The following is a 288358-nucleotide window of genomic DNA, read 5'->3' on the forward strand; positions in this document are numbered from 1 at the left end:
CGGCCTTCCCGGCTTTCCAGTAAGCCCATTTTTCAGCCTCCCCGAGCCTCTGCGCGTGCCCTGCACTTACCTGCATCCAAAACGGGCCACATGGGATCTCTTCGGTGGGGTGGGGTGGGGTGGGAGAGGCCAGCCAGGATTGGGGTTCTCTGAACTTCACAGAATCATAGCTAGAGGTTCTCCCGAACCCCTGCGAACCTCCAGCAGCCCATCCCTGGCCATACCACATCTACTACATCATTGGGTCACTGGAAGTCTCTCATGGCCCTCGGGTTCAGGATGATAAGATTCATCTCTCAACTCTTAAAATTTCATCTCTCTTGCATTCAAGTCACGAGAGTTCTTTTTAGCTTGATTTTGAGAGGACCGGGGGCAGGGGGGCGGAGAGATCGTATAGCACATAGGTGGGACATTGTCTGCCATTACAAGCCTCTATTGCAGGGGTGTCAAACTCACATTGTCACGGTTACATCACGAGATTCATCAGAACTTTTTTCTCCTTTGCTAAACTGGGTGTGGTCATGGCCAGCATGTGATGCATCTGACCCGTGAGCAGGCAGTTTGACAGCCCTGTTTATTGGCGTCCATCATTAGGTTCATTTAGCTCTAAGTGTTGCAAGATGGAGGCTTCCTTTAAAGGCTGATGGCTCCTTTCAACACATGGACTGATGCTTTCATGCTTCTAAGCTGTACACTAATTGTTGTTTACCTATCATTGTTGAGTTTCATGTTTGCTGAACTTCAAACTTGCTGAAAATCCTTTGAGCTTGTTCAAAGATCAATAAAGGTAAGGTCAGTGAATCACACTGAAGAAAACACACTGCCACAATTTTAAAAACAACATTTATTGGTATGAAAAGTCAACTTCTTTGAATATTTCATGACTGCTTGTTTGTTCAAAAACTTTTTATTAAAGTTTATTGTAAGATAAAGCCACAAAAAGAAACAAAAGCTAGAAAATTAAGAGAAAAAAAGTGCAAAGAGAAAGTAAGAAAAAAATAGTAGCAACTTCTAACTTTGTTCAGTGCAGTAGAGTACAAAAAAAATAAAGAATTACAACTCTTAACCTTTTGCCTCACATTTCTCAACATGTTAAGCCATTTCTATAACACAAAATCATTCTAATCATTAAAACCTAAAATCAAAGTTTCAGAGATTTCAGTTTCAAGCAAAAAGTCCAGAAGCGTAATAGTTCAGGATTGTTACAAAAAAAATCTATCAGCCCAACATCTGTCTCTTTATTTTAGTAAGACAAGGTGAAAGAGAGGTGGGTTATGGCAGGTGTCCAGAACTAACCATCTGCCAGGCAGAATGTAGATCACTAAACACAACTGTTAGCCTGCCAAATGCTAACATCATTACAGTTGTAGTTAGATAGTCAAAACTTCCTTTATACCTTAGTGCAAAAGTACTCAATTTAAATTCCCGGGATTGCACTTCACATGGCCTGCAGAAGTGGAAATTATCAAATATACTGTATAACTGAAAGTAATTATATTAATATCATTTAATCTGCAAACAAAATAAAACTTAATTAGTTTTGAGGTCTTTTTGTCACCTATTATTTTTTGGAGTGTGGCCTCTAGCCTACCACTGATAGGCCAAAAGTGATTCTTGGTTAGAAAACGTTAAGTATTTTTTCCCTACTGGGCTGCTCTAAACAATAAAGTGTTCGCAAACTGTTTTTTTCCATGTATTATTTAGCAGAAAGAGGTATTTTGCTAATTTCAATAGTACCCTTGTCTCTATTTTTCTTTGTTGTTAATTACATTGTCCACTCAATTCTATTACCAATGGCATTAATTATTGGGAAATTTGTTGTGCAGGACAAGGTCTTATGCTAATTATTCTGACATTGTCTCCATTGCATCTGAGGATGCCAGCCTCGCATTCAGTCATAGTCTGTGTCTCAGGACCTCCATTCATATCGACACAAATGCTTGTTCCAGTTTCGCTGCATTGTCCAACATCTCTGCATGTGCACGTATTGGTAGACTCTAAATAATGTACAATTGTAAAATAGGAGGTTAACGCAATGAAAACAGAAAATCAGATCTGAAATACATAAACCAACCTAAACAAATGATTGAGAGTTATTAAAAAGGGTCAAATTAATATGTTATGATTAATATGATTTGAAAGATGTATTGAGAGTTTTCACCAATGGTGTAGAGTGTTTTCCTGCACAAGGGTAACCACAGAGTATGGTCAGAAAAAGTTGAGCTGGTGGCCAGGATGATCTGATTAAAGCTCCAACAATTTTCAAGTGTGGGTGTTATGTATTTATATATCTGCAATACAAATAAAAACAGATGTTTGATCACACTGTGGTTGCTACCAAATTGATTTGTCTGATGACACCCTGCAGGTACCTGGCTTCTACAACAGAAAAGCAGCAGCAACAGATGTAACTGGTAAGTAAACTCTGTGTGTGTGTGTCTGTGGTTGAATCTTGGTGACTGCCTGTACAAAATTCCTGCAGCTTTATTGGTGAGATTTTAGCAGTGGTTTGCCATTGTCTGTGTTTTAGGACTGAGAGAGAGTGTGACTGGCTTAACATCACCAACTGGCTTTGTGCCTAAGGCAGAACTCCTAGTTTCTAGCCCAGTATTTTAATCACTAGATCAAACTGGGTTTTATAAGCTATTGCTTCACTCTAATTCCTTCATCTGTTCTTTACATTGATTTGTTGTTGTTATTAGTTGTGAAGTCGTGTCTGATCCATCACGACCCCATGGACAACATTCCTCCAGGCCTTCCTGTCCTCTACCATCCTCTGGAGTCCATTTAAGCTCACGCCTACTGCTTCAGTGACTCCATCCAGCCACTTCATTCTCTGTCGTCCCCTTCTTCTTTTGCCCTCAATCTTTCCCAGCATTAGGCTCTTCTCCAGTGAGTCCTTCCTCCTCATTAGGTGGCCAAAGTATTTGAGTTTCATCACAATAACCCTTAATTTTCCCTCTGAGTACTTTGAAGGGCATAATGGGAAATATGAGAACTTTTTTGAGAAAATCTGAAGGGACAAAAAAATCCCTCTAGGATCAGTGTCTCTCTCTCTCTCTCTCTCTGTGTGTGTGTGTGTGTGTGTGTGTGTAAGTGTGACTAACCCCCTGGACTCTTTATCAGAGACAGATCCATATTTATAGTCTCTTAACTTTGGGAAGTAAGGAAAAATCTCTTACCATCACAATTCTCCCACAACTGACAGGATTCACAACTTCTCTCAGATAGGGTACGGGCTCTGCAGTTTTCTTCACTCACTAAATGGTATTGCCTACCCCTACATTCGAGGGCATGTAACTTGCAAATGGATAGCCACATGCTCCTCTGAGTTTTGGGGTCAGTAGCACACACATCCAGGGAAGAGCTAGAAAGGGGAAAAAAATAACTCCAGAAAATCACCCACCATGCTCGTCTGACTTTTAACAGCAGGAACACACTGTCTGAATTCTCCAGCGCTGCCTGAAGTCCTTGAAAGCTTGGGATGCAACCTCCAAGCTCTGCTGCCAAATTGTAATTCTTAATACCCTGTTTCCCCCCAAAAAAGGCATCCCCTGATAATAAGCCCAATCAGGCTTTTGAGCGCATGCGCTAAAATAAGCCTCTCCCTCTGAAAATAAGCCCTCACCAAAATTATTTAAACAGAGCTGGAAAGCAGGTAAGATGGCAAGAGGAACCCCATCTTGTTCCACGCACGCCAAAATAATAAGACCTCCCCAAGAAGTGCTTATTTCGGGGTTCAAAAAATATAAGACAGGGTCTTATTTTCGGGGAAACACGGTATGTCAGAAGAGGAGAGTATTGTACCGAAGGAGTTTAATCGTGTGAACTGTCTTCAGTATAAATAAACTGCATACATTCATTAACTGGTATGATGTCTTCAATCTCCATACATTTTCCAACTTTGTGGTAGAATTCAAAGGCAAGTCTTAATGTAACCTGGGGCTGGAATCTGTTAACAGTCTAAGGACAGGATTGCCTTCCAGGATATATCCTGGATCCAGGTGATGACAGTGGGCGAAGCTCTACTTCTCTTAAAACCCCACTTCTCCCATAAACTCTTCTCATTCATTGTTTTGATAGGAGAGGAAGGGTAATAGCAATAATTTCCTCAAATCAAGCTCCTCTCATCTTGTGTCAAAAATGCAGGAACTAGAAGGGGAAATTTATTCATTTAAAATTAAAAAATATTAGAAACATTTTAAAAAACCCATAACTTTATATAGTTCTAATCTAGCACAATGCCAGGCTATGTTAATGGCAGGGATATGCCCGCAAGTCATTCTGTGCGCATGTTGGTCCTTGCAGGCACTGTAAATGATGGATAGTTGTTTGAATAGTGCCATATTCACAGTAAAAACCTTTGTATTCAGGGGAAAACCATGGGGTCTTTAATTCTAACCAAACCAGTGTGTAGTCTATTTAAAAATCTCCAAACCATCCACTCCTCCTCCAAACCTCTAGGCAACTCCTGAAGCGGTTCTGTCCAACTATGAAGATAGCTTCATTTTTTTGCAAACGAAGCTCAAGGATTGTTTCTCCAAAGCTTTTTTTAATTTACCCAGGACTCACACATTTAGAAATTGAATTTAACAGAAATGGCAAATCTGTTAAGTCCACTCACCTGCATTCATTTGGCAACTTACACACACACCGAGCCTCAAAAACTCTCTCCCAGGGTTGGCACTGAATCACTGTTGGATGTGTAACCGGAGGGGCAACTGAAATGAAAGAAGCAGCATAGCAACACTAGAAGAAAATGGGAAGCCAAAGACAACTCCACCAGCACAGTCTCAGGAGTTTCTCTGGGAGAGGATTCATGGACCAATTTTGAATAAGCGATATGATACTTTAATGCAGGGGTGGGCTTCAAAAATTTTAGTAAGGGGTTCTCTGCCTGGTTGCTGGGTGGGCGTGGCCATGGTGGGCGTGGCCTAGTCAACCTCCTGCACCACAGCAGGGTGGGTGAGTGTTTTTGCCCTCCCTTAGCTCCGGAGGCTTTTCTCGAGCCTCCAGGAGGGCGAAAGCAGCCTCCCCAGGATCTGGAGGCCCTCTGGAGGCCAGAAATGGCCCCGTGTCCGGCCTTCCTGAACTTCTGGTAGGCCCATTTTTTTTTTTTTTTTGTTTACATTTATACCCCGCCCTTCTCCGAAGACTCAGGGCGGCTTACAATGTATAGGGCAATAGTCTCATTCTATTTGTATATATTTACAAAGTCAACTTATTGCCCCCCCAACAATCTGGGTCCTCATTTTACCTACCTTATAAAGGATGGAAGGCTGAGTCAACCTTGGGCCGGGCTCGAACCTGCAGTAATTGCAGGCTTTGTGTTCTTAATAACAGGCCTTACCAGGCAGAGCTAAACCGGCCCTTCCTGAGCCTCTGCACTTACCTGCATCCAAAGTGGGCCACGTGGGGACTCCTGGGAGGGGTGGGGTGGATGAGGCCAGCCAGGAGTGGGATTTGGGGGTTCTCTGAACTGCACAGAATCTTAGCTAGAGGTTCTCCTGAACTCCTACATGCCCCCAGCAGCCCACCCCTGCTTTAATGACAAAATTAGGGTTTACCTTTTAGAACTGGTGCAGTTTTATGGCTATTGAGAGCCCAACTAAATAATGACTGTGCTTATGATCACTTCATTAAATGTTCTCTATATGCAATTGGTTAATGGCTACTGCAGTAATAGGATGGTTTAAACCAGGGGTAACTTTAAGACATGTGGACTTTAACTGCCAGAATTCCCCAAGGCTAGCTGGGGAGTTTTGGGAGTTAAAATCCACATGTCTTAAAGTTGCCAAGGTTGGGTACCCCTGGTTTAAACTAGTCCTCTTTAATCATGATTAAAACAAAAATTATGCTTCACCTTCCACTGCAATTCGATTTCTATAATGCCTTTCCAATATTAATGTTTGCATTTTAGGCTATGCTGTCATTTTATACGTGTGTGTGTGTGTGTGTGTGTGTGTGTGTGTGTGTGTGTGTGTGTGTAGGTCTTGGCATATTTGGGTCTTTTCCCATGTAAGGTTGAGAGTATCTTGGTGACGTTTCGATGAGGTCTCACTCATCATCTTCAGGCTGGTGCTTTCGGCTTCGAGCTTCTGTGGGCCCAAAGCATGGTCGGAGCAAAGCATGGTCGGAGCTGCCGTCTCTCTGATGGGGAGATGGGGAGTGTTGCTGTGAGCGATTGGTTGCCTGTATGGTTGCATCTTGATAGATGGAGTGAGTGTTTGCAGATTCAGTTTGAAGTTTGCTCTTTCGTAGCATCCTGTGTGGGTGTGGTCCTAGTCTTTTGTTCCTGAGCTTTAGTGTTGTGGCCTCTGGAGTTCTGTGATGTGATGTCTTGAGCAGATGGCTGTGATGCAGCATCCTGGGTTTTGGTTTGGCTCCGAGTCCGAGGTCTTGTCATGTGTTCCTGACGTGTGTCAGCTTGCTTTGTGTGGGAATCGGAGGGGGGCACAACCACAGCATGTATGCATGCATAGTGCATGCCAAACATGCACTTCATGTGCATGCACACCACAGGCGCTACTGTGCAGCGCTGAAAAAGGAGACTTAAGAAGCCTTTTCCAAGGTAAGTAGAACAACGAGGGGGGAGGAACAGCTATGCCGCACAATTTAGATTCACTAGAAAGCAGGATTTCCTGCTTTCTAGCAAATCTAAATCACGCGGCACAGCTGATCGTCAGAAATACCGGTTCCTCCAAACCAATAGCATTTTTTTACTACTGGTTCGGGAGAACCAATCCGAACCGGTAGCAATTCACCCCTGATGTGACCTTAAAGGAAAAGTCATTGATCTAAACTTCATTGATCTCAAAGCATAATTATCAGGAATATAAAGTGTAAATGTTAAAACTGAATTTATCTTATGGCAGGCAGTGCTTGGATCAGGGCTGGCTTAAGACATTGTGTAACCAGAGACAAAAAGAGGGAGCTCCCTTCATTTCATGTATAACAGTTTGCTGGACCAGCAACTGGATTAAGAACAACTTTTGTGTCTCTACCACCTCTGAAGATAGCAAACTAGCTTAGGAGGCAGAGATGATGATGATGAAAGCAATTCAGTGGTGGGATTCAAATTTTTTTACTGCCGGTTCTGTGGGCATGGCTTGGTGGGCATGGTGTGGCTTGGTGGGCATGGCAGGGGAAGGATATTGTAAAATCTGCATTTCCACCCGACTCCAGGGAAAGTATACTGTAAAATCTCCATTCCCTCCCCTCTCCACTAACCTGCTTTCCAGCTCCGTGTGCAGGGCAACAAAAGAAGACCCAGCCGATCAGCTGGGACTTGGGAGGCAGCGAATAGATGGGGGCAGGACCAGTCAAAGGTGGTATTTGCCAGCTCTCTGAACTACTCAGAATTTCTGCTACCGGTTCTCCAGAACCGGTCAGAACCTGCTGAATACCACCTCTGGATAGCATCTACCAAACTGATGCTATTTTTTTAACTATTTAGAACTGAACCATACCTTGTTTTCTGCAATGGATTTCAGCAAGGTCAGGAGACCATTTCAGACTAGGTTCACATAGAAGAAGAGATGATCCTACTAGCTGCATGTCATTTGGGCATGACAGATGAATTTTCTCTCCAATCTGATAGGAAGGCTTCAGTGGATTTCCTCTCAGTCCTGCTTCAAACCTTGGTAAAAGACAAGCCGTTTCTAAGAAAAAAGAAAGAGGCAAAGACACAAATATTTTCAATTGCTGTTTTCTATTTTCCCATTGAAGACAATAGCCCTTACCTTTTTCAGCTGCGTTTTGAGACTGAATCAGAAAATAACCAAAGTGATATGCGTGTGTTGTATAAATTGTATGCGCTCTCTTTTCCTGCTTTTCTTTTCTCTATTTTTCCCTCTATTTTCCGTCTGCTCCCTGTGACTTTTATTCTTTTATAACTTGGGTGATGAAAAATGTCAGGACCCAAATTAGATCCTGACCTATAAACTGAGGACTAATACTACAGAACTAAAAAATGGCTATATCCTATCCAAGCATATGCAGACACATGTGAAAAGATTCAAATGGTCTTCTAAAATTTTCCATTCCCATTGGACTACAATTTCCATTAGTCTCTGAATAGTGAATAAGAAAAGTTTTCCAATAGAATAGAATTTTTTATTGGCCAAGAGTGATTGGACACACAAGGAATTTGTCTTGGTGCATATGCTCTCGGTGTGCATAAAAGAAAAGATACGTTCATCAAGGTACAACATTTACAACACAATTGATGGTCAATATATCAATATAAATCATAAGGATTGCCAGCAACAAGTTATAGTCATACAGTCATAAGTGAAAGGAGATTGGTGATGGGAACGATGAGAAGATTAATAGTAGTGCAGATTTAGTAAATAGTTTGACAGTGTTGAGGGAATTATTTGTTTAGCAGAGTGATGGCCTTCGGGAAAAAACTGTTCTTGTGTTCTGATGTGCAGTGCTCTATAGTGTCGTTTTGAGGGAACGAGTTGAAACAGTTTATGTCCTGGATGTGAGGGGTCTGTAAATATTTTCACAGCCCTCTTTTTGATTCGTGCAGTATACAGGTCCTCAATGGAAGGCAGGTTGGTAGCAATTATTTTTTCTGCAGTTCTAATTATCCTCTGAAGTCTGTGTCTTTCTTGTAAATCTTTCAATAGATTTAGAGCAGCCCTTTTATAATCCATGGCTGGCTCAGGAATTCTGGGAGTTGAAGTCCACACGTCAGAAAAGGATCATGGTTCCCCACCCCTGATTTAGAGATTCTCAGCTTAGGTGCCCCTTCTTCATTCTAGCATCATCCAGATATGCTGACTTCGGCTTCCAAAATTCCCCTCCCAACACATTGATTGCTAAGAATTCTGGTGGATAAAGTTCTCATGTCTGAAAGGTGCCCACATTGGGGAAAAGCTATTGGGCAGAATAAGGACAGAATATTCTTCTTTTGTTTGAATTACCGTATTTTTCGGAGTATCAGACGCACCGGAGTATAAGACGCACCTTAGTTTTTGGGGAGGAAAATAAGAAAAAAGCTGATTGGCAGATGGATTGGCCTCCCGGAATATCCCCAATCAGCTATTCCCAGAGGTGAATTTTAGCAACAGGTCCCTTGGTTGTGAGCTCTGTGCCTTGCTTTTTTCTTTCTGCCTCTGAAATTTCTGAAACTCTGTTTCAGAAAAAATGTTTTTTCTGCCTCTGAAAGCTTCCAAAACAGCTTCAGAAAAAAAGCCTCTGAAGCTCTGTTTGGGGGCTTCTTTTCTGAAGCTTCGTTTCTGATGCTTTTTTCAGCCTCTGAAACCTCCATTTGAGAAGCTGGGCGGGGCTACATTCTGAGTACAAGACACACCCAGATTTTCAGCCTCTTTTTTGGGGAAAAAGGTGCATCTTATACTCTGAAAAATACGGTGTATAACATTTGAGTTACCAGATTTTTTAAAAAGCGATAAAAAAAGATGTATTGGGAGAAAAAAAATCCTAGTGCACGATCATGGTGGATGATGAACACAAAACAAAGCTTTTGTGTAATGTGCAATTTAAAGGGAAATCATTTACATCTGCACATAAGAAAAATTCAGAAGGATAAATATTATGGCTACATCCTTTGCTAAATTAATGCACAATGGTATATATTTGTGTAGCTATTTTAGTATGTGGAACATTTAGTTTTATAATAAGAAATCTTTAAAATGGTGAAGCGTAAAGAAAAAGGTGACAGTTGTTTTCAGCATTATTATGATTATATATAATTATTTCCGTGGAGTGAAATAAAATGATAAGTGTGGGGAAACAATATGTATTACCCACCTTTTCCCCTTCTTTAGAACAGAGATATGAAGAAACTTGTCAGAGAGAAGAAGAAAAAAGAATTACTGAGGACAACCACACAGAGAGAAAACAGAAGAATGCTAGTAAGATTTTAGCAGGAAGGGGAAGAAAAAGACTGAAAACAGAAAGGAGAGAATTATTATGAATGTCAGTTGTTAGGAATGTCAATGTTTAGACAACTACTATGTTTCCCCAAAAAGAAGACCCTGTCTTATATTTTTTTGAACCCTGAAATAATTGCTTAGCATTATTACCATGCGCTCAAAAGCCCAATTGGGCTTATTATCAGGGGATGTCTTATTTTGGTGGCAACAGGATATTAAGGCCACTTAACAAAAATCTTCCCTTCCTATGGCATCCCTTTTTATAAAATATAGAATCTGTATTTTATTATTTTATTTTATTATTATGTTATTATTGTTTTAAGGCAGGGGTGTCCAAACTTGGCCCTTTGGAGAGTGGTGGACTTCAACTCCCAGAATTCTCCAACTAGCAACTTGCTTAAATTTATTGCTCATGCTGGCTGGGGAATTCTGGGAGTTGAAGTCCACCACTCTCCAAAGGGCCAAGTTTGGACACCCCTGTTTTAAGGGGACTTGGTGCTTTCTGGGCCTGGCTATTTTCTTGCAAACGTTTCATTACCCTAGGTAACATCATTAGTAGCATGTCTGCAAGAAAACAACCAAGCTAAGAGACCACAAAGGACCCTTCATTTCAAACCTGAGTTACAAATATTATCCTTTATTGGTATTTTATATTTTATTTTATTTTATTATTTTACTACTGCGCATCTCACTCTCAAAGTGACTCTATCCTAGAGTGACTATCTTCTCTATCATAATAATAATAATAATAATAATAATAATAATAATAATAATAATAATAATAATAATAATAATAATAATAATAATAATAATAATAATATTTTAATTTGTATACCGCCCTTCTCCCGAAGGACTCAGGGCGGTGAACAGGCAGATAAAATATAAATACACACAATAATTTAAAACAACCCTTAAAAAACTAATTTAAATGCCCAAAATGTTAAAAAACATACTCCCCTGTAAAATAACACAATTTTAAAAACCCATCCAATAAAAATAAGAATCAGGCTAGTCCAGCCATATGAAATAAATAAGTTTTAAGTTCGCGGCGAAAGGTCCTAAGGTCAGGTAATTGTCGAAGTCCGAGGGGAAGTTCGTTCCACAGGGTCGGAGCTCCCACAGAGAAGGCCCTCCCCCTGGGGGCCGCCAGTCGACACTGTTTGGCTGACGGCACCCTGAGGAGTCCCTCTCTGTGGGAGCGTACCGGACGATGGGAGATAGAAGCCGGCAGTAGGCGGTCCCGTAGATAGCCCGGTCCTAAGCCATGGAGCGCTTTAAAGGTGGTAACCAATACCTTGAAGCGCACCCGGAAAGCAACAGGTAGCCAGTGCAGTCTGCGCAGGATAGGTGTTATGTGGGAGCTCCGAGACGCTCCCTCAATAACCCGCGCAGCCGGTCATGATGTGGAAAAAGTGAGTAGGAGTGTATTTTATTTTCTTCGTTTTTTAAAATATTACTGGTGTGTGTGTATGTATGTGCGTTATGCGCGCACATGTGTGTTTGTGTCTAAATCAGGCTTGACTTCTACTTTACCATTGCTTCCTTCCTAGGGCTGAGAGAGAGATGAACTGGACCAAAACAGAGATGTGTTTTGAGCCTAGGGCAGGACTAGTATTCACGATGTCCTGCTTTCTAATCTGGAACATTTAGTTACTACAACAATTGGCTCTAAAGTTAATGCTAATGATGGGAAATCGGAGAAAGACAAAAAGAAGTACTTCTTTACTTAGTACATACTTAAAACTGTGGATCTAGGCCAGGGATGTCAAACTCAAGGCCCAGGGGCTGGATCTGGCCCACGGGGTACTTAGATCTGGCCTGTGGGGCCGCCCTGGAAACAGTGAAGGACCGGCCCATGCTGCTTCTGCCAGAGAAAACGGGCTCCCAACGTCCGTTTTTGGCTGCCACAACCTCCTATAACCCTCTGCCAGTGAAAACAGAGCTTGGGAGCCCGTTTTCTCTGACAGAGCGCTCAGGCTACCACAAATGCCCCTGACTGGAGTGATGTTGAGCTTGCCACACCCATCCTGGCCATGCCCCCCAGCCCCCCAGCTCCCCGAGGTCAAACACAACCCTGATGTGGCCCTCAATGAAATCGAGTTTGACACCCCTGATCTAGGCAATTTCCTTTCCTATCAACAACTGACAGGTTGGTGAGTAAATCCAGTGAAGTCAATACCCCAATGCAGTGTTTCCCACTTGCAATAGTTTGTATGTTGTCTGAATTTCAACTCTGTCTGGGAAATTCTGGGAATTGAAGCTGTGGACGTTGAGAAACACTGTCCTAATGGATGTCAGCAAATATTGTTTCTTCCAGCTAAAAGGGCTTATCCCTCCCAATACCAATCTTTAGGGAATACCACCAAAGAAGTGATATTGTATTTTTCTCCTACATTTATTTATTTTTATTTTATTTTATTTTCTAAAGTTATCTCTTTTACCATTGTGGGAATAGATACAGGACTAAACAGACTTTTGGTCTGTTTTAGCAGCAATTCTCTGCTATTCTGATACATACTCTGGCAGTTGATTGCTCCCATAGTCCATTTCAAGCCTTCAGCACAGGTAACAATTGGGTTTCCTACAATTACAAATCCAGTGTTGCAAGCATAATGGATGCTTTTCCCCACAGGATAGAATGAATCAGCATCCTAGGAAAAACCAACAACCTTGAGAATCGCTGAACAGAACAAACAAACAAATATTTATATGTAGAATATTCTTAGGGAATATATCAAACAACACAACAATGATTTTTCTTTAGCTTATGCATTTTTGAAATATCAGTAACAGTTGGAATGGAGTACTTTTTTCTGGAGAACAATAATAAGACCACACCAAAAAAAAAACCTTCTAGCAGTAAAATAGTCTCTGGACTTTTGGTGAAAATAGTTAAGAAGTCAAAAACATCTTGCCTATCTTCCAAAAAGAGGGCGAGAAGGAGGAAAAGAGAGAAAATACTTCTGTAGGAAGGTAGCACTCACTCCTCTCCTAGAAGAATAAAATATTTTAGAAAATATTAAAAAGGACAGAAGATTATATTACCCTGGATAAGAAATGGAGAAACCTGTTTTAAAGAAAGCAGCTTCCTGCCTCCCCGCCCCCCTTTGTCAATGGGTCAGAGACAGAAACTCACTCCCCCCCACCTTTGTCAATGGGCAATTATTTGCAAAACAATAGGACTCATCTAGCAACAGAAACTCACCACATGGCAAGGCTCAGGCAAGCTTGAGAGACAACCTACAACATTAGCTAAGACCCCTAGACCACCTGGGAGTTTGACAACCAATCAGGGTACATTTCTTATACAGGAACAGGAAACACCAAGGTGGGGCCCCACAGAGAGTATAAACTCAGGCACTCAGCAACCCTTCTCCCCTTCTCCCCTCTTCTTCTCTTTTCCTCTCTGGTTCTTCACCCAATGCCTTGAACATGTGACCACCATTAAACCATCTTTCCAAGCAGCCCCCATGTTTCCAGTGTCTTTTTCCCCACTTGGAACTGAACCCAGATGCATATTTCTCCCAACACTTCAGTGGGTGAAATTAAGTATGTCAGAGGATTATGGTCCTTCTATTCTAGTTGACTTATTGAAGTGCCTTCCAAAGGGGTTGAACTACTACAGTCATGCTACCAGGAAAATCAGAGTGTTGCAATGCCAATGCATCAAAGATGCATAAAAAAACCACATATGGTTTTTTTTTCCCTGAATAAGTTAATATAAGATAATACTCTAAGTTACATCTCTGTATCTGCACACAAATTCAGAATCCAAGGAATATTCTTCTATGACTTACTTACTTGAACGTATCCATTTTCCAAGGGAGGTGGTGATGGGCAGGATTCTCTGACAGTTCCAGAAGTATCAAAGCAGTGTGGCTCAATTGTTCTATAAAGCAAAACATTATAGACAACATTTTACCAAATACCCTTCAAAATATTTGTCACCTTTCATTTCAAAATTTTGAATTCCCGATTCAGTCAGCTGCAGCCGCAGCCGCAGCCGCAGCTGACTGTTGGAGGCGAGTTACTGGCCCCAAAGGATAGGGTGCGCAACTTAGGTGTCCTCCTGGATGATCAGCTGTCGTTTGAAGATCATTTGACGGCCGTCTCCAGGAGGGCCTTCCACCAGGTTCGCCTGGTTCGGCAGTTGCGCCCCTTCCTTGATCGGGATGCCTTGTGCACAGTCACTCATGTGCTCGTTACCTCTCGCTTGGATTATTGTAATGCTCTCTACATGGGGCTCCCCTTGAGGTGCACTCGGAGGCTTCAGTTAGTCCAGAATGCAGCTGCGCAGGTGATAGAGGGAGCTACGCGTAGCTCCCATATAACACCGCTCCTGCGCAGACTGCACTGGCTACCTGTGGCCTTTCGAGTGCACTTTAAGGTTTTGGTTACTACCTTTAAAGCGCTCCATGGCTTAGGGCCTGGGTACTTACGGGACCGCCTGCTGTTACCACATGCCTCCCACCGACCCGTACGCTCTCACAGAGAGGGACTTCTCAGGGTGCCGTCCGCCAAGCAATGTCGGCTGGCGGCCCCCAGGGGAAGGTCCTTCTCTGTGGGGGCTCCCACACTCTGGAACGAACTTCCCCCGGGTTTACGCCAAATACCTGACCTTCGGACATTCTGTCGCGAACTGAAGACACATCTTTTCATTCGCGCGGGGCTGGCTTGAATTGAATTTTATTAATTTTAAATTTTTATTAATTAATTTTAAATGGGGTTTTTAGTTTATTGTATATTTTTACTTCTCAGGCTAATTTTAAAATAAGTTTTTTAATTACATTTTAAATTGTACATTGTATTATCTGTTTTATTTTTGCCTGTACACCGCCCTGAGTCCTTTGGGAGAAGGGCGGTATAAAAATCAAATAAATAAATAAATAAATAAATAAAAATGCTTCAACTGTTGTCTGTCTGTCTGTCTGTCTGTCTGTCTGTCTGTCTGTCTGTCTATCTATCTATCTATCTATCTATCTATCTATCTATCTATCTATCTATCTATCTATCTATCTATCTATCTACCTATCTAGTTAGCACCCACCCCTCTCCTATAAGAATGAAATATTTTAGGAAACATTAAAAAGGCAGAATATTATATTTCCCTGGATGAGAAATTGAGAAACTCAGTCCCAGCTCCCTGCCCCCAGCAGATATTTTGGTGCCAGCTTATCTACAAGACAAAAGACTGGGCCAGCCTATCTAAAAAACAAAAGACCTCAGCTCCAGGGTGATAGGATTAAGACATGACCCTCCAGGACATAATAGGATTATATATCAGCAGAGCTCACCCGATGGCACAACCAAGCCCCTTCATTACATTGCCCAGCAAGGTTCAACCAAACTTGATTCAGACAAACATAACTCTACATGGGAGTCTGACTGCAACCTTGAGCTTCCTGTTCTCGCCACAGGAACAGGAAGCTCAAGTTCAAAGCCCAAAAGAGGGTATAAGTAACACTCACTCTCACTCCATCTGGTCAGCTACCCAGGACTTCTAACCCATGTGGTCCTGTTCACCATTAAACCATCTTTCCAAGCAGCCTCTATCTTTCCAGTGTCTTTCTCCCCACTCTGAACTGAACCCAGATGGACATTTCTTCCAACACTATCTATCTATCTATCTATCTATCTATCTATCTATCTATCTATCTATCTATCTATCTATCTATCTATCTATCTATCTATCTATCCATCCATCCATCCATCCATCCATCCATCCTCTATCACATTTCTACACTGTCCAGCTCACTTAAGTGACTCTGAATCGGTTTACAATAAAAAAACATACTATAATATAAAAGTATAAACAAAAAGAGTTCAAACAAACTTAAAAACAATATTAAAAATTTAGCTATTACAGAGGGAGCACATTCATGTCACACCAACCACTGCCAGGGTAGCATATCCCTCTTAGATCCCCCATGTCCATTGACAGAACCAGGTCTTAACTCTCTTTCTGATGGCCAGAAAAGTGGGAGCCCACCTTACCTTTGGAGGTAAAATGTACCTGAGTGTGGCAGAGAAGACTGTAACTGAAAACACTATTTCACAAGATTATTCAACATTGAGCATATTCACATTATTACAGAGTATAAATTGCATGGCATTATATATATTGTGTGTGTATATATGTATATCGGGGGTAAAATCCAAAAATTTTTCCTACTGGTTCCGTGGGTATGCCTTGTTGGGCGTGACATGGGAAGGATATTGCAAAATATCCATTCCCATCCCACTCCAGGGGAAGGATACTGCAAAAACTCTATTTCCTCCCCTCTTGGGGGAAGGATATTGCAAAATATCCATTCCCACCCCACTCTGGAGCCAGCCAGAGGTGGTATTTGCCGGTTCTCCAAACTACTCAAAATTTCCACTACCAGTTCTCCAGAACCTGTTAGAACCTGCTGGATTTCACCCCTGATGTATCTGTGTGTATACACACACACACATATCCTCCTCAATTGATAATAATTTGAATATGTTTGATGCTGAATAGCCTTGTGTATGTGAGTGTGCACCATTGTCAAAAATATTTTTATATGTTGATCTTAAATTGACCATTAATAGTATTCCTACCGAAAATGTTGCAACTCTTCATCCTCACATTGAGGGTTTTGAAAGCTTTCACCAATGCAAGATCTTCCACCACCCTGTGGGAAAGGATTATTACAACTCCGACTTCTGGACTTCCTTCTATTAGTACATGGGCTCCAAGAAGACCAGCAGCTCCAGCCTCCCTCAATGACTCCTGTAATATGAAAGAAAAGTTGTAATTTAACCCCATGATCAGGGCTGGAACCGCAATATCAGATATAAGACCGCACATCCCAGATGCAAATCCATTAGTTTTTCATTTAAATACCTCCAAGAATCCAAGTCTTCATTGTAGGGATTTTTTTTACAATGAATGCTCCTATTTCCCCCCTTCTTTTTCTGAAATGTTTTGTTTTCATCTTTTATTGAACTTGGACTTTTCTTGACCTGGAACATCTGTCAGTACTTTGTAGCATCTCCAACTAATGAAGGAGGAAGCACATTAATTCCGTGAAGGCCCTCCTGTTTTCCTTTGAAAATGTAGTGGTGACTCATTCCTTTTGGTTTTTGCTAAGCTTCCTCCTTTTGCAATTGGAATTCAATTACCTCTAAATACTTGAGAAATTACTTTCTGATCTTGTGCTACTTTCCGGGAGAACAGAAAAAGTCTGTTCTTCCTTATCTACAAACCACATTGTATCCAGTGTGTGTGTGTGTGTGTGTGTGTGTGTGGTGTGTATTAACACCTCAGGTCCCAAAGCATCACCATCAAACAATTCTTAACTGAATTCAACTGAACTCAACTGTAACTGATACATAGCCAAAATCAATGAAATGTCCATCAGCTGGTATTAAATCCATCCTCTGTAGTAATCGGGAATCACTTTTGGTTCAACTTCTGCTGGGTAAATACACATCTGTTTCAACTTTTCCTTATAGAACGTGGTTTCAGGATTGCTCATTTGCTTTTCATAAATACAACACCAGAACTTGGTACCATACAATGCAGCAGAACAGAGTGATGCTATTTATTACTTCCCATATACTGGACATTATGATTCTACAAATGCAGACCAAAGGTTGGGTTACACAGCTGTGCTTGTGATGCTATAACTGCCTCATGTTCAGTTGGTGATTGGTGGATTGGATGTTGCACACGCTACACTAGTGTTTCTCAACCTTAGCCAGTTTAAGATGAGTGGACTTCCAACTCCCAGAATTCCCTAGCTATGCTGACTGGGAATTCTGGGAGTTCAAGTCCATTCATCTTAAAGTGACTAAAAGTTGAGAAACACTGCTCCACACCAAACCCTTTCCTACTGAAGGGAAGAGCCTGGAAGCTAAATAACCATAGAACATTTATTGCTTGGCTATAGATATCTTGGAAACAACATTGAAAGTGTTCCAGAATTCATTTGCTTGTTTCTATTTTAGATTTCTTCCCATCATAATCAAAAGTCTTTCATCAGGTTACACTTAGCAACAGAGTTCACACCATCATGCTTAACCAGATCAATTAAATATTTAGGATGTTCATTTAATAAGCATGTTGTGTAAACAGAACAGCCAGTGTGTACCACAAAGTTAGGAGACAGGAGATACTCATAGCTCTCTTTATGATTTACACTACATTGGGCAAGGATTTCTGATGCTCAGAAGGAACTGAGGGGAAAAAAGACATGATCTTCCATGACTGGACTTATACCAGAGGTTTCACTCTCAAATTTTTGTTGTTAGTTGCTAAGTCGTGTCCGACCCATCTCGACCCCATGGACAATGTTCCTTCAGCCCTTCCTGTCCTCTACCATCCTCAATTTATTTCTCCTTAAATGCTCCTAAATATGAATCGGTTCCTCTGCTGTCTAATATTAGGAATCCTGATCTTTAACTATCAGGCCTGGCAGTCCTCATTTAGCAACCCAAATTGGGACCAGCAATTCAATCATTTAAGCAAAGTGGTTGCTAAGTGAAACAGGCAACTGGGTTTATGATTTACTTCAGCTTTCCTTTGCTTTACAAGTAGTCCTTAGATCAGGGGTCTCCAACCTTGGTCACTTTAAGACTTGTGGACTTCAACTCCCAGAATTCCTCAGCCAGCCACAAGTCTTAAAGTGACCAAGGTTGGAGACCCCTGCCTTAGATTACAGCAGTAGCAGCAATTGGAACTGGAGTTGCTGTCACTAAGGGATGCAATTGTAAAGTGCAATGTCACATGACCACATCAGTCCTGGTTGTCGTTGTAACCCCATGATACACAAGTAGTTAAGCAGGAAATGGTGGGAGTACCAAATAAGCAGCAAGGGAGGGGGTGTTACTTTTACATCACCATCGTTGCAAATAGTCCTTGTAAGAGGTAGTTACCACATGAGGACTGCCTATATATAGATTCATTCTTATAAATGCAATTTATCTTAAAAACTCATGAGGTGCTGTATGTTCCCATAATCACTACTTTGCCTGATATTAGTTATTGTCAGAGAATAGCTCTTTTCCTATGTTTAATGTAATCATACAATTTCTATTTATTTGTTTGTCAAACAGAAATTGCAAATTTGAAAGAACAAAATGGGGGAAAAATGCTACAGGGACAAAAGCGTACTTATGCATACCCCCTTAGGAACCTCTTAAATATGGGGTGAGGTCCACAGAGGTTCAATTGGAATTAAAACTGTGAAAATTAGTACCTACTAATACCTACTACCTACCTAAGAGACTACTGAATCAGGTAAGATTTTTGAGACTTTGACAACTCCGTTGCAAAAATTGATATTTTTTTTACAATCAGCTTTTACATTTAAAAAAAAACTTGCAATCAACATTAAAGCACTTTATATTAATTTCTATAGCAGCTCTGTAGAAATATTCCAAATTATAAAAAGGAAGAGTGGAGAAGATTTGATTGTTACGCATTGTCTGGTCTAGATTAAATCTCTGACTTCTGTGAGGAAGGAAGAACTACTTACCTGGCTGATCTTGTACAAGAGTTCCCAGTTCACAAGCTGCTCCAAAGGTATATGGTTTGCAAAAACACATGCACTGAGTTCCTTCCACAGTTGGCTGACCGCCATTCTGACATGGCTTGCACTTGCAGGGGTCATTCTCAGTCAAATACTCTTCAATTGCCTTTTTCAGGTACAGTTTTTTGACCGAAGCACATGGTACTTCCTTCACCAACTCATAGAGCGGTGCCAGCTAAATAGAAGGCAGACAGTTAAGAATTCCACTAATCTGCCTGGATACATCTGATATACATTTACTTGAATTCTAAACTAAGTCTACACAGAATAATGAGCACTGTCTATAACACTTCATATTTGAATTAACATCCAAAGGATTTAAAAGTTATTGTTTGTTTGTTTGTTTTTCATACTTTAACGGCCATCTCCCTTAGAGAGGGGCTCTGGGCAGTGTAGGGGTTCTGAATGCTACATTATATTAATATTTTGTTGTTCAGTCATTAAGTTGTGTCCAATATTACACAACCCCATGGACCACAGTATGCCAAGCCCCCTATCATCCATTGTCTCCCAGAGTTTGCCCAAACTCATGCCCACAAAGTCAATGACCTTATCTAACATCGCATCCTCTGCCAACCCTACTCCTTTTGCCAAAACTGACTTGATCTTGGGATTTGGGGATGATGGGAACATGACAGGGACAAGGAACAGATTAACATGACAACTGCTTGATGGAAGAATGAAAGGCATAACTGTGTGTTTCCTCTCTTTTTAAAATTTAACAACAACAACAACAATTGTCAATAAGAAAGACAAAAAAGTTTGGATAGTGGCAATGCCTGGAGACAGCAGAAGAGGAGAGAAAGAACTGGAGAAGACAACAAAATAAAAAACCTACAAATAGAAGTAGAACAAAGGCAAGCAAGGGTGGTACCAATAGTAATAGGTGCCTTGGGTGCAATCCCAAAATAACTGGACCATCACTTGAACACCATTGACATTGACAAATTCACCATCAGTCAATTGCAGAAGGCAGCTTTACTGGGAATAGTTCCATCTTACAACAATATCTGTAACACCATCAAACATCCTGATCTTATCCCAGCTCCTTGGTAAAGACTCAATAGCTACACAAAAAAGCTAAACCCAGTCTGAACATCTAGCTGACTGTGTGATTATCAATAATAATAATTTTATTATTAAATTCATTAAATTAATATGCTGCCAGACTCCCACCAATTTCCTTTCTCTTTCATTTTTTGTTTCTATTGTATAATTTTGCTATCTTGAAAAATTGTTAGACAGACCCTCAGACAGGCAGATAGATAGATGTAGCCAAATACACACTTAATTTATGCAGTTACCTCATTGTAAATTGATTTCCTACCCCAAAACTTTAAACAGTAACTGTGACTTTAATAGCAGCCTAAGTCCCTTCTCTGGTTCCTTTAGAAGTACTTTAAATACATAGTACTTTAAAATTAGATTTCTATTATACAAATGTACCCATTTTTTCAGTGCAGGGCTGAAGGGTACATTTCAAAAACAAAAACTCACACCAATAGTATCAAATGTGAAAAAGAGAAAGTAGAAAAATAAAAGCCACGGTTAAAGTAATTCTTATGCAAATCAAACCTTTTAAGAATTGAAATTACAATTGGCTTCCAAGATACCATCTGTTTAACATTTCTGAATAATGAAAAACAGAACAACTGCTTTGCATAATATAACATAAAATAAAGTAAAACAACATTCAGACAAATGCTTCAGGGGAAAAAAAAAACAGCAGCATTTTGACATCAAATATATAAACTGTAGAAGGGGGTGGAGAGAAGAGGAGGGAAGGCTTACAGTTATTTAGAGACTTATAATTAATCAGTAATCCATGAAACTGCTTGCTGTAACTGATCTGCATTTAAAACAGGCCTCCTAGCTATGCTCCATGCAAATCTATGTACGTTTTTTTCATAGTTTATATGTGACGTTATATAATTTCTGCTGGCCCAGGAGCTAAAAACAACATTTAGACTAATTAAAATATTTGAACTAATTTGCTGACAAACGCAAAATGATCACAAGGGTGTTGCTTCCATTTGGTTACTCTTCTATTTAGCAAAGTTAATGGCAAGCTGTTTTTATTGTCAAGAACAATTTTAACGAACCAAAACAAATACAGAAAAGGAAGGCAAACATTTATTTTTGTTTGAAATAGGAAAAGATGAAATCAACTTAGCACAGTGGATAGCTCCAAAACAGAATCCTGGGGCGCTATATAAGAGGTGGCCATAGCTACCATATGTAGAAAACTTATGTGGGTCAGGAATTCACAACCTGAGGCTTCAGAGCAGTGTGTCTCAGCCTTGGCAACTTTAAGATGCATAAACTTCAACTCCCAGAACTCCCTGCGGCTTAAAGTTGCCAAGGTTGACAAACACTGCTTTAGAATATCAGCAATTCCCATAGAAAGCAATCACATACCCCCATATGATTCTTTTTAAAAAAATGCTAAAATCTTGTGTGAGATTGTATGCAACTAAGGCCTGAGATCCTGAAATCTAATAATATCTGATAATCTGATAATCTTACAAGATTTATAAATCTCTTGAGAGAACAATGCCTGCCCCGTTATACAAGCTAGCACTTCATACCAACTCCCAATACACCTGGTGTAGATTTATGAACGGTACTCAACCTCAGGAGTAAAATCCATACCACTTAAAGTTGCTGAGGTTCAGAAACATTGTGAAATACAGTGCTAATGGCTGCAAAATTTAAACCACCGCTAGATTGTAGCAGACAGATGCAAAATTTCCTAGTTTTCTGCTGCCATGTTGCAGTAATCAGGATGTATACAGCCAATATGGTAGGCCTATATGAACAAAAATATGCATATAGATATAATAGTGGGATCACATATTGAGATAAGCCTTAATGCAACTTATTTGGAATTGGCCTACAATATACACCAATATGGAATAACCATTAATCTCATTAATCATCTTTATGTACGAAAAGGCTCGGCTTTGGATTATTGCAAAAGACTGTGCCAAATCTAAAACAATCAAAGTCTTACCTTTTTTTTAATAACTCTGGGATAAAGAGACACTGTATGAGCCCAGCTGGAATATCGTTCGGTATTTGCAACCGGATTGTTAACGTCTATGAAACTTAAACCAGCCACAGTTCTAGGATCCCCTCCCTCGACATATGGGTCAGCTTTAATCTGATCATTGCGGACTCCTGGAAGGACAGACAGAACATTTTAAAATTGAACAACTTATATTGTCCAAGAATAAACCCAATCAAAAAGGTTTATGAGCCTGGTCAGTAAACACGGTAAATCATAAGTGCTCTTAATAAGTTTTTATTTAATAAAAATGCAGAGTTTAAAAGAACTACATCCTTATTTTAAACACAGGGACCTTCTAGATGGGTATTTTGTAGATAAAATGATTTTTATTTTCTCACAGCCTGTCTACCTCGAAAGAAATGCACAGCGTTCAAGTAAGCTGTAATGTCCTTTTCCAATAATATATGAGTTTAATATTTCTAGAATCATCCTATTATTCAAAGTCCTTTAACAAAATATTCAGTCCATCAACATGGAATGCTGACAGTGAATGTTCTCATATATTCCTGGGAATATACCTGCAGTGCCTTACCTGAAGATTGCTTCACCAATTCATTGAGAGTTTCACATTCCACTTTCTTCTTCTTCACAATGATATAATTGTAGCCAGAAGTAGTGCATTTATGCATATCCGTTAGACTGTACCCTAATGAAACAGACAAGCATCAGAAAGGTTTCATTACATGAAAGTGGATTAGTGCATTCATCTTTCAGGTTGATCCATAGCTCTTACAGCTATAGGCTCCAAGATAATCCTGCTAGTTAAACAGAGCAAATATATTTATTGATTCTACTTTTATGTCGAAACCAATCACAAGCACCCATTTTAAATATTCATCTTGATGACAAATAGAATTTATGTGATTCAGCAAATCATAAAAGCAATCCATGGATGGAAAAGGAAATCTAATAAACCAAACAGTGCTGTTGTGACCCAGGCCCAAGAAGGTAGTAGGAAACTCAGTCAGTGTAAAAACAAACTTTATTAGAACAGCTGAGAATTAACTCATTCTCACCATAGTTCAACTAAATTAAAGCAAATTCCTCCCAACACAATTCTTCAGTCCTATCACCAACCTTGGTCCAATTAAGCAAACTGCCAAAGGCCTTTCTTGGCAAAAGTTCAAAAGAATGCAGCTCAACTGTCTGGAACCCATACCATATTTCTGACATCAATACAATTGAACGTGACCAGAAATATTTTACAAGAAGAATTCTCCACTTCTCTGAATACAACAAAATACCTTATGCCACCAGACTTGAAATCCTGGGTTTAGAAAATTTAGTATTACGGCGCCTGACCTGAGTTTAACTCATAGAATCGTCTATTACAATGTCCTTCCTGTCGAAGACTACTTCAGCTTCAATTGCAACAATACACGAGCACACAATAGATTTAAGCTTAATGTTAATCGCTCCAATCTTGATTGCAGAAAATATGACTTCAGTAACAGAGTTGTTAATGCTTGGAATACACTACCTCTGTGGTCTCTTCCCAAAATCCCCAAAGCTTCAACCAAAAACTATCTACCATTGACCTCACCCCATTCCTAAGAGATCTGTAAGGGGCGTGCATAAGAGCACAATCGTGCCTACCGTTCCTGTCCCATTGTTTCCTTTCATTATATCCAATTAATATAGTTATTACATACTCATAATCATATATATGCTTATATATTGTATAATTATTTCATGCTTATGCTTATATATACTGTGTGACAAAATAAATAAATAGAAACAGATGTAACAAGACAAAGCTATCAACGTTGTTTTCCGGCAGAGCCCTAAAGGCATTGCTGGTCTTTTAAGCCTCATGGGAGGGGCCAATCAACTCTTGGCCCTACTCCCGAATCATCCTCTTTGCTTGAGCTGCTCTTGCCTTCTGGTAGCTCTTCTCATGCGTGCATTAGGAACAGGCTCCTCCTGTTCCTCTGCCTCACTACTGTCCGCCTCTGGAGGCTCTGGAATCCACACATCACTCCCCGATGGCCCTGGCCCTACCTCTGCCTCCGACGCAGAGCCCTCATCTGGGCCTTCCCCAGCCTCCAGGACAAGCCCATGTTCTTCCTCAGCCTCATCGCTGTCTGACTCTGTTGCCAGCTCCACAGGCTGCTGGCGGACCACAACAAGGCCATGTATTTTAGTAAAGACTAAAATAGTTTTAAGAAATGCCTTAATATTAAAAATGCCTAATACTAATACCACTCCAGAAGTAGCCCTGCTTTCACAACCATATAACATACTGGAGATTCACATTGTATTATTTATTGCTGAAATAGATGATCTTATGAAGACAAGGTTTAATAACTTGGAATTTCAATTTTAAACAAGTTAAGACACATAATTCAGGGCCAAACTGGATAGTAAATTATTAAACTCTGTAATCCATTCACAGAGATATACTTTAAAAATGATTAGTTTTCTCTCTTTGCAAATAGCAGAAACAATGGACTTAATATTTGGCATGATTTAGGCAGAGCATTAAAACACAATTGTGCATTTTTTGGGATTTGATTCTCAGAAGTGTTTTAAAGCAGAACAGGGCATGAATGTAGCAACCTCATGGCAAATCTTTAAAGCAACCATAACTTTTCCAGAAACGTGTTGTAGCTGCAGGAAGCAGCTGTAGAAACTTAAGAAAAGACCCACCTATTTTAAAGACTTGCAGGCAGAAATCACATTCACACACTCCTATGCTCCAAAGCAACTTTTAAAATAAAAACTGAAATGCAGTACAGCTGTAATGCGCTGTTCATTATTATATCTTTTAATAATGTTAATTTAGTAATGGTTTTTTTTCTGTAACAAGGCACTTGCTTACTTCCAAGAAACTGCACTTTGCTATGTTGTACCAAAAGCAAACTCACTTAGTTGTACAATGCTATGATTTTAAATACAGAACTGCGTGCATTCAAGCTGTGGATTTTAGTTGGCATCATAATTAGTCATTCCTCTCTGCCTACTTTGCTCTAACATATTATGAAGGTAGAAGCTGCTGTTAAAACATGGAATATTGATAGTGACACAGAGCTATGCAGTAGAATATAAAGAGAGTTTCAAAATTATACTAATATGTGTAACCACCTATGCAAGATCTTATCCCCCCCCCCAATAAAATAGTGAAGTCCAGGATCTAGAATGATTGTGTTTTTCATCTGATTGACTTGTAAAAGAAGCTTGAACCAAACAAATAAGAATCCAAAACCACATTCAAAAATAGAAGACATTTCACTCATAAATCCTTGGTGCTGGCAAAAGAGTACCTTAAACATTACCTCTTGAGTTAGCCCTATTTTTAGAGACATGAAAAATGGCTTTGTAATATCCTCCCAAAGATCCAGAATGCAGGAAATGTGTTCCATAACGTTCAATGAGTCGATGATAGGCGTTATATTCATAGAAGGAGGGCAGTCTAGAGAGCTCTTGCCAGAAGGACTCAGCAAGGTTTAAAAATGCGGGTTGATTATTGAGGAACTGTGCAACTTCCACTGAATTTTCAATCACCATAAGATAGTTACTCTGGAAAGATAAGACATAAATCAGACAGCTCTTTTCACAAGAAGCTGGATATGTGAGCTGGTATCCATTGCAATTCAGTGGTGGGATTCAGCCGGTTCTCTCCGGGTTGCGTGAACTGGCAGTGGCAACTGCGGGAGGCTCTGCCCACCCACCCAGCTGTAACGCATGGCTACTGCACATGCACAGAAGGATGTGCGAATGCACAGAGGTGGCGCGTGTGTACACATTTGCGAACCGGTAGGGAAGGTAAGTGAATCCCACCTCTGCATTGCATATACCATACTCGGATCATTATTCCAACTTCACTCTTATCGGAATCCCCTACCCAGCAAGTGGTATTCAGAAATATATGAACAGGATCTTGTACTTAGATGTTTACAGGCAAATATCTGCATTTGTCTCAGATTAGTCATATAATACTCACCTCAGCCTATCAGTGGCCCAAAATGGAACTCTCCTCTCCTCTCCCCTCCCCGTCTCATTCCTGCCATCTGGTTTCCTTTCCTTCTACTTGATCTTTCAGTGATTATTACCAAAAGTTCACACTCTTGGTTTGATGTCAGTTGTTGGTATACTGTATTTTATTGTTAAAGTGATTAGAGTACAGCTTGGGAAATTCTGTTGAGGTTTTATTAAACATGGTGTGTTTCTTTTTCAAGCAATCTAATGTTTAGTAAGCTCAAAATTGCAGGTTTTCAGGCAGGGAAGATCTTTCAAAGTCAGTATGATGGCTATGATTCCTCAGCTGAAGATTAACTTTTATACTTTACACATTACACTTTTTTTGTAATATGTGCATTACAGAGTAAAAGGTGGAGCGTGATTTCATGCTCACACCAGTTGCCTTGATTTTCCTACGGACATCTCTGATTTTGATGTGTGGAGTTTCTATGTGCCCCTACAACTTTTTCTGAGTTGCCTTCCTCAACACAGCAATAAACAAACTCCACAAATATTGCAGGTAGCCCTCATTTAGCAATTGCAATTGGGATCAGCAACTCAGTCCTTAAACTAAGCAGTTGCTAAGTGAAATCACGACTCTGCTTACAATCTTACTTCAGCTTTCATTTGCTTTATAGTTCTGTGAAAGTCGTAAACTATCCTAGTGTATCTTTTATACATATATTTCAAATATATCATATATATATCTATATATCTATATATCTCACTATAATATATTATATTATTCTGATTATTTTATTTACATATATACTTAGATATAAACTTGTACCCAATTTCCTTTCCACAATTTTTGTTTCTTCCTATTTGTTCTTATATTTCTACTCCTAATTTAACCGTTATTTAATCTTCTCTTGTCTTTTTTTCCTTTTTTTCATTTTCCTCCATGTAATTTCTATGTATTTACGCTGTTCTCTTAAGAGAGATTCACATAATGTGATAGCCAACATGATGATGATGATGATGTGATGATGATAGACCAGGATGTCAGCCTTCCAAATACACTAATTCTACTTTATTTAAGGCTTCCTAAATTAGTGGTCTCCAACCTTGGCAATTTTAAGCCTGGAGGACTTCAACTCCCAGAATTCCTGGCTGGGGAACTCTGCCAGTTCAACTCCCAGCAAAGCTGGCTGGGGAATTCTGGGAGTTTTATTTATTTATTTATTTATTATTTAGATTTTTATACTGCCCTTCTCCCGAAGGACTCAGGGCAGTGTACAGCCAGATTAAAAAACAGTACAATATACAAATTAAAACAAAAATTAAAATAACATATTCTATAAATGGCCAAAAATTTAAAACCGTCAAATTTGACCCATAAAATTCATAAAATACCCCAATTAAAATTATTAAAATTCAAAAGTTTAAAAAATTAAGCCAGTCCCGCTTGGATAAACAAGTGCGTTTTCAATTCACGGCAAAAGGTCTGAAGGTCCGGTAATTGACGCAAACCAGGGGGAAGTTCGTTCCAGAGGGTAGGTGCTCCAACAGAGAAGGCCCTTCCCCTAGGGGCTGCCAGCCGACATTGCTTGGCGGACGGCACCCTGAGAAGACCCTCTCTGTGTGAGCGTACGGGTCGGTGAAGTCCACCAGGCTTAAAATTGCCAAGGTTGGAGACCTCTGTCCTAAATAGAATCTTGAGAGTCTAAAAATACAAATCCCCCACCATTTCTTTTACAGCCCAAGAAGTTAGGGAGGTCCTGGGTCTCTTCTTCTGCCTACTACCAGCTTCAGGCTATGCCGTCTCTTATTTGACCATTCTCTTGGCAGCCTAGCTTCACCCCGTCTTCCACATACTATTACAGAATGACTGATCTTACTAGAAACATTGGGGAAGCAGCTGCTGTTAATAGAATAGGAGAGGATACACTCCTTTCCATAGCTCTCCACCATCACTCCAGCAGCCTCAAAATCTGTTGCAGATCATTCCATTTCCAGAACATATTTTTGATATTTGGTAGAAGATGAAGAAAATAGAAGAACGCCCCACTGCATTCACTGGCAGTTTAGTCAATTTCACATTAGGTACTATACTTGATTAGTAGGGAAGCTGGTTATTTGTTTTCTAAAGCCTCTCTTGAATGTGCGGTGGGTCATGCTCCCAGCCAAATGGAAATAGTTTTTGGGCTAAAGATATTAGCTTTAAATTTAAAAATTAGCTGTATTTTTGTTAGAAAAGCCAACAGATATTACATTTGGATTGTTATGGGTAAAGCTCTAAAACAGGGGTGTCAAACTCAATTTCATTGAGGGCCACACAGGGTTGCGTTTGATCTCAAAGGGCTGGGGTGGGTGTGGCCAGGGTGGGCATGGTCAGCTCGACGTCACTCGTGTCAGGAGTGCCTGTTGTGGCCCGAGAGCTCTGCCAGTGAAAATGGGCTCCCGAGCTCCGTTTTTGGCTGCGATAGTGCCCTGCAACCCTCGGCCAGTGAAAATGGAGCTCGGGCGAACCACCCACAGCCCTCCCAAGTTCCATTTTTGCTGGTAGAGGAACTATGGGCCAGTTCTTTGCTGTTTCCAGGGCAGCCCCACAGGCCAGATCTAAGCACCCCATGGGCCAGATCCAGCCCCTGGGCCTTGAGTTTGATACCCCTGTTCTAAAAGATACGCCTTCTTCACCTTTCTGTCACTTGGAGAAGGAAGAAAGCAAAGCAATACGAACCTCTGAATGGCCTTTTGCATATTTTTCTGGTGTGTATCGATGGTAATTATTTCCAGTGTCACGACCCTCTGTCTCTTTCATATAGGACCAAGTACTGTTGTAAAATTCAGTACTGAATTCATTATCAATTTTCACCTGTACAAAGAAAAAAAAAGATATTTGATGACTTAGTAAAAACATTCTGTTACATTCTGACTCTTGAAATGAATATAGATTGCCTCCAGAATGCAGCTTTTGTCAGGATGAAATACTATTGATATAAATGCTACTACAGGTGCTCCTAGAATTCCCAGTAAGCTTGCCAAATAATGAAGAAACCTCCTGCTGGAAATATTGGGAGCTATTATTTCAATACATCTGGAAGTTGCTGGATTGAGGTAACACCAAATTAACTCCAGTCAATAAATACATATTTCCTCTTATATTTTTTTATGGGCAACCCAGATGGTGTCTAACAGTACCGTGTTTCCCCAAAAATTCCCAGGTCTTATATTAATTTTTGCTCCAAAAGACACATTAGGGCTTATTTTCTGGTTAGGTCTTATTTTGGGGAAAATACGGTACTAAATGCATCCATCTGGCTGACAATCTTAACTGGGGCTTATTTTGGGGGTATGGCTTATATTGCGATTATCCTGAAAAATCATGCTAGGACTTATTTTCTGGTTAGGTCTTATTTTCGGGAAAACAGGGTAATAATACAAATGTTGTTGGATTAAAGAAAGTAACCAATGAAAACAAGAAACAGCTACAGGGAGGGGAGGGGAGGAATTCCTATTCTTACTAATAGTGTTAGTAACTGTTGATAGGAAGAGATTAGATTAGCTGTTTATCATTCTGTAGGTAGCAGCACTACGTAGTCCTAACACAACATCTCCAATGTCAGCTGTGATATCTTTTAATGTCTGGTCGTGGATAGATTAGAAATGTGCTGTGGGAAGCCAACCCATCCATCCGAAGAATGAAATATTTTGAGGACTATTAAAAATGATAGGATAAAATATTTCCCCTAAAAGAGAAATAAAAAATCTTAAGGGAGACAGAAACTCAGAGTCCTAGCTCCCTGCCTCCAAGCAGATACTGAGCTGGGGCAGTTTATAGAAATGCAGATTTGGTAATCCATTACTCCCTGCAGCAAAGTCTGAACAAAGGCAGAGTGATAGGATTAGCCCTCACTCAAGATCCAAACCAGGACAAAGCCAATAAGCCATAATAGGAATTGCCCAACATCCTTTCAGAACACAAACCTCTTCTTTGCATCATCTCAGCAGCCCAAACTTCAACCAAACCTGGGAGCTCAGACAACCTATAGAGCCAGCTATGACCCCTACATAACCTCTACATTGCCCCATGGGAGTCTGATAACAGCCAATAGAATACACGTTCTTGCACAGAAACAGGAAACTCAAGGGCAAAGCCCAAGAGAAGGTATAACCCTCCCCTCTTAACTCCATGTGGTCAGCTGCCCAGAACCATCCATGTGGTTCTGTTTCATCAATAAATGGACCCTCTTTCCAATCAGCTTCCAGCCTCCATTTTGTCTCCAGTGCCTTTCTCTCGGATTGGAAATGAACCAGAAAGATATTTCTTCCAACAATGCCAATAAGGAAAATAAACTAATCACACCTCAAATGTATAAGCAAGGACATTTTCACTCAGCCGATAATATTCTCTCCGGTCACCACTGAAGACCTTCCGACATTGGCCACCATAGCTCTTAGTGTCAATGACCACATTTCTCATTTCACCAGTAAGGGCATCAAAGCTGCAAGAAAATAAAGTCATAACATAATTATAAGTGCAGGATCTAGAATGTGAGTTCTGGAACCAATCGTTGGTACATCTACAGTTAAATTATGAACAGAACAAGAAAACCATGATGAAGTTCTGTAAGCCCACAAAACTGATAACATATAACAGCATGCTACATAAAGAGGAACAGAATTGCTCTCTGTATCTTATAATACTAAAATATTTTAATCTCTATTGCAACTGTCTTTGATAAGTTACATTTTAATCCCAAATTAACATAACAATGGCCAATCTCCTCTCATTTTTTTTATTCAAGTGAAACCATCCACAAGGCCACAGCAATGCATAAAGCCTATAATTTATAAGCTTTGAAATAATATCCTAGTCTTTGTGCCAAAATACCAATCACTCCATCAAGATCAACGAGCCAAGAGACTGGAGAAAAGCAGTAGGTATTTACGGATATCTCTACTTTTGCAAAAAAACACGCTTAACCATGGTTTGTTGAATAATCCCCAGTTAACTGAGTTCATACAACATTCTGTATTTTACCACTCCAAAAGCATATAACAGGGACAAAAATCAAATTTGGTCAACAACCTGTCAAAAACCAAAAGGGGCTCCAACCATTCCAATCAAATTTGATCTAAGTCTTCCTCTAATTGTGCTCCAGATGTCTCTTCTAGTACTTCATCTCCAAGAACTCTTTGCTAAACCAAGGAACATAGGCACAGGGAGAGGCCAAATAAGTATTGGTTGGAAGAATTAAGGTGGTCACGATTAATTGTAATAATTAATACAGTAATTATTAAACGTGCTGCCCAGAATTCCTCAACAATGGATTGGTAAGTCAAAATTATAACTTTGTTCATTCATAAGAACGATAAGAGCAAATTACCCTTTTCCTGTAAGCTCTACATTAGGTGGTGCTCTAAGTGGGGGCTTCTGATCACATATTTTCTTGACTTCTTCACATCTATCTTCATCCGAGCCACCTTCCAGGCAATCTTGATCTCCATTGCACACCAGTGATTTGCGAATGCATTGTCCTATTACCATAAAGATAGACAATATTGATAGAGAACATACTTTGATAGTGAAATTGATAGGGAAAACCAAAAATGATGAACAAATTGACCTCTTTGTCAATGTGTAAATAACTCTTCCTAATCTGGTAGCATTTAATTCTGTTTAGACTACAATTTCCCAAATCCACAGCCAGCACTGAGAAAGGAAGCCCAACAATAAATGATTATATTTCACCATGGTATAGCTGTAGATAACTCGCTCATAAAAACACAGTGTTGTTTGATATCTTGCACTAGTATTTTGGCACTGGGTCTTATCCAATGATTCCTTTGCCATAATCTAACAAACAAACCTGTAAAGTAATTCTATTAGATAATTATTTCTACTGTCTCCACTTATGTCCATTTGCTGTCACTACAGAGCAATCTGTAAGAAATGACCAGGCTGAGCCTGAGGTCAAACACGTCATAAGTGATGAGTCCCTGCATGCCTGCAAGAGAGCTAAGTCCAGTCCACCTTGAATTCCCATGACTCTTGTTCCTCTGGCCAATTTGCTTCGGCAGTTAGTAGCTCAGATTTTTGTAGAGAGCTTAAATTTGCAATAAATCTTTATACTCATTTGAACTGCCCGAATCTCCTGATTTCCCTGGTGCTTGTCAACAATCAGCCAGTTGCTTAGACTTTTGAAGCTGTGTACCTGAAGAACATCTGAAACGGTCACCACATCCTTCTTCTGTTGGGCAACCTCTTGTGGGAACGCATGCACGAGTTTCAAATGAATTTCCTGAGCATGGATTTCCCTCAAATTGTGCATAAATGGCTACAGTCCGCCTGCGAATCTAAACCAAAACACATTAATTTAGGATTGAAAAGGAGTATAATGTATAATATGTAAATAATAAATATATAAGAATCTAGAAAAGTAAAGCTATTAATATTAGATAATTTAAGGTAAATAAAGAAAAGGGGATGAGAAAGAAAATAAAATAACAAATGTGATATGGGAGGGAAAGGTATAAAAGCGAGAGAAAACCACTAAGAAACGCTGTTTAGAAATAGGAAATATTTTTATGTTATACGTTGTGTGTCTGTCAAATAGTGTAACATAAAAAAAAGAAAAAAGAAAAGGAGTGTTTTCTCTTTTCTCTCAACATTCTCTTGGGCATAATTCATCAGGATGCAGGCTGATGGTTGGTGAGTTCTGGGTATAAATCCCAAAGGTGCTTTTTCAAGAGGCAACTGAACTTTCTGGTTTTTCTTGAAGTCGTTTCGCTTCTCATCCAAGAAGCTTCTTCAGTTCTGACTGGATCAAGGGTGGGTTCTACTTACCTTTACTACTGGTTCACAATGAGATTGCTTCGCTCGCGCACACACAGTTGCTTCTGTGCATGCGCAGAAGCTTCCCGATGACATCGGGATTGGTGGGTGGAGCCTCCCCTGGTTTTACTACCTGTTCGCAAGAACCGGTCCGAACCAGGGGCAACCCACCACTGGACTGGATGGTGAGGAATGGAAGGATTTATATCTGAGGACACAAAACATCCAGATGGCCTCAACAACTCACTAAAAGAATGCAAAGGACCAGCTGTCTGCAAGGAATATAAATCCTTCCACTCCCCATCATCCAGTCAGAGCTGAAGAAGCTTCTTGGATGAGAAGCGAAATGTCTTCAAAGAAAAACCAGAAAGTCCAGTTGCTTCTTTAAAAAGCACCTTTGGGACAACCATGACCTGGATGACTGAGAATCTACATAGACATTCTGGGCATAAGCAGCTTGCTTATCCCTTACTTCTTTCTTCCACTCTTTCTTTTTAGAATTTTGGATTTTTTTTCCTTCCTTCCTTCCCTCCCTCCCTCCCTCCCTCATTTTTGTATAAGTCCTGTGGCTGAGAAAAAAAGAAAAATATAAAAAACAAATCCAGAGAAAACACCTTGCTTGCCTCTGTTTTGTATGTGGTATATGTCTGTGTAAAATTACATACCCATCAAAATTAGGGACCTGTTTCTTATTGAGAATTCATGTCACAATAATGACAACTAAACTTCTACAGCTTGACATTCTGATGGATTGGATTTGAAATTATGGAATTTCCAACTAACATGCTTCCTGGTTGGGGGGAAAAAAACCCTTAGACAAGGAATCTGCTTTTGCATGATAGCTCTGTCTGTAAATTAATGCCCAGAGCAGCAAGCAGAGGGATACCATAATTTTTGCATTGCCAGCTTGCTCCTGTAAGTAAGTACGGTAACTTTTTGTTGCTATCATTAAGGGTTAAATTGTACCCTATAACCATCATTTGTGTTGTAAATGTTGTACCTTGATGAAGGTATTTTTTCTTTTATGTACACTGAGAGCATATGCACCAAGAAAAATTCCTTGTGTGTCCAATCACACTTGGCCAATAAATTCTATTCTATTCTATTCTATTCTATTCTATTCTATTCTATTCTATTCTATTCTATTCTATTCTATTCTAAATCCAGAGAGCCTTAGTTAAAAGCCTGACGCTGGGGAGAAGAGAGGAAAAAAAAGAAAAAAGAGGATAACAAAATAAGTTGAAAGAATACAACATACCAGAAAATTCAGGAAAAGTCTACTGTATATGTAGTGTTTCAATAATCAGTTGAAAAGATAACTCAATCGGAAGAGAGCTGGAAGGAACCTTGGAGGTCTTCTAGTCCAACCCCCTACTCAAGCAGGAGACCCTATATCATTTCAGACAGGTGGCTGTCCGCTCTTTTCTTAAAAACCTCCAGTGATGAAGCACCCCAAACTTCTGGATGCAAAATTGTTCCACTGGTTAATTGTTCTCACAGTTAGGAAGTCTCTCCTTAATTCCAGGTTGCTTCTCTCCTTAATTAGTTTCCATCCATTGTTTTTTTGTCTTGTTCTGCTTCTTTGGAAAATAAGCTTCCCCCCTTCTACTTCGTGGCAACCCCACAGATATGAGTAAAATGGTTTACTCATATGGTATAATGAATATAATGTTGGACTTAGAGCAACACAAAGATGCTACTTGGGCAACTCTCTAAAGCAGGGGTCTCCAACCTTGGTCCCTTTAAGACTTGTGGACTTCAACTCCCAGAGTTCCTCAGCCAGCAAAGCTGGCTGAGGAACTCTGGGAGTTGAAGTCCACAAGTCTTAAAGGGACCAAGGTTGGAGACCCCTGCTCTAAAGTATGACCTCTGGTTATACTCATAAGTACTATATTTATATTGTTGCAATTAACAAAGACAACTTATTACCAGCACTTATTGTTTGTGAAAAGGAAATACTAAAAAAGAAATGTAAGCTCATGGAGGGCAGAGCTGTAAGCAGATAAAGTTTTTAACATTGCATATCATATAGCACAGCAGTTCAATCTTTTCCAATTTTTTGACTTTTTGGATAGTACACTGATATGATAACTAACACTATCTTTAACTGGCAAGTGCTAAATAGTCTTTCATACCCTACTATTAAGGCCTGGTTTAGCATCTCCAGCACAGGTAGTCCTTGACTTACAACAGTTCGTTTAGTAACAATTCCAAAAAGTGACTTATGACCATTTTTCACCCTTATGGCCATTGCAGCATCCCCATGATCACATGATCAGAATTCAGATGCTTGGCAAGTGACTCATATTTATGATGGTTGCTGTGTCCTCAGGTCACACTTCTGCTACCTTCCGACAAGCAAAGTCAATGGGGAAGCCAGATTCACTTAACAACAGCGTGACTAACTGAACAACTGCAGTGATTCACTTAACAACTGTGGCAAGGAAGGTCGTAAAATAGGGTAAATGCAACAAAGGTCTCACTTAGCAACAGAAATTCTGGGCTCAGTTGTGGTCGTAAGTCAAAGACTACCTGTATGAAATCTTTTAAGAGTCCAGAAACATAAATCAGCTCATGGTTTTGGAGAAAGGACCAAGCAATTAAGATATGCAAGAAATATTTATAATACTATACCTGAGTTTTAGTACAGCCATCACACTCTGACCAAGGACCATATGGATTCCATCTGCAGTGGACTGGATCAATTCTATTGGATGTTATGTATGAAAAAAGAAAAAAATATTGTCAGTTATTGTAGCATTGAAGGAAGAAATCTACCACAATAGCAGAGTATAGGTTTTTCATTGAAAAAGTTCTAGAATCAGTCCTGACTTGGAGAAAACCTCCTGATTGAAAAACTACAAAGTTGCTGCCAGTAAGTCTTAGCACTAACTATTTCTAGCTTTAACTTGAGGTTTAACTATAATTTTCTAGATATTTCCAATCTATCTATATAAGATTTGGAAGTCTGGAAAGACTAGTCAAATAAATATGGTGACCATGCTATAGAATTATTCCTAAGAATTTGGAATAAAACAATAAAACCTTAAGATGAATAGTTGTTCTTTTATATAGGAACAATATTCATTTTCTAAAAATTCACCATGATGCAGTGCTGAATCAGTGTGAGACAATGAATGGGAAAAAACAAGATGATTTTTTTTCTCACTACAGACAGAATGCAATTTGGAGATAGAAGTTGTGTATCACTTAGGCTTTCTCCCACTTATTGCAGAGACTTAGTCTGGCAGTAATTCAGTTCTATAATTCTGTAAAATCATTAGTTATGTTAACATCTTGCTATGGCTCTACAGCAAGGCTGCAGTGGCTCAGTGGCTAAGACAGTAAGCTTGTTGATCGAAAGGTCAGCAGTTCGAATCCCTAGTGTCACATAATGGGGTGAACTCCTGTTACTTGTCCCAGCTTCTGCCAACCTAGCAGTTCGAAAGCACGTAAAAAATACAAGTAGAAAAATAGGGACCATCTTTGGTGGGAAGGTAACAGCATTCCGTGCGCCTTTGGCGTTTAGTCATGCCGGCCACATGACCATGGAGAAGTCTTCAGACAGTGCTGGCTCTTCAACTTTGAAACAGAGATGAGCACTGCCCCCTAGAGTTGGGAATGACTAGCACATATGTATGAGGGGAACCTTACCTTTATGGCTCTACAGCTTGACTCTTTGAATTGGAAACACCAAAAAATACTCATTTTTTTTCTGATTTTCTCCTTCAGACTGTTTAGCAATATAAATGGTATAATGATTAAACTAGGGTAATTAAACTTTTTTAGGGTAATTTTTAGGGTGATTGGATATTATTGGATATTATTTTGAACTGCCCATCTAGCAGTATCAAAAGCATGCAAATATGAGTAGATAAATAGGTACCACTTTGGTGGGAAGCTAAGAGTGCCTTGGTGTATAGTTATGCTGGCCATATGACCATGGAAATGTCTTTGGACAATGCTAAGAAACAGATATGAGCACTGGCCCTAGATTTGGACACAACTGGACAAAGGAAACCTTTACCTTTCTTTACCTTTCTTTGTTTCTATCAAACATGAAAGCATTTCTTGGTCAAGAATGTTGCATTTGTGTAATAAATACACAACTATGAAGACATAATCATATATATTTGTTAAGTTTTAAAAATAATATTTTTATTAGATTTATATATTTTATATGTCTCTTTTGAATGATGGTAGATGTTGCTTATGTCTATGTGCCTGTTGATAGCCAATTTGTCTTAGTGGCAGACTTCCAGGAATTTCTCTAATGTTTTTGGATTTGACTTCTAACTATATATACCTACCATACATACCAATGCCATTCAAAAGAGACAATCAAATATTCAAAAAGGAAACAAAAAAATCAAAACATCTTCTCACCATCAGTCAACACCCAGATAAACAGAGATTAATGCTCAACCAACAATCAAGAACAAAACAAAGTCTACCAACTCAAACAATGAAGCTAACAATAAACTACAACCTAAATCAGGGAACCACCTAGACCAGGGATGTCAAACTCAAGGCCTGGGGTCCAGATCTCACCCGTGGGGTGCTTAGATCTGGAAACAGTGATGGATTGGCCCACAGTGCTTCTCCCAGTGAAAATGGAGCTCTGTTTTTGCTGGCAGAGGGTTGCAGGAGGCCGTTGCTGCCGAAAACAAAACTTGTGAGCCTGTTTTTGCTGGTAGAGCGCTTGGGCTACCACCACTTCAACGTGAGTGACGTTGAGCTCCCCCCGCCCCTCCCACAAGGTCATACACAAAACTGATGCAGCCCTCAGTGAATTTGAGTTTGACATCCCTGACCTAGACCACATTCACCAACATTGATGGGGCAAGTCACTGGTATATATAATGAGAGAAAACCCCACTTCCTTTTAGTACTGATGTTGCAATCTAGGATGGTAATGAATATGCCAGGGATTCCCAATGCTTTAAAAAAAAAAAAGGCAGTAAAACACCAAAAAGGTCATATTTTAAAATGTAGATTATGTTAGTATTGCTGTGGATTCACTTTTTAAATCCAGGGGATTATTTTTAAAACTATTTGAAATAAACAAAATTGGATCATACTTTTTCAAAATGGAGATGCATTGTATAGCTATTTAATATACGTAGACATTTACTTACGCATGTGTGTTTTTCTTTTTTAGTTTCCTTCTCTTGTTATAGTTTTTACAGGTGTTATTTTGTATTTTGTGGAAGTAATCTGTCAAGTTATTTGATTATTAAAAGACTATTGAAACCAAAAGTAATTCAATTCCAAAGGAATAGCTTGAAGCAGGCACCCCTTTCTGCAGCTCTTTAAAACATACACATTTTGCCCCAGGAAGAATGTAGCTGCTTTAAAGAGTTGCAGCCAGAAGCTAATCTTGCATTCCTGAAAACATAGGAAACTTACAAACAGAATACTATGATGATTGCACCTCCATAAAATTTTGTAAATGAGAATGAATAAGTAATGTGTGGAAGCATTCAGTTCTCCAAATACAGCTCACTCATGTTTATCTAATTGGTCCTTGGTCCTTGAAGCTGCAGTCCCCATCTTGGTGTCCTTCTGATGTTGGAACTGCCACTCAAAATTCTCACCATCATGCCTGAAACTATTGTAACAGGAAATTCTGAGATTGCAACCCAAATTCATCTGAATGCTTCTTTATTTCTGGAGAGACTTCTCAAAAGTGCTATTGAAAAGTGTTTAGCACCAGAAATCTCATGGGAAACGGCAATCTTAACAATTTTATAACATTGCGCAAATAACTAAGAAAGGACTGTGAAAGCATTTTGTATGCTTTAGATTACACACACACACACACGCACACACGCACACACCACCCCCCAGTATTCAACATCTTAACAGAGGAATTACAGACAGAGTAACCACTTTGGAAAAAGTCCCACACTTTTATCATGAAAGTTGTTTCCTCCACCACTCAGCTAAAATAAAATAAACTGGCAATCGAGGAAAAAATGGTTTTCATAAATCCTCAGTCTGTAAACTGAACAAACGAGCTTCTCTTGTTCTTGGGTAGTGGGAAAATCTCTCTTTTCTAACTGGGAATTAAGACAGTAAGTGGTGCTGATGGAAAAAGAGATGACAATCAGGACTTAGAAGTTCCCATAGCGATGGAAGGCTATGATTTCCCGGGTCCAAATTCCTTATGAAGTTTACCGGAAAACTTTAGTTCACCTTTCATCTGAACCCAGCTCACACTTTTGTTCCGAAGATAAAATGAGAAAACTAGGTATATTTCCTTATATACATGCTGGGGTGGGGCGAAGGAGGTGGAGAAAGAAAGAAAAAACCAGGAGAAATGAAAAGTTTTTAGAAAAGGCTATGGTTAGCTTCAACCTAAGCACAGGACCGCATCTCTCATTTTTGAGAACATGATGAAGAATTTCATTGCACAGCCCATTTTTGCTTAAGATACATTCAGATTTATTTTTAAGACATGTTCTACTTGCCTTGAAAAAACAGGAAAGCAGCCTGTAATTTCTAACAGAATCAAAATGGTTAGAACCTAAAGAGAGAAGAGGAAGAAGACATTACTAAAGGTGTGTAGTTTTTAACTTCTTTTTAACTTAATTTCCCAATATATTAATGAAGAAAAGCTCTGCTGAAAGATGCTTTGCTAACCATACTGCTATAGTAGCTTAATAAACAAACAGACAAAAAAGATATATGTATATATATATATTCTAGTTACTGCTATCCATTCTCTCCCAACCCAACACACCCTGTGTTTCTGGAGTTGTGAACCCATGTTATCCTTTTCTGCTTACAAAACAAAGCCTGCTTTTTATAGATTTATAGAAATTGACTCAATGCCATTCTTACCTTCATGATTAGAGGAAGTCTGCCTTTCCCACCTAGCAACTAGGAGAGGAAAAACCTTCCTTTGAGAAGGAGGCTGCACTTCAGAACTAGGCGGGCCACTTGTCAGTCCAGTTATCTGGAAACTGATTCTGTGCCTGTCTGCATTACTTTTTCTTTCATAAGATAAACTCTAAGCAACACTGTGGAATGCTAACACTAACTCATAATCTCCTGGGACAAATTGTTCTCAGATTTCTGAAAGTATTCAAATCTAGTTTTTCCATATCCTGCAAAGGCCTGGAATGCAGTTCTGGAGAAATATTTAGAATATTTAGGAAGCTATTGTCAAATCTATCAAAGCCAGGCAAACAGATCTGGTCTGCAAAAATCCAGATGATCACTGCCATCTAGTGGCGGTCCAGAGTTTTGAAGTCCAAGTCAACTAGCTCTAATCAAAGTTTATACCATTTATTTTGAATGGTCATGAGCCACTAAAAGGCTTTTTTTTAATTTGAAAAGTTTTACAAAAAGAAATAAGTTTCCCCCCCATCCCCCCTCCCTAAAAACCCCTCCTCCCCCCCAGACTTCCCGGAGCAAACACAAGGTATAGTTCAAAAAACTAACATTCATACATTAAATTTTTAAAGTCTAACACAATTATAATCCTTCTCTTTCACATATCCTGACTTCTTCCTTTAAAGTCAAAAATTATGTCCTTCATTGAAAGGCAGTCTGATATCTCTTAGTTTGATATCTATTTTGAATATAGTCAATCCATTTCTTCCATTCATTTAAATATTTTTCTTGAGTATTGTCTTTCAAAAAGGCTGAGATTTTGGCCATCTCCACCAAATTAGAAACTTTCAATATCCATTCTCCTATTGTGGGTAGTTCTTTTTTCTTCCAGTACTGTCCAATCAGTAATCTTGCTGCTGTTATAAAGTTCAATATCAATTTAGTATCAGTTACTGTATAGTCCATCGTAAAAGGAAAAATTGTGGTTGAAACTTAATCTTCTTCTTCAAAATATTCTGCATAATCCACCAAATTTTTATCCAGAAAGACTTAATTTTCTTACAAGTCCACCATACATGAAAATATGTAGCATCATCACAATTGCATCTCCAACATTTCGCTTGCATATCTGGATACATACATGATAGTTTCTTAGGATCTAAATGCCATCTATAAAACATCTTATAAAAGTTTTCCCTTAAATTCTGCGCTTGCGTAAATTTAACATTTCTAACCCAAATTCTCTCCCAAGTTTCCAACATTATTGGTTCCTGAATATTCTGCGCCCACTTTATCATACAATCCTTTATCAAGTCCCTTTCAGAATCTATTTCTACCAACACATTATACAATCTCTTTATATGCCCCTGGGTTTGATTTCTAATTTGTTTTACCAAATTTTCTTCATTTTGAATAATACCAATTTTCTGATCTTCTTTCCATCTAGCCTTTAACTGCCCATATTGAAACCACGTGTAATTCCTCCCTTCTTCTTTTAATGTATGCAAAGATTTTAATTGTAAATTTCCCCTCTCATTATATAAAAGTTCTTTGTAAGTAATCATTTCTTGTTCCTGTTCTATATTAATATTCTCTACTGCGTGCCAGGGACTCGCCCATATAGGAATTTTATAATTTAACTTATAATAATACTTTTTCCAAACATGCAAAAGAGCAATTCTCAACACATGATTCTTAGTTCTTAATTTCAACTGGCCATCATTGAATAAAAATAATTGCCTTTTTTTTTTTTTAGGGAGCTCAGTTTTCATGCAGTGGTTCCTGAATTGAAATCCTGGCACTTTGAATAGCTTTGGCACTTCTAGTTAAAAGGAAATAGAGGCAGAAATATTGCCAGTCAAGCCAACACAAGGCTTGACTGGCAATATTTCTGCCTCCATTTCCTTTTAACCAGAAGTGCCAAAGCTATTCAAAGTGCCAGGATTTCAATTCAGGAACCACTGCATGAAAACTGAGCTCCCTAAAAAAAAAAGGCAATTATTTTTATTCAATGATGGCCAATTGAAATTTGACAGTACAATTCAATACCACTTATTTAAACAATTGTCATCTTTATTTCCCAATGGGAAAAATTGTAATTTCTGCTTTAAATCCCCTGGTCTCTTTACTATTTATGAAATATAGGCAGGATTGGTCTTTTTTTGTGGCATGGGGGGATTTGAGCTAGTGAGCTGCATTGCTGTTGTTTGGCTTCGTGTTTGTGGTCGTGCTACATCTTCATAGTGGGTGTCAGTCTGCTGCATGTATGGATTGGAGGGGTTTGAAATGGCTAATGTTGCAGCTGCAGTCTGGCTTCTGGTCCTTGGTCGTGCTTCATGATCAGTTTGGGTTTGGGTCTGCTTTCTGGGTGGATGTGTGGTGGTGACATCCTGTGTGGACCTCATGAGTGTGGGTCTGGTGTCATTCCTGGTGTTAGGGACTCGTTTGTCAATAAGGGCAGGTTTCCAAATGGCTGGTAGGCAGGAGGTATCATCTCGTTTGTTCATGCTGTGTGGGTGTTTTTCTATCTCGATGGCTTCTCTGATTCTCTAATCCCCCTGCAACTCAGGCTAATCTGAGCACAACCAAGCCCCCACCCAAACAGGACACACACCCATCCAATCAGAGCACAAAAAAACCCCATCCAATCAGAGCACAGCCAAGCTCCCACCCAATCAGTTCAAACCCCCTCTAGCAGTTAAAAAGGAAGAAACAGCTGCAATGACACATTGCTCCCAGAAGCACAAAGCTGAAGCCTGAAGATGACAAATGAGACTTCGTTGAAACGTTGCCAAGACACTTCCAATTTTACGCGGGAGAAAACCCGAATAACCAAAGACCTACATACAAACACCCGCGAAAACCTCAGAAAACATACACATATATATACATACACATATACAATACATGTTTTGAATTTAAGAAGGAGTATAGGGAAATATAATAAGAAAGTGAAAAAGAAATGAGTCACTTTTATGTGAGAAGGGCATCTACAGTATACAAATATGTTAAATAAAATAAAGAAAAAAGTAATAAGGAAGTTATGTTTATATTTTGCCCTCTCTAAGATTATTTAGTAATTTCCTTCTTTCCATAATCTATCTTTTCTAATCATCAAATCTAAAAATCATCGATTTATTTCCCCCCCCCCCCACCAGAAAGCCCAGTAACTAATAAATCTGGTTTTTTATTTGTCTTTAAGCAAACAAGTTAACTTTGCCCATCATCTAGTTCCCATCATCATTTACAGATTAACAGAGTTGGAAGGGACCTTGTAGGTCATCTAGTCCAATCCCCCGCCCAAGCAGGAGACCCTACACCATTTCTGACAAATGACAGTGCAGTCTCTTCTTGAAAGCCTCCAGTGATGAAGCTCCCACAATTTCCAAAGGCAAGTTGTTCCATTGGTTTATTGTTCTCACTGTCAGAAAATTTCTCCTTATTTCCAGGTTGAATCTCTCTTTGATCAGTTTCCATCCATCATTCCTTGTCTGGCCTTTGGGTGCCTTGGAAAATAGCTTGACCCCTTCCTCACTGAGGCAGCCCCACAAATATTAGAAAATTGCTATGCTTCCCCTGGGCCTTCTCTTCACTAGACTAGCCATGCCCAGTTCCTGTAACTGCTCTTCATATGTTTTAGTCTCCAGTCCCCTAATCATTTTTGTTGCTCTTCTCTGCACTTTTTCTAGAGTTTCAATATCTTTTTTAGAGTCTGGTGACCAAAACTGGATGCAGTATTCTAGGTGTGGTCTTACCAAGACTTTATAGAGTGGTATTTCTTAGTGGTTTAATCTCAGATTACCTAAAGGACATTTCGCTACATGCCTCTTTTCAAATGCTAAGATTACCAAAAATAGCTTATTCAAATGAATTAAAATAGTTGGTGCTCCAACTTAAGGCAATTCTCTTCCTTGGCACTATCTTTATTATAACTGAGTCCTAGTGTGTTCCCAAATTCCTTTATTTGTATTCCACCTTTATTATTTTTACAAATAACTCAAGATGCATACAGTAATCAGCACACCATCTTCTTCCTATTTTTCTCAAAACAACAATGTGAGGTGAGTTAGCTGAGAGAAAGTGACTGGGCCAAGGTCAACCAGCTCACTTGCATGTTAAGACAGGACTAGAACTCACGGTCTTCCGCTTTCTCACCTGATGCCTTAACCCAGGGGTCTGAAAACTTGGCTCTTTTAAGACTTGTGGACTAACTCCCAGAGTCCCTCAGACAGCAAAGCATACCAAACAAGTATGCTAGAATCATGCTTTGTCCACTCCTGTTTTGTCTGTGGGCTGAGATAGCTCTTATCTGACCATTCCCCTGACTGCAGCTCTTCTTCCTATCTCCCAAGGTTATTCTCATAGCCTATTACAGTGAGCAATCAATTCACCCTGAAATGTTATATGACACTGAGGATAAATGAAGAGGTTACAAGATATTGCTAAAAATATAAATGGCAACAATGATGCTTACTGCAAAATCAGAAGCCATGGAGGAACAATTTTTGGCCCACAAGTGTCTCCAACCATCACTGGTTGAGAAGTTTCTTCCGCAGTCAGCTAATCAGTTCCCCAGCAGGAAAGGAATTGTTGGTCCTTTGCCAGCAATAAATCAAACAGTGGGGCTACAGATAACTAGAGCTCTACAATATATCAGTGTCAGCCCGCTGGGTTTGGTCAGGTCAATAGTCATGGCAAATTTCTTTATTATTATAGCGTACAATAACAGACACTTGAAAACCTGCCAGGAATGTTGCTTCCCCATTTCATACCAAACAATATCTAGGTGGGGTTGATGAGAATCAGCTAAAGTTTTTCATGATTCCTTCTTTTTCAAAAGCAGGCAATATTTTCTCCATAATGGTTTGCTGGTTCCTTCCCACTTCCTAAGGCCAGGTCTACATTCCTTCACTCCATTATTAATTATTGATATTATTAATATATTCATACTGGCTGGGGTATTCTGGGATTTGACATCCGCACAGCTTAAAAGTTGTTGAGGCTGAAAAAAACTTCAATTACGTGTTAACATGTCGCCCACTCACATCGTATGAAATTAACAGGAGGAAAAATTTATATAACCTGAAAACAAGGCAAGTTTACTTTTCATTTGAAAGAATGACCTTGACTTCAACTTTCCATTGTCCTTATAAAAAAAAAGGTCTTCGTCAGTTTTTCTTTACAGTCATAGCAGTTTTAAAATAATGGCAAAATCTTCAAAGGCCACATTGGATGTAAAATGGAAAGAGCTGGCAATATTTGTGGCAGGGGTAAAATCCAGCAGGTTCTGACAGGTTCTGGAGAACTGGTAGCGGAAATTTTGATTAGTTCGGAGAACTGGCAAATACCACCTCTGGATGGTCCCAGAGTGGGGTGGGAATGGAGATTTTGCAGTATCCTTCCTCTGGAGTGGCGTGGAAATAGAGATTTTGCAGTATCCTTCCCCTGCCACACGCACCAAGGCACACCACACCCACCATGCCACGCCCACAGAACTGGTAGTAAAAAATTTTGAATTTCACTACTGATTTCTGAATTTCTGTGTGTGTGTTAGGAGTGAGGGGATTTTTGTAATGCAACCATTTTCATCTTTGTTTTCAGTCTAAGATGAAAAAGGGAAGAAGGGAGGGAGGGCCAAAGTACATTTGAAAATCACTATTTTACTACCCAATTTTGAGATCCAAGAATTTGGGAAGCTGCAACAGAGATGAGTACTGTCCTCTAGAATTGAACATGACTGAACAAAGGCAACCTTTACCTCTCTTTAAAACAGAACAGGAAATTATATATTGTTAAGAGCTCCAGCTAATTCCTCCCTAGTGATCCTTCCTACTGAGGTGTCTACTGCACTGCCTGAGAAGAAACATTAGGAGGAGCCTCAATGAGGTTGAGGGGACTGGGCAAAATTTATTTATCAAATGTATATGCTGCCCATCTCATTGGAGTGGTGCAGTGGCCTAGAAGTGGAGCTCTCGCCTCACAATCAGGAGGCTGTGAGTTCGATCCTAGGTAGCGGCAGGTATTTCTCTCTCTGGGCACAATGAGTAAACATCAGCTGTGAACTCTGCATTGATGACAGGAAAGGCATCCGGCCAGTAAACACTCAGCTCCATTTAGTTGCCCTGATTCCATTCCAATGCAAGGGATTATGGGGTTATTTAAAGACAAAAAAAAAATGCTGCCCATCTCACTCTGGGAGGCTTCAATTAAAATCATAAATGTAAAAAAAATATTAAATGTATTAAATACAGAGACAAGAAGTAAAAATCTAAGACTAGTTTAGATTTTAGGTTTTACTAATATCAAGTAGGATCAAAATTGCCTTTGGAACTGCTATGGAGCTACGCAAAATGGACCTTCCACTTGATGAACCTGGACTGGTAAAGGCCTCTTTTCTGCTGTTGTATCAATTACAAGGGAAACGTACACAATTCTATTCTGCTGAGGAAATGTGCAACTCATATTTTGCTCTGTGGACAAAATGATGTATCAGTCTCATGTTCTCACATGACCTCACCAGGGATTGCTCTGTCCAATTACCTGACAGAAAATCCCCTGTATGAGATTTGCTTACAAGTACGCATGGCTAGAATCACATTGTAAACACACAGCAAACATCAATATGAAAGAAGTAGAAAGAAGTTAAGATAGTCCCTTAGTATTTAAACATATTCTTTATTACTGCATGGCTGTGTGATTATTTTGGATCTATTTCTCTATTATTTATTTCTAACTCACATATTTAAAACAGCCAACTGCTCGATAAATTAAACATATTTATGGCTTAAGTAAAAGTATTTCAGTGAAAGAGATGCATACCAAGATTGGTTTGGAATATCCCTTGGGACTGAGATTCATATATTTCTCAAAGTTCATAAAAATTTTATATATGGATTCATTCAATTATTTAAGGTAGTATTGTTAGCTTGTGCTGTCTGGTTTTCATCTGTTCCTGTCTTTGCATTGTAGTGTAATAAATACACTGATTCAACTATGTTAATTAACCTCAATTAGCTGAGTTAAATTTGGGGGCATCTTCTATTTTTCAGTCCTTTGACTTTTTGTAATTAAATTGCATGCATTGGAGTGACACATTTAATGTATATCCTTTTTCTCTAGAAGTAAAAAAAAATGATAGGCTTGTAAGAATAGAGGATATAGTACTGTTTAAAAAAACCCACACATTGTATTACTGTGCTTTTCACTCCCAACCCTCATAGCATAATTACACTATGATCAACCACATTTAAAGCCATTGAGAAAACAAGGCTGTATCACCCCTCGTATTTCTACCAAAGATAATTAACAAATACAACTAATGCTGTCTTGGTACTTTATCCTGGCTTGAAATTCGAATGCAATGGATCTAAATAATCACTTTCCTCTAGGAACTGCTGGTGTTTATGCCCAATTATCTTTATTTATTTATCTTTATTTATTTTATCAAGCATGTATAAGATAACAGATATAAGTATAAACACGATTATGAATACAGGAAATGGATCTGGATCTTCTCCAAAAAGAAAAGCTTGGAGACTGGACAGACATTGTTGCTGAGGCCAATGATGACTTCTTGAAAAGTCATTCTTCAAAGCCAAAGAAATCACCCCCTTTCTCAAAGAAGCCTTTCTAGATAGTTTTCCATGGCTACAAACCAGGCATAAAGCAAAAAAGCTAGAAGAGGTAAACACCTGGAGTGTGATACATACTTTAAAATAAGTCACAGCTCCTTGAATTTTGTACAAGGGGAAGTAGCTCCTATCAGGAGGGAAGTATTAGGGGGAAAATAATGCTCTTATTTCTAAATCTACAAGTATGCCAGAGGCAATGATATGGAGAACAGATTATCTATCAGGACCACAAGTTAATTTGTGCAATGTTGTTTTCAGATCTCTGCCCTGGGAAATGTAGATGATGATGATGATGATGATGATGATGATGATGATTTTGCACTCGTCTTAGAAGCACCGAGGTGCTTGCAGGGTTGAAAGGATTAGCTGGTGACATCACTATTGCCCTGGGGCGACTTTCATGTCTCTGGCAAGAGCTGGTTTGAAGGACTAGAGCTCAACCTGTCTCCACATCAGCTCTCAAACGCGGGCTTGCTAACCTCCTGCCCAGGGTTCCAGCCACTCAAGCCATCCTGAGCTACCATGCTCCATGCAGAATTGAGCAAAATAAAATTGAGTGACCAAAGGGAGATGAGGCAAAAGGATGTCTTGACCACTTCATTCTTCATTTATTTGCCCAGTGAAATAACATGGTTCAGACGTGGTTCACTAATATGCAATACCATTAAGAAGATACTTCAGAAATAGTTGTATATTAATAATTAGATGTCTTCTGCTTGCTGCTTATCTAAGACATCTAGCACTGGCATAAAACAGAAGGCACTGTTTAAAAGTTGACAATAACTCTTACTTCTGAATGGTGTATTCCTGTTAATAATCTGTTGTTTCCCAAAGGTGCTTTTTCAAGAGGAAACTGGACTTTCTGGTTTTTCTTTGAAAATGTTTCACTTCTCATCCAAGAAGCTTTTTCAGCTCAGACTGGATGGTGGGGAATGGAAGGATTTATACTCCTTACAGACAGCTGGTCATTTGCATTCTTTTAGCTGGTCATTAAGGTCATCTGGAGGTTTATCTGTATCATCAGGGTCACCTGAGTGGTGCAAACTCACTCCAGGTGACCTTAACAACTTGCTAAAAGAATACAAATGACCAGCTGTCTGCAAGAAATATAAATCCTTCCATTCCTCACTATCCAGTCAGAGCTGAAAAAGTTTCTTGGATGAGAAGCTTCAAAGAGAAACCAGAAAGTCCAGTTCAGTGGTGAAATCCAAATTTTTTTACTATTCTCTGGTTCTCTGGGTGTGGCTTGATGAGTGTGGTATGGCTTGATGGGCGTGGCTTGGTGGGTGTGGCAGGGGAAGAATACTGCAAAATCTCCATTCCCTCCCCATTCCTGGGGGAAGGATATTGCAAAATCTCCATTCCCACCCTACTCTGGGGCCAGCCAGAGGTGGTATTTTCTGGTTCTCCGAACAACTCAAAATTTCTACTACCAGTTCTCCAAACTGCTCAAATTTTTTTTTTGTTTACATTTATACCCCGCCCTTCTCCGAAGATTCAGGGTGGCTTACAATGTATAAGGCAATAGTCTCAATTCTATTTGTATATTTTTTTTACAAAGTCAACTTATTGCCCCCCCAACAATCTGGGTCCTCATTTTACCTACCTTATAAAGGGTGGAAGGCTGAGTCAACCTTGGGCCGGGCTCGAACCTGCAGTAATTGCAGGCTCTGTGTTCTAATAACAGGCTTCTCTACTGCCTGAGCTATCCTGGCCCAAATTTCCGCTAACGGTTCTCCAGAACCTGTCAGAACCTGCTGGATTTCACCCCTGGCCCAGTTGCCTCTTGAAAAAGCACCTTTGGGACAACCATGACTTGGATGACTGAGAATCTCCATAAATCTGTTGTTTCCTTATAAATTTTCACCTGTTTTGATATTACAGATGTCTTTTCTCTTACATTTCAATTTTTTTCCTGGGCTCTAAAAACATCAACCCATCAAAATAAATTTTAACTTATGCATTTTATAATGTTTCCTATTTATGATCAGAAGATTGCTGCTGATGAACTAACCAATCCCTTGGTGCCCTTTGACTGTAAACATACTCTAATCTCTCTCTCATTTCATTATCTTTTTGTTTCCAAATGCCAACTCTTTTCCCTTTATTACTTCTGCAGATGGCAAGGATCAAATAATGTCTGGAAAGAGATAAAATGCTGACTTGTTACATTTTAAGCCTCTGAAATTGGTTTTCAGCAAGAGCTTCTGGGCTCACTTCTTCTAGCAAATGTCATCTGCCTTTTTCTAATTAGCTGTAATTAGTTTCAAAGCTCTTAAGGTATTTATCACATTTGGGGGACTAATAGAACACCCCTGGGGGAATGTGCCTTGTACAAACATGTCAAATGACACTGGCTTTTTGAGGGTTTTTTTGCTATTTCTGTAGCCCAGATTTCTCTTTCTCTTCCCCTAAGGGAATCAATTTTTTATCAAGAAAAAACTTTATATGGCACTCAAGGAAAACAAGGAATTCATAGAAACCTTTATGTAGGAGGTTAAATGCTGTATTTTTTTTAACCTAGTGTTTTTCGAAATGCATAAAATAAAAGTATCTTAAAATGAATTTGAAGCTGGAAAGAGAATAAGGGTGGTGAAAAAAACAAGATGTTGAGACTCTGGAAAGCGTGCAAAGAACAACGAAGACGATAAAGCATTTGGACACTAAATGATATGATGGTCAATTGAGGGAGCTAGGGATGCCTAGCCCAGGGGTCTCCAACCTTGGCAACTTTAAGCCTGGCAGACTTCAACTCCCAGAATTCTGGGAGTTGAAGTCCTCCCGGCTTAATGTTGCCAAGGGTGGAGACCCCTGGTCTAGCCTGTTGAAGAGAAGGCTTGGGGAGGAACATGATAACTTTTGTTCCAGTGCTTGAGGGGCTTCTGAGAGAAGAGGGGATTTATTATTCATTTATTTATTATTCACACTTTTATACCGCCCTATCTCCCGAGGGACTTATTCTCCAAAGTACCAGAGGGCAGGACAAGAATAGGTATGAGAGAGATCGAACTTAGAAGTAAGAAGTGATTTTCTGACAGTGAGAACAATTAATGGGATAGCTTGTTGCTTAGATTTGTGGGTATTTGATCACTGGAGGTTTTAAAAAATAGATAGGACAATCATTGGACTGGAATAGTATAATCTAGCCTTGGACTAGATCTCTGAGGTACCTTCCATCCATAGGTGGGCTGCCACCGGTTCAGACCAGTTCGGGTGAATCGGTAGTTCCGATGATCAGCCCCTTCCTGCCCCCCATACCCCTGCCCTATCCTGTCCTATATTTCCTTCTTTCCAGCTCAACTGATTTGCATGGCACAGCTGATTTCCTTGCCTTCGCTGTTCTACTTACCGGGGCTGCCTTAGAAGGTAAGCAGCTGAATTTCAAATTGCAGTATTTTGAATGTTGCGCACAAGCATGTTAGGCGTGTGCATGCACAAAGCACGTGTGCACGCGCGAAACACACGCTTATAGAACCGGTTGTTAAACCGGTTGCAGCCCACCACTGCTTCCATCCCTATGATTCTATGTTCTAAATAAAGCTCAAACTTGAGTCTGCTTCCTGAATTATGAAATAGGAGATTTCTGAAAGTGGGTGAAATGAATTGGAAGAAGAATCCGGTTCGGTTCCAAGCTGGAAGAAAGCCGCTGGAAATAAAATGGAGGCAGGCTGCAGGAGAGAAAGTCTCTGTTTATTTGGTAGCCAGAAACTAGTGACAGCAGCATATTTCTAAGGTGGCTGACAAAATGGAGTTGACAGTAGGTGGGTTTTTATACATTCTTTGGGACTTTGGGATTGAGATGCTTGTACCTGTGTAAGAATATGTCCTTTATTATCTTAATGGTTATTGCCAGATTCCTATGTGTAGGGGTCATGGCTGGTTCTACAGTACAGATGAAGAGGGGAAATTCAAATCCTAGGTGTTTTGTTTGAGCAAATCTTGTCAGCTTTGACTCTTTGCCTATTGTGTTGTTTATTTGGAGCCTCTTTGCTTCTGAACAGAATGGCCCACTCTTTCTGAATGGATCCATTCCTAAAGACTAGCCTCTTCAGCAGTGGTGAAATCCAATTTTTTTTACTATCGGTTCTGTGGGCGTGGCTTGGTGGGCGTGGCAGGGGAAGGATACTGCAAAATCTCCATTCCCACTCCACTCCAAGGGAAGGATACTGCAAAATCCTCATTCCCTCCCCACTCCTAAGGGAAGGATATTGCAAACACTCCATTCCCTCCCCACTCTGGGTCCAGCCAGGTGTCATTTGCTAGTTCTCCAAACTGCTCAAAATTTCCGCTACCCGTTCTCCAGAACCTGTCAGAACCTGCTAGATTTCACTCCTGCTCTTCAGGTTTCTGCTTGAGGTTGTTTTCCTATAGCAGAAAGACTGGGGATGCTTTCTGCCTTTAAGATGTCTCTCCTCTTCTCCTTCAGGGAAAATATTCTCTTCTCCCTCTTTTTAATATTAAGAATAAATACTATTTTATTCTGGGGAATGAAAACAAGTTAGAAAATCTTCATAAAGTGAATGTGTTCCAAATTGGTGTATATTAGTGAATATTACACTGAGAGTATATGTACCAAGACAAATTCCTTGTGTGTCCAATCACGCTTGGCCAATAAAAAATTCTATTCTATTCTATTCTATTCTATTCTATTCTATTCTATTCTATTCTATTCTATTCTATTCTATTCTATTCTATTCTATTCTGTTCAACAAACACATACATTTTACAGTACATTTTATTAAAATGTATGTTGATAACTACAATAAACTGCAGAGATAATAAATTTCTTCCCCTTAGTAAAGAAAATTCTGTGGGCAGAATGCCTTTTCTCTTTGACAAAAGGAAAGCCTACAGTTGTTCCTCCACTATAAAAAGAATTGGGGAACAATCTAGGAGTGGATTGGGGGCCTCCCATTTTCCCAACCTATTTCTTTTTTAAGAAAAGGTTTACAGATAGGAACCATTATATTTATACTAAGAAATAAAAGGAAATGTATTTTGCTAGAATCTTCATATGCAAACTTTCCCAGTCTGGTATCTTCCGGTGCTGTTGGCTAACATTTCCATCATACTGTGTGGAAGTCCTTTTAGCATGTTGGAAGAAATGTCCATCTGGGTTCAGTTCCAAGTGGGAAGAAAGAGACTGGAAACATGGAGACTGCTTGGAAAGATGGTTTAATGGTAGACAAGACCACATGGATATTTTGGATCCTGGGCAAAAAAATTAATAGGTGTGTGTGAGAGATTTATACCCTCTGTTGGGCTTTGAATTTGAGCTTGTATTCTGATTGGTTGTCAGACTCCCATGGGGCCATGCAGGGGTAACTTTGTAGGTTGTCTTTTGAGTCCCAGGCCTGGTTGAATCTTGCTGGGTGATGTAATCTCCCCAGGTTATGTGGTATGTTCTGCTGCTAGATGGGTAGAGGGCTAATCCTATCATGTCCTGAGGGCCATGTCTTAATCCCATCACCTTGGAGCTGAAGGGGTGGGAGTAGAGAGCTGCTTTGTCTTTAATGTTTCTCCTTTTCTCATCCAGGGAAATATAATATGCCTTTTTAATATTTTCAAGAATATTTCATTTTCTAGGAGAGGGGTAGGGGCTAACTTCCTACAAGCAAATTAGTAAAAAGTGTAATACTGTAATACATTGTTTAAATGATCAACAAATAAGTAAAGCAGATTATTTTAAGATTTAAAATTCACAAACACATAACCTTTTTCTTAGAAACCTTGGAAAAATTTATTTATGGTCATCCTAACTAAAGAACATCAGCCCTATTTTTTGGGGGGGTTTTTGGTGTTTTTTTTTTTGGTTTTTTTTGTTTTTGGAAGGAAGACCACCAGGAAAATCTCAGGCTCTGAACTACAGTTTGAAATTTGGGGGGGAGGGGGCGGAATCCAAGAAAGCAGCAATGATGACCTATTGCTAGGAATCAAGCTCAATTCAAAGGAGACTGTACATAAATCAATTTATGAAAGAAAGATTCCATATTTTTCCCATTTTCATTAACCTTTTATTTATATCACAATAATTAAATCATTGATTTCCGCTATCATAGAAATGCTGGTGTAGATTTTAAGAGCCAGTGAATTTACAAGAATGTAAATATACTGACCTCTGGTGGTCATTGTAGGAGAACCTTGTTAGTCTACTCAGAACTGGTTTGATAAGGTACCTGTAATGCATCCCCATGCAATCTACATCTAATGAATAATAATCCTATCTTCTCCTTCCTTCTCTCCCCAATTCAAACTGAAATCTGTATAAGTCATGGCACTTTGTGTGACTGATAAAAGTGAGCTGAAGTCTACAAAAATCTATGCCTTTAAATACATTTATTGGAAAAGGTTCTATCAGAAAAGGTTTTATTAGAAAAAGGTTTTATTAGAAAAGGTTTTACTTCAGCTTCAATTGCAACAATGCAAGAGCAAACAATAGATTTAAACTTTAATGTCAACCGTTTCAAACTTGATTGCAGAAAATATGACTTTTGTAACAGAGTTGTTAACGCTTGGAACTCACTACCTGACTCTATAGTCTCTACTCAAAACCCCAAAATCTTCAACCAAAAACTGTCTACTATTGACCTCACCCCATTCCTAAAAGGACTATAAGGGGCGTGCATAAGAGCACAAAAGTGCCTACTGTTCCTGTCCTATTGTTCTCTTCATTATAGTATTATATGCATACTTTTACTTATACTTTTACTTATATATACTTTTTCTCTCATGATGAATTATTGTTTATGTTGATGATTGTATATACTGTTGTGACAAAATTAAAAAAAGATTCCTGTGAATTTTTGACTTCCAGTGGCAATCTGTGTTTGTCCCATTAAGTTATTCATAAAACTATAAATAGTTATTCTTAAGCATTCACAATACTTCCTAATTCATAAAACAAAACATATGTCCTCACTTATTCCAGTCTGTTTTCATTGTCCCAAACTCACATCAAAACAGAAAATTTAATACTGTGTTAACTACATAAAGGCTGGTAGATTGTGTTTTAGTTGACAGTGACAAATGATTGTGGTAAATAATTAAACCTAGTGACTAAAATACGAAATAGGAGCAATGTACCATGTTGTGGAAATAGAATACCATACTGTAATTCCTTGGGCTATTTCACTTTCTCATAACCATTTAAAGATTTTCTGAATTATTTTTATATGATCTTTGATACAACCTATGTTTGAAAGTAATTTGAACACCCACCCCTCAGCCTTTTCATTATCAGGAAGCTAATTTAGAGGAATAAACTAGTTATTATTTTAAAATTTCCACCTGTAAATATGCAATCCCTTTTCCTTTTCTCCCGAGTTTCTTATCTCTGTTTTTGTTTTCCCCCAAATATTTTTAACGGTTTGTAACCCGCCCATTAGGAGTCAGGCAACATAATCAACTGATAATCAATAGAATAGAATAGAATAGAATAGAATTTTTTATTGGCCAAGTGTGATTGGACACACAAGGAATTTGTCTTGGTGCATATGCTCTGTGTACATAAAATAAAAGATACGTTCATCATTGATCATCAATTTTGATTAATAAATGAATTAAAAATTAAGTTAATTAAATTAAATTAGCGTTATGCTTTGGAGAGACAACATCATCTCGGGTTGCATTAATTCCTGGGAGTTGCATCTGATCACAAGAGGCTTGTGGCTGTATTTGTACGATACTCCGAAGTACAAAGCATGCAACTACATTTCAGCCAGTTGCACAAAGCAGCCCAAACAGCATTTATAATTCCTGTATATAATGTTGTGACAAATAAATAAAATAAAATAAAAATAAAATTTGCCTGCGAGAAACTAGGTAAGTGGGCGGAGCTAGCTAACTTCAAACGAACCACGTGTCACTCCTCTGAGTCCCGCCCTGCGCAGAAGGACGTCATTTCCGAAACAACCCAAAGCCTGGCATCTTACGTTCGCTTTTTCTTCCGTCTTGGCTTCGGCGGACTTATTCGGTTGTGGCCTCTCTCTCTCTTTACCGGAAGCGTGTGGAAGACCTTTGCGGAAGTGGGGGCGGGATTAGTTCTTTCTCGTTCTGGCGGCTGAAAGAAAATGGTGAGTCGGTGCTTGTGCGGGTGGAAGATCGGTTTCCATCCGGCGCTTTTGAAGACTTTTGGCCCTGGGATACGGGAGAGGAAAATTGCCTAGAGTTTATCGGACCTGGAGAAAAGAATATTTTTCCAACAGGCTCCCGTGGTTTTCATATAATGGTTGACAATGGAAGATTTCTGTCCCAAGTCCAGGCCTAACTATTTTTTTTTCAGCCATGAGAATGGTGCCTTTTCAGAGGCTTGTGGGGCATCGCTGGGATGGGGGTGGCGGGCCAGACAGGCTTCACTTTTTAAGAGGAAGGAAACAATATACGAGGTTTTCTGCGCGGTTGGTTCAAGTTTTTCCGCTCTACTTAGTTATATTGGAACTTCCTTTAGGTGAAGCGTGGTTCTGCAATCCATTGAGCGTTTAAATCAAGAGGCGAGGTATCCTGCGTGGGTTAATTGAGGTTTTAAACCCATCTCTTGTTCAGAGGCGTTTGCTTGAGCCATGGGGTCTAGATACGTTGCAGTTGGATAATTCAGGGATCCTTTACTTCCAAAGGAAAGGAGTAATTAGCGAAGGGCAGGTAAAGATTTGCAGCTTTTCCTCATCCTTTATTTCTATTGCTGCTTGGCCCCTCACACGCGCAAGGTTGTTCCAGCGAGCATGGTTCTGTTTAAAATGCTAGTTCTCCCAATGTGTGATCTGAATGTTTTGGGATACATTACCCATCAAACTTGATCAGCATGGGATATTGCAAAGTGTTCTAAATAGGGAATAGCCTGCTACTAGATCCTATCATCAGTTTAGTTAGCCATTGTCTATCCACAGCAGGATGAAGGCCTCTTTTGCATGTTTCCAAGCAATATGGTCCTGAGCTTTTCTTTGCCATTTGGGCCCACAATACTTGTTGATGTGGTTGATTCATCTTGGTTTAGGTCTTTTTATCAAGTGGGATCCTTCATCCATCTGTCTGTCTGTCTGTCTGTCTGTCTGTCTGTCTGTCTATCTATCTATCTATCTATCTATCTATCTATCTATCTATCTATCTATCTATCTATCTATCTATCTTATAATATAATGCAATATAATATAACACAACAAAACACAATACAACACAATATATAATAAACATACACACACTAATTTACTAGGACTTACCAGTCAGTTAAGTAATAGTTAAAAGCATATAGTATCTTAATATTTTGAGTGTAAAAATGATTTATACTTGATTCCAGAATTTCAATGTTTTGCGTCACCTTTGTGATTAAGTCAAATTTAATTTGTTTATAACTTTATCCGATGGCTGAAATAATACATTGCTGTTAGCAAATCATGTTTTTATATGTCAGGTGAGGTTGCAATAAGGGCATGCTGTGACTTCTAAATCGGCATACATAGGATTATCTCTATACTGTTAAATTCAGTTAACTGAACAATGTGTTACCTTTATATCAACACAGCCATAACAGCTAAAATATGACCTAACAAAAGTACAAAACCTGTTAGGGTTGGTGGGGAATCTTCACTTTACTTTTGCAGTTGTATTTTAGGAAGTAGTAGTTATCAGTTTAGCCAGGATGTTCCAAAATGTTCTTCTCTTGAGTTGGAAGGCAGTAAATAGCCATCATTATTGGTTGCAAATTGACAACCAATTCTCCATTAATTTGTTTTCAGACTTTGGAAGACCACATACTTCATAAAATTTATGACTGCCCATTTTAAAATGCATAGCTGTGGGGCAACAACCAGTTTACAATGAAAACATTTTTTAAAAAAAATAAAAGTTAAAAATAATCCAGCACAAAAGAAAACCAAGGCACCATATAACAGACTCGCAAAACAGGCACTTCTTGTAACTTCCCTGTCCTAATGCCTAGGGATGAAGCCTTAATCCATGATGTAAAGTTGACACATGGATTTCCAAGGAGTTGTGTTGTACCTTTCAAATAAACATACAAAAAAGTTTTTATGTAGAGAGAAAATAACTCAATAAACTTTGATGGAGTAATTGCTTAGGTTTTGCCATCTAGAAGCTTAGATCTTCCACAGAACTTACAAAAGTGAATATTTTGATGCAAACATTTTATCCTGTTAGCTACTGTTGCTGTATCAAAAAGTGTCTTTAAGAATCACCCAGATGTAATAATCCAACAGGTAAGCGTGATAGTAGTGTTATCATTTGTGTAAAGTAATTTCCATGTCTGTTTCAGACAAAGGGAACATCATCTTTTGGCAAGCGTCGTAATAAGACACATACTTTGTGTCGGCGATGTGGATCCAAGGCCTACCATCTCCAGAAGTCCACCTGTGGAAAATGTGGATATCCTGCTAAACGCAAGAGAAAGTGTAAGATTGTCATTTTTCAAAGTAGAGGAGTAACTATTATTTAGAGCATGGAACTACTGTGCATTTGTATTGGCAAGGATGGACAAGTGGGCTGCTGTTGGTTTTTTCAGAAAGCTAGCTTATGTCCCTAAGATTTTCTGATGCCTGTCCCTCATAGTACTAATCAGATCCATGATTAGTGGATCATGACCAGTTACATTTGTGTACCAGCCAAGGCTGGTTACATACTTCCATTTAATATACCGTATTTTTCAGAGTATAAGGCGCACCTTAGTTTTTGGGGGGGGAAATAAGAAAAAAGCTGATTGGCAGGTGGATCAGCCTCCCAGAATATCCCCAATCAGCTGTTCCCAGAGGTGAATTTTAACAACAGGTTCCTTGGTTGGGAGCTCTGTGCCTTGCTTTTTTTTCTGCTTCTGAAACTGTTTCAGAAAAAACTTTTTTTCTGCCTCTGAAAGCCTCCAAAACAGCTTCAGAAAAAAAGCCTCTGAAGCTCTGTTTGGGGGCTTTTTTTCTGAAGCTTCCATTTCTGATGCTTTTTTCAGTGAAACCTCTGATTGAGGAGCTGGGCGGGGCTATATTCAGAGTAAAAGATGCACCCAGATTTTCACTCTCTTTTGGGGGAAAAAGGTGCGTCGTATACTCCGAAAAATATGGTAATACCCCTTCTCCAGTAAACAATAATAGCAACTAACTTCTTAGCAAGATGTTAGATACTTCTGTAAGATGTTTTTATGTCAGGCTTTTTATTTATTGAAGTTAATCCAAATATAGCATATCACCAAAATGCTTCATACTGCTGACATTTATGCTAAAGAATGAGTGGAACTGCTCCTAATCTAGAACTTAACGACTAGGCCAAATTGGTTTTCATCATAGTTTTACTGTGTTTAATTTTTCAACAACAGTTATTACTAGTCTAAAATTATATCAATAAAATATGGTCATTATTTTTTTCCTTAGACTTTCCAAAAAGTGTTAAAATGAATGTGGGAAATAGAAGCTTGTACAGGGATGGAAACACTCAGGCTTGGATTTCTGTGGGAATAAAATGGGGCAGTATAACAAACTATGTGGAGTAAAATGGAATATAAATTATGTGCCACCATTTTTTTTCTTTAGATAACTGGAGTGCTAAAGCCAAAAGGCGCAATACTACTGGGACTGGCCGTATGAGGCATCTAAAAAAAGTCTACCGAAGATTCAGGTAAGATCCCTCTAAATTTATCTTGGCTGAAATTTAGAACTATCAAATTGTTTGGCCAGAACAGCGCAGCCAGATTTCTGAATCACAGTACATTTGTTTCATGCATATTCCCACAAATGCTGTACGCCACCCAAGGTTCATTTTTCCATGAAGTGGGTGTCCATATGAATATGAATAAACGAATGACACTGAGGTCTTCTTTAACAGCAAAGAGGCAATTACCCATAAGTACCATCTAGATTTTGTCATTATTCCTTGCAAAAGCTTAATAAAATCAAGTTTCTGTTGAGAGGAGCTTGATTTCTGAGGGTTTCACAGAGACATCTATGGGGCAGCAATATTTGAGGTAGTTTTGTATTGTCTTCTTTTAGGCTGCTGTTTTATCTTTCCTGATGGTCTCCTATTAGGACAGTATTAATAAGGCTCCATTTTGATTGGATTGCCATTCCACATAAGGTTAAGGCAAATTCCTTTGGAGTAAATTTAGATCAGCAGTCATCAGCTGGTGGTCCATGGGCACTGGTGGTCTGAGAAAATTTCGGTGGTCAGCAGATTTTTTTTTTTGCATTTTTTATATTGTACTAGAATAGAATAGAATAGAATAGAATAGAATAGAATAGAATAGAATAGAATTTTTATTGGCCAAGTGTGGTTGGACACACAAGGAATTTGTCTTGGTGCATATGCTCTCAGTGTACATAAAAGAAAAGATACGTTCATCAAGGTACAACATTTACAACACAATTGATGGTCAATATATCAATATAAATCATAAGGATTGCCAGCAACAAGTTATAGTCATACAGTCATAAATGGAAAGAGATTGGTGATGGGAACTATGAGAAGATTAATAGTAGTGCAGATTCAGTAAATAGTTTGACAGTGTTGATGGAATTATTTGTTTAGCAGAGTGATCAGGGGTCCTCAAATTACTGTCCCTGGGCTGGATATGTGCAATGAACATTTATGTTGCTGCAGAGTCACCCCCTTCAGAGTCTTTTTGTGTGGGTTGGAGGTTGGGCAGAAATTCCGACTTGGGGTCTGCTTCAGCCTCCTAGGACTTCGGGTGAAGGCTGGAGGGAAGCACCATTGGTGGTGAAGAGCCAAAGGGCCTTGTTCCAGTGGGACTGCCTCATGGCTTGGAACTGGCTGACCATCTCAGCCTGCTGGCCTTGCAGTACTTCAGATCTTCCCTCTGCTTGGAAAGCCTATGCTTGTAGTCCTCAGTGAGGTGGTTCTGCTGAGCCTGCTTCTCAGCCAGATCCAGTTTGAACTGAGCCAGCTGTTTTGCCAACTCTTTCTCCTGGTGGCTGCTTAGCTCCAACAACTGCTACCTGTTGGGGCCCTAAGAAGCCCGGGCAGGGAGGCGAGGGGAGGGGTGAATAGAGGCCGGCAAGGCGGCCCTTGACACAAGTAACATCGAGTTGGCCATGCCCACCCAGTCACATGACCACCTAGCCACGCCACCCAGGCAGTCATTAGGCATATTAGACCATCATATTAGTGGTCCATGGGATTTAAAATTATTTAATTACTGGTCCCTGAGGTCTGAAATGTTGGTGACCCCTGATTTAGAATGGTTAACAATTGATTTCTTTAAGACACTTTAAAGCACACTAGCCTTGTGCTTAAATGTAATATAATTCATTTAAATGACTTGGGAGTCACAACTTCAGCTTACTTTGATGTGCGAATGAGGATGCTTATATGGATTTTAGCAGCTTATCTGTGATGTTCTTAAAACCAAAGTCTGAACATCTGATTTCCTAAGTGATTTCATTTTGTAACTGAGATAAGCTGTTTTTTTTAAAAAAAATCAAATAAATAGAAATGCTTAAATGCAAAAAGTCCTGTTTCTTCTTTGCCTTATACAGGAATGGATTCCGTGAAGGAACAGCGCCAAAGCCCAAGAGAGCTGCTGTTGTGGCTTCCAGCTCATCTTAAGGACTCAGATGTTGATTTAAAATAAATGGCTACTCTACAAAAACAAAATATCATCTTTATGCAGTTTATTCAAATTTGGTGATTTGTTTTGTTCCTTATTAATCTGAAATTCGACTGTAAAATATGGAATTTTTTTCTGTCACATATCACATTTCTTAAATCTAATAGAAAATTCAGATTTGTTTTAACATTCAGTGGAATGTTCATAATTAGGTCTCTATATTCATATACATAATAAGGTCATTTGAGCTATAATTGGAATCTTGAACTAGTCAAACCTGTTCTCAATGGGAGACTCGGGTCTGTTGGTCATTGTGCTATGATTTCTGTGTTTCAGTATCTGCAATCAGACTACAATTTCTATAGTGTAATCTTAAAATAGAGTGGTGTTTCTCAGTCGTGGCAATTGGAAGATGTCTGGACTTTAGTTTCCAGAATTCTCCAGCTAGAATGTCCACACATCTTCAGGTTGCCAAGGTTGAGAAACACCAATTCCTCAAACTCTGTTCTCATGTGGTGATATGCAAAGTGGGAAGCTGGCCTATGGAAACGCAGAGCAAGATTTTGCAACATTCTGTATGTGGGACTAAAGGACAGTAACTTCTTGAGAAGGGAAGAGTTGAATAGGAAATAGCTTTCTTGTAAATACAGGTAGTCCTTGACTTAACCATTAATTTAGTGTCTAAAGTTACAATGGCTTATAACTTTTTCACGTTTAACGATCACAATTTGGATGCTTGGCAACTGGCATGTGTTTATGACGGTTGCAGTGTCCCAGGGTCATGTGATCAACTTTTGTGACCTGATAAAGTCATGGGGAAGTCAGATTCACTTAACAACTATGTTATTAACTGCAGTGATTCACTTAACTGTGGCAAGAAAGGTCATAAAACGGGGCAAAACTCACTGTCTCACTTAGTATTGGAAGTTTTGGGTTCAATTACGGTCATAAGTTGAGGACTTGTGCTTTTAGCCAGTTAAGTTCACAACTTCTTTGTGAGTTGGAAAGGTCTTCAACTAATATTTAAACCATGTCCTTGTGCCATGTTCTCAAAATTGATGAACATCCCCAAATGTTAAGAAAGTTGGTAACAGTGATTGGTATAAGTATGTCATAAAATTGAGTTCAAGCCACTCAAGAGTTTTCCAATAGTTCTTCTATTCTTGTGTTATTCAGACAAAAAGCAAGGCAAGTGTGCAACTAAGCTTAATTAGTTCCTTTATAAATATTACGTGGCTAATTTCAAAGTTAGCTTAGTACAATTGGCTATGCCAACTAGGCTATCAAGAAACTATGCCCAACAAGGCTACTCAGATAACTGCCCAACAAGGCTATTCAAGTTGTTGTAAGTATTGTTGCCCAACTAGGCTACACTGACACAACACATATACACTCTCAACACAGGTGATCAGACTGCATTACAGTCGGCTGGCCCTATTACAGATTTTCTATAATAGAAAATCATCTTGGTCCTAAGTCTGGGTTCCTTCCGATCTTCTCTATATCCAGCTTGTTTATTCTGAGTTCATGTATATGGTACATCTTGCTCCCATGACATCAGGAATTTCACATTCCCTGTTCCATGATTCCATCGAAATATGCAATCTACTGCATTCCTTGCACCCACTAATGTTCCACCTGGTATCAGCAATAATCCACTCATACAGACATCCAAGATCTTGCACTATCAGTAATACATTCCAGCAACGTGAGTTTCCCAGTGGGGTCATGAAAAGGTAAGATATGGTTGTACTATAGGCCCACTATACTCATGACTTATTGTAATATATGTTATATGTTGTGTGTCTTATATTTGTAATATACTCATAGCATATAATGATAGGTAACAAGTATCGGAAAAATTGCTTTGGAGACCTGAAGGATTCTAATGAGCTGATAACTAGATGTATATACTTGACTATGGTTGGATCCAGACTTTGTCATGAGTGATCAAAATCAATTGGGCTTTAAATCCTTAAAATTAACTAATTTTTTTTTATTTAGCTAAACACAACACTTACAAAACAAAATAAAGCCAGTAAAACATTACAGTATATTAAACAATATAGACATGTTTTAATTCCAGCACAAGCATAATATAAATTTATAATGATTATCGATTACATTCTTCCTCTGGCCTCTCCTTGCCAAAACTAACCTAGTCTCTCAACAAGACTGCTGGCCACAAGACAATCCATTTTGCCATTCTCATCACCACCAGATAATCCTTAGTAAAGGTTCATATTTACCGATTCAGATTATAACTGGGACTTAACATGTTCAGCAGTATCAGAGGTTAATAATATAAGGAATGCAAGTGGTTCAATAGCTCTGGATGGTCTTTTGACATTAAAGCAAAAAATGGTGCATGAGATTTCAAAAATGAACTGAAGTGAGAAAAATCCCTATATATAATACAGGAACTCTGCAGAATTTACCTTTTTCTGAATAGCGTTCAACCTGCTGTTACCTTATGCCTCCCACCGACCCGTGCGCTCACAGAGAGGGACTTCTCAGGGTGCCGTCCGCCAAGCAATGTCGGCTGGTGGCCCCCAGGGGAAGATCTTTCTCTGTGGGGGCTCCCACCCTCTGGAACGAACTTCCCCCGGGTTTACGCCAAATACCTGACCTTCGGACCTTTCGCCGCGAATTGAAAACTCATCTATTTATTCGCGCGGGGCTGGCCTAAATTTTATCCAAATTTTATTTTTATTGGTTTTAAATTTATTATTAATTTTAATGGGGTTTTTAGTATATGTGGCCATTTATAATAAGTTTTTTAATTAGTATTTTAAATTGTATATTTTGTACTGTTTTTTATTCTGGCTGTACACCGCCCTGAGTCCTTCGGGAGAAGGGCGGTATAAAAATTGAATAAATAAATAAATAAAAAATAAAATAAACATCAGTAACTTGCTTCTAAATAAAGCTGCATTGCGGATGATATGAGAATGTTCATAAAGACATCAGTGGGATGGTAGAGAATGGTATGATTAGCTCCTATAGTTTAATAGACAGTTGTTCTGTGCAGCGCATTGACTGCTCTACTTTACCAGCCAAACATACAATAAAATACCACTTTGCAGTAAAGTAGAAAAGTCGCAGATTGATTTCCTTTCAATACTCTTAAAATGGCAATTGGGTGATGGGAAAGACTTTGTCACTAAGTGGAGAGCTTCCCAAAAATAGCGTAGACAATAGATCTGAGCAAATTAGCTCTGATTCAATTCACATGGGAGGTTTGTGATGCAAAATGGGCTTGATTTGAATACTGTATGATATGATATAAAAGATTTGCCAGAGGCAACAGTTGGGAGGCTTCCAGACACCTGAAGCTGTTTTATTTTTTGGAGAGCAAGATGAAAAGAACAGAGATGGTACCGTAGATCCTTTAGTGGGCAATAAACCCACTGAGGTTCAGCTAGATGGGCTCAAGAGGGTTTTATTGTAATTAAAAATGTATTTCTTCATAATGTCCTTTTAGGGCAGACAGAGTAGGGACTGGAGAAAGTCCAACTTGGCATCTAGCGTGTAATATAGTTTATAAATATTCAAATCTCTCTTAATAGCAAGCACCTACTTCTTCTCTTGCTTTTTTGGAGTACTGTGAGCTAGTGCAACCACACCACTGATCTCTATAAGTTTTGGAAGGAAGGAGGAAGCCTAGCACAGATATTTGGAAAGCTCAGCTCTTCTCAGGATGGACCTCTTCCACATTGCCAAGGTTTGATGGTATCAGAGCTGCAGCCTGCAGGCAATATAATGCAGAAACAGGCTGACAGAATGAGTTACGGTGCCACAGAGAGAGGCTGGCACCAAGTAAATGAATTCATTGCCTTGCTTTCATCTAGTTCTTAAAAGCAGGAAATGCTTCAGACCAGCATCTTCACAATTAACTCATTATATGGAGAGACTCAAAGTAGCCTTAATCATGCAGCATCTAAACATAATGTTGGACCCAGAGTGTGCATGATCAGCCTTGAGTTCATATTCAGAGCTCTCGGAGATGAACTGAACTCCCATTTATGCTGACAAGACCATCAGGAAAGATGTGTAATGTTCCATTAGCACAAGAAAGCGAACGAGCAGCATTTAAGATTTTTTTCTGGCTGGCTGATCAGCTACAGTAAAGTTGAGAGCTGAGAAAGTTGAATGATGGCCAAAACAACATTAGCCTTACTAGCTGCAATACATGTTTGGAAAGAGAACAAAGACTCTGGGCACTTAAATGGTCAATTAGCAAATACCCAGTATTAGCAGCAACCAATCGCTATGATCAGTTCTCACATTATGAGATCTCAATTTATCCATTCTCATCTCTAATCCTAATACATTTTTCAGAAAATTTTTTGTCTTACTAGATTTGTATACTTTTCTCATTCACTTTGAGATTTAAAGCTTCCTCAGAGCAATTATGTATGTACTGGGTTTTCTTAAACTCAGTGGCATTTGGATGTTTTGGCCATAATAAACATTGCAATAAAATAAGATTAGTGAACTACTTAGATAGGCAAACATTCAGCCAGCTTTTGCATGGCACTTTAGGAAGAGGTAACTTCTAAAATATCTTCACTTTCCTTTCCCTTTTCCCTCTTTCCCCCACTTTCCCTTACTTTGCCACTCTTTCCTTTCCTCTCCTCTTCCTCTCCCCTTTCCCTTTCCCACATGCATACATTTGCATGCATCCTATTCATATGACACTAGATTGCTTACAATTTATAAAGCTAAAACACACCCATACAATAAAACAACTCACAAGCCCACTATTCTATTTCCTGCCAAGCAATTAACTTTCTTGCCTGCTACACTAGCCATGCTTTCTTTCAGCTTGGCAACGAGGGTTTCTTATCAGAAGGAGCCTGAAAAAAGGTCCTACTATAATTTCAAATAACTTTAATAACTTAAAACTCAAACGTTATGGCTTGGTGCTATTATTCTAAAATCTTATTAATTTAAAGGATTGCTCTTATGGAAGATTTTACAGTAGATTCCTAGTAATGTCATCACACAACTTGTCCCCTTAATTCTTAGGAGTAGAGCAAACTTTTCATTTTATTCTTTCAGTTCAGGACAGTACACTTACACATTTTGAAAGCAAAACTCACCTGCTCTAACATTAGCAGATCTGAAGACCAGCATGCTTGCTACTGCTTAAAAGGAAACAAACCACTTGGGGTCAATTTGGAACAGGGGTTTCAGTGTTGTAACTGCCCTACTTATCTCAGGCAAACCAAAGGTGGATCTTTTTTTTTTCTTCTATATTTAATTTTTCCAAAGCCTACTGAGTCTCTGTTCACAATCTCCACCAAGGAAAAGTTAAATGGCTAGGCTCCAAGCTAATCTCCAGTGGCTTTATTCCTAGAATATATCAACTATCTTTCCCAAATAATATATTTAAGTTGCAATATTGTGTGAGGGAGACCAAATTAAACCATGTGGCCTAACATTAATAATGGTGATTGTATTTTGTTAGAATCTCAAAGTACTAAAAAAATAACAGAATCTCTCTAGAGTCTTAGAAACTTAGAGCTAGATTCAGCCCTCTGATTTGTTGTGTTCAATTCAGATTCTCATTTTAATTTGATGTGATTCAAGCAAATCTTCATTTAATCTTAGATGGGCAAGCTGCCTACCTATGTACAAAATAGAGATTTTAGAGAAAGCTCCAAATCCTATCACTGGCTTATCATAAGAGATAGGACCGAACACCTTTTTGGAGGGTGGATGCATTTGAAAATAATAAAGAGCAAAGGAAGGCAGGGGACCTTGGCCAGGAGTTCTGTGCAGATCTGTGCATTTGAGATTTAAAGCCTTCCCATTTAAATTTTACATCTTCCCACTTTTCTTTGCATTTCATTGGAAAACCGGCAAGAAAATCATGCCCTATAGTTTCTAGTTTACTCCTGAAGTCCAACAGAATAATTTTCAGGGCTTCTGAAACTTGGACTAGGCCTACAGATAGTCTATCCCTGGGCTATGAGAGTTGTTTGCTAGGCTGAGAAATTGGACTAAGCTATATAAGGTAATGGTTTAATATGAGATTAGCAACTTCCTGTTTTTAGTGTTCTTAGTCTGATACTTTCTTTCCCACTTTAATAAGAGAAGCAAATATTTCAGTTATGATGGAAATGAGTATCAACACATGCAGGGATCATGGATATGCCAGCTCTGTGATGTGGCTGGCATCAAATGGCTGCTCTGCAATTAAGACAAACATAACTGCCTTTATTCAGTTCCATGCAGAGAAGTGTTTATATTACATTCCTGACTGTATTTTGGTGCTGGAGGATGCATTCTATTTTGTCCCAAGACTTATTCCTAAGTGTATACCATATACACAGAGGACTGCCACTCTATGTTTGAGCCAGTTGCATTTGGCCTAGGTTCAAAAGCTAAAGCAGAGATGAAATTGGTGGACGCTTGAAGAGGGGAAGCTGTCAGGAAATCCCAGGACTATAAGGATAAAGTGGAAAATCAAACATTGACCTGTGGCCAAGAATCTGGGAAAAGGGTGCAACAGGTTAGGGAACAAAGAAAAGGTTGCTTTTTTTTCCCCACTGGAAGAACCGTTAAAAAGCCTTTTATTTGCTCCCTTACTTGTTGCAATCTTTTCCCTAGATCCTTGGCCAAAAGTCAGTTTTTGATCTTCCACTTTATCCTTTATAGTACTGGGATTTCCTGAAGAGCTTCCCCTCTTCAAGCGTTCACCAAATTCACCTCCGCTTTTGCTTCTTTCTGAACCTAGGCAATGCCAACCAAAGGCGGCCGCCTCAGCAAGAACCTCTGCGCCCTCCGTTTGCGCAAAGGCAGAATAAAAACAACGATCCCCATAATTAGGACTAGGCGTGGGCTTCGCGATTCCGAGGCGGGCGGGCGCTTGAGGGACCGCATCTCTCCTCGTCTTGTCGGGCTCCCCCGCCCCTTTCACCGTACACGAGCGGGAGGGAAAGGGGGGGGGGTTTGACACAGTCCAGGCCCTGCTCTGGTGCGCAGGCTCGGTTTTCGGCGCAAGATGGCGGCGGCGGATAAACAGAAACATGAGCACGGGCGGGTGAAGATCGGGCACTACATCCTGGGGGACACGCTGGGCGTGGGCACCTTCGGCAAAGTCAAGGGTGAGCGGCTGGAAAGGGAGAGCCGAGAAGCGGGGAGGGCGGCGGCGGCGGCGGCAGCAGCAGCAGCAGGAGTGGCGCGGTGACCGGACTGCCGGCCGGCTTCCCCCCGTTCCCTCCCTCCCCCGTTCAAGGGGCGACGGTGGTGAAGGTGAAGCTGCTGCGTCCTTTCTCACCCGCGGGGGTCCCGAGGAGGGGAGCTCCCCGCCCCCTTATTTTTTTTCCTCCCGGGGGAAGGGTCGTTTAGCATTAAGGGAGGGTATCCATGGGATTGCATCCCCCTCCTCCCATTTTGCAAAAAAAACCCGTCCCCTCCTTTTTTTTAGAGCGGAAAGGAAAGGGGTGATCTGATGGCTCCAGCGCTCTGGAGCATCCTTCAATCCAGATTAGTTCATCTGTCTAATCTATCTTTAATCTATGTCTGTCTATCATCTTGGTGGGGTTTCACATCCACCAGCCCGGAAACACCCCTTCCTCCCCTCCATACTTTTGGCTGGGGTACCTTTAACTCTGCTCCGTTAAGGAGCCCCCGAGAGACTGGCGAAGAAGCAGCCCGAGGGGACCACATTGGCTTCACCCCCCCCCCGTTTTCTTTGCTTTCCCCCCACCCCAAAGCCCAGCTCCGAGGCCGGCTCGGGTTCCTGTAATCTGACCGGAAACTGCGACCTTTCAAAGGGGCTTCTTCGCTGCCTGGGACTGCACTGCAAAACGTGTTTTCTATGTTCTATGTTTCTATGCTTTTTTTTAAATTTTAATTTAATTTTATTTTTTTGCAAGGGAGCCGCACAGAGTTTGCTGCTCCCCTTATGCGCTGGATTGTCGTGCAAAGGCAATTGCAGCCGGTGGGGGGGGGGGGAGATGGCCGTCTTGGGACGGGGCTAGAGGAGGGAAGAGGGAGCAAAGACAGCCTCGGGATCCAAGTCCGCTTTTAGACTCTCCCAGTTGCTGTTATACCCTCCTCCCAATTTTGTTCTTCCTGCTGGGCTGAGTTCCGTATTATTGCCCCATCTAGTTTCAGCCAGTTCAATGCTGCATCTCTCTTGCTGTTCTCTCTTCTACCCCATAACTCGGTCTACTGAGATCTCTGTTGTAAATAATGAGTTAAAACGAGGAGGTAGAAGCAACAGTAAAGTGTCTGAGATAGAAATCAGTCGCCTCTCTTTGGAACACTTTCAAAAGGAGTTGTTCAAATTCGCTTCTATATACATATGAATGGTTTGCCTGGAAATTAAGATGCGTGTTCGTTTGTATGTGTGTGCCATTTCTACTTCATTCTCGTCAAGGTTTTTATTTGTAAATGGCATTAAGTGCTGAAGGAAGAGGCGGCCTTTCTTCCAAAATAATAAATCTGAAATCACTGTTGAAATCATGCTAAAAGGACAGATTGCTTGATACAGAAACTTAAAGGGACTTTGCTCAAGTGTTAGTCATAGGTCTTCACAGAAAGATGCAAAGATTTTAAATCTTGTAATCAAATCCAAAGGCATTTCTGTGGATCAGCAAGGAATGTTGGTTTTATATGTGCATGTTTTATTTACAAAAATATCTTGCCTTTCTACAATTATATGTATTGATAATACGGTAAATAATCCAACTTCTCAATATAGTTGGGACTCATTTGAAAGAATAGCAGGGTGTTTAATGTTATCCTTGAAATGTGATGAACTAAATAAGAATTTGCTCGTCTTCTAAATTTTGAAATTGGTAGTCATATCTTCTTTGGGAGCATATTCCTCACTTGTTGCATCAAGATAGATAGAGACTCCAAGAAGTCTCTATGACTTAGATCTTACTGAGTTAGCATACGCATACAAAGGTGTCTATGCTAATATATATGGAATTGCAATGTTTCCACCTGTGAATCAAGGACAGAGGAAAATTTTGAAGGAGAATACTGTAATAATTTCATTCTCTTTTCATTCTGTAAGCATTTATATTCTTCTGTTCATATTTTGGAAACTCAGCTTTTGATTTTCAAATGGCTGTATTCTTCGGCTGTATTCTTCTCTGGGTTGAATTAATTCACTATGTGTTATAAATGTGATGTTGTTATAGTGCTTGTCCAAAACATTATATGAAGAATATGTTGCTTTAAAAGTATAACCTCTATCTGGAATTGCTCAGCTGCAGTAGAGGTGAGCCATAACAAAAATAATGCACATTTTGTGCCTGACCCCAGGAAGTCTGGCTATATTGTAAAGCTAAGTACAGTACTATTTAGATCCTCAAGGCTTTTTACATTATAGGAGCAATCTTGGAATTACTGGCACATCAATAATTCTGGAAAATTCCTGTCCTCAGGGATGGTATGAGAAAGCTTTATTAAATGCAACTGGTTAAATTGTGTTTTCTTTTAAGCTTTGTCTGCAAAATTGCAATTATTTGATGAGTAATATTTAACAATATTTTCTCATTCACAGCAAATAATCTAGGCACTATCAGAGATTAGACTAATGGGAAAAATCTTTTTCGAAAGAGTCTGATTTTGCAGAAACAGTATAACAGCCTATTAAAATGCTGTCATTCTTCCAAAAAGAGATAAGAGACGGATCTTTTGAAATGACTTTTGGGCTTTCAGTTCAATACCAGTTTTCATACAATCCTACAGAAATTCCTTGCTATTGCTAAATTCATTGAATTTCTCAAAAGATAATTATATATTTACTCTTAACCAGCTTAATTCATGCATATGGCTATATTCTTTAATTGGGTTTTGACTGAGGATTGGCTGGTTTTCTAATCCATCAGATACTCACCTGCTCATTAGAACGCACCAGACAAAGGAATTGGCCAGTTCTTGCCTTTGCTTAATTTGGGCCCACTTGCCAAGACTGAAGGGTTCTCTAATAAATTGTAATGCTAAAAGACTAGAGCATTTATGACAGTCAGTAGTAAAAAGTAAGGATTGTATTCTGGTGTACTTTCTAAAGTAATTTTTAAGCTTACCAGACTAAAGATGGGTACAGCATCTGAGTTCATCTCCATTTTCTCCTTTCTTATTCAACACTTTGAAGCGATTTATATGCATGTCAGGTTGCTAGTTGCTATAGTACACTTTAGTTAGGTTAGCCAACAAGGTCAAGCCTTACAGCTTGATTCTTCTGTGCTCCTTTACTAGAAAGTCTCCCAGAGCTAAAACAGAGGTATCCATTTATGTTCCCAGTATATGTGTATGAGATTTGCTTGATCGGATTACTTTGTGGTACTATTAATAAGACAGTTAATTGGCAGACCTGCTCAAAAGCAAGAACAGCACCTGCAACAGAGTTGTCTAATTTTTTTTTTTAAAGTAGAATATGCTACCAGATTAACCAAAATCTCAGTTGAGAAATTGACTCTGTTCCAGCAGTTGCTGTCTGGGCAGTGTTCAGAAATATTGTAGGCATATGTTGTTATTCTTAACTGCTGTTGTAGACAGGATTTTTGAATTGGATGAATCACTAGATGCAAGATCAAAGTGCCAGTTTCTAATGCTTTTCCAGCATCTATGACTAATGCTAACAAAGCCGAATTGGCATAAAGCGGAAAACTGATAACTAAGTCAGGACAAGTTCTCCGTACCTTCATATGTAGGAGTCATTGTCTGCACTGTCTTTAAATTGGTATAAAACATTTATACTTTGGATTTAGCAGCTTTGAAGTTTGAATAATAGTATAGGGATTTGGACAAAAGACATTTGATTATATCCTCCCTCCCTCCCCTCCCCCCCCTCTCTCTCTATACACACACACACACACACACACACACACACACACACACATCTTTTTCAGGGAATTACAACTGAATTGCCATTGAATGAAGTATATTTTGTAATATAAGCTCCTTCCCACAGTGCTTGTCATGAAAATAGTTTGAGTTGCCTTTATATTTCACATTGAGCCCTGATTTTGTTAAAGATGGCTCCATAAATACTGAAAATGCTTTGGAAATGGTCCTAGATCCATGATGGCGAACCTATGGCACGCATGCCCAAAGTGGCATGTGGAGCCATGTCGCCTGGCACACACGGTGTTGCCCGTTTCTCTTCCGGGTTTCTGGCGCGTATGCGCATGCTATGATCAGCTCGCCTTTGTGTGTGTGGCAATGCTGGAAACCAGAAGAGCTGGTCTTCTGTGTTCCGGCGTGAGCATGTGCGCTGGCCATCTAATGGGTGCATGTGCATGCGTGATAGTAACCGGAAGACATGCTGGCATGCGCTCCAGAAAAAGGAAGTACCTTATCCGGTGCATGCGCTCCATCACTGTCCTAGATCTTAAGAAACGTAGGGCAAGCATGTTCCTGACAGATTTTGACTAATATAACTCCATGCCTCAATATTGTGTTGAACTGACTTTATTTCTGTTTATAAGCAAGTTGAATCTTGCTCTCGTCTCAGCTTGTGGTTCAGCATTTCTGAAAACAGAAATGTACTTTTTGTGCTTAAAAATGAATCCCCTCCCCTTATTTCCAGGTGAATTACCTCAATCAGAAATGGTTAACTTGAAGCCTCTGGATAATCCAGGACCTGAAGGGAATTCACTTGTCCCATCTTTATCCTGGTATAATCCAGCTATGGTGAACATCCCATCCCCTTTTCCAATGTCACGTCTAACAAAAATCAATACACAAGGGGATTCACATCTATTATGCCTATTGAAATAAATTTTTTCTTCCATGAACTTATTGACAAGTTCATATGGGAGTGTATGTGCTATAATCTTGAAAAATTTTCAAGATTCTTCACACCTGTAAATTGGATTGCTTGACTCCTAGATAGAAGGCCATCTATTTGTGTTGTATATCTGGTGTGGCAGTAATTTGCTGGTGAGTGGATTGTGTGTCCAATGTATTCAGAGATGTTCACATGTAGCATAGCTGAGTACAATGTTTTTTAAGTTTGGCAAATTTAGGATGTGTGGACTTCAGTTCCCAGAATTTCCCAACCACACTGAGGAAATTAAAGTCCACACGTCATAAAACCAAATTCAAAAAACACTGATTTAATGTGTATTTCCATGCATATAAATCCCATTATACATGGAAACAGAAGCCTATAGTTCTTAGAGGTGTTTTTTTTCTGTCTTAAAAAATTTGAAATTATGAAATAAGCTTAGAAATTACTGGAATGGAAAAAATAATTATTTTTATTGCCCTTATTTGTCACTAAATTTTTTATTTTGTGTTCCAAGCAGCAAGAAAATATATATAAGGGAAAAGCAAGGCACTGCATTGTTTGTATCATGCAATTGCTTTGGAAAATGTTGTGTTGCGCTATCTGTAGTAAGATTGAGAGAAATGATAATTTTTATACTGTCCAGTCTATGGCAATTATGCTATGTGTCTTTGCTGCTAGATTTATAGTGTTATAAGTCCTTTTTTAGATTGATCGAGACTCGAGACAGATAAAAGCACTAAACCTAGGACAGATTTTTTTTTAATATCTCCCTATAAGGGGAGATGTTTGTTTGTAAAAAGGAACATAAACATGTTATGTAAATGCTTCCTATATTCTTTTCTATTGCTATCTCTATACTGTGAGTATTATAGCATATTATTACTATTCAATTACTGTTATTTTATTGCTCTATTATAATGATCTATATATTATCCTTTATACCAGGAGTGTCAAACTCAATTTCATTGAGGGCTGCATCAGGGTTGTGTTTGATTTTGGGGGGCCGGGTGGGTGTGGCCATCTCGACATCACTCGTGTCAGGGTCTTCTATGGTGGCCCAAACACTCTGCCAGTGAAAAAGGGCTTCCAAGCTCCATTTTGGCTGCGATGGCCTCCTGCAACCGTCTGCTAGTGAAAACAGAGCTCGGGAGGGTTGCACGCAGCCATCCCAAGCTCCGTTTTCGCTGGCAGAGGCATGGGGGGCGGGCAGTCCTTCACTGTTTCCAGGGCAACCTCGTGGGCCAGATCTAATCATCCCACGGGTCGTATCCGGTCCCCGGGCCTTGAGTTGTACACCCCTGCTCTGTACAAGCATGCATTGTTTCTTTCTTCAGCCTGCTCCGTCTTAAATCCCCAGTCTCTGAGATTTCTTCTTTTTCTGTTGATGGACAGCATGTCGATCTCTTGAACCTTTTTTCTCCCATTATTTTTCCTCTCTTTTGGACCACCCACTCTTGAAGGAAAAACAACTTCTTTCACTTGGCTATTGTACCCTGCTTGCTAGTGGGTGCAGAGCTCCAAAATGCATGTCTCTTCCCATAACACTTGTGTCAAGGTTGCAACTTTATATTGGCCCCTCTGCCATGCTGACCCTGGAGAGAAGGCTCAAATGGGAAGTCAAAAGGGCAGCACAGGGGCCTGCAATTCTGCTAAGCAGCCTCTCCTCCACCTACGGGGAGCTCTTATGTGTAAACATGGCACATCCTGCGGATTTCTGCTTAAGGAACTGCATTAAATGGACTAAACACCTTTAGAAAGACAATACTCATCCTTCCATCCTTTATAAGGTAGGTAAAATGAGGACCCAAATTGTTGGGGGGGCAATAAGTTGACTTTGTAAATATACAAATAGAATGAGACTATTGCCTTATACACTGTAAGCCGCCCTGAGTCTTCGGAGAAGGGCGAGATATAAATGTAAATAAAATAAATAAATAAAATAAATAATAATCTTAATTGAAGGAATGTGGCTTGATGCTCTCTAAATTTTGCTGGACAGTAGCTTCTGGGAACTCTAACCAACATGGCCAAAGATGCAAGATGTGGAAAATTCAGCAAAATGTGGAAGTTCACAGATTCTTCATAAAACATCTAATTAACTAATCTGATTGATTGATTGCCAGAGCTCCTTTTGGTGTCATTTTTTAATAAGTTGGACTCTATATTTTCTTTTCATAAGAGTGCAAGATCTATTTTTAGCAAGACTCTTGACTGGAATTTGTGTTTTGTGTATCTTAATTTGGATTCCACCTGGACTTTGTTATAAAAAACAATATTTGTGCTCTAACTTTGCTGTTTTTTTCTTCTGTCTCTTCTGCAAAGCTTTTAAACTTTTGTTGAAATGTTCCTTTGTAATGCAGGACATTTGCCAGGCTAAACATATTCTCAGCTTTGTTGTTGTGTTTTATGAGGTGTGACAAGGATAATGGGAACCCAGTGCAATAATATAACATTCCTTCCTTATTTAAAATAAATCCATACGTGCCGAAGACAGGCAGTGGTCATTCTGTCTACAAAATCTAAAATCTTCTTTGGGCTCAGCACATCTTAATAGAGATTTACTTTGTTCAGAACCACTTCACTTGTACTTGCAATGTTTGCTCATTTGTAAACATGGGAGTAATTCATGCTTATAAACAATTGATCAGCTGTGATAAGAGATATACCCAGCAGAGAGGAAACTTTTGATGAACGGAAAGATAGCTCCTTTTAAAAAATTATTATTGTATTCTTAATGGCCATTGGATGAACTTGTGATGAAGGCAAGCTACCTAAACTTAAGAATGTATTTGGATTATTTATTATTATTTAAAGTGTACATATGCTGCTCAGGTGGTTCTAAAGGGAGAATTATTAGTACAGTAAATATTGATGAACATTATTAATGAAATAAAATGATACATTAACTATGGAGAAGTAGCATTTTCTAATCTCATTCATTGGGGCAAGATGATCCTTCAAGAACAGCATAGGGCCGTGGTGGCGAGCCTATGGCACAAGTGCCAGAGGTAGCACACAGCGCCCTCTCTGATGGCACGCAAGCCATTGCCCCAGTTCAGCTCTGCTGTGCATGCACGTGCGCCTCCTGCTGGCTGGTCTTTGAGTCTCTGCCGTGCATGCGCGGGGCACATGCAGGGGGCAGGGTGCATTTTATGTATTGCATTCTGGGGGTTCGGCTGCTTTGGGCACTCAGTCCAGAAAAGGTTAGCCAACACTGGCATAGGGAGTCCTTGACGTACAACCACAGCTGGGATTAGAATTTCCATTGCTAAGCATTGCAGTTGTTAAGTGAGTCATGCATGATTTTATGACCTTTTTTGCCATGGTTGTTAAGCAAATCACTGCTACTGTTAAATGAAGAGAAGAGAATTTTTTTTTAAATTGTTGTTGTTATAGTCTGCTGATAGACTTGATTGTTTTTTTTTGTTGTTTTTTTTTGCAATCTTTGAAAAATGGTGCAATAAAGCTTAATGACTTTGTCTTTGAAAAACTGTGAGGCAATTGCCAATGGCAAAAAGAGGAGGATTTCGTGGCAAATGACCAAAAGCAACCTGAGTAGAGAAAGGTAATTTTTGTTTTTTTCTTTCTTTATTGGGAAAGAAAAATATTCACTTCAAATTCATTACCGTACGGCCATTGTGAAGTTCCTTGTATTTAAGTTGCAGCTTTAATCACTAATGTCACCAAGACCCTATCTATTCATTATTGACGTATATCATGCACCATTATGCTACTTGCTATTTACAGTCCTTTGGTATTATTTTAAAATGGAAATAATTTACACTGTTGGTTGCAGAACATGCAGTTCTCAATTCTGTCTTTTCAGGCCCTAGAATCCTACCTGATCATGTTGTTTGAAAGTTTGGTTTAAAAATGTGGAAATTGGGCAATCTGTTATTTTTCTCAAAATAAAAAAAAAATGCAGCACCCACAAAGAAATTAGGCATATTAAACCTGATGTATCTGTTGAGATACATAAGAGGGGAAGAAAAACAGATGGAAATTTCAGCTCTATCTTGTCTGGTGATATGGTCGTGTCCTGATCATATGCCCTGCAAGCCTTGGAGGCTGAAAATAATATTGTATTTGTTTTAATTAAAGCAGAAGAACTTATTGTATTTTCTGGAATTTCAGGGTGACCTTTCCCTTTTAACAGGGAATTATTTGGGAAAAGAGCCTTCCTATTATGGAGAACTTAAAATGGTCTTTAGCTGTAACCACTATCTAATGTCATTCACATCTTTGATGTCAGATATAAAAACAAAGTACATACGGCTTGGTCTGATCAATAATTAGAATAAGGTAAGACTGTAAAATGGGGACGCGGTGGCTCAGTGACTAAGATGCTGAGCTTGTCAATCGAAAGGTTGGCAGTTCAGCGGTTCGAATCTCTAGTGCCACATAACACGCTGAACTCCCATTACTTGTCCCAGCTTCTGCCAACCTAGCAGTTCGAAAGCATGTAAAAAAATGCAAGTAGAAAAATAGGGACCCACCTTTGGTGGGAAGGTAAAGCGTCCCGTGCGCCTTTGGCGTTTAGTCATGCCGGCCACATGCTTTGGAACGGAGATGAGCACCACCCCCTAGAATTGGGAACAACTAGCACATATGTGCGAGGGGAACCTTTACCTTTACCTTTAAGACTGTAAAAATTGAGCTTTTGTTTGATTTTTTTTCAGGATTACAGCAAGGAGGCTTCATTTCTCTTTGAGGTATTCTTGTCCTAACAGGTATATCTGTCTCCAGGTTGAAATATATAGCCTTAGACTAAACTACTGTATGCAGGCTTGCTATTTTCTTCGTTTCAGCAAGTTTTCCATTGTTTTGGCAAATCTCCCATTTTCATCGACAACCCCATTTTTATTCTTTAGGAATTCCTGAGACGTACTGCTCAAAGGCAGTGACATCTATTTGTGCATTACTGTACTTGTAGGAGACTGGATTCTTTTTTGTTTTTAAAGCTGCAGTTTAGAGTTCTGGAGAACTGAGCAGTTCAAAGACGTATTCGATGAAGTTTTGGTTCCTGTTTCTGTGTTATGTCACGCTGTTCATAAAAATTGTAATTCTGAATATCTGTATGCGGTCTGAATATTGCAAATCATGTGGGAATGTGGGATTCTTAACTTCTATATTGCTTGTTTCAGCTTCCCACTGGTAGATAGATTTATTGATGGTACATTGTTAACAAAGCGTACCCGAATCAAGTATGGAATATTTATTGCATGCAGAGATACTATAAATATACACAAGTAGTCTTCGACTTATGATCACAATTGAGACCAAAATTTCTGTTGCTAAGCAAGACAATTGTTAAGTGGGTTTTGCCCCATTGTACGAACATTTCTTGTTAACACTTGTTAACTGAATCACTGCTGTTGTTAAGTTAGTAACAAGGTTTTAAAGTGAGTGTGGCTTCCCCATTGAGTTTGCTTGTCAGATGATGATCAGATGACCCCATGATACCCCAACCATCATAAAAACATGCCAACTTCCACACATCCAAATTTTGATCATATGACTAGGGAAATGCTGCAATGGCCGTCAGTGTGAAAAACGTTCATAAGTCACTTTTTTCTCGGTACCTCACGTGATGCAATCGAGTTTGACACCCGTGGAAAAGACTATAAAGAGTAAGGGCAGGGAGAAATAGAAATAATTAACTCATTTATTTATTATTTATTTATTTAATCATATTTATATACCGCCCTATCTCCCGAGGGACTCAGGGCGGTTAACAGCCACGTAAAATATACATAAATACAAGTTAAAACCCCAATTAAAAAACTTATTATTATTCTTTTCCATAAAAGAAAATAGAGTCCTTAAGCTAATCAGATAGGTGATTTGCTCTCTCCCACCCACTTAACCCCCGTCCCAGAACTCCTAAGATGGATGGTTGGACACAGTGAGGTGAATAATGATTAAAGGAAGGTTTATCTGTTACATTGTTTTTCCCTATTCTGCTTCCTAACACAATTGATGGAGAAAATGATGATAATCTGATTACTTTGGATTTTGAGGAGAGAACTGTCAATTAATGAATACAATGCTGCTCTCTCTCCTCTCCTAGTAAAGTATTTCAGTGGACTAACATTGCCAGAAGGTAGTTTATTTGTTAAAATAATTTCATTACTTGCAAAACAGTCTTAGGACACAAACAGACCAACAGAATTGGGATCATTAGAATCTCAAGAGTGGGAGGTAGGGAGTGTTCCACAGGGAAGGTGCAGAAATACTTCCTGGATCCTATTGATAATACTGTTTCACAGAAGGAAGGGACTTGGAGCATAGCAATAGCACTCAGTCTTATATACCACTTTACAGTGCTTTACAACCCCCTCTAAGCAGTTTACAGAGTCAGCATATTGCCCCCAACAATTTGAGTCCTCATTTTACCCTCCTCGGAAGGATGGAAGAGGTAAGCCTGCAGTACCAAACTTTAATTACTTTGCCACCATGGCTCATAAGCATACCAACATGCAATCCCATAAGCCACCCAGCTTTAAAGGTAACAAACAGCATTCTGAATTGAACCCAGAAACCTACTGGGAACCAATGAAGCTATATACAAGTGGCATTACATGGAAATACCAAGGTGTACAGTCTATGAATTCTTGAACATCTACATCTTCCAGTGCTTTTTAAGGGCCGTCCTGTGTAGAACAAGACACAGGAATCCAATGGAGAAATGACCAAGGCATGTCTTATCACAAGTAGCGCCTGGTAGTCCAGGATTAAGCACATAAAATGGATTTCTGCAAAAGCCTTTCTGCCTGTGACTCCTGTCTATTTCTCAAGTAGGAGCTGTGAGCCTAGAAAGATTTCCAAATTATGCACCAACTCTGCCTGGGTGAGTGTTACTTCATGTTTAGTGAAAGAGTTCTAGATCTGGAAAACCCTAAATCACAGTCTGTCAAATCCTATTAGGGTTGTTATTCCCATTCAGACACACCCACACCCACAGTACAAAAACTTTGTCCCATCACTTGGATAGTTCAGAACAGAGACATATATTTGAGTATTATCAGCATAGTGAAGGTACTTAGCCCTTTGTAATAAATTACCTCACCTAGCAGTTTCATATAGATGTTAAATTCCTATTTGCAGACTTGTGGGAACCCTGAGGCTCCTGCAAAATAAAGGCCATGGGAAAGTCCCCCACCCCACCCCAGAATCAGCGTTATAGAGAAAACCATTGTAAAAATGTGGCCCTTATTCCCAGCCCTCCAGATGGATACCGTGAGCCATGAAAATCTACTTTTCAGTTCAGATGGATATTTTGATCAAGGAGGGCTAGTACACCCATTCCAAATCGGCCGTAGGTTATCTACAGGCACAAGTAATGCCGTCTCAGTGCTGTAACCCAGTGCAAAACTGACTCGGAAGTGCCTCAATAATGTATTTTCTTCAAGAGCTGCAAACCACACATCTCAAGAACCTTCCCTAAAAAGACAGGCCCAAAATTTCCACAGAGAACTCTTAAGGGTATCAGGAGTGATCTGTTCCTGACAAGGGACAGATGACAAGTCTCTTAGCACATCACTACCTTCAGACAAAAACCAAGTTTGAGAATTGGGGAAGTACGAGACAAGGAATAAAACCAGGGGTGGGCTGCTGAGGGTTTGCAGGGGTTCGGGAGAACCTCTAGCTAAGATTCTGTGCAGTTCGGAGAAACCCCAAATCCCACTCCTGGCTGGCCCCTCCCACTCCACCCCGCCCCTCCCAGGAGTCCCCATGTGGCCCGTTTTGGATGCAGGTAAATGCAGGGTGCACACAGGCTTGGGGAAGGCAAAAAACAGACCTACTGGAAGTTCTGAAGGGCTAGAAACAGGTTCGTTTCCGGCCTCCAGAGGACCTTGTTTTCACCCTCCCGGAGGCTCAACAAAAACCTCCAGAGCCCAGGGAGGGCAAAAATGACATACACACACCGCCGTGGTGCAAGAGGCTGACTAGGCCACACCTACCATGGCCACACCCATGCAGCAACCGGCCACAGAACCCCTTGCTAAACTTTTTGAAGCTCACCCCTGAATAAAACACATCAGGCTTGCAAGCATCTATAGTCAACATTAATAAAAGTAATTTGAGTCCTTTGGTGGGATTGATTGGATACCATTCTTGCAAGTCTAACTCTTTCATTCTGTTCCTTGTGTTCTCCCCCTCCCAGTGAAATGTGAATTAGGGAGGTGTCTGCCCGATTCACTTGCACATATTTTCTTCTTATTTTGCACTTAAGCCATACAGTATTTTTCCCTTGTCGCTTTGGTAACGGACGTGGTGTATCTCTATCAAGGTCATCTTTTTTAATTCATTTACACAATCAGCCTAGAAAGAACTAATGTCTTTCTCCTAGTAGCCATTTTTAAAGAACGCTTATAAGTTCAGAATGTGCAACATACACAGTTCTGGGGGCAGAATTTTTCATTCCCCCCCACCCCCAGACTATGCTGGTCCTGCAGATTTCCAGAACAGGATTTGGTTTGTGGATGTGAAATACTCTATCCCTAAAATGGTATATTTTGCACACCCACAATAATCTCTCAGAATCCTAAATCTGGTCACTTACTCTGGCAAATAACATTCTCTCGATCAAGATGACTTCTCTCTTGACTTCTAGTGACCATACGAGTGTGCCCATGTTGTTTTCTTGACAAAATAGTTTCTGGGAAAGACTTTGAGCTGTGTCATAAAACATTGTTACAAAATCGTAATGTAGATTCTTTGAGCTTATTGTCCCAATCTAACCACGGATGTCGATAAATAATAGTTTCTGCCCTTGTGTAGGGTATGAATTCAGCCATATTTTTTTTTTGCTTATTCACTGACCCCTGGCTCAGCAAACAAAGACTTTATGCAGTGTGCATTTGTTAATATTTGTTTATCTTTCTTGCAGTTGGCAAACATGAACTGACGGGGCACAAAGTTGCAGTGAAGATCTTGAATAGACAGAAAATTCGGAGTCTTGACGTTGTGGGGAAAATACGTAGAGAGATTCAGAACCTGAAACTTTTTCGGCATCCACACATAATTAAACTGTGAGTTTCTTTCAGAATAAGCTCTCTTATTTGGGGTGTTTCTCAAGAAACTGAGTGTCCTTATTCAATAGATAAAACAAATATAGCCTGTTTTTCAGGTACAGTCCTGTTTGCTTACTGTGGTATAAATCAATAATGGTAGACTACCATTTATAATTTGGAGAGAGTTGAGAAACTGATGACTTCAGTGTCCAATAAAGGATTATTGGTAGCCAGCCCAGTAATGAAAATGAATGGTTACTCCTCAGTGCCTGAGAAGTGATATATCTGATGGCAACAAGGAAGGCATGACATATTTTTACCTAATAAGAGAGAGGGTTCCTTTTGCCAAAAAGTGGGATGACAAACTGCCCCTGCTTTCAGTAGAGACTTAATGGTAGGTAATAATTGCCTCAGGAGCCTCAAGCCACTGTTTGTCTGTGTTTTGCCTGATGAGAAAATGCAGTGATTGTTATCTGAGTAAAGGAAAGGTTATCCTTTGTGGTTAGAGAACAAAGGTCTTTAGCAATGCAGCGGTTGAGTTATTGCAGAGGCTTCTCCTAGTCATCTTGCTTTTCTCACCTATTATGGGATTTAGTCCTTAGAATAGCAGTTGAACAATTGAAGGATAGTGGACAGCAGACATATATCTATGATCAGTGGAGAAAGTAAGGAAGAAGAGAATCAGATTTTGGGATGGGTCACCTAATAGCTATAGGTATGTATTTTTTTATTTATTTGTATCCCGATTCTATTATTTTTACGAGTAACTCAAGGTGATGACCAACAAAACATCCTCCTCCAATTTTCTCCACAATAACAACCCTGTGAGGTGGATTGCGCTGAAAGAGAGTGACTAGCTCAAAGTTACCCAGCTTGGCTAAGGCGGGACTTGAACTCATGGTCTTCCACACGTTACAGTTTGCTGGTTTTCCTAATAAGTACAGTTATACAGTGACCTTAAATGGGCTTGTAAAGATTCTCCCTTTCTTGTGAAATTAGGTTTTTAAATATGGTCAACTGATCAAATTCCATGTCAAGCAGCATAAATGAATTGTCTTATTGTTATCAGCTTTACCTTAAAATGTAATAATAGAGAGAGGAATGTTTGAGTCTAATGGGAATCCTTTTTCTAAGATGTCTTTACTGAATTGCTTTAAGTCCGGGTAATGGTTAGGCTGCTATGGCAATTGCTGTAAAAATGTTACCATATGTGGTATGACTATTAGTTAATAGGAGCCATGAAGGATTTTAAAAAAACCACACTTCATTTTGTATCAGGGAACAAACTCAAGTCTTGCTTCTAGCTGAGCATGTATGTGATTGGGCTACTCATCTGTGTGTAGTTTTTCAAGATTTGTTTAATGTCATATACTGAATATATATTAGCAAATTAATTAAATCTGTCTCTCAGATACCAGGTTATCAGCACACCGTCTGACATTTTTATGGTGATGGAATATGTTTCAGGAGGAGAACTGTTTGATTATATCTGCAAAAATGGAAAGGTAAGGAAGTCCAATTTCTCCAAGGAAGTCAGCTTTTCATTTTGAAGCCTTGCATTGTTCTGTTACACAGAGTAAGTTCAATTAAGCCCCCAGAGTCTTTGTAAAAAATTGTGCTTATTATACATCACTTGTTCATGTGGGTGTTGGTATTTTCTCTCTATATCAGGGGTGTCCAAACTTGGTCCCTTTAAGACTTTTGGACTTCAACTCCCAGAGTCCCTCAGCCAGCAAAGCTGGCTGAGGAACTCTGGGAGTTGAAGTCCAAAAGTCTTAAAGGGACCAAGTTTGGACACCCCTGCTCTATATAATATGAACAAAATCCCAATTGCACAGTTTTTAGGAGTGAACAAGTAAATGCTTCCTTGCTTGCAGAACACTTAGGCTATAGGGACTGCCACATTCTTCTGAACTTGCCATAAGTTAGCAAATACTGTTTTCCATTATTTTGAATCTGGATACCCACAAAAGTTGAACTGAAACTTTAAAATGTTTCTAGAGACGGTCATTTCTGAAAATTATCCCTCTGAAACCAGCTCCTACTGGCATGCATGGCACAGCCCCACCAGCTTTGCATACTTGGTTTTACTTTCTCCAAATTTGTATCAAAAGTTGATAATTTAAAGGAAAGCACACTTACATACATGTATATACAGCTAATCCTTGAGGTACAGTCACTCATTTAGTGACTGTTCAGAGTTACGATGGCACTGAACAAGGGGGAGTGTTCTGTCCTCCTTCGCCTCCGTCCAAGTGATGGCTTAATTAGCCGGTACTATCAGCTCTGGCAGCAGGATAGCGAATGTCTGCCAAGTTCTCTGATATCTCCCTTGACGCTGGTGAGTCACTTCAGCTCTTTGTTAATCAGTTGATTTGCCGGCTATGAAGAGACATAGCAGTGCTCACTGCCTTTATATCCTGTGGGGTGTGGCTCCATGACTCAGCACTTCTAGGCCTGCCCCACCCCTGCTTCTGTTGTTCCCTCCTCTCCTGCCTACAAAACCTAGGATCCAACCAAGCCTGATTGCTATCAGCTGGGTCTGAAGGTGTGGCCTGGGAGGGGGAAGAGTCAGGGGACGGAAGCCTCATTATCTCTTCCACCTGGCCTGCTTCTGGCTCCTGGAGCTGAGCCAGGGAAGCCTGTGCTCCCGAGGTAAGTCCTGACAGCCCTTCCCCCTCACTTTCCAAGTCACTTTCTGGCAGCAGGCCTGGCTCCAAGTCACTTTCTGGCAGGAGGCCCGGCTCTGGGGGCGCAGACACAACAGGGAGACTTAAGACTGGTCCTCGATTTTGTGGCCATTACCACATCCTTATAATCATTTGATTGCGATTTGGGTTCTTGGCAGTTCACTCGCAATTATTATGATTGCAGTATCCTGTGGTCCTGCGATTTTGACCTTTCCTGTCAGCTTCCCACAAGAAAGCCAGTGGGAAGCCAGCAGGAGATAACAGGTTATTCTGGCTTCTATTGCTTTTTCTCCAGAGAAGCCATCTGGTTAACATGGGGATCCTTGTATTCCATAGTGCCTGTCCACCGTACCACCTGCATTCTGTAGCACCTGGCGGCACTCCATAGTGCTTGCCCATGGCATCTGCTCATCCATGCTATGTACGCCTGACCGCACCCTATAGTGCCCTGCCAACAGCATCTACCTGCCAATGCATACTCTGTAGTTCCCCCCCTCCCTCATAGCTCTTCCCTGCTAGCCCACTTGTCTGAGATGCAGTTTCAGCGCCTCTTCCCACATAGTCCCACGCTAGCTGATATCTTTGCTTAATGACCTTCCTGGTCCTTGCTTAACGACAATAACAGGGAATGCTAGGATTGCCATTGCTAAGTGATGTGGTCACTAGCAGCAAGTTGAGTGGCAAAGAAGTTTAATAAATAAAATAAATAATAAATAAATGATAATAAAGCATGGTGATGTATGTGATTGGACTACTCATTGTGTATAACTTAGCATTGAACTTTCTGTCCCAATTGCCAACATAACCTGAGGACTACCTAAAGACACATGGAGATGGATACACACACAGACACACACTTATCGATGGATCTTCCTGGTCTAGATCTTAATGTCTCTGGAAAGTGTTCCAATCAATAGTTCTAATCATTAACCATTTACATCTCAGCAGTAACCTATGTAAACATATTTCTTGGCATTCGTTGTTCAATTTCCTTAAATTCCCTTAGAAGCGAGTATAAAAGTGGATGTTTTATTCCTAGTGCTGATTAGTCATTTGGTTAGGCTGCAGCTTTTTGCTTTTCTTCAAATTAAGAATAATGTAGAAATGGGTGGAAAGTTATATCCTAGTAAGAATCGTGAAACATTAAGTTTAGATTGCGGTCCAGCTTGTATTCTCAAGATTTTAGAAAGATCTCCCAGCTTTCCAGTAAAATACAGGAAGCCCTTGATTTACAATCATAATTGAGTCCCAAATTAATGATGCTAACTTAAGACATTTAAGTGAATTTTTGCCCTATTTTACGACATTTCTTGAGGCCGTTGTTAAGTGAACCACTGCAGTTGTTAAGTTAGTAACATGGTTGTTAAGGGATTATAGCTATGGTTAGACAAAATTAGAAAAAAAAAAGCTTTATGGGATTTGGGGATGGAGGTGGGCCAAATTCTCACATGGTGAGATTCCAGAATGGAAAAAGAACGACTGAATGTCTTCACTGTTATTAATAGATTGATTAATGTTTCTATTATTGTAATATTGCATTAATTTTTAATAAGAAAATAATATGTACCCATATTACTGAAACATGAATAGTTTCTGTAGAGACTCTTACTCAATTAAGTTTTTAATGTTGATTTTTAAACCACTTCACATATTCATTTCTCAACAAAGTGAGTGTCGTCACATTTTCTTGATTGTGATTTATTAATCCCACCACTCTCCAGTCCTGCATACTTTGTTGTTGGAGTATCAGTTTTTAACACACATGATCATACATAGAATAAAAAAAAAGAAAGAAAAAAAATCAAAACTGGACACAACTACTGTATTTTTCAGACTATAAGATGTACTTTTTTGTTTCCGAAAATGGGGTGAAAATGTCTGTGTGTCTTATAGACCAAATATTGCTGAAGCTCCACCCACCTGCCAGCCATTTTTTGGCCTCCACACACCCCATTTTGGGGCCTTTTTCAGGTCTTTTTCAGGCTTTTTTTGGCCTGTTTTTGGAGCTTTTCTCAGCCCGTTTTTGAGGCTTTTTTAGCCCTATTCAAGGCTTTTTGGCCCGTTTTCCAAGGCAAGCCTCAAAACCGGGCTGAAGAAAGCTTTGAAAACAGGCCAAAAAAGTCTCAAAACGGGCTGAAAAAAGCCTTGAAAATGGGCCAAAAAAAAGCCTTGAAAATGGGCCGAAAAAAGACTGGAAAAGGGCGAGAAAAGGGCAAAAAAAGGGCCAAAAATGGGGCACGCTTTTGTTGTTTTCCTCTTCTAAATTTAGGTGTGTCTTATAGTCAGGTACATCTTATAATCCAAAAAATACGGTATGTGGTAGAAACCCTGCCCATTTTTTACATGTGTCTATGAGCAGGGCTTGAGGAGGGAGCAGTGTTCAGTCACAGCTGTGGCTATCATCTTGACTGTTTTTACTCACCATGTGAAAACTGCTAAAATCAAAAACTACTTTCCTTCTTTTGCCCAATTTTACTTATTCTTTTTTTTTCTTACCCTTTTCTTCCACATACACTCTCTTTTAAAAGTCCCATTGGGCATTCTGGTTATGCTGAAAACATTCTTCTTTGACATTCATGCTGAGACTGTTTGTGGTGTATGTGTGTGTTTTTTTTTATAAAAATTTTTTGTGTCATCCCTTCTCTCCCCCCCTTCTCCCCCCAATAATTAGCTTGATGAAAAGGAGAGTAGACGTCTGTTCCAGCAAATTCTTTCTGGTGTGGATTATTGTCATAGGCACATGGTGGTCCATAGAGATTTGAAGCCTGAAAATGTACTACTTGATGCACACATGAACGCCAAGATTGCTGATTTTGGTAGGTTCCGTTTAAAGCCTAAAGCCAAACAAATTTGCTTGTTTGTTGGCTGTTAAGATTCAAATACCTATGTTGAAGTCCATAACTCCACAGAGAAGTCTTTTATTTCTAGTATTGAACGTTACTTTGCCGATTTAGGAACCATGTGGTTTAAAGTAGCAGTTACTCTTGCTTTTAAGTTCAGGTTTTTACCTTGAATAGATGCTCACTTTGTACTACTGTGACAAATTGCTCTTGTATCTACATCTCTATCTATCTATCTATCTATCTATCTATCTATCTATCTATCTATCTATCTATCTATCTATCTATATCATCTATCTATCATCTTCCGCATCTTTGAACTGCCCATCTCCCTCAGACAGGGATTCTAGGCAGTGTACAGAACCATGTTTTAATTTTTTTTTGGAAGGAGAGTGGGAGCCTGCTTCACTTCCAGGGGGAGAATATTCCACAGGGCAAGAGCAACAGCAGAGAAGGTCAGAATTCTTTAATAATTCTTTAAAGGGTCTACAACATACTTTACTTGCCTGACTGGGATGGGCTGATGCAATGGGTTGAAGATGGTTCTGGCCCTAAGCCATGTCAAGTTGCATTTGAAATAAACACCCAATATATTCTAGCGATTGTCATTGAACACTCCAGTGTATTCTATATGTTTATATAGGGTAGCAAAGGAAACTGATGTTTGTGTTTTTCATATCTTTTTTCCTGGCAGTAACACTAAGGACACATCAGCCCTGCATCGTTTTTCTATAAATCAGGTTATTATATCCAACCTGCAGATACAGAGCTGTGGTGGTGCAGTGGTTAGAATGCAGTACTGCAGGCTAACTCAGTGTTCATTGCCAGGAATTCAATTCTAACCGGCTCAAGGTTGACTCAGCCTTCCATCCTTCCGAGGTCGGCAAAATGAGGACCCATATTGTTGGGGGCAATATGTAGACTCTGTAAACCATTTAGAGAGGGGTATGTAAGTCTAAATGCTATTGTTAATGCTACATGGATGATGATAGATAGCACCAAGGAGTTAGATTTGTCTACTTTTCATTGCCATCTAATGGATTTTTGGATTTTGTATCGCATATGTGATAGCTATACCTATCTCTCTTAGTTGGTTTTAATAATAATACTTTACTTTGGTTTGGTAGAGTTACATGCCACACATTTGATTTTTTTTTAATGATGATGATGATGCAGAATGTAGCACTATTTCCTGTCCGCTATTTTCTGACTTCAGGAGGCCAAAAGAGACTTAATGACAGAATAGCACCAGGGGCGTATGTTCAGATTAGAAAGGAGCATGCACATCGTCATGCCACAAGCAAGCAGAGGAAGATAGATGGATTTAGAGTTATTTTATGAGCTGGTGAATGTTTTCTTCTTAAGTCTGTTAACTCACACATTATAGAGATTTTACACTCCGTTGAGTGGGCGATACTCACCCTTATTTAATGGGGGAGCATTCTTTGCCTATGCCATCAGTACCCAAATCTCAAAGAGATTTTGGGAGGCCAGCAGAACAGTGTTAAGAATGACTCAGTCTTAACAAAGTTAAGAATGATTAGATCAGGGCATACTGTTTCTGATCAAAGCTAAACAAAAACTAAAAACCTACCACTTTATTTACATTTAGGTCAGAGAACACTATAATAAAAAACCCCATTAACATATAATTATTAATAAAACTAAAATGATATAAAATAGAATAAAATTACATACCATGTATTAAAACTAATATTGATAAAAGCAACATTTGTATTAATCTTCAGTTGTAGATAGGACAGGTGGCATAACAGTAAAACAAAATTAAGCAACCTGGAAAGCTACATTAGAGTTCAACCTAGCCAAAGTGAAGACCCAATGAAATTTCAGAATTTGAATTTAAGAGTGATAAGATGAGAAATGTGCCCAGGCACATTTTGGGGGGGTGGGGAATCTGAGAACCATGGGGCTAGGTAGTAGACTTAGACTGGTTTGAAAATAAATATTCCAGCTAGGTTGCTTACGATGTTTCCTGGCATTTTCAAATTATAATGAACAGAGCTTTTCCAAGCACAGACCTAAAGACCTAAATGATCTGATTAGCCAGATTGATTTAAAGTGATCACAAAAGCAGTGGAGCTACAGCAGGGAAAAACAATTTTTAACCAAAAATAAAGAAAATAGAACCAGGCTCTGACACTCACAGAAACCACAGACCAAAATATCTGGGTAAGGAACTGCCTTTAAAACAGAAAAAATTGCTATAAGAGCCATGGTGGCACAGTGGTTAGAATGCAGTACTGCAGGCTACTTCTGCTGACTGCCAGCTGCCTGCAATTTGACATATGGAAACTCACCAGGCTCAAGGTTCACTCTGCTTCCATCCTTCCGAGGTCGGTAAAATGAGGATCCAGATTGTTGAGGGCAAGATGCTGACTCTTAGAGAGGGCTATAAAGCACTGTGAAGCGGTATATAAGTCTTAAGTGCTATTGCCATTGCTATGATTGTTTAGCAAGGAAAGATCTTAGAGAACTTTTTATATCCTTCTGTGTTGTATGATTTTAATTGAAAACAAATTAATCAGTTTTATTCTTCCTCAGCTTCTTTGTCTCTCACTCATACTTTTCAGAATAAAAAGCAAGGGCTTGCAGAAAAATTCCTTGTTTTTTCCCCCCTTCTGTCACACTTGATAAGCTGACTTGCAAGTTTACTGTTCACAGTGGATAACATAGTCTCTCTTTCATTTAACAAAACCCAAATCTCAGTAAATTTTCACAAAGTATTCATTGTTTTTCTTTTACTTCCGACAATAAATATGAGTCATTTATCAAGCATTTAGCCTAGAGATCAAACCACAGCCTCCCCCTCAAAACAGCCACCAGGATTGTAAGTTCTTGACTGGAGCCGACAAGACTGAATCCTTGATTGGTCACTATAGTTGCTAATATTCCATTGCCCTGGCTCCAATTGCTCTTATATGTCTTTCTGAGCAGAGATAGCTTTTGTCTCACTTCCATGTGCCATATGGGAAAAGTTTTCTTCACGACTTATGTGGAAAATAAACAAAAACGTCTTGTGTGGCCATGAATCTTTGTAGAAAGAAACCTACAAGCTGAATTCCACAAGGGAGAGAATGAAGGACTAAGGGAGGCTGATAGATGATAAAATGGATTGATCATGGATAAAAAGAACCAACTGCAGGAAGCTAATACTTTTCTTACTGTTAATGGGTCAGCTTCACTGGGTCCAGGTTTATCTAAAATTAAATACAAAGTGATTTTTGGATTGAAAACATGCATTCAACAATGCAACTATATACATGGTCTAATTAAAAGAAATATTAGATGTGAAAAGCAGAACTGTTACTAAATTCTATATTCTTTGAATTCTTGATTTTTAATTGGATTAAAATCAGGGGTGAAATTCAGCAGGTTCTAACAGGTTTTGGAGAAATGGTAGCGGAGATTTTGAGTAGTTCCGAGAACCAGAAAATAGCACCTCTGGCTGGCCCCAGAGTGGGATGGGAATGGAGATTTTACAATATCCTTCCCCCAGGAGTGGGGAGGGAATGGGGATTTTGTAGTATCTTCCCCTGCCACTCTCACCAAGCCACACCACGCCCACCAAGCCATGCCCACAGAACCAGTAGTAAAAAGATTTGGATTTCACCACTGATTAATAACTAATGTCACTAATGTCATAACTTTCTGTTTCTGAGTTGATATTACTATGTATTCAATAGAAAATCCACTGGAAACCATCCAGTAACCCTAACCCTAATCCTTTTTTTGTATTGGGATTATAAGATTTGAAGCTCAACACATTTGAAAAGCATCAGGTTGAGCAAGGATTCTTTCTCCACTCTGTCTCTGTCTCTGTCTCTGTCTCCCTCTCTGTCTCCCTCTCTGTCTCTGTTTCTCCCTCTCTCTCTCTGTCTCTCTCTGTCTGTCTCTCACTCTCTGTCTCTCTCTCTCTGTCTCTCTCTCTGTCTCTCTCTCTCTCTCACACACACACACACACACACACACTTGAACTGCATGACTCTAGATGGCTATACTTAACTCTCAAATTATGAAAGTTCCGCTAAGCACGATTCCATTTTGTAAGGTTTAATGCCTTCGTTAGTTTATCTTATTTAAGTGCTGTTAGATAGCGGCAACTAGCAAATCTTTATTGATCTTGAAAATCTAAGAAGCAGTTTATACTTAGATGTCATATTTCCAGGAAATTACAGGTCTGTAAGCTGAACAAACATTCTAGAAGGACATAATTGAACCATTTCCTTATTGTTGCCAAAAAGAAGTTTCACCAGTATAATCACAAATTCCCCATGAGTCATGCTTGATTTGAAGGAAATTTTTGAGCTGTCAGTAAAGTTGATAAAACAAATATGATTTTTTTAAAAAAAGTAATATAATTTTCTTTCTGCATTTTTTCTTACCGGGTATTTGCATAATAGCTAGTTAGAATAAAACTTGGTCCTTTGTGGGCATTTTATCTCTTTCATAATTCTTTTTCTTGTCACATTTTTATAGAGGTTTTGCAGTATTCATTTTTATTTAGAGAACCATTTTCTTTAAAAAAAAATTACATTCTGATTTTATTCATGCCTGTGGTACTGCCATTGAATAGGATATGATGTATTCTCCCTGAGAGATAGTTAAATATATCTTAATCTTTTTTGTGGGTCTTCATTTGAACTCTTGTGCATTTTCAGGTCTCTCAAATATGATGTCAGATGGAGAATTTTTAAGAACAAGCTGTGGTTCTCCTAACTACGCTGCTCCAGAAGTAATTTCAGGAAGGTAGTTTCTCTTCTTGGATAAATGTATATATGTATTCTCAAAATCAAAGCCCTGCTCTTCAGTGTTAAAGCTGCAAGGTAGATTGAGAAACTTCCAGGTTTGGAAATTTGAAATTCCTGGCTTTGATGGCTTCTTTTGATTTTATCTTAAATGTGTCTGTGCACAAGATAATGATTGTGATCACACGTCACATCAAACCATGACTTATCAAAAACAAATTCATGTGTACCTCATTTTTATTCTCCTCCTGAATACCGGAAGGACTTCTGGAGTTTTAATTTTAACTTGACATTGTGTTTCAAACAAACCAGATTGTACTTTTTGAATTCGAGTTTAAACGTTTATTAACTATAATTCTTAAGTATGATTTTTACTCTGGACAATATGGCAAACTATTAAAAAATGCAAATTAAAAGCTTCCAAACTCATCATTCAAGCCATGAGGAGGCGATGAGTGGAAAGAGCCAAGAAGTCTAAGGTTGCTGTGACATGTGCACATTGTGTTGAGTCACCGATGCCCAGGATTTTATGGGCTGAGGGCAACTTTTGAATGGTGGGCTGGAATCTGCTTTAGACTCTCTTTTCATTTAATTATACTTAAATTTTAATAATAAAGTTGGAATACAGTTAATAAGTTTTAATATGATTAATATAATTAATATAATTCTGTCACGGAGAATCACAATGTCCCAGTATCTTTGAAAGGGTCTTAGGAGGCAGAAAAGGGCACTTCTGTGTTGGACTATGATAGGCAAACAAATTTCTAACTTGTCTAATACGTTTTTGCCAATATTAATTTTAAATGTTTTACATACAAATACCTGACCCTAGAAGAAGACAAAACACTCCTTGTCTTTTGATCAAAGTACAAAAATACTTGCGGTCTGACAGGGTCCCAAGACTGGTTTTCCTTTTGGCTCAGAATAATGATAGCATGATGTATATTGTCAGAAAAACATTTTCCAGAGTCTAAGGTTTTCTTTCTGGTATTTTAATTCAGGGGTCTCCAACCTTGGCAACTTTAAGCCTGGAGGACTTCAACTTTCAGAATTCCCAAAGCTGGCTGGAGAATTCTGAGAGTTGAAGTCCTCCAGGCTTAAAGTTGCTAGGGTTGGAGACTCCTGTTTTAATTTTTAGGTGCAATTTGATAAAAGACTATTGGTACTTTGAAAATGCTTTCAGGGCACCCAGATTACTCTATACACAATGCAGTTCTATGATTGTATGTTATAGTGCTGAATATAAATTGCATTTGAACAACACTCTTCATTCAAGGAGTTCATGAGCATATTTTGTTTTTAACCTCACAACAGTTCCTTAGGGTAATGTGATCTATGCTTTAACTGCAGCTAATAAAGTCAGGAGTGGGCAAGAAGTTTTGTATGGCATCATCTCCATGTGAGGGAGATGATTCCTGTCTTATCTTTACCTTAAATTTCCTATTCCTCTTATTCTAAATTAGTCACTGCATAATGCTAATGAGGGCTAAAGTAATCAAAGCTTACATTTAACTACTCTCTGAAACTTGAGGGCTTGGTTTTGTTGCTTTAGACACACTGACTAATCCTAGATTAAGCATAAATAGATAGAAAGGAGGTTGCTCAGAGAAGGGGAGAGGCTGTATCTTGCCACCAATGTGTAAATCAGGAGACAGTATTAAATCAGCCCATTACATTTGCCCAAAGCAGATCAAGGCCTTCGTCTTTCTAACTATAGAGCTTAGCTCACTTTACCAGTTTGGTCTATTTTATATAACAAATCAGGAGTTAACTGCATGAATATTAATGCTTATGTAGCCTTTCACAAACATTGCTAAAAGGCTAACAATCCAGTGTAACGGTTGCTTATGCTGTGTTTTTTACTTGGAAAAAATATTATGATCTCCATTTTACAGGTTATACGCAGGGCCAGAAGTAGATATCTGGAGCAGTGGTGTTATTCTCTATGCTTTATTATGTGGAACTCTTCCCTTTGATGATGATCATGTGCCAACTCTTTTTAAGAAGATATGCGATGGTATCTTTTATACGCCTCAGTACTTAAATTCAGCAGTAATTAGTCTCTTGAAACATATGCTACAGGTGGATCCTATGAAGAGAGCAACAGTGAAAGATATAAGGTATCTTACAGCATCTGGTTCCATCAGGGAGGAAATTACCTTCTAAAAAGTTTTATTCAATTGTTGGCTTCACATTGGCTTGGTGGTTATATCATATTAAGCCATTTTGTGATTAGGCTGAGTTGAATCAAAAGGAAGTTGGATCAAAACTTGAGTCCAATATACTCTGATGCCATGTTTGTTTTACATGACCTGACGATGCATATGAATAGAAAACATCTATTTCTTTATTTTAATTAAGTGCATAACGTCTTTGCATATGGATTGAACCAAATTGGTCTTCATTTAAATTAAGATATATAAAATAAGCCAAGATTGGAATGAGCTGCCCAGTCACCTTATAGGGAATATGGGCGGCATAAGAATGAATGAATGAGATGAATGGATGGATGGATGCTTAGTTAGTTAGTTATGGAATTCCCCAAATTCAGGAGTAGTCATTGCTCAAACCATGTGATAGCACACTTGTAGCCCTAGAAGAACATAGAATCACATGGCCAAAATGGTGTGGTAAAAATATTTGAAACTTATAGAAGAGAGTGCTGAGGGTTGAACTGCAGAGTCTTTCCAGTTGATGATGTTATTTAGTTTGGTAATGAAACTTGTTTCATTTGTTTCAAGGTCCCCACAAATGTTTGAAAATTTGGAAACCTAATTTTTATTCCGTTTGGGAGTTTTTGGAGGAGCAGTTTAAGTGGGAATAGGCACTTGAGATTTCTGTAAGACAAAACAGTCTTGTTCCAAATTTTAACTCTCCTTCCCATTTCAAAAAAATGAGTGTGAAGATTTTTCATCCTATTTTTTTTACAGTTATGACACCATACTACTAGAAGGTCTTTTCCAGCCCACTAGCAAGTCAGGAAACTCAGTTTCAGGCCCCATATTTAAACTGCTTTGCTGAGTTTTAAAAATATAAAACTTAACTTTTATATTGTGTTTAATTATGATTTGAATATGTTTACAAATAACATTCATATGGAATAGTCACACTGTAGAGGTTAAAGAAAAACTTACAAAAATTTCTTTGTAAGTGCAGTACTGCAACCTATTCCAACTGCCTGTTTTAATTATAAAGGTGACTTATTTTGTATCAATGAGAAATCTGAAGCTAAGCTCTTCAGATTTATAAAAGGGAAGAGAAGAATATTGCTTAAAAGATTATGTTTGAATCGGGCGATTATTACTATGGTCACAGCATCTAACTGGACTTCAATTTCAAGTTCAGCGAAATCCATATGTGGATTGAAAGAGATTTTCCCTATTTTAGCATGTTTTTTTCTGCGTACTTTGCATGTTCTGTCAGTAAAACATGGCAAAATGGTTGAACTGACTAGCTTTTAAAATGGTTCTTGCTTTGCATCTAGGGAACATGAATGGTTTAAACAAGACCTCCCGAAGTACCTCTTTCCTGAAGATCCTTCTTACAGTTCAACTATGATTGATGACGAAGCCTTAAAAGAAGTCTGTGATAAGTTTGAATGTACAGAGGAGGAAGTGCTCAGCTGCTTATATAATCGCAATCATCAGGATCCTTTAGCAGTTGCCTATCACCTCATTATAGATAATAGAAGAATAATGAATGAAGCGAAAGACTTCTACTTAGCTACAAGCCCACCAGATTCCTTTCTTGATGACCATTTTTCCCGACCTCACCCTGAAAGAGTGCCATTTTTAGTTGCGGAGGTACCAAGGTCACGCCATACACTCGATGAGCTAAATCCTCAAAAGTCCAAACATCAGGGGGTTAGAAGAGCTAAATGGCATTTAGGAATTCGGAGTCAGAGTCGGCCAAATGATATAATGGCAGAAGTTTGTCGGGCAATCAAGCAGTTGGATTATGAATGGAAGGTGAGATTGGTTAAATTGTCTCCCTGCAAATGTGATTATTTTTCAGATGATGACAATCAATGTAATAATTCTTCTGATGTTTTCTGTTAAGTTTCTACTTTGTTTTCCTAGGTTGTAAATCCATACTACTTGCGTGTTCGGAGGAAGAATCCAGTAACAGGCACATATTCCAAAATGAGCCTGCAGTTATACCAGGTGGATAGCAGGACTTATCTACTGGACTTCCGTAGCATTGATGGTATGTAAAACTGGTTATTTGCAGGTAGCCTCTTATGTAGAGTATATCGGCATTTATAAAAGGGGAAAGAAAGATTAACTGTCTGCTTTCTGTGGTGCTTATGGGGGTGCTAGTCTGGATCATGCCACTGAAGATTTAAAATTAATTGCAAAAGTTAAAATTCCGTAAGAATAGAAATCCATAAAAATGAAGATGGCATTTAATTTTGTTGTACGAGGTGCAATGACAGTAAAGTAAACTTAACTAAACTAAACTAGAAAGTAGCTGGGATCTCAGGTTGCTTCTCCCATTCATCCAGTATCTGCAAACGAATAGCAATATATGCTTTAGTGGTCAGCACAGATATGACCATCAGAAATTGCTATAAGGCAGCACATGGGAAAATATTTCATCCTGATACATATAAATACCGTATTTTCAGAGTATAAGACGTACCTTAGTTTTTGGGGAGGAAAATAAGAAAAAAGCTGATTGGTGGGTGAATCAGCCTCCTGGAATACCCCCAATCAGCTGTTCCCAGAAGTGAATTTTAGCAACAGGTTCCTTGGTTGTGAGCTCTGTGTGCCTTGCTTTTTTTTTTTTGCTTTTTTTTCTGCCTCTGAAACTTCTGAAACTGTTTCACCAAAAACTTTTTTTTTCTGCCTGTGAAAGCCTCCGAAACAGAGCTTCAGAAAAAAAAGCCTCTGAAGCTCTGTTTGGGGGCTTCTTTTCTGATGCTTTTTTCAGCCTCTGAAACCTCCGTTTGAGAAGCTGGTATAAGACACACCCAGATTTTTACCCTCTTTTTTTGGTTGGGGGGGAGAAGGTGCATCTTATACTCCAAAAAATACGGTAATAAACTTTTTTTGTGGTGTCTCAAAAGCTTTTTTTTTTTCCAGTTTTCATTACTGGTACCATATATACTTCTTGATGATATTCAAAATCAATGGAATGGCAAACACCAGTGCAACCTGATTTATAATTGGCCACATGGAAAAAAGTAGAGCTTTTATTGAATTGGGGAGAGTTTTTCTAATAAATTTTAATAATAATTAATAGTAATAGGCACATTCTCAAAAGATCTGGAGCACCACTTGAGCACCATTGTCATTGACAAAATCCCCATAAGTCAGTTGCAAAAGGCACCTTTTCTTGGAATTACACCCATCCTTGGATGATATATTGAACACCATCAGACAGCAACATCTGCCTATCCCAAAAACTGGGGAAGCACTTAGGGGTGTCAAACTCAAGGGTGCTTAAATCTGCTCCACGGGGCTGGCCTGGAAATAGCAAAGGACCGGCCCATGGTGCCTCTGACAGCCAAAACGGGGTGCGGGGGGAACGTGCGTGGTCCTTCTGCACCCTGTTTTGGCTGGCAGAGTGCTGCAGGAGGCCGTTCAAGCTGAAAACGGGATGGTTTTCCTGCGGCCCATTTTGGCCAGCAGGGTGCTGCAGGAGGTTTCCGTCCCCTCTCCCACCACCACCGCCCCATGGAGAACTACAATGCTGATCCGGCCCTTGAAGAAATCCAGTTTGACAGCATTGCTCTACGTAGATAAAAAAACCAAATTCAATTGAAACACATGGCTCACTCTGCAACCAACTAGAAACAATAATAATGGTAAAATGTTCATTCTGGATACATAGAAAGGTGACTTTTAACATTGTGTCTTCTTTACTAATTTCTCCAATTGTTCTAGCCTTTCAATTCTTCTCTTTGCTTGCCCTAGATGAAATGATTGAAGGAAAATCAGGGACTACCACTCCCCAGAGGTCAGGCTCTGTGACTAATTATAGATCTGGTCAGAAGGACTCGGACCCTGATGTTCAAGCAAAACCATCTGATGCATCTCTTACCTCTTCAGTGACCTCTTCACTTGACTCTTCTACAACCGAATTAACCCCAAGATCAGGGAGCCACACGATAGAATTTTTTGAAATGTGTGCAAATCTTATTAAAATACTTGCACAATGATTTATAAGGTTGGCTTTTTTTTTTACAGCAATAAGCATGCCGAAAAAGGAAAAAAAATCATAGTCAAATGCTTCCAATTATAATCAAGTTACAGTTAACTTTGGCACTGAGAAGACTAGCCACATTGCAGTTTGCACAGGAATCGAACTTGCATTTAGAAGCAGTCTACACCTCATACTGCATCCTTCCCAAACCAGACGTCCTCCAGATGTGTTTGCCATTCTGTCTGCAGATTAGGAAGGGCACATCTGGAGGTTTCCAGGTCGGGGAAGGCTATCTTTAATGTACCGAAGCAAATTATGATTAAATAGTCTACTGGAATGATGTGCAGGTACAAGAACAGTATGTTTTACATTGTGTATCATTAGGGCTTCATGGAGTTTGACCTTTGTATGCTGATAATTTATTCCTTTTACAGTACATGTGCTCATTTATGAGATCAAAAGGCAACTTTTGGATACCGTCTTTGCTTGTATTCTGTTGTGTCAACAAAAGTGTTCCCCTGTCAAACAGCACTTCAGCCATCTGGCACTTACCCTAAGTTTTCAACAGCCAAGTGGTGCACTTGAGTGGAAAAGACAAAAAAAAAATGGTACTCTGCTTTGACCAATTCGGACTGTGTCCTGAAAGTTATAATACCAAATATAACAATCTTCAGCTTAATTCAATGAAGAGAAAGGCAGGGTCTGAAAATACATTGCGTGGGTTTTCTCAAATATTTGTTACATGTGACAAGTTTCGGAAGCACTTTGTAAAATGGTGAGGTGAGTGGTGTTTTATTGTTCCTTGGAAGGCAATCAGAATTTATAGTACGAATGCACAACTTCCGACCATGGATCTAAGCAGGTGACCTTAGGAAGAATTCATAAGATAGGGGTATTTTTCCCTCCCACCACAACACAACTGATCTGTGAGAATGATACTATGCTTGACCCAGATTGCAACTCTGCAGGTTTTCTGACCCATGTTGGGTGTGTGGAAGCAGTTTTTGCAGCCACAACAGGATATGGATTCTGTGCCTGAATCTAAAAACAATGGTTCCATGGCTGATAAGATAGCCCAGACTGGTGTATCCAGTTCTTGGAATCCTGCCCTGCCCTGGGATTTCAATGGCTCCTGTTTTCATATAGTTTTCATACAGATCTCTAGCAGATCACTCTTGTAGTAAGAGTGATCTGGATTTTGCCTGTGTTGCATAATCACTTTTTTATACTGCTTTTATATATACCGAATTAAGATTTCTAAAAGTTTTGAAAGATGAAGTAACTTTGGTTTTGTTTTGATATGTGTAGAACTTAATTGGTTAGGTCAGAAATGAGTCAGCTGCCACAAATTAAATTTTCTTATTGAAAAACTGCTAGAGAAAATCTTCCCCCTCTCTACTGTGAAAAATCTTGGGTTTTTTTAATTGGATAAAATTACACTAAAGAATTAAAGGAGGCTTAATTTAAACTGATTAAAATTATAGAATGGTGTTTAAATGGAAATACTGTATCATGTTTCAGCAATTCTTGTTTGGTGAAGACGTAACACTTAACCACAATTTGCACAATTTGATTATTCTTGGCATATAAATTAAGATTCCAAATGTATAAATCCCATTGAAATGAGATGATAAACCAGATTCTTGTGTTTATGAATTTGTTTTGATGTCCTCTCTGCTCCTCTTAGCTTCCACAATTGCTATAACAAACTATGATGTTACTTTTCCCTCCTTATTTTTATTGTTGACAAGAATTCTGTTTATTTACCCACTGTAGATGATCTTTTAGTAATTCTTGATATCAGTCTATGTGACTTACTGTACTAGTTATATTGGTCCTATTTTCGTTATCAGTTGTGCTAATGGTGTGGAAGAAATAGAAATCCTAGGATATTGTTCCTTGCCAACAAGCCCGCAGTTAAGATAAGGCAGCAATCAAGAGTTTTCATCTTAAAAACAGACAAGAGGCTGAAATTGATTTTTGCTTCGTGCAGATGCAACACTAGTTCATGGGTAATGCAGATGCACTAAGTGAAAATTTCAGAACACAGGCAAATCCTTCACTGTGATTTGATATGCATATGATTAAGAAAAACATCCATTAATATGTGATTATTAATGAGACTTAGGGTTAGGTTCATATATCATGCTATGGCATAACAGCTTCTGCCTGGCTTAGCATGTTGTGTGACTCCCAGCTGTTAAACTTAAAGCTATGCTAGTTGTAGCTTATTAACAGACTGTGATTCAGCAAACATGGATTATGATATGTATGCCCAGCCAATTGTGGCTTATTCAACAAACCATGGTTAAGCAAACAATGACAAAGCATCTTCTTATAAGACGCGCAGATGCCAGAGAACAGATCTCTTAATTTCTCTTGCTTAATGTGGTGCCTTTGGAATGTTTTGCAATATGATTTCAATTATCATCAGCCTCCAATTTCCATGCTAAGCAGGGTAATAAAAACTGTACACCAGCCATTATCAAGGAGACATTAGCTTGGCTTCATCTTGTAAAGTAAAATCTTTTACTTTGATGGGAATGTATAGCAGAGATACCCAACTGAATTGTCCCAGCAAAGAATTTAAGAACAGCTGATAAAGAGAGGCTTGGGTTTGAATATAATGTGTATCTAGTGAGTTTGTATCAGCAACTCAAGATGCACTGAAGAAGCCTGGTTCAGTCTATAAATGCATGAATTCAGAAGCTGCACTGTTTAAATAATTTAATTAAGTAGACATTGAACTTCAAAATTTGTGCTATGGTCAGGAGGCCCTCAAATCTATAGCCATGGGCTTTTGCCATGTGCTGGCCTTTTTAGAGGTGAACACTTAAGGTGATCTTATGATATAGTTTCATACTTCATTACGTCCCAGATTTTAAACTGATTTTATAACTGAACTTGACTCAAAGTCATGAATATGTACTCCAAAAGAGATAAAATGTGTGGGAAGGAAAGGGCAGCGGGGTGCGTATATGTGTGTGTAAAAGGAGTCGGTAGCTAAATAGTGTTGCTGTGATATATAAAGAGAGATGGTTGTCTTGGGGACCAAGCAGTAGTCCTTAATTTACAACAAGAAAATAAAACTACTTGTTACATCTTGCTCTGCTGCATCTATACAATTACTGTGATTTATTTTTTTATTGATGCTGTCTTAATTTGGAATGGTTAAAACTGAACTTGGCAAATGGCATAAATGACCTTTTTTTCCTTTATAGCTCAAAATTGTTTTTGGCAAGCTACAATCTTAAATTTGGAAAAAAAATACCTAAAAATTAGTGTGTGTAAACCATAAGTGACATGTTTCTCTGTATCAGTGGCTCTAAGTCCAACCCGAAGTAATATTGTGTTGACTTCAGGGTTCCATATTTTTAAAACTGTCTGCATATTTAACTGTAGCTTTTGTATGTTTCCTGCTCAAATCCAACTGAAATGAATGGAAGATATCTGCTAGCCTCATCAGCTTGATTTTATATTTGGTGTCTACATTAAGAAATGTTATCATGTATAAAACTTTTAATTTTTTTAATGTATATAAGTTTTACTGAGTGTTGGGCGGGGTGGGGGGTGTCACATTATCAGGCCTTAACTTCTTTGGAAAATGAGGGCCAAAGTACATAGCAAAAAGGTACAGTTGCCTATTCTTAAATACAGAATTTTGTAATTTTTCTTTAAAAGCCATTTCAATGCTCCCTTTTTAATTTTTTGTTAACTTGGGCAGAAGAATATCTTGGATGTATTCAAGCAAAAAAATGAATCAATGTTTTTGTAACAATTTTTAGACTTAGAGTAAAATATTGATGTTGAAATTACTCCCCCCCCCCTCTTTTAACTCAGGCCTTGTATGGTCCAATAGCTTATTTACTGGCACTTCTTAGTGATACAGGAAGGTCAGAGCCGTTGATCATGAAATACAAGCTACTTTGCAGAACTGACCATGATGGGAACTGTGAAGAGAAAAAAAAATCTGTTTTAAAAATGAAAAATAACAAGTCTATAGCTTGACTAAGCAGCCTATTCAAATATTGTTCCTTTGGGCTCATTCCATTGGAAAAACCCTTCAGATGATCTGTTTTTATTGCAAACACTTCATAATTAATTACTGAAAAGTGGGGGGGGGGTGATGTAGGAAGTGAAAACCTTGTGCAATGTAAATTCTTAACATTGGTAAAAAGTAAAAAAAAAATCCCATCCATTTTCATAGTGCAATCTTTCCAAAGGCTGACTTTCACATATTTTGTCATTTTTAACTTTTCAATCAGTATAAAATTTGAGATAATTTTGCCAACTGATTTTTACCATTGTATTGCTTATGAAATGGATGATCACCATTTCTCAAAAACAATATGTGCCTACTTTTATTGCATATTCTCTCTCTCTCTTTCTCCCTCTCTCTTTTGGGAGGGAATCAATATTGAATGAAAATGCTTGTGATAGCTGTATATGACCTGTTACTTTTAACAAACATTAAACTGTATGCAAGTAAACCTTGAAATGTCATGGTACAGTTTCTTAGCTTTCTTAATTCATCTATCCTTAATTGTTGAGGACTTTCTCAATATTGATGGAGGTTTACTACAATGGGAGAAATATATTTTGAAATTGGGTTAATAACAACTTCTGATCCTCCAGTTATTGATGGAAGTGGGGCTCAGTGAAGAGCCTAATCTTTGACCCACGGGAGAGCAGAGGATAACCATGCTTTCTGAGGAATCCCAGGCTTCCTAGAAATTTGTCAGGGATTCATTAATGGTATTATTACCATTGCCAATCAGCCACCAAGGCTTAAGGGATTTGGTGAGTAAGTTATAAATAAGTACACCTGAAACACGTTTGTAGTGCAGAGGACTCGGGTGAAACCAGGGCTGGATGTACATATTGTCAGTCTTTGTGGTCCAGGCTTGAGAGCCTGATATCCTATTACTCCCATCAGCCCTAGTGATTTATGGGTCTAGTAGTGTGAGATAATTGGAACGGACAGACCACATTGCCTATTCCTGACTAAGCCCAGGATAATTTTCTCTGATTGGCAGCTGTTCTCTGTGGACAGAGAAGCTGAAGTTATGAATATGGCCTGATAATGGTTTAAGTCAGCAAATATATTTAAACAAACCATAACTTAAATATAAACCCAGCTTCTTTTTATATGGAGTTTACCAATCTACTCTATCCTCCCCCAAAGTGGATGTCTACAAAACTATGTTGCCACCACAGTTCTGATCTGGTGAGAAATGATGAGAGGGAAAACAACTCAAATAATAGTTTCATCATTTGGGTTGTGTGGTGTTGTTTTTTGGGGGGTGGGTGGGGGTGATCTGTATTGGCTGATCCAGGGTAGGATTTAATTATTGTATGGGAGATCATGCCCAAATCCTACAACTATGGTTTTGATTGATAGTTTTAAAAAACCTAACATACTAGAGGAAGACAAAGAAGCAATCTTCTTACTGCTGTCAAGAAAATTTACCCAAATTTACTGTGAAATTACATGGAATAAAGCTTGTTTTAAGGCAGCGCCGCAGCGGTGAACAGCTGGGGAAATCCAGCAGGTTCTGACAGGTTCTGGAGAACTGGTAGCAGAAATTTTGATCAGTTCAGAGAACCAGTAGCAGAAATGAGTAGTTCGGAGAACCGGCAAATACCACCTCTGGCTGGCCCGAGTGGGGTGGGAATGGAGATTTTGCAATATCCTTCCCCTGGAGTGGACTGGGAATGGAGATTTTGTAGTATTCTTCCCCTGCCACGCCCACCAAGTCACACCACGCCCAAGCCAATACCCACAGAACCGGTAGTAAAAAAAAATTGGATTTCACCACTGGTGTACAACCTTGGTAATTTTAAGATCTATGGACTTTAACTCCCTTTATTATGGGAGCTGAAGCCCCCAAGTCTTAAAAGTTGCCAAGGTTGGACACAGCTTTAAAGAGACTTTATTTTTTTACTATTCTTTAGAAGTTCAGGTGTTTATAGCTTACTAAGGTATAAACAAGCTATTCACCTCTGAATTTCAAGGTTAATGTTTGAGGAATTGCTACAACCCTTCAACAGATATGCCTCCACCACCCGCAAGTGACATGAAGAGGGAGGGCAGCAAAGCCAGAGGAATTCATCATTTGTTTAAATTGCACATAAACAAGAAGGCGCCACTGTCAGAGAGAACGAAAAAATAGAGGAAGAATGTGGATTGGCCAAGGTGCTATTTCCACTTCACATTGTCTCTGCCAACCTGAGGATTGTGTGGAGAAGAACTTAATCCAGTAAAGCAAGGGTGGGGAACGAGGGCCCTTTTATGACTTGTGGACTTCAACTCCCAGAATTCCTGAGCCAGTATTGCTAAGAGGAAATTGAATTCTGGGAGTTGAAGTCCACAAGTCATAAAGGGACCATCCTTCCCCAAAGGAGTCAAAGTGGTGCTACGCAGCAAGTGGGACGGTTAAAGTTCTGATGCTAGCCAATAGTAGCAATCCATACCGGTCACGTGATCACATAACACACTACAATACCCAGTAGACTCTGCGGCGCAATCCTAGGACCAGGCTCGCTGTGGAACTCTGAAGGTCCTTTACTGTTAATTTTATAAACATAACGAATGGTCTCATGGTCGGTACACAGAACATATTTTTTTCTTTAATGGTGCTCCCCAATCCCGGCTCCTTTTCTCCCTGGATCAGTCTAGAAGATCAGTCTGCTAGAGCAGACTTTCCAAAAAAGCAAAAACAACCGGAAATTGAGCATAGAGTTTGTGATATTGCGTAGAGCGCCGCTATGTCTGGGTTTTCCACTTCCGGTTTGTGGTTATTCTACAAACGACGGGGGTAGGAAGACACCGCTGGAGAGGGGAGCTTCCAGGTAATCATGGTACCCTTCTTTCCACTGGATTCTGTCCTTTTCTCTCCTAGATTTTTCAAATAATAATAAGAGCACAAACGTGCCTACCGTTCCTGTCCTATTGTTTTTCTTCGTTATATCCAATTAATATAGTTATTACATACTCATATATATGCTTATGTGTTGTATAGTTGTTTCATGGTTATGCTTATATATACTGTGCGACAAAAATAAATAAATAAAAATAAATAAATAAAAATAAATAAAAGTCATTTATTGCACCTTTTTGCATTTTCATTATGTAAAGGGTGGCTTGGGATATTTGAAAAACAGCCCCTAGCCCTTGATGGCTGCCTTGTATTTCCCAAGACTTTAGGAACTATAACTCCCTTAAGTCTCACTGCGAGAACTTCTGGGACTTGTAGTTCCAGGGTGGCAAAATGCCTATCATGGTTCCAGCAATGGCAGAGCTTCTGCCTGTTGTCAATCCAGTACTGGAAGATACTCTTTCAGATGAATAGCTCTTCAGGTGTTTGGAAATTTAGGAAACCTGAAGGGTGGGAATGCTGAAATTGAGCCTTGATTGTCTGAATTCTCTTGGGTATAAATAAGCAGCTGACATACAGTAGTGGCCAAAATTGTGGAAATCTTTTGGGAAAAGTATATTTTCTAAAACTAGCTAATAATACCACTTTTTGGGGGGAGTAGTACCATAAAATTGTATATCAATGGAAAGATAATTTAATCAAGAATGTAATGCAATAAGTTTTATGAAGGATTTGCTATTAGAATAGCAGTTACAGTATAAAGAAGAAAAGTGAAACAGGTAGAAAAACCAAATTATCACCATAGAGAATATGATATATACAAAATTTATCACCATGTCAGTTAATAGTTGGGTAACTTTTAGCATTAATTATGGCCTTACAACATCTTCCCATGGAGTGACCCAAGTCTTTTAGTTCTGCAGCTGTTATAATGTGAAACCAAGATTGAATGATTGCTTCTATTAACTGGGTTTTATTGCTGGGTCACTTCTGACTAACAAGTTTTTTAGTTGGCTCCATAGATTTTCAATTGAGCTTAGGTCTGGGGTATTCCCAGGCCATTCAGCAGTGGAATATGACTATCTTGAAACTCCAAGTGGTGTTATTAGCCATCAAACCCCAAAAGTACACTTTTCTCAAAAGGTTTCCACAAGTTTGGCCACTACTGTATGCCTAAGCTTTGTCTTTGGCTGAACGGTACTTTAAAAATAATAGTATAAATGTCCATGAATTTAAAGGCTAGCATTTTATAATTTAGGCCAACTTCTGGAACTTTTAAGATCTAGGGGCTCCCAACTCCTAGAATTCCCCAGCCAGCATCTGTGATGTTGCTTTTAATTCATTTGAACACCTGTAGATAGCAAAATGATAAGTTGTAAGCTGATTTTGTTAGCAGAAATTAAGGCTTTTTTGAGCAAATTGATTTGTTACTTAGGCTAGATTTGCTACATAATATGATTACCTATATAAATTGATGTGATAAATTGAAATAGATGTGTTTATGTATAGATGAAAATTATACCAATAATTAAATGTGCATTCTTCTTAGTTTTCTGGAATGGCTTCCTTTGGATGGAAGAGAAAGATTGGTGAGAAGGTATCTAAGGTAACATCCCAGCAATTCGAAGCTCAAGCTGCTGATGAGCAGGTCCTGGTTGATAATAGTGAAGTTGATTGGCTTCATGAAGCGAAAAGGAAAAAGGGGCTTCTTTTGGGAGACTGTGTAGCCCAAAGTAAACATCTGAAGGACGAAGGTGCAATTTTAGCTGAAAATGGAAGGTATGGACTTTTCCCTCTAAATGTATATGTCCTATTCCATATTAGATAGTTGCTCATGTTACCATTTGTTTTATTTAAAACAGTGTTGATATTAATGTTATATTGATATTATAAAGATCTAAGTATTGATTGAATAATCTACAGTGGCTGGATTCATACGTAGTTTCACTATAAAACATGGTTTATGTATCACTGCAGTAGGGTTCAGGATTCATACAACTTACTCAAAACGAGAGAAATTCTGTTACTGTTTAGTGCAAGTCTGAAGTTAGTCAATGTCTTCTATGGAGTATCTCATACGGGTTTTGAAGTGTCAACTTGCTAACCCTAAGTATAGCTTTACTCTTCTAATCACCTAACCATAGTTAGGAAACATTCATCTCTTTTCTTCTTTCTCCATTACTAACAGTATGCAGTTTCAGTAGTAACTTTGGTGAGTATGATGTTTTCACCAATCTGAATGTTAGCCATAATTTGTACCAGATTATGCTACTAAATATAATTGGTGATCAAGTCAGAATAAAAGTAGATTGATTCATCATTAGCTCTGAAAGTAAAAGGGAAATAAGTTGACTATATTCCTGGCCTTTCCAGTCCTAGATTGTCGGCAGTAATGGACTGTGGCTCTAGTTTGTCAAGACTAGTTTGGTGGCAGGTGTAATGCTTTCTGTGAGATTCCAGATAATGAATTACCTGTGACACATATCAAGTGGCCATTTGGTTTCGGCAATTCTGTTCTTCAACTATGCTTTGTAGGAAGAAATCTTTCCTTCTGCCAGTTTTAAATTTTACACTTCTTAAATTCATAGTGTATCATTAGGTGATATCTAGTGTTTTAGCAGAGAGAAAAATAATTCCATATCCTCCTCCTTTGCATTGTACATTATTTTATGATTTGCCCCTCCCCCTAGCTTTGGTATTTACAAACGTAACAGCATAGCAATCGATCAATCAATAGTCCATTGTAACTCTATAACAAAGGAACTGTATAACAAAGGAAAACATTCTGGACCCCAGACTTCTGCACCTTTCCAAGGATACAATACCCTTTTAAGACATGGTGATGAGAGCTTTTTTTGTAAAACAAAAGTATGATATTGGTAGATTTTGAGTGGTAGGTTCCAGTTCTAAGAACTTTTGAAAATCATCTGTAAATTTTTAGTAAATTCTTGATTACTAACCAATCAGTAGTAACTAGTATTAAGCTAAACTCCCCTCCCTGATTTTTCTGCCAATTAAATAATTGTGGCACATTGGATTCTTGGATCATATTATATGGTCTCACGTAGCTTGCAAAAGATTGTGGTGTTTACATGCTGCACATAACATTAGAAATCAATATTGCCTATACAGGTAGCCCTTGAGTTACAACAACAATTGAGCCCAAAATTTATGTTGCTAAGTGGCACATTTGTTAAGTGAGTTTGCCCCATTTTACAACTTTTCTTGCCACCGTTGTTAAGTGAATCCTTGCATTTTGTAAAGATAGTGACAAGGTTGTTAAGTGAATCTGGATGTTAGTGTTCCGAGCAACGCACCAATTGAAAGCATAACTCCGAGGCAGGTAGATTCCTCAAAAGATATGTTTATTGGATAATAAAAAGAATCAAACTCTTCCCCCCCCCCCAAGTGTCACCGGTCATATTGTCCAATGATGATGGAAGGCAAGCGCTTCTCCACTTTCAACGGTCACCTGTTTCAATGACCTTGGTTCCCACAATAAAGCATTTTGTTTTGACTGGAGCCTGGCTATCTACTTCATCCCTCCATTCCCCCTTTCTGGCTTCGTGGCAATTATGAGGCAGCAAAAAATGGCTTCAGCCAGGTTCACTTCGGAGTTGGCGCTGGATTCTCCACTGACTTTGCTTGTCAGAACGTCACAAAAGCTGATCACATGATCAGGATCCTGCAAATGTCATAAATATGAACCAGTTGCCAAACATCTGAACTTTGATCATGTGACCATGGGGATGTTGCAATTGTTGCAGGTCACTTTTTTCAACGCCATTGTAGCTTTGAACCTAAATGAACTGTTGTAAGTCATGGACTACCTGTATTGATGTACCCTTTTAATGATGGGCTGTTATAGAAATGGAAGAGCTCAGATGTTCCAGATATTGCTTCTTTACGACTGGCTTGCCACACACCATTGGCTTTGTTCAAGTGCTGGAATTTGTTTCACTATCATTAAGAACTCTAGATCAGGTGTATCCAACCTGCATGCAGCCCTGGACAGCTAGTAATGAGGCCCCACGTTGTAAAATTTTAACATGATTTTTCTAGATTAATTACAGTATTTTTCGCACGATGAGATGCTCCAGACTATAGGATGCAAATTAGCTTTAAAGGAGAAAAACAAGGGGGAAGAAATCTGCCTCTGCCTCCCAGCATCCATCTGGCTAGCATGCTTGTGCTGCTGCCGTCCGGCGGGGAACGCTGGAGCCTGTGCTGCCAAGCAGCTGATTGGCAGTTGGATCAGCCTCCCGGAATACCTCTGATCAGCTGTTCTAGGCAGCGGGGATCGCTGATCACTGCCAGCGCCATTTGCCACTGATTGCCATTTGGTGGTAGCAATCACCATTTGCGGCGGGGATCGGCGGGGATTGACAGCAGCAATTGGTGAAAGGCGGTGGGGATTGGTGGCGATAGGTGGCGGGGATCCCTGCCGCCTAGAACAGCTGTTCGGCGGTATTCTGGGAGGCTGATCCAACCGCCAATCATCTGCTCGGCAGTGAAGGTTCCAGTGTTCTCCAGCGGCAGGGAACCAACCCCCCTCCCCCTGCCTCAATATGTACTCTATAAGAGGCACAAACATTCCACTCACTTTTCGGGGAGTGGGGAGAAAGTATGTCTTATAGTGCAAAAAATACGGTATATATTTTATATGCAGCTCAAGGTAATTTCTGTTCACTCAATGCTTCCCAGGCAAGCAAAAAGTTTGAACACCCATACTATAGATCATGGATGTCAAGCTCATGGTGTCACTTAGCCATTATGTGACATTTCATGCCATTTTTCTCTTTTGTGGAGCTGGGGTGGGCATGGTCTGCGTGTGATACATCCAGCCCATGGGCCTCCAGTTTGACACCCCTGCTATAGATGGTCCTTTCTTCTAGTATAATAAGAGGCTTTGTAAACTTGTGATCTGATTTGCTATGCCAGTTATATTTAAACAAATAGATGAAAACATAATTAACTGAACTGGTTTAGTTACCATATGAAAACTAAAAGTCAGCTTTGTTTTATATACTACATGAGACACATTGGATTTTCCTTCTACCTGAAAGGAGCCACCGTGAGTCACAACTTCTCTAATAATTGTCTGTTTGTGATCCGCTTAATACCCCATACTTTAATATTAAATATATACATTAGAATCATCGCCTGGGATTTAAATTAAGTGGCCTTCTATCAAAAATGGACTGTTCAAATATGTTCTCTGTGTTAAGTGCATTTATTTGGTGGGCCTAATATAAAATAAAAAGGTAAATATTCTCTTAAGTTTGCTTGAACTGATAATTATATATGTCTGTGTAATTTCTTTGTCAGCAAAATAGAAATGGTTTGCCATTGGCTTTTTCTGGGAATTTTTTTTTAAATTTTCCAATCTATTCTTCAGCCCTTGGTTGTCTTGATGGTTTTCTACTCAAGCTGAATTGTAATGTGCAAATACGAAATACTATCCCTGAATTTGGAACCCTCCAAAGATTGTAATGTAACTAGCCACAAGATGGCAGTAGCACCTCCTTTCATGCAGTATTTTTAAGAAATAGGTTCCTTTTATTTTGTGAAGTTGTCAAGTGCTTGAGTAGACACATACATTCCTTAATAGTAAGGAAATATTAAATAGTAATAATAGTAAATGAAATATTATATATATTAAATATTAAAAATATGCTTGCTCCAAATCAAACTGACATAAGTGTGTGTGTATGTATGTATGTATATGTATATGTATATGTGTGTGTGTGTGTATATATATATATATATATATATATATATATATTTGTTTTCTGAGGTTTTCACGGGTGTTTGTATATAGGTCTTTGGTTGTTCGGGTTTTCTCCCAGAAGCACGAAGCTGAAGCCTGAAGATGACGAATGAGACTTCGTCGAAACGTCGCCAAGACACTTCCAATTTTACACGGGAGAAAACCCGAACAACCAAAGACCTATATATATATATATATATATATATATATATATATATATATATATATATATATATATATATATATATAATAAAATTATACACACACACATATATACACATACATGCATACGCATACGCACACACACACACACAAACACACACACACACACACACTCACTTATGTCAGTTTGATTTGGAGCAAGCATTTTAAGCGTGAAACTATTTGTATTCATATTACTCCTGCCTTCAGAAGATTGATACAAAGGTTCTTCTATATTTTCTATCACAAAATTCTATTTATTCTGTGCTTTCAGACTAAGCACTTCTTGATTCAAACATCACATCAGAGTCTGGCTTCAAGTAAACCATTAAGTTGTGTCAAAGGTGATTGGCTTCTCCTCAGGACTTAAGAACTGAATTAACCACTCTTATTGCTGGCTTTTCAAAGGATGTTTTGGATCAGGAGAGCCAATTGGAATGAGTTTCCTAAAAGGGCGCCCTCTAACTAAAAGGAGGGGTAGTCTAATGGATTCCAAATGTTTCAATAACCCCTCTCATCCCCAGCATCATGACCAAGGGCACAGATTCTGGGAGTTGTAATTTGAACCAGCTAAGGGCACCATGGTTTCTCACTCCAGTTCTAAACTGTGCTGCATCCACGTATTGACCCAATATAGGTAGTCCTCAACTTATGACGACAATTGAGCCCAAGATTTATGTTGTTAAGTGAGACATTTGTTAAATGAATTTTGCTCCATTTTACGACCCTTCTTGCCTCAGTTGTTAAATGAATCACTGCAGTTGATAAGTTAGTAACCTGGTTGTTAAGTGAATCTGGCTTCCCCACATTTGCTTGACAGAAGGACATAAAAGAGGATCTCATGACCCTGAGACACAGCAATGGTCTATAATGGTCTATAAGCTCAAACTGCCCAAGGAGCTGCTGATTCAGTTCTACAGAGGAATTATTGAGTCTGTCATTTGCACCTCTATAACTGTCTGGTTCGGTTCTGCAACCCAACAAGAAAGACACAGACTTCAGAGGATAATTAGAACTGCAGAAAAAATAATTGCTACCAACCTGCCTTCCATTGAGGACCTGTATACTGCACAAATCAAGAAGAGGGCCGTGAAAATATTTACAGATCCCTCACATCCAGGACATAAACTGTTTCAACTCCTACCCTCAAAACGACGCTATAGAGCACTGCACACCAGAAAAACTAGACATAAGAAGAGTTTTTTCCCGAAGGCCATCACTCTGCTAAACAAATAATTTCCTCAACACTGTCAAACTATTTACTAAATCTGCACTACTATTAATCTTCTCATAGTTCCCATCACCAATCTCTTTCCACTTATGACTGTATGACTGTAACCTTGTTGCTGGCAATCCTTATGATTTATATTGATATATTGACCATCAATTGTGTTGTAAATGTTGTACCTTGATGAACGTATCTTTTCTTTTATGTACACTGAGAGCATATGCACCAAGACAAATTCCTTGTGTGTCCAATCACACTTGGCCAATAAAAAATTCTATTCTATTCTATAAATATGAAACCCGTTACCAAGCATCTCAATTTTGATCACATGATCATGAGGATGCTGGAAATTTTGTAACTGGGAAAAATGGTCATCAGTCACATTTTTCAGTGCTGTGGTAACTTTGAAGGGTCATTAAATGAACTGTTGTAAGCCGAGGACTACCTGTATTTAGATCAGTCATCACTGTGGTTGTGAAATGCTAAAAAGAAAAAAAAAGTACTTTTTAAAGTTCATTTCATACTTTGCTTGCCCCATTTAATGTATTCAGTTCTACCTGTATATCTTTGGAAGCATAATTTTCTGATGACCCAATCCTCATTTGGAAAGGTATCTAAGCCTAGTTTGGGGTTTTTTGGTAGGATTTTTGTAGTTTTCTATTTGGTTAAATGCTTTTTATATGTTCTTATTCTAATAAAGTTAGAGCTTTATCAAAGCCCATCTTATCAAACTTTGGAAATGTTTCCTGCAGGAGTTTGATTATGCAACCTCTGTCAGATAGAGCAACTTCCATTTCAGTTTTGTGGTGTTGTGGATGAAAGCTGGACATTCAAGAATAAGACTGTCTTCCCCTGTAGCAAAATGAGGTGAGAATTACGGGATAGAATTTTGAAAGGGTTGAATGTATTGTACCATCTAACATAGTAGCTGGAAGAATAGCATTTTTGAATGCTCCTCCATATTTAGTAGAAAATATTACAGGTAGTCCTCAAGTTACGAATGGAATGGAGCCTGCCCATTCCATTCGTAACCTGAGGATTTGTGGGAGTGAATCTCGTACCTTGAACGGGATCACTTCCTCCTTTTGTCCACACATTCGCTAATCAAATACGAAGCTTGTTAAGTGCACATGAGGTATTTCAGGATGGGGAAGGCATGGAGTGGGGGGGGCTACTGATGGAACAGACCACTTGTCTAAGACCACCCAAGGCTCCCCAACTGACTGAAATACCTCATGCTTCCCACAATTGCTTCCCCACCCAACCTGCCACGCTGGGTCACTTACAAGCAATCTCTTCTCCAGCCTCTAAGCCGCTTGTGCCCCTCTGTGGACCTCCCCTGGCCCATTGCAGGCTGAAGTGGAGCTTCCAAGGGCCAGATCTGTCCCCTGGAAGCTCCATTTCGGCCTGCAATGGGCTGGGGGAGGGCCAAATGGAGGGGCTGATCCGCCCCTCAGAAGCTCCATTTCGGCTGGCAATCTGCCAGGCGAGGCCTGCAGAGGCCCAAACAGAATTGCAGTGGGGCACACGCGGCTGAGAGGCTAGAGAAGAGACTGCTTGCTAGATCTTTACAAGGTAAGTGACCCGGTGCGGCAAGTTGGGTGGGGGTATGAGGCCCGAATGGAGCTTCTGAGGGATGGATCCACCCCTCAGAAGCTTCCATTTCGGCCTACAACGTGCCAAGCGAGGCCTCTGGACGCCCGAACGGAGTGTTGGAGGTGCGGATCCACCCTTCAGAAGCTCCATTTTGGCCAGCAACGTTCAGGATGAATGTTGCAGAGCCTCTGCAGTTGTTTGTAAGGGCAAACAACTGCCATGGTGCTGCAAGATTTGTAGTTTCGGGGCTAGGGGGTGCTTATCGCGTAACTTCGAATGTTCGCTAAGGAAATGCTCGTAACCCAGGGATTTACCATAATAAACCAACATTGTAGAGTTTCTGGCTTATTGATGAGAAAACATACTTATGGAATGTATCATTATGCTTGAATTTGAGTTTGAAGCTGTAGTAGTCTTTCCCTGCAATGAATTGAATTGAACTGAAGCTTGTTTGGTCCTCCCTGATTTGTTAGAACAATAGGCTAGGATCTGGATTCAGACATAGCAGGAAGGTTATTTTTTCCCCCCCCTTCCATTAGTTTCTACCTAGTTTTGTTACTTTTACTGAAAGAAAAAAAAGGATGGGTGAATCTTAACTTAGCAAGTGCTAAGCAAGTGGCCATCGTTGCTGAGCAGTGGGCCAACATTATTAAAAATTGGACTTGTTCAAGTTGAATAAAATGTCTGAACTAGAGCAATGAAACAGAACTTATGAATTGCCTGCTAATGTTGAGTTGGGAGTGGAGCAACTAAAGTTCACATTCTGCTGTGAAACTCAATAGGTGAGCTTGCTCAGCCATTATCTCTCAGTCAGTGCAAATAACTGAGAGTATTTGTAGCTCAGGGTTGGAATGAGGGGTCCTTGGTACTCTCTTGTAGGCTTATTTCATTACAATCTCAGTCAGTGTGGTATGATAGGGTAGAAATGAAGTGATCTTATATATTGCCTTGAGTTCCTGGAGGAAACATGCAACCTACATGTAGTAAAGCAAATATAAATGATGTATGAAAGTATAAGTGAAGGTAAAGTCATAGGTTTTTTTGTTAATACAGGTAATCCTTGACTTGCGACCACAATTGAGCCCAGAATGTATGTTGCTAAGTGAGAATTGGTTAAATGAGTTTTGTCCCATTTTTTGGGTTAAGTGATTCGCTGCAGTTGTTAGGTTAGTAACACGGTTGTTAAATGAAAAACACTTTTGCTTGTCAGAAGGGTGCAAAGGATGGTCACATGACCTAGGGACGTTGTAACCGTCATAAATATGAACCAGTTGTCAAGCATCTGAATGTAAATCACATCATCATGGGGAGGTTGGAAAGATCATGTGAAAAATGGTCATTAGTCACTTTTTTCAGTGCTGTTTGTAACTTCGAACAGTCTTTAAATGAATTGTTGTAAGTCAAGGATTACCTGTATATATTTTAGATAAATAACAATAGCACTTAGACTTATATACCGCTTCACAGTGCTTTACAGCACCTCTCTAAGTGGTTTACAAAGTCAGCATCTTGCCCCCAACAATCAGGGTCCTTATTTTTCCGACCTCGGAAGGATAGAAGACTGAGTCAACTTTGAGCCGGTGAGACTCGAACTGCCAAATAGCTTTATAAGCCCACATTTTCCTTTTGCAATAAAAGAGGAAAATTTTTGCAGGCTCATTGGGTATTTTTATTTCTTTTCTCCCATTCTTTTAAAAATCATCTCTCTCCCCCCTCATTTTTGTCACTTGTTGGCACTTAAGCAGAGTTTGAATATCTAGAATATTGATAGCTTTAAAAGCCATTGATTACTTCGCTTCCTGCTTTTCAGATTTAAGAGGAAGTTATGATGAGAGAGAAAGCTCCCAGGATTGGAGCTGATATCTAGACAATATAAACGAAATAATCAGACTTTTTGCTGTTAGGGCCATAAAATTATGCAAATTCTCTAAGGCTTTATGTCACTGACAAAATATAATGCATTTTTAATCTCTGAATGAACTTGATAGAGTTGAATAACACAGTATTGTTTCCAGGATTCTTCGCTTTGAAATGTGGTAAATGTTGACAGAGGAGAAAGTTGCTAAAGGTTGCTTAATCTGTCAAGGAAGTTGGCACTTGTTCAATACAATGTGAGGAAGTGGTATCTTTTAATGAGCCTAATCTCAGGGGACATAAAATAGCTGTTTTATAACATGTAATATTGCTGTGCATCAACATCAGAAATGATGAAGACATGACATGCATCCTTAAGGATAAATATTTGCTCGGGACGGCATTGCAGAGACTGAGATTTCTCCGGGTCAAACCAAACTCAGATCAAGACCTTCATTTGGTGTAGCCACATTTTACTTTACAAGAAACACAGATTGCTATTTAAAAACCAAGTGTCTAGCCACACTTTATCTGGGTTAACTGTCTCCTTTCTTTGTAATCATTCTCCTTTGGAATGGTTGAAAATTCCAGGGAAGCTTACTACAGGTAGTTCTCGATTTTCAACAGTTTATTTCGTGAGCTTTCAAAAGTTACAACCGCACTGGAAAAAATGACTTAGCGACCATTTTTCACACTTAGGACCATTGCAGCATTTCCATGGTCACACGATCAAAATTCAGATGCTTGGCAATTGACTCACATTTGTGATGGTTGCGTTATCCTGGGGTCATGTGATCACCTCTTGCGACCTTCTGTCAAGCAAAGTCAAGGGAGAAGCCAGATTCACTTAATAACTGTGTCCCTAACTTAATGTCTGTAGTGATTCACTTAACAAAAGTGGCAGGAAAGGTCGTAAAATGGGGCAAAACTAACTCAACAAATGTCTCACTTAGCAACAGAAGGGCTCAATTGTTGCCGTAAGTCGAGGACTACCTGCATATGGTCTTTGGAAGGCAACTGTTTCTGAATCTTGCACTTCTGACAGCGAACAAAGCAATGTGACAAAACAGAAGCAGCAAACGTATAACATCTGTTAGATTGCTGTATAACTTGCACATAAAGCACATAATGCAAGTTATACACTCATTAGTAGGAAGTCTCTGTTAAAACATTGGCATTACATTGGTAGAGGCTGCGATATATTTCTTAGGAAAATCAGGATGATGATGTTAATAATCATCATTATTATTATAGTTCATCACACAGTTAGCCAGATATTCAGACTGGGTTTGGCATTTTTGTTTGCCTATCGAGTCCTTCCCAAAAACCTGGAATAGACAGGTGTGGATGTTTTGATGGTGTTAAAGATATCTGTTGCAGCATGTAAGCTCTTCCAAGTAAAGCTGCCTTTTGCAATTGACTGATGGTGAATTTGTCAATTCCGATGGTGTTCAAGTGGTGCTCCAATTGTTTTGGGATTTATTTATATCCTGACTTTATTTTGTACAACTCAAGGCAAAGAATTGTTGCCTTCTACTTCCCTTCTATTTTCTCAACCACAATTGACTGAGTGACTGCCCTAAAGGCACTGAGCTGGCTTCCATGCCTAAGGCCATACTAGAATTCATAGTTTTCAGATTTTTACTCTATTACTACACCACATTTGCCTAAAAGTTTTTGAAATTTAAGAGAATTTACTTCTCTGAAAATTTGATTCTTCAGTAAATCAGCCACAAGTGAACAAGGCTTGGTTGATTCAGTTCTAATTTTTCAAAACTGAAGTTGTAATGAACTCATCATGTGGGAAATCCCCAAACCATTTCTCTAGTCACAAAATAATAAAATAGCGTAAATGCAACTATTGTGTCAAAGAGGCAACAGAATTCTTTTGCAAAGTTCCTGGTTACATAGCGAGAGATATACCGGTACATAGTAAGGTAAGAGACAAATCTTTTTAGGATTGAAGTATGAAATATATATATGAAGCACATAGCAGGAGATGACAGTTTTGTATTACTGATCTTTGAAAAGTATCCCCCTACACACTTTTATAACATTTATCTTGAAAATTGAACTGAGCTCTCTTTTCCGAAAAAAGCACATCTTATTGCATAGTAGCTGCACATTGACCTGATTAGCAAAAAGATATCCTAAAGATTCAGCCCGCAGGAAATGAGATACCTGAGAACGTGTTTGTGGCTGGGATAAAATTGAAAGAAATGGGTGTTGATGCTTACGGTAACTGGAGGATTTTCTATGCTGCAGACAGATTCATTGTCAGTGGGTCTGTCAATATGGCAAATAAAGGTGTTCAGCCTTCCTTTATTGGTTGGTTATTTTATTTGAATTTGTTATGGTCACCTACCCTGGCAGACTACATTTTGTGCTCAGACTATAGTACACCTTCCCTGTCAATTTCTCCTAGATAAGCTTCAGTCATTCCTAGCAAGCATTTCTGCAAGATGGGGATGATGGGAGTTATAGCAATAGCACTTAGCCTTCTCTACGCAGTTTACAGAATCAGCCAATTGTCCCCAACAATCTAGGTTCTCATTTTATCTTGGAAGGATAGAAAACTGAGTCAACTTTGAGCCGGTGAGAGTCGAACTGCCGAACTGCAGTCAGCAGAAGTAGCCTGCAGTACTGCACTTTAACCACTGCATCACCCTGGCTCATGGTGCAGTAGAGTTCAAGAAACTGCCTTTCTGGAGGGAATTCCAGTCAGGCTTCCACAAGGCCCACCTTGTTCTTCCATTATTGTGTGAGAGGAATTAGGGCCAAGGAAAGACGTTTCCCCAGAGTGCAGCTGGATTTGAAACTCTACGTCTGTATCTTTTCAAAGTTGGCAACTTTGAGATGTATGAACACAGTAGAAATCTTTTGAAGTTGTTTTCTGAAATCCTGGGTTATCCCCTAATACGTTGGGCTGCTAATCCCATCATTCATACCAGCATCACTATGCCATATGGAGTATTTGGTGGTACATTCTTAACAGATTTAGATGCATTGTGAGATTTCATGAGTGGTTTTATTTATTTTTCATTTCCACTAAAATGGCTTTAATTTTAAATGAAAAGCTTTAATTTAATGAAAAGATCTTTTCCTGAAAGGAAACAATTCTATGCATTGTTTTTTCTCTCAAAAATAAAAATGGAGAAAGGAAGCAGCCTGTTGTTTCTTGAATATCCAGTCTATTACTGGAGCAGTTTTGAGGGAAGGAGGTTTAGAAGCCTCTAAACCAGAGGTTTCCAACCTTGGCAACTTTAAGGCTTGTGGACTTCAACTCCCAGAAGTTGAAGTCTGGGAGTTGAAGTCCACAAGCCTTAAAGTTGCCAAGGTTGGAGACCTCTGCTCTAAACAGGAGGTTGGGGGTGGCCTGCATGCCGGCTAAACGTTGTCTTGTGTGGTTTTATTTTTATAAGTATCTAGGAAAGGGTTTTTTTAGAAGGCTTCGCAAATATATAGATAGATACATACATATATACATACATACATACATACTGTGATGAACCAGGGTGTGACACAAAGGCAACACAGCCAGAAAACCGATATGAGTCCGTTTATTATCACCAACTGTGCCCCCAATGCCCCTTTCAACTCTCCGGCCTGGAGAGAGCTCTTCCACCAACCTGTAATAGCCTTTGCTGACAATACTTCAATCCCAAAGGTTGTAAACAGAAAACTTTCAACAAAAAATCCAACAAGGCAAGACAAGGTAATTAATCCGGCAGGGCAAGCAAAATAGGGAATTCCAGAAGTGAAGTAACACGGCATTAAATCAAACCAATTGGGAGGATGCCAGGAACTCAGATAAACACCAGATGAACTCAGCGTTTGTTCCCAACAACCGCCCCTCCCATTTGCCTCTACTTTTAAACTCCATCAGCAGCTGTGCCTTGTAAAGAGGATCAGGTCCCTTTCCTCCCTTGTAAGCCATGCAGCCCTCATTGCTCTCTTCTCCACACCCAACGGACCCACTCTCTCATTCTGTCAGCTGTTCCTCTTCCCCTTCAGATTCAGACTCTGACAGGAGCATGACATACATACATACATACATATTAAAAAAATACTGTTTTTATTTTGTTGTGTTTGTGGCATTTTTACTGTACTACTTTGTTTGTGAAATAGTGTGGTCTGTGTGGCTTCTTCTTCTAAAGTGTTTGAAATGGCTGATTCTTTAAATGTGAGCTAAATAGGTCACTCACACATATTTATAATCTCATAAACAAAATTCAGACATCCTAAATGCAATCTCCAAAGACATTTTTTTGTCTTCAATTTACACAAACATGTAAAAAAGAATGCATATTTTAACCTAAGGGAAAATATTGCCTCCGTGTTCTTTTGCACTTGTTATCTCTTGGCAACATGGGTTTTTTTGAGTCAGATGGGCATGAAGTTGTCTGCAAGGAAGAAAAACCATGTGAAACATTTGTGACAGGGTTTCTCTATTCTGCAAACTGTTTATCTGAGGGGAAAAAACCCTCAGTTACCTTGGAGTAACAAAAGGACATCCAAATGTATACATTTCTTGGAAGTTTCTGCTTTTATAATTCAGGAAGATAATTTATGGCAGATGAGAGACTGCTTCAAGATTTATTATGGAAATGTTTCACTCTTGAAAAGTTTAAATATCAATAATAAGGTAATTGGTAACCTGACCTCCATTTTTATTTAAATATATTTATTCATTCGTTCAACTGGTATGCTGTCTGTCTCAACAAGTGAGTCTGAACAGTGACAATCTTAATGTGAATTAAAAATTCCTATTACAAATCTGAAAATGAAGACTCCCAGTAGCTGAGGAAGGTATCACAATCAATATTTGCTAGCACAACCAGGTGGTGGCACCTTTCACACAGTCTGAGCTCCAGGCTGAGCCACACAATCAGGTTTTTAGGGCCTCATCTCCAGATAGAGAATGTTTCATAGCATAGAGCACAGGTCTTCAAACTTGGCAGCTTTAAGACTTGTGGACTTCAACTCCTAAAATTGCCAAGTTTGAGACCCCTGGCATGCCCTTCCTGCCAAACCAGATAACCAGGAAAAATCAGTTCTTTGGGTAGTTGATCTCAAGCTATGAAGGATAATGCTCCCAGAAGTATAATGCAGCTCACAGAGTAGTGTTGTTACATGTGCTGAATAAGTGGCACCCTTTACTACCTGTGTAGCTGCATTTTGTACCTGCTGTCCTTGATTTACAATTGAGTCCAAAATTTTGGTCATTATGTAAGACACTTGTTAAGTGAACTTTGCCCCATTTTACCACTGTGCCACACCTGTTAAGTGAAGCAGTGCAGTTGATTAGTTAGTAATCTGGCTTCCCCACTGACTTTGCTGGTCAGAAGGTTGCAAAAGGGGATCACATGAGCCTGGGACACAGCAAAAATCATAAATATGAACACGTTGCCAAGCATCTGAATTGTATGGGTATGCTGCAGAGGTTGTAACTGAAAAAAACTCTCATAAGTCACTTTTTTAAGTGCCGTTGTAACTTTGAGCGGTCACTAAATGAACTGTTGTAAGTCGAGGACTATCTGTACTCTTCAGGGGCAGCCCTACGTAGAGAGCATTACAGCGGTTCAAACAATCTCCTGACTTGTACCAGGTTAGACAGAGCTAAAACAGCACATAAGCATCAGCCCCATTACCTGTTCCATCTTCCAGCTGGCATGTGGGGAAGGAAGAACTATAAATCTCACTGTCAAACCATACAAAAATCAACTCTAGCCCAAACTGAACAGAAGATTGCAGTCTGGAAATCCATGGCAAATGGCCTTAAGGGTCAGGAAGCCAGATCAAAAACCTCAGTGCCAGGGCAAGATGGCAAGCCAAGTGCCTGTTGCAGATCCACAAGTTTCATGGTGACTTAAGGGAGGTAAGATGGCTACTACTTTCTCCTTCCGGACATTAGGACCAAACAAAGGAAAGATGGCTACACTTCCCTGGGTGTCTTGCCCAGGCTGCAGGTTGGTGGTTGGTTCTCCCACAGGACCACCACCAGCCAGCTTAGACTCCCATTGGGGCTTGATGGCAAAACTCAAATACATCAGTCCTCCAGACATTGAAGACTGGTGAGAATTAAATCACACACCTGAGATGCTGAAGGAGAAGCTTACAATAAGAGCTGAGGTGGCGCAGTGGTCGGAGTGCAGTACTGCAGGCTACTTCAGCTGACCGCTAGCTGTAGTTTGGCAGTTCAAATCTCACCAACTCAAGGTTGACTCAGCCTTCAATCCTTGCGAGGTGGGTAAAATGAGGACCCAGATTGTTGGGGGCTATATGCTGACTCTGTAAACCGCTTAGAGAGGGCTGTAACAGCACTATTAAGCAGTATATAAGTCTTAAGTGCTATTGCTATAAGCCAGGGGTGTCCAAACTTGGCAACTTTAAGACTTGTGGACTTCAACTTACTGGCTGAGGAATTCTGGGAGTTGAAGTCCACAAGTCTTAAAAGTTGCCAAGTTTGGACACCCCTGCTATAAGCTGTTTGACATTGTCATTGTCAGAAAGGAGATCTTCTGTGGCTTCGCCAACCTAACAGCTATGTTGTGGCACTTGCAAAGATGTGAACATCCAGCTCAGCTAGACCTTCATGTAATTTTACATAGAAAATTAATCTTACATAGACATGTAAAATTCAAAAGATTGAAAATTGCCGTTTTCCGAAATCATATAATTTTATAGAAAAATTTTAGATACGGTAGAAATGGACAATTTCTATGTAAAATTACACGGCTTAGAAAATGGCCATTTGCAGTCTTTGAAATAGTGAGAGCAACTGGAGTTTTTATATGGGTGTGGATGTGTGCATGGAAAGACTCAAATCAAGAATTAATTAATTAAACCATTACTCTTAATTGTCAAAGGGCAGATAATATGGAAAAAGCAGGCCTTTTCTTTTTGGTGGAAGTAGCATAACTCTGTTCCTGGCAATTCTGACCTTTGTTCACACCCAGTACTTCTTTATCCATTCAGAAGTTTTAATGAACAAGTTGTTCACATTTAAAGTTTTAAAATTAACCAGGCTATTGCAACCTTTTTTAGACATCTAATTTTCTAGACCTATTTGCTAGTAAAGGTGATAATTATTCACAAAGAAATCTTATTTTCTTGTTATTTTTAATGTAAGGAAAAAGGGCAATTCATGTTCTTTCTATACCCCCATGCTCACAGGGGTGAAATCCAGCAGGATCTGATAGGTTCTAGAGAACCGGCAGCGGAAATTTTGAGTAGTTCAAATACCACCTCTGGCTGGCCCCAGAGTGGGGTGAGAATGGAGATTTTGCAATATCCTTCCCCCAGGAGTGGGGTGGGAATGGAGATTTTGCAATATCCTTCCCCCAGGAGTGGGGTGGAGATGGAGATTTTGCAATATCCTTCCCCCAGGAGTGGGGTGGGAATGGGGATTTTGCAGTATCCTTCCCCCAGAAATGGAGTGGGAATGGGGATTTTGCAGTATTCTTCCCCTGCCACACCCACAGAACTGGTAGTAAAAAAAAATTGGATTTCACCACTGCGTGCTCATGCTGCTTTCTTACAAAACCAGGTTCAAGAGTTTAAGCCTGTCTTCCCTTGATGTTACCAGCAAAGCAGCAATGTCAGTCCAGTCCATATTTAAGATAAGCAGTGTATTTCCATAAGGGTGATGATTACATAGCGTCATAGTGTCGACTCCTAACCACATAGATAGACTTTCTGTAGGAAGCAGATTGTTCCAATCTGTTTCCTTCAGGTTCCATAAATGGTCGCTTTCGATTTAAAGGACCTGCTGCTCAGCAAAGAGTCGAGGACTATTTGCTTTATATGAATTGTGACTAACACTTTCCTCAAATGACATAAGATAATCCAAGTGCCTAGCATCTGTTTTAAACTAAGTGCCCTACCTTAATGTACATCACAGATCCTTCCCCCCAGCCACTCGCCAATCTGGATGCTTTGCTGGAACGCATCCAAAATACCGAAATGAAAAATGTACAGAAGGACTGAGAACAAACTTATGACTTGTCAGCATTTCATGCAGCAACACCGTTTGAACCAGAACTCCTCCTACATGTTCTGGCAGCCTGAACACCATGTCTGTGTGTCCACAGCTCAGGCTGGGTTGGGTTGGCTCAGTAAAGAGAGCCAAGAAAGGAAATTGAAGAGGTTGCAAAAAGTGGGAAGTATTTCATAAAGCTTTCTCTTTGCCCGAATTGAGATCTTTGCTTCTGGATATTAAGGATCTAGATCAGTTTACCTTCTTCATTTGGCACCCTCCATATTTGTGGGAGAGCAGCACCCATGCTGGCTAAGAATTCTGGCAATTTCCAATCCCAACTCATTTTTGGATGACAACTGGGGAAGGCTGATAAGCTTCTAGTCTGTTGGTGCTGTCCTCAGATCAACATGCAAAATATGTTCTTGCACGAATGTTTTTCCACTGATAATTTTTTTTTAAACAGCTCATTGAACAGTTCATATTTTGCACATGGAGAAATATGTTTTTCTCTCTAGAGCAGCGGTCACCAACTGAGAAAATTTTGGTAGTCCGCAGAAAAATTATTTGCATTTTTTATATTGCACTAAATACTATTTATCTTTTTAAAAAAATCATATAACTGGTCCGTGGGATTTAAAATTATGAATTTAGTGGTCCATGAAACCACTAAATCTCTAGAGAAGATAGTTCTCCTTTCTTTGTTTTGCTGACAGTATAAATTCCAGAAGGCTTACCTGTTACTTTAATTCCAAACTAATGGTTTTTTTTCAGCCACTGAGCTTAATACTTTCAATACTTCTTTTTTTGTCCCTCAGATACTTTGAATGAAACATGAAACATTATCTATACTTATTTATATTTTTTTTAAAAATTAATGACTGTACAGTATTTCCCCTGGGTCCTATGTATTTGTATTTTTAAAAAATTACTGAGATCACATTTAAACATTTAGCACAGCTCATGTAAGATAAGCAGATAGTTAAAACTAAAAAAGAGTTATATTGCTTATTAAAAATAAACATTTTTTAAAAAACAGGAAACCCATTTCAAAAGACACTGATTATTATTGAAGTGTGCCATTACTCATGTTAGTGGTTTCTTTTAAAATAAATGATGTTCTCAGAACGTTAAGATGGTACTATAAATTAAATTTGATTTACATACTGCAGCAGACAGTTGTGAGGAATGCTTTCAAAATGTAAAGATATTGCTGTATTACAGAAGCATAAGTTTGTTGCCAAGTTTTGAAGAATGCTTAGTCATCAGTCTTCTGTTTAATGTTACGGCTTGAAGCTAAGGAATTTAGTTGAATTATTATTTTCCCGGACAACATATTTTCCCACGTGCAGAGCCTACTAGTTCTTGTACCTTTTGGGTAGAGAATTCACAGTCTACAGTAAAGCTATTCATCTCACAGGATTCTTCTCTTTATGACAGTTATCATACAGGTGCACGCTTACAGTTCTGAACATGTAATGCGTAGCTTCAGATTAACTGCATGTTAAATGCATATTTCTTTGTTATTATTTTTTTGCAAGTTAGGAAAAACTAAACCTTTGGGATAAGCAAAAGTATAGCTCCTGTAATGGCTGTACCTATACCTGATATAGACCGATTTAATATGCATCTAAGGCTTTAGATCCTCAGGGAATGCTGCAAAAACATCTGATGACATTTCAGCACTAGAGCAAGCGTTGGTTTAGATTTCTATGATAAGAATGGGAGTGGAGGAAAAAAACACCTATTAATGAAGTTATGCAGCAGACATGTACTATTTAGGACAGTGTTCCTCAACGTTAGTAACTTTTAAGATGTCTGGACTTCAATTCCCAGAATTCCCTTGGTGACTAGGAGTTGAAGTCTAGGCCAGTGATGGCTAACCTTTTTTTTCTTGGGTGCCAAAAGCGTGCGCGTGTGCACACCCATAATGCAATGCCACTCCCACATGCCCCGCCCCTAAATATGCAAACGACCCCCACATGCACACACAACCCCCCCATGTGCATACGACTCCCTCCTGTGCATGCGTGCGCGACCCCCCCCCCTTTTTGGCCTCACATCCCAAAATAGCACTGGGTGGGGAAGCCTTTGCCTCCCAAAATGTTTGGTGGGAGGAAGCCTTTGCCTCCCAAAACAGCGCTAGGAGGAGAATGGTAGCTCAGGCTGGTAAGAAGCCTGTAGCTCAAGCTGGTAAGAAGCCTGTTATTAGAACACAGCAGCCTGCAATTACTGCAGGTTCAAGCCCGGCCCAAGGTTGACTCAGCCTTCCATCCTTTATAAGGTAGGTAAAATGAGGACCCAGATTGTTGGGGGGGCAATAAGTTGACTTACAAATAGAATGAGACTATTGCCTTATACATTGTAAACCGCCCTGAGTCTTCGGAGAAGGGCGGGATATAAATGTAAATAAAAAAAAAAATCTCCTGAGATCTGGGAAGGCATAGGCAGCAGAGAGTGAGGAGAAGATAGGTCCCCCCCATGTGTCTCCTGCTTGCAGGGCAGACCCGAAAATCAGCTGGCTGGCGGGAAGCATAAATGCATCTGCAGTAGAGCTGAGCTGGGTGACAGCTCGCGTGTCCGCAGAGTGGGCTCCACATGCCACCTGTGGCACATGTGCCATAGTTTCGCCATCACAGGTCTAGGCATCTTAAAGTTGCCACAGTTGAGATACATTGCTTTAGGACAGGGGTCTCCAACCTTGGCAACTTTAAGCCTGGAGGACTTCAACTCCCAGAATGCCCCAGCCAGAGTTGAAATCCTCCAGGCTTAAAATTGCCAAAGTTGGAGACCCCTGCTTTAGGAGATATCTCCGCAAATGCGTCACATTTTACATTTGGCAGAATGATCAAGTTGCCAACCTTTAAAATATTCATACATTTATTAAGAATAAATTACTTCCTAACAATTGCAGGTACCAGGAAGCTCTTCAGAAATGGGACGAAGCACTTCAGTTAACCCCTGAAGATGCCACTCTGTATGAGATGAAATCACAGGTAATACTTGGATCATTTCTTTGTAATAGAAGAAGCAAATGCAGCTTGGTGTCTTTCTTATGTTTTCCCCTAAAATCAGTAATAATACCAATCTGAAACAAAACTATATCCTTACTATGTTATATTGTTCTAAAGCTTTCTGATCTTGTATTTCTTCTCCCCCATCTTCCAAGTGAATGCCCTAAAGATATTCAGCAGAGTAAATTTTAGATTTTCTGCTAACTGTGCTTAAATGGCAAGCTGAAACTATTTACAGCTATGGATAGTTCACTCAAAACATATAGATACAGACTTAGAAAGTGTTATATTACAGCTTTGTAAGGAAAAGCCTAGCTATTGGATCATTAAATCCCAACCTGCTGTCTTTTAAATGTATTGGACTTCATCTTACATAGCTCTCTGCCCATGTAATTTCCTACAACGAATGGGAAGTTCAAGTATTGTTGCTATGGTGGGAAACTCACCCAGAAAGTACCAACTGCAGAGGATCCAAATTAACATTTATTAGTCCCAAAGCCAGCAGGTTACATCAAATCACCACCCACTTGTATCCAAATGAGCCAAGAGCAAGAGCCACAAGGTTAAATTGATTTTATTTGAAATATTGATCAAAGACTGTACAGGCATGTGTATAGATTAGCACAGGGGTTTGCAAACTTGGCTCTTTTAAGATTTGTGGACTTCAACTCCTAGCAAAGCTGGCTGAGAAACTCTGGAAGTTGAAGTCCACAAGTCTTAAAAGAGCCAAGTTTGCAGACCCCTGGACTAGCAGAAGACTCCCAAGTATGGAAAGAATTGCTTCCCAGCCAGTGAAGAAACAAGTTAACAAGGGGGAACATGAGTGTCCTTTATGGCTTCAAATTAGTAAAGGCAAAGTCCTAGAAAAGAAGCATAGTATATAACCTGTAGAAAGTACCAAGCTGGAAGAAACTATTGCCAAAACATCTGGTCTTAGCTCAGTTCAGCCTTTTCTTCTTATCCATAGCATTGGATCCAGGTATGAATGAGCTGCGCACTGCTTCTAAAGGAAAACAGTGGGAAGGTGATTTGCCTTTGAGGCATCTTCCAAAGGTGCTTTTTCAAGAGGCAACTGGACTTTCTTCATGTTTCCTTGAAGACGTTTTGCTTCTCATCCAAGAAGCTTCTGAAGAACTGGAGAATGAGATGAGAAGCTAAACATCTTCAAGGAAAAAGAAAGAAAAGTCCAGTTCCTCTTGAAAAAGTATCTTTGGGACAGCCATGATCTGGATGACTGAGAATCTGCATAGACACTTTGAGGCATCTCTTCCCTGTACTTCACGAAAAGGTCCTTGATCTGTTCTTCAAAAGAACAGATGTAGGAACAAGAAACCAGCACCATACTGAATCTTCTGGAGCTCAAGAAAATGGAAAATGTTCTTTCTCTGCTATACAGATAGTCCTCAATTTAGGACCTTTTGCTTGGGGACCAATCGAAGTTACAGCAGGACTGAAAAAAAGTGACTTATGACCAGTTCTCATACAACCATTGCCGCATCCCCATGGTCACGTGATCAAAATTCGGGTGCTTGCCAGCTGGCATGTATTTATCACAGTTGTGTTGTCCCAGGAGGGAGGTCATGTGATTTGCGACCTCCCTAGCTGGCTTTTGATGAGCAAACACAATAAGGGACATCAGATTTATTTAAAGGTCACACGATTCACTTAAAAGTTGTGACAAAAAGAGGTTGTAAAATGGAGTGTGACTTAGTGAACTGCTTAGCAATAGAAATGTTGGGTTCAATTGCAGTTGTAAGTCGAGGACTTACTTGTAAGGGACGTGCAACCCATACAATTTGTAGAAAAACTTTCGAGAACAAAAAGGAAATACAGGTAGCCCTCAATTTACAACCGCAATTGAGTCCCAGATTTCTGTTATTAGGCGAGACACATGTTAAGTGAGTTTTGCCTCATTTTAGGGTCTTTCTTGCCACAGTTCTTAAGTGAATCACTCCAGTTAGTGACCCAGTTGTTAAGTGAACTTGGCTTCCCCATTGACCTTGCTTGTGAGAAGGTCGCAAAAGGTCCCATGACCTTGGAACGCAGCAACGGTCATAAATATGAACCAGTTGGCAGGCATCTGAATTTTGATCATGAGGATGCTGCAAAGGCCATAACTGTGAAAAGAAAAAAACGGTCATTAAGTCATATTTTTCAGTGCTGTTGTAACTTTGAATGGTCACTAAATTAACTGTTGTAAGTCAAGGACTACCTGTATTTATATATCCATTTATAGCCGTCTGAATGCTGTACCAGAAGGAAGGCGATTTGTGTTTGTTCCACGTTGCTGCTTTGGAACATCAAAAGCCAGTCTGCATTTAAATTATGATGCTTATGGCTGCAGTCCAAAGAGGCACACTGCACGTTCTACGTGACACTTCTGTTTTCCTAACCACACCATGCCTGACTCGTGTGTTGTTTTTGTAAAATTCTTTTTAAAAAAGGCTCTTGGATTCTCCCTGCTTTGATAAGTGCTCTATAAATGACTCATAGAAACTTTTAAGTTGGCCATAATCTTAGGGAGTTTTTAATAACACATGTATATATTTGCATATCCCTTAGAGGAATTGTGCGATGGCTTTTTTCTTCACACTGGGGTGGGCTCCAATGTTAATACAGTAGTACTTTAAAAGACAAATAGTGAACTAAGCGAGTTATCTCTCATTAGCGGGCAACCTTAAATCCACCAGCTGTTGTGTGAAAGATTAAAATGAAACGCTCTTTGTCAACAGTAGCATCTGTGTCATGGAGCAAACAACCTGCAACGAAAGGTGAAGGACCAGAAGAGGGTTTATTATTACAGATACTGTTTGTAATTTCCATCATGGGTACAATGCATAGGAGGGCAATTCGGATTTATTGTTCTGATCTGGAAGATGTACAAACAAGGACCTGAAGGAGCTTCCCACATCACATTTTTACAACCAGCAGCATCCTGTAATTGTTCCCATTTGTTTCCATTTCCCAACATCACATGAGAAGCATTAATACATATTAATGACTCAGGAGAGATTAGATCTGCCAAGCCACATGCTTTGCAAGCCTCAAACATTTCAAGCACATGTCCAGATTTTTCTACTTGATTTTTGGATGAGATGAGAACAAACAGAATTTGCATCTGATTCCTTTTTTTTTTGGTCCTTTTTTAAAAAATAGAAATAAAAGATGCTGATTGCATCAATATATACTTTTGCACAAGTTGAAAATGGATCTAGCCAGGTGCTAACACTCATAATTTGAAAGCCGAGCATATTACACAATTCAAAATTGACACATGTTTGGAATCACTTAGCTTAGCTTTGTTGGCTATTTCCATGAAACTAAAAAAAATGGTGTTTCTAGAGCCGGGCATGAAATGCCTAGAACAACTTTCCACTACTAGAATTGTTGTATTGTCTGTAATACTGTAACAAGTGACTGCACAATACTGATACATTTCTTGACCAAAAAATGTACAAACTAAGTATTTAGATAGAAAGCAGTTAGTATAGTTTGGCTTCATAAATTTTAAAACAGGGTTAAGTAGAATTGCACTTTCCAACCTCGGCATCTTCTAGTTACATGGGTTTGTCAGCAGTGACACTAGAGGGCAGGCAGTTCTTGGGTTATGATGCCAATCAGGACCAGAATTTCCATCATAAGCAATGCAGACATAAATGTTATGATGTCACATGACTTCATTTCTTAGTGACAGCAATCCTGGCACTCCTATTGTCATTGTTAAGCAAGGATCATGGGACTTAAGCAAGGACTTCCTTACAACTTCCTGCCGGCTTGCAGTAAGCAAAGTCCGCGGGGAAGGCACACAAGGGCTCACAAGCAAATCAATGGGCAGATAAAAGTGGCTGTTGCAGATTGGAAGAGGGTATGTGAATGTGTGGCACAACTTGAGCCTAGCAGGGGTGGCTTCTGGGTGTGCAGGCAGCCACAGTAGACATGCTTTAGATATTTTTAGATATGCACCAAAGACAAATTCCTTGTCTGTCCAATCATACTTGGCCAATAAAGAATTATCTTCTCTTCTCTTCCCTTCCCTTCCCTTCCCTTCTCTTCCCTTCCCTTCCCTTCCCTTCCCTTCCCTTCCCTTCCCTTCCCTTCCCTTCCCTTCCCTTCCCTTCCCTTCTAGTCTACTCTACTCTATTCTAGTTTATTCTTTATGTGTAAAAAGCTATGAGAGTGAATGTAATTTATCACAGTGACTTGTAACCTTCCCTGCTGGCCTCTCTCTCTCTCTCTCTCTCTCACACACACACACACACAGCACAAAGAGCCATAGAAAGATACATGCTTGGCATCACAAGACAAGATAGAAAGACCTGCACATGAATTAAGAGAATAAGTGAAAGTATATGACATCATCAAGAGGGTAAACATAATGGAAATGGGCTGGTCACATAGCAAGAGGTACTGATCACAGGTGGACCAAGGCAGTCATAGAATGGATCCACTTGATAAAAAGGGTCCATGAAACAAGATGGACCGACAACATCAGCAAATATTTTTGCTCCAATTGGCAAATACACACACACACACACACACACACACACACACACACACACACACAGAAAAGGCCTTCATCCAGCAGAAGATATTTCACTCTTAATTGAGCTCACTTTTAAAAAGGTGAAGGAGCCGTGGTGTACAGTGGTTAGAACATAGTATTGCAGGCTGACTGTGCCCACAGCCTGGGATTTGATCCTGACCTGCTCAAAGTTGACTCAGCCTTCCATCCTTCCAGGATCAGTAAAATGAGGACCCAGATTGTTGGGGGCAATATGTGACATTGTAAACTGTTCTGAGAGTACTATAAAGCAGGGGTCTCCAACCTTGGCAACTTTAGCTGGGGAATTCTGGGAGTTGAAGTCCACCAGGCTTAAAGTTGCCAAGGTTGGAGACTTCTGCTATAAAGCACTATGGAGCGCTATATATGTCTTAAGTGTTATTGCTATTACATAGATTTTAAAATTCAGATTTAAATTGACAGTTTTTGATTCTATAATACTCTCAGGGTCCCCTGTAATTTTTCTCGCAATGTTTTCACCTAGAATTTCAGGTCATTCTGTTATTAATCTGTCCAATGCTATACAAGATACATTCTTCTGGTTGACCATTTTCTTTTACATTTTTTTAAAAAAAATTGTAACTCATCCAAAATTGTTGGGAAGCTTTGAAATTTGAATAAATAAAAGAAGAAAAACAATGTCTGAAGATTAGGTCTTCCTCCCCACCCCCGCCCCTTTCTGTTTAGGTTCTGATGTCTCTGCATGAAATGTTTCCTGCAGTGCAGGCAGCAGAAATGGCTGTCCAGAGAGATCCTCATTCCTGGGAAGCATGGCAAACGCTGGGGCGAGCCCAGCTTGGATTAGGAGAAATCACACTGGTAAGTATAACTACAGAATTTGGTAGTACTTTTGACAGCCCAGAATTACACACCTGTGCAAAAACCCTTGCTTCAAGAAGTTATACAAATTGCTGTAAAGAGGAGAGGGAGTCAGAGGTAATTAATTATTTCATAGGCACAATGATAACCATGGGCTTGTTCCAGATCTTCGTGGACCTGTCTTACATAGGATGGAGTAGATTTGGTTTTTACCTTAAAGCCAGGTGAATTGTGACCTGGAAGTGGAGTATATTGCCAGCTGTCCTGTTGTAGTCAGACCAGCTTAGTATCTGGAGCTTTCTGTGCCACTGCTTTCTACAGAGAGGAAAGGCTCATCCTCCCCAGGTATCTGATGTGACCAGCTCGTTTTCATAGGGCATTTATGATATTCCCAATGGACTAGCAAGTAGTTTGGTTGAGTACCTGGTCAAATTCTGGAATGTAGGACCAAAAAGAGCACATGAAAAGATTTCTCCTGAATAGCTTCTTGCTCCAGTGTGGTTTAGAGCAGTGGTCAACAACTGGTGGTCCGTGAGAAAATGTTGGTGGTCCGCAGAAAATTACTTGCATTTTTTATATTGTACTTGTCTTTTTAAAAAATGCATATTAGTAGTCCACAGGATTTAAAATTATGGATTTAGTGGTCCCTGAGGACTGAAAGGTTGGTGAGCTCTGGTTTAGAGTTTCTGATCCTGGTTATAGGGAATGAATTTCTAATCCTGGGAGAACGTTGGTTGGCCACTGTGATGTGATGTGATGTGATGTGATGTGATGTGATGTGATGTGATGTGATGTGATGAATAGAACAGAACAGAACAGAACAGAACTTTGGAGGTCTTTTAGTCCAGCCTCCTGCTCAAGCAGGAGAACCTATACCATTTCAGACACATTTGAAAGTGTTAATTGTAGAATAAAACCACTGATATTCAGTTAGAGTTAGACAAAGTTGACAGAGTTGCTGAGGTGAAATCTTGCAATGTTATTTGGGATCTCTATTTGTTGACCTTCAGGAAGTGGACAAGTTCAATACTGAATTCTAGAGCATTCCCAAGTTCCAAATTGAGCATTTGTTGAGCAAGATCTACCTGTAGTTTCCAACTTCTGGGAAGTTATTTTATATATAGATTGTAGTCAACCTACAATAGTTCATTTAGTGAACTCCTAGTTTGAAGTTACAATGACACTGAAAAAAATGACTTATGTCAGTTTTTCACACTTAAGACTGTTGCAGCATTGCTATGGGTCATGTAATCAAAATTACTGACTCATATTTATGACGGTTGCAGTGTCCTGGAGTCATGTGATCACCTTTTGTAACCTTCTGATAATCAAAGTCAATGGAGAAACCAGATTTACTTACCAACTGTGTTACTAACTTAACAATTGCAGTGATTCGCTTAACAACTATAGCAAGAAAGGTCATAAAAGTCTGGCAAAACTCACTCAACATCTGTCTCACTTAGCAACAGAAATTTTGGGCTCAGTTGTGGTCATATGTCAAAGACTGCCTCTATATTTTCATCAAATACAAAAAGCTATGGAAGCTACAGTTAGTTGTTCCTTCTTGCATCTATAATGTGTGTGCAAGGGACTAGATAAACGAGATAGCGATAGCACTTAGATTTATATACTGCTTTACATCCATCTCTAAGCAGTTTACAGAGTCAACATATTGCTCCCAATATGCCCCATATTGCCCCATTAGTTAATCTGCAATATCTCACTTTAGTTTTCAAGTCTTGTAAGATTTCCTGGAACTTTTTTTTAATCTAGCTTGATTGTGAAAGAGCACAGTCAAGCTGAATTCCAGCTGGACTGTGACCCAATTATATTAGGAATTTGGTTGTAATCCTAGAATTTATTAACTTTGAATTCATCCCAAATGGTTGCTAATTTGCTCTTAATTTAACATTACGGTTTTCAAACTTCCTGCCTTCCGGAAATTACTTCTACATCCACTTAATTTCTGGACCACCCAAAGCATCCATTCTGGAAGACCTGAATGTTGCAAAGGATTCTGCTTCATAGTTCAGTTATACAAGGAAACACATAAGACATGATTTTTCACTGACCATACAAGTATGCACCCTCTCACTCATGGTTAATCTGACATTCATGTGAGAAATGGAAAGGCAGATTTCTCAAGGTTGCTCACGTTCATTTGTTACATTTTCTCTGAAAATGTAAATTCAAATTTCTCTGAAATTTCATGAAATGAAAGTTTTTCTATTCGGCTACCTAATGTGGAGGAATGATCAAATGTTTCACAAATCTATCCCCAAGTTACCAATGCTTTCTGCTTTCTGGGTTTATACATTTAAATGTTCATTTTGACCAGAACAGAGAGGAAGTTTTAAACAAAGTTTTGGTTAAGCTTTTTTCAGTACAAAAATTTAATTTCATTATAAAAAGAGACTTCTTGCATCTATTCCTAATTACGTATACCCTGAATCACCTCTGAGTCACCCTGACAGTTTAATAACCATATATTGAATTACTTTATTAGTATCCTTCACATGGTATTTCTTGGGGTTTTATTTTTTCCCCCCAGAATTTCTCTACACTATTTTCCTCCGAATATTTTCTTCTGGTATCCTCATTTCTCTTGCTTTAGAAAAGTTTCCATTGCAACTTTTGTAGAAGTTTCATTTTGACTTTATGTGGAAAACACCATGCCTTTTTCTGCTGAGCCTTAAAATAGGATATTTTCTTTGTATGAAATGAAGCAATGGAATATTTCAGTCACTACGTGTGCTCTCCTGAACTCTGTTTTCGCTGGCAGACGGTTGCAGGAGGTTGTCACACCCAAAAATGGAGCTCGGGAGCCAGTTTCACTGGCAGAGCGCTTAGGCCACGATAAGTGCCCCCCAACACAAGTGATGTCAATCTGACCACCTCCGCCCACAAAGTCAAACACAACCCTAACGCGGTCCTCAATAAAATTGAGTTTGACACCCCTGCTATAGAGTTTGGTCATCCAAATGTCTAAAAGGAAAACGTTCCAGAGAGCAGGCACTATCGCAGAAAAGTCCCCACTAGCTTGGCTGATGGGACCTGGAACATGCCCATCCTGCCAGACTGGATTGCAAAGGGTATAAATGACTGGGAGAAGGTAACTGAACCCAAGCTAGGAAGATCTTTAAAGATGACTACCAGTACCTTGAATTGCATCTGGCCTTGAATGCAGCTCATGAAGCTGTGGTGTTAACATGTGTTGAGTAACCAACACCATTTCCAACCTTGCAGTTGCATTCTGCACCAGCTGAAGCTTCTGAATGCTCTTCAACAGTAATCCAGACAGGAGGATTTATGATCCTTTCAGCAGAAGGCCTACAAGAGCCAGAACCATGTTAGGCTCTTTTTTTATATATATCTGAGGTATTTTTCATAGAATCTGTTTGTCTTATTATATAATATTATATTGATATTGTTTCCTGATTGCTTATTTGTACCCTATGACTCTCATTAAGTGTTGTACCTTATGATTCTTGATGAACATATCTTTTCTTTCATGTGCACTGAGAGCATATGCACCAAGACAAATTTCTTGTGTGTCAAATCACACTTGGCCAATAAAAAAATCTATTCTATTCTATTCTAGTTAGTAGCAATCTTTAGGCTCAGCTGCTGTTTCCTTAATCTTCTTCACCTCTGAGCTTCTACCTGGGCTTCACTAGTCCAATCAGGCCTACCTCCAGGCTAGAATGTCCTCTCTTCTCTCTCAACCATCCATCTAGGTCAGAGAGATAGATCACAACAAGGAGTCCAAAGCTCTAGTAATATTTGAAGAACTACAGGCTTGCTACACTGTGCTGTGTTAGCATTATATTGTAATAAATATAGGAACATCAGCAAAATCGACATTGTAGTTAGCAGTGAGTTCACAAAAGTTTAGCAACATGTCCTGAAACCTCAGTTACACTGTCTTAAGTTCATAAGCACCTAGTTAAGCAACTTCTGTTGTGATTTTGAATAGAACGTGTTGTTTAGACTGTCTGTGTTCATGGGTCCATTGCTAATATCAGCATCAGCTAAGTCACATTTATTGCATCATATTAGGCAGATGCTAATTCCTATGCAAAATGTGATCTGTTCAGGAAGAGTGGGGGATTTTGTTGGACTGAAAGGTTTTGATAAATAACATATCCCTTGCAGTCAGACTTCGTTAGCCAGACTTAAATTGCGAGGTACTAAATAAGTTTTGACAACTGATGGTATCTGAGCAGTGGGAATCTGGTGATCAGATAACCCTGATATTAGGGAATTAACGAGAATTGCCAAATTGCTGAAAGAAAGAAAAATCAATAAAACCATAATGATGAAAACGCAAGGTAGCAGGAATAGGCAAAACGCAATTCTACTTCCAAAGCCTGGATTAAAAGCTACCTTGCCATTGATGTATCATTTTCAGTTGAAATGGTTTAAGAAATAATTGATGATCATGTTCAACCAATGTTTATCCAAAAATGTATTCTACAATTCTGTTGTTGTTTTTTAATGATACTGAAACTCTTGCTGGTATTAATTTTTTCATAGTTCTATCAGATTGTGAAAGTCTAAAAGATTTCTCAAACTTTTAGATGAATAATATGACGTCAAACATACTTAAAATTCCAAAAATGAATAATGAATGAGACTAAGATAAAGATTTTTCATAAACACACTGTTTTCAGCAAACAACTGAGAGGCTATTTTTGATAACCACCTAGATGGTAAAGAGGACATAATGTTATATATCTGAAAATATTTGTTACATTTTATTGTGGAAGGAGAAATGTTCAAAATTCTTCCTTTTCTTCCCACATTGGAAAGAAAATCTCAATAAGAATTGTATTTATAAAAAAAGAAAATGTTGTGCCAAGTGCTTACAACACACTAAATTAGAAAAAAAAAAGGACTTTGTTAATCCATGAGTCAATACACAAACCAAGCTGAGCGCATGAAAACCATTTTTCCCATTGTGCTATGGGAGAACCTTAGTTACTTAAGTATATTTCTAAGTGTACTTTCTCATAAACTATTAGCTTTACTCATGAAAACCCACAAACATAGAGACGAAGCTGATAGCACTTTGTTAGTGCAATATGAGAGTCAGAGGGAGACCGCTTATAGTTTATTCAGCTGGGTCATTTCATGTCAAGTAGTCTGATTTCAGAAAAGTGCCCCACTCAACCATCACAAATTTCGATGAAATTTTGTGTGAACATGCACAGATGTCCCCAATGAACATTGGTAAAGTGTTACATGTGCCGATGCAATACTTGTGGAGAGAATAGAATAGAATAGAATAGAATAGAATAGAATAGAATAGAATAGAATAGAATAGAATAGAATAGAATAGAATAGAATAGAATAGAATAGAATTTTTATTGGCCAAGTGTGATTGGACATACAAGGAATTTGTCTTGGTGCATATGCTCTCAGTGTACATAAAAGAAAAGATACGTTCATCAAGGTACAACATTTACAACACAATTGATGGTCAATATATCAATATAAATCATAAGGATTGCCAGCAACAAAGTTACAGTCATACAGTCATAAGTGGAAGGACCTGGGTGATGGGAACGATGAGAAGATTAATAGTAGTGCAGATTTAGTAAATAGTTTGACAGTGTTGAGGGAATTAATAGGCATTTGTTTGACCCCATAAGGCAGCCTTCTACAGTATGACTCTGAGGTTCTAGCAACTTTGAGACACAATATCTCTGGCAATATTTTGAGAGAAACAAAACTTGGCCATCTTGTACAACTTTTTGTGCTCTATTAAACAAAATAATAAAAACATTCTCATGAGCGATGTCCATCTAAATAATTTGGAGCAAAGTTGGCCGAAAATAGTGCAGCTCGCAAAAAAAGGTTAAAGTTTGGCTTTTTATATCCCTGGAAGGAAAGGTGTGATAAATGTGAAACTTTGTGCGTAATAACTTAGCAGCACAAGGTTTTCAAATATAAAATTTCATTCTCCTATTGCTTTCCAATAGTTTACAAATTGAGTGTAACATTGATGTTTTTGATAAAAATACCAAAAATAGGGTATTTTCAGCCCGCTTTTACGAAAAAAGACCTTCTGGAAACTCTGTTAAATCATTCTCATTAGAAAAAGCATATTTCAATCCCCCCGCTAAAAAAGTAAACCCCTTAAAAGTTTTTTATCTTTGACAGAGATGGAGATCTCTCATGAGAATATTATTATTATTATTTTGTTTAATAGAGCCCAAAAAGTTGTACAAGATGGCCAAGTTTTGTTTCTTTCAACAAAATATTGCCGGAGATATTATATCTCAAAGTTGCTGGAACCTCAGAGTCATACTGTAGCAGGCTGCAGTATGGGGTCAAACAAATGCCTGTTTCTCAGCAAGTATTGCATCAGCGCACGTAACGCTTTACCAATGTTAATTGAGGGCATGTGTGCATGTTCACACAAAATTCCATTGAAATCCATGATGACCCAGCTTTCGTTTTCTTCTAGCAAATGACTGCCAGTTTACATGGAAACCTATTTTCTGCATGCCCTGTATATATAATAGTCTGATATAACTGTTTATGAGGCCTCTCCCTTTTATGGTGATAATGATTCCTGATATTGAAAATAAAAATAACCAAAGTCCTGTTCAATCATTTCTGGAAAAGCTAGAAATAGTTTTCCATTTCTGCGGTTACTAATAATTTGGCGGTTCTAAAGAATGGCCTTCTCTAATCTGGTTAACTAAAACTTCCACAATTTTGACCGTGGTTGAAATGACGTGCATCAGATTGGAAAAAATAATCTTACAGAGCAGCGCCTTACCTCATTTCCAGTAATGCTTGTGGTTCTTCTCATCAGATTTTGTCAATACTATAGCAACATACATTGTGAAATAGTTCCTGAACCATCTTCTCCTGGTCATGAAGAGGTAGACTACAAGACTATCCAAAACTGCATGGAATCATCTTAATTATTTTTGTGCGCTCAGGAGCTCAAAACGAATGGTAGAGTTCCTGCCATTGTCACACAGGTGATATATGGAAACTCTAACATACACCCTAAAACAGTTGAGCATATTTTCCCCCAAATCAACAACCACACAAACTCTTCACAAAAAGATTTAAGAAAAGTTAAATCTTGTTTCTGCCCTCATGTATCGATGGCCCTATCCACTTTGATCTTCTACCACCTCATATATATTGTCAAGTGCAGTAATGCATATTTTTCTCCAGCTCATTGAGGGTGTATTGGTTGAGGCAAAACTGTAATTTGAGTTCCTTTCGGTTTGCATTTAAATTCAGTGTAGTTAATGGATTTCTTCGTCCCGTCATATATATGTAATATTTTTAATGTGACTGTAGCAAACAAAACCTCAAATACTTTGGCCACCTAATGAGAAGGAAGGATTCACTGGAGAAGAGCCTAATGCTGGGAAAGATTGAGGGCAAAAGAAGAAGGGGATGATAGAGAATGAGGTGGTTGGATGGAGTCACTGAAGCAGTAGGCGTGAGCTTAAATGAATTCCGGGGGATGGTAAAGGACAGGAAGGCCTGGAAGAACATTGTCCATGGGGTCGCAGTGGGTTGAACACGACTTTGTGACTATCAACAACAAACAAAAAATAACTCAAAAATCTCTGGGGAGTAGATTTTTTGTGACAATTGTAGTCCTAGAGTTTTGGTGTGTTGGTGCCACAGTGGATGAAAATCAGAGTTTCCCTTCAGTGCTTCTTAATGGTCAGCATTCTCTCAAAAAACCTGAAATGAGTTCTTTTTTCTGAAATATGAAATCTGGAAGCTTTCCTGACTCTAGTAGGATTTAGAATTAAGTGACTTCAGTTACCATGGTTTAATTACATAGTTCAGGATTTAATTATATGTTCATGATTGCTTGAAGTCTACGTTTGACCTAGCGAATTAGCTTTTTATCCAAATAAAACTAATAATCCATATATACTATTAGAATAAAGGGCCTATAAAAGTAAGTAGTACTCATACTACTTAATTATACAGTGATAAATGTATACCTTAGAGACCCCATTTAAAAAAAAAGAAAATCAAAACAGTCCTTTTGTATTTTGTAACACTGAATTATTTTCACATTTATTCACAATCTAAGCAGTCTATTGCTCTAACAGCTGTTTATGTGTGCTGGACCGCACAGAATTGAATAGAATTATTTCAAATGCTTACTAAGGTCTGCTTGTACATTTATGCAGGCAGCAAACAAGATAAACAGTTTAATCTGTAATTTAATGTTTTGGGGGAGAGATTGCAATAATCAACACATCACTGAATGAAATAAATATTTTTCCATGATTATGAGGCTTTAAATCTTAGCTCATTTCCCCCCCCCCTTTTGGGAAGATATCCCAAAAATATCTTCTGGTATTTTTGAAGAACCCTATAAAATGGAGTGACTGTCATGTTAGACATTTGATGTATCAGAATGTTTCCAGGTTGCCCAAAACGTTTAAAGGAATATCAAAGCCCGAAATAAATCCAAATCTGATTATATACACTGCCATAGAAAGAAAGAAATAATCCTAGAAACAATATAGCACATTTTACATTGTAAAGAGACTTTTTAAACTAGTAATTGTCTTCCGAAACAGAAAAGAATGGGTGTGGATGGTTGGATTCACTTGTTACTATAATCCATATTAGTAAATTGTGCGAATTCAGGGACTGAAGTTTGTATCTCATGGCTGATGTCTTAGTAAATTGTGTCAGTTCAGCAAATTTATTATGGCCTGTAAAACCATGGTTAAACCTAAACCATGGTTAGGGTTAGGCGATATGTATGTGTGGGTGACAGAACTTGTTTTGTAAAGGAAAGCTGTACAATTAAGCATAAAAGTGGCTTCTTTGCTCAGTTTTTACTGAATACAGCCAAGTATTATTTCTCATCCTCAGCCTTACCAGTAGTTCCTCATAAACATAGTGTGACATTAGTACTCAAACTCACACAATATTTTACAGGGGTGTTTTTTAAAGGGGAAATAATAGATTTCAGAATGACTTAATGTATGGCATTTCTATATAGGTAGTCCTTGACTTACAACAGTTTGTTTAGTGACTGTTTGAAGTTACAATGGCACTGAATAAAGCAACTTAAGACCATTTTTCACACTTATGACCATTGCAGCATCCCCATGATTGTATATGATCAAAACTCAGATGCTTGGGAACTGATTCATACTTCTCCTGACAGTTGCAGTGTGTCCCAGAGTCACGTGATTACCTCAGTGGGGAAGCCATATTTAACAACTGTGTTACTAACTCAATAAGTGCAGTGATTCACTTAAACAACTGTGGCAAGGAAGGTCATAAAATGGGGCAAAAGTCACTTAGCAAGTGTCTCGTTCAGCAACAGAAATTTTGGGCTCAGTTGTCGTAACTACCTGCATAGATGTCATAGAGATGACTTGCTAGTTATCGTTGAGCGACATCTTTAGAATATAATCATTTTTGTAGGAAATAATTCAAAGAAAAACAAAACAAATAAAGAGTAAACCACCTGTCCGTTGGCCACAGAGGCCTTCAGGAAAGCCTTGCTGGCCATAGAAGAAGTTCCTGAAGGCCTCTGACAGCGAAAAGGAGGCCGGGGGTGATGCACCCAAGTGAGGTGAGTCAGTGGACGACATCCCTCCCGAAAATAAAACCTGGTGCCTTTTCTGGTGGCAAAAAAACTATAAATCAGGCTCTTATTTTCGGGGAAACATGGTATAAGTAGAATCCATATAATCCCATTAGATCTTTCCATAATACATCTCTTAACTCTTTCAAGGCATGAATGTATTGATGGGTTGGCAGATGCTAATGGCTGCATTTTCCTGCTTGTTTTTTCCAGGCTATTCGAAGTTTCCAGATTGCCTTGCACATCTATCCACTCAACTCTGAATTGTGGAACGAAGATCTTTCCTGGGCAAAAAAACTACAACAGCAGAAAAAAGCAACCAAAACTGAGGCGGGGACACAGGGGGCTGAGGCAAAAACTATGGAGGAGCCAATCCCAGATTATGATTTTGAAAGCGATGAGATCTTGGCTGTGTGTGCTGCCATTGCAGAAAAAGAAAAAAACACTTCGACCTCTAAAAGTGTAGTGATTGTATCAGCTTCGGGGACCGTTGAGACTGTAACCGAACAAGAGGAGTGTGCAACGGTCCCCGATGGTGCTATGTTTATCAAAGCACGATAATCCACACAGTCCCTTCCTGTAACAGCCATAAATTTGAGGAGTGGCTGTTGCTGTTGTTGTCTTACTTGCTTTCCCTTCTGTTGGAGCCCTATCTGAGCAGAGGAGATCCCCATTCCATCAAATTAAACTTCCGGAGGCACAGGGGCAATGGGTCCTGTAGGACCAGAGGAGGCAGAATTTGGAAAACCAAACATCAGTAATGTCATTGCTGTTGTCTGTTCCCAGATTGAATGCTACTTTGAACGTCACCTTTGCAATTTGGTGCCTTCCTAATGCAACAGACTACAAATCCCACAATCCACAGATAGCATGGTTCATGGGGATGGTAGCTGAGGTTCATGGAAGATGATGTACAATCCTCCCAAAAGGCATCACCATTATAGAAATCTGGTGAGTGGTCCGGTGGCCTAGAGGTGGAACTCTTGCCTCCCAATCAGGAGCTACCTAGGATCGAACAGTGAGTTCGATCCTAGGTAGAGGCAGATATTTCTCTCTCTGGGCACACTGAGAATATATCTGCTGAATAAAACTCCCGCATTGGCGACAGGAAGGGCATCTGGCCAGTAAACACTCAGCTTCATTCAGTTGCCCAGACTCCACCCTGCAAGGGATTATGGAGCCATTAAAAGAGGATGATGATTGTAGAAACCTGGTGTTCAATATAGAAAGAAAACAGAATAGTGCGTGTCTGCCAATAGGGGCTTTGAAATAGGAACTGGAAGTGTTGGGTCTGTATATGTTTATACTGCCAAAAATTAGAAAAGCGGAATGGCTTTGTAAGCTTGCTAGCAATTCACTAACATCTGTTCTTGCTGTCATAACGCAAAGCAGGGGATGAGGCAAAATCTTCACATGCTTGTACAGTTGTGGTACGGAATGTGCGGAACATGTTTCAGACTGTAGTCTTTTGAGTCAAGGTCATTCCGTTATCTTAATATAGTGGCTCTCAGATGTAGTTCTCAGATGCTGCTTTGAATGCGAAATACTCTCCTTGTTTTTTTTTCCAAATCCAGTTTTAAAAGACTGTGTATTCATGCACTCGGAACAAAATACATCTTTGTTTATGCTTCCCACGATCGACTTTTAAAAAGGGATTATTTTCATGAAATTTAAGGTTCAGGTATTCCTTGTTTGGTGATGATAATTGGGATCAGGAACTTCATCACTAAGCTACACAGCCCATAGAGTGTGATATCGTGTAACCACACCAATTTCCGATGGCAGGTTCGGCTGTCCAATTGCTGCTGTCAGGTGCAGTTGTAGCGTAATGTGTCATGTGATCACCGTTTGTGACCTTCTGCCAGCTTTTTCATAGACTTCCACCAGGTAAGTTCATAAATGGTGATCATGTGACCTAGGCATGGTGTGACGTCATAATGGCAAACTAATTGGTCACCAGCTGCCTAAATTGCAATTACATGACCCGGGGGACGGGGGCGCTGCAACAGACACAACTACTAGGACCCCTTGTAAGTCCCCCCTCATTCAGCACTGTCATAATCGCAAACAGTCACTGAACAAATAGCTATTAAATGAAGTATATCTGTATATTGTTGAGAAAATCTGTGGGCAATTGCATTTCAACGGCTTAATCCCACTGCTTCAAAACAATTTTTTTTAAAAAAGCCCAGACTGATTTTAATCTTTAATCAAAGAAATAAAGATGAACTTCAGTGGAAGCAATTTCTAACAGCAATTTAAAATAATATAACTGAAATTGTGTATATTTAAACGCATCTATTGCAGGATAACGTTGCAATCAGACTTTAGAAACTCTTTAAAGGATTATTTCAGTCGTAAAATAAAACATAACATGCTGTAAAGAAACAGGCACAGACCTTTTAGTATTTTGCCCTTGCGATGGATATTCAACCTAAAATCCTGTAGATGGGCAGTATAAAAATGCTGTAGATAAATTAATATGTCTAAGCCATCACTCAAGATGAGAGAAATGCAAAGGGGTTAAAAAAAACCCACAAAAACATTCTTTTTAGGGACAGTTTGTTCTGCTTCTTTAGAGTCTTATTTAATGTTTGATGTCTTTCTGGAATATTCAGTGGGGAGAAAAGTATGAGTATAATTATGCTTCTTAGGGTAAATCTGGCAATTCCTGTCTAGTTCTTACAGATAAGTTCTATGCATAGCATTTCCTAGGTTTAATCCAGAAGCTTTGTTGGTGGTCTCAATAAATTTCTTAAAGCAGAGGCAGTATTAGACCAGCAGGAACAATTGGTACATTGTAATCATTTGAAGCACTGTTTGAAGGGAGTGAGTTTTTCTGTTTTACTTTTATCCTCATCCAGGTTCATATGAAAAGCTTTGCATAAATGTAATTTTCATAAATTTCCACACAAATCAAAAGTTGGACATAAATCGTTTAAACCTTTGTCATGCAAGAAATTTGTCTCCCGTTTATTCAAGACTGTTTTAGCTGCCTGTATATATATTATTTCAGCATTTCCATTTACTTTAAATAATGGTATCTAACTGTATATAGTACAGGTAGTCCTCGACTTACAACAGTTCATTTAGTGACCCTTCAACGTTACAGTGAAAAAAGTGATTTATGACTGTTTTCACACTTATGACTGTTGTAGTATCCCCATCGTCACATGATCAAAATTCAGAGGTTTGGCAACTGACTCGTATTTATGACGGTTGCAGCTTTCAGGGGTTTGATCATCTTTCACGACCGCCTGACAAACAAAGCCAGTGGGGAAGCCAGATTCACTTAACAACCGTTACTTACTAATTTAACAACTGTAGTGATTCACTTAACAGCTGTGGCAAGAAAGGTTGTAAAATGGGGCAAAATTCACTTAACAATTGTCTCACTTACCAACACAAATATTGAGCTCAATTGTGGTCATAAGTCGAGGACTACCTGTACTGCATCCTGCAAAAAAAACTAGAAAATGAAATTGCTGCCACAGCATTTACAAAAGTCAGCAGTAGCTCTGACCTGATCCAAGAAAGGCATTTTTTGAGCAGGTGGTTGAGCAGACAGGTGTGCAGGTGGGAGACACCACGGCCAACTCACTGTGGCCCCCTTGCCGTGCCCAACTTGCCATGGCTAACTCATCATGGCCAACTTGCCGCGGCCAACTTTTGCAGGACAGTTTGCTGCAGGACAAGAGTTAGAGAAATATGAAAGTAATAAAATCATTAAAGGATGCAAAAGGAGGGACAGAATGAAAGGCGAATGGCAAAAATTAAAATATATTTTAAAATTTATTTTAAATAATTAAATAGAATTGTTCAATTGTCCCGCAGTGCATTGTCCCCCACAGCGAGTTGGCCGTGACGAGTTGGCCCATTCCGGCAGACAGGTGTCCAGTTCTAGGACCTTTCTCTAACTCTTTAAATGGGCTGCATCTTTCCCCAGGTTTTTGTGTCTGCTGACCCATATTTCTGGAAAAAGGATGCTTCTTTACTGTAAATAACAGACTGGGGCTACCTTTGCACACTGGCATGGTCTGAAGCACTTTGTGTAATTGGATCCAGGTTGAATGTAAACAGCATGGAATAAGCTCTTCTGAGCATATGAAGGCTTTTTTCTGTTCATCTTGATTGCTGTACTATCCAGTAATAAAAATTGTTTAGTAGGATGAAACATCACGTCAAGGCTTTCCTTCCCAATATGTAGCTTTACTGAATAATTTCATGAAGAACACAAACGTATTGTTTTGTTTTTGGTTATGTCTTTTATCGATCTTACTCTCAATTTCCAATGCTGGTTTATGTTTGGTATGCCTAAACTGTTGGTGACTATTCCTGTGTTTTTTTCCGGTGTGAACAAAATATGTGTGTAAATATATGAAGTCTAGAACGGTTGTATTCAATGAGCTTGATTAATATCATTCAGGAAGAATCTCAATCTTCTTGGGTCATCAGCTGAGTACATAATTCTGGACATAAGGATTTATTATGGGGTGAAACATAGAAGTCTTTAAGTAATTGATTGCTACCTCATCTTTAGGGCTTTATATTTACTGCCTCTAAATCAGGGGTCTCCAACCTTGGCAACTTTAAGCCTGGTGGACTTCAACTCCCAGAATTCCCCAGCCAGCAAAGTCCACCAGGCTTAAAGTTGCCAAGGTTGGAGACTCCTGCTCTAAATTAATGTTTAGACATTGTGTGCATTGGGTTTATGAATATGTGAGGACCTTCCCATGAAGTTATGTTAAAGATGAGTAAGCAGCACAAACTCACACCAACTTCGTTACCCAGTGGGTATGTCTGCATTTAATAATGATTTCCAAAAAAAAAAAGGTTTGTGCCAGGATAGCCAGTTTCATAAGCCGTCTCTGAAATTCAGGCTCAAAATTCTGTTTCCAATGGAAAGCAATTTACATGAAAACCACAATAAGCAACACAACGTGCTTTTTTCCTTGACAAAAACCAGACCTTGAACATCAATACAGGATAATAATACTGGAACACAAAAATCTAATCCTTTGAACATAGCATTCGAAAACATAAATTTCCAGTGGCTTTAGAGATTTTTTTTTTTTAATGGAGAAAACTTTAAGGCTGATGTTTTTCCTAATCTTACCTGTTGTTGTTTTTAATTAATAGACCACACCACAATAGTTGTTTTTTCTTTCAGTTCTAGTGCCCAAATCAATGAAATTGGTTTTTAAAATATAGTCTTTCTTTATTCCAAAAGCATTAGTGCAAACTACAATATATGCTGTAACAAATGTCAAAAATAACTGAAAGGCCACAAAAACAATGGTGTGGTAGTTTTTTCATGCTCCAAATTCATTGTAACTGAAAATGGATAATTGCAACGTGCATTCCAAATCACAAAAGACCAACAACCGTCTCTAGAATAACTTACACATTGGTGTGCTCAATAAACATGTGTTGGGTTTCCTGCATTTCTCCGTTTCTTCTCTAGCAATCCCACCTCCAGATGCCTTGGATATATGACCTCCAGAATTCTCAGCCAGCAAAGCTTGGTTGTTTGAAAATCTTTTTATCAGTTCCATAAAGGCTGGGAAAGACTGACTGTAACCGTAACAAGGATAAATGGAAAAATATTGCTCACGTAAGCATTTGGCAACAATATCGTCATATAAATAGAGTGGACTGTATAGCAGATAAGAAAAACTTTTCAACAGGATGTTTACAAGAATGGTAATGCCATGTATTGTACAGCTGCCAATTCCTATATGGATACTGATAACGCAAAGCGTGATGTGATATTCATTTGAATATGTGTTAACATTCGTAATAGACTGGGGTTGCGATAAGTACACAAACAGCAGAGGCTGTACAGTTGGCTACATAAGGTAGCCCTTAGATTAAGGTCTTTTTAAGATGCTTTCTTGCACTAAATTCTGAAATATCTCTCAGCAAACACATTTAAGGGCCTCTGGTGGCTCAACAGACTAAAGCAGTTTGTTATTAACACAGCTGCTTGCAATTACTGCAAGTTCAAGTCCCACCAGGCCCAAGGTTGACTCAGCCTTCCATCCTTTATTAGGTAGGTAAAATGAGGAGCCAGATTGTTGGGGGCAATAAAAGTTGACTTTGTATATAATATACAAATGGATGAAGACTATTGCTTAACACAATGTAAGCCACCCTGAGTCTTCGGAGAAGGTCGGGATATAAATTCAAATTAAAAAACATTAAAATAATGCAAAGATGATGTTGACTATGGATCCATGTTTTGGACTTTGATTTTGCACACATGAAGAAGTCCTAAATCAGCAAGAATTGTTACCATAATTGTGGAATGTACTTCTGAGTAAAGCCTCAGTACGATATCCATACACACCAGATGCTAACATAACTGCATTATTAGCTTAGTTAGGAACAACTTGCCTTATGAAGGGAAATTCATAGCACATATTTTTTTTTCTTTTTAAGGATGTGCAGTTCCATAGCTCTGTCCACGAAGTCATAAAGCGTCAAGCTTGACTCAAATGGAGACTAAGAAAATATCAGAAACATTTTAAAAACACAAAAGCTTTTATTATTCCTATGGTGGCATCAAAACGTCTTCCCGTGAAATTCCAGATTCCTCAGCTCTTGTCTCATCAATCAGCTCTAGTCTGGCCTCTTGAGTCTGCAAATTTGAAAAATCCAATGCAAAATTTATCTTACCCACATATATTAAGAGGAAAGGAGGATCTGACCATATTACTTTTTTTCTATACTTTGTATTAATAATTAACCTTCTCACAGAGAAGAATATACATTCCTTAAATACAGTCAGTCACAACATTTCAGCCAGAAAAATTCACATTTTTTTTTCACACAATAGATTTATCAGTCCCATAACAACTGGACCAGTTTGTTCCTCCATTGGCAACTATCTTGTAATTAATCTCTCTGAATTATGAAGCCAAGAAGGGAGGTTGGAGCTGAATAAGTATGCTTCAGTCATGTACAGATGGAGAAGATTGGTGACTTTTTACAACACAAACTCTGTGAAAACAGTCCTATGTCCCAGGGCATGATAAGGCAACAAGCAGCATCCTGTGCTTCAGACACCATTACATTCCTTTGTTGCTTTGGCAGGGTTTGATGGCAGAGGATGAGTCTCTGGCGGTAATAGATCCCTGCTGAAACCTGTGCTTATCACATAACAGGAAAGATCCAGCAGCTGCATCTCGGAACCAATGTTGAGGGAGGTGCAAATCAAGATGCTTAAACTCTGATGGCGTCTAGCTCAACGTCTCGCATGGATTCCTGCCGGATGCACATTTCCAAGGCCATCTTGCCCTAAATGGCTATTTCACTCTCAATCTTAGGACAAGGAAATCCAGATAAGCTTCAGGTATATGCCTTGGGTCAACGGAATGGATGGCAAAGATGGGCATTGGATATGTCTGTGGTGTCAGTTCCTCTCTGCTTGACTTCAAGGACCAAATTGTCTCTTTTTAACTTCTTTCTACTGTTTAGATACACTTCTCCGACAAGTCCAGAGTTTCGCTGGGAAAAGTGACTTGAAGGGCGCTGCCTTTAGCAGTGCTATTACTGCTAGGCTTTAGTTCACTCACCAAAAAGGTATTCTCACACTCTTGCCCGTGAGAGGACTCTGAGGTGTTTGAACTCCTTAAGGTCCTTATAGATGTAGTATCTGACTGAGCCAGACAGCTGCTGGTTCCTGGTAACAGCATTCGGTCGCCGACCGTCCTTTCACTTGGCTCCAGCGGGTAGAGTAGAGTCTGTGAAGTGCTACTAATCTCCCTCAGCTCTCGGGAGATGAAGGAAGGTAAATGGCTGGCTGTGACAGAAGTCCGTCGACCATCAGCCCAGTTGCAATTGTTACCTGAGTGCTGCCGCCGGGCCCCACCAATGCGGCAGAAAAGACACTTGACCTTCTCAATGGCTTTGCTCAAGACTGTCTTGCGCAGCAGAATGTAGACCCAAGGATCCAAGATGGGATTTACCGAAGCTATACGGATAGCTTGCAAATCTGGGTTCTGTTGAATGTCTCTGACTATATCTGGACGGTACAGTTGATTCACAAAGACCCGGACCTAGAGAAGAAAGGAATACTTGTGTAAATAAACTCTATTCATAATTTGATGACTTTTCAAGGCCAAGAATTGGCTTAGCATCTGACTGTTATAACAGGAAGAGAGATGGGAGAATGGGTGAAGTACATGGCATTCTGCAATGTCAGATGGGAGCTATTTTCAGAATGGGAAAAAATTTCCAGCCACTTGATTTCAAATAGAGATAAAAGACCTTTCCCCTTTTCCAGTTTATCTAAGTTACTAGAAAACTCAAGGGTCAATTAACCTTTTGTGAATTTATTTTCTGAAAAACTTGCTGTCCCTACTGTATTCTGAATCCTGAATTTAAAGCTCTTGAGGGTTTTGGGGGTTTTTTTTTGTGGTTTTTTTTTTGAGTTTTCATTTTCATTTAATAACGAACTCTTAATTCCTTCTATAACCAAATCTGCTATTAAGTGTTGTTGGGTGTGTAAGGAATGCCAAAATGTGCCTGTGAGCCATTCTGGGAGATCCAGCCAATATTAAATCCAGCTCTAATCCCACCACCACTTGCCATCCCGCCTTCTTAAATACTTCTTTGGAAACAAAATTAGAGCCATTTTTTCTACCTCACAGGCAAATTCTCTTTCAAGCACAGGCCTAGAACTGTGGATTCTTTGAGGTTTAGAACACAGCTTTTGCTGGAAGACTTGAACGTTCAAGAAAAGGTTGTTGCTTTTTTAATATCTTCCAAAGTTTACCTGTGGTAGCTTGTTAAAAGTTATTTTCTTGACAGGCAGCTTCCCTGGAATGAACTTCTTTTTTCCAAATAAAGAAAGAACATGATGATGCATAGTACTCAATTATTCCCTTGACAGTCTCTGCTGCCACTTTAGCAAGTCCTGCTAAAATATATTACAGAAATGGCTAGCTGTAATCCAGAGGTTGGTTTCAGCAGGTTCTGACCAGTTCTGGAGAACCAATAGCAGAAATTTTGAGTAGTTTGGAGAACCGGTAGTAAAAATTCTGACTGGCCCCACCCCCATCTATTCTCTGCCTCCCAAGTCCCAGCTGATCGGGAGGAAATGGAGATTTTCCTCTCCATTCCCTTGTATCCTTCCCCTGCCATGCCCACCAAGCCACACCCACAAGCCATGCCACGCCCACCAAGCCACGCCCACAGAACTGGTAGTAAAAAAATTGAAACCCACTACTGCTGTAATCCCACGAACAGTTTCAACAAATGCATGGGATAGCAGTCCACAGGAAGTGAAGCCCATGTAACGGTTTCCATAGGTGGCTTTGTTTATTGATTTTATTTATATTCTGTCTTTATTATTTTTATAAACAATAGCAGCTGAGATCTAACACTGTTTCCTTCTATTTCCTTCACAACAACAACCCTGTGAGATGAGCTAGACTGAGAGAGAATGACTCGTCTATGTCTAAAGCAGGACTTGAACTAATGCCCTTTCTATTTCTAGCCTGTGCCTTAGCCACTGGACGAAAACTGGTTTTTGTTTCAGCAAAAAATTTAAATTTTAGATGTCTGTGAAGATTCTCAGTCATTCAGGTAATGATTGTCGCAAAGGTGCTTTTTTTGGGGGGGGGAAAGGCAACTGGACTTTGTTTTTTGCTTGAAGACATTTTCTTTCTCATCCAAGAAGTTTCTTCAGAACTGAAGAAGCTTTTTGGATGAAAAGCTAAATGTCTTCAAGAAAAAAACAAAGTCCAGTTGCCTTTTTTTTTTTGGGGGGGGGAGCACCTTTTAAATATTAGATGGTTTTATTTTCAACCTGGATGCTGAAAATAGCCTCAAATTCTTTCTTGTTATCCTCAATGCTTTCCCCTCAAATTTAACAGCAATTTGCCAAATATCAGAAACACTATTTCCTGCTGAATTTAGTTGCATGAATGAAGAAATCAAATACTACCCACAACTTAAAGTAAAAGCGACAAAAGAAACATCCTGAAAAACATCAATGCCCATTTGTGTGGCATTGATATGTTGAAGTTCTCCTGTGTGCTTTGACAGACAGCCATGTGGAGTCAGCTAGAAGCAGACTTAAGTCAATACCTGAGCCTTCCAAAAGACACAGCTGCTTTAATGATTAGAAGGAAAGTGATCAGTATATGTGCTTGGGTGTTGCAAAGCAGCTCTTTTAAATCTTTTGCCCAGCCCTAATTTGTGAGCCTCCTAACTGAAATAGATTTCCAGACACCTCTATATATTTTTTAAAATAGCATGTGCTTGTTACCATGACACAACTTGTAAGTATTGATCACTAAACTGCATATGAAGTGGGGTTTGCACACTTTGAAAAATGTTTGAAATTTTGGATTTCACACAAGCTCAAAACTCTTGCAGGAGTCATCCCAAAGGTGCTTCACCCCAAAGAAGCTTCTTAGATGAGAAGCGAAAAGCCTTCAAAGAAAAAAGTGTTCCAATATCTCAGGGGGCTGCCACAAAGAAGTGGGAGTTTCTATTCTCCAAAGCACCTGAGGGCAGGACAAGAAGCAATGGGTGGAAACTAATCAAGGGGAGCAACTCAGAACTAAGGAGAAATTTCCTGACAGTTAGAACAATTAATCAGTGGAACAACTTGCCTCCAGAAGTTGTGAATGCTCCAACACTGGAAGTTTTTAAGAAGATGTTGAATAACCATTTGTCTGAAGTGGTGTAGGGTTTCCTACCTAAGCAGGTTTTGTTTTTTATTTACATTTATATCCCGCCCTTCTCCGAAGACTCAGGGCAGCTTACAGTCTATAAGGCAATAGTCTCATTCTATTTGTATATTTACAAAGTCAACTTATTGCCCCCCCAACAATCTGGGTCCTCATTTTACCTACCTTATAAAGTATGGAAGGCTGAGTCAACCTCGGGCCGGGCTCGAACCTGCAGTAATTGCAGGCTGCTGTGTTCTAATAACAGGCTTCTTACAGCCTGAGCTATCACGGCCCCCCTGAGCTATCACAGTTGGACTAGAAGACCTCCAAGGTCCCTTCCAACTCTGTTGTTCTATTCTATTCTATTCTATTCTATTCTATTCTATTCTATTCTATTCTATTCTATTCTAAAAAAACAGAAAGTCCAGTAGCCTCTTGAAAAAAAGGCACCTTTGGGACAACCATGACCTGGATGACTGAGAATCTTCATAGACATTTAGCAATGCTATTGCAGAAGTTCTTAAAAAGTTGGGTGACTTAAATGAATGGCAGAGAGATCCTGTGTGGAAGGTTCAAAGAACTTCTGCATCATATTCCAAGTGTGCACATTTGGGAAATAAGCTGGACTTTAGCAACTGGGTTGCAATTGTGAAGGGCACGTAAGGACTATATACCATTTCCATGCTGGAGAAAAATTGCTGACTGCAGAGGAGATGATCCAGTAGGGAATTTCCCCATTTCTTTCCTACCAGTTTCAGAGATTGGTTTTTTTGGCAATGGGAAAACCCAGGATCAAAAATACCAGAAGTGGGAGAGGCTACATAAATGCCCTTCTTTTTATTTATTTTTTTTCAAAACACGAACCCTTTGAGTTTCTAATTCACAAAATTGAATAACGACGGAGTATTTTTTATTATTTTTTTACATTTATATCCCGCCCTTCTCTGAAGACTCAGGGCGGCTTACAGTGTGTAAGGCAATAGTCTCATTCTATTTGTATATTTACAAAGTCAACGTATTCAAAAACTGCAGCCTCTGATCTAGTACAACTGCTGTGTAAACTGCAGATTAAGCTCCGTTTCAAATCTAAACTCTTGCTAGGTGAATTTACCCAAGGAAGCAATATCTATCACAGCGCCTATAGATACAACTTGTTAAAAATGATGACGATCTTTCTACTCCCATTCTCTGCCTTTTGCATTTTACCATGCTGGAAATCAAATACTTACTTCCTAAGATATGATATGATATGATATGATATGATATTAAAACATTATTGGGTGTACTGCATGTAAAACAGCATGCAAAAGGTTATTTATATTCCTGACCCTGCAACCATGCATTTTGCCCCTCAAGGCTAAGAGCTGAAGAGTTGCTTGAATTGAGACTTGAAAGCTGAGTTGAGATGTGAAAATAAAACTCTAATTCCACTCTGTCGGTGTGACAAAGGAGTTCGACTAGCAATCCTACACAGATGAAGCTTCCAAGCTTCCCTCCCAGTCATTGAACAAATTGCAATTATCCATCTGCACCAGTGGTGGAATTCAATTTTTTTTACTACCGGTTCTGTGGGCATGTCTTGGTGGGTGTGGTATGGCTTGGTGGGCATGGCAGGGGAAGGATACTGCAAAATCCCCATTCCCACCCCACTCTTGGGGGAAGGATATTGCAAAATCTCCATTCTCACCCCACTGTGGGGCCAGCCAGAGGTGGCATTTGCCGGTTCTCCAAATACTCAAAATTTCTGCTACTGGTTCTCCAGAACCTGTCAGAACTTGCTGAGTTTCACCCCTGATCTGCACCCTCCTTACAGGACAAAAGCAGGGCAATATTAGTGAATCTTTTAAGCATTTGAAAATATGAAGTACTGTACATTGTATTTCTTTTAACTTAACGTGCAAGCTTTCATTCATGCCTATGCTAATCAAAAGAACTGGAAGTTATATTCCTATAGGGATATGTGTATAGTACTATCTAATCATAGCAAGAAATGAGAAAGAAAATTTCTAATGATCAATGGTTTTGTTTATTAAAGTGTAAAACATTGCAATTGCAATTATGAATATATATCTGTATCTATATATCTTTATCTATCCATGACCAACTTTGAAAGAATAAGACTTCCAACGAGCTTTTCTCATTCATTTTCATGTTTGCACCTTTCGTGATAAGCAAATATTAGAGTGCTATTTTAGAACTTTGAATGTCAATAATTGAATTATGCCACCGGCTGATACCACCTGAAATGTACATTTGTTAATCTTAATGTGCTAAAAGGTCTCTTTTCTTTAAATATAACTCTTAGATTTTGTACGTGGGTTGATTTAGTCCAATTATATTTTGGCTAACCAACTGACCAGAAATTTAATTGGCTGAATATAAATGGTCAGATTTATAACCACTAGATGGCATACTAACTACATTTCTAGTAGTTTCTTCTATTTCTCGCTTTCTAATTTGAGAAAGGTATGAAAAAGGTAGAAGACAGTTGATTATTATCAGATTTTGTTCTGAATCATTGGGGCAAACTAACATTTGGCTTTATATAGAATAAAAGTGGTGACAAAAATAAACAAAAATAATTCAGTTGAACAGCCAGCCAATTAAAATATGTTAATTGAATTTACAGATTTTTCATCTAATTTAGAGTACCAATAGGATTTAACTGAAGTAGTAATTAACTTTTATTAATCATTTATAAATATATTACTATATATATTACTATAGCTCAGTTTAGACAATCCAAAATAGTGTTCTGGGAATCTCTAAATTCTTTTCAATTTTACCAGAAAAACCTCAGTGAGACTAGTAATGGTGAGACAATTTTTTAAACATTTTCTATAATTTGTCATATTATCAGTAATATACATATTTTAAAAAGCAGGGGAGAACATAATATTGTATACATTCAATTCTGCTTCAAGTTTTTCTTTTCTTTTCGTGAACAGCAAGTGTGATATTGGGACCTGGGATAACTGAATAGAAAAAGGAGAACTGTAAAACTTAGCCTCTTCTTAATGAAAGACAAAATAGAATTTGAAGTTCCTTGCAATTCAAAAATGTTTCATTAAACTAGTGTTTCCCAACCTTGGCAACTTTAAGAGAGATGCACTTCAACTCCCAGAATTCCCCAGCCAATAGCTGGGTGAGGGATTCTGGGAGTTGAAGCAGTGGTGGGATTCAAATTTTTTTACTACAGGTTCTGTGGGTGTGGCTTGGTGGGCGTGGCATGGCTTGGTGGGCGTGGCAGGGGAAGGATACTATAAAATCTCCTTTTCCTCCCCGTTCCAGGGGAAGGTTACTGCAAAATCCCCATTTCTTCCTGATCAGCTGGGACTTGTGAGGCAGAGAATAGATGGGAGCGGGGCCAGTCAGAGGTGGTGTTTACCGGTTCTCTGAACTACTCAAAATTTCCCCTACTGGTTCTCCAGAACTGGTCAGAACCTGCTGAATACCACCTCTGAGTTGAAGTACACCTTTTTTAAAAGATGCCAAGGTTAAGAAACACCGTGTTAAAACAAATGGAATCTTGTTTTGCAATGAAGTTGTAGGGATCTAGATTTCTAAGCCAAGTCATATCCACAGAAGGAGAAGCTGTGCATTATAACCCTAAAGCAGATCAGATCTTTGGCTGTGACTATTTGTCAAATACATTTAAATTATTTTTTAAAAATGCTGAATATGTACCCTAAAGCCCCTCTCTATACCTTCTTAGAATATGGCCCTTTAACCTCTCACAGAAATTTCACAGCAAAAGCTCAATTCTTCTTCAGTAGACCAGTTGCTACAAGAACTGTTCCGTAGAAGTAGACATTTCAAAAACAATGACCTGGGGAAGTAATAATTCTTTGCCTACGCTTCTTTGCAATTAACATCTTCAGTGGGGAAAATGGAAGAACTATTAAGAGGCTTGCCAAAGACTACAGTGCCTGCAATTCCTAACAAACAGGAATTGAAGATAGAGCCAATTCTGAAAATCAATCCAATCCAATGGAGTATTTGCACTGTCTTAGTTGCTACATTGATAAATAAAAGAAATTAAAATGATGATTAACCAAATTCCTCTCCCCCACTCCTGACAACATTTTTATCTTAGAGTTATATGGTTCCTTGGCTATTTTTTCTTTTGAGTTTCATCAAAGATGAGGCTTCAACGTTTGGCGAAATCTAACATTACTCTACGGAAGACTAATTTCATCAAGGCTAAAGTAGTGTGAGAAGAACCAGTAGAAACTCCCTTTTCACCTTATGGAAGATTCCCATCTATCTTGAGGGATGTTGGGGAACTGCCATGGTTCAAACTGGTTGAAAATTATGGCAATGCTAGGTAGTAGTGTTAGAATACTATTATAGTATTCTATGGTATAGTATATAGTATAGTATACTATAGTAATATAAATAGTAGTAGTAGAATCATGGAAACTGAAACCAAACCAATTTGGGAATTTCTGCAGTTGTCCTATGAAAGCCCACAAGTTGTATTCTTGAGAGTGATTATCAACCTGCCTGGCCTTTAATACAGGGATCTCCAATCTTGGCAACTTTAAGCCTGGAGGACTTCAACTCCCAGAATTCCCCAGCCAACTTTGCTGGCTGAAGTATTCTGGGAGTTGAAGTCCACCAGGCTTAAAGTTGCCAAGGTTTGGGACCCCTGCTTTAATAGATAAATAATCTGATAATTAACAGGGAATGTGTAAAAACATTTCCCTGAGTTAAATGGACAAATAATAATGCCTTGGTATATAACAGTTCATAATCATATCTAAATGAGTGATAAATACTATATTGTCTAACTATTAACTGACAAGTCTCAAGATAAAATAATATGGGGAAAGCAAGACCGCCAGCACAAATGATCCCAAAGGATTCTGGAAGTTTCTTTACATGTATACAGGGCTAAACGTAAGGAAGTGTCCTTGGTATCTTTCAGATCCATGCTTAAGCAACTGTCACTATTTCTGAAGGTGATACTGTGGCCGGAAGAGCTGATCTGAATTTCTTACGTTATGAGTAGCTTCCTCTTCTCCTTTTTATACTAATGAAATTGTCTGATACAGCAATTTCTGCTTCATTCAATAAGGCCACTCCAGGGAAATTGATTCTTGGTTTAAATCAGTGGTGAAATCCAACTTTTTTTTACTACCAGTTCTGTGGGTGTGGCTTGGTGGGCGTGGCAGGGGAAGGATACTGCAAAATCTCCATTCCCACCCCACTCCAGAGGAAAGATACTACAAAATCTCCATTCCCACCCCACTCTGGGGCCAGCCAGAGGTGGCATTTGCCAGTTCTCCAAACTACTCAAAATTTACACTACCAGTTCTCTGAACTGCTCAAAATTTCTGCTACCGGTTCTCCAGAACCTGTCAGAACCTGCTGGATTTCACCCCTGGCTTAAATCCCACTTGTACACAAACAAGAGTACATTACTTTTAAAAGCCTTCTGATGAACTGGTCTTCTAGCAGTGTGGATCTAGCTGTTGACTGAATTCCCATTGTGTTGTAATGGTTTCCCTCAATGTTTCTCAACTTTGGCAACATTAAGCTGTATGGACTTCAATTCCCTGAATTCCCCAGCCAGCACGATTGGCTAGGGAATTCTAGGAGTTGAGGTCCACACATCTTAAAGTTGCCAAGTTTAAAAACCACTGGTTTAATGGTTCACAATAGAAGCTAGCTAGACAGAAATTCCAACCACTAGGATGCCTAACTCAAAAGTTTCTCTTTTTATCAGAAAGCTGAGTCAATATTAAGCCAAAACATCCTTCCCAACTCCAGTTTGGGAGGTAGGTTCAGGGAAACAAATCTCCATATCAGAAAGCAAAGTTCTACTCTATCCCTTCTTTTCCATCAAATTTGATTGATCCAATTGCAACTTTTCAGTACAAATGATTAATACATCCATCCACTCACCTAGAAGAACTGCATAAGTAGCAGCCTAAAGCAAGAATATGAACTCGATAGCATCTAACAGAGATTGCAATATAGTTTCCTCCAAACCAAGCTTAATGCTTGGTGACTTCGTGGATGCCTCCATGTATTTTTCTTGGCAATAATATAGGAAGGAATCGTCACAGACTTTTTCCAGAAAGTTTCCCCAAAAGCTAAGTGAGATCAGATCTGACTAGTACTTTAATTTGGAGAGACCCAAGAAATTCCAGGACAAGATAAGAAGTCAAACAAACAAGAAAAGAAAAAAAATACCACTATTTCTCCACTGCCTGGCAACAATATGATGAGTAGGAGTCAAACTCTATTTGAGATAGTCTTTAATCAAATGTAATACTAGTTGCAGCCTTGGGTAGGAAGGGAGATGACTATATATAATTCCTATGATGAATTTTAAAAACAGGCATTATTTTTCAAATGATCCCACTGTTCAAAAGTATTATTAGAATGCTAGATTCTTAAAACGTATTTCTGAGCTTCATCCATGTTGGAATTGCCACACGTTTACAGCTTCACCCCTAAAAGCAACTATCGTTTATTTCTCCAAAATTTAAAGAAAAGTGTTGGCAAAGAAAAAAAAACATGCTACTTAGTCTTCTCACATTGATTTTGGGATCTTAACACTTTATAGTAACTTATATTAATCCAAATATTTCATGCTGAACCTTTTTTTAAAAAAATGAATCCACAAATAGTCCTCAACTTATGACCATTCATTTAGCTTGAGGTTAAAATGGTGCTGAAATAAGTGACTTGTGACGAGTTCTTACACTTAGAACTCTCAAAGCATTCCTGCAGTCACATGACCATTTGAGATCTTTTCAACCAGCTTCCGATAAGCAAAGTCAATGGGGAATCTGGATTCACTTAATAACCATGTAATTCATTTAATGACCATGTTGAGTCACTTAACCGTGGTGAAAAAGCAGTGGTGAAATTCAAATTTTTTTACTACCGGTTCTGTGGGTGTGGCTTGTTGAGCATGGTGTTGCTTGGTAGACATGGCTTGGTGGGCATGACAGGGGAAGAATACTACAAAATCCCCATTCCCTCCCCACTCCTGGGGGAAGGATATTGAAAAATCTCCATTCCCACCCCACTCTGGGGCCAGCCAGAGTTGGCATTTGCCAAATCTCCGGACTACTCAAAATTTCTGCTACCGGTTCAGAGAAAATTTTTTGCTACAGGTTCTCCAGAACCTGTCAAAACCTGATAGATTTCACCCTGTGGAAAAGGTCATATGCAACTTATTTAACAATTGCCTCACTGAGTGACAGAAGTACCAGTTCCAATTATGGTCATAAGGGAAGGACTATCTATATCATCTCTCTCTTAGCCAGGTTTCTCTTCTCTGAGGCCTTTCATAATCCTTCACATTTGATTCAATAATAAATCGAAGTAGTAATAGTTTGGATAGTAGCGGGTTTAAAAATGTATTTCTTCTTCGTCATTTTACAATATAGATCTGCAGTTATTGTGGGCCCGGTTAACTCTGGCCTAGGTTCTGCTTTTGTCTGAGGGAGCCTGAATAGAAGATTTATGCAAGTGTTTTGCGAGCTACACCTAATTCAATCCAAAAGCATTGAGCCTTTCAATGCTGTAATCCTGCAAATAGGTGAGATGGAATGAAGACATGGGCAGACTTGGAACCCAGATTTGAGTTTAATTCAATAAAAATACATTAAGTACAATTCATATCTGCGATGTATTTAGTATTTTTCTTCTTGTATAACATTGCAATTTAGCAGAATCTCTGAGAGAGCCACCGTAAGGATTTTTAAGCCAAATATGGCATTAAGATCTCAGCCTGCCTATCTCTGCCTTAGCAGATTAGCTTTGCCCAGTAATTAAAGTTCTCAGATGATTGCAACCAAAGTTCTCCATTTTTTTTTAACCTAGTCCAAGGAAGACAAAACTATCCTCTATTTTACAGTTATCTGCTGCCTGCTTTCGACAATCAGGATCTAATCCCCAACATGACAGCTTAACCACCAGCTTCTGAATTGATGCAAAATCTATTCTTCTTGGTTTCAGGAAAGAGAAGAATGTCAGTGCCTGATGAATTTGATTCTTGGGTATGTCTGTATTCAGGAGTCCATTAACTGATTACTCAGTAAATAAGACAGGAGCTGTTTTTATTGAAATGCAGCCTGGGAGCGGATGACCCTTTCCTCAAATATTATTCCCTTCCTCCACCATCTGAATTGCCTGAGCTCCTAAACTGGGTGTGAAGCAGGATTTGAGATTCCGTCCAAACATGACGTCGGTCTTCCGTAGGTCTGCACAAGTGCGCCGAGAACAAAGTTTGTGCTGACTGCAAGCCCACGGGTCAAATTCTCCTACATCTTCTCGGTCCCAATACATATTTTGAAGTCTTACGAATAGCACTATGAAACAGGCCCTATCATGAGTCAACCTCCAACCTCGGATGAGCTGATATCCAGGAAAAAGTATTTTTCCCTCCTAAGTGCACGCCTAAAGCATGTCTTACCATAAAATGCTCTTTTTTAAATAAATAAATAAATAAATAAAGCAGTTGCCTTCTACAGCAAACAAAGGAGGAGCTATCCACAAAATCTTTACATACCCTCATAAAATTCTTCTCTATCGCATTCCGATACACGGCTTTATATAGGCAAGCTAGTTAATATTAAGCAGGAAGACAATTTACGAAGTAACCTTTGCCCAGGAGGTCTTGGTGCCTGTTTAGGACAGGTACTCCTCGACTTACGATCCCAGTTGAGACCAAAATTTCCATGGCTGAGAAAGGCGGTTAAGAAAGTCACGCCCAATTTTATGACTTATTTTGCCAGAGGTCTTCAAACTTGGCAGCTTTAAGACTTGTGGACTTCAGCTCCCAGCATAGCTGGCTGGAGAATTCTGGGAGTTGAAGTCCACAAGTCTTAAAGCTGCCAAGTTTGAGGACCAGTGGGTTTTGCTGTTGTTCTCTGCTTTTAAGCAAATCACTGCAATTGTTAAATGAATCAGATCCATCCAGTGGTGGGATTCAGCCAGTTCGCACCAGTTCGGGCAAACCGGTTGTTAACTTTTTGAGCAGTTTGGTGAACTGGTTGTTGGAAGAAATCATTAGGGCAAAGAACCGGTTGTTAAATTATTTGAATCCCACCACTGGGTCCGTCCCCCCCCATTGACTTTGCTTGTCAGAAACTAGCTGGGAAAGTTGCAAATGACAATCACAGGGTCTCTGGGAAATTGCAACTGTCGTGAATACATGCCAGGTGCCAAGCACCCGAATTCTGATCATGTGACCGTGGATATGATGCAGGGGTGGTACATACGAGGACTTGTCACCTTTTTTTCAGTGCCACTGTCGCTAAACAAATGAGCGATTGAGATGCCACTGTCACAAACTTGGCTTCCTCCAGATGTGCTTTGATTCAGGCAATGGCTTTTCTGATCACGACTTCCTGCTGATCACATGAACATCTCTATACAGATTTCTGGGCAATCACAAAATCAGTTTCTTTTCAGAACTGGTTTTTTAAAAAAAATTAAACTTTTTTCTAGATCCAACCAGAGGTGGGTTTCAGCAGGTTCTGATCAGTTCTGAAGAACCGGTAGTGGAAATTTTGAGTAGTTCAGAGAACTGGGAGTAAAAATTCTGACTGGCCCTGCCCCCATCTATTCTCTGCCTTCAGAGTCCCAGCTGATCGGGAGGAAATGGGGATTTTGCAGTATCCTTCCCCTGGAGTGGGGAAGGAATGGAGATTTTAAAGTATCCTTCCCCTGCCACGGCCACCAAGCTATGCCACGGCCACCAAGCTACACCCACAGAACTGGTAGTAAAAAAATTTGAAACCCACCACTGGATCCAACCCCCAAATTTGCCAGCTAAACTACACAGCTCCATGTGCTTCTGAAATATGCATTGGCTCTGCATACAAACCAGCTAAAAGGGGTATGAAAGATCAACTAGAAACTATTTTATTTCACTCACTTCATCGCATTTCTTATCTTCATACATGGTGGATATAGCAGGCTCTTCCATCATGCCTTTGTCCCCAATCCATTACCACTTCTCAGGGACATTAAAGACTCTAATTTGCCTAATATTAAGAGAACTTGTACTGTTTTTTTTATAGGAAGAAAAGTTTCCATACATTTAAAAACATCTCTTGAGAAGGAGAAAATAATTCTATACTCTGATGACCGAGCAATCTATTTTAATTTTCTATTTTCTGCAAAAATCAAGAAGGCACCACAAAGTCCCTGTTGTTTTAATGGACTTGAGACATAAAGGGTGCTCAATCATGTACCTCCAGTGTTATCATTTTGGACAAGCACCTGCCTTCTGTGAATGTCTTGGTTATTAGGAATTTTGATAGTGCCTCAAATAATAACAATAAGATTCTCCAGGTTAATGTAGCCCAATCCTTGTCATTTCAAATTGGTGATACTCATTGGAGGTAGTTGTTTGTGGGAAGGTAGAAAAGGGTAGGGATTAAATTAATTAAATATAAGAAAACAAATTAAAATGTGGTTTTTAAACAAGCATGTATATAAAGCTTTCCTATTTCAAATGGAGAAATTATGAAGACTCTGTTTACTTCTGTTCCTGCGTCAATTTCAATAATCCTCGTTGATAATGAAATATCAGATCTGTCTTTGACTTTTATTTGAAAATAAGGGTAAAATGTCTTTCAGAGTGAAGTTCATAATTTCTGACAGGCATCGATTCCCAGCATGTCTCACTACAGAAATCTGTGTTTGGGAAACTCTACTGGAATTTCAAAGACATAGATGCAAATCAAATCAAATAATATTCTTTGAGTGTTTTATTTGTTCTGGTCTCTGGTCTTTGACTATAATAAACTTGATTTGATTTGACACATATGCACTGGCAGTCAATAAGCCCAACAGCAAATTCTAAATGTTAACAAAGAACAGAACACTAATTTTATATTAACAAAATACATCATGTCTAAATAAATAAACTATAATATTTCTTTAACAGGATGGTCTGGTTCACATAACATTTCAAGACACTGGTTGGGTGCATGACCTATTGAATCATAAACTCTCCAATTTATTTTAGCTTAGCCTAGATCACTGAGGGATCCCAGTCTATGAGTAGAAAGCAGGTGGTTAGGTCTAATATGAGGCTCTGCTGTACTTAAAGTCCCATAGAGTACCACTGGAGTTCTCCAATGTGTTGTTCCAAAATAAAATGTGTGTAGTGATAAAATCTGGGTTCAAATTCCTGTTCAGCAAGATAATTCATTGAGTCAACCTCAAAAGTTATTGTAAAGCCAAGGAGAAAACAACCTATATATAGCTCGGAAATCTATCTGTTGGATTCATACAAGGATCCTGACAATGAATCTTTAACAGTTTTAATTCACAAATAGAAATAACACGTTTTGTTTTTCTATGTGCTTCCTCCTCCTTTTATTTTCTCCAAGTTCCCCAACATAGTTGGTTTCTATATGATTAATTTCATTGCTTAGATTATTAAGAAATGAACGGATACCAGTTTCCAAAATGAGTTCCAGAGGGTTTTACAATTAACTTTACTTACCATTTTACTATTTACGTTGTCAATTAACCCTCTCAAATAGCAAGGCATTGAGCATGATAACATTCATTGTTTTCCACTTCCCCCGTTCCTTTATTTTTTTTAAAAATATATTGTTTACTGAAACTTTTTTTATCAGGTGTTTGAAGGCAACATATTTCCTTCAATACAAAATTCTGCAAAATTTAATATCCATATCAGAGTACTGCTCTGTAGCATCAGAATCAGCCTACATGTATCTTTATATAAAAAAAATTACTACCCACAGACACTACTGAAGTCAGAGTTACACTGATATCGCCATTTATTCACGTAATAAACAGAGTGGTTCAAATCATTTTCTTCTAGTCTAAGCTTCTTCACAGAGTCACCGCAAAGATAAAGCATGTAGACCCATGTCATTCGATACATAAATATGATATTGAATACAACACTTTAAATTCAAAATAAATAATCAGCAATACATGGATTCTCAGGTTATTACATAAGTATCTCTAAGCATTTATGTTGGGGGGGGGGAACCTTAACTGTATTCAATGGGATGCAAACACGTATGTAGACTATTTGTCCCAACTTGGCATCCAGCTACTGTTTCCAATAGACAATTTGGACAATAATTTCTTATGTTCTATTTCAGTTTGAATCTCAGTTGGATTTCATAAGATCCCCACTGGAACAAATAAAAAATCCATCCAGTACAGCTTTCTGTTCCCATAGCATTTACTGTATTTAATTTAAAGTATTTTTTTAATCTCCTACATTATGAAACACCACTAACTTACAAGTGTTGTCTTATCCATTATCATCTTCTTTAGGTAGAGAGATTTATACTTTAATTGTATCTGTGAATAGAGATATGAGGCACTTGGCCACCAATTCCTGCCCTTGGGTGTCTTAATCACAATATCTTGAAAGTTAAGAGGATTCACAAATATTGGTTTGCCTTTGTGGTCATCTCTGAAGCTTCTTTCCAGCATTCTATGAAATGCTGAGCAGGTTTGTCAGAAATGACCTTCCTCCTTCTATTAATGTGGAATATGTAAAAGGCAAAAGGAATGCGGTGGCTCAGTGGCTAAGATGCTGAGCTTGTCGATCAAAAGGTCGGCAACTCAGCGGTTCGAATCCCTAGTGCCACGTAACGGGTTGAGCTCCCGTTACTTGTCCCAGCTTCTGCCAACCTAGCAGTTCGAAAGCACGTAAAAAATGCAAGTAGAAAAATAGGGACCACCTTTGGTGGGAAGGTAAAAGTGTTTTGGGCACCTTTGGCATTTAGTCATGCCGGCGGCCACATGACCACAGAGACGTCTTTGGACAGCTCTTCGGCTTTGAAACGGAGATGAACACCAGCTCCTAGAGTCAGGAACGACTAGCACATATGTGCGAGGGGAAGCTTTACCTTTATGTAAAAGGCATGAAACAGGCATGAATCTCTTGTCTCGGAAGAAAACATTGCTGTTTTTCGCCTGGTTGAAAAATTTAGTTCAACTCTTCTAGAGGTGTCTATTATGGAAAGCAGAAGCTACAGGCACTTGCCCCAAGCTAACTAGCAAATGGGTTTATGATAATGCTTTAAGGACTAACTAGCCACAATCTGAAAAGATCCCACCCCAGGAGTGTGTCACAGCAGGAAGTATCTGCATCTTCACTGAACTTGTAAAAAAAGGAAGCAGATATAGATCTAATCAGTAATTGGATGAGAGACCACCAGGGCTGTAGACCAGCTTAGAAAACAAAATTCCCAGAAGCAAGAAATCACAAGCCATAATTGCAAGGGTGTGTTAAGCGGTCATATAAATTACGAAAGAAAAAGAGAAAGAACAAAAGTTGTATGAATATATCCATGTAGTCACCCAAAGTTGGAAGATGACTCAAGGGATATCTTTCTGAGGAATAAGTAGACTAGAGCACTTTACACTGCAAATAGATGTGACAATATAACTGTTTCTCCATGTTTAAAAGTCCTGAAAATTTAAGTCCTTTCCTAAAGTAAGCAAACAGTTGAAACAGAAACAAGTAAGTGTCGCTCGGTTCTAATTTTACTACATTCAGAAAGCTTTTATAAGCAGTTTATCCAAAAATAGCTACCGTGTTAAAATGTGTGGGAGGTTCCACCACTGCCCATTCACCAGCTTTCACAAGTAGGAACTGATATTTAGAATACATAGTTGGAAGAAACAGGTAACTCAATATTTGTACATATTGCAACAATACCAGAGGGACTGAGTTATTATTATTACATTACTGGTACAAAAAAAACCCCACTTGTGTGAAAGGAGGAAGTGAGCCCAATTTTAGCCACAGTATTTCTCCTCCAGAAGCACACACTTCATTAAGCACAATTTCCTCTTTTCCTTCCAGGCTAGTACACATGAACTCTCCTTGTTCAAGATGATTCTGAATGGTAGGGGATTTGTTTTTCATATTCCCCCCCCCCCCAATCTGGGCCATTTCCACCTGAGAAGATAACAAGCACTACAAGAAAATAATTATCTTTAACTTTCTACCAGATCTTTTGTTTATGTTTACTTTCACCACTTAAAAACAGGAGTCCTTGTGCTACTAAGTCAAAGATCATGGATCAAAATGTTGTAGTCTCAGTTAAGAAACACCAGTGGAAAAGTGTACAGTTACACACTGAAGAACATGACCTGGACTACTTCTAAAATGCACTGGTATCACAGACCAGGTATTCATACCTGGATTATTTTAGTTATGTAGCAAAACTGGCCAAACTAGTAAAATTATAGCATTTAGTTGAATAACTCAAGCTTGTGGTTTGCCCAGTCTTTCTTGGACATGGGTTTCTCTGCTTTTACTATCTTCTTGTTAGAGAGCAATTTTAGATTGTCCGTTACTTACAAGAAGCCCCCTCTGCTACGCCCAACCGTATTCTCCATGCTTCTCTCCAAAGGACCACTTAGCTTACAGAATCAAAGGGAGGGATAATAGTAAGCATGCCTTGTCAGTTGTTTAATATATCTCTGCCAAAGAAAAGGAGCTTGCTGCATTTTATTGGAAAGTTTACAAGGGGGGCAAATCTCAGCTAAGCCCCCAACAGTTGTTACGCCTCCTCCCTTCCTTGGAGTCAACTGGGAAAAAGAGAACACCTACAGCCAGGCACAAAACAGTTATCAAAATTGTTCAGGCACATACATAACTGCACACAACTGTCACAGTGCTACCATTGCCACAGGGAAAAAAAACTTGCTTTACTTGACAAATAACACTGCTAACTTTATTTCTTTTTAAAGTTACTGGGGGGGGGAGAAATTTGGGAGCCAGTCTTTATCAGACTGTTAAATCTTTTAGCCTGATATACATATCTCTAATAATTAAAGATACATTAACATTTATTTGCTTAAGTGTATCTGGGGAACTTATGCTAATGCTATGAACACTGAACTACAAGCAATTCCATAACGTTTGGCTGAAATGTTCTGCAATTTCAGTATGCTCTGCTTTAAGCCACACCTTAATCTGTATTTCTACAACATCCCATGAAAGCAACTTGTTTGTTTAATCATTCAGTCTATCCGACAACCCAATGAAACAGAAAAAAAATTGAATATAAAGCTGCAAAGCTATGCATCTGAAAAATAACTCCCTGAAAACACCCTGATACTTTTGAAGAAAGTGAAGGTATACAATTTTAACGTCTAGTACTATGCCAGAATTATTCTGTGTGTCGATTGCTTGCATATTGCATAAACCGTATTCCTGCATGAGGCTAAAATTGTCCACTATGAATTTCTTTCAGTGACTGGCAATAATTTTTTCGGGATCTTCTCATCTCTATGAATAGGTAAATAGCTAAAGAGCAGGTCAAAAGTGTTTCTTAGTGTTTTGTGTTAAATATTAGCATCGAGTCAAGAAAAAGAACTGAAGTAGAATAGGCTCCTTGCTTCTGCTGGGTTAAAAAAGTTTTAGATCACATGTTGTGACAACTACGAAGGAGGGCACTTCATATTGTAGCACAATGTTCCCCTAAAGGAAATTAATGACAATATTGGAGAGAAAAAGGATAAGCAGATTACTCACCACTAGAGGAATGGAACAAATCACTACAACCAAGGAAGTGGCAATGAGCAAGATGACCATCTGGATTTCTGCGCCGGCCATGCGCCGGAAGCTCCTGCGCCGGCGAAAGTCTGACAGGCGGTTAGTGGCGTGGTCTGTCCCCAGGGAAGTGCGACGCATAAATTGCCGGTGCATGCGGATCAGGGCCATGCACACCAAGATGTTGGAGACTACCGTGACCATAATGAGGAAGGAGCTGAAGCCAGCATACATGTATGAGAAAGCAGCATGGCTGGATATATTTGTCTGCCAGTCTATGAAGCACCAGGTGTTCGGGTACTGGAGCGTTGTCTTCCCCAAACCCATGTTTGGCATGGCACAGAAGAGGACATTGGAAACGTAGATTGCGAATAGAGTGAGCGCCGCCAGTTTCTTATCCACGTAATGGCTGTAGAAGTAGGCATGGTTGATGGCCAGGTACCTCTCTATGGACATGGCGCAAATAATGCTGAGTCCAGACAGTCCAAAGAAGAGGAGGATGAAGCTGCTGTATTCACACAGCGGTTGGCCACCAGGCCATTCTTGTTTCAGATACGTAGCAATAGTCACCGGACTGACCAGGCAAGTCCCCAAGAGGTCGGTGACGGCCAATCCACAGACCAGCGTGTAGAAGGTGGTCTCTTTCTGCTCCTTCCTAGACTTGCAAAGAACCACGATGGCTATGAGGTTCCCCACCACTCCAAAAATGAACATGACCATGGGGATGGTCAAGGGTTTGCTGCTCTCCGGCAGCCCACCTGTCCCATTAGAAGAGCTGTTGGTAGCAGCGGGGAGCATGGTGGGGTTCAACGCCATGGCAAAAAAACCCCGAGGAGACCAAGCAAGAAAGTGTGGAGGAGACCTGAATAAACTACAAGGGTTAAGGGTACTAAAGTTCAGTTCAGAGAGGAAGGGAAACAAGAAGGCGGCCAACCTAAGGGAAAGAAAAAACCCTGCATTTCAGAGGGAGAAGAGAAGAAGAGATGGAAACGAGTTGGGGAGTTCTTCTTATTTTAGGACGGCGGGGAAAAGACAGTAACCCCAATTCCTCAAAAATAACTCTGCAGGTCAGAATAAGATAAAGAGATTTGCGGGTGGGTTTCCTGCCTGATGCTTGGGGTCGTTTGAACCTTCTCCTCTTCAGTTTCAAAACAAATCGGAACTCTTTTTGGTCACAGCAGGGCTTCCCACTCGCCTTCTGTGGGGAAAAGTAGCGGGTTTTGTTTTTTTCCTTCGTTTTTCAGATGCCGGAGCCAGGACATCTATCTTACCAGCAGACCAACGTCCCAGAGATTGTCTTTCTTCCCGGAGTTTCGCGGAAGCCACCCCGATCCGAAAGTTTCGTGGGACCCGATCGCCCGCGGGTTTCGAAAGGCGCTTTTCCCGACGTCGACAAGCGACGGCGACTCCGCCACTATCTCCTCCGGCGGTCCGATCACAGCGCGGCGGCGGCTTTGGCAGCAGAAGCCACAGCGATACATCTCATTCGGGACTCCCCATAGGAGAGGAGCTGGGAAACTAACCGGGGACGGACGGACCGGGGGATGCGCAGGATGCCCCAACTCAGCCCTTCTTCTTCCCGCTCCAACCGTGCGCCGCTTCCCTCCTTGCGCGGCGCTTCCTCGCTCTTCTCTCCGGAGCGTTTGCAACTTCGCTCCTTCCAATTTCTCCGCCCGGGAGGCTCGCCGGGCTCCGCCCACCCCGTCCCACCATTGGTCCAGCGGGCTGTGCGGAGAAGGCGAGAGGCGCGGTTCGGAGGGAAGGAAGCCGCTTTTTGCGCGGAGAAGGACTTTCTTCCGACCCAGCGGGGCGCGCGTGTTGCGCGTGGCTGTCACTTCGGGAAGGGGCGCGGTTGGGGGGGGGGTTGTTCCTGGCTGCGCGTGACGTCTCGCTCAATCTTCTCCGAGCGGAGGCTCTCGCAACAATCCCCGGCCCACGATCGTTAGGCGGGTTATTTCATCCGGCCAAGAATTGAAGCGATCTCGCCGTTTGCGCACTCCTCCCCCACCCCCACTACACAATTTGAAGTCCTATCCTCCTGGGCAGGGGTCTCCGACTTTGACAACTTTAAGCCTGGAGGACTCCAACTCCCAGAATTCCCCAGCCAGCTTTGCTGGCTGGGGAATTCTGGAAGTTGAAGTCCCCCAGGCTTAAAGTTGCCAAGGTTGGAGACCCCTGCTCCTGGGAATGTCTATGGAGAGTCTCAATCATCCGGGTCTTGGTTGAGCAACAAAGATGATTAGGGGACTGGAGGCTAAAACATATGAAGAACGATTGCAGGAACTGGGTATGTTTAGTTTAATGAAAAGAAGGACTGGGGGAGACATGATAACAGTGTTCCAATATCTCAGGGGGGCTGCCACAAAGAAGAGGGAGTCAAACTATTCTCCAAAGCACCTGAGGGCAGAACAAGAAGCAATGGGTGGAAACTAATCAAGGAGAGAAGCAACTTAGAACTAAGGACATTTCCTGACAGTTAGAACAATGAATCAGTGGAACAACTTGCCTCCAGAAGTTGTAAATGCTTCAACACTAGAAGTTTTTAAGAAGATGTTGGACAACCAAGTGTCTGAAATGGTGTAGGGTTTCCTGCCTAAGCAGGAGGTTGGACTAGAAGACTTCCAAGGTCCCTTCCAACTCTGTTATTTTATTTTATTGTCCCAAAGGTGGTTTTTTTTTCCCAAGAGGCAACTGGGCTTTCCGGTTTTTCTTTGAAGACTTTTCGCTTCTCATCCAAATCTTCTTCAGCTTCTTGGATGAGAAGCTAAACACCTTCAAAGAAAAAACGGAAAGCCCAGTTGCCTCTTGAAAAAAGCACCTTTTTGGGATTCTCCTGGGAAACTATGGACTTCCAGGGTCACCCGACCGCTCAGGTTTGATTCAGCCGCAAAGCAGAGTGATGCGGGGCTTAACTTTGGAGGCAAAGGGGCTTTCTCCCTGCTGTGCAGCCGGGGCTGGGATGAGCCGTGAGTGGTGGGACCCTGGAAGTCTGTAGTTTTCCAGGAGGATGGAACTTCAAGCGAGGGGGGAGGGGGGAGTGCACAACTAGAAGAAGATTGCTTCATTCTTGGCTCGATTTAGTTATGTAACTCTGTGTCAAAATGCCTGACAGCCCTGTGCATTAAAGCAGTGTTTCTCAACTTCGGCAACTTTTAAGATGTGTAGACTTCAACTCCCAGAATTCCCCAGCCAGCATAGAGTTGAAGTCTACTACATCTTAAAAGTTGTTGAGGTTGGGAGAAACTGCCTTAAAGTACAGATGGTCCTCCACTTATGACCACAATTGAGCCCAACCCTTCTGTTTATTGTTATGCCTGCTCTTGTCATTAGTTAAGATCTTCTTTAATCTTAGTCTCATTTTGAACTCCATGACGTTTATTACTAGATTTTGCAGTTCCTTTGCATTTTCAAAGGATTGGGCAGTTGATAGTTCAACGTGGCGAGCACCTAGGGTTTGCCTTTTTTTTAAATTTGAATTTATATCCCGGCCTTCTCCGAAGACTCAGGGGGGCTTACGATGTGTTAAACAATAGTCTTCATCCATTTGTATATTATATAGAAAGTCAACTTTTATTGCCCCCAACAATCTGGGTCCTCATTTTACCTACCTTATAAAGGATGGAAGGCTGAGTCAACCTTGGGCCTGGTGGGACTTGAACTTGCAGTAATTGCAAGCAGCTGTGTTAATAACCGACAGACTTAGTCTGCTGAGACACCAGAGGCCCTAGTATGTTCTGTGAATCAAGCTACCATATTAAGCTATAATATGGTTGCTTAGTAGTGATGTGTTGTTAAACCTACATTTAATATTTAACGTTTTGTGTGAATCCAGGCATAGAGTGAGTGAAGAAAATAGTTTCATCCAGTTGTTCACTATGGGGTGGGGGCTGAGGATCAGGTCCAAGGCCAGTAGTGCCTTTAGAGAACTTTAGACCTTAAACTCAGAAGAGTGATTACATCTGGACTAGATTTGGGGAATAAGCCCCATTTGTTGTAGGAAATGAAGAAAGAAACAAACAAATAAAACATCCATTCCAAATGTCCCAAAGGTGCTTTTTTCAAGAGGCCACTGGACTTTCCGGTTTTTCTTTGAAGACGTTTCACCTCTCATCCAAGAAGCTTCTTCAGCTCTCAGCTTCTTGGATGAGAAGCCAAATGTCTTCAAAGAAAAGTTCAGTGGCCTCTTGAAAAAAGCACCTTTGGGAGAACCCTGACCTGGATGACTGAGAATCTCCATAGACATCCATTCCAAATAAAGCATCTATTCCTACAAACATTTTTTAAAAATATTGGAAGGAAACTACTCCTTTTAGAAAGCTAACACATTAAAAAGTGTCTTTTTGGAAATAGCCTGATCCAGAAATTCTCAATCTTTTCTTCACCGTGGACCTCCTTTAAATACCTTTTGTGGCCATGGACTACCAAGACTTGACTCAAGATTTAAATCATAACATTTCTTCAAGTCTTTGAGGATCTCCTGTGATGACATTGTTTCCTCCCCCCCCAGGGGTCCATGGACCACTAGCCTATTCCATCACGAATAGAATAGAATAGAATAGAATAGAATAGAATAGAATAGAATGTTTTTTATTGGCCAAGTATGATTGGACACATAAGGAATTTGTCTTTGGTTATACCATGGTTATATCATGGAGGTCAACTGAAGATACAGATTGAGCCTCTTTTAAAGAGAAACATGAATGAGACTGAAGACAAAGGAAGGGAGGCCAGCAAGGAAGTAGAGGAGGGAGATGGGTTAAGGAAGGTGATTTTTAAGTAAGTGCTTTGATATCTGGAGAATAGATCTAGAGTGGTTTCAGACAAAGAGTTCCCATCCCTGTCAGTCAAAGGACATAGTGCAGCTCTGCTGCTTTTCCATCTTTCCTTATTATGGTAAAAAGACAGAAAAGCAAATGGAGTGATGGGAAAAACCAGGAGGATTACAGATGGGAGACGACAACAACTTGACCTTCCCATAAAATTCTTTGAGTGAAACTGGACAATTGCACAGTAAAAATATTGCCAGGACATACCTTAAACTCTTCCAAGAAACATAGACCGAATGCCTACAGATACGTCTCCCTTGTTACTCATTAATTAAAAGTCCTGCTTTCTTTTATGGCCAAACAGAAGAGATTCTTTGTTCATCATCCTATGTCTACTGTTTCATTTTAACCTGTTTGCTGTTTTCCCATACACCAATGTTCCCCCCGCCCTCCTGGGACCAACATTAAAATAATTTGTAGTAATAATATAGGCACTATCATATGAACTTGATACGGTCATTTCAGTGATTAAGAAAGCCGGGAGCTGCAGCCAGCTTTACCCTGTCTGTGTCTAGATGAAACCAATACCCAGATTATAAAAGAGATGCAAGAGGATAAACTGATAATATTAAAATCTAGCTGCTCTGTTTCTAGCTGCTACAGAAAGACCATTTTCTTCCTAATGAAGAAATTTCAAATATAAGCACTAAGCTGGATTTTCCCCCCTGACATGCTAGTTTTCTTTATGCATGGAGGTTTATGTTATCATTTGATTTATATCCCACCTTTATTGGGCACAAAACGATTTAGTGTAAATAATACTCCTGCCTCCTATTTTCTCTATATCAACCAGGTGAAGTGAGGTGAGCTGAGAAATAATGACTGCCCCCAAATCACCCTAGAATTTATAGTTTCCTAGTTTCTAATCCTGTATTTTAACACCTACACCAAACTGGCTCTTCATTGGGAAATATTAACTGTCCCTGATTTTATGGACTTGGGCAACTCTAAATGTAATTAATTAATTAAGTGTCATTACCTCTCCAGAGAAAAGGCCAACTCTCCTATTTGCTACAGGTACTAACAACAGTAATTGGGACTGGAATTTATCTCACTATGCATAGAGGTCATAAAGTAAAATATTATGTGGCTGCATCAGTTAGTGAAGGCAATTTTAGCAGTCCTCTTTGCTGTTAAGCAAGGATTGCGGGCAACTAACTCCACCACAGTGTTTCTTTAATGGTGCAGAACAGAGGAGTGATCACCTGGTATCCTACTTTTGATCTCTATTCTGCTGCCATTGTACACATGAAAGGGTTAAAGTTGGAATAACCAAAGGGCTGTTGTGGCTCAAGCACCCCCCACCCCACCCCCGGGCCTGGCCCCCTGCCAGAGAGTGACTCAGAGAGTGAGGGGGAAGGGCCGTCAGGGCTCCCTTCTGCAGGGCCGGCCTCTCTGGCTCAGCTCCAGGAGCCAGAGGCAGGCCAGGTAGAAGAAATAATGAGGCCTCTGTCTCCTGTATCTCCCCCCCGCCCAGGCAATGCTCCCAGACCCAGCTGAAGACAATCAGTCCTGGTTGGACCCTAGGTTTCATAGACAGGAGAGGTGGGAACAACAGAAACGGGTGGGGCAGGTCTAGGAAGTGCTGAGTCACAGAGCCACACCCCACAGGGTATAAAAGCAGCAGGGGCTGCTATATTACTCCGTGGCAAACAAATCAACTGCTTAGAGAGAACTTGAGCTGAAGTACTGTTTGTTCCTGGTTTCCTGGTTGACTTACTGGCATCAAGAAAAGATAACAGAGAAACTTGGCAGACACTCGCTAGTTTGCAGCCAGAGCTGATAGCTGCCGTAGGCTGAATTGCTGGCTAAGTAAGTCATCGCTCTTGCCTCCCGGACTGAGGTGGGGGGGGACAGAACAAGGGCCTTCCCTTGGACTGTCTATGACTCTGTGCTAATTGTTCATGTTATTATTTCCAGTAGCTCTGGAAAGTTCCTTTATATATAGATAACGCAGATCAGAAGTTGACATTTTTTTCAAATCATGGACCTTACTTTAAAAAAAATATATCTCAGAACACTTGATCAAGAGTGGCAAATCAGCAATGTTGGAAAATTGGCAATAAAACAAAAAATAAAGTTTTTATTGCCCACCTGAAAAGTAACACTTCCAATGTACAACAATAAGGCTTGAATTTCACAATTATTTGGGAAGCTAATGCTTTAGCCAAACAAATCAACACTGAATGACTCGATGTAATTGCTTTTTCTTACATCATCCTTCAATATTCGGAACAATTGATGCTACTTGTCAGCAGAGATCATCTTTCTTGTAGCTGTTCGCTTTTTAATAGCCGTGAGATTCTGTCTACAACAAAGGTAGGTTGTTGCAAACAGCATAGAAGATACAGATGGTCCTCAACTTAAAACCGTTCATTTAGTGACCATTCAGAGTTACAATAACATTGAAAAAAAGGGACTTAAGGCTGCTTTTCAACCTTACAACCATTGCACCACCCACATGGTCACTTGATCAAAATTTGGGCATTTGGCATATATTTATGACAGTTGCACCATCCTAGGGTCATGTGATTATCTTTTGTAACCTTTCCAGCTGGCTTTAGACAAGCAAAGTCAGCGGGGGAAGCCGGATTCACTTAATTACCACAAGATTTACTTCATAACCGTGGCAAGATAGAAAAATCATAAAATGGGGAAAAAACTTGCTTCAGACCTTCAGTCTCAAAGGTCTATGATATCGTGCTCTGGAGAGAGGTCCTAAAACAGCATCTGGTGTGACTGAAAAGGCCAATTTGAGAGTGGCAATCCCTTCTACACTGAGGACAGATACATTCTGTCCCCTGCCAAGCCCCCAGATTTTGCTGGTTCCGGGACTGCCTCTTTGCCTCAGCCTGCCGAACAAATGTCACTTCGAATTGGAGAAGGCCATGCTGCATCTGCATTGGTAAGTGCCCAATTTTTTATTTTTTTTTTACATTTATATCCCGCCCTTCTCCGAAGACTCAGGGCGGCTTACAGTGTGTAAGGCAATAGTCTCATTCTATTTGTATATTTACAAAGTCAACTTATTGCCCCCCCAAAATCTGAGTCCTCATTTTACCTACCTTATAAAGGATGGAAGGCTGAGTCAACCTTGGGCCTGGTGGGACTAGAACCTGCAGTAATTGCAGGCAGCTGTGTTTTAATAACAGGCTATCTTACAGCCTGAGCCACACCGCGGCTCAATTGAATGTGGCCCCTGGTGTCATGCTCTACACCAATCGAGCAAAGACTTATAACCGGTAACTGTCACTTCAATGCTGTACGCGAAGCTGGAGTGTCCTCTTCAGTGCATGAAGCCTGGGTATATTAATATGGAGGATAGACTGTTACCCAAGTAGCAGATCCCTCCTCTCCACATTGCTGGAGTAGTCCAATGGAACGGCAGAGCCGATATGATTAGTTCCAGCTACGTCACAGGAGTTATCAGAACGTGATTGTACACAGTCACAAACTGCTTCCGGGACTCCGACTCTGGATTTTGCCTTGAGGTTAATGCCTGAAGCCTTTTCCAGTAGTAGATATAGCCACAAGGCAGTGGAGGTTTGTAATCAGAGTTTCCCTTCTCCTAGAAGATGGTTCTGCTGTTTTATCTGCTGATGGGGCATAAAGCCCTCTTCCGCCGTCAAAAACCATTGACCACCTCCTCCTGTAATCCTGGAAAGGGGGCATTACAAGATGCTACCAGCTGGGCCATCTGGACCAAGGTTTTTTTTTGGGGGGGGGGAGATTTTACTCCTCCGGCACACCTCATCTCGATAGGTAAGGGAGTTTTTTTTAGAGAATACAGCAGTTATTATTTAAGATAAGATTCTGTGACAAAAGACAAGAATGGTAATCTCTCAGAACCTGTTGGGTTTCTAAAAGCTGTTGGGTTTCTTAACAACTGTCTTACTTGGCATCGGAATTTTGGCGCTCAGTTGTGATCATAAATCAAGGAACACCTGTATTGACTGTCAATTTCAAGATATTGCTTTTAAAACTCTATTCAGAAACTCGTAGGAGATAATGTGACGTGCAGTATGAAAATTAGTTGAAATCTCTTCAGCTGTTCCTTAGCCTTTAAAGGCAATTGGGATGCAACTCAGTGGGACTTATGCCTAAGTAAGGTGTGTGTTGGATGCAACCTTGATGATTAAGCAGCCTTCCCTGGGACACACAGGATGCATGTACACAAATCCAGTCTGCAACTTAGAACATGAAGAGGGAGGGACTTCCTGGAACTGCTCTGGTGCTACTAAGCAAGTCAGAAACTCGCACCAGATTTCTAACTGCCTAAGCTTTTAGCTCCCTCAGCTGTCATGGCCTGCTTAATGCCTAGAGCAGGGGTCTCCAACCTTGGCAACTTTAAGCCTGGGGAACTGCAGTTCCCAGAATTCCCCAGCCAGCTGGGCATTGAAGTCCTCCAGGCTTAAAGTTGCCAAGGTTGGAGACCCCTGGCCAGTGGTGGGATTCAGCCAGTTCGCACCACTTTGAGAGAACCATTTGTTAACTTTCTGAGCAGTTTGGCAGACTAGTTGTTGGAAGAAATCATTAGGGCAGAGGTTGTTAAATTACTTGAATCCCACCACTGCCCCTGGCCTAGAAAACTATTGATCAGAATTTGGAGACCGGCAGAAATTTGGCTTTGTATTTGTGCCTGGGGGGAGACTCAAGGGAAGGCAGCTTAACAGGTGTGATGACAAATGCTGGTTACATCCTGTCATGGATAAAGAAAGAACTGCATCAGCCTAAGGGTTGGTTTGTTTGTTTTTTCTCCCTAGTGCTTTGTAGAATCCAATGTCTCCAGGTTTCCACAGAAATTCTCCTCAGGTTTCCACAGAATCCTCTTTGAACAATCAGAGAGTAAATTGTCGTGCTTGGTCTGACATTTAAAGATTTAAAGTCTTACTAGGAGACTAAACTGCTAACTAAACTGGAAATCTTTCGCAGGTCATTTCCAATAGGGATATTTTTTTATAAATATTAAATATACTGTTAACCTGGTTGATCTTGGATTAGGACCTGGTTACTTGAGAGACCACCTTTCTCTCATAGTATTTTTCTAGCTGATACACTCTTGCTTTTGGGCTCCTTTAATGAAACAATGGGACTCTGTTGTTTCAAAAAAGCCATGGAGCTGGTTCTTCATCTGGCCTTTGGTGAAGGAGAGGGAAATCTGTTGCTTCATCACTCTTTCCATCTTTATTTTTTTTTAAATATAAGAGACTGTATGTAATACAGGGTTGAACCAGTGGTGGAATTCAATTTTTTTTACTACTGGTTCTGTGGGTGTGGCTTGGTGGGCGTGGTGTGGCTTGGTGGGCATGGCTTGGTGGGCCATCCCCTTGGTGGGGAAGGATATTGCAAACTCTCCATTCCCTCCTCACTCCAGGGGAAGGATATTGCAAAAATCTCCATTCCCACCCAACTCTGGGGCCAGCCAGAGGTGGTATTTGCCGATTCTCTGAACTGCTCAAAATTTCTGCTACCGGTTCTCCAGAACGTGTCAGAACCTGCTGAATTTCACCTTTGGGTTGAATTGGTTGGAGTAGTTGTGTTCTCCGAGCTTAATTGTTTGCTTGCAAACATTTTATTACCTCCCTAGGTTGCACTGAAGTATCCTGAAGATGTGACCTCATTAGGATAATTAAATGTCTGCAGGTGAACAACCAAGCTCAGAGAGCACCAAGGTGTCCATTTTTTAAATGTTTTATTGATTTTATGGTAATTTCCTTGTTTTGTTGTTGTGAGCCTCCTTGAATTGTTGAGAGTTAGACAGCATATAATTGTAATTAATAATAATAAAAATACCTAAGCAGGATCAGACCTAATTAGGATTTCAGTTGGCTGTTGATTAAATTGGGAAGTCAAAAAAAAAAAAAACATTGGAAGAAAGCAGGGCAAACCACTTTCATGTGGTTGCCAAGACAATGACATGGTGGGTAGTCATCAGAAGGCTAGCTGGATTCAAACAAATCCTTAATTCCCAAAACTCTGAAGGGTGAACTCCAATACTATTTTCTGGGCTCATGGGCAAGAAAATGAAGTGGTTGTGTTCATGTTGAGATCAGCTGGGGGGAGCCAATTATTCTGTATGTTGCTGCCCAATATGTCACTGAGCCCCTTCAATTTCTGGGCTGCATAAACAGAGGGATAGAATCAAGATCAGGTGAAGTGTTAGTGCCACTTTATAATGCCTTGGTAAGGCCACACTTGGAATACTGCATTCAGTTTTGGTCGCCGCGATGTAAAAAAGATGCTGAGACTCTAGAAAGAGTGCAGAGAAGAGCAACAAAGATGATTAGGGGACTGGAGACTAAAACATATGAAGAACAGTTGCAGGAACTGGGTATGTCTAGTTTAACAAAAAGAAGGACTAGGGGAGACATGATAGCAGCGTTCCAATATCTCAGGGGTTGCTACAAAGAAGAGGGAGTTGGGCTGTTCTCCAAAGCACCTGAGGGTAGAACAAGAAGCAATGGGTGGAAACTGATCAAGGAAAGAAGCAACTTAGAACTAAGGAGAAATTTCCTGATAGTTAGAACAATTAGTAAGTGGAACGACTTGCCTGCAGAAGTTGTGAATGCTCCAACACTGGAAATTTTTAAGAAAATGTTGGATAACCATCTGACTGAGATGATGTAGGGTTTCCTGCCTGGGCAGGGGGTTGGACTAGAAGGCCTCCAAGGTCCCTTCCAACTCTGTTGTTATTATTATTATTATTATAATTTGTGAAGTCCTTGAAATGTCTGGCACAACAGAAATCATTGTTCCCCTCAAACAGAAAAATGTTTAACAATCCATTTGCCACAAGATTCCATGTGGAGTTTTTGTTTCTCTTGAGCGTGATTTGAGCAACATGATCCCATTGTAAGTTATGAGAGGATAATCATAATTTGAATTGCATAAAAATGTCTACATGTAGTGCTCCAGCTGCTGAAGGCATCACACATTCCCTGTTTGATTTCTAGTTATACCTTGTAGTAAGGACTGGCTGCTGAGGTTCTTTTCTAGAATCTAAGACATATTGGAGCAATCAGAACAAACTCATATTTTTGTATCCAAAAGAAGATAGATTATTTTGTTGACTAAGAGAGTTGAAATATTATCAGGTTGATAAAGGTCTTTTTTTTTTCTTTTTTTTTCTTTTCTTTTCCTTTCCCTTTTTCCTTTCCTTTCCTTTCCCTTTCTCCTTTCCTTTCCTTTCCTTTCCCTTTCTCTTTCCCTTTTTCCTTTCCTTTCCTTTTTCCTTTCCTTTCCTTTCTTTTCTTTTCCTTTCTTTTCCTTTCCTTTCTTTTCCTTTCCTTTCCTTTCTTTTTCCTTTTCCCTTTCCCTTTCCCTTTCCCTTTCCCTTTCCCTTTCCTTTTTTCCTTTCCTTTCTTTCCTTCCTTCCTTCCTTCCTTCCTTCCTTCCTTCCTTCTTAACAAAATTATCATCAGTCAGTTGCAAAATGCTGCTTTGCATGGAACAACTCGTATCCTGTGATAACACCTTTAACACCCTGAAATAATAACATCTGCCTATCCCAGAACCTGAACTTTATAGATGGATAAAAATGCCAAATTCAGTCTAAACCTCTAGCTAACTGTGCAACCAATCATAAAACCAATTTATTATTACTACCATTATATTATGCCCTAGGAAAATCCAAAGTTTACAACTTAGCATCATCTTTTCAAAGAATCAAGAAGCAAGTGATATGCAAGCCTCGGGACTAGAATACATTTCATATTAAAATAATGAGGAACTAAATCAGATTTGTTCCTAACTTGCCTAACAGAGCACTCAAAGATTGCCTTCCCTCATCAGCATTACAAGCAAGGATGAGGGGAAGAAGGCATTTTATTTAGAAAATGTGTAGGAAGGAAAGGCAAAATCTGCCCTTACAAACAGTAAGCCTGATGAAAATGGCCACAGAAAAATTATGTCAGAGTTCTCAATGCCAAATCTACCACATCACCGTAGACTATTGCTAAAAATTAAAGTATTAGGATAGCAATCGCAATAGCACTTACACATCACCGTAGACTATTGCTAAAAATTAAAGTATTAGGATAGCAATCGCAATAGCACTTAGACTTATATACCGCTTCACAGTGCTTTACAGCCCTCCCTAAGGGGTTTACAGAGTCAGCTATTGCTCCCAACAATCTGGGTCTTCATTTTACCCACCCTGGAAGGATGGAAGGCTGAGTCAACCTTGAGCCTGGTGAGATTCGATCTGCCAAACTGCTGGCAGCCGGTGATCAGCAGAAGTAGCCTGCAGTACTGCACTCTAACCACTGCACCACCATGGCTGTAAGGATAAGGGAAGGATGAAAGTTGACCTTTGTACATGAGTCTGACCTCCTGACCTCCTTATGTCTTGATTGAAATCACAGGACCGTTGACAGGAAGAACACAATAATTTAGCAGTAATTATAATTACCTTTATTATAACTATAATTTTCATACTTAATGAAGGGAGGATCTCTCTCTGCTGATACTAAGGAATATTGCCCTTTATTATTATTTATTCCAGATGTTCCACCATGGTCGAAGCAAATTAAATTAATCCTAATCAATAGGCTAAGCCTCACAAGCTTCTAACCACAGGGCAATAATTATTTTCAAGAATATGATCCGGGACATTGCCTTTGTCTCATCCCAGCCTTCATTGGAGGCAGTTTAAATATCAATCTCTTCTAGTTTTTGAGAACTGATTTTCTCTGTTTTCTGAACAGAAATTCAGCTTGGACATGAACTATAATGTTCTCTTGATGAAATGATTAAGCTTGGCAACTTGAAAATGTTTGCTGTGGAATTCTGGAAGTTGAAGTCCATAGTTGGGAAACATTGGATTAAAAGGTTGAAAGCTATCTTCAATGGTTTCACTGTCAATTTTAAAACTAATTGTTGTAGCTGTTGTCATTAGCTCGATCCTTATATGTAATTTCAGTTCCATTTTTTCATTGGGTTCCTTGATTTTTATTATTAAAGATTGCAGCTAGCATTTTTCACTATCAGAATGGTGTTATTTTTGAAAGAGTAGCTTGGTTAATATCGCACAGTATTGCAAGTGGGCTCAATTTATATTCATTATTTATTCATTTAATTATTTATCTATTAATCAAATTTATACGGTCTCTCATTTCACAAAAAGTGACTCTGGAGGGCATACAATTTCTCTTCACCGAAAAATTCTACAGCTATTTATTTATGCCATGTTGAATTGGGTGGGAAACAGATAGTCCTTGACTTACAACCATTCATTTAGCAGCTGTTCAAAGTTACAACAGCACTGAGCAAAGTGACTTGCAACCCATCCTCACACTTACAACTTATCCAGCATCCCCATAATCATGTGATCAAAACTCAAGCTCTTGGCAGTTGTCCATATATTTACGACAGTTGAAGCACCGCAGGAACATGTGTTCATTTGTAAACTTCCTAGCCAGTTTCTGACATGCAAAGTCAATGGGGGAAGCCGGATTCACTTAATGACCATGTGATTCACTTAACAACTGCAGTGATTCACTTCATGGCAAAAAGGTTGTAAAATCAAGTGTGACTCACATAACAATCACCTTGCTTAGCAACAGAAATTCTGCTCAATTCAGTTGTGGTTGTAAGTTGAGGCCTATCTGTAGTAGTATTTCCTCCCACTTTGTGGAGGAGTGCCAGGGAAGCAGCCAAGTCTCCTCCGAGGGCACCTTGTGCTGCTGAAGGGTATCCAGTGATGAAATCCATTTTTTTTACTATCGGTTCTGTGGGCATGGCTTGGTGGGTGTGGTGTGGCTTGGTGGGCATGGCTTGGTGGGTGTTGCAGGGAAAGAATACTGCAAAATGTCCATTCCCACCCACTCCAGGGGAAGGATACTGCAAAATCTCCATTCCCACCCCATTCTGGGGCCAGCTTCAGGTGTATTTTCCTATTCTCCGAACTGCTCAAAATTTCCACTACCGGTTCTCCAGAACCTGTCAGAACCTGCTGGATTTCACCCCTGAGGGTATCCATCTAGGAGTGCATTCCTGACAATTAATAAAGGAAGGGGGGGGGGAGAATATCCACATACCTTTACAAGAAAAGATGGGCGTGTGAAAACAATGCTTGACAATTGTTTCCTGAGCCAAAAATGTGATCTCAGTGTTCTAAAAATTGAGAAGACTTTCTGCATCCAAGAAATCGCTGCTTACAGGCAAAAATAATACAAAGCCCTGAGCAATCAACTTGGGTGGTTTTTGCTGCTCTGGAGAGTTTAATTTCTTATCATGATCAGTTGGCAAAGCCCCAGGAATATGGTATATCAAAATTTCCTGCTTAAACACGTGAAGGGTGTGTTTTCTCAGGGAACCAAAACAAACACCAATGACAGTCAGGAAAAACAGTGCCATGTCCTTGTAGTAGGGGAGGGGGGCACTCACTGTCAATCTGTCCATAGAATATTGGTGGTTACTATGGGTTTTGGATTAAGATCTGGTGAGAACTCAACCCATGGTAGCCTATTCCATCACCGTGTTTAGACAAGTAAGAGTTTACTGTGATATGTGAACCAACAAAGAGGTTGGCATAATTAAATAAGAAGAGTTCAAGGCAACTAAACAATAATGCACCATTATTCTAGCATTATTTTAGCAGACAGTAGCTGTATGGCTCTTGTAATTCATTAGCAGTAATTCCACATTACTGTACTGTAATGATGAAGCCACATCCTTGCCTGGTGGAACAGCTATCTGCAAAGACAGCAGAATGAATGGGGTTTTCCAGTAGGGTGCCTGAAGGTATTTTTCTTGGCTCCTATCAGGCTTCCTGTCCCACCTGAGCTTTTTTGTATCAAATGCATACATTTTAATTAAAAAAAGTGGGAACCTATCATGGTGCAAAGCACAGTACTAGCCTGTAGCACCTTATCTGATTCCAAGAACATCCATGGGATCCAATGGGAAACTTGGTCTTTTTTTAGAATAGAGCAATAATAGGAATTCAGCCCAGAGCTTAGTTTAGAAAGTTGTCTAGCAGCTCAGAGAAAGAACAAAGATAAACAGGGATAGAAGGGAGTGCCCTGCAGGAAAGGGGCAAGTAGCATTCAAGCTTATCATTAGCTTTTCTCAGGGCAACTATTTTTTGAATAAGCAGGTTCTCCCCTTTCCTCAGCAGCCATTTTGCAGAAATGCCTAAGCATGTCCTCTTTCCCCAAAAATGTTGATGAAGATTAGCATACTATGGTTGGGCTTATAAAACATGCTAAATCCAGGCAAACTGAGTGAGCATAAAGGTAAAGGTTCCTCTCCCACATATGTGCTAGTCGTTCCCAACTCTAGGGGGCAGTGCTCATCTCCATTTCTAAGCCAAAGAGCCAGTGCTGTCTGAAGATGTCTCTGTGGTCATGTGACTGGCATGACTAAATGCCAAAGGCACATGGAACGCTGTTACCTTCCCACCAAAGGTGGTCCCTATTTTTCTACTTGCATTTTTTACTTGCTTTCGAACTGCTAGGTTGGCAGAAGCTGGGACAAGTAACAGGAGCTCACCCCATTAGGCGGCACTAGGGATTCGAACCGCTGACCTGCCAACCTTTTGATCAACAAGCTCAGCATCTTATCCACTGAGCCACTGCATTCAGAATGCATACTGTGCCTAAATAAACCATGATAGCAATAGCAATAGCAATAGCACTTAGACTTATATCCCACTTTACAGTGCTTTACAGCCCTCTCTAAGCGGCTTACAGAGTCAGCATATTGACCCCAACAATCTGGGCCTTCATTTTACCCACCTCGGAAGGATGGAAGTCTGAGTCAACCTTGAGCCTGGTGGGATTTGAACTGCCAAATTGCAGGCAGCCGGCAATCAGCAGAAGTAGCCTGCAGTACTGCACTTTAACCACTGTGCTCAATGGCCTGAATCCTACAATACAATTAATCAGTTAATTTGAACTTCAGGTATTCCATAAAGAAAATGTCATTCTGGGCACAGGGTTTAAAGAAGAAGACTATACCCAGCCAATAATTCTACTGAAGCCAGGAAGTAGTCCAGATGACGATCATCTAAAAGAGCCTATACAGACCTAGCGTATCTCTCGTTAACAAGAATAGCTATGTTGCAAATTAGTGCAAAGGTATGCATTACTGCACAATCCTATTCAGAACTCTCTGAAATCTCTACTCCTTTGAAATAAATTTTGAAATCTCTTTCATCAGATTGAATAAGAACTGGTAGGAAAGTGAAGGGGAAATTTCCTGAAAGACCATTAGTCTTAGACTCTTGGGTTTCATTTTCACCCAATATTGTGCACTTCTAATTGTAGCAAAAAGCATTCTGGTCTAAGAATGTCCTGTTAGGTAAAAGTTAGGCTTCTGAAGAAATGTTGAAATCTGATCAGATTACTGTTCATTCAAGGATGAACCATTTTTACTCTTTATGGATCTCAGAGCTATTGTGGTTTCCAGTGAATGATTCATACAGAAGCTAGATAATTTTTATCTTGGTGCATTCTATAGTATTTCATATTTTACTTCCTGTGTTCTTTGTAACACAAATTACTGATTCAGTTTGGAGGAAGAGAAGAACAGTCTCACTGGGTCTGATTGAAGCATGCTAAATCAGGGGTGAAATCCAGCAGGTTCTGACAGGTTCTAGAGAACCAGTGGTGGAAATTTTGAGTAGTTCAGAGAACTGGCAAATACCACCTCCGGCTGGCCCAGAGTGGTGTGGGAATGGAGATTTTGCAGAATCTTTTCCCCAGGAGTGGGGAGGGAATGGGGATTTTGCAGTATCCTTCCCCTGCCATGCCCACCAAGCCACACCACGCCCACCAAGCCATGCTCAAAGAAACAGTAGAAAAAAAATGGTTTTCACCACTGTGCTAAATATCCCATATGGTGTTTTATATTTAGCATTATCTGGACAGATGCCTTCTGAGAATATTTCAGTCATGGATGACAACTGCATCTCATTGCTTTTTTTCTAACATCAAACTTTACTACTTTGGAAAGTGTATTTTTCATTTCACTAGCCCTATCATAACATAAATGGATTGGCTATATCCTTTGGGAGCTTGCCAAATCTGTATAATGTTTATTTAAGCTGGTGGATATCACACCCATTTTGCAGTGGTGCATTCTAAAAACTGATTGCAATACCCAGTATTCTTGAATGCATACATTGAATTTACTCTGCTTAAGATTGGTCACTTGTAGGGCTGGCATGCATAAGAAGCCACTGATACACAGGAGAGGGAAGAAATCTAAAATCATTACTAGCTGGGTTCACACTATACCTTTAATTAGGGCAGTTAAAGATGTACTAACTGCATTTGCACAACATGCTACACCTAAATTTATCTTTTAACTGTGATTAGATTATTTTTTTAAAAAAAATATTGTAGCTTAGCATGCTGCCCCAATCATGAAGTTTGGTTAGTTTATGCTAACCAAATACTGCAGGATGCGGTGGCTCAGTGGCTAAGATGCTGAGCTTGCTGATCGAAAGGTCGGCAGTTCCGTGGTTTGAATCCCTAGTGCCACATAATGGGGTGAGCTCCCATTACTTGTCCCAGCTTCTGCCAACCTAGCAGTTTGAAAGCACATAAAAAATGCAAGTAGAAAAATAGGAACCACCTTTGGTGGGAAGGTAACAGTGTTCCATGTGCCTTTGGTGTTTAGTCATGCCGGCCACATGACCACGGAGATGTTTTTGGACAGTGCTGATTCTTTGGCTTTGAAATGGAGATGAGCACTGCCCCCTAGAGTCGGGAATGACTAGCACATATGTGTGAGGAGAACCTTTATCTTTACCTTATGCTGTAGAGACCCAGAATATTCTTATTTTAGGAACCAGGTTAAGTACATTGCGAAAATCCAGCCATTCTGTAATTTACCATAAAAAAAGAGAAAAGCTTTTCCATTTTTCCATCTTTTTGAATTTATCCTATTGAACCCAAGATTTTTGTAATTTAGGAGACCAGCTGGTCCTTTAAAGCAGGGGTCTCCAACCTTGGCAACTTTAAGACTTGTGGACTTCAACTCCCAGAGTTCCTCAGCCAGCAAAGCTGGCTAAGGAATTCTGGGAGTTGAAGTCCACAAGTCTTAAAGTTGCCAAGGTTGGAGACCCCTGCTTTAAAGCGTCTAACAATTTTGATGTGTTCTTTGGTGTTGTGCCTCTGCAACCTCGTGAGTCACCCACCTTTTACCAAATAAATGAAAGTAGCTATAACTGTATTTACCCAAGGCAGAAGCTAGGAGGAGAGAATAAACAAACAGCTAAGAGGAGGAGTGTTTTTATAATCACAACAAGCAAAAGTTAGAAGGAGTGTGCAAAGAGGAACCTGCTTCACATACTAAACCACATACAATAAGATTTATTTTTCTTTAGCATGGCAACAAATATAGCCAAAGAAATACCGTAGTTATCTCTTGTCAGCAACAAACCCACTGTTTAAAAGTATAGTTCATCATTGGTTTATGAATATTAGCTTAATTAACCCTTAGTTATTGTGTTGTAATTCTAGTCCTAAGAATTTCCAAACAAATCATTATTATTTAATAGCCTTTGGAAAAAAAACTTGTTTGTTCCTTGTTTGTTCAATAAATCACATTTAAAACAAATCATAGCTTTGTTTTATATGCAAGAAAAGCTATAGTATTAAAACCAAGCGAACAAGCTTATTTTGGATAAAACTAGTCTGCCTTTGTTGTTTCTGTTATGTAAAGGACTAAGTATCTCTGGTTTCACTATAATAGGAAACATTAGCATTTCCATCAGCAAACTTCAGCAAATGTACAGTACAATGAAACTTTTTAATTCTACTTGGAAAAGCCACAAGAAAGCATTTGTGCTGTTATAATGTGCATAGGTTACTTTATGGAAGCTATTTTGTTTTACATAAAAGGTTGTTATTAAATAAAAAGGGCCTACGGGGAAAAAGATACGATATACATGTAAAAATTCATAGCAGAAGACCCTCATATAAATAGATTTATGTACAGTATTTCAAGCTACAGTCCTTGCTTTTCAAAAATAGCTTATTAAAATCAGTTTACTGGATATGCTTATTAAAATCATTTTACTGGATATATGTTTTACTGGACAGTTTCCTGCTATGATTTAAGATGATTATTTTATACTGACTATACATGAACTTTGATTCATGTATAAACATGTATTGAACGTGAACTTTGATTCTTTGCCAGTGTCCCCAGTTCTATCTACCCCCAGCACAAACTTGTCCCGGGCACATCTTTTTTGTCTTCTGCTGGGTCTTCGTGGTGGTATTACATTCATCATGTCCCCAAACCATGAATGAAACAGGCTTAAATAATCCTTCGCTATACAATTGTTGAAGTAGCATTTTCCCTTATTTCAACACAGAACAAGGACAGACTCAGGGTGTGTAAAATCTATTAGGCTTTGTCACCTGTTTACCTTGGAGAAAAATCAGGTGACTGGCAGGAACTAGGAACAGAAGAAACAGAGGCAGGATAGTGATCAGGATAGAATAGCAAGTTTAATATCAAGATATCCTTTATTGTCATTTTTTACTGAGAACAGTAAAAATATATGTGTGTGTGTTTGTTTGCGCATGTATTTGTATATGTACAATATATATCCATATCCATACATAACACATATATAGACATACTATATCATCATTATCACCATCACCATCATCACCATCATCATCATCATCATTTTAGTCATTGTCTATCCACTGCAGGATGAAGGCCTCTTCTATATATTTCCAGTACAGTCCTAAATACCATTCTGAGTATCACACACTATATGCATACAAATAAACATACCTATACACACACACATCAATCACTGTCCATTTTGAATACATTACAGAACGAGGAAATTTGAGCGTTCACAAGATTGATGCTACATGGAACAAAACTGTGACTGAATCTGAATGTTCTGCTTCATATATCAAGAATCCTCTTCCCAGAAGGTAACAAGGAAAACTGGTCATAGAGAGGATGTGTAGTGTCCCTGACAATCCTGAGGACCCTGGACAAGCATCGCTTATATGCTATGTCCTGAATAGAAGGAAATGAACTACCAATATTTTTTTCTGCCATCCTCACCACAGCCTTCCTGTCTAAAGCTGTAATGCTTCCAAGCCAGACTGTAATGCAATATGACAGGATGCTCTCAATCATCCCTCTATAGAAAGTGATAAGGACAGTGGAAGGAAGATGTACTTTTCTCTTGCGATACAGAAAATGCAGGCGCTGCTGTGCCTGCTTCACCAGTGTATCACTGTTGAACGACCAAGCCAACCTACTTGTCAATAGTTTTCTACTGAAACCAGGAAGAATGGATAGGACTGTAACTCAACAGAGTAAATAGAGTAAAGTAAACAGAGTTTACACTTGTATTGTCATAAAATACATGCTTGACGAAATAAATAAATAAATAGAGGGGGAAAACTGTTTGTAATATTAGAAGTTTGTATACAATTACCTTGCTTTAAATATTTTGATGATTATATTACAAACAACAATCCTAGACAGGCTTTATTGGGAAAGATAGCTTAAAACTGCTTTACACAATGAATAAACTGGCAACCATTATGGCTTGCAAAAGGCCATAATGTCCAGGATGTCTTAGTAGGATTGAGATAGTTCCTCCCCATCCACACATGCACAGCTTTCAAGCAACAGGAGAGGACCTTGACAACCTCACTTAGTTGACCTGGAGTCAACAGATGTGATCAGTTATTATCAGCATACTAGGCAAATGACCTCACCCATGGTTCCATATAGATGGAGAGGGGAGAGTGACTCAAGCCTTTTGGCACCCCAGAAAGGAGGGAGCCTAAGGAGTGTCTTCTGAATCAACACTACCTGAAACTGTCCCCAAAGGAAGGGCGAGAACTGCCGTACAATGTTGCCCCTTATCCAGTGGTGGGATTCAGCCAGTTCGCACCACTTCGGGAGAACCGGTTGTTAACTGTCTGAGCAGTTTGGCAAACTGGTTGTTGGAAGAAATCATTAGGGCAGAGAACCGGTTGTTAAACTACTTGAATCCCACCACTGCCCTTATCTCTAACCCCCCCAAGTTGGCTGAGAAGGAGACTCTATTCCAGGGGTGTGAAACTCAAGGCCTACAGCCATGATGCCAAACCTATGGCAGAGTCCTCTCTGTGGGCACCCATTTTTCAGTCCAAAAACAGCCTGGAAACAGCCCGAAAAATGGCCTGAAAAAAGCCCAAGAAACAGCCTGAAAAACACCCAGAAATGCAAAAAACAAAACAAAAACCAGGCATGCACATGCTGGCCAGCTGGTCTTTGGGCTTCTGGTGCTCTGGCATGCACACATACACGCATGTGCACACCTGTTCCAGTTTGGGCACTCAGCGCCGAAAAGGTTCACCATCAGGCTGGATCTGCTTAGATCTATAGACCATGGGGCTGCCTTGGAAACAGTGAAGGGCCAGCCCACAGTGCTTCTGCCAGTGAAAACGGAGCTCAGGGAGGCTGAATGCAGCCCTGCCGAGCTCCATTTTCACTGGCAGAGGGTTGCAGGAGGCTGTTGTAGCTGGAAATGGAGTTCGGGAGCCTATTTTCACTGGCAGAGCATTTGGGCTACTACAGGCACCCCTGACAGAGTGACATCGAGCTGGCGATGCCCACTCCTGCTACACCCACTCTGCCCCCCCCCAGGTCAAACACAACCTTGATGTGACCCTCAATGAAATCGAGTTTAACACCCTTCTGCTCCAGTTAATGGTATCAAAAGCTCCTGAAAGATTGAGGAGCTCAAGGATAGATGCCTGACATCTCTCCTGGCTCCACAACAGGTCAACTATATTTGCAAACAAAGTTGTCTCCATACTAAAATCCTGGCCTGAAATACAGCTGAAAAAAAGGCTAGATAATAAGTTCTCATCAACTGCAGATGGACCATTTTCTGAACAACCTTCTCTAAAAAGGTGAGAAAATGGGGAAGATCCGTTCTTATGAACATTCTGAGCAGGATAGTGAAGTTTTTTTTTTATTTCCCACCTTCTTTCTTTTCAACAAGAACAACATTTTTTGTTGAAAAGAAGGTCTGGTTGATGTCTGTGAAATTACAATCAGAAAGGCAGAATTAATTTGCAAAATCAGAAATCTCTGCAATACTATTTTTGCCCTGAGCATCAGGTAGTCTCCCTTTTTAATTTCAGTAGTTATATCTAATTTTTAAAATTAAGATAAGTTTTAGACATTGTCACTTTTCTGTCTGTTTCTGACATTTACTCAACATTTAAAAGGAAAGAATTGCTATAACATGGTGGCTCATAGAATGGAGCAGTGCTGAAGGCTGGGATTACTTCCATCAGGAATGAGGTGTTAGGTTAACACTGCATAACATCTTCAACAAAACAAATGATGAGACACACGATATCATGTCTCAGTTCAAGAACTTGAAGTTGTCTTAAATCCACCACATTCCAGTTTATCCAGTTTGTGGATCAAGCTAAGAACAACTTCCCTGGAAACCTTTGACTTTAACTTTCTAATCATACCCTTTTTAGAGTCTAGTCATGTATCTCGACAGTTTGAGAAATATGTTTTTTTTGTCTGCCAATGTTAGGTAACATTTTAAGAAAACAGAAGCTGGATTTGGTATCGATTCTGCTCAAGTAACCCAGTTGCCTGATTACTCTTCTCCTTGGATGGGCTTGGGGGAATCTTTTGTTACCACTCTGATAACGGATTCCCTCTTGCAGCACACAAGGCACCTCCCAGCCTTGATCTTCTGATGCCCCATTCCCTCAATATTCCATATTTTCCAAATATGGCTTCTACAATAGTCTGTTGTATATTTTTCCAGGATGATCAGATTTGTGGACAAGAAGTTGAAATCTTAGATATTAAATTTGTGCAAGCAGAGATCTGAAACTGTGAAAAGTCATAATTTCTGTGCAACTGGACATCTACAAATACCTATCTATTATCTCTCTATTTTCTTTCTTTTTTTCTTTCTTTCTTTCTTTCTTTCTTTCTTTCTTTCTTTCTTTCTTTCTTTCTTTCTTTCTTTCTTTCTTTCTTTCTTTCTTTCTTTCTTTCTTTCTTTCTTTCTTTCTTTCTTTCTTTCTTCCTTTCTTTCTTCCTTCCTTCCTTCCATCCTTCCTTCCTTCCTTCCTCTCTCTTTCTTTCTTTCTTTCTTTCTTTCTCTCATTCATTCATTTCTTTTTCTCTTTGAATGACACTCCTCGGATTTATTTATTTATCAAATCCAGTGACATCTCATTCACAGAGTGACAAATTTAGCCATCATCTGTCAAGGTCCACTATATTCAGAGGTATAAAGTTTGTAAAGTTAAATTTAGATATACATCCTTATTACAAAGAACATATTTGGTTTGGTTCTGCAACCCAACAAGAAAGACACAGACTTAGAGTTGCAAAGGAAAATAGAAGAAACTCAAAAAAATCAAAACAATTGGAATTTAGATAATAAGATGGAAGATACACAGGCAAAGGTAGATAGGGCAGATGAAGAAAGAGTAATATTACAATATAGATTAATGGAATATGCTATAAGGGTGAGGGGGTTGAAACAAAATAGGAAGGAAAATTTAAAGGAGATTTTTACGCAAGCCTTTGCTCAGATAAAGGGTGTGGAGCCAGAAGATTTTGAGACTAATATTGAAAGAATTTATCGTGTTAATTCTTGGTGGGCAAGACAAAATAGAGTACCGAGGGATGTGGTTATTTATTTTACAACTAAAAAGGTTAGGTACGAAATTTTGCAAGCCTTTTATAAAAATAAATTCCAAATATTGGGACAAGATATAAAAATGATGAAGGAAATTCCTCCTAAAATGTTAAGAGAAGAGAATTTGCTTTTTTAGTGGATGAGTTTAAGAAACATCAGATATATTTTAGATGGGAAGTCCCAATGGGTTTGTCAGTGAATTTTAGAGGCAGAAAGTATTTTCTTAATTCAGTTATGAAAGCGAGACATTTTATATTAATGTTTTAAGAGTGGGAATCCTTTGTTGTTAGATGCTAAGTTAATTGGTTTGGAAATGATGGAAAATAGAATGGAGAGGGAGGAATGTTTAAGATGTGAATATGATGATTATGGTTAATTTTTGGAATTGATTTGTTTAGGATATAAATTATAGGATTTTTGTTATTTGCTATTCGTATGGTATAAATCTATGGGATGATATTATTCAATTGTGAAGGATGGAAAGTGAAATTTATGAATTTAGATAATGTGGATGTAATGATTTTAACTGCTTACTGTTATATTGTGGATGAATACTATATTTGAGAGATTTTATTTGAAATGATATTTGATTGATGGAGTAGTATTGGAAGATTGGATATTAAATTTTATGACAATTGAAGAAATATATAAGTGATGAAAATTTGAATTTGAGAAGCTGGATTGTAAATTAAGAAATGGACATGAAATTTGAAGGAATATACAAGTGGCTGGGAAAAAAAATTGAACTTTAGAAGATGGACTGATTTTTAAAATGGACTGTAAGAAGAACGGACATTAAATCTTATGGCAATTGAAGAAATATATAAGTGATAAAAATTTGAGTTCGAGAAGATGGACAGTAATTTGAGAAATGGACTTATGAAATTTGAAGGAATATACAAGTGGGGGGAAAAATTGAATTTGAGAAGATGGATTAATTTTAAGATTGGACTGTAAGAAGAATTAATATGTGAAGTTGGTATTGCTTCTCTTCTTTTCCTTTTTTTTTATTATTCTTTCCTATCTTTTTATTTTTATTGTGAGGGGATCTAAAGCTTTAAATTTTTAAAAGTGGGAGGTTATGTATATTTGGTATACGTTAGATTGTGATTGTTGGTCATAATACCCGGTATTTGCTCTGGGAAGTCTGGGGGAAGGGGAGGAGGGGGAAGGGGAAATGATACATGGATTGATTATTAATGTACAGTAATTTTTGAAGATATGAAATTAAAATTTTTAAATGATATTGGGGATGCTCGACTGCCATTTCAGGAAGAAAAGGAGAGAAGAGTAGTAGGAGGGAAGAAAGTAGTTAGGAATGAATAGAGAAGGAGGAGGGGAATAAGAAGGTTAGATAGGGTGGAAGAAGGGAGGAGTGGAGAAGGAGGAGAGGAAGTAGTAAAGTGAAGGAGGTGAGGATGGATGGGAAAGTAGTAGAGGGTAGAGAGGGAGGTTGTGAAGAAAGGAAGTGGCAATCGGGCAGGCCTGAATCAGTAATAAATAAAAATTAATGATTAATGATGGATAATAGTTTGTACATAAATATGATGTTTGAAAATGGAAATAAAAATTATTTATTAAAAAAAAAAAGAAAGACACAGACTTCAGAGAATAATTAGAACTGCAGAAAAAATAATTGCTACCAACATGCCTTCCATTGAGGACCTGTATACTGCACGAATCAAGAAGAGGGCCATGAAAATATTTACAGATCCCTCACATCCTGGACATAAATTGTTTCAACTCCTACCATCAAAACGGCGCTATAGAGCATTGCACATCAGAACAACTAGACACAAGAACAGTTTTTTCCCGAAGGCCATCACTCTGCTAAACAATTCCCTCAACACTGTCCAACTATTTACTAAGTCTACACTACTATTAATGTTAAGTTCGGGAAGTAACGAGGCTGGAGACCAGGGTAGTGACAACAGCTCTTTAATATATGGTGAACCCAGCAACCTGGCTGGGGAAAAACAACCCTTTATATACTGTTTAACCGGCGGCATCAACCAATCAGCAACGTGCTTGTTTCCCGCCCAAAATATTTAAAGATACATAACACTCCTCCCCTCCCAGAAAACACTTTACCACTATTTACATATTATTTACATGTTATTTTTCGACGTAGTCACGCAAATAACCTGGGCGTCTCCTAATTCTTTCAGACCTGCGCGGTTCAGTCCTGGGTGGTGTTTTGAGCTGGTCGGAGGGGCTGTTTGCTCCTCCCAGCTCTTTCTCTAGGCCATCGGGCCCTGGATTATTTGCAGACTCTTTTTCTTGGCCATCCGGCCTTGGATTACTTTTGTAATTTTCCCTGCTGTTTCCATCGAACCTGATGGCGTCGCTGGACCTCCGGGACCTCAGCTAAGTCTTGCGCCTCCCGGGTTATGGTCAGCTGTGGGTTCAAATAAGGAGTGGTCATTATCTGTCTCATTTAGCTCGGGTTGTTCAGCTATTCGCTTCTTATCTGATCTATATGGCGCCCATACTCAGTTGTCTTGTAATTCACCAAGTATGACTTTGGACCGGTTGCTTTTATGATTTGCCCTGCGAGCCAACTTGGGCCGTCCCCATAGTTGCGGGCCCACACTCGTCGCCTATGCCCATTTCTCTCGTTTTCTAGTTCCCCTTGTAACCCTCTGGTGTGTAATGGGATTCAAACGGTCAAGTGGGCACCGGAGCTTCCGTCCCATCAAGAGTTCGGCTGGGCTTCTGCCTGTAGCAGTGCTTGGGGTTCTGTGCTGAACGGCCAGAAAGAAATCTATCTTTGTTTGCCAGTCACCTGGCTTGAGCCTGGACAATGCCTCCTTAGCGCTCCGGACGGAACGCTCCGGAAGGCCATTCAACGCGGGGTGGAAAGGCGCAGAGGGCATGTCGGTTCCCCCCCCCTGCCAAGTTTTCCCCAACCTGGGCTGCCGTGAATTGCGGGCCGTTGTCTGACACCAGAGTGTCAGGCAACCCGTGGGTTGCGAATAGGTGGCGCAGGGCTGCGATTACTGCCTCGGCCATAGTGGATTTCATGAGTATGATCTCTAACCATTTAGAGAATGCGTCGACAACCACTAGGAAGGTTTGGCCGTGGAAAGGGCCAGCAAAATCAATGTGGATTCTTGACCAGGGCCCTTGAGGTTTTTCCCATTCCTGACTGGGGCCGTTGGGGTAGAGGTCTGGACTCTTGGCAAGCCTGGCATTTCCCTACCCTCTCAGCAATCTCTGAGTCCATGAGTGGCCACCACACATAGCTTCTTGCTAGCCCCTTCATCCTTACGATCCCTGGGTGACCCTCGTGGAGGAGGTCCAATACCTTTCCCCTTAATTTATCCGGGATTACCACGATCACCCCATAATAGGCACCCCTTGAGCCGAGAGCTCATCACGTTTTTTTACAAATTCCTTAAACCGTTCGCCCGGCGCAGCGGGCCACCCTCTTTGTACCCAACCGAGTACAGTCCTTAACATAATGTCCCGGTATGATGCCCGAGCCACTTCCTTAGAAGTGACTGGGCCAGAGTCCAAAGAGTCAATCAGCAGGATGGGTGTCCCCGGAGTGGGGTCTTCGATCGCCCCTGGTAGTGGGCATCTGCTTAACGCGTCCGCATGCCCCACTTCTTTTCCTGGTCGATGCTGCAGCTTGTAAGAATAAGCGGCTAAGAAAATAGTCCATTGAGTCAAACGTGGCGAAAGTGCCACAGGCGTTGGGCGGTCGCCAGCCAGTATTCCTAACAGCGGTCTGTGGTCAGTCACAATTTCAAAGTCTCGCCCAAAAACATATTCATGAAATTTTTTCACCCCTGACACAATTGCTAGCGCTTCCTTATCTAACTGGCTATAGTTCCTCTCTGGGGAGGACATCGTTCTGGAGTAGAAGGCTATAGGGGCTTCTGTGCTGTTTGGAAGTCTGTGGCTGAGCACAGCCCCCACCCCGTAAGGGAGGCATCGCAAACCAGCACTAGGGTAATGAGCTATGATACTGGATGAGCAGGCTATCGCCGAGAGCAGGTTTTTACTGCTTGAAAGCCCTATTTTCCGACTTTCCCAAGACCAAACAGTATTTTTCCTAGAAGCTTATGCAGCGGTTCAGCAACGGTCGCTTTGTTTTTAAAAAGACCGCAGAAAATTCACTAGCCCCAGGAATGCCTGTAGCTCTGTTTTGTTTTTGGGCGCTGGAGCCTTTCTGATTGCCTTGACCTTGCTCTCAGTGGGGTGAATTCCTTTCTTGTCTATTCGGTAGCCCAAGAATTCGACGGATTCTACCCTATCTGGCATTTGTTCACTTTAACCTTTAGTCCGCTGACCGAAAATGCCCAGAACCTTTCTCAGACGCTCCCCAATTCCTCTACATTTTCCGCTGATATCAATACATCATCGAAGTAGGAACTACCCTGGGAGCCCTTGCAGAAGTCGTTCCATTAAGTTTTGGAACAGCCTGGTGCCACACTCACCCCAAATTGTAATCGGGTGCACTTGAATGCCCCCTGTGAGTTACAATCGTTTGGGCTTCGCTGTGTTGGCGCTCACGGGCAGTTGTTGGTAGGCTTGGGCCAAGTCTAACTTTGCAAAGACTTGCCCTTGCCCCAAAGAGTGCAGCAAGTGTTGCACCACGGGAACCGGGTAAGCGCTTTTCTGTAAGGCTTTGTTTAGCGTCGCCTTGTAGTCAGCGCAGATTCTAATTGACCCGTCTGGTTTTACTGGGGTGGCGATTGCCTCCCACTTTGCGTGATCGACTGGCACCAAAATCCCCTGATTTATGAGCTTATCTAGCTCCTTGTCAATTTTAGGTTTAAGGGCAAAAGGGACTCTCCTTGCCTTTAACCTAATGGGAGCTACCTGGGGGTCTAAGTTGAAGGAAATAGGGGTCCCCTTGTACTTGCCCAGGCAGTCCTTGAAGACATCTTCGAACTCGTTCATGAGCATGTCTTTCAGGTTACAGTCACTTCTGTAGATGCCAGTCACTCCCATGCCCAGTGCACGAAACCAGTCTAGTCCCAACAAACTAGGCAGGGTCCCTTCGACGATCGTGATGGGCAGGGTCTTCTTGTGTGGTCCGTACTCAACTCGGACAGAGGTGGTCCCTCGAACAGGGATTCGATTCCCTTGGTAGTCGTGGACTCGTAGCCGTTGTGTTTGCAGGTGGCGCTTCGCGACTGCTGGCAGTGATTTCGCCAAAGTGTCCCAGGACATGATGGTGATCGCTGACCCGGTGTCCACTTCGAGTCGGCACCGTACTCCTTCAATTTTGGGTTTGGTGAAGATCTTCTTCTCCACTCGGGTTGAGGCGCGGCCTATGACCACAGTCGTTTGGTTGAATCACGCCTTTTTGTTTGAGCCAATCGCGGGTCGCCTTGCCGATCCCGCGCCTGATTGGCCGATTTGAATTTTCGGCGGGAAGGTTGGGGAGCTCGACAGACTTGAGCTAGGTGCCCTTCTTCTCGCACCGCCGACATGTTGCGCCCTTAAACTTGCAGCGTTGGCGCTGGTGTTGACCTCCGCAACTTCCGCATTCGTCTCGGTCCTCTTTGCGCTTTCTCGGTTCGGCAGACCCTTCCTCATCCTCACCGCCGGATTCGGTCTGGATCTCTTCTTGGTGCACCGGGTTGACTTTGTGCTCGCCTTTGGTGAGAGGCTTTTGCAGTGTCTCCGCCGCTTGGTGGACATTTCATGCGCTCTGGCTTCGTCCAGGCGTTTGCCAGCGCAGATTGCTTTTGATAGCAGCCGCCGCAAACGGATGTCTCTGACCCCCTGATGAGTTGCTCAGCAGCACCTCGCCCAGGTCTCGGTACCCACAGTCTTTGGAGGCTTTCCGCAGGGCGCCATGTAGTCGCCGATGGATTCGCCTCAGCTGTCGGCGCCTCCAAATTCAAACGCCGCACGATTTGGACGGCGTTGGCCAAATGGTTTTTAGCAGGGTTTGCAGAGTTTGCCACGATACCGATTGTACGGCGTTGGCTCTGCCAGGGCTTCCGCGATGTCGATGACCTCGGACCGCAGTGGCTCAAGAAGTATGCCCTTTTGCGGTTGTCTGGAACTCCTTGCAGTTCGTTGGTTCTAGAAAGCTTTCGAAACGGGTCATATACGTTCCCCATTTCTCTTTAGCCGGGTCAAACGGTGCGGGCGGAGTGTAACTGGCCATCTCCGCTTTTCTGCCCTGTGTTTGCTGGGTTCGGTTCTTTCGTGCTTCAGCTCGGTTCTGGTGCTCCTTAGCCTCGAAATCCCACCTTCGTCGCCAGTGTTAAGTTCGGGAAGTAACGAGGCTGGAGACCAGGGTAGTGACAACAGCTCTTTAATATATGGTGAACCCAGCAACCTGGCTGGGGAAAAACAACCCTTTATATACTGTTTAACCGGCGGCATCAACCAATCAGCAACGTGCTTGTTTCCCGCCCAAAATATTTAAAGATACATAACAATTAATCTTCTCATTGTTTTCATCACCAATCTCTTTCCATTTATGACTGTATGACTGTAACTTTTTGTTGCTATCATTAAGGTTAAATTGCAACCTATGACCATCATTTGTGTTGTAAATGTTGTACCTTTGATGAAGGTATTTTTTTTCCTTTTATGTACGCTGAGATCATATGCACCAAAAGAAATTCCTTGTGTGTCCAATCACACTTGGCCAATAAATTCTACTCTATTCTATCTATTCTATAGTATATCTAACTTTAACTTTACAAACTTTATAGAGTTAAGTTAAATGGCTGCAGTGAATCTTGATCAGCTTCTTAGAGCCAAGAATCTTTGCTTTATTACGTTGCAGGCACAATATAGATAATCCTCAGTTTACGACCACAAACGAGCCCAAAATTTATGTTGTTAAGTGAGAATTTGTTAAGTGAGTTTGGCCCATTTTACATCATTTCTTGCCACAGGTTTAGTGAATCACTGCAGTTGATAATCTGGTTGTAATCTGGTTGTTAAGTGAATTTGGCTTCCCCATTGACTTTCTTTGTCAGAAGGTTGCAAAAAGTGATCACATGACCCTGGGACTCAGCAATGACCATAAATATGTACCAGTTGCCAAGTATCTGAATTTTGATTATCTGATCATGGGGATGCTGCAAAGGTTGTATCTGTGAAAAACGATCATAAATCACTTTTTTCATTGCCGTTGTAACTTTGAATGGTTGCTAAATGAACTGTTGTAAGTCAAGGACTACCTGTACTGTTCATCTCATCCAGGCAACTTGTGTGGCTACAGCTGCAATCTTTACTGGAAGAGGTTTTTTTCATGGTCAATAGCCTCTTCCTACACAGTGCATGCATGGAAGCCTTTTCTGATTGTGGAACAGGAAGAAATTGGGTAAAAGGCAATGAAGCAACTTGGCAATTTTGCTTCCTTTTCTGAAAATTGGAAAGGACATACTGCTTCAGAAGCAACTTTCAAGGGATGCTTCAGTCCGAACACTGTGAAAGCAAAGTACCCTTTTCAAGCTTTGCACAGCCTTAAAGTTTAGGCAGTTATGCAGTTGGACTAAATATTTTTGTTCCAGTTTCTCTTATCAAATGTGAGGAAACCGTGTTGGGGACCAATCTTTCCAATGTGAAAATGTAGGAAAGGTATTGTATTAAAGGTAGTCTTCACTTATTCATGGTAATTGAGACTGACAACTCTGTCATTAAGCAACACGGTCATAAGACACAACATCATGTGAATGGATTGAGCTACAATGGCAGTTCCGGCAATCCCAGTTCCCATTGGTAGGTAAATCCTGCAGGGTTGTGGCATCCTATGGTCATATGATCACCATTTGCAACTGCCTGCCTGCTTCCTCATTAATGTTGTTTGTCAGAACCCAGGAGTGAACACGGCAAATGGCAACAATGACCCAGGGACACTGCAACATCATAATTGCAAACCAATGGCCAAGCACTTAGATTGCATTGTGTGACTGCATGGATGCTGAGTTAACCATAACTTTGAGGACAGTTTGTAAATACCACCTCTTCAGAACTGTTGTATGTTTGAATGGTTGCAGAACAAACGAACATTAAGCAAGTGTAACACTGTTACAACAACTATCACTGTAACAGCATTGCCAAAAAGGCATTAAGAATTGTTAACCTAATCTTGCGAATCTTCTTCTCCGGTAACATTGTATTGCTCACTAGGGCATACAAATCCTTTGCCAGACCAATTCTTGAATACAGCTCATCTGCCTGGAATCCACACTATATATCGGAAATTAACACTATTGAGCGGGTCCAGAGGTATTTCACGAGAAGAGTACCCCACTCCACTACTCAAAATAGAATCCCTTATGCCACCTGACTTGAAATTCTGCGTTTGGACAATCTGGAACTGTGCCGCCTGCGGTCTGATCTAAGTATAGTACACATAATTGTCTTACCTCTCAACGACTTCTTCAGCTTCAACCACAATAATACACAGGCAAACAATTGATACAAACTCAAGGTAAACCGCTCCAAACTTGATTGCAGAAAATATGAGTTCAGCAACAGAGTGGTCAATGCCTGGAATGCTCTACTTGACCCCGTTGTTACAGTCTCAAACTCCCACAGCTTCAACCTCAAACTGTCTATCATGGATCTCACCCCATTCCTAAGAGGTCCGTAAAGGTCCGGCATGCATAAATGCCCCATTTATCTGCACTTACTTCCTTTGTTTATGTTTATGTTTATACCTATATTTGCTATCTTGAACACATTTGACAAATAAATAAATAAGAATACTCTATAATTAAATTTAAAGCACACAAATTAAAGTTCACATGATACAAAAATCCTAAAACTGAGTTACCAAAACACAATTGCTGTGTTTATATAGTATGCCATATCCGAGCGCATGCTTCATTATGGCTTATTGGATGGACTGGTTCACACAACTTTGGAAGACAATGGCTGGAGTTTTTCACACGTTCTTCAGGCTGCTTTCCCTGACATAGACTTTTCTTGTTCAGATTTTGGATCACAACAAATTAGAAAATTTGAGATGTGATGGGTGTACCCAGAAAATGATTACCATTAGAAATCTGCTTGTTCAAAAAAGTAGCTGACTCATTGGGCATAGCCAAGTCAATCAACTATTTTAGTTGTTTCTTGGAAGATGAAGTAGATGTTCTCTCCATCTCTGCTGACTCATCGTGAGACCCAAATGTTTCGCTGTAAATAAATACGATGCTAAAGGCTGGTCCTTTCCAATATTTCAGCTTCTTTTTATTTTATTTTATTTTTAATTAAAAGAAAACTTTGAATTACAATTAGAGCTAGAGTTAGTGTTAATTAGGGCTAGTTAGAGATAGAGGCAGACACAGAGGTTGAAGTCAAGATTGAAGTCAAGATAGAGATGGAGATGATAGAAATAGAGATGATAGTGATAATATAGGAAAGGGTATAGGGATAGAGAGCTAGAGTAAGCTAGAGCTAGAGCTAGAGAGAGAAATAGATACAGAGAGAAATAGATACAGAGATAGAGATAGAGATAGATAGATAGATAGATAGATAGATAGATAGATAGATAGATAGATAGAAATAGTGATAGAAATAACTAGAGAGAGAAATAGAGACAGAGATAATTAGAGATAGAGATAGATAGAAATAGAGATAGCGATAGATAGTGATAGCGATAGCGATAGAGAGATAGAGAGATAGAGAGATAGAGATGATAGAGAAGATAGAGATAGAGACAGAGACAGAGACAGAGATAGAGACAGAAATAGCACAAGAATCCTGATTGCCCCTGGTTGTGAGCTACCTTCCATGAAAGAGAATCACTTTGCTAATTATTCCTATTTTAAAAGTACTGATATTGTTTTAGGATAGTGGGTCAAGGTTTTAAAAGTGTCCTATATTATATTCATTTTACTATCAGTTTTATAGGAAAATATATTTTCAGTTCAGTAGAAGCAAGACATTACTGAAGCTGAAGTGAGTTAAGCAGGGACCACGTGAATGCAACTCCGCTTACCTAAACATTTTGCTGCCCCTGATGAACTTAATAGTTTAAGAAGTTGCATGTTTATGGCTTATTCAATTGTACTGTGGCCTCCAAAACAAGTGTTCTAAAGCTTAGGACTCTGTAGTCAGTGTTGACGTAATTGTAGTAACAGATGTGCTATCGTTTAATAAATATTACTTGGAACAGCTACAAGGTGGCCACACCAACGAGTTTTATCAGCATGAAAAATAATATCCACCTTTCAGAAGATATTGTGATGACAAATTGCCAGCCATTTGAAAACGGATCTTTTCATTAATTCATAACATCTTGTACTTACTAAGATTATCTTTCTTTCAAAATATAGGTGTTAAACAGTAAGTGTTAATGTTATCATCTATTTACAGAGGCGTTTCCTTGCAACTATGTTTTCCTAGAACATTTAGGGGAAAATGAGTAATGCAAAGCCGGCTTGATGCTACTCGCCATATTTCATAGCTTATAGTTCATATTTCTTTCTTTCAAGACACTTTGCTCCAGGGGTGAAATGTAAAATTTGTTACTACCGGTTCTGTGGGCGTGGCTTGGTGGTGGTGGTGGTGGGTAATGTGGGCATGGCCAACTTTTTTTTTTACTTTTAAAAGCATTATTTTACAGCCTCTTGTAGAAAACGTGTAGAAAAAATGCTTTGAAAGGGTTCTGATGATCCCAGCTGAGTTGCCTGATCGCCAGAACCCTTTAAAAGCATTTTTTACAGCCTCTTCAGCCGAAGAGGTTGTAGAAAAAATGCTTTGAAAAGGTTCTGACAATCCCAGTTGAATTGCGTGATCATCAGAAGCTTTTTTTTTTAACTTTTAAAAGCATTTTTTTCGGCTGAAGAAAGAATGCATTTAAAAGTAAAAAAAAATCTCTGATGATCGTGTGGCTCAGCTGGGCATGCGGGAGGAAGGAGGGTCAGGGATTTTTGCTACCGGTTCTCTGAACCACCTGCCACCATCGCTACCGGATCGGGTAATCTGGTCCAAACTGGGAGCATTTCACCCCTTCTGTTCCCTTTTTATGTTCTCCCACTCTCCAAGTTTTCTCTTCCAACTGTTAGAGGACATTCAATGATCACCAAATATCTTGAGTAGAGACAGCACATTATGAAGGAATGTTTGCATGGGTTTAGTTTTTATTGGGCTTTGTGAGTGTGCTATCTTTTTAATGCTTACTCCTGGCAAATATAGTACCCTCTTTCTTTATGCACTGATAGTATTATTTCTGCAAGTCGCTTGGACTGCAAGGTGATCAAACTGGTCAGTCCTAGAGGAGATCAACCCTGACTGCTCTTTAGAAGGCCAGATTCTGAAGATGAAGCTCAAATACTTTGGCCACCAAATGAGAAGGAAAGACTCACTGGAGAAGAACCTAATGCTGGGAAAGATTGAGGGAAAAAGAAGAAGGGGATGACAGAGAATGAGGTGGCTGGATGGAATCACTGAAGCAGTAGACGTGAGCTTAAATGGACTCCAGAGGATGGTTAAGGACAGGAAGGCCTCGAGGAACGTTGTCCATGGGGTCGTGATGGGTTGGGCACAACTTCACAACTAACAAGAAGTATTATTTTGGTCACAGAGGTCCATGTTTGGGAAAGAAATTTGTGGTTAGCATATGGTATGGAGCAAGGGCAGGTTATATGGTGCACTTTGGATGACTCTGTCACTATTTCTTGATTCTGGCAATGCTGACTAGGGAAATGGGAAAAAGTACAGCTTGCTCAGCTGCTACCATCTAATTCTTCGTTATAGTTCCTCCATCTACCAGCAAAAGGAAGTTTCTGAAAAGCCATCTTCTCATGGAAAATATGCAAATCTGAGAATGAGGCCTTTTGTGTCCCCATATTTCAAGAGAATTATGAAGTCAACCAAGACCTTGGTTTTCCAAGAAGGCTGGTCACATTGACCTCTTTGATCAGAGAAAAACACTGACTAGGTTTAGTGCTCAGCGGAAACCCTTTCTAAGCTTTTTGTGTGAAATAGAAAAAAATGAATTTGATACATGATTTTGATGATTATAAAAAAAAATAGATTATAGGAAAAAAATTGAAAGTCATGCTGTAACCATAGAGTAAGAGGTTAAAACATTTGTAACTGCTGGGAAAGAAAATCAAAAGCTGTTTCTTAAATATTTTCAATATGTTTATATTTTTCTTTTCTCTTTTTACTTTTGCACTTTTAGCTTTGTTTTTTCTTTTCTCTCTTTTCTTATCTTTCTTGATTAAAATTTTAATAAATTTGTTTTTTTAAAAAAAAATCCCAAGAAGACAATTTTGCACCAGTTCTCTGCAATTTCAGGGGAGATAGTGGATTGTTGAGAAGTTCTGCTTTGTCCCATTACCTGATGGGACAAGGTGTCCCTTGTTACCATCATCTTCCATCCATCTCCATAAAGGTAAAGGTTCCCCTCGCACATATGTGCTAGTCATTTCTGACTCTAGGGGGTGGTGCTCATCTATGTTTCAAAGCCGAAGAGCCAGCGCTGTCTTAAGACATCTCTGTGGTCATGTGGCTGGCATGACTCAATGCCAAAGGCGCACGGAATGCTGTTACCTTCCCACCAAAGTGGTCCCTATTTTTTCTACTTGCATTTTTTAACGTGCTTTCGAACTGCTAGGTTGGCAGAAGCTGGGACAAGTAACGGGAGCTCACCCCATTACACGGCAGCACCAGGGATGTATATTTTTTTTCTCTTCCACAAAATGAACGTTTAGCAAAGAAAGAAGAAATCTGGCGGTGGTGGAGTGGAAGGAGGGCACTGGCTTTTCATGGACTAGCTAGAACCTAGAAAGGCAGAATGAGGGAGACAGCATTGGGAAACCACCTAACAACATAACACTTCTGCAGACAGTAAATGACAAAAGACCAGTGGCTGGATGGAAGAGCTTTTAATCTCAAGAACATGTAGCAACAAGAGGAAAAAAGTAGGCAAGAAGAAAAACGAGGGAAAGGGTCCATCAAAGAAAAGTCCAGCCAAACAGGAAATCAATGCAGTGCAAGCTTGAATATAGGACTACATATGTATTCCAGATCAGGGGTCCCCAACCTTGGCAACTTTAAGCCTGGAGGACTTCAGCTCCCAGAATATTGGGGAATTCTGGGAGTTGAAGTCCTCCAGGCTTAAAGTTGCCAAGGTTGGAGATCCCTGTTCCAGATTACTAATCTGGGCAATTTAGCTAACCACCATACCATGATTATTTCTTCTTCCCTAATCTCTTGTTTTATACTCAATATCTTTTGGGTGGAAATGGTTTAAATGCGGGGTTTTTTTTATGGTTAGAAAAACTGGATGAAAAACAGGTTGTGAATGCTTTAATTTAATAATTAAGGCAATGTCCCTCAAATTAAGAGCTAGTCAGATACACACACACACACACACACACACACACACACACACTGTTCTGTCCCCCTCACCTCAGTCTGGGAGACACGAGCGATGACTTAATTAGCCAGCAACTATCAGTTCTGGCAGCAAACTAGCGAGCGTATGCCAAGTGCCTCTGTTATTTCTCTTGATGCCGATGAGTCAACCAGGAAACCAGGAACAAACAGTACTTCATCTCGAGTTCTCTCCCTCTAAGCAGTTGATTTGCTTGCCATGAAGTGGTATAGCAGCCCTTGCTGCTTTTATATCCTGTGGGGTGTGGTTCCATGACTCAGCATTTCCTAGCCTGCCCCACCCTTGCTTCTGTTGTTCCCACCTCTCCTGCCTACGAAACCTAGGGTCCAGCCAGGCCTGATTGCCATCAGCCGGGTCTGGAGGCATGGCCTGGGGGGGGAAGAGTCAGGGGACGGAGGCCTTGTTATCTCCTCCACCTGGTCTGCCTCTGGCTCCTGGAGCTAAGCCAGGGAAGCCGATGCTCCAGAGGTAAGTCCTGATGGCCCTTCCCCCTCACTTGCCGAGTCACTTTCTGGCAGGAGGCCCGGCTCAGGGGGTGCAGACCCAACACATACATATATATATGTAGGTCTTGGCATTTTCGGGTCTTTTCCCATGTAAGGTTGAGAATATCTTGGTGACGTTTCGACGAGGTCTCACTCATTATCTTCAGGCTGGTGTCTTCGGCTTCGTGCTTCTCAAGCAAAGAGTGGTCGGAGCTGCCATCTCTCTATAAATACTGGTGGGGAGGTGGGGAGTGTCGCTGTGAGCAGGTTGGTTGGCTGTGTGGTTGCATCTTGATTGGTAGATGGAGTGGGTGTTTGCAGATTGGTCGAGGTGGGGAGTGTTGCTGTGAGCGGGTTGGTTGGCTCTGTGGTTGCATCCTGATTGGTAGATGGAGTGGGTGTTTGCAGATTGGTCGGCTGTTTCGTAGCATCCAGTGTGGGTGTGGTCCTGGTCTTTTGTTACTGAGCTTTGGTGTTGTGGCCTCTGAAGTTCTGTGATGTGATGTCTTGAGCAGATGGCTGTGATGCAGCATCCCAGGCTCTGGTTTGGCTCCAAGTCCGAGGTCCTGTCATGTGTTCCTGGTATGTGTTAGCCTGCTTTGTGTGGGGATCGGAGTGGGGCGCAGCAGCCACTGGTGTCAGCATGGTCTGGCTTCTGGATGATGGTTGTGTTTCGTCTGTGGGATGGGTTTGGGTTTGAATCTGGTGAGGATGATTGGTGGTGGCGTTGTGTGTTGTCCTGGGTCCAGGGTCAATTTTCGTGGCTGGGACTCGTTTGTTGACCAAGGCTGGTTTCCAGATGTCTGGTGGGTGGGAGGTGTCATCCTGTTCGTTCATATTGTGAGGGTGTTTCTCTATTTCAATGGCTTCCATAATTATTCTCTTGTTATAGTGTTCAGTTTTGGAGATTAATTTGGTTCCTTCAAAATCAGTTTTGTGTCCTGTGGTTTTAAGGTGCTGGAAAAGGGAGGAGGTTTTTTCTTCTTTTCTGACTGCGTTTTTGTGTTCTGCGATCCGTGCATTTATTCTCCTATTAGTTTGTCCAATGTATGTGGCTGGACAGATTTTGCATGGTATTTCATAGACTCCTTGGTTTTCTAGATGGATCTTGTCTTTGGGGTTTCTTAAGATGTTGGCTATTTTTTGGTCTATGCAGAAGGCTGTCTTGATGTTGTGTTTGTGGAGAATTTTGCTGATTTTGTCTGTGGTGCCTTTGATGTACAGGAGGAGGGCGATGCCGTTGTCTTGATCTGTGTCTTGATTCTTGGGCGGTGTCTCCCTTTGGATTAGGCTGGTAATTGTGTTTCTTTGGTATCCGTTGGAGATTAATACATTTGTGAGATATATGACTATTATCCTGATTATCCTGTAGTCTAAAACAGGGGTCTCCAACCTTGGCAACTTTAAGACTTGTGGACTTCAACTCCCAGAATTGAAGCAAAGCTGGCTGAGGAATACTGGGAGCTGAAGTCCACAAGTCTTAAAGTTGCCAAGGTTGGAGACCTCTGGTCTAAAACAACTGCAAGCTAAAAGGAAAAGGAATAAAATCATGCTTAAGCATTGATTTTCTTGTTTTCTTTCTTAGTGGGAAATAATGTGTTGACTGGATCACATAAGTAGAAACAGAATATGTGGGTCAACAGAAGCAGAAGAAAGTATTTGCATTCTTGCAATTCCATGCTGATCTTTACTACTGACTCTTGTATTTTTAGCATCTGACTAAGGGCCAAACTATGTATGATACTAATCATGTGTTTAAGTGAATGGTGCTTTACCTAGCTGATTCTGATTTGTAGCATGAGTAGGGATGGAAAGGGACTCTGAAACATGCTTTCCATCCAGTTAGGATCTTGCACATTTTTTTTGGCGAAAAAATTCCATACTTGGACAGAAAATAGCTACAACTGAAGCAGAGAGCAGAACAGGATTCTAAAGGCATATTAATCTAGACCAAGGCTGTCAAATTCCTGGCCCGCAGCCTGGATGCGTCGCATGCTGGCCACACCCACACCTGGTTTAGCAAATGGGGAGGGGGCAAAGTCCCAATATGTCATGTGACACCACCATGACAACGTGAGTTTGACACCCTGATTTAGACCAAAAGTCTCTTTACGGTTAGGCCTCTAAACCTGCTTTTTGGTCAAAATAATCACATTAATGACTAGAATCACATGTGGGTGACTCCTTTCTTAATTTCTGTCGTGGTTTGAAATCAACTCTGATCTCCAATCTCCAAGATAGTAGTACTCTCTGGGGGAACTGAAGTGATTTATTTGTAGTTCAGCTGCAGTATGGTTAAAAAGTAAAGGTAAAGGTTCCCCTTGTGCATATGTCTAGTTGTTCCCGACTCTAGGGAACGACTCATCTGCTCATCTGCGTTTCAAAGCCAAAGAGGAAGTGCTGTCCACATGGTCATGACTAAATGCCAAAGGCACACAGAACACCTTCCCACCAAAGGTGGTCCCTATTTTTCTACTTGCATTTTTTACATGCTTTCAAACTGCTAGGTTGGCAGAAGCTGGGACAAGTAATGGGAGCTCACCCCATTATGCGGCACTAGGGATTCGAACTGCTGAACTGCCGACCTTTCGATCGACAAGCTCAGTTTCTTAGCCACTGAGCCACCGCGTCCCTGCAGTATGGTTATTTCATGACAAATATGTTTGTTTCTGTTCTTCTAAAGATTCCGTGGTTCCACTTCCCCATTGGAGAAATTGATCTCCTGAACATGATATTCTCAAGGTTCATGCTGGCTTGGCCAGTCCCCTTAGAAGAAACTGGCTGGGGGAGAAGGGGGGAGGGACAATTAGCAAGTATTTTTGTTTATTGTTCCTTTTTTTCTACTTTAAATCAAGGACGAAGCCTTCTTATTTTTCTTCAGGAGTAAAGTGAAGAAGGATTTTTATTGCAGCACAATTGATAGCCACTTTGGGCAGGATAATTGTGTTCCTTCCATGCCGGTTCAAGGTGGAAGACATGAAGACAACCCCAAATCACTCAGTTTGGCCTTGAAGTAGATAGCATGTTGTCATAGAATGCAGCCAAACAAATGCACGTACCAGTATGATTTACTCAGCCAAATTTCTCCAATTTCTCGAGACATAAGCAGGGGCAACTGCAGTGATGGCCACCAGAATAGAGGGCCTAAGTGGGTGAGTGAAGATTGGAGCTTTTATACATGCATGCAACACACATCAAAAATGTTGGAGCTTTGATTGCTTGGCTGCTATTTGGAAGCCAGGGACGTATCACCATGGACATCCCCAGATGGGAGGGATACACCATCACCTTCAAGTTCTCATTGCATTCTCATCAATATAGATTAATCCAAAGTAAGTGCATTCTAAATGTGACTTAGAAAATAAGCAAAGCATAACCCAAATCTCAGTCTTTTCTCTCTGGCTCAGTGACACTCAGTGACACCAGGCAAGACAAAGTTCCAAATAACGCAGTCTTGGAACGTGCTAGAATTTCTAGCATGTACACACTACTGAAACAGCAACATCTAAGCTGGCTTGGGCATGTCGTGAGAATGGCTGATGGTCGGATTCTGAAAGATCTCCTGTATGGAGAATTAGTGCAGGGAAAGCACCTCAGAGGGAGACCGCAGCTGCGATATAAGGATATCTGCAAGAGGGACCTAAAGGCCCTGGGAATGGACATTAACAACTGGGAAACCTTGACCTCTGATCGTTCAGCTTGGAGGTTAAAGATGCAGCATGGCCTTCTCCAATTCGAAGAGACATTTGTTCGGCAGGCTGAGGCAAAGAGGCAGTCCTGGAACCAGTGAAATCTAGAGGCTGGGCAGGGGACAGAATGTATCTGCCCTCAGTGTGGAAGGGATTGCCACTCTCGAATTGGCCTTTTTAGTCACACTAGATGCTGTTTTAGGATCTCTTTCCAGAGCACGATACCATAGTCTTTTGAGACTGAAGGATGCCAATGTAATGTAATGGCTCAGTGAACATTGTCTTGCAAAAATTCCTACTCTGCCATTAGTTTGCTTTGCTTAGACATTTGTAAAGGAAGCTCTAGTGAACCATTAAAGTCATGCAAGAATGCTAGGTGTTATTTTGATATCTGCTGACTCTACAACTGAATATGATATTATGGCAAATTCGGCAATCGGTAGCAACTAATCTAATTGGCTCTTTATTACTCCAGAATCAAAACTTCAAGGCCATCTGCTATAGAGCAATGCTAGAAGACTGCTCTCATCATGCTTTGTTTGTATATATATTTATCTGCAGGATCCAATCTGGGTCGGTCACCAGGACCAGAGGTTTAGTCTTCTGATCTTTTGGACTCATGCTGGAGCCCATCCTCATGGAACTTCTCTCTAGCAGAATGTGTGTTAAACTCAAGCTAGATATCTAGGTACAGATGATACAGCATGCTGGAGTAAATGGATTGTTTAATACACTAGGTTTTGTTTCATCTTCTTAAATAGCCTACTGTAGATACATTGATAGGCTTGAAATAGGGGTCTCCTTCACCTATTTTAAAGTCTGCAGTAAGGTTCTTAAAACAAGATCCCTCCCCCCTTGATGTAGTATGACAAGGCTATTAAAAAAGCATACCCAAATAGTCGGATCTGGTTAAGGTTTGCTTATGTGCTTTGTCACAGCTTCTGACTTTTAGGATAGATTTCATTTGGTCAAGACAGGGTGAGTCTCCTTTAAAGGTCTGACTGCATTGATATGCTCGGATCTGTGTTATCTCAGCATGTTATGAGAGCCAGCTATGCAGAGCAAGAGGCAAATATAGTTTGTGGAAAAATGTTAAGTCCTGGAGAGGGGGAGAGACTACAGTATGTTTCAGAACTGGTAGTGCTGACCGATTTCCTTATACTATTTTTTTTTTGCCCATTTGCATTTATTTATTTATTGTGCCTTCACTACTTTATAGATAACTCAAGTTGGTGAACACACCCAATACTCCTCCTCCCTCCTATTTTCTCCACAACAAACTCTGAGTTGAGTTCGGCTGAGAGAAAGTGACTCTCCCAGCTGGCTTTCATACCTAAACTGGGTCTCTGGTGGCTCAGATTGCTAAGACAGTCTGTTATTAACAGCAGCTGCTTGCAATTACTGCAGGTTCAAGTCCCACCAGGCCCAAGGTTGACTCAGCCTTCCATCCTTTATAAGCTAGGTAAAATAAGGACCCAGATTGTTGGGGGCAATAAATTGACTTTGTATAGAATATACAAATGGATGAAGACTATTGCTTGACATAGTGTAAGCCACCCTGAGTCTTCGGAGAAGGGCAGGATATAAATGCAAATAAAAAAAAAAACTGGGACTAGAACTCTCAAACTCCTGGTTTCTAGGCCAACACCTTCACCTAGTAGTGCAATGGTTACAATGCAGTATGACAGGCTAACTCTACCCACAGCTTGGAGATTGATCCTGACAAGGCTGGAGGTTGATTCAGCCTTCCATCGTTCCGAGGTTGGTAAAATGAGGACCCAGATTGTAGAGGGCAATGCGCGAACATTTGTAAACCACTCAGAAAGTGTTGTAAAGCACTCTGGAGTGGTGTATAAGTGCTATTGCTATTCCTAAACTAGCTTTCATGGATTGACAATTCAGATTTTCTTTTAACCTTTCAGAGTTTAAATCTACATGCAAGTATGGAAGGCTGGAATTTGGGTTGTGACATTATGTAGCACATTCTATCACCCCACTAATTTGAGGAGGGATGTCTGTTTTTCATTAGTGCCATTGAATGGGGTAGTAAATCATTGTATTCATTTACATAATGGCCTCATTCACTTCAATTTACAATATTTGTACAAAAATGTCATTACATGAAGATACAAATGTCACTGCACAGAGGATATAAATGGACCCAAATGATATAATCTGGATAATTTGCATAATGGTTCCTTGTACAAATGATAAACATGGCAGCAGAAATTCAGTTTGCTCCACATGAAATATGTTATGTTGAAGTCTAATAGATTTCACTGTACTGGAAAATGAATATATATATTATTTATCTTCTGGCTTGCATTTTGGGTGCCACTGAGCTACACAACTGCCATGCTGGGAGAATACATGAGTCCAGATGTATTTCTGTAGATGTGTTACAGACTTGTGTGTATGTTTGTTCCCTGTATTTTCAAAAACTTGACATTGGAATTTTTAAAAAAAATATCAGCAATATGTAACATGATTGCATCAAACTCACTAAAATGAAACACTAAGTAAAAGATAAGAAATCAACTTAAATAGCATAACCTTGAGTAACAAATTTAGATGGTAATGAATTCTTTTGCCTCACTTTAATTTTTTAAGTCCTACTGCAGGAAGGATCTTGATCTGGAGAGATATGTTCTTATCATACTAACACAGGTTGCTATTCGTTAATAAAGGAAATGTACAAGCTGTTTTATTTATTAGATTTTGTTCAGCCTTTAGTTTGTACAACTCACAGTGGAATGCATTTCCCACACAAAAACACTGTGACATCCTGAAGATGAAACTCAAGTACTTTGGCCACCTAAAGAGAATGAAGGACTCACTGGAGAAGAGCCTAATGCTGGAAAAGATGGAGGGCAAAAGACGAAAGGGACGACAAAGAATGAGGTGGCTGGATGGAGTCACTGAAGCAGTAGGCGTGAGCTTAAACTGATTCCAGAGGATGGTAGAAGACAGGAAGGCCTGGAAGAACATTGTCCATGGAGTCACAATGGGTCAGACACAACTTCACAACTAACAACAACAAGAGAAAGAAAGCTAAAACTCAGTCTCACAAGTTTTTTGTCCAGCGTCTTAATCAGTGTACCAAGTTCACTTTTTTAATGATCTTTAATTAGCTATCATCTTATGATGATTTACTCATCATATCTATAGTTAACTTTGGTCCTTGTTGCCTTAAATTACTTGTTCTAGAGTCAATCTATTGACCAGCCTGGCCTGGCATATCTGCTAGTGTTACATCCACTATTCTAGTTGACCAAAACAAGGCTATATTGCCTTCATGTTTAAACCCCAATTCTAGTCCACAGATAGAAATGATTTGGTTTCTCAGATCCTTATACCAGATAAATGGTACTAGTAATTGTAGTTTAGTGAGATCGGGAAAGCTTTAGCAGCTGATTCCCAAGACTCCAAACTAGAGAGCACTTTCTAAGTCTCTGAATTTAGATGTCAGAAGCAATTCCACTGAGACATTTTGCATTGAACAACAATCTAGAAAATAAGTCATTAATGGATCTTGATTTAATGCAACACCTAATAATTTTTATTCAATATTGCTAGTGTTGATTGACCTCCTTTTTTTGTGCCTGCGTGCACAAAACTTCTTTTATTTGAATAATTAGTTTGCAACATTAAGCCATCTGCCCAGAGCAAGAGATCAGATTCCTGCTGTTAGGAATTCAAATGCATTAGTGCAGGGGTGTCAAACTCAAGGCCCATGAGCCACATCCAGGGCCCATGGGGCCACCCTGGAAACAGCAAAGGACCGGCCTGCGGTGCTTCTGCCAGTGAAAATGGGCTCCCAATCTCCACTGTCAGATGGGATGCCCTCCTGCAACCCTCTGCCAGTGAAAATGGAGCATGCTGCCCTCCCAAGCTCCATTTTTGCTGGCAGAGGCACCACGGGCCAGTCCTTCGCTGTTTCCAGAGTGACTCCGTGGGCCAGATCTAAGCACCTCATGGGCCGGATCTGGCCCCTGGGCCTTGAGTTTAACAACCCTGCTTTACAGGCTTTTTGGGATGCCTTGAAAAACCTCTGTTTTTGTTGGCAGAGGGTTGCAGGAGGCCTTCCCAGCTGAAAATGGAGATTGGGAGCCCGTTTTCACTGGCAGAGCACTCAGGTCACCACAGGCACCCCTGACATGAGTGATGTCACGAGTGGGCACACCTACCCTGGCCACACTCACCCCGGTCCTCCGAGGTCAAACACAACCCTGATGCGGCCCTCAATGAAATCGAGTTTGACACCCCTGCATTAGTACAAGCTGTTTGGCACCAGGGACCGGTTTCATGGAAGACAATTTTTCCACAGACTAAGAGGGGATGGTTTCAGTTTTACTCACTTGACTGCTGCTTACCTCCAGCTGTGCTAACAGGCCATGGACCAATACTAGTTGAGGATTCCTGCATTAGTGGTTTTCCTTCAACAGGTATTACTCTTTAATATAAAATTTTTTTCTTTTTTATGCATTTAGATTAAACTATGTAAACTTAAGTTTATGATGTCACAGGACATAACTACAGCCATGGTGGTGCAGTGGTTAGAATGCAGTCCTACCGGCTACTTCTGCTGACTGCTGGCTGCCAGCATTTCGTCAGTACAAATCTCACTGCCTCAAGATTGACTCAGCCTTCCATCCTTATGAGGTTGGTAAAATGAGGACCCAGATTGTTAGGGGCAATAGGCTGACTCTGTAAAGCCACTAAGAGAGAGCTATAAAATACTGTGAAGCAGTATATAAGCCTAAGTGCTATTGCTAAATGCTATTGATATACCACTGAGCAGAAGCAATTTTTGGTAGCCTTTAGAAGAGGCGTTTTGATACTTGATTTGTCCTAAATTTGTGTTTGTTACCTTGTGACCTAATCAAATCAGTGGATTTAATCAGTGATGTAATTCAATTTTTTTTTACTACTAGTTCTGTGGGCGTGGCTTGATGGGCGTGGTGTGGCTTGGTGGGCGTGGCAGGGGAAGGATACTGCAAATTCTCCATTTCCTCCTCATTCCAGGGGAAGGATATTGCAAATTCTCCATTCCCACCCCACTCTGGGGCCAGCCAGAAGTGGTATTTGCCGGTTCTCCGAACTGCTCAAAATTTCCACTACCAGTTCTCCAAAACATGCCAGAACCTGCTGGATTTCACCTCTGGATTTAACTCAATGCAAGATTTTTTGAAGGATTGCAGCAAGTACAATAGAGATGGATAAATCAATAGATAAAGGTTTGACTTCTTCCATATTTAGTATTTTTTCAAGGTTTTTTTATGTCATTTAAGAATAAATGTTATCCAGCAACAAATAAACTATAAAATGTTTAGTTGACAAAAAAGGTCTGTCTCTTATTTAAATATTTGGCACTATTGCCATTATTGGCACTGTTTTTTTCCATGAAAAGTTCTACAATTTTTTTTTTAGCTTCATGTAAAAAAAAAAAAAGACAAATTGAACCAAGTCAAATTCTTACTCATTAAAAAAATTATCTGATATATATTATCGTGGAAATTACATTGGGGTAGACTATAATGTGTATAATATCTCTGCTTTACTTTGAGACCTCAAACTGAATCCGTGAAATGAATCAGTTTGATTTGGCCACTTTGCTTTGGTAGAAAGACTTCTGTGTGCAAAAGATCTTCTTAACCATTCCAGATCAAAGCAATATACCTGCTACAATTCAGAACAGGGGTCTCCAACCTTGGCTACTTTAAGACTTGTGGACTTTAACTCCCAGAATTCCTCAGCAGCAAATTCTGGGAGTTGAAGTCCACAAGTCTTAAAGTGGCCAAGGTTGGAGACCCCTGATCCAGAATATTACACTCAAGCATTATCTTAATGAAGGAAGTGTTTCTGAAACATGATGCACTTAAAGTGTTCCTTCAAGGCTCCACACAATCTAATAATTGTGGGAATAATCTCTCTGAAGGTATTGTTGTGACCCAGGCCCAAGTAGGTAGTAATAAACTTAGTCCATGGAAAAACAAACTTTATTCGAACAGCTGGAAATTACTTCATTCCCAGCTTCGTTCAACTCAAAGTAAAACAAATGCCTCCCAACACAAATTCCTCAGTTATCTCACAAACCTTAGTCCAATTAGGCAAACTGCCAAAGGCCCTTCCTGACAAACACCCAGAAGCCACAAAAACAAAGATGTATACGAAGCAGAAGACGAAGCAGAAGCTACAACATTGCTGAACACCGGTGCTGGTCTGTTTTAAGCCTTATGCGAGGGGCCAATCATCTCTTGGCCCTACTCCCAAGTTGTTCTCTCTGCTTGAGCTGCTCTTGCCTTCTGGCAGCTCTTCTCATGCGTGCATTAGGAACAGGCTCCTCCTGTTCCTCTGCCTCACTACTATCAGGCTCTGGAGGCTCTGGAGTCCGCACCTCACTTCCCAATGGCCCTGGCCTCACCTCAGCCTCATTGTTGTCCAACTCCGTTGCCAGGTCCATAGGGTGCTGACGGACCACAACAGATATGTGGCCATCATCCCAAGCCATGCTCTAGGTTCTTTCCCTTAAATGAAGTCACCTGATGGGATCTTGGAGGCCTGCCTTCTCGATGACCTTTCGAACAGCCCCTCACCTGAGATCAGAGGGATACCTACCCCTTTAGTCTTCTGGAGAGCTGTGAAGATCTAGCCCAGTGATGGCGAACCTTTTCAGCACCGAGTGCCCAAACCATAACGTGTGCGCCTGCATGTGTATGTGCGCGTGCCGGAGCACCAGAAACCCAAAGACCACTTGGTCGGTGCGCATGCGTGTGCCAACCAGCTGGTCTTTGGGTTTTGGCATGTGCATGCACAGTAGCCTACTGGCCTTCACGCACACCAGAGCACCAGAAACCTAAAGACCAGGTGGCCGGCGCATGCATGCCTGTTTTTTGGCTGTTTTTCAGGCCATTTTTGGGGCCGTGTTCAGGCCATTTTTCAGCACCCACAAAGACCAGCTAGCTGGTGCAGATGTGCACACCGAAAACCAGAGGAGCAACTGGCGATGCCACACGTGCCCACAGAGAAGACTCTGCGTTTGCCATCACGGATCTAGCCTTTCCTGCCAGCATTTGCTAAGATGGCTAGGGTTGAGCTGAGTGGTCTGGTGCCAAGGCTGGGGGAGATAAGTTTTGTTTTTAACCATGTTTAATGAATCGTTGTGAGCTGCCTAAAGTCAATGTATAAAACAGGCAGCCACATATGTCCTGAAAATAATTAAAATAAATAAATAATACACATTTCATCACAGATGATGTACAGGTAGTTTTCGACTGACAACCATACATTCCGTGGCTGTTCGAAGTTACAATGGCACTGAAAAACGCGACTTACAACCGATATTCACACTTGCAACCATCGCAGCATCCCCGTGGTCGTCTGATCAGCATTCAGGTGTTTGGCAACTGGCATATATTTATGAGGGTTGCAGCATCTAAGGGGTCATGTGGTCACCATTATAAGAGCTGTGGTGGCACAGTGGTTAGAATGCAGTACTGCAGGCTACGTCTGTTGATCGCTGGCTGTCAGCAGTTCGATTCTGACTGGCTCAAGGTTGACTCAGCCTTCCATCCTTCCGAGGTTGCTAAAATTAGGACCCAGATTGTTGGGGACAATATACTGATTCTGTAAACAGCTTCGAGAGGGCTGTAAAGCACTGTGGAAAGCGGTGTATAAGTCTAAGTGCTATTGCTATCTGCAGCTTTCTCAACCAGCTTCAAACAAGCAAAGTCAATGGGAGAAGCTGGGTCTGGCTAATGATCATCTGATTCACTTAACTGCAGTGATTTGCTTAACAACCACGACAAAAAAAGTTTGAAAAATCAGGCACAGCTCACTTAAGGACGGCTTTCTTTAGCAACAGAAATTCTCATTCTAATTGTGATCAAGGACTAACTGAATGTATATATGTACATATATGACAATTCTTTCTTGTTTAATTTTTAAAAGTCTGGCAAACTTACAGTACTGGTGGGCTCTTTTGAACGAGACTGAGAGACCTTTTCCTAGTCTACGCTATTGGCCATTTTAGAGATTTTGAAAAGATAAAATATTTTATATAAAAGGGAAGCAGTATGCTCCCTTCCATATTTGGGTAGACCAGATTGCTTCAATAGAAAAACCCCCCACTTAATCTTTCCCCTGGTACAGCTGACAAAGAGGAGAACCTGTGGCTTAGTGGTTAATTCGCCTTCTGCCACCGTTTGCCTCCCACCGACCCGTGCGCTCCCATAGGGAGGGCCTCCTCAGGGTGCCGTCAGCCAAACAATGTCGGCTGGCGACCCCCAGGGGGAGGGCCTTCTCTGTGGGGGCCCCTATCCTCTGGAACGAGCTTCCCCCAGGACTTCATCAACTGCCTGATCTCCGGACCTTTCGCCGCGAGCTGAAGACGTATTTATTTTTCCGCGCAGGACTGGCAAAGAATTAGTATTAGTATTTGTAATTTTAAATGGGATTTTATGGTTTATGTATTTTAAATTTAGGGGCCAAATTCAATAAGTTTTTTAGTATTGTTTTTATTTGTATTTGTATTCTTGGATTGTTGATTTTATCTGGCTGTGCCCTGAGTCCTTTGGGAGAAAGGGGGTATAAAAATTAAATAATAATAATAATAATAATAATAATAATAATAATAATAATAATAATAATAATAATAATAATAATAATAATAATAAATTATTCATCTAACTAATATACAAGCAAACCCAGGTTCGAATCCTAGAAGGGTATGGCTAGCTGATGAGAGCTAAATAGCTCGAAATAGATCTATACTAGTCTACCTTTATTTCTTTGTCAGTAAATTTAACACACGTACACACACACACACACACACACACACACACCAGATGCTTCAGAACCTAAATGCAATCATTCTTTGCCTTGTCTAGATTTACTGCCACAGAACCAGCAAAACAAAATGATAATTTAAACCCACTCCCTGCCAGCAGCCTCCATGACAGAATTACTTCAATATGAATGAAATGAATATGAGCGGAGACAGAGAGAGATAGAGAGGAAGTTAGGGAAATGAATTTGATTCATAATGCCTGATTAACTACTCAAGACAAACACATATTTTACGATGCAGCTGAGCTCAGATGTAATAGCTGAATCATTCATAATCTAGTTACATAATAGATGCCACCCCTGATGTCCTGTCTTTCTTTCTACTGAGAATGTGTCATGAATGCTACTTTGTGCATTGCTAATGGAAAATTTAGTTAAAAGATTTTTTTTAAGCTCAATTTCTGGAAAATTACAACGTCTTTTCATTGGAGCTGATATGGAAAAATAGAAAGAGAGAGGAAGAGAGTGGGAGAAAAAAAGAGGAAGATAGTATTACATGCAATCCACATGAATGTGGCCACCCGTGACAAAAAGTGACTCTTCCTGACTGACCTTGCTACAATGCCTGTGAGATAATGCCCAGCTCAGTGGCAGTGTTTGTGCTTTGCATATCCAATTGCTGGCAAACCCCATTTTTAACAAATCCCCAGATGGACAGGTGATGGCCCAAGTAGTATAGAATAGGATAAAAAACTCTTTTAGAGAATTCACAACTTCTGTTCCACTGGTTAATTGTTCTAACTGTCAGGAAATTTCTTCTTAGTTCTAGGTTGCTTCTCTCCTTAAGAGAATCCTGAAGTCAGAGCATACGTAGAGATCAGGGGTGGGATCCTGGGGGTTTGGCAGGGTTTGGGCAAACCCCTAGCCAAGGATCACCAGGGTTTGGCTAACCCCCAAATGCCACCCCTGGCTGGCCACGACCGCCCCACCCCTCCCAGAGGTCTCCCGTTCATCATTCCAGGTAAGTGCAGGGGCCATGCGGAGGATCTGGGAGGGCAAAAAATGGGCCTCCCAGAAGTTCTGGAACTCTGGAAATGGGCCTGTTTCTGGCCTCCAGAGGGCCTCGGGAGCCTGGGGGAAGCAGTTTTTGCCCTCCTGGAGGCTCAAGGGAAACTTCTGGAGTCTGGGGAGGGCGAAAAACATCCCCTCCCGTTGTGGTGCAGGCGGCCTACTAGGCCACGCCCACCATGGCCATACCCAGCCAGCAATCAGGCAGCGAACTCGTTGCTAAAGGATCTGAAGCCCACCCCTGGTACAGATCCTTCATCTATGCTGATTTTGTAGAATATAGATTTATTTATCTTTTGTGAATAAAAAAGACACTGAAATAAGTACACATTCAAAGGGATTGAGGGCCTTACAAACAGCTGTCTATACCCCATTGGTCAGTGTTGCTATCAACAGGAAGTTAGAAACTTCTCCCACTGTGCAGTTGTAACACTTGATTGTGTTACTGAATAATTAACTTGGAATTCTGAATAAGTTCATAATTTAGACCTTTGAATGGACAATACAGGATATCCAGCTTGTTAGGCTAGGGTAGAAATAGGTTAAGCTCAGCTTAGGGCTATATGTCATACATAAAAGATGGGGGAGAGCCTCCAGAGACTATTACAAGTTATTACCAGATTGTATTTTTTAATGTGACAGAAAGAGGAAGCTATTAAAGGTGTGTATGACTGGAGATGAATCCTATGTTCATTAAACACAAAGAGAGTATCTTTGGGAAGGTTCAAAAGTCAAGGTGTTAGATGAAACTACACACTCAAAAGGTCCATCCCTTTTTTACATGTGCCACATATGCATGCACATTAAAAAAGGGCAGATTTTGTGTCCTAAAGCCCCCACTTTGACTTTTTGGTGTCACCTGGGGATGCTCCTGTGGGAAAGAAATTTAGATTTTGTTCTGATTTCACTTGGCACGTATTTGCATTCAACATCTAGAAGTTGAGTCGTGGCAACTGGATTTCCATTTTTATTTTATTTTTTTGGTTTGTAAGGTTTTTGAGTTCAGCTCAGTATCTGATGAGTCCAATGAAACTCTGAACATGAGGCGACTGATAGTCAGCTTTATTTTCTGAAGAAAGCAAAACTGGGCGACCCTTTTTAGTCTCCCACCTAAAGCAGCAGGCAGAGAGAAAAGCAGGTGTGTGCAAAAAAAAAAAAACTTTCCCAAACTTCTTATAGTTCACACAACTTGCATAGATCGTCATTGCTATAGAAACATTATTTCATATCATGCAAACCCCATGATTTTTCTCAGTGCTCTGAAAACAATGGGCCTTAGAAGGGGAAAGAAATACATTTTCTGGCATATAACTCACGGCATTGTTAGCATTATTATCTCTCATATTAGGTTGCTGAGAATACACATTTTTAGTTATAGCAAACAGAATCCATGTTTTGGATTTCACAAAAAGTTACTTTAGCTACTTGGCAACTCGCCTAGAGCAGTGATGGGGAACCTTTTCGGCACTGAGTGCTGAAAAGGTCTCGGGGAAATGCCACCTGCACGGTCATCAGGGCCGCGCTCCGGAAAAACCGAACATCCGGGTTCTAGCATGCATGCGCACCTGACAATCAGCTGGCCGGTGCACATGTGCACACCAGTTTTTGGTGCTCTATGCAGGCAAAGAAGAGCTGATTGTCATGCGCACAAGCACACTAGAAACCCAAAAGACAAACAGGCAAGGCCATACATGCCAGGCGACATGGCTGCGTGTGTCACGTTGGTTCGCCATCACGGGCCTAGAGGCTTTATCTATGCAGATGGCACATTAGATTACAATGGAGCTCAGTTCAGCAGGGGATCATAGGTCAAGTTAGGCACCCTCTGTATATGCTCTAATCCTTTCAGAGATCCTTTCAGTTTGAAAGGTTTCACTGCTTATCCAAGTAGCTTCTTCAGTGGCTGCTTTCAGACTACTCTACCTGAATGACTGAAAATCTTCATCAATATTCAAAAGCATATTGTTCTTAATTCAGAAAAAGTAGGTTGTCTCTTTGAGATTAAGTAAGTGGTTCTACACATGTTGCACTATAGTGGAATATCCATTTGTTGAACACACCTAAATAGGGCAGCCTTGACCACCTGGTTTCCCACCTTGCTTGTTCATACTCTGACAAATTTCAAGGCTCAAGGACTTAAAGGTACACTTAAAAGAGGAGTTGAATTCTTGGGGGCAATAAATTTATTTCATAAAAGAATGTACATCAGTGTGTATTGTCACAAAATCCCAAACATTTTGGGATACAAAACTAGTTTTTGCAGAGGGTCACAGCTGGCACCCATACTCCAACAAGTAGAGCTAAATTGTTCATGTTCAAACATATATCTTCAATGTAAGAAATATTTAATATTTTTTTCCATTTGACACATTAAACAATACCTTTTTGTAGAAACTTTTGTAGAGGCACTGATGATTTTATTCAAGGTTTTAAAGCCTATAGGGTGATGTAATCTTATACTAACTGTATGTTATAGACACAACCTCTCCTGTAAGAATTTGATGTGGTGGATCATTGTTCCTCACAAAAATTATATTTTGTTAATCTGAGTTTGTGGTTCTATTCAGTTTAGTTTCCTAGCACTACTGCAAGATCATTAACTCCCTGCTGCTATTGTTTTCCAGCAAAATCTCCTGGGTGTTTATTTATTTAAAAAAAAGCCCACTTTAACAGCATTGCCAAAAAGGCATTAAGAATTGTTAACCTAATTCTTCTCTGGTTAATCTAATTGTTAACTAGGACATACAAAACCTTTGCCAGACCAATTCTTGAATACAGCTCATCCGCCTGGAATCCACACTATATATCGGACATTAATACAATTGAGCAAGTCCAGAGGTATTTCACGAGACGAGTACTACACTCCTCTGCTCACAATCGAATACTTTATGCCACCAGGCTCAAAATTTTGGGCTTGAACAACCTAGAACTATGCTGACTATGGTCTGACCTAAGCATAGTATACAAAATTGTCTGTTACAATGTCCTACCTGTCAATGACTACTTCAGCTTCAACTGCAATAATACACGGGCAAACAATAGATTTACCAATAGGTAAACCACTGAAGTCGAAAATACGTCTTCAGCAACAGAGTGGTCAATGCCTGGAATGCTGTACCTGACTATGCCTACCATCCCTGTCCTACTGTCCCCATTTATTTGTATTCATTTCCTGTGTTCATGTCCATGTTTATACTTATACTTGTTTTCTCAGACGTTTGACAAACTAAATAAAATAAAAAATTTTAAAAAGTAAGGGTTATATCTGAATGAATCCTCAAGGAAATGTGATCCTTTATTGAAACACTTACTTTCCACCAATGTAAGATCCACTTGGCTAAAAATTACTTCCCTGTCACATTTCTAAGAGACTTGTAATTTGTCAGATAGGCTTCCATAAAAGAGGGATATATTGGCTTCACTATCATTTAGGAATAATGGAGAGAACCTTTGAACTGCTATAAACAGTGAGTCAATATCATTCGTAGTGAAAAGAAGCTGAGCAAAATTAGACTGTAAAGTTTGTTAAGTGAGTTCACTGTTGGTGAAAGATGTATGGGCTTATGCAATATTCACGCATGGTAAAAATTTTAACATTTGTTTAGTATATATATAAAAAAGGATGTGTGCCTTTAAGACTTCACTCAGTGGCATTACATAATCACCAATATATAATAAACATGTAATACTATATTCATGAATATATATCTTTGAAAGATCACAGCTTCCTGCTTGATTTTCCTTTTGGATTGAGCTGAATAACTTCTTCCTTGTTCAATATGCCAAGATAATTTGTTCTCTGATTATTGGAACATTTCTGCATAAAATTTACAATGCATAGACGGACGTAATCCATAATTGCTGAAAAAGCATAAACAGAACTCATGGCAGCAAAACAAAACAAAAGCAAAACAGTGGCTTCTTAAGCTTTGATGATGTCCACATTCTAATAATGGTCAGTATTTGGGAGAAACTCACCATTTAGTCTAGAAGTAGAAGGCCTTTTAAGAGACATTCCAGGAAATAGAGAAGCATCATGTTTAAAGGCTGTGAGCAGCTAGATAACAATCACTCTGTGATATGTAATCCTCCAATCGCATCCTCCGTCTCATCCTTCATTCTTGTAAATAGAGGTTGATGACCTAGAAATAAGGAAAAAATTCCTAACGGTGAGAGCAATCAACCAATGAAATAGCTTGCCTTCAGAAGTTGTGGCTGCTCCACCACTGGAGGCTTTCAAAAAGAGACTGGACAACTATTTGCCTGAAATGGTATAGGGTCTTCTACTTGAGCGGTGGGTTGGACTAGAAGACCTCCAAGAACAACTCTATTGTTTTTTTAAAATTTTATTTGCATTTATATCCCACCCTTCTCCAAAGACTCAGGGCGGCTTACACTATGTTAGCAATAGTCTTCATCCATTTGTATATTATATACAAAGTCAACTTATTGCCCCCAACAATCTGGGTCCTCATTTTACCTACCTTATAAAGGATGGAAGGCTGAGTCAACCTTGGACCTGATGGGACTTGAACCTGCAATAATTGCAAGCAGCTGCTGTTAATAACAGACTGCATTAGTCTGTTGAGCCACCATGGCCCTTGTTCTACATTCTACCTAATCATTCAGGAAGAAAGGGACAAATGCAACATGGCAGATGTCAGCATAATCCTCAGAGCCTTCCTAAATTGTCCCAGGCTGCAAAAAGAAAAGAAAAACAAAAGCTTAAATCTTACAATAGAAGATTTTGATCTTTTCTCATAGGCCTCTGATATACTTATTTCAATGAGTCCCAATAATAATCTCATTGCACTTCATCAGTTTCATGTGATAACTCCTCAGTGTCGAGTGAAATTATCTGATGGCTTTTGAACTTGTGACATTTCATGCTTTGGAAATGATGCTGGTTTCATGGCCTGAAATTGTGGAGCCCTGATCTTTAGCAGGGATACGAAGTCATAAACTGAATCCAGGAACTCAGGCTAAGTTATCTCAGTATACAGGGGATCCACAGTTCTGTAGTCTGGGTTGGGCAAAGCTATAACACAGGGGTGTCAAACTCAATTTCATTGAGGGCCGCATCAGGGTTGTGTTTGACCTTGGGGGTCCAGAGTGGGCATGGCCAGGCTGGGCTTAGCCAGCTCAATGGCACTCGTGTTGGAGGCGCTTGTGGTGGCCCAAGTGCTCTGCCAGAGAAAATGGGCTCCTGAGCTCCGTTTTTTACTGCAGTGGCCTCCTACAACCCTCTGCCAATGAAAACAGAACTCACGAGGGCTCTCTGCAGCCCTCCCAAGCTCTGTTTTTGCTAGCTGAGGCAAAAACACCTTCGCTGTTTCCAGGGTGGCCCCCTGGGCCAGATCTAAGCACCCCATGGGCCAGATCCGGCCCCCAGGGCTTGAGTTCGACACTCCTGCTTTAACACATCATGCTTTATCAGTAAAGGATAAAATGAAAGGAAACCTGAATGTTGGTTCAATAGAAAAACTTTGGATACTTAGTTCCTGAAATTAATGGTATTCCCATTTTACTTTCCAGTCTCTCAAATGCATTATGCAGACAATTCCCTATCATTTATCTTCCATTGACCTAAAATGCTCAGAACAAGGAAATAGAATATTTATTTGCTATGCCCTATGCACACCTCACTCTGTGTCAAAAAGATAGATAAGAATTTTTTTCACTCCATCCATGCTTTTAATTAATTCTACATGCATTTTGTTGCTGATAAGCCTAAAAAAAAATCTAACTACTGTCTAAGAGGAAGGAGCCATTTTTCTCTTTGAAGGACAGGACAGGGGTGTCAAACAAAGGCGCATGCACTTCCGAAGCGGTAAGGAAGGTAAGTAGATTTCACCCCAAAACATGTCCTTTAAATATTTGTTCCCTGTTGAAATTTATGAATAGTCTTTGACTATTCATTTTCCTCTCTGGAGATGTAGCACCTTCAGAAAGGTGGATCTGGAATAACTGATCCTCATTTGATTCCCTTTTGACCAGAGTTGTTATGATCACTATAGCAGGGGTCTCCAACCTTAGCAACTTGAAGACTTGTGGACTTCAACAGCTTTGCTGGCTGAGGAACTCTGGGAGTTGAAGTCCACAAGTCTTAAAGTTGCAAGGTTGGAGACCCCTGCTTTAGTGATCAGTGATTTAGTGATTTAGTAAAGTCAGGTTTTGGTTTCCAACTGACATTCTAATGTTTATGTGGCAGAATTCCTGCACTGAGCAAGGACTTGGATGACTTCATTTAAAAGGCTCCTTCCTAGTCATCAGATTTTATGATGAAGGGTGCTAAATGAAAGTAAATCGTGGTTTACTTAAGGCGCGTTATTATTTAAATGTGTAATAAGATCTCTCCATGTGCTGTGCCTTATCATATTACCCCCTTCCCCTTTCATAATGGGCAAAGGTTGCCAAGCAAGAGGCAACAGACAAACAGCAACACCCAGTGTTTTGGCAGCTTCCAATGGCATTAAATGGCATGCCTGGAATTGCCTCTGGTCTAGGCCTGAAGCCTTGACTTTTCTTTGATAGAAATGCTCTGCTTCATGTTCCTCATGCAAAGCCAACCATGATTGAAGTTCTTCCTTGCTGAAAAGGGGTGGGTTGCTTTGTCCATATTTGGTAATCATTTGCTTGGTTGCAAATACCCTGCAGCTGCCTGGTTTAGCTAAGTTTTTAGCTTCACAGTAGCTGGCATGTGAAGAGAAAAACAAAAGGATGAATTTATTATTCTAAGGCAGGGGAATATTAGCAGAGGAGAAGATAGGCTGTAATGTAATGCTTTTCTGAACATGAAAATTAGATGTTTGTCTTCTATGGTAAGACTGATTGACTGGACATTGGCTTCAGTGGACTCAGAACACCATTTTTGGCAATTATCTGGCACTGTAAAATGATGCTGATTTAATTTAATTTAAAATTCAAATTTAATTTAAAATTATCTGGCACTGCAAAATGAGACGGAGGGATGGGAAAGCAATCTTTATTTTAAAATAAAATTAAAAAAATTAAAAAAAATATTTTTAAAAGATGCTGTCAAATATAGATTAAATTCCTGCTTTAGATTTCTGCTTTCTGGTGATGTTCTCTGGCTTTCTTGCTATCATATACTTTTCTGTACCATAAAAATATATTTTGTCCTGTTCAATGGATATGAAGGCCATTAGAATTCCAATACTCCTCGTAAGCAAGGGTGACTTCCAGAATCTCCACTAAAAAAAAAAGAGAGAAAAAGATTGGGAATTATTCCATGTGATCTACCCTTCCAGTAGAACAGATGCCAATATGGTTCAGAATACTTGAACAACTGATATGCAGTTTTAATAGTTTGTGGAAGTCAGACTGGAAAAATCAGGAAGACAAAATTTTAACCACCATTTTAACTTTTTTTTTTAAACAACCTTAACCTTCGATGTCAAATTAAAAGTGGGGGTAGGGAGGGCGGAGAATGCTTACCCTGATAACACCAATTGTCATGTTTGTTTATTGTATCAGCTTCAGTAAGCTTTTGGTAGCAAGGGGACCATGAAGAACCTTTTGTTTGTCCATTGGCTGAATGCTGTTGTAGGAATTATATTAGACAAAGTAGGTAAGTTGGAACACAAACATGGGTATTTTCCATTTCTCCCTCTGCTTTGGAAAGGGGGTGAAATATGGAAAGATATACCCAAATAAACCAAAATTGTTACCCCTGCTTCATGTTTGAAGTAGAATCAATAACCGTTGATTGGCCTTTTTAGTTAGCTAAATAATAATGTACTATCAACTCAGACCTCTGCTTTCATCTGAGCCAAAAGAATTCCCAGGATGTGGGAATAATTAAAGAGTACTTCTTTACATTTTCAACCTCATTCCGAGCATTGCAATGGACTGGAGAGATGCCAGCAGCTGCCCTTCCAGTCTCATATATTCTTAACCAAAAAGAACAGTTAAAAGTATTATAGTTACTATTATTACCAGATGCTTTTAAAGTACAATTTTTCACACACACACACACACACACACACACACACACACACACACACACACATTGTTTATTTTTTTAATATAAACATTCCACCTTGCATTCAACATGTGTCATCTGGGTACAAATATCTCTGTGCAATAACCATCAACGTTTTCAACAATATTCATTACATTGATAATAATTCTCTGATCTTACAAATAGTAATATTGAGCATAATAAATGTTCCTTTTCCCCCCTTTACATATCTTCTGATAAGAATATAATAGTAATAGTAAACATAATAATTCTAATAGTCATAATAATAAGTCATCATATTGTTTACCTCTCTATTTTAACACATTTCTACATTTCACTAATCTCCTTCTTTTGTTTCTAACTTCCATTTTTATTCCCTAACCATCAATAAAATAATCCCCATGTCATAAAATACTCGGTTTGTTCTTTCTCTTCAATTGCAAGCGTTAATCTATTCATTTATGCACATTCTACTATTTTTCTAATCACATTCTTGTCACTCCTGATCTCTTCACTTTTCCAGTTTTGTACAAACACAATTCTAGCTGCAGTTAATACATGAATAATTAAATATGCATTCCCTTTACTATAAGTTTCAGGTAAAATCCTTTAACAATTTTTCAAGCACTTCAATCCCAAATAATCTTACTAGGCTATGGCTGTTCATATGGTCCTAGAAAAGCATTTCTAAGTCCTTGGTTTTGATCTTGGATGGCTCTGTACTTTATGAAAAAAATGGCTCTGCCTGTGTTCTTCTTTCCTTCCCCAGTTGAATCTCCTTAGAATGAGGATTGTGTGCATGTTCACAAGAGAAGAAGAAAGAAGATTCTCTGTACAATGCTTCAAATTTATTTGGGAAAAATTATAAAGCACCTTCAAAAATGACATTCCATGTGTATAGATCCGATATATTCTCTGTAACAGGATGCCTCACTCTCATGAAAGCGAGTGGGATATGCATAGATCTGTCTATGCTGTTGAATATGAGATCAACGAACAGGCAAAGTTTATGCTTTAAACACTGGCTTATTTATACAATGTCTTGTTTGATGAGGAAGCTTAGATGTGTCAGGTGCATTGTTCTTATCCACTTTTGTTTCTCCCCAAAACAAATAGAGAAGGAGAGAGAGAGAAGGTTTTTAATCCATTGGAAATTCTGAAGTAAACATGTCTCAATCTGTTGGCCTCCACTCCTTCCTTCAGTCTCATTTAGCTTTTTTTTTTACCTTTACATGTTATTTTGGGGGGTTCAGGGCTAGATTGTAACTTCAGGCTTTTAAAGATGGCCAAAGGTAAAAAGACATGATACACAAAATCACTATTTTGGGGAGTATTCATTGACTTTTAATGTCCTTTTTCATCTTCCATATTTAGGACACTTACTTGGCACAATTCTTAGGAATTCTGGCTGGCTGGCAGATAGGAGAGGCTTAGCAAGACTGAACACATTTATTTGAGTGTGTGTGTGTGTGTGTGCGCGCACACACACACATACACACACACAAACATCCACATCCACTTGCATCTATATTTGAATATTTGTTATCTGTATGAATATCTATAGATGCCTCCCAGCTGTAAAATGTGTTTCTGATGCAGCATTATCTTCAAAATCTCTTCGTAAAGATGGCCACGATAAGAATATTTTCAGGGATGAGATTCAGGTTTTGTATTTCTTCCTTGCTATTACTATTAAGCCAAATAAGAAAATATGAAAGACCCAAAGTAGGTTTTCTAATTTCCTTTAAATTACAGTCCAACTGAACTGAAAATTGCTTCAATTCTGACTGGGGATGAGCTTGAGAAGGATAGAACTGCTCCATTTCATTTCCTACTTTGAAGGACCCACATTAAAAAAAAAATCTGGAAATTAAACTCAAAATTCATTGTGGCATTGTTTTCTTTTTCAGGAGAAAAAAAAACTTTATAAAAAGCTTGGCAAATGTCCAGAAGTTTTAATCTTTTTTGAAAATGAATAGCTTGCTTTTTTGCATTTATTTAACTGCTGTAGGAATTAGCAATATGTTGTATTCTAGAAGCTGCTGGAAACAAGATGCTACTTTTCAAGACTGCTGTGTGCTCATTGGATTTAGGAAAAGTCCAAAAATGTAAAAGACATCCTGTCAGCCAACTTAGTTTAAAAACTAAGTATAACCTTTATTTGGTCTCAAAATTGACTTTTCCTCCCTGGGAAAGATGCATGCAAGGGTGTCCGCAGAACGTGGTAAAGAAAGCCAAGACATCAACTTTGATGTTATGATGGAAGCTCTGATTACCCAGGTTTCATCCCCAGATTTCATTCAATTCCACCAGGAAAATTTCCAAATTTATACTTAAGAGAATTTATAGCAGTATTGTTCCAAAGGTGCTTTTTCAAAAGGCAAAGAGGTTGAGGGATATGATACCACTTATCTCTTGTTTACAACACAGGCCTTTCAGCAGCTTCAAGAAGGTTCCACACCCATTTGCACATTCACACTCAGGTGACCCTGAGGTCACAGATAAACCTCCAAGTGGCCTCAACAGCTCTCAGAAAGAATGCTAATGACCAGATGACTCCAAGGAATATAAATCCTTCCATCCTCCACCATTCAGTAAGAACTGAAAAAGCTTCTTGGATGAGAACTGAAATGTCTTGAAGGAAAAACAAAATCCAGTTACCTTTGGGACAACCATGACCTGGATGACTGAGAATCTCCATAGACTTGTAGCAGTATTCTTTAGAAAGGTTAATCCTTAGGCTTCAGATGAATTTTTAAGACTACCTGCTTTCTAGTTTGATTAAATACTACTACTATTATCTATTGTTATATGGAACCATCCATTTTTTTAACGTTTTATTTTGTGAAGGATATTTGAGAGGCTAAAAAGATGTACTTTTAATTATTGTAATTAGATGATTTATTATATAGATAAAATGAGATAACCTTTATTGTCATTTTTTACTTTGAGGACACTGGCACACATTAAAAATGAAATTCTGTTGCCTGCTCTAACCATTTGTTGTTGTTGTTAGTTGTGAAGTCGTGTCCAACCCATTATGACCCCATGGACAGCGTTCCTCCAGGCCTTCCTGTCCTCTACCATCCTCTGGAGTCCATTTAAGCTCATGCCTACTGCTTCAGTGACTCCATCCAGCTACCTCGTTCTCTGTTGTCCCATTCATCTTTTGCCCTCAATCTTTCCCAGCATTAGGCTCTTCTCCAGTGAGTCCTTCCTTCTCATTAGGTGGCCAAAGTATTTGAGTTTCATCTTCAGGATCTAGCCTTCTAAAGAGCAGTCAGGGTTGATCTCCTCTAGGACTGACCGGTTTGATTGCATTGCAGTCCAAGGGACTCGGAGGAGTCTTCTCCAGTAACACAGTTCAAAGTTCTTTGGTGCTCAGCCTTTCTTATGGTCCAACTTTCACAGCCATACATTGCAACTGGGAAAAATGTAGCCTTGACTATACGCACTTTTGTTGGCAGGGTGTATCTAACCATACACATACATAACACATAAACATAACACACATACAGGGGTGGGTTTTACTTACCTTTACTACCAGTTCGCAATGGAAGGGTGCTTGCTTACTTGCTTTGCTCTCTCTCACGCACTTCTGCACATGCGCAGAAGCCCCTTGATGACGTCGGGGTGGGTGGGCGGAGCCTCCTGCCGGTTTTACTACAGGTTCTACTTTACTACCTGCACACACATTGCCTTGCACAATGTAAGCCGCCTGAGTCTTTGGAGAAGGGCGGGATATAAATGTAAATAAAAAAATAAAAAAAACATATGCACATGCTATATACATACAGTACATACACATACACACATATGTATATATGTATGTATGTATGTTTTCTGAGGTATATATATATATACCGGTGTATATATATATATATATATATATATTAATCACTGTCCAATATGAATGCATAGTGGAAAGAGAAAAATTGAGAGTTCACAAGATTAATGCTGTATGGAATAAAACTGTGACTGAATGTAGATGTTCTGCTTTAGATACTATGAATGTATTTAATATCAATATATTTAATTACTCATTTTAATGGGAATATGTTTTTTTCTTTGTTTCTTTTAAATGATATTGTGAACTGTCTTGGAAGAGAGTTATATGAGATGTCCTCAATGGAAGGCAGATTGGTAGCAATTATTTTTTCTGCAGTTCTAATAATCTGTTGAAGTCTGTGTTTGTCTTGTTTGGGTGCAGAACCAAACCAGACAGTTATGGAGGTGCAGATGACAGACTCAATAATTCCTCTGTAAAACAATCTGGTCTCCAGAATCATTTGGAGCAGTGGGGATGGGCATGGTAGTGCATAGGATTGACCACATACTTATCAGAATTCAAACTTTTCAACTATTCAAATTCCAGAAATATGTAGGTGGCACCATTTCTTTATGTCTGAAACAAAAAGATTTTGCTTCTGGACAAGAGGCTTCAGCACTCTCGGCCTTCTAGGCGTTGTGAATGTCAGATATGGAATACAACTTGAAGAGGATGATCACTTTTTAAAAAAAAAAATCAAAATAATGACCATTATTTTCCATCTTACAAAAGAAATGAGTGGAAACAATAAACTTTCATAGAAATGGTGAACTACAGAGTAGGACATTCTAGAATTCTGATTGAGTGACAATAATTTGAGATACTAAGAGGGATTTTTCTGCTGCTAAGAACCAATAGTTTTTTTAAAACATTAGCTATGCTGAAATTTGCCATTTTTCCTATGTTAAAGTGCATTAGAACGTTAATGCAACATTAAATGTCCTCCATTTAGAATTGAACTAATTCTTTAATTGTTTTGTTGGAATTCCCTTATTAGGTTTGGCTTTCATTGGACTATTATCTGGGCTGAGTTCTCGCTACCCTTGTCAGTTTCATCCTACTTTATTAAGGTGAGTAATATTCCTTTCTCTGGGTCAGAAAGGATTATGGAGGGGGTTATTTAAGGACAGGAATAGTTCCTTTAGGTCTGTCAGGATTATATAAAGTGGAAAACTGAACCTAGTCTCTGCTACATTCATAAGATCAGGAGAAATGTCTTAGGAGTTTTGCCTCAGCACAGATAGTTGTGGGGCAGTAATTTTTTTTAGCTTGCTGTTTCATCTCATCTTCACATTTCTCCTAATCCATCCATTCAGCTACTCTAGTGTCCCTTAGAGCCATTGGTGACACAAGAACGTTTTCTGTTGGGTTTTTGTGTCACCCAACAATTAGGTGTACCTATCCGTTTCTGTGGGTTGGAATGAGCACTTGTAGGTTGAGCAACTAATCAGGTTGATTCCTTCTGCTAAATTGCTCTAACCATCCACCCACTCAGCTTCTTCATTCTGTACTTTTTTTTTTGTAATGCCTTGCTTTTGTTTTCTTCCAGAAATGGGAATATGGCACACATATCCTATCTCAGCCAACACAAGGAATCTGCTGGCTCTTGCACAGAACTTAAGAGGTTTGCTTTTCAAATTCTGCTTTGTTGTCCACTTCCTTAAAAAGGGCCTAGTTGATCATTATCACTGAAGAAACTGAGAGAACAAACTGGGTTTTAGAAGATCTTCTGAAAACTTTACAGTGTCCATCTAAGTTTAACCTTCTTGTCTGTATAAAAGGCATTCCTTTGTATTTTATTTATGATAAGATTCAATGTTGTATTAATACAAGATGTTCTGATCATTCATTTCCATTTTTAATGCTAAAAAAACCCAACTAATTGTTTTAAAAGCCTTGAAATATTTGGCTTGTGCTTTTTAGACTACATTTTATTTATCCACTTAAGCAACCCTGTATGTTGCTGTTGCAATCATACTATTCCTACTTAATTAGTTTTGAGTAGTATGGTATAAATGCTTTTTCCTTAGATTTTAAGAGCTGGTTATCATGGCCTCATGCCAGTACTCCACAGTCTATGACTGGGCTTCCTAATAAATTCTTCTTAAACAAACTATAGAATGAATAAGGGTTTTTCTTTTAAAAAAACTTATTTTAATATAATTACCATCAAAGTCCAAATTTATGGGGAACAGCATTTGGACAAGGAAGATATAGCTGAGCCACAAAATAACGCTGAACAGCTGAGAGGTCTGTTGATCTAGAATTTAATCAAGAAAGAATGATTTCCATCAGACACAGGAAATGGCGGATGGGATCAAATGGTTAAACCACAAACCCAAGTCAAACTAAAAGGTAGAATTGTTACTGTCCGCTGACCACAGCTGACGTCTGCTATCCTAAAAGACAGCTTATGATTTTTAGCGGAAAAGAAATCTTGTAGACTATGACCTTTTAGACTTTGTGACTAAGAAATTTGAAAAACGTGTTTTAAAAACGAGATGTGGTTCTGATCAGAATAGAGAAGATGAAGGATTATAACCCCCAAAGCCCAAAGATCATATAAAATCCCCCCCCCCCAAAAAGAGAGAGGTGATACAGAGAGAGTACCGTATTGTTAGGCTGCACTTATTTCAATATCTAGACCAGAGGTGGGTTTCATCAGGTTCTGATCAGTTCTGGAGAACCAGTAGTGAAAATTTTGAGTAGTTCGGAGAACTGGTAAATACCATCTCTGACTGGCCCCACCCCCATCTATTCTCTGCCTCCCGAGTCCCAGTTGATTGGGAGGAAATGGGGATTTTGCAGTAACCTTCCCCTGGAGTGGGGAGGAAATGGAAATTTTACAGTATCCTTCCCCTGCCATGCCCACCAAGCCACGCCCACAGAACTGGTAGCAAAAAAATTTGAATCCCACCACTGATATGGACATGGAACTTCAATAGGTGCGTAGAAATGTGTCTTTGAGATTTATTTATTTATATTTATTTATTTGTCAACAAGTACAAGGAAACAAGTAACAGAATAAACATAGACATGGACACATGAAAAAAAAATGGCACACAAAAAGGATATAAATAGGCAAAACAGAATGATTATATATAATTGGGAACAGTAGGACAGGGACGCTAGGCACACTGGTGCGCTTATGCACGCCCCCTTAGGAACCTCTTAAGAAACAGGAAAGGTCCATGGTAGACAGTTTAAGGTAAAAGGTATGGTGATTAGAGAGACTAAAAACAGGATCAGGCAGAGTGTTTCAGACATTTACTACTCTATTGCAGAAGTCATATTTCCTACAACTAAGATTAGAGCGAATTACATTGAGTTTAAATCTATTAATAGCCTTTGTGTTATTATGGTTAGAATTAAAGTACTCATTTACAGGTAGAATGTTTTGGTAAATAATCTTATGAACTAAGCATAGGTCAGAACATAGACGACGTAGTTTGAGGCTATCTAGACCTAAAATTTCAAGCCTGGTGGTATAAGGAATTTTATTTCGAGCAGAAGATTTGAGTACTCTTCTAGTAAAATATCTCTGAACCCTCTCTAATGTATTGATGTATGAAATACAGTGAGGGTTCCAGGCAAGTGAGCAGTATTCAAGTATAGGTCTTGCAAAGGTTTTATATGCCCTAGTTTGGAGTATAGCGTTACCAGAGAGAAAACTTCGTAAAATAAGATTTACAACTCTTAATGCCTTTTTTGCAATGATGTTACAGTGAGCTCTGGGAATTAGATCCTTTGAAATGAGTGTTCTTAGATTCATGCTGACCCATCATTTGTTCAATACCTACATATTTCCCACTGTAAGATTTCACAAACAATTTCTTCAGGCTGTTTTAAGAATTGATGAACAACTACAACTGTCCCTAATTCTTCTTCCTTTATTTTCTTTACTTTCCGACTGATTTACCCTTATTATTTCCTTTTTCTAGAGAATCTAAAGAGTTAAGCATTTCACCAGGCAGGATGGCCTAACTGAAAACAGGAAATTCCTGGCCACAGACTTTGGTTTTGGAGATCTGATGCCACAATATTTGCTTTTGCAATTGGTAACGTTGGCAAGCACATTCAGATCAGCGACCATGTTGGTGGGACAGTATTGTCCTTAGCACCTTGCTCTGAGGATGTGTAAGGATTTTATCATAAAAGCAAGAAGGGTGCTTTTGCTCGCTGATACATATGCACCGGTACCGTATATGTGGCACCTTGCTCAATAATAGTACCTGTGAGAGGGATCTTGGAGTCCTAGTGGATAACCATTTAGATATGAGCCAGCAGTGTGCAGCAGCTGCTAAAAAAGCCAACACAGTTCTGGGCTGCATAAACAGAGGGATAGAATCAAGATCACGTGAAGTGTTCGTGCCAATTTATAATGCCTTGGTAAGGCCACACTTGGAATATTGCATCCAGTTTTGGTCACCACGATGTAAAAAAGATGTTGAGACTCTAGAAAGAGTGCAGAGAAGAGCAACAAAGATGATTAGGGGACTGGAGGCTAAAACATATGAAGAACGGTTGCAGGAACTGGGTATGTCTAGTTTAATAAAAAGAAGGACTAGAGGAGACATGATAGCTGTGTTCCAATATCTCAGGGGTTGCCACAAAGAAGAGGGAGTCGGGCTGTTCCCCAAAGCACCTGAGGGTAGCACAAGAAGCAATGGGTGGAAACTGATCAAAGAAAGAAGCAACTTAGAACTAAGGAGAAATTTCCTGACAATTAGAACAATTAATAAGTGGAATGACTTGCCTGCAGAAGTTGTGAATGCTCCAACTCTGGAAATTTTTAAGAAAATGTTGGATAACCATCTGACTGAGATGGTGTAGGGTTTTCTGCTTGAGCAGGGGGTTGGACTAGAAGGCCTCCAAGGTCCCTTCCAACTCTGTTGTTATATATGTTATATTCTCCATGGCGCCACAAATGGAACAACTGGTCCTTTCGTTTAAAGATTTTGCGTTCCATGAAAAAGGAAATAGTCATTAAGAACTAGTCATCACAGAAGCTAGCAGAAAGCCCTCTATTGTTACCAAAACATTTTGGAACATATGTCCAGGAGTGTAAATTTTTCTTGGGTATCTTTCAAGGAAACATTTTCATTAGACACTTTTGCCATCCACAGCAATGGTGAAATCCAATTTTTTTTTTACTACCGGTTCTGTGGGCGTGGCTTGCTGGGCATGGCTCAGCGGGCATGGCAGGGGAAGGATACTGCAAAATCTCCGTTCTCACTGCTCAAAATTTCTGCTACCTTTTCTCCAGAACCAGTCAGAACCTGCTGGATTTTACCCTTGATCCACAGAGCTGATAACTGGACATGATCTATTGCCCCTTCCTCATTATGTTTTAAGCTTAAAATGGAGAAGAGGGTTTTAGCTACATAATGAGTTCAATGGGTATCACAGCCATTTTTGTATGACAACATTGCAAATCATATTCCCGATATGATGATTTGGTAATAGCACATTAATGACAGTTTACCATCTTAATTAAAACAATAGTTTAACTGTCAATCCAACTTTTTAATATTTGTCAAATGAGATTTCAAATATAGTCACAGATGCAGATGCAGAAAATGAAGAATATGCTCTGCTATCTAATCAACAGAAGTTGATTTGTGGATGAGAAAAGAAAAAAAAATGTGGCTATTAGAGCACGTAGTTAGACTTCCACTTTTTCAGTCATGTACTACTATATCGCTTTAGCATGACGTGTGATTTCCCACTATTGATAAGGTCTTGAAGATATGGGTATATTTCCCGGCATGGGGGTCAGAAAGTACGACACAGCCACTGAGATGCCAAAGAAGGTAGGGTTTGGGATATTTGTCTATCTATAGTTTTATCTTGGCTACTGGCTATGCATTTTTGCTACCCTGTAATTTGATATTAACATAACATAACATCAGAGTTGGAAGGGACCTTGGAGGCCTTCTAGTCCAACCCCCTGCCCAGGCAGGAAACCCTACACCATCTCAGTCAGATGGTTATCCAACATTTTCTTAAAAATTTCCAGTGTTGGAGCATTCACAACTTCTGAAGGCAAGTTGTTCCACTTATTAATTGTTCTAACTGTCAGGAAATTTCTCCTTAGTTCTAAGTTGCTTCTTTCCTTGATCAGTTTCCACCCATTGCTTCTTGTTCTACCCTCAGGTGCTCTGGAGAACAGCCCGACTCCCACTTCTCTGTGGCAGCCCCTGAGATATTGGAACACTGCTATCATGTCTCCCCTGGTCCTTCTTTTTGTTAAACTAGACATACCCAGTTCCTGCAACCGTTCTTCATATGTTTTATCCTCCAGTCCCCTAATCATCTTTGTTGCTCTTCTCTGCACTCTTTCTAGAGTCTCAACATCTTTTTAATTTGATATATATTCCCTGCTTTCCTTAAGAAGTTTTCCATTCACTTTGATACTTGATATCTGCTTTTTCTTGGCATGTTATGCCTCTGATGGCTGGATTAAATATTTTTCCCCATCCTTTTTGGATAAGGCATGCTTTCCCCATTACCTCTGGCAACAGCAGGGAAGATAAATTTTCTTTCAAAATGTTCAAATTACACAGGCTTTTCTTCCATTAATATCTGTTCTTCATACCTTGCTTTTTGCAAACTATGTGCTGGATTTTCTTTCACTCTTCATGAAATGTGAAACAGTTGAAAAAAAATGTGACCTGTAAAATAAAAAAGATTTAAAAAAGTGAAGGTATCACTTTTGATGTAATGCAAAAGTGCTACGTTCCCTGGTTAGAATAGGAAAGTACATCTGAAACTTTTATAGCGTAATAAATGTCGTAAGTCTAGCTTGTAATCCATAGTTCAAATGACTCTGCTGTTTGAGATCTATGCAGCATTTTCTAGTCATTAGCTTTCCAGAAGTATTAGAATTTTATCTCTCAGAATTCCAATCTAACCCATGCAAAAAATATTATTTGTCTCCTAGGAAAGAAAGCCAAGATTTCTCCTTAAAGTGCTGAATTTCTGTTCCTTTAACACAAGGGTGTCAAACTTGATTTCATTGAAGGCCGCATCAGGGTTGGGTTTGACCTCAGGGGCCGGGGTGAGTGTGGCCAGGGTGGGTAGTGCCCAGCTTGATGTCACTCATGTCAGGGGCGCCTGTGGTGGCCTGTGGTGCCTCTGCTAATGAAAAGGAGCTCTGGAGGGTTCTTTGCTGTTTCCAGGGCAGCCCTGAGAGCCAGATTTAAATACCTTGCAGGCTGGATCTGGCCCACTGGCCTTGAGTTTGACAACCCTGCTTTAATATGACACCTGACAGAGCAACCACCCTAGCTTTTACTCATAGAATAGAATACTTCTCCTTTTATTTCTTATGGGACATTGATGTAAACTCTTTCTTTGTTAATTGATGGCTTAGATATTTTATTTTTTTTTGGACTTCCCGTTATCTTTTTTTTGGCACAGCAACATTTTACCATATCATGGTTTCTCACCCGGCATTACCAGCCATTAGCCAAGAACACAGGATGTTTGTTTTGGGGGTTGCAACAAGCAGTACTAAGATGACTGCAGCTCTCAAATGGATGGTGACCTTTTGCTTGTGTTCCAATAATGTATGTACACTACATCTATTAATCACTTCAAGTAAACAGAGGTCTAATTAGGTGACATTGGGTAGAACAAGCACAGTATGTAACAAAAACATGAAGTTAAGAAGTGCAGGTATAACAGGCGTATTTGTTCCATAAAAGCCCTGCTTCTGGGTTTTGCAGCACTTTTAATGGAAAAATACATTAAATGGTAGCAGTTGGTCAAGCCTCAGTATGCTTTTCTTTGGGCTTATCATGAAATCTGACTTCATCCCAAGAAAGGAACCGTGCTTTGTAGCAAAGTCAAAATTAATTAATTAATTAATTAATTAATTAATTAATTTGTCAAGTATGTATTAGATAATATATGTAAGTATAAGCATGAATTGAATACATAAAATGAATACAAATAAAGGGAACATTAGGACAGGGATGGTAGTCACACTGGTGCTCTTATGCATGCCCCTTACAGACCTCTTAGGAATGGGGTGAGGTCAACAGTAGACAGTCTTAGGTTATTTTTGGGTGTTCTGGGATGAAACCTTGGGGGTTTTGGAATGAAACCAGGGGTGGGTTCTACTTATCTTTCCTACCGGTTCGCATCATGCCCACATGTGCGCGCTCTTCTGCACATGCGCAGATCACTTTTGATGACATTTGGGTCAGTGGGCGGAGCCTCCCGCTGGTTTTACTACTGGTTCTATAGAACCGATTCGAACCGGGGGCAACCCAACACTAGATGAAACCACAGAGTCAGGTAGTGCATTCCAGGCATTGACAACTCTGCTGCTAAAATCATATTTTCTGTAATCGAGTTTGGAGCGGTTCACTTAAAGTTTGTATCTATTGTGTGCTTGTGTATTGTTGTGGTTGAAGCTGAAGTAGTCATTGACAAATAGGACATTGTAGCAGATAATTTTATGAGCCACGCTTAGGTCATACCGAAGGCAGCGCAGTTCTAAGTTTTCTAAGCCTAGAATTTCAAGTCTGGTGGCATAAGGTATTTTGGTGGCAGCAGGGGAGTGGAGGGCTCTTCTTGTGAAATATTTCTGGACACGCTCAATTGTATTAATGTCCGATATGCAGTGCGGGTTCCAGAAAGATGAGCTGTATTCGAGAATTGGTCTAGCTGGGTTTTTATATTTGATAATTGCTATGCTTTGATAACAAATCTCTTTTGCAACTGGCATACAAGTTCTGGTCTGATCTAACCAGGACTATTGCCAGCCTATTTCTCTGCTCATAAAGATCTGATGGGTTTATACCTAAGAGTGAGCTATGTTTTAATCATGGTGTGGGACAGGCCACAGCATAATGTTAAGTCATTAAAAACAGAATTCATACTTTGTGCTACATCAAGGCAAACGAATACATTATGTTGAATCCACCCTGTGGCTCGTTCAACAAACCAATCCCGATTTAGCATTATGCGCGGGCAGCCTCATTTTCTCTGAACTAATTGAAGATGCCTGGGGAAAAAATGTTTAGCGGTTCTAGTAATTTGCATTTGATCTTCTTCAATTGCTTATGCAACTGTCCTCTGATTAATCTTCAATACCAGGCATCTATGAAGTATAGGATAAAAAATTGGGATTGCTCTAATCCCAGAGCCCTCTCTTTGAACTGCTAATATAAATGTGATTTCTGTGTAGGCAGAAGTGGAGGTCTCTATTGGCCCAAAGAGAAGGGGATGCTTTACTGCACACACCCATTTCCTGTGCACAGTCTCAATGTTTTCCCTCGATTGCTCTGAATGGGGAAGTTCTTCCAGGGTGGAGCTCTTTCTTATCTGTTTCATCTTTAGAAGTACGATAGAAATGTAGTACGTGAAACAGTGGTTCTCCCTTTAACTGAGAATGAATTATAGGAGTATTACCCGATCCTTCTTAGGACAGTCAAATTGCTCAATTATAATTGAGCAATTGTAGGTCGACGTTATGCAAATAACCTGAACCTGTTGCATATTGAAACATTGCAATAATCAGAGGACTTGTTGAATATGAGGTCAGTATGGCTCTGCCCTTGTGCTCCATCTGGCCATCTGCAATGTGGTTTGGTTGATTGATCTGCCAGTTTGTGAAGATAATGGACTGTCATTCAAATTCTAAAGCTTCTCTTTTGGCAAAGTTCTGTATAAAAAGACCTTCATTTAGTGACTGGCTTGATAAACAACGCTAAGCTATCATGGAGTCTGGCTTAAAATGTTGTGGAAACACAATCATGCTACTACATGAATCATGGTGTGTGACTTAAAAACTGTATTTCCTACTAACCCTGGTTTTTTTTTTTTTAAAAAAAGATATGTTGCTAAATGGTCTAGAGCAATATGTGAGTCAATTTTCTCTCAAGGTTACAAGATGGCAACTTTATGACATGAATTGTGGGTCAATATATATGGTGGTGTGACTATTAATACCAGGGGTGTCGAACTCGCATCCCGCGGGCCGAATGCGTCACGTACTGGCTCCGCCCTCGCCCAGTTTAGCGAAGGGGGAAAAGTCCCGATTTGTCATGTGACACCGCTATGATGACATGAGTTTGAAACCCCTGATCTATACCTACTATATCTGTATCAGTATGGTACAAAACAGTTACAAATAAATAGGCCAATTACACCAATCAATTCCTCCATAGTATGAGACAAGCCAGCCTATTGCTGTTAAAAGGTCCTTTTTTCATAGAATGTACAACCCACCTCATTAAACGTAACTGCAGTTTGGCTTTAAGAGTAGCACTAAAAGAGGAGATAAAACAAAAATTATATAAATAAGATTTCATTCTGCCTGAAGAGAACATGGTGTAATTTACACACTGAGTAATTAGCAATTTAAGTGATTTTCCCTGGGAACGATATATATTGTAGCTTGGAATTCTCAGCTGTCCCGGTGTTTACTGAGATAAATTGAATAAGTGATTGTTTGTTTTGGATGCTGTTCCTATTTTTTCTTTTATTACCTGGCTCAGATTAGCAACGTGATTATGTACTCAAATATATTTATTAAGAAGCACACACAGAGACAAATGCAAAGAAAAAGCATTTGTAATATATTCTTATAAGCCTGCTACAATGCTGGCAATTAAACAGTTGGGAAGAAGAGCAATGAATGCTGTGCCAAATACATTCTAATTTTAGGAAAGATCTGTTTTTCATTATCAAGAAGCACAGAGTGGTCCACCTTACATAGTCTTCCTTCACTGAATCCTCACAAAAGCTCTCTAAGGAGCTAAGTTAGGCTAAGAGAGTGTGAATGGCTTAAAATCAAGACTTGGGATATGCTAAGAACTTCAACTTGACCTGTTAACCTGCCTATAATTCCAGGTAAAGAGAATACATGTAGTTCAGGGTTGAATTGCTGGGTTTGGTACCTTGTTTTATAAATTGATCCATAGATATAGTGCAGTTCTTTAATTGTTCACACTGTCCACAAGCTCTGGAAAACATTATTTACTATCATTGCTTGACATTCCATGCATATGAATTTTTAGTTCATTATGCAACCTCAAATTTGCAAACAAGTGTTGACATTTGCACTTCAGTTTGAGATGCGGACAACACAGACTCATCCCCAATAGCTTGTGCCTCAACAGTGAAGGAACACAGGGCAGAAAAACTTCCTGCAGCCAAGAAGGCTCCACACCCATTTGCACTACTTAAGTGACTCTGAGGACACAGATAAACCTCCAAGTGGCCTCAATGACTCGCTAAAAGGATGCAAATGACCAGCTGTCTGCAAGGAATATAAATCCTTCCATTCCTCACCATCCAGTCAGAGCTGAAGAAGCTTTTTGGGTGAGAAATGAAACGTCTTCAAAAGAAAAAAAACAAGAAAGTCCAGTTGCCTACTGAAAAAAGCACCTTTGGGACAAACAGTATTGACAAATTTTGTTTTCAAACTTTCTGGCATCTTAAACAAGTGTTTCCCAATTTTTTTCTTCGTTACCCCAAATCACTTATCAGAAAGTCCTTATTTAAATATCCCTGTTGTAATTGGTTAATGTATTGTTTTCTGTATATAATGTAATGTATTGTTAGCAAAAGAAAAATTACTTTTACCCAATTTTGAATAATTTACCCAGATTTGGGAAGCGTTGCCCTAAACTAAGTCACCAAGTGCATACATAACAGACTCCTTTTTTCTGATGGATCATCTTTTTCTTTAGGGATACATTGCAAAGTCAGTTCATATCCCTCATACAAAGACAAAAAAAGGTGAAAACTTATATTTATAAGATGAGCTGTGGTGGCGCAGTGGTTAGTGTGTAGTACTGCAGGCTACTTCTGGCTGCCTGCAATTTGGCAGTTCAAATCTCAACAGTCTGACTCATCCTTCCATCCTTCCGAAGTGGGTAAAATGAGGACTTAAATTGTTGGGGGCAAGATGCTGGCTCTGTAAACCACTTAGAGAGGGTTGCAAAGCACTGTAAAGCGGTATTTAAGTCTAAGTGCTATTGCTATTTAAAATTAAAGTTTTGTTCAGAAGCAAAGGAATATTATTCTGCCACATTCAAACAGAATACATGATAAAGAATTGCTTTTAATACCAGTATAAGGAAAATACTGTAAATATTGTATTGGCTGTCAACAGCACAATTCCAGACATGGTTCTCTTTGTGATACAGTTCTGGCACTAATCCAGAAAGTCCAGCTGGAGATCAAGGCAAAATTTCTAGATGGTAGATACAATCAGGTTCATTTTAAGCATTTCCTAATTGGAAAGAAATGCTGGCATTTATCCATAGCAATGAGGGTCTAATTATCCTTGGCGATTTTTAATGACTCATATATGTATTCTGGGCTAGAGTACCAACATATGCTAATTGAAGTGGATGTACTTACAGTTCTCTGACTCATTCAAGCGATGGTAGCTGATTCGTTTCACAGATTTAAAAAAAATGAAGTCTGTGGGCAACATCTGATGCCAGGATGTTGTATTATTTTTTATACAAAGGGTGTGGGGGAGATGTAGTAGCCAGTATAGAGTAGATTCTATATTGGTTCTATATGGATTCTGTATATCTCTGATTTAGGATGTAAGGCTTACAGAAGTGTTCATGAGAGAGCCCACCCTCCCCCCCAAAAAATGTTATGATGGCAAAAGTTACAACAGAGTGAGGACATATCTCCTTACTGTGGATAAGGCTCATGGAAGTTTCTTTCTGTGACTCCAAAAATCCCCACTTTCTCTACTGGCACTTACAAGTACATCAGAGTCTTCTCCATCCTATAGCATTTTTCTGTTTTAATTTTCTTTCAAAAGAGGCACAATAGGGATCACTCACTGATTGGATGAATCACTGATTCGTTTGATAAATCCATCCCTCCAATGACCACCTGACCATGCAATTTGGTGCAGTCACATGCTTATCCCTAGAAAGAGTGTCTATCTGGTGGAAGTTAATAGCTTTAAAGTTGAAGACTAGGAAGTTGGCCCTCTGAATGAACATTTCTAACCTAAGATGGCCTCAATTGCTCCATTTGGAAATCCAGGTAGAAGGAATTTGATATAACTAGGGAAGTGGATTCACATGGATATTTTGCAAAGCAGTTACATAAGAGAGAGAAAGGGAAGATGTTTAGGGATTAGAAGGTCTTCTTATTTTGATGTACAAATGTAACTAGAACACCATTATAATGGTTGGGTTGGGTTGGGTTCTTTTGTCTTTGCAGAGGCTTTGGTTGGTCACTTTTCCCAAGGTGATAATCCCCCATTTTTTCTACTGGGTAAGAAAAACATTCATCATTTCCTATGGCGCACTGGTGAAAAAAGTGTGAAATGCTTTCAGTGCCTACATGTATAATACTAAGAGAAAGCTCTCTGCCTTATGATGCAAACATGCATGAACAAGATTTATATGATGACCCCTGATCTGTCTTAGAGACAACGGCAGACGGGGAAATTCCCGTCCAAAAAACAAGGAAAGAATTCTGAACAGTTTGTCCTTGTAAAAACTTCTATAGCTGTCTTGGAAATCTCAAAATATTTTCTGTTTTTATTTGCGTCTCTGGTTTTTTTGCATAAAGATCAGGTCATCTCTCATCCCAGTACTTGGCATACACAATCTTCTGTTGGGTCCATTGGTGAGCTAAAGTGTATCAGCCATGATTTCTTTGCTCACTTCATAATATTGGCCTAAGATATTTTGCTGGTTCAAAAAGAAAAAGAAAAAAAAAGAATTACACACTCTCCAGTTTGAATCCTAATACCATATTTTTCGGAGTATAAGATGCTCCGGACTATAAGACGCACCTACCTTTTGGAGGAGGAAAACAAGAAAAAAAAAATCTGCCTCTGCCTTCTAGTAATTTGCCTCCTTGCAGAAAACAGCAAACAGCCTGTTTCAGTTTCAGTTTCAGCACAGCCTGATTAGCACAAGAAAAAAAATCTGCTTCTGCCTTCCAGCAATTTGCCTCCTTGCAGCAAACAGCCCGTTTCAATTTCAGCTTCAGCACATCCTGATTAGCACAAGCAGCTGATTGTCGGTTGAATCGGCCTCCCAAAGATCAGCTGTTTCAGGCTGCAGGGATTGCTATAGCCTAATGCCGCCTCTATGCACCCCATTTTCCAGGGCGCTGGCAGGTGGGTAGGGCTACGTTCAGTATATAAGATGCACCCAAATTTTTACCCTCTTTTATGGGGGAAAAAGTGCGTCTTATACTCCGAAAAATATGGTATAAAATAGTATAATATATATCTACGTAAAATAGCAAACAGACCTGAAAGTGAAGATCTCAAGCTGATAGAAACAAGATTCCTTAAAAGCAGACTGTCGTAAGATGGATGTACTTTGAAGTATTATCTTAAAATTGAGAAGCTTTTTGGGCTAAATTCTTAATGAGAAGGTAGACAGTGCTGGGCTTACAGGTTGATGTGATGCTCCCCTCCTCATTTGTGTCCCAAGAGTCAAATGGTAGGTGGAGGTCTTTTTTCATTTGGGTGTTTTGAATAGGCTTCAGATTGAAAAAGGTACAATAACGAATGCCGAGACTGAATATAGCATTTGGACTGATTTTTCCCCCCTTTTTGGGGAAGAGTCAATATGGCAGGTCCACTGTCCCCACAGCAGTCCCAAATATGAAGCTAACTGGGCTGAAAAAATTGCTCCATACATTGTTATAATGCCATGAGTCAGCCAGGTTCCTACAATTCCTCTAGTTAGGACAACAAAGGTCAGAATGGATAGATAGGTTGAAGAAGTAGCCCAGCCTTGTCCTAAGGCTTACAGAAAGTATAGGTAGGACCTGGAAACAGGATCATTAAAACTATGGACCTTGCCTTCCTCGGGGAAATCTCTTGCATGATTTGAGTTCTACTGGGCTGTGCCTGCCTTAAGTCGTGAATGTGCTAATTGGGATTCCTATCTGATGACATGACTCAGTCTGAGCACTTGATTTTGGCACCTTGCCTGTGTCTGAACTGTTGATTAGAAATTCTTTACTGGCCAAGTGATTGGACACACAAGGAATTTGTCTCTGGTGTTACAGCAGCTTCTTTATCTTCTTTCCTATCACTCTCCTTCTGCAAAGACAGAATGGCCTGGAAACTGAATATGAATTAATGAGTGATGCCGTGGCAAAGTTTTCATCCTCATCTGAAGGCAGAAGCAAAGAAAAGGCACAGACACACTGCTCGTTGATGCTGTTCTCTATTCCTTGGCATCAACAATATAATTAGGACACCTTGTCCTGCCTCATTATATGGCTAGCCAAGACTTGAAATTAAAACAGGTGTATTTTCATGCAGCAGAATGTTGAACTCATTGCAGTTTTTGGGCTCAGAATGTTTACTTCTAAACCAGTGGTGGGTTGCTACCGGTTTTCTCTGGATGGGGGAAACCAGTAGCGGTGGGGGTAAGAGACTCCTCCCACCTGCCCATATGCTTCTGAGCATGCACACAAGTGTGTGCGTGCCCATGGGCGAAGCAGTAGCAACAGGTTTTGAAACCCACCCCTGTTCTGAATATGTGCCTTTTTCAATAGAAGAGAATATTTATAGCCCTGGGTTGATCTGTAGAGTTTTTGGAGCTCTCTGAAGGTTTTTGTTGGCTTGCAGATATTTCATTACCCAACTCGGTAGTATCATCAGTGTTTTTTTTCTTTCTTTGCTCTCAAATTTTCAGTCCCTCATTCCCTCTGGACATCCCCAAAGGATCTGAAATGAAATTGAATAATTGTATGGTCCTGACGTGATTGATAGACAATAAATATGTATATTTGGGATATTTGTTTAAGAGAATGTGATGTAAAATAGTAATTTAGCAAGCATACGCAGAAAATGTATACCTATTTGTAGACCTACAATACAAGGGGGGAATTTACAGTATTAGATTTGTTTGAGATACAGCTATCAGAATTCAACAGAGTAGTTATACGTTTGCTATACAGGTCATCCTCGACTTACAACAGTTCATTTAGTGACCATTCAAAGTTACAATGGCACTGAACAAAGAAGCTTAGGACATAGTTATGACCTTTGTAGTATCCCCATGATCATGTGATCAAAATTCAGATACTTGGCAACTCGTTCATATTTATGACCTTTGCTGTGTCCCAAGGTCATATGATCACTTTTTGCGTCCTTCTGAGGAAGCCAGATTCACTTAACAACCAGGCTACTAATTTATCAACTGGAGTGATTCACTTAACAAATGAGGCAAGAGAGGTTGTAAAATGGGGCAAAACTCACTTAACAAATGTGTCACTTAACAAAAGAAATTTTGGGTTCAATTGTGGTCGTAAGTAAAAGGACCACCTGTATATACTTGTTATTTTGTGTGTGTGTGTGTGTGTGTGTGTGTATGTGTGTTAGTTTGGTTTGCAATTCTTGATTTGTTTTTTATTCTATATTTCATAAAAATAATAATATATTTACAAAAAAAAGAAAAAAAGAAGAACAGTCATATGATCCCCAGAGTTTCTTTCTTACTTGCTGTGGAAATTCAAATTATAATTTGCAGCTGTCTTTTGGCATGTTTTATTTATGTTCAGAGTATTAAAAAGATGAAGGTTCACTGATTCTTAAAATTCATGTAGATGATGATGATGATGATGATGATGATGATGATTTATCAAGAGGGCTTTGAGCCTGAAAAAGATTTCCCATTTGTGGTACTTTATTCCTAGTTAAAAATCAGAAAATCAGGCCTTTATTTCATTATTCTTTAGAATTACAATGTCTACCATTTTTAATTAAGCAGTGTTACTGTTACAGTGCACTCTAGTTAATATAGCAGAAATAAATAGACAGGCTTAAGAACAGAAGGATAAAGGTAGTGAAGCCTTCCAGATATTTGCATCACAAGGGGTGCTATTTGGAATAAATGATCCTGTATCAAGTGTAAGGATACCTTATTAGGACTGCAAAAATCCAACTAGTAGATAATGGGAAAGGATGTGTGCTGTATACCATTGCTGCCCTTTACTGATCAACTGGATTTTTATAGGCTCAGCCAGATCATCCAAAAGAAGACTGAGCACCAAGGTGAGACAGCTAAGCTTGTGGAGATAACGAATTATGCAGGAGGTTGAAAAGAATTGTTTTAAGGTTCAAACATATATCTCCAAGTGGCCCACAGAGACCACAAAATAAAGTTGAATGCAAGTGATTGAAAACCAATGGGGAGCAGTGGATAGAATTTCAAATTGTAATCAGGAGAACCTGAGTTCCAATTCCTACTGAGCCTGAAGTCGCCAGCTAAACCAGTTGATTTCTGTCTCTATAACCGACCTCTTATGTTTATTGTGAGGATAAGGTAAAGGTAAAGGTTTCCCTCGCACATATGTGCTAGTTGTTCCTGACTCTAGGGGGCAGTGTTAAAGTGCTAAGCCGAAGAGCCAGCGCTGTCCAAAGACATCTCCATGGTCATGTGGCCAGCATGACTAAATGCCAAAGGTGCACAGAACACTATTATCTTCTCACCAAAGGTGGTCCCTATTTTTTCTATTTGCATTTTTTACGTGCTTTCGAACTGCTAAGTTGGCAGAAGCTGGGACAAGTAACGGGAGCTCACTCCGTTATGCAGCACTAGAGATTCGAACCACTGAACTGCCGACCTTTTGATTGACAAGCTCAGTGTCTAACCCACTGAGCATCCCTTGTGAGGCTAAGGATGGCAAAAACTGCTAATGAGCTCCTTAGAAGAAGCGTGGCTTCTTTAAAGATGTCCTCAAATATAGTAATCTCCACCCTTTGTTTCTTACAATCCTGTTTTAGTTATAACTTCCTAATGACAATTTTAGAGATAGGCAACTTGGAACCTAGTCCCTCTCATGTAAGATGAACTCTCAGAAGATCCCTAATATGGATCTGGCTCCTTAAAATATGTCATAAAGAGTCAAAAGACTGGTTCCACCACTCTCACAATGCTCCTTGAGACTTTTATAGGTCAACAGTTCTGTATTGAAAATAGTCTGGCTCCTAATGGGGACGTAAAAAGGCAACAGTTAAAATCTCTGTTTTTTGGTTTTTGTTTTCAATTTATCCCTTTGGCACCCTGACTCAGAAATAATCATTACAATGTGGAAGGCCCGTTAATAGTACTTTTTTAAAAAATCTAAATGCCTTTGGGGATATCAATTCAGCTCTTAAATATTTCATTAGCCCTTACTGTTCAGTAACTTATCTTGGCAAATTATGACTTAGTAATGGGAGCTTGCTCTTTAGCTAATTTGCTGGAAGGTGTTTACGAGATATAAATTGAGGCACTGGATAGGAATTGAAATCCCAACTGTTTTGCATTGATCTGTTGTGTTTTGTTTCTTCCCTGGCAAAAGTGTCAAAAACCTATTTTTTCCTCCCAGTCAGTAAAATATTAAAGATAGATGCAATTCCTGAAGGCAGAGCTCATAAAGTCTTGGAACAGCTTCCCTGGGTCTTATAGTTTCCAGATGTATTGAGACATGCATTCCTGGGAATTCTGGGAATTGTAGTCCTAAAACATCTTGTGGGAATTAGGTGGAAGAAGGTTAAAAGTTATCATCAGTTGATGTGGCTTGCCTGTTTCTGCAAAATAGCCAACCACAAGGCAAGGGGTTGGTTGCTGGTCTATACTGGAGGCAGAGCAACCTGACAATGTGGATAAGCTCATTGAAAGGAAAGTCTGAATAGAGAAACAGATCTTCAACAAGTGCCAATAATACATAATAATCAGCTTGCTGCAAGCTGGATTTCAGTGGGAATTAGATATAGCCTTTCTAATTGCAATCACCATGAAAATTAGCATGCATATAACAACTATACTTAGGGGTTGGGGAGGTATTATACTCTGGCAGCTCTTAGAAATAGGCTAATATTCCATGTCTCATGTCTAGAAATAGTTTCTAAGAGTTTCCCAGAAAGCTATCATACTATAATAAGGACCAAATTCTGATTTAAGCTGAACTATAGATCTGAATAGTTTCACAAAGTACTTCTGATTATGATTGTGTGCAATTAAGTTAATGTTAACTCTTAGCAACTACACAGGATTTGCTCCAGGATGATATGCTTCCAATCTTGTTTTTCAGTACTTCCAACAGTAGCTCCATCACAAATGTAATTGTAGAACTTGCTGTTGATCAACTTCTTGTTTTTCATTCTACTAGCATTAGAAAGAGATCTAGGTCCTTCTATCAAGTATCTTAAATTGGAGCCTGGTCATTTATGTCAAGTGAGAACTTTTAAGTTGATTTATTTGAAGATCCATTTGTTTGTTTTCTTGGCTATCATTGGATTCTATTTATTTATTTATTTATTTATTTTGTCACAACAATATATGTAGGTATCATACAAAAAGATTATATAGTATATAAACACATATATGAGTAAATATAAAGAGGTATAAGCATATATATATATATAGGAAGAAGAAAAGAAAAACAATAGGACAGGAACAGTAGGCACGTTTGTGCGCTTATGCACGCCCCTTATGGTCCTCTTAGGAATGGGGTGAGGTCAATAGTAGATAGTCTAAGTGTACAGTTTTGGGGATTTGGGGAAGATTCTCTGGAATCTTCTCCAATATCGGCATTCTAAAGTATCAATAATCTTTCTGTCTGGCTTCTTCAAAATCCATGTGATTTTTGTAGAGTGTTTGAAATTTGTATAGAGGTTGACCCTACCAACCTATCTATTACGTGTTAAAGCAGAAGAAATACCTGGACCTAAAATGGACCCAGGATCTGTTTGTTGTTCATTAAAGCAGCCCTTCTTTTCTCAAGTCTTCCTCTAAAAGCATCTAAATGTTTCTCATTGCAGTCTCACATCCCGTTTTGGAACTTTTTCTAACTTGGCACATCGGTTCCTCCAAGCCATATTTAATATATTAACTGAGGGATTTTTTTAAAAAAATACATGTAATTAGAAACATGAGACTGTATCGGTAAAATGTGAACAATTCCTAAGAAGGATACAAGCAAGATTTTCCACATTGAGGGTTCTAGATGATACAGAAGAAGGTGAGGGAGAGATGGAAGACCGGGAAAATAAGCATTTAAAGATAATCTCATGTTGGATTTGGAAAAACATGGCAAAAAAAGAAAGAAAACTTTTGAAAAACTCCCTAAGGGCTGGGCACTACTGAGATACATAACATGTTTTCCTGACTATTGATCTCCAAACGCTCATGTAATAAAGCAAAGCAGGAAATATTAAAGCCAGATGGTATGAGAACCTGGAACTAAAATAGAAATGGACCACTTGGGACTTTCTTGCTTTCATTAGAGGCCATCAGCATTCAGACTGTAGTGAGGCAACTCTCTAATTCCATACATATGGCCACTGTAATCTTTATATAAATACACGGCTTTGAAAAAAATATATTTTTGCATGTATTTCTAATTTTTCAAATATGAGCATGAGTCAGTCGTTGTATAAGTTGTTCCAGAAATCTTAAAATAATATCCTTTGACATTGCTGGGGGATTTGTAGATATTTTTCAGATAGATACAATCTGATGTCCTTTCTGCTAGCTGGGATTTCTGGGAGCTTTGTGACCCAGCTGGAGATGCTGGCTTACTTCTTTAACGGCCCCTTCTACAGATTGGTCATTTACCAGTTTTACGGGGTTTTAAACAAGTTAAATAACAGGAACAAAGCCCCACCTCACCAACATGCAAGCAGAAGGAGGGTGTCTGGAAAAGGCCAGAGTGGGATAAACTGTTAAAGCTTCTGTTTCCACTGTGCCGGGGCCATAGTTTAAATAGCATCCCTTATGATAACAATTTACACTTGAGAATAAATATATGCAATTTAATTCCTTCTACTGTACTGTGAAGAGGGATGCGGTGGCTCAGTGGCTAAGACGCTGAGCTTGTTGATCGAAAGATTGGCAGTTCAGTGGTTTGAATCCCTAGTGCCGCGTAATGGGGAGAGCTCCCATTACTTGTCCTAGCTTCTGCCAACCTAGCAGTTCGAAAGCACATAAAAAATGCAAGTAGAAAAAATAGGGACCACCTTTGGTGGGAAGGTAACAGCATTCCGTGTGCCTTTGGCATTTAGTCATGCCGGCCACATGACCACGGAGACATTTTCGGACAGCGCTGCCTCTTCGGCTTTGAAATGGAGATGAGCACTGACCTCTAGAGTCAAAAATGGCTAGCACATATGTGCAAGGGAAACATTTACCTTTACCTTACTGTACTTGAAAAAAGGAGGGGGGGAATTCCAGAAAACATTGCAAAGAAGCAGACCCTTTCTCTACTAGATTGCAATGGTGGGTTGCTACCGGTTTCCCCGGTTCTTGCGAATCGGTAGTAAACATTTTGAGTAGTTCGGACAACCGGTAAATGCCACCTCTGCCTGGACCTGCCCCCAATCTATTCGCTGACTCTATTCGCTATCCTCCGGATTCCCAGCTGATCGGCTAGAAGAAAAAAATCAGGACTCACTTGAAAAAGAAGAGGGAAAAAAACAAGACACCGTCGCTTTCAACTGAGAAGCCAAGAAGCCTCCCAACTGATCGGCTAGAATGAAAAAATCAGGACTCGCTTCTCAGCCAGGATATCGCTTGGCAAAAAAGAAGAAGAAAAAGATGTCGTCACTTTAAAGTGACGCAGCTGCTGGAAGGAGATTTTTACTTGCAGAAGCAATTCGTTTCTGGGTCAGCTAAACAACAAACTGGATAAGAGGAGGGATTCTTATATGATTCTATGTTTTTGAAGTTTTGGGGTTTGTGCAACATGGGCTTTGTGTTTATGTAGCCGAACCACTACGTAAGCTGCTAGCGAAAAACTCTGTATGGACTTGGGGCAGGGTTGAGGCTAAGGCATTTGAAGGCGTTAAGAAACTTTTGTCCAGCGATAGCCTTTTAATTCAGTACAATGGGACATTGCCATTAGTATTGGTTTGTGATGCATCACCCTACGGGGTAGGCGCTGTCCTCAGCCACAAGTTACCGAATGGTTTGGAAGCCCCTATCGCATAGTTTTCCCGCATGATGTTTGCAACAGAGAGGAACTATAGCCAACTAGACCGGGAAGCGCTTGCAATAGTCTCTGGGGTTAAAAAATTCCACGAGTATCTGTTTGGACGGCGATTTGAAATAGTCACAGACCACAGACCTTTATTGGGACTCTTGGCGAGGGACCGTCCAACACCGGTTGCATTATCACCCAGGCTGACCCGTTGGACTATTTTCGTGGCAGCGTACTCGTACCAACTTTCTCACCAACTGGGCAAGGATTTGGGACATGCGGACGCTTTAAGTAGATGCCCATTGCCAGAGACTATTGAAGACCCAACACCAGGAACACCTGTCTTGTTAATTGACTCTCTGGACTCTGGCCCGGTCACGTCCACAGAAGTGACTAGGGCATCCTACAAAGATATAATTGTCCAGACTGTAATCGGCTGGGTGCAGAGGGGATGGCCATCTGCACCGGGTGAATGGTTTAAAGAGTTTACCAAAAAGCATTCTGAACTGTCGGTACAAGGGGGGTGTCTGTTGTGGGGGGATAGAGTGGTTATTCCAGAGAAATTACGAGGGCATGTCTTGGAACTATTGCATGTGGGCCATCCAGGGATTGTGAGGATGAAAAGCCTAGCGAGAAGTTATGTCTGGTGGCCACAAATGGACAAAGACATTAGTGACCGGGTGGGGAAATGCCAAGCTTGCCAGGAATCAAGGCCACTACCCCCAACAGGCCCCATAAGGGAATGGGAAAAACCCCAAGGTCCTTGGTCTAGGATCCACATAGACTTTGCCGGGCCTTTTCATGGGCAAACCTTTCTGATTGTGGTAGATGCCTACTCGAAGTGGTTGGAAATTATACTCATGAAAACCACAACAGCTGAGGCCATAATAACAGTATTGCGGCGACTATTTGTGACACATGGGCTACCCGACACCATAGTGTCTGATAACGGCCCACAATTCACGGCCACCCAGTTTGAGGGGTACTTGGCCAGGGAGGGCATCCGACATGCCCTCTCGGCACCTTTCCACCCGGTGAGAATGGACTTGCAGAACGCTTCATGCGCAGTGCCAAGGAAGCGTTATCCAGAATTAGCCCAGGAGATTGGCAAGCCAAAATCGACACTTTCCTGGCAGTCCAACATAGAACACCCTGTGTGGCCACCGGCCGCAGCCCATCAAAGTTATTAATGGGGAGAAGACTCCGGTGCCCCTTAGATCGGTTAAACCCAACATACTCCCCTGATGGGTACCAGAATACGGGGAACAAAATTAGAACAATGACTACGGGCGACCTGGTATAGGCACACAACTATAGTGAAGGTCCAGCATGGTTAAAAGGAACCATTGTGGGAGTGACAGGCCCAAAATCGTATGTAGTGGACATGGGGGATGGCCGAGTGTGGAAACGCCACATAGATCAATTAAGAAAAAGAATGCAAAACGATCCAGAAACCAAACAGCCAGACCCTGACTACCAAATATTTGAACCAACAGCTAGCTCAATCCCGAGGCGATTGGAGGACTTAGCTGAATCAGAAGTCCAGCGACGCGAACCGGTTCCTCCAGAGGACAGCAGGGACGACTCTGCCAATAATCCAGGGCCGGAGGGCCTAGAGGAGGAGCTGGGAGGAACAAAAAGTCCCTCCGACCAGCTCGACTCCCTCCCAGGGAATGAATTGCGCAGGTCAGAAAGAGTTAGGAGATGCCCTGTCTACCTGTGTGACTACGTGGAGAAATAACATGCAAATTTTATGCAAATAATGGGCTAAATACGTTCTGGGAGGGGAGGAGTGTAATGTATTTGAAATTTTGGAGGGAAATTTGGGCGGGAAAATACACGTTGCTGACTGGCTGGTGCCTCAGCCAAATACTATATAAAGAGAGGTGTTTGCCTGTTGTCTTTTGCTGGGTTTCACAATAAACTAAAGAGCTGTTGTCACTTGCATTGTCTCCTGCCTCTTCATTGTCCAAACTTAACATACTCTTATCAAATCAGTGCCATTTCTTGTTTAGTAACTGCAGCATGTCCTCTTGGTTTATAATGTATTTTCTATTACCGCATCGATTTTCCTCATTGTTAAGAAATGCTATGGTGCAAACAGTTGTTTAACTAAAATGCCCAACTTTCAAACAGCAAGAAAGAAAAGAAAGAGATACAGAACACTTCATTATGGAGATATACAGAAAATGTTTGAATACATCCTCTGAAAAAACATCTTCAAGAAAGATCTATAACTGAGGTCTCAAACTCAGCTTGAATGCTATAGGAAAGCTGTTGGTCTGAAGCTTTTTCATCCATTGAAGTAGAAGTCTCCAGAGAGTCAAAACTGGAGAAAATAAAGCCCAGCACAATATACATATACACAATTTTTAAACAACATTTCTAAAAACAGATTTTTGTAAAATAGCTACAGAACAGAGACATTTCACTTTGGCCACTTAGGTTTTTTTTTCCTCATTAAAAACACCAATATTTGGTGGTTGGTAGTTGATGATTTCAAGATTATCCTACTAACTTGGTGCCTTGAAGAGCACGAGGTTGAAAAATCCTGAATGACATTGATTTAGTACATGAAAACATCGGTCCTGGGACTAAGTCCTACTTTAGCCTATTTGTGTTCTGTCAGTCAGTATCCAAGTGAAAAATGCATCTTATTCATCTTTGGAATCATTACAGGTCAAATCAGAATTTAGACCCTAACACTTCCACACCAGTCAATAAATCCTTGTACTGAACTCTGAATTCAGCTGTGCTGTTTACTCCTCTTGGCCAAGGGCTTTCCCAAATACAAGTGGATTCTGTTGTGACTAAACATTGTTAATACTCCCAAATCTGGTGTGCGTGTTTGTGTGAAACCATCGTTTTCAAAATCAGCCTGAAATTCATCTCATCTTACAATTTTGGAATACAGAATACATTTAAAAAAAGAAGATAGCAGTATGGAGGAATCTTTTGTAAGAGAAAATGTGATGTAAGGAGAGTTAGGCTCAAAAAGTTAACCATACAAATACAGTGCGATATTGTTGTTCCTCTTACCAATAACCTTACTTGTATGTCTTTTTTACCTTTCTCTTCTCCTTTTACGGAGATGGCTCTCATTTTTCTTCCATATAGTAAAATTAACAGAGATTGATATCGCCTTACAAGCTAACAAATATATTTTAGCTTAAGTCCGTTTCTGCATATACATAATTATTCTTCTGAGACAGGATTGTATTTGTGTATTACAATTGTGTATTTGTAAGAGAGAAAGAGAAAGGGAGAGCAAGGAGAAAAGGGAGAATGCCTTAGTAGAGTTTGGAAGGAAATAATAAAATATAGGAGATGAAGACAGATTATTACTTACGGAAAGTAACCATTCATAAAAACATTGCTGTCTGAGATATAAAAATTGTCACCATGGTAAGTCAATTAACACATATGTAAATAATTATCCCTAACCATGATTCTAACCTTTCTCTCTGAATTCTCCTTTTACTATTTCTTCTTTCCCCCCAATCCTGATCTGCCTTTGATTGCCTTTGATGAAATACTACTTAATTTATGAAAGCAGGCAGCACAACAAATACGTTAACTATTGAAGTGTCTTAAGATACTGTTTTTTTCCTTTCTTCATGTTTTTGCTTGGCCACTGGACTATATGGAACAAGGCTTAGAAATGGATCCCCTAATAACATGCCTTGATTTAAAAAACACACACCTGAAAATGCAAATAGCACGAGCACTTAGACTTATATACTGCTTCATAGTGCTTTACAGCCCTCCCTAAGTGGTTTACAGAATCAGCATATTGCTCCTAACAATCTGGGCCCTCATTTTACTGACTCAGAAAGATGGAAGGCTGAAATCAACCTTGAACTGGTGAGAATTGAACTGCTGGCAGTTGGCAGAATTAGTCTGCAATACTGCATTTCTAACCACTGCTTCACAGTTGCTTTCAAATCCAGTGTCTCTGCTTTGTCTTCTGTAACCAGATTTTAAGGGTCAAGGGAGATAAGAAATTGCAGTGGTTACCACCATTTTAGGAGAAGACGGTTATTTTCCTTGTTTCCCAATCAAAAAATGAAACAGTCCTCAATTATCAGAGCTGAAGAAGCTTTTTGGATGAGAAGCGAAACATTTTCAAAGAAAATCCAGAAAATCCAGTTGTCTCTTGAAAAAAAGCACCTTTGGGACAACCGTGACCTGGGTGACTGAGAATCTCCAGAGACACTCAATTATCAACGTATTTTTAAAGATTAAAAGAAAGATAATGCTACTGTTTGTGGTGGATGAGGGATTTCTTATGACATTATAGAAGGAAAGTCAATCAATATCATGAACATTCAGAATCTGTGGAATTGTTTCTCATATATTCTCAAGAATATATTTGGAAAAGAATGAAAACAACCACTTCCAAACCAGCAACTGTTACACAACTCAAGTTACATTGACCTTTGCATGGATTACACAACCAAATCATATAATTTTTTTTTATTGGCTTGAACACATCATTTCAGTGAAAGCTGGAATAATCCACATGTTCAACATTTATTTCATTGCTTTTTTGTGTGTTGTTTTCTGGGAAATATTTACTAGTGGTTTCTAGAATGTGATTCAACACAAAGTTAATTAAGTTCAAGCCTGTGCATTTCATTAACTTCAGGATCATGTCCTCACAGTCCAATGACTTATTTAAAGGTAGCTGGACATAGGTTTGCCCTTTTGTAATATTGCTCCATAAATTCTGCCAATAGGAATGAGAGCAAGCAGAACAAAGCAGATCATAACTGTTTGATCAACAGTTATGATCAAAGAATGGCTAACTACAATAGCTATTATGGCTATCTCAAGCCAATTTTTTATTCAGCTGGCCTAGTAATCTTAACACATAACCTTACCTTTCAGATCTCTAAATATTGTTGACTAATGGTAAAGTCCTACTGGAGGGCCACAAAGTAGAATACAAATACTTTAATTAAAAAATAGCATATATTATAAATATAGTCTTAAATTATAAATATCTTCCTGTTAATTATTTTTTCCATTGGCCTAACAGAATATAGCATTAATGTACAAAATTTACAAAAACAGCACATAAAGTATGTATCAAAATACAAAACACCAGAACAGTGAATTATTTTCAAAATGTACAATATGAATGATGAATAAAATTATAGATAAAATTTAATTATGGAGAAGCAGTTACTAGAATGGCTATGCCTATGGCCGGATATCTAGATTGTTTAGCCAATGGACAGCAGAGTCTTCAAAATGATGTAGTTCTTGCAGGGATCCAGGAAATCTTATGAGGGAGCATTCCTTTACAATATGATATAAAGTTTTTGGGATGTTCCACAGTTAGTATTATCAACCAGCCGCCATTTTTATTTCCAATATTGCCACCTGCTATGGTTGATTCAGATCTGGTTGAATGCCATCCAAATTTTCCTTGAAAGATCAAAGCTGAAGGGGCATTGTACTGGATCAGACACTAAATTAAACAGATCTGGGTTAGAAGCTGCCCATTCCTGGAGCCATGCTGTCTCTGTGTTAAAGTCTTCTTTGACTAACCGTCCAAGTTTCTATGATGGGTTCTGAGATTTATTTGAGTCTGAATATTTGATTGTGACAGTCCTTATGTATAGGCAATAATTAATTTGCCTCACATTTTTGCCACTCCCTTTTTAAGACAGATTCTAAGATGTGGAGGTGGCATGTTAAATAATACAGGTAGACCTAGCTAACTAAATCACCTAGCTGTACCTAAGCACATTTGTAAATGGATCATAAGCTTCCTAACAGACAGAAAACAGCAGGTGAAGCTAGGCAAAATCACATCAGATACCTGCACATTTAGCTTATATTTTCCACTACTTGGCCATCTAGATGTACTGTTTGGAAGCGTATTGTTTGAGTAGAGTGGCTGTTTCTTTATAAGGTAAAATACATAAACATTTTAAAATCACCTCTTCCCTTCATGCTGTATCGGCTGATGATAGGTCAATGAACATGGGGACATATTTCTTTCTCCACGGAACATTTTCTATATGGTGGGGGGAGTGATAATACCTGATCACAGCAGCTTCTTTTTAATAGAAATCCAGCCTGTGTCCCTCAGCCAGAGGTTTAATTCTGTTTAAAATGAGTCTCTTCAATAATTTGTAAGGAATGCTTAAGAATGCCATGGGTCTAAAATCTTCCACAGGTTTCCCCTCTTTACAGGTTTCAGGATGGCAACAATTTCTGTTCTTTTGAGCATTGTTGGCAGTTCCGTCCCCCCCCCCCCCTTGGTTGGATGTCATTATAAAATTGTGTGAGCCAAAGTGTAGTGTATGGCCCACGGTCCTTTGGGAACTAGGCCAGCCGCTTTCCCTAGTTTTATCACTTCCAGTGCTTTAGCGATTTCTTCCCCCAGCCCTTCTCTCTCACACACACATCATCGTCCCACTGGAGAGTAGACCAGTGAGGGGTGGGGAAGCTATTATTTGTCTTTTTTATTGTTTTTAGTTCTTCTATATCGTATTTTCATGTCCTTGTAAGCAGCCTTGAGTCACCATGTGCGGTTAGGCGGCATTCTTCTGAGATGTTGCTTTCAGGTGTGAGTTTCTCCCCCCACCATTTCACTAATTTTCTCTTGATTTATTCCTGATGTTTTCCTTCTAAGACTTAAAATTCTAATTGCAGCATCATTAGGACCAATGTTACCAGCTTTTCAGATCTGTTTCATGGAGCTATCTCCCAGTTTTGTAAGCAGGGGCCACCCCTTTTTGCCGGCATGTTGAAAACTCATTTGCTCCATAAAAACATGCCACTTTTCTCTCCTGGAGGAGTGTAGATATTGGAGGAGTTCATTAGCAACTTCAGGCTCATGAAAAACATACATCCCAGGCTGGGGTGTATAGCTGTATGCATTCTTATCTCCAGCCTGGTGTCTATGCTTTTTGTAGCTCCTTGGGAAGTGCTTCTTTGCTATAGAAAGCAGCAATCCCACAAATTGATGGTAGTTTTCTACCTTTGTTGTTGTTAGTTGCGAAGTCGTGTCAACCCATCAAAACCCCATGGAAAACTTTCCTCCAGGCCTTCCTGTCCTCTACCATCCTCTGGAGTGCATTTAAGCTCACGCCTACTGCTTCAGTGACTCCATCCAGCCACCTCATTATCTGTCATCCCTTCTTTTGCCCTCAATCTTGCCCAGCATCAGGCTCTTCTCCAGTGAGTCCCTCCTTCTCATCAGGTGGCCAAAGTATTTGAGTTTCATCTTCAGGATTTGGCCTTCTAAAGAGCAGTCAGGGTTGATCTCCTCTAGGACTGACTTGTTTGTTCTCCTTGCAGTCCAAGGGACTTGCAGGAGTCTTCTCCAGCACCGTAGTTCAAAGGCCTAAATTCTTTGGTGCTCAGCCTTCCTTATGGTCCAACTTTCACAGCCATACATTGCAACTGGGAAAACCATAGCCTTGACTATACGCACCTTTTTGGCAGGATGATGTATCTGCTTTTTAGTAAGCTATCTAGATTTTCCATAGCTTTCCTCCCCAGGAGCAAGCATGTTTTAATTTCTTGGCTGCAGTCCCCATCTGCAGTAATCTTGGAGCCCAGGAAAATAAAATCTGTTAGTACCTCCATATCTTCCCCATCTATTTGCCAGGAATTGAGAGGATGCCATGATCTTAGTTTTCTTAATGTTGAGTTTTAAGCCAACTTTTGCACTCTTCATCTTCACCTCAAGGCACTTTAGTTCCTCTTCTCTTTCTGCCATTAGAGTGGTATCATCTGCATATCTGTTTTCTATATACATTTTATATAAGTTTTATATAAGTTTTCTACCTTAGGGAGAATCAGTTGAATGTTGTCGTCAAGTTCAGCAGCGAAAGCTTTCCACTTGACTTTTTTGAAAATTCCATCGGGGTGAGAGGTTGATCTTACCATTGGGATCTGTACCCCAACATTTAACAGCACAGGTCTATGCTAGCTTCAAGGGAAATCTGGGAGCACCCTTCTATTACAGAGTAATGGTCTATTATGCATATCCCTGGAGATAAAACTAAATCAGGATTATAGTATAGTACGTGCTAAATCCATCTGGCCAGGTAGAATGTTTCCTTATACTTATACAAGTATATATATTATAATGGATGGAAACTGATCAAGGAGAGATTCAACCTAGAAATAAGGAGAATTTTTCTGACAGTGAGAACAATCAACCAATGGAACAGTTTGCCTTCAGAAGTCATGGGAGGTTCATTATTGGAAGCTTTTAAGAAGAAATTGGACTGCCATCTGTCAAAAATGGTGTAGGGTCTCCTGCTTGATTGGCAGGTTGGACTGGATGACCTACAAAATCCTCTGTTATTCTGTTACTTAGAATCATGGACTAAGAAGACATTTTCAGTGTCTGCACACCGTGCTATCATTTCACCATCTTCGTTAGAGTCACTGTATCCCCATAATGTTCTTTCGAAGGCCAGATCCTGAAGATGAAATTCAAATATTTTGGCCACCTAATGAGAAGGAAGGACTCACTGGAGAAGAACCTAATGCTGGGAAAGATTGAGGACAAAAGAAGAAGGGGACGACAGAGAATGAGGTGGCTGGATGGAGTCACTGAAGCAGTAGGTGTCAGCTTAAATAGACTCCAGAGGATGGTAGAGGACAAGAAGGCTTGGAGGAACATTGTCCATGGAGTCGCAATGGGTCGGACACAACTTCTCAACTAACAACAATCCCCATAATGTATTTTGGTTATTAAACTCACCCATGATTACTGCAGGATGTTGTATATTAAACAACATGCATGGATCCATGATAAGGCAGGTGTTTTATACAAGTTTGCAATTTCAGTGTTGGAGATTTTTCCGTGTGTGACAATTACATTTGATTTGGTTCAGCTGTTCATATCTTGTACTTGGTCAATTTGGTTTTTTTTAATGTAGATAGAAGTGCTATACATTTTTGTGTTAAGTGGCCACAGCGAGAGAATATTCTGGGACTTTACATCTATTTTTAAGTTTCATAAGCACAATGAGTTCTTTTTAGTAAGACAATATTCACAAGCCTAAGAAAATTTTCAACTTAGAGCTACTCATACCTTCCAATTAAATTGTACAATTTGCAGGACATCTCCTATGTCCCTTGTCAATTGGTGCTAAAGAGAGCCATGGTTTGTATTTTCAATATTCAAGCAGCTTCTTCTTGCTGGTAAATCCTTGGGAGGCCCAGCAGCCAGAATGTGCAGATTATTTAATCATAACAAAGTCAAATTCCACAGAAGAAGTTAGGAATTTAATAAAATGCATTGGACCGTCCTATTGCAAATGAAACTAGGGTTAGGATTAGGATGAAGGTTAGGGTTAGAGTTATTTTTCCTTGGAATCAAGTCTGAAAGCATGTCAGGGATATATTCTTTCAGGACCTCTAAGGAAAGCAACAATAGCTTTTGATTTGGACTTCTTTGTGGACCACAGTAAAACATCTGAGAAAATCCCATTTCAAATAAAAATGAAAGTAGAGTTAGGATTCGAGATTAAAGTCACCTTGGAATCAAAGCCCAAAGCAGGTGTCAGGGATAGATTCAGTGGTGGGATTCAGCCAGTTCGCACCACTTCAGGAGAACCGGTTGTTAACTTTCTGAGCCGTTTGGCAAACCGGTTGTTGGAAGAAATCATTAGGGCAGAGAACCGGTTGTTAAATTACTTGAATCCCACCACTGGATAGATTCTTAGAGGATCTCTAGGGAAAGTGACAGTGACAGCTTTTCATTCAGTCTTCTTTGTGGACCCCAGTAAAATACATGGTGGAAATCCCATTGCCAAATGAACATGAAACCAAGGTTAGGGTTAGGGTAGGTCTCCGTGCAGACAAGGCTGAAAACTGATATCAGAGATAGATTCTTAGAAGTTCTCTAAGGAAAGGAACAGCGTCATATTTTCCTATGAACTTCTTTATGGATTCCAGTAAAATACATGGGAAAATCCCGTTGCCAATGAAAATGAAACTAGGGTTAGGGTGAGGGTTAGGGCTGAAAACTGATGTCTGGGACGTCATTCTTAGAAGTTGTCTAAGGAAAGGTATGGTGACAGATTTTCATTCTGACTTCCTTCTGAAGCATAGTAAAATACATGGGAAAATCTGCTTGCCAGTGACAATGAAATTAGGGTTAGGGTTAGGTCTCTTTGGAATCAGGGCTGAAAACTGATGTCAGGGATCAATTCTTAGAGATTCTTTAAGGAAAGGAATGGCGACAGCTTTTCTTTTGGTCTTCTTTGTGGACCACAGTAAAATATATGGGAAAATCCCATTGCCAATGAAAATGAAACCATTTTTATGATAAGGGTTAGGGTTAGATCTCCTTGGAATCAAGGCCATAAACTGATGTCAGGAATGGATTCTTAAAGATCTAAGGAAAGCAACGGTGATAGTTTTTCATTTGCACTTCTTTGTGGATCATACTAAAATACCTGGGGAAATGCCATTGTCAATGAAAATGAAACCAGGGTTAGAATTAGGGTTAGGATCAGGGGTGAAATGCTTCCAGTTTAGACCGGATCGGCTGATATGGTAGTGATGGTGGCAGGTGGTTCGGAGAACTGGTAGCAAAAATCCCTGGCCCCCCATGCCCACCAGTCCCCCAGTCACCCACTTGCCCGCTTGCCGCTTCTTTCAAAAAAGGCTTTTAAAAGGTAAAAAAAAGGCTCTGACGATCACAGCTGAGCTGCCTGATCATCAGAGCCTTTTTTTTAATTTTAAAAGCATTTTTTACAACCTATTTGGCCGAATAGGTTGTAAAAAAATGCTTTTAAAAGGTTAAAAAAAAGGCTCTGACGATCACAGCTGAGCTGCCTGATTATCAGAGCCTTTTTTTAAATTTTAAAAGCATTTTTTACAACCTATTTGGCCGAATAGGTTGTAAAAAATGCTTTTAAAAGTTTTTTAAAAAGATTGCGCATCACAGCTGATCACCCCTGCGCGCTGTTCTACTTACCCCATGCCTCTTTTTGGCGTGCACTGCGCACGCATGCGCACACCTCATGTTGGTGCATGATGCACACTGAACATGCATGTGCATAGCGCGCATGCGCAGCCAGCAAACTGGTAGTAAACTGGTTCAGATTTCACCACTGGTCAGGATTAGGGTTAGTGTTAGATCTCCTTCAGTCATCAGACTCCTTAGTCATCAGACTTAAAACTGATGTCAGGGATAGATTCTTAGAGATTCCCTAAGGAAAGCCAATGTAACAATTTTTTGTTCAGACTTCTTTATGGACCACAGTCAAATGCATGGGAAAAATCCCATTGCCAATGAAAATGAAATCATGGTTATAGTTTTTTTTTTGTTTGTTTACATTTATACCCCGCCCTTCTCCGAAGACTCAGGGCGGCTTACAGTGTATAAGGCAATAGTCTCATTCTATTTGTATATTTTTACAAAGTCAATTTATTGCCCCCCCAACAATCTGGGTCCTCATTTTACCTACCTTATAAAGGATGGAAGGCTGAGTCAACCTTGGGCCGGGCTTGAACCTGCAGTAATTGCAGGCTTCTGTGTTCTTAATAACAGGCCTTACCAGCCTGAGCTATCCGGCCCTTTTAGGGTTAGGGTTAGGTCTCCTTGGAATGAAGGCCGGTGTAAAGGATTGATTTATTCAGGATCTCTAAGGAGAGGAACGGTGACAGCTTTTTGTTCAGACTCCTTTGTGGATCACAATGAATTAAATCCCTTTGCCAATGAAAATGAAATTAGGGCCAGAGTTAGGGTTAAGGTTTAGGACAGCCTTAGATTGAAGGCTGAAAACTAATGTCAGGGATAGTTTGTCAGGGGTTCTCTAAAGAAGACAGCAATGGTAGCTTTTTGTTTGGATTTTTTTTGTCAAATACGTTGGAAAACCCCTTTGCCAATGGAAATGACACTAGGTTTAAGGTTAGCGTTAGAAGTAGGTCTCCTTTCCTCCTTCAGGGCGGAAATCTTATGTCAGGTATAGGCTCTTAGATGAAGGAAATTGACTATGACAGCTTTTTGTTCAGAATTGTTTGTGGACCACAGTAATATATATGGGAAAATCCAATTTCCAATGAATATGAATTTAGGGTTAGGGTTAGAGTTAGGTGTCCTTGAAATCAAGGCTGAAAACATATGTCAGAGTATATTCTTAGAGGTTCTCAAAGGAAAGCAATTGTGAGAGTTTTTCTCTTGTACTTTCCTGTACCGAAGGTGCTTTTTCAAGAGGCAACTGGACTTTCTGGTTGAAAGAAGCTTCTTGGATGAGAAGCAAAATGTCTGCAAAGAAAAACCAGGAAAGTCCAGTTGTCTCTTGAAAAAACACCTTTGGGACAACATGACCTGGATGACTGAGAATCTCCATAGAGATTCTTCTCTGTATTTTATCATGACCTTAAATTTCCCCCCTAATTTAATATGTAAATGTGACCATCTTGGTCTGTACTTTACTGGCAAAAGCATTCTTCTTCAAGGTAGAATAAAATTTGCCTGATACCCTTTTTGCCATGGTTTCTTGGATTGGTCTCATAGTTCTCCCTTGATGATTTTAACAAAATATTTTGTTCTATATTTTATTGTATTTGATAAGAAACTAATCATTGAAATTTGGAGCAGAGAGTACTGTGTTTCACTAGAATTATGAATGTCTTAATTGGGGATTGTAAAATCTCATCTTCTTTTTCTTTTTCTTCTTCTTGTGCCATATCTGTCATTGGACGTTGGCAATCATGTTGGCAATCCTATTTTTATCAACAGCTGCACGAAAAAGCGCTGCTGAGTTTTGTCCAAACCAGTCCCTTAGATTTTGAAGCCATGATGTTCTTCTTCTGCCTGGACCTCGTTTGCCTTCAATCTTTCCCTGGAGGATAAAGTGAAGTACGGCATATTTTTCCATGATATATCCAAAATATTCTAACTTTTGCTTTTTAATGGTTTTGATAATTTCCCTTGGCTTTCCCAGACAGCTTATCATTTTCTCATTTTTGATTTTGTCAACCCCATAAAATTGGATCTTACCTGCCCAATGTAACAGATGTATTCATTAATTATTAATAGAGTTATAAACTTCTTACTTCACTAGCTAAAGGACAATATTTTCATTATTACAAACATAGTTAACAATATCATCGTTAGCTACAAAATAGCTGGTAAATAAAATCACTTTCAATCAGTTACTTAAAAACAAACTGAATTGAAGTTACTTCCAATAACTTCAATATTAATAATATATGCAATATGGATTACTTTAGGAAAGTAACTCATAGTTGGCTCCCTAGGACTGTTGACTCTTTTAATCCCTTTCTTGTGGTTCCAATTGCATGGAATTTTTTCTACTGTTTCTTAGCCATTCATGAATATCATATTCCTATTTTGCTTTTCTTTCCCAGCAACAATCCAGAGAGTTTAACAAATATTCCCAATTTTCTGGTGTGATTATTAACTCTTCTTCAGATCTAGAATACAGAGTACAGAATAATAGAAGGGTTTTTGGAGGTCTTCCAGTTCAATCCCCTAGCCAAGCAAGAGATCCTGTACCATTCCAGACTAATATGTCCTCCTACTATTCCTCTGTTGATGCAGCCTAGGACTGCATTGGTTTTTTTGGCAGCTGCAGCACACTGCTGGCTCACATATAAGTGATTGTCTGATTTGGCTCCATCTTCTTTTTCATACTCTTAGTTTCCTCTTTTGGGGGACAACCTCCAACATCCTTCATAGGTCAATACGTCTTATCATGCATATTGCTGCAACAGCAATTTTATCTCATTCAGGTTTTTTCTTTCTTTCTTTTCCCTGTTCAAGATTTCCCCAGAGTCAGCTAATAGGCTTAATTTCTCAACACTCAACATTGAATGCTCATGCATCCTCTTCCTAAGATTGAGAAATTGATGATACAGCAGAAGTACAGGATACACAGTCATCGGAATCACTTTCACTATGTGGAAATATGGTTTAGGTAGACTTTGTAGGTCAAGCCCAAGGTCTGTAGGTGACCCTTGGCATAATTTTCAGTTGCCCGTAGCATAATTTCAAAAGCCCTTTGCAAGAGATCTATTCATGCATTCCCTAAAGGCTTCCTTTTGAGAGAAAGAAAAATTATGGGCCAGAAAAAACATGGCTGACTGCATGTTCTACTCCCATATATTTAAGCAGCCCATTTAATGCATGAATAGTACTTTGCAAAATGTAAGACAGGCAGGCAGAACCTGGGTAGATGCTTCTGTGGAAACAGGTCCCAAGTTCTCCTGCAGCCCAAGCCTATACCTAGAAGGGACGAGCCATTCCCACTGCAGTCTCAAGCAACCAATAAGAGCTGGACATATCGAGACTTCCGCTGGCAACGCAGGCTTCGCGGACGTTCCCTTGGGATCGTCTGCCCTGGGTTTCGTCAAACCGTCCCTGACAGCGTACATGGGCTGTCAAACGGTTTGTGATTCCCTCCCCTGGATGAAGGGAGAGGGAAGAGTGGTCAGGATTTGGGTAGAGCTCCCCGGGATCCCCTGGAATTTAACCAGGGGATCGAAGGGTGAGAGCTCCCCTATAGCCTGACGAAGCTCCGTGCCCAGGGTGCTTCTGTTTACACAGAACGAGAAGCCGCGACCATCTCTGTGTCAAGATTTATTCCTAAAAGAGAATTCAACACAGACAGAACAGAGCAGGAGGACTAGCAAGAATTTGCAAGTAATAAATCTTAACTTCAGCTCATAAATAGCTTTCCTTTGAACTAACTTTCAACTTGAGTGGATTTAAAATGGCGTTTGCAATAAACAAAGGAAAACGAAACTATAAAGAAGAAGAATATAACAAGCTACTTTTACAAGAACTGTTAATAATTTTTTTCTCCTTTTACCTTTTCTTTATCACAATGTTTAAGAAGAAAAGTTTATTGAAATTTTTCTTTTTCTCTTTTGGTAGATTTTACAGTTTATGAATGGCTCTTAAGCAAACAGAACTAACTATTAAAATCTTGCAAACTTTTTCATTTTAAATACGGAAACTTTTATTTTTTATTTTTTTTTTAATAGAGAATTTGCAAGTAATAAATTTTAACTTCAGCTCTTAAATAGCTTTCCTTTGAACTAACTTTCAACTTGAGTGGATTTAAAATGGCGTTTGCAATATACAAAGGAAAGCGAAGCTATAAAGAAGAGCATAACAAGCTACTTTTTAAAATGAAATGAAATGAACAAGAACTGTTAATGATTTTCACAACTAACTTTCAACTTGAGTGGATTTAAAATGGCGTTTGCAATAAACAAAGGAAAACGAAACTATAAAGAAGAAGAATATAACAAGCTACTTTTACAAGAACTGTTAATAATTTTTTTCTCCTTTTACCTTTTTCTTTATCACAATGTTTAAGAAGAAAAGTTTATTGAAATTTTTCTTTTTCTTTTTTGGTAGATTTTACAGTTTATGAATGGCTCTTAAGCAAACAGAACTAACTATTAAAATCTTGCAAACTTCTTTATTTTAAATATGGATCTTTTTTTTATTCTCTTCTTTTTTTTTTTTTTAATAGGAACTTTTGGAGGCTTATCTTTTCTTAATAAGTTTTTAAACAAGAGATTTTTACACCAATATATTAAGGATTGGAAAGTCTTTATTGTTAGATGTTAAGCTGATTGGGTGAGCAGATGGAGGAGAATGTGTAAGGAAATGTGTAAGATAGAAGACAAGGGGAAGGAGAATGCTTAAGGTGATTTTGATGGTATTTTCTTTTTTTTAATATATATACATAGGGTTTAATTTTTACAACTGACTTATTTTGGGTATATCACTATTTGATATATGTGAGGTATAAAGGAATGGGAAGATGGAATATTGTTTAACTTTTGGAGGACAGATAGAAAAATTTATGGATGTAATGTTGGTATTTGGTTAAATAGAATTTAATTGTTATAATTGATATATTTTGGATATAAGTTATAATTTTAATAATGTTATTTGTTAGATGTAAGGTAAATTGAAGAAATATTAATATTTGTAATGTTATTTGATTTATGTAAGTGATATTTTTGGAGATTGAAAATGTGTAAGGAAATGTGTAAGATAGAAGACAAGGGGAAGGAGAATGTTTAAGATGTGATTTTGATGGTATCTTTTTTTTTTTTATATATATATATAGGGTTTAATTGTAAGGTAAATTGAAGAAATATTAATATTAGCAATGTTATTTGATTTAGGTAAGTGATATTAAAGATATGAGAAGATAGAATATTGTTTACTTTTGGAGATTGGATAAAAATTTAAGAGCTGGACATATCCCAGTTGCTTCCACTTACATAATTGGTCTTTGCCAGCTATTTGTAGCTTCTTCTGTCTCAAATGAATGTGCTATAGATTGTCCTCACTTACTGACCAGTTGCTTAGCGACCAGTATTTGAAGTTACAATGGACCTCCCCAAAAGTACTTACAATCAGATTTTGAAATTCCAGCCTCCCCCATATGATCACATTTTGATTCACTTTTATGACCATTGCCAATGCCCTGCAGTTTTTATTTATTTTTTTATTTATTTATTATTTAGATTTTTATACCGCCCTTCTCCCGAAGGACTCAGGGCAGTGTACAGCCAGATTAAAACAATAATATACAAAATTAAAATAACAATTAAAATACATATTCAAAAGATGGCCGAAAATTAAAACCGTCGAATTGACCTATACTAAAATACCCCAATTTAAAATTATTAAAAATTCAGAAATTTGAAAATTTAAAAATCAAGCCAGTCCCGCTTGGATAAACAGATATGTTTTCAATTCACGGCGAAAGGTCCGAAGGTCAGGTAATTGGCGTAAACCGGGAAGAAGTTCGTTCCAGAGGGTAGGTGCTCCAGCAGAGAAGGCCCTTCCCCTGGGGGCCGCCAGCCGACATTGTTTGGTGGACGGCACCCTGAGAAGACCCTCTCTGTGTGAGCATACGGGTCGGTGGGAGGCATAAGGTAACAGCAGGCGGTCCCGTAAGTACCCGGGCCCTAAGCCATGGAGCGCTTTAAAGGTGGTAACCAACACCTTGAAGTGCACCGAAAGACCACAGGTAGCCAGTGCAGACTGCGCAGGAGCGGTGTTACCCGGGAGCAACGTGTGGCTCCCTCAATCACCCACGCTGTTGTGTCTTGCCCGCCCTCAGAGCAGCCGGGGCCTTCTTACCTGCTCCCGCACACTGAGGAATGTATGCCTCCCGGTCCCAGTCCTGGCTCCATGCCCACACAAACTGCAGAAGGAGAATCTCCCTGCCCCAGCCCTGACTCCATGCCCAGGCAAACGGAGCAGCTAGACCCCTCCCCCTCCTCCACAGCAGGTGAGCCTGAGGAGGGTTTATTACCAACAGCTGATTGGTGTGACCCTCGCATCAGAAGATTGGAGAGGCGGAGGCTACAGAGGGAAGGGAGGGGCAGGCCTTAATGAGTGCTGAGTCATGGAGCCACACCCCATGGCCTATATAAAGGATCTACTTTCTGGCAGTCTCTGAGTCAGGCAAAAGTCAAACTGATCTTGCTGAAGTCACTTACTGGTCTCCTGCCTGCTCTGAGGACTTTGCTAGGACTTTGGGCAGAGCTGCAGAGGCAAGCCTGATTCGGATTTCCCGGACCCAGCCGTCAGCGGAGGAGTGGGACACGACACACGCAGCTGCATTCTGGACTAATTGGAGCCTCCGAGTGCACTTCAGGGGTAGCCCCATGTAGAGAGCATTGCAATAATCCAGACGAGAAGTGATGAGAGCATGAGTGACTGTGCATAAGGCATCCCGGTCAAGAAAGTTATGTGACTCTGATGTTCAATGTTTTTTGCTGGTTTCTGACATCTACTTCTGGTATCCAGCAAAAACCACCCATTGGATAAAACAGATTTGTTTAACAACCATGGACTTCACTTAATGACTGTATGGACTTCCGACTGTTATTCCAGTTTCAATTACATTCGTAAGTTATGGATGACCTTATATCTAATTTTCAATTGCATTTTGTGACAAAGGATTTTACTAGTATACATTCTTGAGGCAGAACACAAAATAATGCCAACATATGTTTTGTGACTGAATGATTGGTTCCTGATTGCTTATTTGTAGCCTATGACTATCATTAAGTGTGGTACCTTATGATTCTTGACGAACGTATCTTTTCTTTTGTGTACATTGAAAGCATATGCAGCAAGACAAATTCCTTTTGTGTCCAAGCACACTTGGCCAATAAAAATTCTATTCTATCCCATTCCATTCTATATCTATATCTATATCTATATCTATATCTATATCTATATCTATATGTATGTGTGTATATGTATATACACCACCCATCTCCTTCCACTTGTGACTGAAGCACTGAAATAATCTATTAGGAAAAGTTTATAAACAGCTGGAAGCTGTTCATTCCGGTTGTGATTATTAAAAATTCAGAAATTTGAAAATTTAAAAATCAAGCCAGTCCCGCTTGGATAAACAGATATGTTTTCAATTCACGGCGAAAGGTCCGAAGGTCAGGTAATTGGCGTAAACCGGGAAGAAGTTCGTTCCAGAGGGTAGGTGCTCCAGCAGAGAAGGCCCTTCCCCTGGGGGCCGCCAGCCGACATTGTTTGGCGGACGGCACCCTGAGAAGACCCTCTCTGTGTGAGCATACGGGTCGGTGGGAGGCATAAGGTAACAGCAGGCGGTCCCGTAAGTACCCGGGCCCTAAGCCATGGAGCGCTTTAAAGGTGGTAACCAACACCTTGAAGTGCACCCGAAAGACCACAGGTAGCCAGTGCAGACTGCGCAGGAGCGGTGTTACCCGGGAGCAACGTGTGGCTCCCTCAATCACCCACGCAGCTGCATTCTGGACTAATTGGAGCCTCCGAGTGCACTTCAGGGGTAGCCCCATGTAGAGAGCATTGCAATAATCCAGACGAGAAGTGATGAGAGCATGAGTGACTGTGCATAAGGCATCCCGGTCAAGAAAGTTATGTGACTCTGATGTTCAATGTTTTTTGCTGGTTTCTGACATCTACTTCTGGTATCCAGCAAAAACCACCCATTGGATAAAACAGATTTGTTTAACAACCATGGACTTCACTTAATGACTGCCGCAAAAAGTAGTGTAAAATTGGGAGCAGTCACTTGGTGACCTGCTTAATGACTGTATGGACTTCCGACTGTTATTCCAGTTTCAATTACATTCGTAAGTTATGGATGACCTTATATCTAATTTTCAATTGCATTTTGTGACAAAGGATTTTTACTAGTATACATTCTTGAGGCAGAACACAAAATAATGCCAACATATGTTTTTGTGACTGAAGCACTGAAATAATCTATTAGGAAAAGTTTATAAACAGCTGGAAGCTGTTCATTCCGGTTGTGATTATTAAAAAACTCTATATTATGTATGTATGTATGTATGTATGTGTGTATATGTATGTGTATGCAGTGGTGGGATTCAGCCAGTTCGCACCACTTGGAGAACCGGTTGTTAACTTTCTGAGCAGTTTAGTGAACTGGTTGTTGGAAGAAATCATTAAGGCAGAGAACCGATTGTTAAATGATTTGAATCCCACCACTGTGTATATGTATATGTATGTATGTATGTATGTATGTATGTGTGTATATGTATGTATGTGTGTATATGTATGTATGTGTGTATATGTATGTATGTGTGTATATGTATATACACCACCCATCTCCTTCCACTTGTGACTGAAGCACTGAAATAATCTATTAGGAAAAGTTTATAAACAGCTGGAAGCTGTTCATTCCGGTTGTGATTATTAAAAACTCTATATTATGTATGTATGTGTGTATATGTATATACACCACCCATCTCCTTCCACTTGTGACTGAAGCACTGAAATAATCTATTAGGAAAAGTTTATAAACAGCTGGAAGCTGTTCATTCCGGTTGTGATTATTAAAAAACTCTATATTATGTATGTATGTACAGTATGTATATATAACATAACATAATAACAGAGTTGGAAGGACCTTGGAGGTCTTGTAGTCCAACCCCCTGCCCAGGCAGGAAACCCTACACCATTTCAGACAAATGGCTATCCAACATTTTCTTAAAAACTTCCAGTATTGGAGCATTCACAACTTCTGCAGGCAACTTGTTCCACTTATTGATTGTTCTAACTGTCAGGAAATTTCTCCTTAGTTCTAAGTTGCTTCTCTCCATATGTATGTATGTATGTATGTATGTATGTATGTATGTGTATGTGTGTATGTGTGTATATGTATATGTATATACACCACCCATCTCCTTCCACTTGTGACTGAATGATTGTTTCCTGATTGCTTATTTGTACCCTATGACTATCATTAAGTGTTATACCTTAGAATTCTTGATGAACATATCTTTTCTTTTATGTACACTGAGAGCATATGCACCAAGACAAATTCCTTGTGTGTCCAATCACACTTGGCCAATAAAAAATTCTATTCTATTCTATTCTATTCTATTCTATTCTATTCTATTCTATTCTATTCTATTCTATTCTATTCTATTCTATTCTATTCCATTCCATTCCATTCCATTCCATTCTATATCTATATCTATATCTATATCTATATCTATATCTATATCTATATCTATATCTATATCTATATGTATGTGTATGCAGTGGTGGGATTCAGCCAGTTCGCACCACTTCGGGAGAACCGGTTGTTAACTTTCTGAGCAGTTTAGTGAACTGGTTGTTGGAAGAAATCATTAAGGCAGAGAACCGATTGTTAAATGATTTGAATCCCACCACTGTGTATATGTATGTATGTGTGAGGGACTGCAAAAGCAGCAGTGAATGTGCGGAGGAGAAAAAACACAGTGGGGAGGGGAGGGAATGCTGAAAACAGAAAGCAAGAATTTTTATAGTCCATGTTTTTGTAAGAGTGTCACAGGGATGCCAGGCTATGCTGGTGACACTGTTGCAAGAAACCAAGCCAGTAAACCTCTCTCCTATTAGCCAAACCACAGTTCTGGATGCAACCACACCAAAAATATTAAGCAATCTTAAAAAACCAAGAAGATGAAACAGGAACGGCTTTAGCGGTTTTAGCTGCATGAAGCTTGCTGCTTGGTATGTTGACGATGATGGACTCTCAACCTATACGGTGAATGTCAAAGTCACATGGCAGTGGGGATTTTTCTGTCTTCTGAGGACAGCGTGGGAATGTTCTTTTAGCCCAAGTTCCTTCAGAGTACTGTTCAACAAAGATAATTTGCATGTACCATGGCACCCTTCTGTGAATATGCCAGGGACTGAACTTTTTCTTATGATGATTTTTTTTTTAGTGTAAAGACATGGCGTTGAAAATAATTAGCATTCTTTTCTTGATGGAGTCATCCACTAAGTATTCTTGCTGTGAAAATTATATTGAAATGGAGAAACTAGTGTAATAACCGTATAGCTGTAATGGCTAAGAGAGAAAGGGTTTTATTCTATTTTCTATAATCTGAAAGTGAATGTTGATTCAAACTGAGACAGCTGAAACTGAGCTGATAAATGGGATCTCATAAGCAGGACTTTCCTGGCAGAATTCCAAATTCAGAGAAGAGCTAAAGATGTATAATGGAAGAGCTCATAAAGCTATCTCACAACATGTCCCTGGAACAAGGAATATCAGAGATATCCTCAAGATATGGTCAAAAGAGTTTACATTTGGGGTCTCCAATCTTGGTAACTTTAAGACTTGTAGACTTCTATTCCCAGAATTCCTCAGCTAGTTCGGTTGGACACCACCAGTGTAGATGGTACTTGAAACCATGACACACACACACACAAACCTGGGCACAATTTTAATCATTCAACATGGCCGCCATCTTGACTTTTTTCACCTATCCTGTGATCATCTTTTGGAAAGTTATACTAGATGTATAATTGGTAGCATTCCCCCCCCCCTTTCCTTGGGAATAATTTCCTTTTCTTTTAAGTAAACCACACATGACCCACCCTGCCAAAATCAGAAGCTTCCCTTCCAGGATGTACATTTTACCCTGCAGCCCCCAGATCTATTATTATTCTGGTGCATTTTTGCTGATCTTGAGAGTGATTGGTCATACCCTCACTAGGTGAATAATATTCTGAGGGCAAAAAAGTCTGCAAAGAAGCTATTCTTTAAACTGGTGATTAGAAAAGGGTTCAGGCTATTTCTCAGAAGTGACAAATGAATAACTCTAGTAAAAAGCCAGTGTTTGTCTTCATGAATACATCAAACCTGTTGTGTTTCAGCGAGTTAAGTTCAACAAGAGCAACCTCTGTTCAGACTAAAACCACAATCTGTTAGTTCTAGTATCACAATGAAAATATGTGCTTATCCCTCCATTGAAACCAAGGGATTTATGTTTGGGTGAGCTCGACATTTTTAAGGGTCAGTTTCTAGTCAGCAATTCCAATGCCTGCAACTTCCGATAATGGGTTATGAATGCAGTCATAGCCATAGCTTCTGCTTCTGCTTCCTTGGGCAGAAGAATGTGTGCACATGGATGGCTTAAGATTTCTCCTCAGAAAGGTTTCTGGAGGAGGCGTAAAGAAAATGCCAAGAATGTGAGAGCCATTTTGATGAGGGCAGCTCCCTTTCTTCCTTCTCTTCCCCCACCCTCAGATAGTTAAGGGAACTCTTTGTGCAGGGAAGTCTTTGATGACATACAGAAGGCTCATCTTCATGCCCCATGAAGCCCGGCATCAGGATATCGCCCATGCGGCTTTTTAGAAGGCATCTTCATAACGTCCATTTAAGTCATCTCCAGCCTATTGAAGAGGCATCAGAAAGATGCATTTAACACTTCTTGTTTAAAAATAGCATTTTCCCTCTTCTTCCAACAGGTCTTAATGTATGAATGAGATGCAGCACCTTGTTGATGAGGTTGGTGGCAATGCATCTGCCCAATTCCCATGGGACAGATGAAGTTATGGTGGGCATGCCCGCTTCCCTTGGGCTGCTAAGCACTGTGCTCCCTGATAATTTTTTGCTTCTGTTGCCAGGGAGACCAGGTGCATCTGCCGATATAATTTCTGACCATTATTTTGGAAGGTGCATCAACATTGTGTAGGCTCCTTTTATGTATAGTTTTTCAAAGATCACTTGAGCTGTCTTTAAAAAAAACGCTAGCACTTCTGTCCATTTAATCCAGTGAGTGCACTGATCTGACAATTGCTCTGCTATAGACTCACTTCATAACTTGCAAATGACAAGTGATTCAGTCTTCACATGACAGTGATTCTAAGCAAAGCAGAGGTTAAAAAGTGCTCTTTTGACATAATTGCATAGAGCTGTGATGCAGCATTTGAACCTGCTTGAAATCCTCATGTATTTTGTTGTTGCTTCACTGCTTGCATAAAGTCATAATCTTGAAGCACTTTAGAGCTGTTAGTCAATTACTTCTTCTGTGCAGATCTTCTAGTGACCTCTAGGCTCTGTATCTTCTATAAAGCCACAAAGGCACAAAAAAGCCACAAAATGTAACATTAGGTGCAATATATTGTTTCCTGAAATGCTTCTCCTTCTCTTCAACCCTCTTATGCTATCACATATTTCTAATTATGTGAGTAACGTCAGACACAACTGAAAAGCCAAAAAAAGACTTCTTAAATTATGATGCAAACTGAACAACAACAAAAATCCACTGGCATGAAGAGCTTATGACAAAGCCACTACTAGTAGGAACCGGGCATGGCTAGTCTAGTGAAGAGAAGGACCGGGGAGACATGATAGCATGTTCCAATATTTGAGGGGCTGCCACAAAGAGGAGGGGGTCAAATGATTTTCCAAAGCATCTGAAGGCCAGACAAGGAATAATGGATGGAAACTGACCAAGGGGAGATTCAACCTAGAAATGAGGAGGAACTTTCAGACAGTAAAAACAATCAACCAATGGAACAGCTTGCCTTCGGAAGTCGTGGGAGCTTCATCACTTGAGACTTTCAAGAAAAGATTGGACTGCCATTTGTCAGAAATGGGTCTCCTGCTTGAGCGTGGGTTAGACTAGATGACCTGTTAAGGTCCCTCTCAACTCTGTTAATCTGTAATCTGTACTAGGAAAAAAAATCCTTTGTCTTCTGAAATACTTTTTTGTCTCTCTGTGTAATTTGGTTAGCTGTTGGCAGAAAAATCTAAGCAGAGAAATGCAGGCAAAACAGAATAAGATAATGTAAATAAGAAACTACCTTAAATCTAAACTAAACTAAAACCCAGCTAAACCAAGAGATGCCCCAATTCTAGAACAAATGAGGTTAGCATTAGGATAATCTCAATGCCCAATGGGTGCAGCGGTGGTTCAGCTTGCTTGCTGTCCATGCTGTGAGAATCTTGGATTCACAAGGATTCCATCAGTGTTATGTAAGTCCATCTGGTCCTTGGAAATTGCAAATATTTTGGATTAGGCTGTCTGGCACAGAGTAGTGGTGGATTGCTCCCAGTCCTGTCTGGTTCTTGCAAACCGGTAGTAAAAGCGGTGGGAGGCTCCGCCCATCCACCCGGATGTCATAATGGATGATTTGTGCATGCCCCCCCCCCCCGGTTGCAAACTGGTAGTAAAGTTAAGTAGAACCCACCCCTGGCACGAAGGATGTGTTTATACAATACAATAGTGTAAGGGTGGGCACTGAGTGATTCAATATGTTTTGGGGAATCATTTTTGCATGTCTCTGTGGTGGAATCACCAGCTGATGGAGAGGGAACTTCTCTAAAGAAGCAGTAAAAAGATATTCCACCCTGTTTGGTGGAAACATGAAGTGAAACCCTTAGATATATATCTCTATCTGCCATTTCTCATGGGAAGGCAGGCATTTTGGTGAGATTCTTGTAATATAGGTGATCAACACTGAACTATCTGCTTAGGCATATTTAAAAGTACCTCTGGTTACTTGTGCCTGACACATCACATGAAAATGTAATAAAGCACAGTGAAAACACATGGAAACATAATAAAGATTATTTATTCAGGCACATCTTGCTAAAAACACAATTGGGAATTATTAATTTGGGATTAAGAGTTAATAATATCAATACCACTAGCAAGCATATCATGTGAATCCAGCCAGAATGATGTCTAGCTTTAAAAGGATGTCTAGCTTTGATTTAGAAAAGCCAACGAAAAGAGCTTTCCTGTGTATATTTATGTAGGCTGTTCTTTTCCTAATAATTGTATTTTGGATTGCGTCCTAAATTATGCAACTCCATTTAAAATCAGGCAAATAACAAAGCAAAACAAAAACAATCAATAAAACACAATGTAGGATGAGGTAGTTAATCTACTGCTTTTTATTCTTTCCAACTCAATGGAATGTTGGAAAGCTATTAGATAAAGTAGTTTGGGATTCTGTCCATTTTTCTATCCGGAAGATAAGTCTTCAGAAAGAAAATAGAATGGGACCAAATGTGGTCAGAGGATCTAGCAAAAGAAAATCGAGTTTAAAACTGGGCCAAATCTGGCTAGAGCATAGGGGGAAAAAATCAGAAAAAAACTATCTCCCAATATATTCCATTGGCTCAAAATGTTGTGAAGTGTTCCATTCTTAAATATAACCCAGAAGGCATGCACCGTAAACTTCTCCTTCTTTGTATAATAATGCAAAAAACAGACTACCCAAAAAAAGAAAAACAATTACAAATGTTGTGCTATGCAAAATCAGAAATTCCTAAGAGCAAACTATCTTTCTTAAAAGGGGAAGGAAGGGAGAAGAGATTAGCTTTTTCTATTCTAATGGAAACTGAACCTATACCGTCATCTACATTTTTCAATTGTTGGGATACGGTTCATAATAATAATAATAATAACAACAACAACAACAACAACAACAACAACAACAATGAATAAAACATAAACTTTTTCTAGAATTCACTTTAAAAGTGTGCCAGGCTTAGGAAATGTGCTGCAAAGATGAGGATCTTAGAGAAAATCAATTATGCATGTTAGGAAATACTTATATAAATATATTTGGCTGGCAAGCAGACAGTTACTGATCACATGTAGGAGAGAATGGATAATGATGTTTAACCCTGCTATTGAGTCTTCTTTGCAAATAATCCTTCTGGAACTTTAAAAAGATCTGGCCTCCACAACTGGTAGTGAAAGCCAGACAAGAAGATAAGTAAGAATGAACACTTTCAGTAAAGTATCCTCTAACTTTGCCCCACATTCCCATTTTATCTTGTGAACATAAGATTGGTAACCATGCCTTTGCAGAGATAACATCTCATTTATTCATCAAGGTCAGGGTGCTGCTACTTATCTTTTCCTACCCCATTCTACTCTTGCATGATTGAAATGACACTTTGGTTGAGAGGAAAAAAAATACAAACCTTTTCAGATTTTCATCAATAAAGGCTTTGGACTTTGGCATTAATTCTTTCCCTGATTGTAATGTATCTTTAAACTTTTGGAGGGATTTTTGGGCGGGAACAAGCACGTTGCTGATTGGTTCTAGCATAAGCCGAAACTGTATATAAAGAGGGATTTTGCCGGATGTTTTTTGCTGGGTTCACTATAAACTAAAGAGCTGTTGTCACTCACTGGTCTCCTGCCTCGTTATTGCCCGAATCTAACATTGGCGACGAAGGTGGGATCCTGAGGCAGTGAGATCAGGAAAAAAGAGCTGAAGGAGCAAAAGAAGACGCGAACCCAGCCAGTCCAAGGGCGGATAGTTAGCGATGTCCAGCTACACGCCGCCAGCGCCATTTGACCCAGCAAAAGAGAAATGGGGGTCATACATGGCTCGCTTCGAGTGTTTCCTCGAAGCAAACGAACTACAAGGAGTTTCGGATAATAGGAAGCGAGTGTACTTCCTGAGCCACTGCGGTCCAGAGGTTTTCGATACCGCGGAGTCACTTTCAGAGCCAACGCCGGTACAATCGGTACCATGGCAAACACTACAAACAACACTTCGAGCGCACTACGCACCGGTACCCTCAAAGTTCATCCAACGGTTCGAGTTGAGGCAGCGGGTACAGCGAGAAGGCGAATCGATAAGCGTGTACATGGCCGCGCAGAGGAAAGCCGCGAACCACTGTGAGTACAGAGATTTGGAGGACTCCTTACTCGAACAGCTCATTTGTGGGGTCAGAGACATCCGATTGCAAAGGCGGCTGCTGTCTAAGAGCAATCTGACTTTGGCAATAGCCCTGGACGAAGCCAGGGCTCACGAGATGTCTACCAAAGCGGCCGAAACATTGCAGAAGCCGAACGCACAGGGTACCGGGGCGAAAACAACACCGGTCCACAATGAGGAAGTCCAGGCTGAGTCAGAAGGTGAGGAAGAGGAGGAGGTTTTCCACACCGGCCGGCCGGAGAGAGGGGATCGGGGCGAATGCGTGAGTTGCGGGGGCCGACATCAACGACAAAACTGCAAGTTTAAGGACGCTATTTGTCGGCGGTGCGAAAAGAAAGGTCACATAGCGCAGGCCTGTCGAGCCCCCCAACCTTCCCGCCAAAAATTCAAACCGACCAATCAGAGCGCGGGAGCAGCGAAGCGGCCCGGGATTGGCCAATTCAAAAAGGGCGCGAAGTTAAACCAGACCACTGTGAGAGTGGGCCTCGCATCGACGCGACTAGAAAAAAAGATTTTTACCAAGACATACATTGAAGGAGTGCCGTGCCAGATGGAAGTGGACACCGGCTCATCCATCACGATTATGTCTTGGGGCACCCTCGTGAAAGACTTGCCAGCCGTCGCGAAGCGCCAATTACAAACTCAGAAGCTGAGAGTGCAGGACTACCAAGGAAATCGAATCCCTGTTCGAGGGGTGACGTCCGTCCAAGTCAAATATGGACAGTTCAAAAAGACCCTGCCAATCACTATAGTAGATGGAACCTTACCGAGTTTGCTAGGACTGGACTGGTTCCGAGCTTTGGGCATGGGAGTGACCGGGGTCTTCAGAAACGAAGTCGACCTCAAGGCTGAACTGCTGAAGGAGTTCGAGGACGTTTTCAAAGACTGCCTGGGCAAGTACGAGGGGACCCCTATCTCTTTCAATCTAGACCTGAAAGTTGCCCCTATCAGGTTAAAGGCTAGGAGGGTCCCATTTGCCCTTAAGCCAAAGATTGACCGGGAATTGGACAAGCTAGTTAGTCAGGGAATACTAGTGCCCGTTGACCATGCGAAATGGGAGACACCCATAGTGACCCCAGTCAAACCGGACGGATCGGTCCGGATTTGTGCTGACTACAAGGCAACGCTAAACAAAGCGTTGCAGAAGAGTGCATACCCCGTCCCAGTAGTGCAACACTTGCTGCACTCGTTGGGACAAGGGCAAGTTTTCGCCAAACTCGATTTGGCTCAAGCCTACCAGCAGTTACCCGTAGATAGCAGCACAGCCGAGGCGCAGACAATTGTCACGCACCGGGGTGCTTTCAAATGCACTCGACTCCAGTTCGGAGTTAGTGTGGCCCCAGGGCTATTTCAAAACCTAATGGAGCGACTATTACAGGGTTTACCGGTGGTACCTTATTTCGATGATGTATTGGTATCAGCTGAGAACTTAGAGGAACTGGGAGTTAGACTAAGAAAGGTTTTGGGCATTTTCCGGTCTGCCGGGCTTAAAGTTAAGCTTAACAAATGCCAAATTGGGGTAGAATCCGTGGAATTCCTAGGCTACCGCATAGACAGGGAAGGGATTCACCCCACTGAGAGCAAGGTAAGGGCCATCAGGAAGGCCCCAGCTCCCAAAAATAAAACAGAGTTACAAGCATTCTTAGGTCTTGTCAACTTCTATGCGGTATTCTTAAAACACAAGGCAACAATAGCCGAACCGCTACACAAATTACTAGCAAAGAAAGCTGTTTGGTCCTGGGGGAAGGCGGAAGCTAGGGCATTCGAAGGGGTAAAAAACCTTTTGTCTAGCGATAGCCTTCTCATTCAATATAATGGCACGTTGCCATTAGTACTAGTTTGTGATGCATCTCCCTATGGGGTAGGAGCTGTGCTCAGCCACAGATTGCCGAATGGAACGGAAGCCCCTATAGCATATTACTCATGAACAATGTCCCAGGCCGAAAGGAACTATAGCCAGCTAGATAGGGAGGCATTGGCAATAGTCTCCGGAGTGAAGAAATTCCACGAATATGTATTCGGACGAGACTTCGAGATAGTCACGGACCATAGACCCCTACTAGGTCTATTGGCAGGCGACCACCCAACACCCGTTGCACTTTCACCCCGGCTGACCCGTTGGACTATTTTCCTAGAGGCATACTCTTATAAATTGATCCACCGCCCCGGAAAAGACTTAGGGCATGCGGACGCTCTAAGCAGATGCCCTTTACCTGAAACCATCAAAGACCCGACCCCGGGGATTCCAGTCTTATTAATTGACTCTTGGGACTCTGGCCCAGTCACGTCCAAGGAAGTGGCTAGGGCATCTTACAAGGACATTACGATAAGGACTGTAATCGGTTGGGGACAAAGGGGATGGCCCGCTGCGCCGGGCGGTTCAAAGACTGCCTGGGCAAGTACGAGGGGACCCCTATCTCTTTCAATCTAGACCTGAAAGTTGCCCCTATCAGGTTAAAGGCTAGGAGGGTCCCATTTGCCCTTAAGCCAAAGATTGACCGGGAATTGGACAAGCTAGTTAGTCAGGGAATACTAGTGCCCGATGACCATGCGAAATGGGAGACACCCATAGTGACCCCAGTCAAACCGGACGGATCGGTCCGGATTTGTGCTGACTACAAGGCAACGCTAAACAAAGCGTTGCAGAAGAGTGCATACCCCGTCCCAGTAGTGCAACACTTGCTGCACTCGTTGGGACAAGGGCAAGTTTTCGCCAAACTCGATTTGGCTCAAGCCTACCAGCAGTTACCCGTAGATAGCAGCATAGCCGAGGCGCAGACAATTGTCACGCACCGGGGTGCTTTCAAATGCACTCGACTCCAGTTCGGAGTTAGTGTGGCCCCAGGGCTATTTCAAAACCTAATGGAGCGACTATTACAGGGTTTACCCGGGGTGGTACCTTATTTCGATGATGTATTGGTATCAGCTGAGAACTTAGAGGAACTGGGAGTTAGACTAAGAAAGGTTTTGGGCATTTTCCGGTCTGCCGGGCTTAAAGTTAAGCTTAACAAATGCCAAATTGGGGTAGAATCCGTGGAATTCCTAGGCTACCGCATAGACAGGGAAGGGATTCACCCCACCGAGAGCAAGGTAAAGGCCATCAGGAAGGCCCCAGCTCCCAAAAATAAAACAGAGTTACAAGCATTCTTAGGTCTTGTCAACTTCTATGCGGTATTCTTAAAACACAAGGCAACAATAGCCGAACCGCTACACAAATTACTAGCAAAGAAAGCTATTTGGTCCTGGGGGAAGGCGGAAGCTAGGGCATTCGAAGGGGTAAAAAACCTTTTGTCTAGCGATAGCCTTCTCATTCAATATAATGGCACGTTGCCATTAGTACTAGTTTGTGATGCATCTCCCTATGGGGTAGGAACTGTGCTCAGCCACAGATTGCCGAATGGAACGGAAGCCCCTATAGCATATTACTCATGAACAATGTCCCAGGCCGAAAGGAACTATAGCCAGCTAGATAGGGAGGCATTGGCAATAGTCTCCGGAGTGAAGAAATTCCACGAATATGTATTCGGACGAGACTTCGAGATAGTCACGGACCATAGACCCCTACTAGGTCTATTGGCAGGCGACCACCCAACACCCGTTGCACTTTCACCCCGGCTGACCCGTTGGACTATTTTCCTAGAGGCATACTCTTATAAATTGATCCACTGCCCCGGAAAAGACTTAGGGCATGCGGACGCTCTAAGCAGATGCCCTTTACCTGAAACCATCGAAGACCTGACCCCGGGGATTCCAGTCTTATTAATTGACTCTTGGGACTCTGGCCCAGTCACGTCCAAGGAAGTGGCTAGGGCATCTTACAAGGACATTACGATAAGGACTGTAATCGGTTGGGGACAAAGGGGATGGCCCGCTGCGCCGGGCGAGCGGTTCAAAGACTTTGCGAAAAAACAAGGGGAACTGTCGGTTCAAGGGGGGTGTCTGTTATGGGGGGATAGAGTGGTCATTCCAGAAAAACTACGGAAAAATGTATTGGAACTATTGCATGTGGGCCACCCGGGAATCGTGAGGATGAAGAGTTTAGCGAGGAGTTATGTTTGGTGGCCCTTGATGGATCAGGAAATCAGCGACAGGGTAGGGAAATGCCAACCCTGCCAAGAGTCACGGCCACTACCCCCTACAGCCCCAATTAGAGAGTGGGAGAAACCCCAGGGGCCATGGTCCAGAATTCACATTGATTTTGCCGGCCCGTTCCACGGGCAAACCTTTTTAATTGTAGTAGATGCCTACTCAAAATGGTTAGAAATTATCCTCATGAGATCCATGACGGCTGAGGCAGTCATCTCAGTCCTAAGCCACCTGTTTGTAACCCATGGGTTACCCAACACCCTGGTCTCCGACAACGGCCCGCAATTCACGGCAACTCAGTTTGAGGGGTACTTGGCAGAGGAGGGCATCAGACATGCCCTCTCGGCGCCTTTCCACCCGGCGTCAAACGGACTTGCAGAACATTTCATTAGGAGCGCAAAGGAAGCGCTATCTAGGACAAGTCCAGGCGATTGGCAAACAAAAATTGATACGTTTCTAGCAGTCCAACATAGAACCCCCTGTGTAGCAACTGGCCGCAGCCCGGCGGAACTATTGATGGGCAGAAAACTCAGGTGCCCGTTAGATCGTTTAAACCCAACCTACACCCCAGATGGGTACAGGGGGACACAAGGAAAAATTAGGGAAATGGCAGTTGGTGACCCAGTGTGGGCACACAACTATAGCGAGGGTCCAACATGGTTAAAAGGAACAATCCTTGGAATAACCGGGCCAAAATCCTATATAGTAGACATAGAGGATGGCCGAGTTTGGCAGCGACACATAGACCAAATAAGAAAGCGAATACCAAGCAAATCAGAAACAAATCAGCCAGGTCCTGACTCCCAAATGTTTGAATTCACAGCTGACTCAAGCCCGAGGCGAACGGGGGACTTATCTGAGTCCGATGAAGTCCAGCGACGCCACCCGGTTCCTCAGGAAGACAGCAGGGATGATTCTGCCAATAATCCAGGGCCGGACGGCCAGGAGGAGGAGCTAGGAGGAACTGAAAGTCCCTCCGAACAGCTCAACTCACTCCCCGAGAATGAATTGCGCAGGTCCGAAAGGGTCAGGAAACGCCCTTCCTACCTGCGTGACTACGTTGAGAAATGATATGCTAAATACATGCAAATATCAGTACAATGCGTTCTGGGAGGGGAGGAGTGTAATGTATCTTTAAACTTTTGGAGGGAATTTTGGGCGGGAACAAGCACGTTGCTGATTGGTTCTAGCATAAGCCGAAACTGTATATAAAGAGGGATTTTGCCGGATGTTTTTTGCTGGGTTCACTATAAACTAAAGAGCTGTTGTCACTCACTGGTCTCCTGCCTCGTTATTGCCCGAATCTAACACTGATAATCAAAAATCAGGCGCAAGCAAACAACCCCCCTTCCTACAATTACTTTTCTTGCTTTGGTACCCCTGCATTATTAAGAACACAACATTTGGGGATTATTGATTTTGGATTAAAGTTAATGATAAGAGCTTGCATATCATATAAACCCAGCCAGGATGAGCTAGACATCATTCAAGCTCTTTGTAACTGGACTGAGGCATGAACAGATATTTAAAACTAGGCTTATGGTGTAATTCAGTGCTTCTCAACTATTGAAGATGTGTGGACTTCAACTTCCAGAATTCCTAAGAATTGATGTCCATACCTCTTGAAGTTGTCAAGGTTGACAATCATTTGTATAATTTGTACCGAGAGCCATGCAGTGCTTAGAATGCAGCATTGCAGGTTAATCTGCATTCCCACAGCCAGGAGTTCGATCCTGACTGGATCAACTTTGACTCAGCCTTCTATCCTTCCAAAGTCAGTAAAATGAGGACCCAGATTGTTGTGGGTAATATGTTGACTCTGTAAACCACTTAGAGAGGGCTGTAAAGGCACTGTGGAGCAGTATATAAGTCTAAGTGCTATGACTATTATATGTTATTATTATATTATATGTTCAACTGAATGTTTTAAGACTGATAAATGTATATAAAATTAGTATATAGAATTAGAAGTGTGTTCATTCAGCAATGTCATTTGGAAGAAATTAAATTGTCAAATTATTAATTGAAATAGATCATATTCCTAAACCTAAAAATAAGATTGTTACATTGTGTTTTCTTTCAGTCTGGACAATCCTTTTTTTTTAAAAAAAATGCATAAAGATCAGAATTCCATGGACAATCTTTCCCCACTAAAATGACAGACATGAATTTTCAATGTGAATGAGCCACAAATTCTCACAAATAAGAATGCTTATCAAAGTATATCCCCTATATGAATGATGCTAGATTTTTTTGCCTATTCCTGTCAAAGATGTGGTGTACAGAAAATAAAGTCAATAAAATATATAAAGCTCAATAAGTCATACAAGTTTGGGTTGGGGGGATTGGCCATATAACTGTGAGTTTCCAACATGGCACCTAGAAATCTGGATACCTCCTTTGGTGCCCGCTAGATTTCTTTCTCAAACTAACTTCTTACATTTTAAAAAAATTCTTCTTCTTCTTCTTCTTCTTCTTCTTCTTCTTCTTCTTCTTCTTCTTCTTCTTCTTCTTCTTCTTCTTCTTCTTCTTCTTCTTCTTCTTCTTCTTCTTCTTCTTCTTCTTCTTCTTCTTCTTCTTCTTCTTCTTCCTCCTCCTCCTCCTCCTCCTCCTCCTCCTCCTCCTCCTCCTCCCGCAAGTGCAGGGTCTGCTTTTTGGATCATTGAGAGTCACTTTGCATGGTCACCTGTGTTTCCAGGGTACAGGCCCATGGCTTCCATATCTTTGTTGATGGTGTCTTGCCACCTCTGTCGCTGGCCATTAACTTCTATTTGGTAGGCAGTTTTGGTGATGGTGTAAGGTGCTGCTTTCAGGACATGTCCATACCAGTGGAGCCGGCCTTCTCTCATCTTCTCCATAATTGGTGCCATACCAAAATGTTGTCGAATGGTGTCATTTGTGATGTGGTCAAGAAGGGAGATGTCCGATATCCAATGGAGCATTCACATTTCCATGGCACACTTCCATACTTATTTTCTTGTTTGTGAGGGATGGGGGGAGACAAAAACTGGCTATTTGCTATTGAATTTCAGTTGGTGCCTCAGAACTTTTTCTCTGCAGAAGTGAATCTAGAAAGGGCCACACACTGTCTGTGTGTTTCTTGAGTCATTGTAAATGCTGCTTTGTAGCCTGATTTGTGATTAAGAATATGCAATAAGAAATGACAACTCTAATAAATGAAAATGTTAAATAAAAGTAGAAAACATTAATATATTTTTTGTCTTCATTTACAGTTTATTTAATTTACAATTACCGTTGTTTATTCTGTGCATCTTTCAGATCATTTACTTCTGATATAAGCCACACAAGGAGAGCCATCTCTTTTATTATTTTTCAGCATGTGCTAGACAAAACCCAGTTTTTGCTCTGGGCCATTACATAAAATGTGGTTCAGCGGCAAGAGATGCATTAAC

General features: G+C 39.9%; 5 protein-coding genes, 1 non-coding gene and 1 pseudogene across 7 annotated transcripts; 5 read left to right on the forward strand and 2 right to left on the reverse strand.

The window, feature by feature from the left end:
- Window positions 1-1171: 1171 nt before the first annotated feature.
- C7 (complement C7) lies at window positions 1172-40273 on the reverse strand. The gene is made up of 18 exons (XM_058172606.1): window positions 40120-40273; window positions 39747-39802; window positions 35908-35980; window positions 32654-32795; window positions 31826-31976; window positions 30802-30940; window positions 29176-29310; window positions 25808-26051; window positions 23065-23178; window positions 22476-22642; window positions 19409-19637; window positions 16488-16659; window positions 13707-13794; window positions 12424-12556; window positions 7470-7661; window positions 4625-4721; window positions 3183-3367; window positions 1172-1997 (listed from the first exon to the last, which is right to left on the reverse strand). Exons 1-18 carry the CDS (start codon window positions 40123-40125, stop codon window positions 1804-1806), a joined length of 2517 nt encoding a protein of 838 aa, XP_058028589.1. The 5' UTR covers window positions 40126-40273; the 3' UTR covers window positions 1172-1803.
- Window positions 40274-55671: 15398 nt separating this feature from the next.
- Window positions 55672-61343, forward strand: RPL37 (ribosomal protein L37). The gene is made up of 4 exons (XM_058169981.1): window positions 55672-55816; window positions 58009-58144; window positions 59267-59351; window positions 61226-61343. Exons 1-4 carry the CDS (start codon window positions 55814-55816, stop codon window positions 61293-61295), a joined length of 294 nt encoding a protein of 97 aa, XP_058025964.1. The 5' UTR covers window positions 55672-55813; the 3' UTR covers window positions 61296-61343.
- On the forward strand, window positions 61071-61150 carry LOC131193787 (small nucleolar RNA SNORD72). The gene has a single exon (XR_009154038.1). It is a non-coding gene; the product is annotated as a small nucleolar RNA SNORD72 (small nucleolar RNA).
- Window positions 61344-68426: 7083 nt separating the features above from the next.
- Window positions 68427-103020, forward strand: PRKAA1 (protein kinase AMP-activated catalytic subunit alpha 1). Of its 2 annotated transcripts, XM_058169979.1 has the most exons (9): window positions 68427-68559; window positions 81957-82098; window positions 83492-83585; window positions 87442-87586; window positions 92290-92377; window positions 94272-94496; window positions 95861-96344; window positions 96456-96582; window positions 98295-103020. In XM_058169979.1, exons 3-9 carry the CDS (start codon window positions 83526-83528, stop codon window positions 98537-98539), a joined length of 1374 nt encoding a protein of 457 aa, XP_058025962.1. In that variant the 5' UTR covers window positions 68427-68559; window positions 81957-82098; window positions 83492-83525; the 3' UTR covers window positions 98540-103020. The 2 variants fall into 2 exon arrangements, with proteins under 2 accessions (XP_058025962.1, XP_058025961.1); XM_058169978.1 differs by lacking the exons at window positions 68427-68559; window positions 81957-82098; window positions 83492-83585; window positions 87442-87586 and having other exon boundaries at window positions 92316-92454.
- A 2110-nt stretch (window positions 103021-105130) lies between these two features.
- Window positions 105131-144990, forward strand: TTC33 (tetratricopeptide repeat domain 33). The gene is made up of 5 exons (XM_058169980.1): window positions 105131-105375; window positions 106951-107180; window positions 126943-127024; window positions 132291-132422; window positions 142243-144990. Exons 2-5 carry the CDS (start codon window positions 106960-106962, stop codon window positions 142588-142590), a joined length of 783 nt encoding a protein of 260 aa, XP_058025963.1. The 5' UTR covers window positions 105131-105375; window positions 106951-106959; the 3' UTR covers window positions 142591-144990.
- Window positions 144991-148553: 3563 nt separating this feature from the next.
- On the reverse strand, window positions 148554-170045 carry PTGER4 (prostaglandin E receptor 4). Its single transcript, XM_058169977.1, has 2 exons — window positions 168235-170045; window positions 148554-150089 (listed from the first exon to the last, which is right to left on the reverse strand). The coding sequence occupies exons 1-2, from the start codon at window positions 169066-169068 to the stop codon at window positions 149505-149507; spliced, it is 1419 nt and encodes a 472-aa protein (XP_058025960.1). The 5' UTR covers window positions 169069-170045; the 3' UTR covers window positions 148554-149504.
- A 111775-nt stretch (window positions 170046-281820) lies between these two features.
- Window positions 281821-286571, forward strand: LOC131190743 (uncharacterized protein K02A2.6-like; annotated as a pseudogene).
- Window positions 286572-288358: the final 1787 nt, after the last annotated feature.

This window comes from Ahaetulla prasina, chromosome 2, assembly GCF_028640845.1.
Source record: "Ahaetulla prasina isolate Xishuangbanna chromosome 2, ASM2864084v1, whole genome shotgun sequence".
Taxonomy (NCBI): domain Eukaryota; kingdom Metazoa; phylum Chordata; class Lepidosauria; order Squamata; family Colubridae; genus Ahaetulla; species Ahaetulla prasina.

What these genes read in the sequence shown, in the direction of transcription:
- C7 (XM_058172606.1), bottom strand. An exon ending in AAATAGGGCTAACTCAAGAG is followed by an intron (nt 23,179 to 25,807) that starts GTAATGTTTAAG and finishes CTGTTTCATTAG; the next exon opens with GGTACAGTCTAACGGATATG. An exon ending in AATCCATTGCAGAAAACAAG is followed by an intron (nt 4,722 to 7,469) that starts GTATGGTTCAGT and finishes CTTTCATTTCAG; the next exon opens with TTGCCCCTCCGGTTACACAT.
- RPL37 (XM_058169981.1), top strand. An exon ending in TGCTAAACGCAAGAGAAAGT is followed by an intron (nt 58,145 to 59,266) that starts GTAAGATTGTCA and finishes TTTTTTCTTTAG; the next exon opens with ATAACTGGAGTGCTAAAGCC. An exon ending in AAAGTCTACCGAAGATTCAG is followed by an intron (nt 59,352 to 61,225) that starts GTAAGATCCCTC and finishes TGCCTTATACAG; the next exon opens with GAATGGATTCCGTGAAGGAA.
- PRKAA1 (XM_058169979.1), top strand. Translation starts at nt 83,526, where the DNA reads ATGGTGATGGAATATGTTTCAGGAGGAGAACTGTTTGATTATATCTGC. An exon ending in CGCCAAGATTGCTGATTTTG is followed by an intron (nt 87,587 to 92,289) that starts GTAGGTTCCGTT and finishes GTGCATTTTCAG; the next exon opens with GTCTCTCAAATATGATGTCA. An exon ending in CCAGAAGTAATTTCAGGAAG is followed by an intron (nt 92,378 to 94,271) that starts GTAGTTTCTCTT and finishes TCCATTTTACAG; the next exon opens with GTTATACGCAGGGCCAGAAG.
- TTC33 (XM_058169980.1), top strand. Translation starts at nt 106,960, where the DNA reads ATGGCTTCCTTTGGATGGAAGAGAAAGATTGGTGAGAAGGTATCTAAG. An exon ending in ATTTTAGCTGAAAATGGAAG is followed by an intron (nt 107,181 to 126,942) that starts GTATGGACTTTT and finishes TAACAATTGCAG; the next exon opens with GTACCAGGAAGCTCTTCAGA. An exon ending in TGTATGAGATGAAATCACAG is followed by an intron (nt 127,025 to 132,290) that starts GTAATACTTGGA and finishes CTTTCTGTTTAG; the next exon opens with GTTCTGATGTCTCTGCATGA.
- PTGER4 (XM_058169977.1), bottom strand. Translation starts at nt 169,068, where the DNA reads ATGGCGTTGAACCCCACCATGCTCCCCGCTGCTACCAACAGCTCTTCT. An exon ending in TTTGTTCCATTCCTCTAGTG is followed by an intron (nt 150,090 to 168,234) that starts GTGAGTAATCTG and finishes TTTCTTCTCTAG; the next exon opens with GTCCGGGTCTTTGTGAATCA.